This window comes from Dryobates pubescens, chromosome 25, assembly GCF_014839835.1.
Source record: "Dryobates pubescens isolate bDryPub1 chromosome 25, bDryPub1.pri, whole genome shotgun sequence".
In the NCBI taxonomy this organism is placed as follows: domain Eukaryota; kingdom Metazoa; phylum Chordata; class Aves; order Piciformes; family Picidae; genus Dryobates; species Dryobates pubescens.
In genome coordinates, this window is record NC_071636.1 from 4,254,206 (window position 1) to 4,536,902 (window position 282,697).

The 282,697-nt window shown below is 48.7% G+C and overlaps 4 protein-coding genes across 7 annotated transcripts; all 4 read left to right on the plus strand.

The window, feature by feature from the left end:
• The first annotated feature begins 1,913 nt into the window (after positions 1-1,913).
• On the plus strand, positions 1,914-4,366 carry LOC104308437 (dynein light chain 1, cytoplasmic). 2 transcript variants are annotated; one of them, XM_054173158.1, is made up of 3 exons: positions 1,914-2,012; positions 2,717-2,854; positions 3,963-4,364. In XM_054173158.1, exons 2-3 carry the CDS (start codon positions 2,723-2,725, stop codon positions 4,098-4,100), a joined length of 270 nt encoding a protein of 89 aa, XP_054029133.1. In that variant the 5' UTR covers positions 1,914-2,012; positions 2,717-2,722; the 3' UTR covers positions 4,101-4,364. The 2 variants fall into 2 exon arrangements, with proteins under 2 accessions (XP_054029133.1, XP_054029134.1); XM_054173159.1 differs by lacking the exon at positions 1,914-2,012 and adding an exon at positions 2,024-2,149 and having other exon boundaries at positions 3,963-4,366.
• A 7,454-nt stretch (positions 4,367-11,820) lies between these two features.
• On the plus strand, positions 11,821-149,065 carry TTC28 (tetratricopeptide repeat domain 28). 3 transcript variants are annotated; one of them, XM_054173302.1, is made up of 23 exons: positions 11,821-12,012; positions 21,812-22,090; positions 90,196-90,343; positions 92,390-92,662; positions 93,633-93,763; positions 110,956-111,463; positions 117,800-119,141; positions 119,509-120,032; positions 121,446-121,555; positions 121,807-121,936; positions 122,365-122,583; positions 124,606-124,771; positions 128,085-128,225; positions 134,488-134,632; positions 136,293-136,472; positions 137,570-138,290; positions 139,051-139,175; positions 140,269-140,500; positions 140,919-140,995; positions 143,049-143,072; positions 143,862-143,991; positions 145,005-145,112; positions 145,600-149,065. In XM_054173302.1, the coding sequence occupies exons 1-23, from the start codon at positions 11,920-11,922 to the stop codon at positions 147,222-147,224; spliced, it is 7,431 nt and encodes a 2,476-aa protein (XP_054029277.1). In that variant the 5' UTR covers positions 11,821-11,919; the 3' UTR covers positions 147,225-149,065. The 3 variants fall into 3 exon arrangements, with proteins under 3 accessions (XP_054029277.1, XP_054029278.1, XP_054029279.1); XM_054173303.1 differs by lacking the exon at positions 143,049-143,072; XM_054173304.1 differs by lacking the exons at positions 11,821-12,012; positions 21,812-22,090 and adding an exon at positions 53,931-54,333.
• A 5,963-nt stretch (positions 149,066-155,028) lies between these two features.
• Positions 155,029-176,209, plus strand: PITPNB (phosphatidylinositol transfer protein beta). Its single transcript, XM_054172905.1, has 11 exons — positions 155,029-155,086; positions 157,737-157,767; positions 158,608-158,753; positions 159,744-159,835; positions 160,379-160,386; positions 161,577-161,651; positions 162,765-162,848; positions 167,708-167,785; positions 170,505-170,615; positions 171,058-171,180; positions 175,621-176,209. Exons 1-11 carry the CDS (start codon positions 155,067-155,069, stop codon positions 175,669-175,671), a joined length of 819 nt encoding a protein of 272 aa, XP_054028880.1. The 5' UTR covers positions 155,029-155,066; the 3' UTR covers positions 175,672-176,209.
• Positions 176,210-190,857: 14,648 nt separating this feature from the next.
• Positions 190,858-225,473, plus strand: MN1 (MN1 proto-oncogene, transcriptional regulator). The gene is made up of 2 exons (XM_054172885.1): positions 190,858-194,318; positions 225,257-225,473. The coding sequence occupies exons 1-2, from the start codon at positions 190,868-190,870 to the stop codon at positions 225,442-225,444; spliced, it is 3,639 nt and encodes a 1,212-aa protein (XP_054028860.1). The 5' UTR covers positions 190,858-190,867; the 3' UTR covers positions 225,445-225,473.
• The last annotated feature ends 57,224 nt before the right edge of the window (positions 225,474-282,697 follow it).

The window sequence follows — 282,697 nt, forward strand, 5'->3', positions numbered from 1 at the left end:
TTAGATGCAGTGATATGGCCTGCGACACAGAGCAAAAAAGGGCCTCGGCTGAAAAGTGCTTACAATGTAATCTCCATCTGCAAGAGGAATCTGATGATATGCTTTATCCACTACCCAATTTGCTTCCACACCTCCCCTACTCCAGCTATCATCTCCTATGTGTATTTGTTCTGCCTTCCCCTGCGGCTTTGTCCTGAGGGAAATTATACTTTTATACCCTGCATTAACAAGAAAGGCTCTAATGTTCCTCTTTAAAGCCATGTATCTCAGGCTTTAATGTTTCTCGTTAACGACGTGTATCTCACCCACGCTGACATTTCTTGCAGTCGTCATCACATCTGTTCCTTCAGCTAACCATTTCTTAATAAATGCACAGAAATTCGCCTGCAGCTACCAAACACAGCCACCTCCTTAGAGATTCATGGGTGTTTCTGGAGATTGTTAAATGCTTCAGTTCGGTCAGCACAAAACTGTCTATGTACTCAAAGAACCATTGCAAGTGCTGCAGATATTAAACACAGTTCTGTAAATTAATTGCTTAGTGTGGCCATGAGGCTATGCAAAGCTTCTTCAAGTTGCTAGCAGACAAGATATCTTATGCCCTTTTATCTGCTGTATTAAACCAGGTAAGTTGCTTCCATTTCATAACTTTCAGAGTTGTCCCTAACACATGCCAGACAGAAAGCAAAGCTGTGAATTGCATCTCTTCTAATTGGAAAGCTAAAAACCTGGGAGCTAATGCCAGAAGTTATTTCTGAGATACTCCAGAGTGACAAAAATACTACATTATCCAGTTATAATATTTTAGGGACAGTATGTTCCTCTGACACTGCCTCAGAGCTTGCAAAAGCAAAAGGCTGCTTGCAGTTATGCTGCTTTTACTAATATGAAAAACAGTTGCATTTTGAGTGAGACTGATTACTACTCTTGAGTTTTTTATTTCTACAAGGAAATGGAAGTCTCACCAACCACTGCTTGAAAACCTGTTTTAAGTCATCCTGTGTTGTCTGTTCAGGTCACCAGGTATGGAAGACTCAGTAGCAATTTTCTAGCTGCTGACTAGAGTATAAGGAGAAAGCAGCCCAGGGAGAGAGAAATGAACAAAATAGAGGAGCACCAGGGATCTCCCAAAACATTTTGCTTCATTTAAAACAAAACCCAACCAACCAAAAAAAAAGTTGCAAAAATAGTGAGGTCTGTGAAAGCTGAGTTCAATGAGATTTAGGAAGTCTGATGGATTCAGTTCATTACAATGGAACAGAGAGAGTTGACTTAATCATACTTGGTAAACACGAGTAAGATTAAGATTTCTATCAGAGGTTACTTAGTCAGAAAAACAAAGACAAAACCAGACACAGGAACGATGATCAAGTGACATTTACAAGCATCCTCTGAGATGGGTGGGCTTTTCAGTAAAGGGCACCTCACTGCAAGAGCTGTCCCAGTTCAAAGAGAGACAAGGCCCATGGCAGAGATTACTGGGTTAAACTCGGCGCCTCTGTGGCCTGGGTTGGGGCCAGCAATAAAATGGCCTTTGGAGCCAGGGTATCACCTGTGGAAAAGTGTTTTACAGAAACCGGCGGACAGCGGTAAAATCCATTTGAGAACGAGGTACTTGAAGGAAGATGTATTTTGCCCAGGATCACTAGAGAATGCTGGAGCCTTTCCATACACATCTGAGAGCCACCTTCCCGCCCCCGACAGCAGACGCTCTGTGCCTGCAGCAGGGACCCGGGACAGCCCCGGAGGTCTCACCCCGGCGGCCCCGTCGCCATGGGAACGGAGGCGGCGCGATGCATCCCGGTCGGAAAGAAAACGCTCGAGTAAAACCCCAGGAGAGCGCCGGGCCGCGGCCAATGAGCGATCGGGGGCGCGGTGGCGGTGACCAATGGCTGGCGGCCGGCGCTCAGGAGGCGGAGCTGGGGGCGCCGGGAGGCGGCGCGGTGCGCACTGACTAGCCGGCAGCGCCGCTCCGCTCCGCATAGCGCCGGTCCCGCAGCGTCTGCAGCACGGTGAGGGAGCGGCGGAGAGCGGGGCACAGGGGGAGGGCGATCCCCGGGAGAGATCGACTGGAACTGGGGCCGGCCTGGGCATCGGCTGCCGTGCTTCAGCCTTACCGGTGCCCGGGCCATGCGCGTCGTCCTGTGCGGTGCGTGTCCCGCCGGCTGCCCCGTGCAATGGCCCTTAACTTTACGCCCGCCTCTGCCTTCTCCTATTCCCGGCAGCTGCAGACGGCAGCCTTTCCGGTAATCCGTGGAGCTCCGAGTCCCTGGCGAGGGATGCTTGGCTTCCTTCGGCACCCTCGGCATGAAAATGTCGTCGGAGCCGGGGTCTGGAGCAGCTGCGCCCTCTCCTGGGCTCCTGGCCTGCGTCGGGCTACTGCCCAGCTGGAGAGGGGCCGGGGCCAGCGGCGGTGTCCGGCGCGGGCTTGAAGCCGCTGCAGCGGTGCTTGTGTTGCTCCGGGCCCCTGGAGCGCTTGGGGAGCAGGTGGTTAATGCGGTCGGGCTTTAACTCACTGCTCACCCGTCTCTGAGCACAGGCTGTGCCTGCCCTTCTGGCATAACGGGCAGAACTGCTGTACAGCCTTGGCTGTGGACGCAGCATGGGTCCTGAAACTTCGCTGGAGATGACGATCCCTGTGTGACTGCTTGGCAGGTGACCCTAGCAGGTAAATATTCCTGCAGCTTTGAATTCTCCCCTTCTTTGCTCAATACAGGCAATCATGAGTGATCGAAAGGCAGTGATCAAGAATGCAGACATGTCAGAGGAGATGCAGCAAGATTCTGTGGAGTGTGCTACTCAGGCCTTGGAGAAATACAACATTGAGAAGGACATTGCTGCTCACATAAAGAAGGTAAATATTTGCTTGTAATGCCCTCATGAAATATCTATGCACATGAAAAATGAAGCAGGGAGAATGCTCCTGGGCAAGTAGCTCTAGAGAAACAAGTTCTAGAGACACTAGATAATCAAATTGGATTTTCTCTGTAGGTGGATGTCCTTATGTTTCTTTCCTCACCCTTTCCATGGACTTTTCCAGGTCCTTCTGTTTTTCTCTTGCAGTACCTTCTACAAAAGCCTTTTCTGCCCCTGTCTCAATGTCCGGGTAAAATAGCAAGTGGCAGCTGACTGTCCCTGTGACTGATGAGCTGATACAAAACACAGGGGCTCTTTGGAAGCTATATTGGAAGTGGTAATAAATGGTTTTGGTTTTTTTTTATCCTGACCACATGTAAGACAAACTGTTCATGCTAACGCAGAACAGATGGCCCATAGCTTACACTTTGTCAGATTGTCTCTCCGCCTCCCACTGGGAGCTGATCAAGCTGCACATAGTTGAAGGGTTTGGTTGAGCAGAACCAAACTCTTGCACACCCTCACAAAGAGTCTCTATAGCTGGCAGCTGTTAGATACTGCAGTACATCGCTACTGCCTGCACAGTTTTATTCACAGTCACCTGGTACACGGGAGTTGATCTTAAAGTCATAGCAGACTCCTGAGGACAGTGTGTGGGAAGAACATGGTCTTGTGACTTGGTATTAAGGATGTGGCAGAGACTTTTCTGTAGAGTCCTTTCAATGTCCTTGTTGAAATGAAAACAGGTAATGAAATCAAAATAATGGCTTAAGCTGTAGACATTCAGAAGAAGAGGTGAAGCTCTTACAAGTTACAGTTTGAGATCATGGTGTGACTTTTGGGGAAAAGTTAGTTCCCCAAGCATATGTTTTAAGCTTATTCTTGCTCAATTTGGAAGCACTTTTTTTGGGGTCTGACTCATCAGCAAGATGAGTTGCGAAGTAACAGATGATCCTTGCACTTGGGAGCATATGCTGCTCTGTAATTGCCTGCTTCCAAAAGTGACACTTGTTAACATGTGACATATCACTGCAAAACCCACCCTCTTAGACAATATTAGTGCAATTCTCACAAGAATGCTGAATTTCTGGTTCTCTATTCTCTAGGAATTTGACAAGAAATACAATCCCACTTGGCACTGCATCGTGGGAAGGAACTTTGGCAGCTATGTGACTCATGAGACCAAGCACTTCATCTACTTCTACCTCGGCCAAGTCGCTATTCTTCTTTTCAAGTCTGGTTAGACCCATGGACTGTTACTGAACCTTGCACGTGTCTCAGGACTGCACACTAACTCCAAACAGCCTCCCACCTTCAGCCTTCCTGAGGAAACAGACCTTGGTCTTCAGGTCTTTTGTTGCATTGTTAATTGTCAGGGATTTTGCTGTGGCAGCTGGTATTTTCATTGTGGCTATAAAAAAAAAGGCAAAAATGTCTTCCTTGTATTTATTTTCTTTCAAAAGATGGCTTCTTTGCTAATAAAACTGTTGGAAGAAGTTTCTCCTTTAAGAGTTTTCTCTACCCTTCTGCCCTCTAGTGCTTGCATTACCCTCTTTACTCCACTGTGAATGAAGAAGGAACCTTCCCACCTCCATTTCCATCCTCGAATCCGCAGCATCTGAAGCCCAAACTTACTGATGCAGAGCTGGTTTATTTCACAAGCGTTCCATTTGCCTTTGAAAGAAGTTAAGGGACTCTCCCCATGATTCCTTTAAAGTCCACATGACAAAGATAATGATAGCTTAATAAAAATCTAATAAAGCCAAGTTACTTCTCACAGGCATGACATCCTTCTGACGCTTAGTAAAACAAGGAGGCATCTTAGTCAAAGGACTAGTCAGTCCATTTCTGCATCAACACCACTGGTAACTGAATTCGATTTGTTGGCATCACCCAGTTTTGGCCATGTCCTTTATGTTGCACTTGAAGGGAAATGCAAGTGCAAGAAATGCCACAACAGTCACTCCATCTGCAGGTTTCTTGAGGGGGAAAAAAGACAGCTGATGTTCTGCTGGGTCTGACTGCTGAACAAGTACCTGTTGCACAAGTTCTTAGAACTCTTCAAATCTTGATAGGCTTAAAATTCCATGGCTTTCATATTCCTCAGGAAAATTACACTTCCTGTGTTTTGCTATGTGGTAGACCCACTTTTTGAAACCCAAGTGAAGGGCAACAATGCCCCAATTTAAATTTTGATAACCCAGTTTGAAGAAGCCTGCACTTTATATCACTCCCTTCCTGAAAAAGAACAGTTCCATCATTTTAACAACCTCAAGGCCAACTGCCTGGTAGATTATGCTGGGATTGTGTTTCGTGTGTTGTGAATTCAGAGAAATATTGTCTGACCTGAGGGGGAAAATGTTGGATGCTCCCCACAAGATACTGGCAAGACTTCCAGTTGCCAGCAATAACCTCACCCAGAAAAGGGATAACTTGGAAACTGTCCAGATCATAGAGCCTGCACAGACAGAGAACAAATTCAATTTAATACAAATGTCAAACCAACCCTCTCCAACACAAGCTTATCTATTGCTGTGCTATGGAGGCTGTATCTGATTTAGAAGTGCACAATGAGGCGGCCTCAAAGTGTCTCCATCTTATTTTGGCTGAGTCAAATTACAGAACATTGTGACATGGCACAAAGCACCACTGTGTTCCCACCTGGAAAGAAGAGGGTGGCTGACACAACTAAATTGCAGGCAGAGAATTCTCCTTCCTGGTTTCAGCACACAATAGGCCTCCTGAGACAAGGCCGACGCAGTAAGTTTCGTTTGTGTAGAACAGCACCTGCCTATTATCGTGCCACATGATGGCAACTCAGTGGTGAACTGAGGGGACTAAAGAGATTAAGAGTCTCCAGTATTTACTTGTGGAGAAGCATCCCAAGACAAGTAAAAAAAAATAAACCTCTCCAAACAACAAACCCCAAACAAACACTCTTGCTCTTACATTAATGGATTTGCACCAGGCTTTGTGTCAGAACTATGACGTCAGGTTTGCAGTTTTTCCTTTCCAGTAGTCACAGCTGATGAATGTTTGCCAGCAGAGCTCTTATAATTACAGACTAAATCCAAAAGGGAGAAGGTGACTCAGCTACAAGAAGCTGAAAATGAAAGGAGGATCTGATAGATTTTTTTTTTTTTTTTAATCAAAAGAAAAGGTTTTACTCAGCTGAAGCACACCCAAAGGATCAAATACTGGGTTTTGCAGGAGCAACATGTGAGAACAGGAAGGAAGGAGAGAGGAGAAGAAAATCTTTGGCTACTTTGAAAATTCCATCCTGTATCTAAGTTGAAACAACCAAGAAGAACCAAGATAAAATTCTATTTCCAACTGTGTGGGTTTTTTTCCATACAAAAGTACATCAGAGTTGTATTCAAGAACCTCTGCAGGTTGTACACCTGCTTGGCTTCAAATCTCACATTCTTAAGGGATAATGTATAAACAGTACACATATGTGATGGGACCTCTGCAAAAGAATTGTAGGCTTAGCTGTGTTTTGCGTCAGATCTCCAGGGAGTTATGCTACCAAGCTGCTGTGTCCGTGAAGGGAAAAGAATCTGTGCTTCAAAAGGGTGCAGACAAAGTACTGTAAAAAGCCATCCACATTAAGAGAAGTTCAAAGGCATACAGTTCAAGGTGGTTTGGATCCAAACACTACATCTGCCACAGAAGGAGCACTGCCAAGGCTGTAACACACTCCTCCAAAACACAGACAGCTACTCCAGCTAGACAGGTGATCTAATCTATCTTCGCCCCCAAGACTGCCATTCCTGAAGGACAGATATTGTGTAGAACAAAGGGTACTACTTGCCCTAATTAAAATCATACTTCTTCATGGGAAACTCTACTGCCAGCCAGGCATAAGTGGGATGAACAAGCTAGCTCAACAGTGGCAGTGGCAGCAGCCAGCTGCTTCCCACTCTCTGCCTTGGGAGTTGAACTCTTAGTAGTGGATCCAAGCAAATGTCTTACAATAGAGGAAGCTTTAGAGCATCCTTGGCTTCTGACAGGAATTGAGTCTTAACTGAAGTACAGAAAAGCTGGGTTGTCCCCCAGGTAGCTTCTCGAGATAAATTCAAAGTTCAATAGCCTGAATGTTATGAGGTTTGACATTATTGAAACTATTTTCCTTCCTAGGCTGCTACTAAGAGTATCAGTTGTTTGCAGGTAATGTGTGCTGCCTGGTTGGAAGGCCAAGATCCAATTTGTTCCATTCTAGATATCACACACTGAATACTACCACCAAAAGAGTTCCCCGAGTCCTGTTACTGTGAGTAGTGAGAGTTACTGGCTCCCCACTCCCTCTTGCGTTGTCTGCAAGTATTGTCATTGAAAGTCAGTATGGAAGAACACTGCAAGGAACATGTTTGGGTTTTTTTCAAGAAGGATTAACTGTTTTACTGAAAGGAGGCCCCAAGTTCTGAGGAGGCCTCTCCTCATAAGACTAGCTAATGAATTACCTGAACAGACTCCAAGCTTGCAGGTTCTGTTCTTTCAGTGTTGTTATACTTTGCAAGTTCAGTTCAGGTTTAGGTTAGTATTAGCTAAGTAGTTATTGAGGGGAAACTGTTGTAGAATGAAATAGAATGATTTTTTTTTCTTACCAGCAGTGTATGTAAGCCCCATGCTCAAAATCCCTTACTGTGGGGCATATCAGAACCTCACATTCTTCTGGGTTGGAAGAAACTTTGAAAGCTCATGCAGTCCAATCCCCTGCAGTCAGCAGGCACATCTGCAATTACGTCAGGTTGCTCAGAGCCCCAGCCAACGTGATCTGGAACGGTTCCAGGGATGGGGCATCATCATCAGATGCCGCAACCTGGGACAGGGTCTCACCACCTTAAGTGTCAAACATTTCTCCTTTCTCTCCAGTCTGAATCTCTCCTTTAGTTTAGAACCATTACCTCTTGCTCTGTCACAACAGGCCCTGCTCAAAAGATTATCCTCATCTTTCTTATAGGCTGCTTTACTGAAAGACTGCTACAAAATCTCCCTGGAGCCTTCTGTAGGCTGAACAACCCCATCTCTCTCAGGCTTTTCTCATGGGCCCACTTCTTGAGCCTGGTCAGGTCCCTCTGAATGACATCCCATCTCTCAGGCATGTCAACTGCATCACTCAGCTTGGTGTCATCTGCAGGTTTCCTGAGAGTGCACTTGATCTCAATGCCTATGTCACTGATGAAGATAGTAAATAGTACTGGTCCCAGTTTGGACTCATGAGGGACACCACTCATCAGTGACTTTCATCCAGACATTGAGCTATTTACCATTACTCTCCAGCCATTCCTTGTCCACTGAACAGTCCATCCATCAAATCCATCTCTCTCCAATTCAGAGAGAAAGATGGGCTGAGAGACCATGTCAAAGGCCTTACATAAGTCCAGACAGACAGCATCCATAGCTTTTCCCTTGTCCACTGGTGTCATAGGTCACTAGGTTGATCAGGCAAGATCTGCCCTTGGTAAAGTTGTATTAGGAAGGAGTTTATTTGGGGGAGGAAGTAGGGGAACCTCCTTTATCATTAATTTATTAATTGCTGATCCATTTAATTAGCCAAAATGTAGGCTTTTCCTCCAATATTCCATATACTACTTAGAGCTACTGCTTTTGTTCACAGGATGAGGATATGGAGAGTACACTTCAACAGCTGCCAGCTCAGGTCTGTGCCAGTATGAACCCACCACAAACATAAAACGTGGTATGCCTGACAGATTAATACTTGCTGCACAGAGAAACTAGATTTTCAAATAATCCATAATAAGAAAGTTAATTAATTTTGACAACTTGGAGAAATGTGCATTTTGGCAGTGTGTTGCAGTCTGCTAATTATCTCCCAAGTACAAGAGTGGACTTTTGCGCTGGGGCAAGGCACTTTGAATGTATAGAAACAGTTTCCTAGGCTTTAAAGGATTACTGATACATTTACAATTAAATTGTTGAATGTGTATGTTTTGATGGATTCAAGTCACAAATGTTTATTATTCAAGGAAAAATTCTTGGTTTAGGGACAGTTTAGAATGGTGTTGTGCCAGGCATTACCAGACGTTAATTAGGAGAATGTTAAATGGTAGTGGAAGAGAAAGCTGGGGGCAGCGTCCTGTGGGAGGAGGTTCAAACATAATTAGATAGAGAAACATTTGTTAGTCATTCTGGGTGTTTTTTGGTCACAGAAAGGACACTTGTATCCAACAACTGTAATTCTGTAGCAAGTCAAACACCGAGGTTCTGCCTTACCTGGCTCTATGCAGCCATCCTGCTGTGTCTTCCTTTTAGCCAACCGCAAGAAAGTGTCTCCACAAAAATGAGGAAGAATCTGGCTCTTCTAAGCATGCTGTTTCTTCTACATCAATTCAGAAAACCAGATGAAAAGAAAGCAATTTTTGTTAATTGGATTTTTTTTTTAATGGAAATCAGAACTTTAAGAAAAATCTTAATAATAGAATTACTGTTGAAGGTGCAACTGCTAAATAAAAGTACCTGGGTGAGACCGAAGTGACTGCTGTGTACACATAAGAACATGCACACAAATGGTCATCTTCCCTCTCATCCAGTTGTCTGACTTGAGCAAAGCATCAGAAAAACTCATCAACTAAAGGAAATTTCATTATTGCCTAAGAGGGAGCGATTCAGTAGCTTTGCTCTGCACCATCCATCTTCTAGTTAAAGGCATTTAATGAGTTTGGAAAGAATACAGGCCAATGTGTTATGGAATAAACCAGTGTCCAGCAGGAATGAAGGCATTTATGAGTTGGGTTTTCCCAGCTGGGTCTGCCCATTGCAGAGATCTTGTGTGTTTTGAGATATTTTATATTAAGCATTGTTGATAATAAAATGGCCATTCATATTTTTCCTCAGAAACTGGATGGAAGAACGTCCATTGGCATCTGGATGAAAAGAACACTCCTGGTTGAAATCCATGAACCTGGGGTGATAGAATAGAAGAAATACCATCTGTCTTCCAGTGCCAGTCCCTTTCTGGTGCACACAAGTGAGTGATGGGCACATTCTCAGAGTTCTGGTACTTGGTGTCAGCTGAAGTAAAAGGGAACACTCAAGTGCCATTTGCTACATACAAGAACCCTAAAGGACTCAAGAGTGTTTGGGCCAGATTTGTGATCTGGTTACTGCCAAACCAAGTAACTTTGGGACTTGGTTTCCAGTGATCTTAGATCATCATCATCACAGATGAGAAGATCACAGAATCACAGAAACATTCAGGTTGTAAAAGACCCTCACGATCAAGTCCGATTGAGAACCCTACTCTACAAGGTTCATCCCTAAACCATATCCCCAAGCACCACATCCAAATCGCCTTTAAACACATCCAGGCTTGGTGAGTCAACCACCTCCCTGGGCAGCACATTCCAATGCCTGACCACTCTTTCTGTGAAGTTTTTTTTTCTAATGTCCAGTCTAAACCTACACAGTTGTAGCCATTGAGGCCATTCCCTCTTGTTCTGTCACTAATTACCTGAGAAGAGACCAGCACCAGCCTCCCTACAATGTCCTTTCAGGCAGCTGTAGACAGCAATGAGGTCTCCTCTCAGCCTTCTCTTTTCCAAACTAATCATCCCCAGCTCCTTCACTTGCTTTTCATAAGATTTATTTTCCAGGCCCTTTCCCAGCTTCATTGCTCTCCTCTGCACCGGCTCCAGCACCTCCACATCTCTCTTGTATTGAGGTGCCCCAAACTGGACACAATACTCGAGGTGTGGCCTCACCAGAGCTGAGTACAAGAGGACAATCACCTCCCTACTCCTGCTGGACACAGCATTTCTGATACACACCAGTATGCCATTGGCTTTCTTGGCCACCTGGGCAGACTGCTTGTTCATATTCAGGTGCTTGTTGATTAGAACTCCCAGGTCCCTTTCAGCCAGACAGCTTTCCAGCCACACTTCCCCAGGCCTGTAGCATTGCTTGGGGTTGTTGTGAGCCAAGTGCAGGACCTGGCATTTGGCCCTGTTGAAGCTCATCAATAAATAATTCACCAGCTACCATTTACACTGTAAATTACCTGTAACTGGCCTTTAGATAGAAATGGAAAGCTTCTATAATTGATTCCTGTGGGGTTTTTACATCCCTCTAGTTTTAGATTACTTTTCAAACTCTTTTGCTCAGACACTTTCCCTGAGTCCTCACGAAGACCTGCTTTCTAATGAAATCTTTGGTTTGATCTTGCTCATTTGAAGTCAAACCTTTGCTCCAATGGCCATCTGTTCATCATTTCATTGCAGAAAGCTTTCTGAAGTTTCAGGCCCCTACAATTTTTCCATGAAAGAGTAAGTCTGGGAGGTGTTATTAAATTCCAGTGAGATGGAGTGGCTCCAATTTTCACTTAGCCAAGAAATTATTGTTTCTTTACTATGTATTATTCACAGCACATCAGTCTTCATCATCATCTGCTTGCGTTTTCATTTCATCAGGCATGAGTCTGCCGCTTTGGAAGGCTTCAGTCTGGATGCGCTGGGAAGGTAAAGGCTGAGCCTGGCGGTGTCACTGGTGCCCCGTGTCACTTGCCCGAGCGCTGCAGAGGTGCCATCCCCACTTACCCTCCAGCAGCCCCCGGGAAATGGTCCTGCGCCTTCACAGAAACCCAGCGGCTTTGGAGCTGCGCTCTCTGTGGAGATTAGGCTGGAAAGAGTTCACGGCGGGCTCGCGGAGCAGGCAGGCTGTTGCTGGGCTCTTTGTGTGGCCGTGGCGGCTCCGGGCTCGGGGTCGCCCTCAGTGCCCGGACCTCCGCCGGGGAGAGGCGCGAGTGACTCGTCGGGAGCGGGGTTCAGCAGAACGACCCCCCTCGGGCGGGAAGCAGCGCGGCCCGGGGAGGCCGGGCTCCAGCCTCAGGACGTCCGGCGCAGGGCCGTGCCGGAGCGGGCCTGGCGCCGTCGGGCGGGGGGTGTCCGGGGTCCGTCTTGAGCCCAGCCCCGGAGGCGGGGCCGGGGGCAGTGCGGTTCCCCCCGAGCCGGGCCCGGAACGTGGCGCTGTGGGCCGGGCGGACGGAGCGGGATCGACCCGGCGGGGGGCGGCGGCGGCCCCCTGAGGAGGAGGAGTCGGAGCGCGATGGAGCAACAGGCACCGCCGCCCGCCCCGCCGGGGGCCGTAGCGGGGGGCCGGGCTCGGCGGCGGCGGGAGCGGGACTTGGAGCCTCCCCGGGTGAGTTGACGCCGGACGGGCGGCGTTGCTGCAGCGGCGCTGGGAGCGGCCCCTCGTCCCGGCCCGCCGCCGGGCGGCCGAGGAGGCGGGAAGGAGCCGCCGGGCCGGGCACGATCCCTGCCCGTGGGCGTCGGAGGGAAGTTTCGGTGCGCGGGCGGGCCGCTGTCCTGGCCCGAAGGGGGAGCCCGCGGGGAGGGAGCAGGCCCGGCGGCTAGGCGAGGTGAGCTGCAGGGCAGCGGCAGGGCAGCTCCCCTGGCGGGCCGCGGGCGGGCCGGGGAACGCGGTGGTGGCTGGCGGGTGCCCGGCGGGGTTCTGAGGCCGGCAGGCCTCGGATGCAGCCACGGTCGCCTGGCCCAGTGCTCGGTTTCCTTCGCACCCAAACTCTCGACGGGCTGAGAGCGACGCCGAGTCCCCGGGAGCCTCTGCCTCGGCCGGCGGGCTCGGGCCAGCCGCACGCCCAGCCCCGACGGAGCGCAGCGCTGCGGGCGGGGAGCTCGGGCGGCCGTCGGTCCTGCCCGGTGAGCGGCTGTGAGCCGAGCTGCCGGGACCGGTGGTCGCTGTGGGCAGGACACAGCTGCCGCGTCCGTGTGTTGTGTTGTGGGCGCCTCCCGCGAGAGAGAGCGCGGGTAGCGGCGCGGAACGCGCGTTCTCTGGCTCCCGGGTAACCGCAGCCCCGTGTGTCCCGTTAAACCTCGAGGTGCAGGCAGTGTCTCGGGCGTACCGCGTAGCATCACAGAATCAGAGACATTCAGGTTGGAAAAGACCCTCAGGATCACCAAGTCCAACCGATAAGCACTGCAGCCTTAATTACCTTGTTGAAACTAACGGACAGACACACGTTTTGCAGCAGCCGGGACCTCGGCAGGGCGTCCTGGCCATTGGGAAAGTTGACAGTAACTCGATTACAGGAGCTTTGTTACTGACAGGATTTGGAATCTGGAGCCTGGGTTCAGTCAGTGCATCTTGGATGACAGCAAATGTCAGTGATGCTGTGCTGTTTCTTCACTGGAACAGACTGGTGATGAAGGATGAGATGTATGATGCCTGTCAGCAGCCCATGCTCCTATAGTTTGATGTTGCAGCCATAGGGATAGCCCTAGTTGTCCACAGTTAATGGAGAGTTGAAATGGATGGGCATCTATGACTTTTTTGGTCCTTTCACCTCTTTTTTTCCTTGGAGCCATTTATGTTTGGGTTTTTTTAATTAGTTTAATTTTCTTTGGAGGTTTGCACAAACTTAGACAGTGCCACCCCTCTTGTGTTTTCTTCTGGTGACGAACAAGAGCTCTTCAGGTGCTCAGGTGAAGCCCTTTATAGGTTCTCTTTGCAAACAGTTTTTTGATAAAAGGATGTGTGTGTCTTGAATATTCTAAGATTTTTGTCAGCAGTTATTTGCCCTTTCTGTGGGGTGGGAGTTGTCTGATGTAAACACAGTCCTAGGTCATACGAATGTATAAGACTACTGATTATTATTAGTGATGGCATCATTAATGATGATTATTACTGGCACTCTATTATCCAAAACAAGAATGGAAAGCCAGTGCTGCAGCAGTATAGCCTGTGCATGTATTTCTGCTGGATATTGATCAAGTCTTGTTTTCTTCACATTAACCCCTGCTTGACTGAAACTGAAAACCTTTTTGTTGTCCATTGCATATCCTTCCGTCCTTGCCTGTTACCTATTATTTCCTTCCTCCTGGGCAGGTCACAGAGATGGGGCTGTTGCAATGAGAGATGGCAGGTGGAGGCTCTTCTCTCCAGTGTTACCGGTGAAGGTTGTGGTTGCTGTTGGGCTCACAGACTTTCACTCCTGGAAGGGCGCACAGCCCTTCAGAGAAGGGATGAACTTGTTTCAGACAACAAAATCCAGGGAGCACATGCACCTGCTGCCCTCAAAAGTCTTCCTGGAGTGACTTTTCTGTTCAGACCTGGCTTTATCTGTATGACTGATTCTTCAGTCCATTGTTTTTGTTATTGTGTCTGTGCCTCTGGCTAGCTGGCGTCTCAGAGGAAAAGGTCAGAGTCCTCACTGATAATTTGTACTTTTAACTGTTACTCATGATAACCAAATTAAGGATTTTGTGCTTCCTTTAGCTTATACTAGATCTTTCCTTTACATTAGTGATAAGTCTGTCAGATGACAACAGGAACAAACAATGCTTTAGACTTAGGAAGTCAGCTTTTATTTCTTTTCAGTGCCCTCCTGGTGTCATACTGACTGTCTCTGAATGAGAAAAGGAGCTCCCTTCTGCTTTAATTTCTCACTTTTCTCCATCTCATTTTTTTCCCAGTACTTTCCACTTCTATGCCAGTTTTTCACTGTTTCTCCCATTGTTTAAGAATTTTGACTGTTTCACATATTTCCTCTGAAATGATTGACAGGAACATACACAGTATGTTCCTGAGCTGTGAGGGCACTCTAACGATATCCACAAGGTCCTGGAAAGTTTGAACTTTTATTTTGACTTTCAGTATGCCCAGACACAAACCTGAATTTGCAGTTGTTCATCTAGCTTTGAAGGTTGCCTCTGGATCAGTGAAGCTGATTTTTTGTTTTTCTGAGGAAAGGAAAAAGCTGAGTGTCCCCTGAGTGTTCAGAAAACCAGGAGAAGGAGAGCAGCAACCACACTGGCTGACTTGTGTGTGGCTGAAGAGCTTGTGTAAAAAATTATGTATATAGACTGTGCTGGTCTCTTGGCTGTCTCCTCATCCATCACTAGTTGGTGTAGTATCATTGACTGAGCTACTTCTTACAGAAGGACTGAGAAGAGCTTTGAGGTCATGAGTTTGAGGAGAGTGGCAATAAAATATTTGCAGTGACTTGATGCATGTTACTCAGAGCTTTTAAATTATTGTAAGTAGTTACCTTTGGTGCTAGATTTATGATCAGACTGCATTATGCACATGACCCAAACAGTTCTGCAGTGTTTGCAGTGAGATCAGGATCGTTTCTTGGTAGTGTTTAAAAATGACATCTGTACAAATTAGTTCTTTCTTTGTTTGGGAGTATTTACTTGAAAACAGAATTTTGTTTCTTAACTGAAGCCCTTTTCAACAGTGCAAGCAAGGGCCTAATTTGGCCTGCATAACCTTTGGTTTTTAAAATTACCTATGAAGCAAAAAGCACTGTTTAAATTTAGCCATGGAGGGCAGAGTTGTTACAATCCATAGTAACATGTAGCATAACTCTGGTTAGAGTGGATCTCACTGATGTTACTCCTGCAGATCTCTCCAAGTTCAGTATTGGAAGCTCAAAGTTGCTTCTCATTTTTGGAAAAAGACTTCTTTTTTTTGTTTAGAAAACTTTGTATAGGCTCCAGTCTATACATCAGTTCCCTTCCTGTTGATAGGTTCCTATTTAAAGTATTTTTGTCTCTAATTGCAATGAAAAAGCAAAGTAGTAAAACATTTGCAGATCAGTATGCTCCAGAAGCCTAAACATATGTTCCATTAGGAAATTTACTAAAATGTAAGGGTTTTTTTTTTATAGAATAGTGCTGTAAGTTATGGTTTTACGTTCAAGGTACTTATTCCTATTGATTTATTTATGCTTTTAGATGACTTGTAGCTTTTTTTTTTGTCATAAAAAAATAGATTCTGTCATTTTATTTAAAAATGTGGAAATTTGACTTCTATTTTACCTATTACTTTGTGAAAATCTGACTTGGTGGTTTTTTTTTTTGCCTCTATAACACAGATTAATTAGAGGAAATTAACCTCTTTCTGTCTGAAGAGTATTTACTGAGACTTGTAGGAGTACCTTAGACTACAGAAGAAGTCAAATGAGATGCCCTGGTGATTAACACAGTGTAAATGCTGGACTGAAGAAACTGCAGACCATTGACAGTGACAGAAGCAGCAGGGGTTTGTAGGATTTAGGCTGGATGTTAGGAAGAAGTTCTCCATAGAAAGAGTGATTGGCCATTGGGATGTGCTGCCCAGGGAGGTGGTGGAGTCACCATCACTGGAGGTGTTTAGGAAGAGACTGAATGGGGTGCTTGGTGCCATGGTTTAGTTGATTAGATGGTGTTGGGTGATAGGTTGGACTGGATGATCTCAAAGGTCTCTTCCAACCTGGTTAATGCTATTCTAACCTATTCAATTTCCTTCATATTTCTTCTGCTAGATGGAAGGTAACTTCAGCAGAATGTCTGTTGGGTGGTGGCAGTGGCTTTGTTTTCAGTGCAGCTTCAGAACTGCACAGGAGCATTCCAGTGGTGTTCCACAGAGTGGATGTGTTTGCAGGGACCCTTCTGTACCCAGGCAGTGAGGAGTGTTTCTCTCACTGACCTACAGGCTCAGGATTGCAGAGTTTACCCAGTCCCACTTACGGCGTGTGTATATTATGTTGCTGAGATTTAAGGCAATGTTTCCTTCTCTCTTTGCAGATGTACACTCAGTAACACTTCATAACAAGCTGTGAAGACAAAATCTGTCTTAGACAAATCTGGCAGCCTGGATAGCTGTTGTACACATCCCACAGTGGCTTAAACTTTCAGTTTCAGTGGCTTTTAGTTTCCCTCCACACTATTTTTGTTAAAAGTCTGTTGTGAGTGGGTGAGGGTTGCATGGGGCTTGGCAAGGTTTCGTGTCTATTCAGAGCTCTGGCACAGACCAGCTGAAGTGCTGGCTGTGGGAGCAGAGAGGTTATGGGGAGAAACTTTGTGCTTTTTTCTGCCCTTGAACTCCTGTTGAAGACAGTTTCTGTTGCAGAAAAACAATCATGGAGTAAAAAAATATGGAGTAAAAAAGCATGAAGCCATTTTACAGATTAAAATACAAGATGCTGGTCAGACGTCTTTGTAGAAAGGGAGGCTCAGTTACAGACTTGAACTGAGTTTGGAAACCTGTGTTTAGGGTAAGTAGCAGTCATGTTGTTTCAGACTCCATTTGGAATGACAATTTTTCTGCTTGCTTATTTATTTGTATTTTTGCCCTCTTTCTGATGCTTCATGGAGTATTTTGAGCTATTTAGAGAATTTAAAATATACAAATGCTGCATATCATAAATGAGTTTTCTGAAAGCTATAAAGGAGTTTCTTAAGAGGTGTCTTCATCATCATGGACCTGCCACCCAAGACATCATCTATATAAGGCACATTTATTTGCATTGTTCAGCATTCCACAGGATGCATTCCATACAAACTGACAAGCTCTGAGGTGTTTGTTTGATACAGCATTTGCTTCATGCTGTTGTACCATATTGTTTTCTCTTGTCCCCTTGTCTTGGAGGAGTATTTGGATTATCTGTTGTCTCTCCTCACTCATTGTTTTGGAGCTGCATGGGAATCTACTCCCTGCTGTTTCCTGGGTAGTGATGTGCTGCTCAGGCAGACAGATCTTTCAGTGTGTATGGACACTTACTTTATTTGCTAAATGTTCTTTCTCTATAGTGGACCAAGATTGATCTTGGAAGATAAATGTTCTCATAGGTTGCTCTGTGTGTTCAACTTACTGTTTGCTTGGGGTTGAGGGGAGGTTGGAAGTTTGTTCTTTCACAGAAGGAGACCAAAGGAAATTGTGTGTTTTTAGCACTGCCCTTGAATGGTCACTGAGGTTGAGTCTTGAGCACCTTCTGCAAGAGGACGAGGCCTTTTCACCAGAGAAGGGAATTAACTGCTGGGACTAATATGAAGCAGATATCATGGGAACTTCTGTCTGATGTGCCCCTGTAGTAGGAGCTCATTTCTGGTGCCCTGTGCTGATTTGGAGAAGTGATGCTGAGAAGCTTGTGCCATCTTATTCTTTATAAGAAATACATCACCTCCTAGATCTCAGCTAGATCCAGTGCTGCACTTCTTTAGAACCTTTTATGTTCCCCTACATTAAGGAACTTCTGTTTTTCTTTAGCATTGGCTTAGTAGTTGGATACCTTCTATAGCAAAGAATTAAGCAGCCTAAATATGTGCTGTGCATTGCCATCTCCTTCTGTACTGGCAGCAGAACAGTGGTGACTGGGAAATGGGGATGGCTTTTTAATGAGTACTTTTTGTGTGCTGGTGCCATCATAATATTTTTGTGATTTGAGTGCCAGAATGACTCAGTTTTATTCTGTGGTTCTTTCTTTTACCTAATGATGTTTTACTGCCTTATGTAGTTCTCATGATAGCAGGAATTAAATAACAACATATTGCAGAAATTACCATCATAGTTTTCTTTAACAATAGGCTTGGTTTTTTGTTTGTTGTTGTGTGTTTTTTTTTCCCCCATGAGATTATTTAGCTTCACAGGATATTAGAGGAAGGAAGCACTTTCTTTGGACTGAGAGGATATCTCTTCATGGATTCCCCTCGTTGTTACAGACTCACAGTATGATTCTGGGAAAATTATTAGCAGCTTTGTGTTTTCATTCGTTCATGCATAATGAACAGGCAGAAAAGACAGCTATTGTTTGACTTGTGCATTCTTTTGTCTCACTAGTGCTCCTTGAGATTGGTCTGGTGAGACCTTACTTCTGTCAGACCAGAGTATCCCTGAACCCCTTGCCCTGGGTTTGTTGGTCACCCTCTGACATTTGTCCTCTAACACTTTCCATAATTTACGACTGTTCATTTCCTCAGATCCTTCTGAAAAATGATGTATGAGAGATCCTTAGACTGTTAGCCCTGCATTTCCTTGAGTATAGCTTGAAAGTTCATCTGCTTTCAGACATTTTTGACATGTGTGAACTTCTTTTAGGCCCCAGGTAAAGGTTGTTTTTTTGATCAGAATATTGCTCAGGTTAAAATCTTCCACACTTCTTACATAAAATGGGCATTTCTATAAGACTTCATTGGATTTTGTCACCTGTAGTGACTCTCAAGTGTTGATTCCAAGTTGTATAAAATTCAAGTTTCCCATTCTTCTGGTAATTTTCAGGAACAATGGCTAGTGTGGAAATAAGAACAGTGAGAAAATGTTTTGGTTGTCCTGACTGGAAACATTACCCAATAGTTTTCAGGTTTGCCCACTGAGAAAGATCTCATGCACGTTAATCACGTTAGTCAACTTCAGCAGGTTTCAGGAGTGGGCAGAAATGTAAGTTCTTGGACTTAGAGAAGCTGCTGAAACTGCAGAGGAAGAAAGTAGGTAAAGATGACAGGTGATGTGAGAAGAATGGTATTTCCTTTCTCTTCTTTTATTTCCTACAGCAAATCAACTCTACATGTGACACACAGTGGCTCTAGGTGGTTACCTAGAGTAACCACCTGGGTTACTGTAGAGGCACTTGGGTACTTACCAAGCCCATTTCACTACAGTACCTCCAGCCATCTGTGGCCTTCTGGTGACTAATGGGCTTTCTCAGGGTTTCCTAATAGCTGCTGAATCTTCCTATTTTTTTTCTCATAACTTCTCAGGTCATGGCAAACTGACCACATGATGAAATGTGCTGTCAAATACACACAAATCGTAGAATGACTTAGGTTGGAAGGGACCTTGGAGATCATCTCCTCCAACCTCCCTGCTGTGGGCAGGGATGCCACTCAACTAGACTCAGCTGCTCAAGTCTTCATCCAACCTGGCCTTGAATTCCCCAGGGCGGAGACAACCACAGCCTCCCTGGGCAACATATTTCAGAGTTTTACCACCCTTGTACTGAAGAACTTCGTCCTAAGATCCAGTCTAACCCTGCTCTTCCTCAGCTTAAAAACATTCCCCCTTGTCCTATTGCTAGACACCCTTATGAGAAGTCATAGAATCATAGAATGGTCCAGGATGGAAGGCACCTCCAAAGGTCATTCAGTCTGACCTCCCCACAGTCAACAGGGTCATCCCCAACTTGATCAGATTGCCCAGGGCCTTATTGAGAATCACCTTGAATATCTCCAGGGAAGAGGCCTCAACTACCTCCCAGGGCAACCTGTTCCAGTGTTCCACCACCCTCATAGTAAAGAACTTCCTCCTGATATCCAATCTAAATCTGTCCTTCTGTAGTTTGAAGCCATTGCCCCTCATCCTGTCACTGCAGGCCTTTGTAAACTGTCATAGAATCATAGAATTGTTAGGGTTGGAAGGAACCTCAAAGATCATCTAGTTCCAACCCCCCTGCCATGGGCCAAGACACCTCACACTCCAATAGCTCTGTGTCCTTATGCTGGGGACCCCAGAACTGGACATAGTATTTCAGGTGGCAGCTCACAAGAGCTGTTGGTGAGCTATTGCACTGCTTGGCTTAAAGCAGTGTGTTGAGCTCTAGTGTTTGGGTTTGCATAGGGAATGGATTGTCAAGGATGCAGAAACTCATTTTTAGTAGTACTAGTAATAAGAGTAATAGTAATAATAACAACAAGAATAATGGTAAGTAGCCAAGCTACATATTAGCTTATATTAGCAGCAGTGTTATATAAAAGGCAACCACATAGATGAAAGGAACAAAGTTTTTTCTTTGGTCTGCTGTGAACAGGCCAAGAAACAGTACACTTACTGATGCAAAGGAAATTTGAGGTGCATATGAGAAAAACATTGCAATGATGAAAATCAGGAAGCAGTGCAATGAGATTGCCTGAGTGAAACATGGAGTCTCCTTCAGGAGAGAGGTTTAGAAACAGTTTGGGCAAACACCTGTCTGAAAAAAATGGGTGCAATCATGAGGCAAAGAAGAGATCTGTAGTTTGTAATCTGAAGCTTTTCTGTTGTTGTTGTTGTTTGACTTAAGAAAAGAAAAATGAATACAGTCTACAGACCATTTTGATGCTTGAGGCAGGATGTCAGTTTGCAGCTTGCTTCCCCTTCTACCTGAAAACATGCCTGAGCTTGCTCTGGTAATGTACTTAAGCCCTGCAGTTGTTGTGGTGTGGTAACAATATGTGATAATCTTATCCTTTTCTTCATTCTTTCTGAACACTTCCAAGTACTTTGTATGTTACCACATGTACATGTTGCCTGTCACCAAATACAATTGCTCCAGAACTCACAACTCCTGTAATCAGAGTTGTGCAAAACTCTTGCTTTGTTTTTGAGGGGCCTTGGCAGAGAGCATGCTGTGTGTGACAAAAACAATTACTGACTGCAACTGGCTGGCTGAGGGAAATAAGGAATTGAATGAGGAGAAAGGGTGTGCTAGGACTTTCTACAGATCACTTTAAATAATAATCTTTAAAGTTGGAAGGCTTAAACCTGTTTTTCTTGGCTATTTTGTGCTGCATGAAGTTGACAGTCTGGGAAAGTGGCTGATCACTGCTCTGTTGCTGAAATAAATTGTGTGGCCCACTAATTTCTGTGAGCGTGCCCAGTTCCAAAGGCACATCCTTCCCTTTCCATTTATGAACAATTTGCAGCCTGCAGGTAGCTGGGTATAGAGGTTTGTGAGCAGATGGATCACTGCAGGTTCCTTGCTCTGGAGGGAATTTAATCATTCTTCCACTCTATGCGGGTGTGCTGTGTGATCTCCATGTCAAACTGCAGGCATGCTGGCATCATCCTCACATTCACACCTGCCACCTGTCATAAACTTATTTACCTGGCAATGGTGCTTTGTGCTGGAGAGCAGATAGTGTGGCTGAGGAGGTTGTGAACATTGGAGCGCATAATAAAAGCGACCACAGTTAAAACCGGAGAAGGCAATGTGTCTTCTAGAAGACATCCCTCATAAGGAATGATATGCTTTATAAAGCTCTTTTTTGTTACTTCTGCATCCCTCAAAAAGTCAAGAGATAAACAATTCACTTTTTTAAGAGGCTGATTTTGAGTTTAGTAACGTGTCCTGCAGTCATGCTGGTACCTTGAATTTCTGCTGTATGGTTTCTAACAGTTTGATTTTGTTTTTCCTTTACTGAGCAGCATTTCATACCGCTAACATGTCGTTTCTGCTTCCCCCCAGATATCTTTCTTTGGATCAAAATCCCTTGGGAGGAGAAGTCCTGGCAGTCCCATGTTGAGCAAAGCTGAGTTTGTTGAGAAGGTTCGCCAGAGCAACCAGGCTTGCCACGATGGTGATTTTCATACAGCGATCGTGTTGTACAACGAGGCTCTGGGCGTTGATCCCCAGAACTGCATTCTCTACAGCAACCGCTCAGCAGCCTACATCAAAATCCAGCAGTACGACAAGGCCCTGGATGATGCCATCAAAGCACGGCTTCTGAATCCCAAATGGCCAAAGGTAAGAAAGTGTGTGACTCTTTTGGGGTGGTTATTTGCATATGTAGCACCTTTTGTGAGCAGGTGTGTATATGTCTGTACTGAAGCTTCTTTCTCACTGATATCTCCAAGCAATGATATCTTTTGTGTTTAAAAATTGTGTGACTTGGATTTCCTGTTGGGAATTAAACTGTTTTCTGTGTAAGCATGCTTGTCCCCAATAGGGGTATGATACTGTTGGGTTGTTTTAAACCAGCGTGGTATCTTGACTGCAAAGACCAGACATCTCTTCCAATGTTAAAAGTAGTTAGCATTCAGTAGCGCCCAGGAACATCCTGTTTGTGAGAAGTAGCATGGATATTCTTATTAGTAATAGTGCAATAAGGCTTTCCAAGATAGTGTTCAAAGTGTTTTCATGTTGTATGTTTTTGGATAAACATTGGAAGAAATACCTCTTTGCATTCTTAGTAAAATCTGACTCTGCCAGGAAATGTAAAGAGTAGGTGCTGTTGGTCGCTGCTTCCTTCTGGGGTTGCTTCCCACTAGCTGCAGTTCATTGCTTCAGTCACTGACTCACCTTTGGTTAGCCCAGGGACAGCGCCTTACATTCTAATCACCTTTAATAGCAGATGCTCCATGCTCCATTTCTCCTGTCAGCCCCTCACAAGGTCTCACTAGTCACTTTAGCTAAAGATGCACTTTTAAGAGCAGATTCATCACCCAGGTTCCTGTGTTCAGAAATGACAGCATGTAGCAAGCGTTATGCACTCCACTAGCTGCAGTCCACGCTGTTGAAGCTAAGTTTCCTTTTATTTCAAAGCAGATCACTAAAAGTCTTCTTTTCTGGTTTCAGTTGTTTATTAGCTTCTAGAAAACCTTTATCACACATTTCTGTAAGACTTTGTTAATTACTTTACCGAATCTCAGTTCTTCTCATTATCCTCTCCATGCATTGAGATTGTGTTATGTACCTTTACATCATCATTGCCTGCTCTCCCTGTTCTCATTGATCAGTGTGTGTATTTTGTCTGGATATTTAGTAGTCTGTTAACTGTAGCTATGAGCATTAAGCCTAGTGGCCAGCTGCTTAGGAGTTATATTTCCAAACTCCAGCATTTCATTTGCTGTGCTGCAGTGATGACCACATGCATTTTTCTTCAGCGTATGTCAGTATGGAAAAGTGGAAGCTCATGTAGAAAAAAAAATATGTATAAAATAGTGTTCTTTCCACTCACAACACAGGAAATTTCTCCTAGATACATGTAAATGGTTTGAGGATTCAGTGCTGTGAATATTTCTGCTGTTTCTGCAGCTTCTGAGATGTCATCTAACTGAGGTATGTGTCTGCTCATTCCACCTCAGGAGGAATGACAGGGATTGCATTACTCAGGATGCAACACCTGAGTATGTTTGAAGGCAAAAGACTGGTGCTATCTTTTCTGCAGTATGATGGCTGTGCACAATGTCACCTTCGTCCCAGCCTTCAATCATGTGCAGGCTGTGACAGCTTGTCTTTTGCACTGCTGGGCATGTCTTGCATTGATAATTCTCTCATCCTCTCAGCAGGAGAGAGAGCATCCTGCAGGTATTTTAATTCCATGATGCATTTTTCTGAAGGAAAAGAGCCTGACTTTTCCTCTTCTCCCCACACACCCCTTCAAAGTTTAGTTTCTTAATTCTGCAATTTCTGTTCAAGAAACTGCAATTTTATACCAACTTTCTCAGTCTGAGTTTCTCTTTTTAGTGAGACCAGAAAACTGATTAAGAGGAATGTTAGTGAAATTGTTTTCTAAAGCTCTACTCGTCCATAATCACAAAAGAAGGACCATAGCCTAGGGCAGATCCTTCTATTTTATTGATCCTGTTGTTTGGAGTTGCTGTCTTGAACTGAAGCACTTAAATTGGTTTTATTTTCACATTTGGTTTTCACACTTCACTTTTGTACTTTTTTTTTTTACACTTTTATATGCTGTTTAATTTTTTTTTAAAGGGCTTTAATGTGTTCTCCCTGTTTTATTTACTGAGCCTGTCTTCAATTTACTGTTCTTATCAGTTACATTAGAAAGAAACTCCTGCTTTGGCAGGGAGGTGATTTATAAGCCTGTAACTTTTGGGGGTCTTTTTTTTTTTTGGTTTGTTTTTTTGGTCATTAACTTCTGTCTTGTGTTACTGGATGACAGAAAAGATTTAGCTTAGATTTGCATGAAGGACTGTGTTTAAAATAAGAAAACTGCATTATTGTCATTGAAATCTGTATTTCCAGGTCAGTTGTTTTGAGTGCAGGGAGTTAAAGAGTATAAAAGCAAGGGTGCTTCTGCTTGGTTTTGTTTCCTGTTTCTGAGAAGTCTGGTAGTGATTTATTACAGAGCTCACTTAGATGAAAAGCTCTGAAAACACTCCATAAAAGAATACTCTCAGAATGCTAGTCACAGATAGATGTGTAACAAGACCTTTGAAATGAATCATTGGAATGAATTTGTGGATCGAAATATAAAGCAAGATGGAACAGAAGGTTTAGCAGCTAAAAGGCTAGCTGTGTTAAATGAAGGCATCATTATCAGCCTGTTAAACAGAGGAATAAACAATGTTTTGATGCAGTGCTAAGGTAGAATAGTGCAACAAAAATGATTTTAGTAATGGAAAAAATGAGGCTTTTTTTTGAGGGGAGACTGTATTATTGAGTGAGACCCCACCTGGAGTCTAGTTCTGCTGCCTGTAAGAGGGCCATGGAAATGCTGGAGTGGGTCCAAAGGCTGACATGAAGATGATTCATAGATTCATAGAATACCAGGTTGGAAGGGACTACAAGAAAGCTGGGGAGGGACTTTTTACAAGGATTTGTAGCGACAGGATGATTGGGAATGGTTTAAAGCTTGAGGAGGGCAAATTTAGACTGGAGGTTAGGAAGAAATTCTTTTCAGGGAGGGTAGTGAGAGACTGGAACAGGTTGCCCAGGGAGGTTGTGGATGCCTTCTCCCTGGAGGTGTTGAGGGCCAAGTTGGATGAGGCCTTGAGCAACCTGGGCTAGTGGAAGGTGTCCCTGCCCGTGGCAGGGTGGCTGGAACTTGATGATCTTTAAGGTCTCTTCCAACCCAAATAATTCTCTGGATTTATATGAAGTTAAAAACATGAAGTAACTCTGTTTTGATTCCAGTTTTGCTATTAAATGTCCACCTGAGCTTGTGCAAACTTGATTTATTCCATTTTTACAGAGAGTTGAGGAGTCACTTTTAAGGAACATTACAAACCTTACTGGTGGAAAAATTGGTGAAAGACATAAATGGTAGTATTACGATGACATCACATCTACACTGACTTAGGCTTTAGAAGAAAATGAACCATATTGCTAAGCTCCATTTGTCATTAATTTGGCTGCTGCACAGTGAGGATGACTTGGCACTGCCACTGCATCTTTGTTCTGTCCCAAGAATTTGTGTCAGTTTGGTGAGGGCTGGTTGCTCTAGTTGCTGGATCTGACTGTGCAAATCTCAGCCCAGGAGGGATGAGATGTTAAATGTTCCTTTCTGAGCTGTCAGCCCTCTCTGGCTTGTTTCCTCCACTGTGGATTGGTGAATTTCTCTTCGCATGCCCTTGCTTGCTCTTGGTCAGTGTCCATTTTTTAACCAGTTTCTCTGATTCTCCAAATAATTTATTCATAAATCAGCTTTTTTGTGTCTCAGAGACCTAAATAATATTTTCCTTCTTTTATTTGTCTGTGAGGAGCAAGGGCATACTGGGAGCCCAAGCCGGTGAAAGTGTCTGCCAGACTTGAAATTTAATCTCATTTTCAGGGTTTTTGGGTACAGTTTTTATCCTGCATGTCATCAGAAAGTTTACCTTGTACTTCTGGAAATGCCATGACACTTCTCAGAGGGATGGTGTTTTTCAGGAGACAATATCATTGTACATCTCTCCTGATGAGAGCCACTTCAGTGCTAAAAAGCTGGGAGAAGAGGCTTAATATTCTCAGCGGTGACAGAACAGAGTTCTCTGCTGGAATAAGTTCTGTCTCCACACTGGAAATTATTTAACTGGGTGATGAAATTGACCATTTAAATTCAAATGTTAGCTAGGATGAATGCAATTGAAATAGTGAAGTCTGTTGGTGGTACTTGTCTGTTTAAAAAGAATTAATTTTAATTCTGTTCCATTAAAAGATCAGGAAGGGCACAGGGAGGGATCAGTACCTGGAAAGCTCATTTGAGCACCCAGTTAAAAGTGCAAGCCTGCTAGCTTTGAAATCCACACCTATTAGCTAAGATGTACTCAATTTTGGAGCTGTTAGCAGATAGAGTGAAAAATATTTCTGCTTTCAACATGCCAGCCAGAGCCACTGCCCTAGTGTGATTAACATCTAAGTCAGTGCATGAGATAAACACCAATTACTTGCAATTATTTACTACTATGGGATGACAGATGATCTGCTTGTAGGGGATGATGAATTCTGCATCTCTCTAGACTGAACTGTATTTTACACATTTTTTTTTTTGGCATTTCCATGGAACAGTGACAGGAAACAGCAGCGCAGCAGAGGGATTTTGGTGCTTTCAGTGGCTGGAGCTCTTGGGTTACTCTTCTTCCTTTATGGAAAAAGCACAGAGGAGTCTTTGTTTCTTTTTTAAATTTCATTGAAGGGCACAAATACACATAGGTTTTCTGACTGAATTAGAAAACAACTTTCAGTCAGATGAGGCAGTGAAGTTAGACACTGTCCTGGCTACTGGGTATTTTGTTGTCCCTTTTCCCATTTTACTGACAGATAAATAGCATTAGCCTGCTTCCTGACTATTCCTAGTGATGGGGAGTTGTGCTTAGCCAGCAGAAAGGCTTCGGGAATCACAGCAGATGGGGGAAACCCTGGAATGGAGGCAGCTGAAATTTGTGTGGGATGTTTTCCTCATTTTCAACAATTACCTTTTTCTATTTGTATTTTTGTTACACAATTAATTCTAATTTTAGCTAGAACAAGGTAAGGTGGACTTTGGGGGCTACTTAGCTAGAACAAGGTAAGGTGGACTTTGGGGGCTACTTAGCTAGAACAAGGTAAGGTGGACTTTGGGGGCTACTTAGCCAGCCTAATATGTTTTGAACACAGAAATGTGAAGTTGGGCAGATGGTGTCAGAGAACATGCAGTGGTGTTCAGACACTTAGGAGAGGTCTGGAGGGTGGATTGTTGCTCAGGCACAGTTGGCAGAGCTGTCCCTGGATACTTCTGGTTTGTGTGTGTGTGCTACTTGTCAGTGTGAGACAATAGAATAGAATAGAATAGAATAGAATAGAATAGAATAGAATAGAATAGAATAGAATAGAATAGAATAGAATAGAATAGAATAGAACAGAACAGAACAGAACAGGAGGGCACTGTCTAAAGCTGAACACTTAAATCTTGCATATTTCAATATCAAGGTTGCTTTATAGATTAAAAAAATACTTATTATGTGATTTTTTTTTATTGGTAGAACATAATTGGGAAAATGTAAATTTAGGCATACAAAATCTAAGCAATTTTATTAATTAGCCAGAAGAGGGAGCTTAACAGGTACTGCTGGTGTTTTGTTTGAAAGGCCTGCATTTTAAATGCAGAGCCCAGCTTCCATTTCCTTAGGAAGCTGAAAAATTACTTTTAATCCAAGTTTTCTGAGGCTTAAGCTGCTAAATGTATTTTGCTTTCCTGAACTGGGGTAGGCTTTCTCCATCTGGGTAGATTTCTCTGGAGAGGCATCCTTTCTAACATCACACATCCAGGAATTCACTTGCTTTTGGGGTTTTGTCACTGGTTTTTTATTATTTTAAATAGATGGTCTGGGAAAAAAAAATGGCAAACAGTGTAGGAAGAACTGTGACTTGCTCCAGAGAAAGAAATGCGGTGAAGAAATGAGGGCAGACAGCATCAGGAGTCAGTAGTGATGGCTGCTCTTCATATGCAGAGGTTCTGCTTTCTCATGAAGACCGGCTAAGACCTGAGCAGTAACTGGAAGTCCATCCATACGTGCTCTCTTTGATCATGAGTTCTGGTGGTGATAGCTCCTTTCTCTTACAGAAAGCATCCCAGTCTGTGGTGGCAGTTTCCAGAGCTGCTGGTGCAGTGTTTTCCCATGTTCTCATGCTGCTGTTCTCTCTGTCTTGCACCCGAACCCCTGACAGGCACACACCTGCAAACGCTGGTTGAATCTCTCTCTTTCCTCCTTTGTATTCCCCCAAAGTATCAACCTCCTTTGTGCCACACAGTCACTTAGTGGCTGATTGATTGCTTACAGAATTAGCTCATGTTTTGCAGCTATCTCCCGCTTGGCTTTTGTGCAGCTGGCACGGGAACATCCACCTGCAGTTTCCATATTTGTAGTCAAACTAAGCTGGAGTCGGTGGGGATGCCTGGCTGAACGTGGCATGCAGACCTTGGCCTTCCACAACCTGTTGTGGTAGGGAAATTATCAGAAACACAGCAGCCTGAACGTGCCTCCAGAAATATATGAAGCATGGCTTGAGGAGTGCAGCATGCCTCTTTGAAAGCATCATGCTGTTCAGAACAGTGCTGTGCTGAATCTTCTGTGAATGCTGGAGAAACACGGGGTGCTTGCAAATGTAACACTTCAAATATTTTGTTCCAGAAAAGCTTAAATGACATTTTCTTCCCCCCCTGGTATTTAAAGTGACACTATTCTGTGTGGTATAAAGCCTCACTATCATCAAAGATCTGTGTTCTGGCCTTCACAGGGATGTGAAATTTTGGAAATCCTCTTCTTCAGTTGCATTCCAAATGTTAGGGTCTGCACCTGTCAAAAATTCTGTGTTTGTGCTGTGCTGGGCCCAGCTACACACAGTCTGTGGTCTCTGTTGAAATGAAAGATGCAGTCCTGTGCAGTATGTTCTGCCTTACTTCTCAGAGAGTTATCCTTGAATCTTTGTAGTTTAAAATGGATGTATCAAATGCTGCAGGTTTTGTTTGGTAGAGCAGTATTGTGATGTTTGTGTCTTCAAATAAAAGCAAAACCAAGGAAAAAAAGAAAAAGGAATTTTTAATTAAAAGCCCCCAAATCTTCCTTTCCCTCACTGCTGTTTCTAATAACCCCTGTGGGAGGCTGGTTCCAATCTTCACATTCTCTGAGATTTTATGAAGCATTTTCTGAGTTCAGAGTTTCTTTGGGGGATGGGGAGTGACAGTGCCTTAGAGAAAAAAAAAAACACTTTCTAGTATTTCAGAATCACAGCATTGTTGAGGTTGGGAGGAGTCTCTGGGGATGGACCCAGTCAAGCAGCTCCTGCTCAAAGCAGGGTCAGCTAGAGCAGGTTGTCCAGGCTGTAGTAAGGTACCTAAATTATACAGAACAGCTCATTTTTACAGGACAATAACTAAAAAGGTATCTGAACCATTGGAAAGGTGACATATTTCATAGAGTTATAGCATCAGTAAGATTGGAAAAGACCTCAGAGATCATCAAGTCCACCCTATTACCTAACACCTCATGACTAACTAAACTTCACTTGCCACTTCAAGTGCCATGTCAAATCCTTTTCTGAACACCTCCAGGGAAGGTGACTCCACCAGCTCCCTGGGGAGCACATTCCCATGGCCAATTGCTCTTTCTGGGAAGAACTTTCTTCTCACCTCAACTTCCCCTGGCACAGCTTGAGACTGTGTCTTCTTGTTCTGGTGCTGGTTGCATTGGAGAAGAGACCAACCCCCACCTGGCTACAACCTCCCTTCAGGTAGTTGTAGGCAGCAACAAGGTCTCCCTTGAGCCTCCTCTTCTCCAGGCTAAGCAACCCCAGCTCCCTCAGCCTCTCCTCACAGGGCTGTGCTCGAGGCCTCTCCCCAGCCTTGCTGCCCTTCTCTGGACACATTCCAGTATCTCAATGTCCTTCTTAAATCGAGGGGCCCAGAACTGGACACAGTACTCAAGGTGTGGCCTCACCAGTGCTGAGTACAGGGGCAGAATGACTTCCTTGCTTCTGCTGGCCACACTATTTCTGATGCAGGCCAGGATGCCACTGGATGCAAAGAAATGTTATTTTTTCCAAACAGTCTGTACTTGGTCTGTGGGAGCTGATCATCAATATGTGTTACTGAAACCATACTTTGAAAGGATTGGAACCTTTCAGATAATGAGAGTATCAGAATTGCAAACATATTCAGGATGGAGTAGATGGATGAGAAACAAGCTTTAACTTCTGGGGACGAGTCATTCAGTGCACTTTTATTTAAAGAAGGAGGGAGAAGGCTTATTTGTACGCTCAGATTTTTCTTTCCAGTGTCCTCCTTGGAAATGCCTGCTTCAGACAGCTATTGGCAGAGACTAACCTGGATGGAGCACTGGCCTTAATGGTGTGTTTCAGTCTGTGGTAGCATGAAAACATTAAGTATTTATCAGGTGAGGAGCAAAAGCTTTCTTTGTTGTGTTAAGAAGTGGTGGCTGAAATGCACTGTGTCCAAATCGCACAGACATTTCCTCGGGGTCACAAGAACCAGGGGGTTGGGTGTTGTGCTGCATTAGAGAACTTGTGTGTTAAATCCTAACTGAAGCCTGAAGTTAACTTCAAATTGAAGCCTGAATTTAGTTGTCTCATCAAACAGCCAGATGGTTTGTTATTGCACCGGCCAAACACGCAGGGACACTTTTGTCTTCAGAATTTGTTGTGTTTAACTTTCTGCTTGCCGTTTTTTTTTGTTGGCAACACTAAGCCCAACTTACCAAACAAACCAAGCAAACTCCTTTGTCTAGTGTACACTTTGCAAACTTCCAGATGTACACAGTCTAAAAGATATTCATACCAAAAGAGCAATTATGTGAAGTAACTTAAAAACATAAACAACCACCAAGCTCTGGCTTGCACAGAGTTTAATTGTAAATGTTACCATGGTGTTGTCTAAGTACTGTGGAATTTTCTAACTTCAGAAGTGTTCTCTGCCTTTGAGCAGCTGGGAAAAGAGATTCATAGATTCAGAGAATCATTTAGGTTGGTAGGGACTTTAAACATCATCTTGTTCCAGCCCCCTTGCCATGGGCAGGGACACGTCTCACTAGACCAGGTTGCTCATCCAACCTGGCCTTCAACACCTCCAGGGAGGGAGCATCCAACCTGTTCCAGTGTCTCCCCACCCTCACTGGAAAGAATTTCTTCCTAATATCCAGTCTAAATCTGCCCTCCTGAAGCTTCAATCTATTCCCTCTCATCCTACCAGTACAAGCCAGTAATAATCTCATCCTGGCTTTCTTTCATACCTCCATTAGGTACTGAAAGGCTGCTCTAAGGTCTCCATGGAGGCTTCCCTTCTCTCGACTGAACATCCCCAGCTCTCTCAGCCTGCCCCTACATGGGAGGTTCTCCAGTCTCAGATGTTCAAAAACATTTCTACACCAGGAAATAGCAGCCTTGGAGGCATGTGTGGGAGCTGGGGTAAAATAATGTGTGTCCAGGCATCAGCATAGGAGGTCTTCTTTGTTTGGTAGCTGCTGTGTGGTTGGAAGCCCCAGGTACTGGTTTGAGTAGCAGTGTTCCCTTGAGGACCACAGCAAGTCACTGAATGAGATGGAGCCAAGTGGGCCATCAAGTTTGGAGGCCAGGGTTCAACAGTGGTCTGTGATTATGTGCAGCTGTTAAGCTACAGAGCAGGTAGTAATGTTATTTCTTAAACAGGGATACTTTTTCATATCAAACTATTTTTGAGCTGCAACACCTTTTAGAGCAAAGGTGAAGAGTCTGGAGAATTTAGCTGATGCAAAAGGAATGCTCTGCATGGGATCTAAAAGTAACTAGGTGAATTCCTACGACCTCTCATCAGGCACAATTTTCTCTCACCATCTTCGTCCATCTCTTGCACCTTCTTTAGAAACATGATTTTGTATATGTAGGTGGAGAAGAAATCTGCAAGAGCAGAAAGAAGGGGGCTTTGGGTGTATGAAATGTGGGAGGGTTCTCGATGTTGCCATGTAACGAGGGAAATTCCACAAAGGGGCTTGTGCTGGGCTTGGATTAAGTGACTCCAGCTGTCGGTCACGTGCTCATGTTGGTCCTTTGACAAGGAAAAGGGACATTTGCTTATCCTCTTGTGTGTCTGCTGATGGCACATATATCTTTATCATCATCCCCTGGTGTGCTTTAGCAGTCTGTAAGCACCTAAAAGTTTCTCAGTGAACGACGAGCGCCCACCCTCCATGGCTTGTCAAGCTCCTCCGCGAAGAATGTGACTCGACCACGTAACTTTTGGAGTGAATAGGCCCCTTGTTTTTAATTTGATGAGCAAGGAACTTTCCAGTCCTGTCCTCCGGCTTACAATCTGTCTTTAATTTGCAGAAAGATGCATTCCAGTGTTTCAGGCCTAGAACTGTTGAAGGGGTTCCTTTGGCTTTGCTAGCACTTCGCTGCGTTACGTTATCCTGACATTCGTGTGTTCGTTTCTATCTTTCCATCTTCCAGAATCACAGCAGAGTTGAGGTTGGATGGGGCTCCTGGAGATGATGTAGTGCAGCCCCCACTGCTGAACTGAAGGGCCAGCTAGAGCATGTTGTCCAGGACATTGTCTCATTGGGTTTTGAATGTCTCCAAGGATGGAGACTTTGTGACCTCTCTGGGCGAAATCTGTTGTAGTCGTTGAACACCCTCACAAAAAAGGTTTTTTTGTGTGTGTTTAAATGAGATTTCTTGTATTACAGTTGGTGATCACTGCCTGTTTTCCATCTACTGAATACCACTGGTTCCATTCTTTTATTGTCCCCCATCAGGCATTCATACACATTAGTAAGACCCTCCCTCTCCCTCCTCTTCTCCCTCTCCCTCCTCTTCTCCCTCTCCCTCCTCTTCTCCCTCTCCCTCCTCTTCTCCCCCTCCCTCCTCTTCTCCCTCTCCCTCCTCTTATCCTTTTCTTTCTTTCTAGTCCATGTTGGGATGGATCCCCAAATGAATAGTGTGTGGTTTTGTTGTGATAAAGGGCCTGTGGCTGTGTCAACGTTCTGCACCCTTTCTCTTAGCTGTACTAAGAGGGATCAGAAAGCTGTCTTTCTGATAATACTTTGAATACAATGCCAAGCTTTTGTACCATTTATAGGAGGGTCTGTGCATAATTTTTCCCCTACATTTCATATTACACATTCTTAGGGTCTGTAAAGTGGGTGGGGTAGTTCTGTTTTGTTTTACCAGTTGGGAATAGAGGGAGAGAATTTGTCATGTTTATTGGTAACTCATGTTAGTGCCAAGCCGTGTTATTGCATCCCTGTAACATGGTCTTGCTAGTGTGGATCTGACAGAGCAGAGCTGAGTGCCTGCAGTGCTGTAACTGGAGCTGAGAGACCTGGCCTGGAGCATGACATCATGCTGATGTGATGGTATTGCTCTTGGTTCTGGACCTGGGATAGCTGAACACATGATGCAGGTTTGCAGAGGTCAGGCAGGGAGTCTGTGAAATACTAAGTTTAACCCAGGTCCTAGTTGCAGGAGCAGCCTTTCCTCTGTCAGGCTTTTTCCTTTTTAAATTAGGTATGTAACTAATGAACATCATGTAGTATTTAGGCAGCATTAAGGAGGCAGTGTTTTTCCTAACACTTAGATTCACTGGAGAAGTACCATACTCTTCTCTGCACCAGCAGTGATGGCTATAGGACTGCTAGGGGGGAAGCTCTGGTGCAGATAAGCTGTAGATGTGCTCTTCTCCCTAAATTCTTGCAATGATACAGCAGCAGCAGTACAACATGAGAGCAGAAGGGGACAGAGAGATGGACACAGACTCAGCAGTTTTAGACTAAACCTTAGCATGGGTTGTTACCTCTTTTTTTTTGCCTCCCAAACCCTGAGGAGTCACCAGATGACCTTTCTGATCAGCTTTCAGCTCTTCAGTGGTTTCTCTTTTCCATTTGCTTATTCTTAAAAAGAAGATATTTATTCCTCATTTTTTTCTCAGCATACAGGGATGGAGTTTCCTCATCTTGGATATTAATTTCTTTCTGAATCGTGGTGTGACTCAGTCTGAAGCTGCGGAGCTTGCAGACTCGGAACAGAGCTCACATGAGAGGGCGCTCTGTGCTTAGGGATTTCACGGCGCTGCCTGGGCTCTCATTTCAGTCCTCGATAGGCATTTGTATTTTTTTGGTATTTCTAAGAGGTATTACATTAGGGTTTGTTTGTTTTGTTTTGTTTTTTTCAAAGTTCATACTGTTCATACTGCTTTTTAATTTCTTTAACATCAAACTAGATACAGCTGGGAGGAGAGCATAACAAATCAGGCTCCCTCAGACTGTGCTGTGCATCACTGATGCAGAGCAGCAATGAGAGCAGCTGAGTCTTACACATGCTTTCTAGAGAAGTTGCTTTAAAACCTGCACACACATTCAATTTGCCTTGCAATTTTGTCCTTTGCTCTGTTTCTTGTTAACATAGTGTCTGCAAGCCCCTTATTCCCATTTATTTTTCTTTTTCCTACATTACTTTTATTTATTGTATTAATCAAATCCTAAACAGCTGTGCCTCAGGTTTTTTTGGTTGTCTTCTGCAGAAAATATTTTCATAGGTGTTTAGCATCCTGGATTTACACTGACTCTCCAAACTTGAGATGGAATTGTGGCTGCCCAAGGATTAGAATTTGAGCAACAAAAGAGAGAGTATCTTGGATGTTGTGGATTAAAAGGACTGCAGAGAGACTTCTTATTTCTTGAGAGTTACCAATAGGTGGCTGTATGGCAATAAAAAACAGGGGGTGGATTTTAGGATACTGGCCCTGGATTATTCTGTGATAGGTAAGAATGCCCTTGGAAACCTGCATTTCTTCTTTGGGTCCACAGTCTGATACTTCATGGCATGTCTGGGCATTGCAGGATCCTCATCACAAACCTGCAAACTCAGCCAGTCTCTGAGGAAATTAACAGAAATGGAGAGTTTGGGAGAACATGCAGACAAGAGAAAATACTAAAAATAGAGAAAGCAGAAAATGGCCTTGATGACAAGTCAGTAGGAAATACTTAAGGACATCATTTAGACAGCATACTGCACTGTGCCAGGTTCAAGAAACCCCAGCTAATTAGTGGTAGGGCTTGTTGAGAGCTGCATAGCAACTGGAGCTACATGCAGGGCTGAAGGGCTTTGCCTTGCTGACCTTGCAGCACACCACCGATTTGCTCAGGTAATATAATTCCTGCCATTTCCCTTCCTGCAGCCAAGCAGGATGTGAGGTGCACATGGAATGGAAAGGTAGGAAACACAGCACAGGGATAACTGCCACATTAAGCACAGATATTTTCTGAGTCAAAAATGTAATGACAGTTCTAACTAACAAAGAAAAAAGAAATCTAGCCATTATTATTATTATTTCTACAAATCCATTGTCCTCTCAGAGTCACTGCTCTCCATATGCTTCTGAGGGCCAAGGGCTCAAGCCTCTCATCTGAACTTTCAAATAAAGCAGGTGACATCCCTTTTGCCACAAGTGTCTTTGATTTCGCTTTTGCTCTAAAGAGCAGACTATAAAGTCCCTTCTGCTGTGGGGAGCAACAGAAATAAATTCTAGTAGTTGGGCTATTATCCACTAAGAGAAAAAGTTGAACGTTTCTGTCATATAGTCAACAGACACTCTACTTTTAATTTTATTTTCCTGATTTAAGTTGGTCTTGAACTCTTTCTGTCTTCCTTTCACTTTGGAATGGAAAGTTTGCATCCTGGAAGTCACATAACTGAATCTCTCCAAAAGTTACTAGAAATCTATCACAAGGTCCCAAAGATGAAACACAAGACTTGGGAGCTCTTCGGTGTGGTGATTTTTATAACGTCTGATGACTTTTCCAGAAGCTGGCAGAGGTATGCAAATTCCTCTATTACTCTTTTTCATTCTAAATCTGTTGAGGAGCCAGCTCAGAGCCGTCATGTTGATGCATATAAAGTATAATAAAGACATTACTTTTTTGGGGTAGGTATTCCAGTGTTTGAGAATATTCTCACCAGCCTGTGCAGCTGATGGATTTTCTTACACTTGCACTGGGCACTGGTAAGAGTCCTGCTCAGTGTGCTTGACAGGCCTGTAAGGAAGGAGACAAATGAAAACCCTATTTGTTAATTTGGACAAAAGTTTATGGGTTTATGATGTATTTTTAATGGACTTGTTAAAAAAATGTATACCAAGCCTCAGTTGTGCTGGATGCTAACAGAGAGAGAATATACTTTGATGAAACCTTTGTTAATAGAAGTTCATCTCATACGTGAATTGCAAAGGAACCTTCTTGCAGCACTGAATTAAGTTCATACTTGAGGCATAATCCTCTACCCTTTTCAGAGTGAAAAAGGAGATTTATTTTTTGCCATGGATTATGTAGTCTGTGTTTTGCTCGTTGTGGCTATCTGCGTGCAGGCTTTTGTCCTTTACCAACAAAGCACAAACAAAAAGATCTAGCAGAAAAGGGAATGAAAGTTCAGCTCCCTTCAGCTAATAGCTGCTGAGTACCAACTCTTCTTCCATAAGAGCTGCCACGGGGAGCAGGTTGTGGGTGTGTGTAATGGAGTTTAAGCACTGGTGGGTATGAGAGGTTTGAGGAAACAGGATGCATGGGGAGAGCATTTTCCTAGTGAATGCTTTACTTGATAGCTGTCAAAGAGATTCAGGGGTGTTCTGAGCTAGCGGTTGTACCTGAGCTGTTGTAGTTTCATTGACAGTGATTGACTTCTCCTCAAGAGCTCAGTAATTTCTGAGCCCATTTGTCCTATGGACCCACAAAATTAGAAGATAGTCTCATAGTTTGTGTGCAAACAGTAAAATTGCTGTGTGGAAACCAGCCTGGATGGTGAGATTGTTGCCGTTATCAGGGTCACTTTCAGGTGGTGCCTTGCTGGACAGCTCCCCTGTGGGTTGGGCACAGGATCTGTGGGTCCTGTCCGCTGTGCCCAGCCAGACCACTGGAATCACTCAGGACTGGAATTTGGGGCAGATTCCCTCGTTTTTATTTTCTTGTTATCATTTCTCAAATCATAATTCAGTCTTCACTGGTCCAAAATGAAAAATAATGGTCCTCTTTTGCTTTTTGTCTGCCAGAGGGGTGGGAACTGGGAAGCAGTGTGATGTTGGGTTCCATTGTAAATGTAACCTGTAGCCTCCCTCGGTTATCACGCGGGAATACCTGTAAGCTTCTTGATTGCCTTTTGTTTTTCCTTGCCTGGGCATCTTGGTTCTGCCTCTGACAGTTCTGCAGTCAGCCATAGTGTTCTCAGAGGTTTGTAGTCACTAATGGCAATTTATTTTAATGACAGTTTCCCCGAGTCCTCTCCCATGCCTTCAGAGACACATGTCAAGCTTCAAGGCCTCTTACTCATTTAAATCTTTGCTAGGAACACGGACAAGTAGTTTCACTCTGGAGAATTCAGATGTGCTACATGCTCATGTTTATTTGATGTCAATACATTTTGTTAAGTTACCATTGTTACCAGTGTGTTCAAGGAAATTACTTTTTATCATGAGTATGGTGGATATGAAATGCATGCAACTGTATTTCAGGGAGTAAATTTTTCATGATTATAGCCCTCGGGTACTAAATAAAAAATGTCAGCTTCTTGGATTTGGTTGCACTATAAAAGTGTGCCTAGAAATAATGGATTCTGTGACTGCTTGGGAAAGGACAGCTATAGTACTGAACCCTCCTAGGTTTAAAAGCAGAGAGTGTGTGCACTTAACTGCAGAGGGAAATGTTTGGTATTGCAATGTGCAATCATTAAAGCTTTGGAAAGCTGTAACGGAATAGGGAATGCAGCAGAAAAGGAATGTGAATAAGAGGAGTGTGTATAGTAAACATAGCTTTTAGAGACCCTAAATTAATGTTCCAGAGAATAAAAAAGAAATGGGTTGCCTGTATGATTTCATGCCCTCCCACATTTGTTCTGCTTTGTCTGACACTTGGGCTGCACTGAAGAATGAGACTGATTGTGGAGCCTGCACAGAGAGGAGTCGTAAGCGTCGGAGCTATTAGTTAATGATCCAAAGCAGCAACTTGATTCTGGCGCAGAAACATCCATTGTCTCTCACACAATTTCTCCTCCAAAATACTAATGCTTTTAATTTTTTTTTTTCCTCCTGTCTTCCCACACAACATTGTGCTTAAACTAGACACACACACACACACACAAAAATCATTGAAAAGCAATTTTTATTGTTGGCAATTTCGAGTGCTCAGCACTGTTAAGTACAATGATAATCACTCCTGTAGCTATAAATATTTTTTTATGCATTTGTAAATATGTTGTGCTTTGTATTGGGTTTTGGTGCTTAATCAAATAGGGAAGTTTCAAATATGTCTGAAAATAACCATCTGTATTTCACTAATTAAAAATTTACTGTTGCTTCTGTGAATTCATGTTTTATGAAGTAATTTGAATGTGGCAGATACAGATCTTCATTCTATTAATCTGAGAAATGAAAGCACTTATGTGTGGTGAGCTAGCTGCTTTTCCAAATGCCCACTAAAGGGGCTTTTATGTTAATTTAGCTTGTCTTTTTTTCCCCTTGCATTTTAGCACAGTAAAGATAAAGAGGGTGGTGTTTATGCTCTGCTTTAGGTGCTTCTGAGAATGTCTACGGATTGCTAGAAATCCCCAAATCCATGCAGAAACTTTGTTGCCTAATTATTGCCCTTACTGTGGTAAACATGCCAGTCCCTTGGTGTCTGGATGACACTCCATCCTTGTCAGCTATGCTGAGAAAAACGGTACTACAGAACCACTATACCTGCTAGGTCTGCTGTCTTCTTTCAGAAGAAACTGCAGACAGGAGCAGCAGCATTGCTCATGTATTCACACTCCAGATATTAAGTAGCCTTCAGGTTCAGACTGAGGCTGTATTTGAGAGACTGGCTCTGACCATGAGGCAGGGACAGTTGTATGGGAGCTTCATCTACTGTCTTTTAGTGAGGTGGCAGTCATAAAGATGGAAAAACACATACCCCCTGTGATCAAGAGTTACAAGGACTTTATTGCTGGAAATACACAGGAACCAGGCACAAGAAAGTGCTGTTAGTCTTGGAGTATTTCCCAGCTGCTAAATATCTAGAAACCTTTTCAACAATACCTAACAGGTTTTTGTTTTACTTGAAAACAAACACAGGATATGAATATTTCTCCAGTAATGTAGAGAAAAGCTAAATTTGCAGTCAGGAATTTGAGCAAATGTCCAAAACAACTGGCTTTTAAAAACTGAAGTACCCCCAATCACTTGCACCAACAAAAGTTGTTTTGTTTTTCCTTCTCCCCTCACAAAAATTAACCATCTGCTCATTAGATGTGTTACAAACAGGAGAGTCGAAGCGGAGCTGGTGTGACTCGCAGCTTTTTGGCAGATGCCGAGAGTCGTAAGCAGGGTTTAGCAGTACTGCTCAATAATAATAAGTGGTATAGACAGGCCTGTTTCAGAAATAACGTAACCATGTGAGAACTATTTACATTCCAGCAATGCCTACACTGCACGCATAGCAAGTTTAATAGCCAGCGAGGGCCTCTACCACATGTTGCAGGCACGTTAAATGCTGAACACCACTGGAAGACCATTAGGAAATTTCTGTCATTCACACCAATACAAATCGCAGCCCACATGAACTTCAGGACCGCATTCCACACTTCCTGCAACGCAGAATCACAGATTCATCAAATGGCTTGGGTTGAAAAGGGCCTTTAAAGGCCATCAAGTCCAAACATGTACTGCCAACAGCAAATGTGTGGTGTAGATGCTTTGCATCGATATGAGGTGCACAGTTTTTGCAACGAGCTAGTGAGCCTAAGGTAAGGAGGAGATTTGATAACTGAGAGCCTTTCACATCAATGCCTAACTGGGAAGTGGGTTGAAGTGGGCATTCAGCACACAATTTGCTGGCTGCAGTCATTGGGGAGCATATGGGCGGTGCATTCTGGAGTCTAAACCCTCATTAGGGGCATCTTAAAACTACAGAAAGTGACAGCTTTCAATCTACTGCCAATAAACTTTTAGGCAGCTGTAGGTTAACCTGCAGTCTGCCTTCCAAAAATGCTTCAGATATCTTTTATGGTCAAATATCTTTTCAAGATGTTCTGAATAGTAAATAGCAGGGAAATAACAAAAATCTAGCATTGAAAATGTTCTTCTTGTAACAGTGAGCCAACTGAGGGAACTGGCTGACCCTTTTCAAAGGATTAATTGAGACAATATTTGAATTAGATTGATTCAACCACATGATGAACTTAGCTGAGAAGTAAGAATGCAGTGAAGGTTCCAGTCATTATGTAACTGAACAGTGGTTGATGCTGAATAACCAGCAGTGCTCAGAACATTGGTGGCATTCTGAAACATAAAGGTGCTAAATAAAGCTAACCTTGGTTTTGAAATGGCCAAGGGTAATTGCTAATGGAGAAGATGATGAATTAAGATTATCTTCTGTTGAGCTGGTACCTACACTGTCCGCAGCTGTCACAGTGGTAGTCAAGCATATGGTGAAGGAGGATACCTCTTCAGGCACGTGGAGAAAAGGGTGGACACAGCTATTAACTGATGGCCTTGTTAGCCCTCTCTGTTTTGCTGTAGGCATTCCAACAGGGAAATTAATCATGTTGGGCTGTGTCTCAATTTAGGGTTGCTGCATAGAACAGAATTATTTTTCTTCTGATTTGCCCTACAAGGTAAAACCCATTTTGTTAAGTGTGCTGGAGAGCTTCCTTGCTACCGAGAGGATGATAAGTAATGAGTGTTACACAAGATGAGCAACTGATCTCATCTCCAGAGAACAATGGTCTGTACTGCATCGCCTGCTATTACCCATAGCAAAGCAAAACAAATACTGAGGCGGGAACGGAATACAGATTTTCCAAGTATTCAGGTTGTTAAAGAGTTAAAAACCCACTACGAGTAAAAGCAAAGAGGCATGCTTGGTTCAGAGGAGCTATGGCCTTGTACAAACAGAAAATATTTACAGGCAGGATAAGATATAAGAAAATTAGGAATGATTTGAAAACCATTTTCAAGTAGATGGGAAGTAAAATGGGTGTGAGCAGGAGAGAACACAGCACAACAGATGAAGCATGAAATAAGGTTTTGCAAGGGGAAAACCTTTCGGGTTGGAAGGTAGCCCGTTTCCCCACGGGGATTCTGAGGCTCTGTTTTGGTGGTCTGTACAGTAGAGACTGAGCTTTGGCAATGCGAAGAGCGCATGATGTCATTGGATGCATAACATATGCACGGAGAGCTAGTAAATGCTGTTCACACTGCAGCGTGCTGCCAGATGTGCGCGCCGAGAAATGGAAAAACAATCTCGGTAATGATACAGAGAAACGATAGGAGAATGGCCTGTCCTGAGCCTGGGCCCAGCCACAGCATCTGCCAAGTTCAGCTACGCTCTGTGGGGTTTCTCACTCCTAAGCCCTAGGTTCCTGCTTGCAGGAGCAGTCCATACAGAAGGCCATTCAACATTTTTATGTCGGTCCGAGATGAGCTCAGAGAAGTTCCTGTTTTATCCAGAAAACACACCTAGAGGTTCTCAGTATGAATTACTTGCAGCAGATGAGAATCAAAGGAATCTGCTCACTCCATTTCTCACTTTTTTTCCTTGCTATTATGAATGGCCACACTCACCGCAGGCAGAGGCTTCTGGTGCCAGCCACTGCTCTCCTTACTGATGTACAGCTCTCTACAGATTAACATGCTTCCAGGGATTATTTGAATCTCTTACTCAACAGTGCTCCACGTGCCATAAAACCAAAGGTGGGTTTATGTTTTTCTGTACTTTAGGGTGAAAATACAATTTCATTCAAAATTTTGAGGCCAACTATTGAGTATTTGTGTTCGGTACAGTATCTGTTATCTGGCCATCAGTGTACAGAGAGTTAAATACAGATTTGCTTCTCCTTCCTTCTGCACAGGCTCTGAGAGATTAAAGGGAGGAGGGGAGCTGCTGGAAGGCAGCACCAGGAGTATGTCTACAGAAAGTCAGGAATTCCTTATCCAAATGGGACAGCATTTCAAACTTAAGAGATTTTTTTTCTGTTTTGTGTACTTGTGCTAATTTCTTATGTTTACTGGTGGTTTTACCAAAAAGGATCCTTGCTAGTTCATTATAATCTTTCCAGTCTGTGTACAAGGCTACAAACAAGTCTCCTGCAATAGTCACACAGACAAAATTGTCTGGAATCTCTGGAAGTATGCTGGTTTTGAAAGGTCTGTTTAAGGTATACTCTGATCACTGCCTCAGAGGAATGTGAAATCTGTGACTAGCTGGGAGATTGTATTTTATGCTTGTTGAGCAGAAATTGTTCTTCTGCTGAGTTTTGGGACTGTGCACCACAGAGTGGATCTGCTTCCTCCTGTTTGAGATGCCTGAGTATTTCTGCCCTGCCTATGATAAAAGCAGCAGACAGAGACCGTGTCAGCACTGTGCGTCGGTGCTTCTTGAGCTTGATAAGTAAGGAGGCAAATTATGTTCTGTGCCATCTTAATAAGGAAGAGCACAGTCCTGTAAATATCACTGTGCTTGGGTAGACATGATCAATGCTCCCAGGCTGCAGACTCCAAGGCACAAACTTTTTAACAAGTGGCATCAGAAAGGAGTTTTCTTCCACATATACAAGAGACACGATTTGCTTTATTCCTCATTCTGCAGGAGGAGGATCTGCAAAAGGTATGTATCAGAATGATTTTGTCTTTTATGTCAGAAGGATCCAGACTAAGCTAACTAAATGACTGATTTAAAAGGCCAGGCTGTCAGAACTTTAAAATTATGCTCATTAGGCCTAAGCCTTTACACAGGTTAATTAGAAGGGATTTTTAATCAGAAGGATACTAGTAAGCTTCTCCTAAGTGTAAATACAAGCTTATTGGCAGCACTTTACCTCAATTGTGAGACTTGGAGAATGTGATTGGGTAGCAATGTGGAAAACAGGCACTCCACTCCTGAGAGCCTGTGCTGCTGTCATGTAGAGCAGAGTCAAAGTCTGTGGCTAGGCAGAAAGGACACATCAAACTAATCTGCTCCTCTTCTCTGTCATCACTTGTATATGCAGCACACGAGGAAAGCATCATATGCAACAGAGCAATAGGGCCTTTTGCTTAATTAATTCTCCCCTTTTCTTATTTTTGCTTATACCAGTCAAGTACTTCCTTCCCATGCTTGCTTTTCAAATATTTCTGACACACATTCAGTACCTGCTGTCAGAGCTATGGCACAGCACATTAAAGACACTTGCCACAATGTTTTTGCCATAAACAACTCCTTCATTACATTTTCTGTTTTAATAGTGTTTTCCATGCTTCTTTGGGATTATCAGTAACTTGCTGGTGAAGCACTTGGACACAAGTCAGTAGGAGATGTGTGTACAGATGGAATATTTTCTTAGTTATGATTCTTGCAGGTAACTCACCCCTTGCCTCTGCTGTCAGGCTTGGGTAGAAATTGGTGCATGGTTGACTCCTGTTTCTCCACGTAGAAAAATTACAGTACCTCTCCAGTCCTTATGTTCTTTCAGTATTGGATCTTTGAACACACAAAGTTAAGTGAAGCAGCTATGTTCTTCTGTAATTTTAGGCTGGAGCCAGCAGCTCTCCTGTTTATTCTGAAATAGTCATAGTTTTATGCTGGAAAATGTCATTGCAAGTCAGGTTTTGAGTAAGTGTTTTGTGATGTTGCAGTGTGCTGGCTGCTTCGTTGTAGAGAGAGGCTGACTGAGACTTGCCTTGGTGACTGTCAAGTTCTTATTTTGATGAGTTCTCCTAAGCTTACTGTACAAGTGAAGCTAAATAAAAGTGCATCAAACACTCTTCATCATGATGGTGAAGTGTAATAGACTATCTATACCCACTCCCTTTTTGAAAGACTAGGCTCCGTGAGAGCTGAGGGTGTGCTGCACCCCATGGGATCAGGTATGTCTGCTCACTGGGGTGAGCAGTAGTGTCTGCTCACTGGGGTGACAGTAGTGTCAGTAATGAGGACAATATAAGTTAAGTCTCCATCTGGACACACTTCTCCAAACAGCAAGCTGGACTCAACAAATGTGTCCAGAGAAGGGCAACAAGGCTGGTGAGAGGCCTTGAGCATAAGCCCTACGAGGAGAGGCTAAGGGAGTTGGGATTGTTTAGCCTGGACAAGAGGAAGCTCAGGGGAGATGTTATTGCTGTCTACAACTACCTGAAAGGAGGTTGTAGCCAGGTGGGGGCTGGTCTCTTCTCCCAGGCAACCAGCACTGGAACAAAAGGACACAGTCTCAAGCTGCGCCAGGGGAAGTTTAGGCTGGCGGTGAGGAGAAAGTTCTTCACAAAGAGAGTTGTTAGCCATTGGAATGGGCTGCCCAGGGAGCTGGTGGAGTCACCATCCCAGGAGGTGTTCAAGAGGGGATTGGACATGGCACTTGAAGTGCCATGGTTTAGTAGTCATGAGGTGTTGGTTGACAGGTTGGACGATGATCCTTGAGGTCTCTTCCAACCTTATTGATTCTATGATTCTATGAATTGTAGATCCCTTCCAGTTGAAACTATTCTTCTAGGAATCTTAGGTGTAACTCCTCAGAGAGTCCCAATTTTCCCTGCTCCAATGATTTCAGTGATGCTCTGTAGTTTTACAGCACCTCAGGGCTGTTTCCCACTTTTTAAATGGTTATTTCCAACACAGCAAGGACAAGTGATTCTTCACAGTAACTGTAGCCTAAAGAAAGAACTGCTCTTTGAACATCTTTCTGAAGAGAAAACTTAGCTGATTTTTGTTTGAGAGCTCAGTGGCTGTGTATCTGGAGACACTTTGTCGCTGTACAGAAGTTCAGTTCGTTCCTTTCTTCCGTTCTCGCCATGCTGCAGCGGTGAGAAGGGCTGGTGCAGAGCTTCAGCACGCTGTGGGCTGGGGAAAAGATGATTCTGCATATGGATGAATTGTGTCACATCTCTTATTCATATAGTCCCAACTGACTATGTGAACAGACACAAATGGAATTCCTGTTCCACATTTTACAAGAAAGTTCAGCAGTAGAACTGTCTATCACTGTAAATCAGTAAGAGAAGATTCCTTAGAGAGTTGTAAGTGCTGTTTCTGATGGTTACAGGATCTTCTGTGGAGTATCTCAGGGCTCAGGAAGAGGAAGGCTGGTGTAAGGTACCTACATTTACACTGTGTTCAAGAGAAATTTGGAATAGACAAACCAGATCTTTCACAATACAATAGTTTGATTGTGTAGCCCTTTCAGAGGAAACAAAAGAGTAATTTGAACTTAAACCTTGTGGGGTTTTTTTTAAGTTTAGGAAGCAAGTTGTGTCCTGAAAAGTGGGACAAATCTCACATGCAGAGTACGTCACAAAGCTCTGTAACCTCCTTATCCATTTCCTCTTCCAAAGGAACCTGTGAGCTCTAGAAGAGGTCCTTGTTAGAGCAGTGTGGGTTTCTTTCTTCTTTTTTCAGTAAGTACCCCTAAGAACCCCAAACCCAAGACTCAAAGCACCAAGACATCTGGTGGCTATCTCTGTCTGACACAGTACAGAAGTATGTCCCTTTCACTGGTGGGCTGTGGTCTCTCTGGTATGATCTACTTCTGTGGAAACAGTGACATTCTCTTGAATGTCAGGTTTCCCTGTTACTGGTGCTGCTGGTTGTGTATGGATGGTTCCTCTGCCACCTGCAGTGGCCTGGGACAGACAAAATCTTGATATCACAGTATCACAGTATCACTAAGGTTGGAAGAGACCTCAAAGATCATCGAGTCCAACCTGTCACCACAGACCCCATGACTAGACCATGGCACCAAGAGCCACGTCCAATCCCCTCTTGAACACCTCCAGGGACAGTGACTCCACCACCTCCCTGGGCAGCACATTCCAATGACGAATGACTCTCTTGGTGAAGAACTTTCTCCTTACCTCCAGCCTAAACTTCCCCTGGCACAGCTTGAGACTGTGTCCTCTTGTTCTGGTGCTGGTTGCCTGGGAGAAGAGACCAACCCCTTCCTGGCTACAACCACCTTTCAGGTAGTTGTAGAGAGCAATGAGGTCACCCCTGAGCCTCCTCTTTTCCAGGCTAAACAGTCCGAGCTCCCTCAGCCTCTCCTCATAGGGCTTGTGCTCAAGGCCTCTCCCCAGCCATGTTGCCCTTCTCTGGACACCTTCAAGTGTCTCAATGTCCTTCTTAAACTGAGGGGCCCAAGGTGCATTTAATTGCTGAGTGCTGCTGTTACTTTTATGTTTGATTACAAGTAGCAGGGGTGATCCTCTGAGGTTTTCTAGCACTTCAATGAACTTTCTTGGAAATTTTTTGAAGTCTTCTTAACACTTGCTGGTTTTGGTAATATGCAAATACCTGAAAGGAGAGTGCAAAGAGGATGGAGCCAGGCTCTTTCCACTGGTGCCAGGGACAGGACCAGAGGCTGTAGGCATAAACTGACACACCGGAAGCTCCCTCTAAACATCAGGAAACAATTCTCACTGTGAAGTCTGACCAAGCACAGACATGAGCCCAGGAAGGTGGTGGAGTCCCCATCAACAGAGTCAAAAGCTGCCTGGACATGGTCCTGACAGCTGGCTCAGGGTGGCCCTGCTTGAGCAGGGGTTTGAATGAGGTGACCTCCGGAGGTTTCTTCCCACCTACACCATCCTGGGATTCTGTGGTTTATTGACTACAGAAAACCTGCAGCCTCCAAGGTTCCCACAAAATGATCCAAGTGCTAGAGGAAAGTATGCTTTCCTGTTTTAGCCATGTCTGTTTTCATTCTTATATTTGTGTTTTCCAGTAAATGGTAATGGTTTAAGCTGCTGCTGGTTAAAAGGCAGGTCCTGCAGACTGGCTGGAGTTGCTTGGCAACGAGAGGGAGCAAGGAGGGAGGTGAGGAAGAAAGAGCAGCTTCCGAATATATGAACAAGAACATTGCCTCTGAAATCACTGGCATGTGAAACAGGAGAGTTGTCTCAAAGACCTACAGCATTTGGGAACATTTCTCAGGGACATCAGGGAATATTGTGAATATTGGAACATGGAATGAAATTATAGTTGCCTTTGAATTCTGCTACTTACCGTCAAAAATACTTATTTCTAAATTCCTCGCTCATGAGGTCCCCTTCCCCTCTCTGACTGACTGTACTCCCTTTGTATTCCCTGGTCAAATCCTCCTTCAGGGGGATTGCTGCCAAATCTTGGAGTCCGTCAGTGCTGCTGTTCTGTTGGGTGGCTGAGGTGCTGCAGAATACCAGGAAGTTTGGGTGCAAGGACAGGTGCCCACATACACATCAGCACACACAGACACACACCCCGCCCTGTGCATCTTCCCTTTTCTCTTCCCTTCTGAGGTGATGGTCTCTTTCCCATGTGTACACTTTCTCTCTCTGCCTGTCTCTTGTTGTGGCAGGTGGCTCTGGTGTGTCATGGGCAGATCCCCCTGTTGTCACTGGCCTTGGAGAGGGGCAGATCAGTTGCCCAGCTGTCCTGGTGTGATGCACGTGTTTGAGATTTACAGGTGATTTATTTGGCTCTTTGAGTGTCTGCCTTGAGAAGTCAGCAAGGGAAGACTGGGAGAATACCCTTCTCCAGAAGAGGACAGATAACAGAAAGTATACTTTTTGGTAAATAAATATTTGCCTCCCAAGCATTGCTTTGACCCACATCTTGACTGAATTACACTTGTCTCCATAGCAGCAGTAATTGTGCTTCCTACGGAAAAAGGGAGGGTGAAGTCATAATTAGAATCAGGTCCCAAACACGATGTTTTGTGCTCAGAGTCGTGTAATGAAAGAGCTGAAGCTTCTTAAGCCAATAACAGAGTCACAGTCAACAGTGGGAAAGCAAACACCTTCCTTGGTAAGAGACAGTTAGAACTTAGGGTATATTCCCTATCTAATGAATTAGATGCTTTGCCATAAGACTGTGACATAAATGTTTCACAGGCACATTACATTTCAATAATGCTTCTCTTCACCAATAAGTCACTAACCAGAAAATTTCCATTTGTGACTGAAACTTTCAACCTTAGGCTTCTTGGTCTGGAAGATCCCCACTTCTGTCTTGCAGGGTGCTGTGTATAATTAGGTTTTTGCCTTGCAAATAAAGAAGGACTTGTCTCTCTTGATTTCTGAATATTTTAGAATATCATAGAATCATAGAATTGTCAGGGTTGGAAGGGACTGCAAGGATCATCTAGTTCCAACCCCACTGCCATTAGCAGGGACACCTCACACTACATCAGGTTGCTCAGAGCCCCATTCAGTCTGGCCTTAAACACCTCCCTGGGCAACCTGTTCCAGTGTCTCACCACCCTCATGGTTCTCTCTAACATCCAATCTGAATCTACCCATTTCTAGTTTTGCTCCATTCCTCCTAGTCCTGTTACTACCTGACATCCTAAGAAGTCCCTCATCAGCTTTCTTGTAGCCCCCTTTCAGATACTAGAAGGCCACAATAAAGTCTTCTCAGAGACTGAAGTGTGTGCCCATGAGGAATGGGAGTGCCATCTCTGTGTGTTTAGTGACGTCTTCCTTGTGTTGGGTTTGTCCCTGCTGCAGATGAGGTGAGTGGTTACTCTGTTAGTATTAGACTCACCTGTGTGTGGGCAGAATTCTCTCATGTAGAGACCTGGAAAGTACTTCTGTGTGTCTGCAGGCATCTTCCTTGTTGTAGTGTTGAGTATTGAGTACACTGTGTGTGATGGGGATGGAGCTGATTTTCTTCATGGCAGGCCATATGTGACCAAAACAGTGTGGATAACACACAAATGTTTTAGCTGTTGCTAAACAGTGCCCACACAGCATCAAGGCCTTCTCTGTTTCTTCCTCTGTGACAGTGCTTATTTCCTTGCACCTTTGCTGTTTTACATTCTCAGTGTGCATGCAGAAGTGCTGACCAGCACAGCTGAGGTGCCAGCAGAGACCCTCTTGGTATGCTGTGGAAGGAAAGATGATGGAAGGAATGGGGCAGTGTGCTGGTCTCTGTTTTTAAGGGACAGGCAGTAAGACTTGTTTGGAATGCCAAGGGGTGGCAGAGTGAACAGTACAGTATTTCACCATTTATTTTCCAAAGAGTGTGAAATGGATGGAGTCATGAGACATGATCCATTAATTAAGAGAACTGCCTCATTTTAGGGTAGAAGCCTCAATTGAGGTAGAAAATGTGGACAGGCATTTGCATGGTTTTGTTGTATTTATTTTCCATACACATCCCTGCCTCACCCATCTCTGCATTGCAGGCAAATTGGTGGTGGGAATACTGGCTGCCTCCTGTGTTTCTGCTTGTCAATGATCTGCATAACAGAACCATAGAATCATACAGTGGTCTGGGTTGGAAGGGACCTTTGAAGTTCATCTAGGCCATCCCCCCTGGTGTTAGACAAATACCGCTCCAAGCCAGGTTTGGTTTCTGAAGAAGATGTTTACAAATGAGTGCCTGGAAGCCAGGGTGATGAATCAGAAGGAGCCAGACATTCAGTGCAGTGCCCTGTGTTCCCTGTGACCAGTACGGAAGAGAAGTCTGTGCAAAGGTCCATTCTCTAAGTCCTAGCTCAGGTATCAATACTAGAGGGTATTCTGTATCACCACAAGATTAGCCCTAATCTTGTATTAACCTGCTTGATCATTTTGTGGTACCACTGAATAATTGTAATTAGTAACAGGCACCTTCAGCCCTCAGATAATTTGACTTGGGTGATCACCTCGCTCCCTTGCCCCTCCAGCTTCACAACTCCAGTTGCCAGTAATAAATGCTCTAGGGTTTTTTCTTATCTTGGGTTCATTTCAGTCCTGCATCTCTTTGATCTAAGTAGTGCTACAACTCTCTAATTAGTCTTAAGCAACCAGTTTTTCTCAGCTGCTTCTCCTGTCAGAACTGGTATTTTCCAGATAAGTATATCCTCGTTTTTCAAAGCTCTCTCCATGGCTTTTTCAGCCTGGATTATACTCCTGTGAAAAGAGCTTTTTCTGCTTGACCAAACAAAGTATTTTCTGAAGTGATTTTCAGTCTTTTGAAGAGAGTCAGCTGCTGAGATGTGAACCCCAGGTAACCTAATAGTGAAAATAATCCATGCTACTGCTATACAGCATAGAACAATCAATCTTTATTATCAGGAGAACAGGGCAAAATACTATAGTCTAGTAGCAGAGTGCAACAGGAGCAAAAGGTAGATGGACCAGAAGGCCAGCATCATATGCAAAAGCTTTGCAGGACCTTGAACTGTTCTCCAGCCTATAGTATTCCTGTTCTTCACTGAGCACTCTCCAGTGCTCAAACTATGATAACACTAAGTGACCCCAGCGGTTTTCATTGAGCTTTGTACTCCTGTCTTCTTGGCCCAGAAAGGAATGGCAGATCATGTACCCAAAGCACCCTTGGTGTTGAGATTGGAAGGAAATTTTGATTGTAAGTTGCACAAGAACTTGCCATGAATTAACACCTAGATATGAGTTAGAATTTACTGATCTCTCATGATTGGGAGAAGTGGGATTCTTTTTAGAACTCAAATTACTACACTTAAGGGAGTTTTCCCAGACCAGGAGAATTTTCTGACACACTTCCTCCCTTTCACACTTGTTCAGCAGCTGCAGTAGCTCAGATTCTGATCTTCACACAACTGCAAGGTGCCGTATTTGCCTTCAGTGTGGCTGGCTGAGGCAGACAAAGCAACAGACACAGAGTTGTAATGAATTGAAAGCTGCTTTAATAAATTTAGAAATAAAAGGATTCAGTTTTATTATGCTTCATGAATTTGCCAAGGGACTTGGCTATTAGGAGCTTGATCTACATGCCTCTTGCTGTGCTGGTGTTAACTGTTAATGTGCTGGCATCTTGCAGACTGCCAGTCCAATGAGTCCACAGGGAAGTGTATGGCCTGAGGTTGAGTTGTTCCTCTGAATGTTGCTGTAGCTGCTGAGTGCTGTCCCATTCAGCTGCTGGCTGCACTGCAGAATGACACAAACTAAATTCTTACATGCATTGAATAACCTCACTTGCAGTCTGCTCACCAAGCCATCTCCACCAGGACTTCTTTCTCCTTGAAGTATGTGTGATTGCTTCTAGGGGATGCACTTTGAAGACAGAATGTCAAGGTGTAACAAAGGTATTAGAACTTTAAAGGTATTGAAAATGAAAGGTTATGCAAAGAAAAGAGAGGGTATATCAAGTAGTTATAGGTTCTTGCCAAGGATTACTTTGGAAAAGACACTTGAAAAGATTCTTTTAATTGAGTTGTAAGGTATGTTTAATGACACAGCTTTCTTCTATGTTAGCCAACATCTTTAGCAGAAAATACACCAAACCCCTGTGTATTAGGCACTATGTTCTGCACTGTCAGGTCCACAACCTGAATGTTAAAACTACTGGTAAATCAGGGAATTATTTTTTCTAAGGTGTGGGTGTAGGTAGTAATTTGTGCCAGCCAACCAAAATGTGGACTATTATTCACTTATAAATACTGGAGGCAATAAAATATTCAGCCTTATCAATGTATGTTTGGAAGAGAAAGCCCTGCTCCCTGTGAGCTTATGCCACAGAGTCCTGAAGCCTGAAGCTCTCACTCTGAATGGATTTACAGCACTGCTGCTTACAAAGAGATACAGGCTCCATGAACAGGAAGATCCTGCATGGGACACAATGGCACATGGCTTTCCAGACACCAGCAGTGTTTTGAGCCAGGGGTGCTGGGGAGAGAAGCTGGCTCTCACTCTTCAGCTATTTCACCTTCAAGGAACTAAGAGGCATGTAACTTTAATGGACCAACATGATCTTCTACTTCATATTTGTATTATTAAACACCTTGCCCACTGATTCCAACTGAACTTTACAAAGCACCAGCACTTGGAATTCTTTTGGCTTTGCTGATTACTTGTGAAAAAGAACTGGTTCACTTTGAAATAGACATGAGGATTATGTTCTCCTGATGGAGGAGATGAAGATGGAAGCTGCCAGCATAAGAGAATGGTTTCAGTGTTTTCTGGCAATTGAATCACTACTTATTGAGTGGTTTCCAACCTGGGAATAGAAACTGGGACCTGAAAAGAACAAAAGCAAAAATCTTACTGCATTTTCTTGAATCTTGAAGAAGACGGGTAACTCTCAGGCTTTGAAAGAGTGGAGAATGTTTTCCATTGCCTTCAGATACCAGGCATTTATACTGCCTTTATTCTGGATGTTTTCTAGGGCTTTGAAATAGTGCCAACATTTTTTTTTTTCCCCCTTCAATAGCAGAAAAAGAAGTTTAAATTTAGCAGAAATGCCAATCACTGGAGTAAGAATTAAGGTTAGGAGTGAACCAGCTCACTCCCTTTTGTGACAGGTGTATGCGCACAGCTCCTGCTTTGCTTCCTGTTAATTATCTTTACTCAGGAATAATTTCAAAAACCTCCTGTTGATCATGTCAAAACAACACATTTTGCAATCTGTCCATGAATTAAATTCAGCTTCTTTCTGACAGCATCATGGTGAATGGCATTGTCTGATTCTGAGCGTTTATTTTCTTCACTTGAGGACCAACATTTAAAGAACTCTTCAGAATTGTCAGTGCTGGCGTTTAAATGGATAGAAGTCAATGAGTCTTGGGGCACATGGGCTCCAGTGTTGGAGCAAGCAAAGGGCATAGCTCTGTGACACAGCAGCTCTGGTGAGTAAAACCAGATGGAGTTGGTTTTCTGAGCTGCCACACCTGCTCTTTTCTGTCCCTTCTGTCTTTCAAAGGTGTATTTTTCACTTGCATCTTCCTGGCATTTGAATTTACACCGTGCTGCCACAAGCACTGTCAAGCAGTCCGGGTGAAGATGTGTGAGCAAAAGAAGCACACAGCTGAGAGCAGGTGTTTCAGGGTAGTGCAGGACAAAATGTCAACCAACCAGTGGTGGCTCTGTGACCAAGGCTGCTGCACTCTCAACTGTCTCCTGAGCTCTGTCTGCATTTCAGAAGAGCTGCAGTCCCTGTGAGAGGAGTACATCCTCTGCCCACAGAGGCTCTGAGCTGAAACATTCCTGTGAGTCAGCTGCTCCTGTCTCCATGTACTCTGAGGCACTATCCTTCAGGACTGAGAACCGCAAGGAAAAGCAGCTGAGTGTTGTAATCCCCAAGGACCCAGCAGGGAAGATTGGTTTTGATGTCACATTTACCATTACATTTATGGTTTTCCTCTGAGCTGCTGCACTGCTGGTCACTCACTGTGACTCTGCACATTCCAGCAACAAAAGACCCAGTTAAATGGCGTTGTGTCCATGTAGTGAGGATTTCTACTTGTCCTGAGTCTCTCTCTTCGTGCTTTAGAGAATTGAGAACAGTACCAAGAGCCCAGGCTTTTCAGTAATAACATAACCTGCCTCTCAGCAATGGCCTCAATGCTTCTGCCCAGCTTTGCCTTCAGCCTGCAGCCCTGTTCTGGGTGAGAAAAGTATACTAGGACCAATACTTCAGACAGGGAATAAATGTCGAGCCACACAGTGCAGCCATGAATTTCTGGTTAGAGTTCTTGAGCAAGTAAAGGAGCAGTGAGGTGCTGGATCTCTCCAGGGCTCTGCCTTGGGTCTTCTGTTCTTCAGGAGGGGCATCGCGTGTGCCCGTACTGTCATGGTAGGGCAGCGGCTGGCAAAGAGGCTGCAGGAGGCTCAGCCACTCGGAACACGGGTGGGACAGCGGCACGGACGGACTCTGTGCGCCTCTCCCGGGAGCGAGCAGCTTCTCTGGACGGCTCTTGGCCGTTTTCTGGGCAGGGCGCTGAGAGGCCGCCTTAGGGTGCGGGCTTCAGGAGGCGGGGTGTGCTCGGTGACCACTTCCATAGCCCCATCGACAAGCGGTGCAGAGATTGTGCTTTGTTACCGCTGCTGGGCCGAGCCCGTCCCCTCCGCGTATCGGCCGGCTGTGGCCTCGCGCCCGGGCACGGGCGGGGCCCGGTTGTGGGCGGGGCCCGGTTGTGGGCGGAGTTCAGAGGCGGGGCTCGGGGGCTCCCGGCCGGCGCTGGCGGGGGGGCCGCGGCGGGGCTCTGCCGGCGCCCGCGCCCGTCTCTGCCTCCGTGCGCGACGGGGCTAGGGTTGGGTGCGCACTCGGCGCAGGGCGGCTGTGCACGATGTGCCCGGGAGCTGCGGCTCCCTGCGGGCCGCGGGCGTGAGGCGGTGCTGGCGGGGGCGCGGCGGAGCGCAGCGGCGGGGCTGGCTGCCGCCGGCTGGGGACAGCCCCGCTCCTATGGCCCGTTCGGCGGGGCCGGCTCCTCTCCCGCGGACGCGGCGGGGCGCGGCGCGGGCCTGGCGGCGGGGCTGGGCAGCATGACCGCCGGCTGCCGCCCCGCTGCGCTTGCTGCCAGCACCCAAGCGCGACCTTGATGCTCCGCGTCCCCGCTCTACAAATATGATGAAATGGCAGCCCCGGAAGAAGGTGGGTGACGAGGAGGGGCTGAGCCGCGGCCAGCGCCCCCAGGGTGGGCTGCCCCGGCAGCCTCGGGCGGAGCGGCGGGGCCAGGTTCCCGTCCCGGTCCCGCTCCGCGTCACCTTTCGGGCCGTCGCGGGAGGCATCGCGAACTTTTCTTTCTCCCCCGGCGGTTGTCGCGCCCCGCCCCGCTCGGGACGCCGAGGGGAAGGGGCCGGCTCCGCCGAGGGGCCCGGGCTGGGCTGCGCGTCCGCCGTTCTCTCCGCCCGGCCCGGGCGGTCCGACTGGCTGTCGGGCCGTTTCCTAATATGGCTGCTTGGCTGGAGGAGCAGTCGCGGGCTCGGTCAGCGGCGGGGCCGGCGGTAACGGCGTGCCCGGGACGGCAGCCCTGTGCCAGCAGCTGCCTTGCTTGTCCGTGGCGGCATCCTCGGCTGGCGGCGTGCCGGGCCGGGCGCGGTGGCTACGATTCGACGCCGGGCAGGACGTTCGGTGCTGGCGCGCTTGGCATCGCTGTCTGTTGCCGTTCTTGTCCGGAGAAGCCTGGAGAAGTGCGTGTGCCCCTCCGCAGCACTGAACCCGAGCTCTTGGCAGCTTCGGGCTCTTAACACTTCTTATTTGCTTCTTTTTTCCCCTTTTCTTATTTTTCTTTCGTTTGTAAAAACCTGCTTGAACCAGCAGGGCTCCTTCTTTCTTTGTAGCGTGATGTGTGATACTGTGTTTTACATCAGGGAAGAAATAGAAATCATATGTGAAATGCATGAGGGCATCTCTGGCTTTGAGTGCTCGAGAGTGAAATAAATGGTGTTTCAGAAGGGCCTGATTGGAGCCTGTGTTGCTACTGCATCTCTGGGTGATCTGTCAGGCTTTGTGTCGCTGACACCTTGGTTCTCTTCAGCTCTTCTGAAGCTATTCCTTAGTTTTTTCGTGCAGGCAGTTGCCTCTAGTGAGAGGAGTTCTTCAGATCATTGTGTCTTCAGCAGGATGAGCAGATGATGGGCAAGCTTCATGGCTATGTCTGTGCATTTTTGAATCCCCTCTGTGCCTCCTTTCAAACTGGTTTTAGGATGTCTACAAGCTATAGATTTTTAAATGTCTGTTTTTACTATTTTGAACTGAATGTGCAGTCACTCCTGTGGTTATGGCTATGGAAACCCCTCCAGGCCATGGTTACAGCAGTATTGACTGAACCACTGAAATATTATTCTTGGCTGCTGGCTGGGCTCCTCGGCTCTGGAAGATTCCGTTTCGAGTGTCAGGATTCACTCTGCAGTACTGGCTCACCCAATTATGCTGAAATCACCATGTCAGATCAGTATTGGTTTTCTCTGCATTATCGTCTTGTGTCCAAATCAAGTTGATTTTGGGCAGCCAAGTTTGATGATGGAGAGGGTATAGAGGGTAGCTGAACTCATCTGAACTGTCAAGCATCTTACTAGTCCAAGCAAAAAATAACTTCTACTCCTGCTATGATGTGATGGAAAGTATGTTCATGTTGGAATAGGGTCTGTTTTCTACTGTAGTACCAGTAAAGTCTCAGCAGAGGTTATTCTGTCGGTGTTGCCAGCACTCTCACGTGAGCCCAGCCAGGATTTCTGCTGGCCTGGCCCGAGCGTCTTTGTAGCCTTCAGTCATGCGCTTCCCAGGGCGCTCAGGAAAATGACTCATGCAGGCCCCTCCAGCACTGCTGCTCTGCTTCCTAACGGGGCTCAGAGTGGGAAAGGGAGCAGAGGAACAAGAATCTGTAGCCCTTGGTCGTTCATAGCTGTTGGTTGTTTCTAAAAGGACTTCTGAGAAGTGATTTTTCTGCCTCTTCCCTCTTAAAACATCTGAGTGTGAGAGCTGGCAGTGCAGAGCTGAACACGTTTGCTGCAGTACTGAATTGGGAGCATTATTGGGTTTGTTGTATTTGCACTCAGGTTCTTTTGCCTTGCCCTTTATTTATTTTCATTATCAAGTGTTTAAGCTGTTACGTTCATTTACACCTGTTGAAGTGTGCACCTTAGGATTGTGTGCAGTTTACTAGTCCTGTGTGTAAACCTAGAGTAATCCCCTTTGTTTGGTGATGCTAAGGTACACCTATCACCTATGGTGTGTGAGGCATTATTTTGCCTTCAGCTAATGAAAAAAAAAAGAGTTTTCATGTCTCTGAAATACTGTTTCTCTGTTGTAAACCCCATATATTTTTCTAACTGTGGAAATTTACTGTTGTGTGTACTAAATATGTCTGCAAGCACCAGAACTAATAAAGGCTTTTCTTTTGTGGACTTCCATAACTTGCTTCTGACTCCTTTTCTCTCTGGGCTTCTCCCACATCTCTATGTAGCAGATGCCTGGTTCAGAGCACTGTCCATCCTGGTACCCTGGGCAGCAGCTGCCACTGGAATATGTTTCTCTGGCAAATAGTCAGTGGACCTGAGAGCTAGTGGGGACAGAGGCTGCCAGTGTGCTCCATAAGTCTATGTCCCGGGGAAGCCAGGCTGAAAAACAGGTGTAGTATGATCAGTGCATAAGGGTGAGCACAACTGCACCAACAGGCTGTCAGGAGACCAGTAAATAAATTATGATGATCTGGGTATAGATATGGCTGATGGGTATTATATTGACTGTTCTTTGAAAAGCAGAAAATTAGCCCTGTTAATATGTCAAGGGGCTCAGGCTGCAGGAGTTACAGCTTTCTTTACAGTCTGCCCCTTAGCACAACCTCTTTTTGAAGCATCTTTCAGCTTCAGGGCACAGTTTGCTGGCAGGATGAGTGGCTGTGCTCGGGGTGCTGAGGATGCTCAGCTCCCCCGTGAGGGAGGTGCTCTCTGCTGTGGGGCTTTGGCTGGACCTCATCACTTCAGGCTCACCTCAGGCTGCCCGAGACCTCGCTGACTAGGATTTGCTGCAGCCTCTCAGCTGAGGGAAGAGGAAAATGGCTTGGGTGGTGGTGCACTCTTGTTTGCTATTGCTGATTCTTTTATCTCTGAATAGTAATTATACTACTAATAAAGCTGTTATGGTCACATAATGGCATAGTGGAGTTCAGATGAGAGAGTATTCCTTTCAAAGCTGTTAAAGCCAGCAAGTTGAGAAAGGTGGTGTTTCAGATTCATTGAGTGCACCTTATTTGTTATGCAGGAGCAATGTGGAGAATTTTGCATGCTTGAGAAGACTGATAACAGAAACTGTTCAGATGCTAACAACAAACTGCAAATAGGAATCATTTGCTCCTTAGTTATGATGAGTAAATGCTTGAGAAAACCTGAAATCACTGACTGTGTCAGGTGCAGATTTTGTGAAGGATTCTGTGAATCATTAGGAACAACACAGTGATGAACCTACAGTATCCCTTTGTGACTGACATGCAAAAGTTGGGTGTGTTTACCAGGAGCCTTTCAGTGAGAGGATTCATTCATATTCACCAACTCCTCTAGAAACAAGTAGCATGTTCAGTTTTCCTGCAGTACAGAAGAGAATATTCTCTTAGGAAATTCATGCAAATCTCATTATATTTCTGCCACAACTTATTTTCTTTGAGATCTGTGTTGGGTTTTGAATTCTGGGTCTATAGTGTTTATGCTCTGTTAAAGTCCTCACTTAGGATTTTCACTGTGTGCTCAAGGGCTGTGACTGCCTTTTGTCTTGGGCACTGGGATTCCTCAAAAGTGTAACAGCAGAATCCGAAAGCTCAGCCTTCTGGATTTTTGGCAGATTCCCTTTCAGCCTGTAGCAGTTCACCACAGTTCATGGCTGTATCCTGATGCTGCTTAATCTGGACACACGTGTCCACTTCTGTGTGGATGGAGAGCAACCATTTCCTCCCAGTGACTTTTTATTTCTCAGTCCTTTCTCAGTGGACTGAGAGACACTTGCCAGGCAGTGGTAATCTCTTCAGAGTAGCAGGAACTTGGTTGACCCTGAGGTTCCTTTCTCTACAGGCCATAGTGAGAGCGATTGCATCAGGATTTACCAGTGTGGCAAGTGCTCTGATTTTTCCAAGCTGGAAAATCAAACCTGTTCTGCAGAATTCTTCTCATACTAGGTGAAAATAAGCAAATGGATTTATTTTTTTTTAATTAGTTCCCCCACAGCTTTTTTTTTCTTTTTCTTTTTCTCCCCTCCTGCCCCCACTCTTTCTTCTTCCCCATAGCTTTATAACTGGCAGTTACCAGCAAGCACTTAAAAGCATTCCCAGTAAGCTTTCCCATCTTATATTTCTTAAGAGGCTTTTAAAATCTAAATCTGCCCTCTTATATGCTTAAATAAACAAAAATGGATAGTATTCCCAACCTGTTCAATATTGGAGATCATTTCCATTTAAGGCCATGCAGTACTGGGCTCAGGAATGATGTTACGCCTAAATTTGTAGCAATCTGAGCTGGTAATCCAGAGCTCTGTCCTGCTTTCCTCTAACAGCAACCGGGAATGAAGAAGTTGCTTCCAAAGCTGTTAGGTCTAAGGAGATTCAGGCTCTGCCCTGAACTAGCTGCCAGTTGCAGGGCTTTGCTCTTTGGCCTTCTCAGGGTAAAAAAACATTCACCTCTAAACCCTTGTGGGCTTTGACTGCAGGAGGTCCACTTGCTAAAGATTTCTGAAGGTTGTGGCTTTGTGGTAGGTTTTTTGTTTGGTTTGGATTTTTGTTTGTTTGTAGGGAGAAAAAACTTTATCATGTTGTCCTGTGCTGTCAGATTACTGTTGCCTTCTGTCATCTCTACTACTTCTGCTGTATGGATTACCGATTTCCACTTGTATGAGTATTTGGAGTCTTTCAACATGGTAAATCCTGGCCCACTGATAATACTCTTTAACTGTTGGGCAGAGTGTGAGCTGAAATAAGCTTTATTAGAAAACTGATGCTCAGAACTGCTCAGAAGGTGCTCTGCTATGAGCAAGCTTAATCCATCACGTGGTGTTCAGGTGCCACAGAAGGTCAGTTACCACTGCGTCGCCTCTTGTCACGGGCCTGGAGCAGCCTCCATTGTGCTGCCCTGCTGAAACCCCAGTGCAGGAATATTCTGTGGCAGCAGGGATGTGCAGAGGCAGCAGCAGTCGGGCAGACTGCTTGCAGGGTTGGGGACAGGTGTGCTCATAAAAGCAGTGACTAGCTGGTGGTACGGTTTCTTGCAATAAGTTTTCCTTATGCGCAAGAGCAACAAATGCAAAGCTTTGTTTCTTGTCACTGCTGGTATTTTGTTTGAGTTCATACAGTTGCACAAATACTGCAGCAGCTGTTGCCATATTTGTCCTTACTGCCCAAACAGAATGCTCATGAAAGTGCTCTCCTCTAGCCTTTGATTTATGCAGCAGTAAAGAACTGCTTCGTCCAGGGCAGTATTATAAATGGTCTTCCTTTCGCTTCCTCTGGATGTGGTTTATTCCTCCTCTTCTCCGCCTGCACTTCTAAGATCCTCTCTCTTTTAGGCTTTCATAATAACCTAATGATAGGGTCACTAGAAAGGGACTGATGATCCTTGTTGCTATTATCAAAGAGAGAGGCATATTCTGGCAGAGCAGAACTGTGAGCAGCTAATCAGTGTGATGGTAACTGACAGTTCACCAGGAGACAATTCCTCCTGCATTTCCTAAACAGAGCATTTGATAGGAATACTCTAGTAAGTGCTGAATTGGAGAGTTTCAGAGTAAAAGATAATTACTTGTAATTATGGAAATTTCTGCAAGGGAAATTGTCTTAATTTGTTCCTGTTAAGAAATGGAATTGCTCTAGTTTCAGCATTTGAATCTTTTCAGGAGATTAATGCAGTCTTCCTTCATTACTGTAGATGGGCTTTGTAACCTTGTGGTTAAAATCACCACTTTGATTCTGCCCATTCGTTTGAATTTCTACTAAAACTTAGTTTGGTTTAGAAGAAAAATCAATAACATGCACAAAGCTTCTCTTAAACTGGGTCTTGTTATTTCAAGAGCTGACAAAAGAGGGTAAAAATGAGCGTACAGAAGCACAAGGAGGTTAGATGTGGGTGAAGGTGAAAGAAGAGAATGATAGCCAGTAAAGGTAAGAACTTACTCCTTATAGCAAAGGTGTGAGTTGGGCACACTGTTACCTAAGTGTTCTGGTCATTGTGGGTGCCAAGTCAAACCAGGTGCTCAGGTGTTTCTAGGCCAGAGAACTGCCTGCTGTGGGATAATCCCTGAAGCCTAGGATGGCAGGGATTTTTTGCTGGGATGCTGGCTTAAAGAGGTTTGCTGTGACAAATAGGGAAATGTTCTCTGATTGCTTTCTCCTGTGCTGAGAAAACCAGCTCTTGATAAATAATGAAATACCTGACTGTGTCATCAGTTTAATTGGAATCATCTCAGAGCCCATTACTCTTTGGTTTGCTGCAGTTAAAGGTGGCAGCAGCTTTCCTCCTGGGGTATTTATTAAAGCTGTTACGGGCTGCGCTGCTGTGCAGCTCAGGCTCATCCTCCAGCGGCCAGGCTGTGGGGGTAATCCTGATGAACGTGGCGTTGTCCTGCACCCCATGCTGGGCTGGGGCTCAAACTGCAGCAAGCTGGGCCCACGGTGGGAAGGGGGTTGGGGGCTCAGCTCCTTCCCAGCTCACTGCTCTGGAGGAAGCAGGGTTGAGTTAGGGGGCTCAGTTCCCTCTCAGCTCACTGCTCCAGGGCAACCAGGGCAGTGCTGTCTGGCCCAGCCCTCTGAAGGAGCTGAGCGGCTGGTGCTGCTACTGTGATCTGTCCTTCTTTTGACAGTAAGTCATGTTTTAAAAAACCTTTTTTTTTTTTTTCCTTCTCCATTATATAGAAATATGAATCTTCCTGTCAGAGTTGCTCATTGCTTCTTTTATTCTTTTTTTTATGATTTACTAGCTTGCTACATTTAATGGAGTAAACGAGGGTTGTGAGATGAACCCAAGTGTGACATCTTACTGCACACAGTGTTCACGTGCTTGTCCTGGGAGAGTGAACAATCCAGCGACTTCAGCCAGTTTAATAACCCAGCTCTAGGCTTGTTTAGTTCCTTGCCCAGTGCACAGGATGTTGGAACATAATTATACAGCTGAGATGGGAATGTTTATGGGATAGCCTAGGCTGAAACTCTGGAATCAGAACTAAGTGTTGTGGCTTTAGTGACAAATAATTACTCTCCTTTTAATGGAAAATGTTTTCTAGAAGCAGTTCTTGCAGTTAGTGGGTAATGGGTTGGATCTTTCCTGGAAATGCTATTGTCTGGCCTGCCGTTGACACAGCAGGGCCAGACAGTTGGGTGTTGTACTGGTGAGTCCAGCTGAACTGGGTGGGTGGCTGCCCCTGTGCTCTGGGGAGGCTGGGTTCCCAGGGCTGCAGTGTGGTGCCCAAACAGGCTGTTTGCATTGCCCCTGTGTCCTGAAGGTGCAAAGGCAGCGTCCAGAGCCTAGCTGGGCTGCCCACAGGCTGGGGATGGGCCTTTGCTGCACTGCTGAGGGCAGCTTGGGTCTGGACTCTCAGCATGGCCAAATGCCAGCCTGCCTCGAAGGCTGCATTGCTGCAGCCCTGGGCATGCATCTTATTTGGAGGAAGCTGGGCTCTGCAGGGCAGAAGTGGCTGAGCAGCCATGGGGTAGCCTGTGCTGTGTGGGGATGAGGTGCTTCTTTTGGACAGCTCTGCTGGTCCAGAACCAAAGAAAATTGTGTGGTTCTGGGAGCTGCTGCCTCCCCAAATGAATTCAGATGCTCTGTGTTTGTAAAGCAGCATGCCAAAATATGTTCTGAAGTAAACTGCCATCAGAGTGATAAAACAACCCTCTGATCTCCTGTAAACGGTGCTGGTTTTCCTTCAGGATGTTTTGTGGTTTCCTTTTTCCCTTGTCATGATTGTTATTCTTTTATGTTATGATTCTCTTGTAATCTGCCAGGTGATGATACCAGCTCATCTACCTTGAAACACAAGTCTGGAGGAGAAGGAAAGGTAGTTTTCCTTGATACTCTGACAATGATCCACATTTCCCTGGCAAATCTGCTTTTTAGTAACTTCCTTCAGCAAGTACCACTAAGACAAACTATCCATATGCAGAGGGCTGGAAACTGTGCCTTCTGTTAAAGAGGAATCACACCTCAGCAGCCATGAATTAACCTCTATAAAGCATTTTACTTCTTTTATACTTAAGTGGCAGGAAGGAGGGACTTAGAAGGCTGATACATAAAATATCCAGCTGTGTTATTCATGTTAATTAGGACTTTGCAGAGACTGTTACAACTTGGCACCAACCCATTTTCCATAGAAATATTAATCTGTTATGGTTGGAGAGCTCTCTCATGAATTTCTGGGTTCTGAATTTTAGCTCTTGCTCAAATGCAGATCCATACCTGGTATATCTGGGTAGAGCAGCCCCATTGTTGGTCTGCCACAACATGGAATGTGTACTACAGGGTCTTCTCTCCCCAGACTTGTTAGTGCTGCCTTGTGTCCTTGGTGCCTTCCTGGCAATGGGAGTTCTAGTTTCCTAATTACACCTGTGAAGTACCCAGGAACCATAAAGCCATGAGTTTTGGCATTGTGTTGGCTTCTATAACCATAAGTCCTGTTACCCTTGAAGACGTTAGAGTTACAGGACTTTGAAAACCAACAGACTTTGGAACATAGCTTCCACTGTTACAGTCCTGCCAGGCAGGTGAGCTTTGATTGAATCCCATGGACAGCCAGCCAGACCTCTCATAACCCAATCAGTTCTGTGCTTGGAAAAGCACATGGATGAAGAAAGAAGTAGCTTGAGGCTGACAGACAGAGGGGAAGTGAAATGGTGTTCTTATTAGGTTTCTTCCAACCTGAGATGTTCTGGAATTTTATGAATGGAAAGGCACACAGGTGGAGAAGGTGACTTGGAAATTTCCAGAGGAGGTATGTGGTTGGACAGGGCTTTTAGCAGCCTGGTCTAGTGGAAGGTGCTCCTGCTCATGGCATGGGCATGCAAATTACCTCTGACACTTGAACCACTAGCTTCTTGAAAAGCCTGGGGGTAAACTGCTTGATGTAGAAAGAGCTGAGAAATTATTAAGTAATGCTTAACTTGCATCTGGGATTTTCTGAGATCAGATGAGTGCAGCTCACATTAAAGAAAGGAAGAAAGCATCTTGCTTTCAGGAAGTAAAGTAGCTCCCTCACTAAGTGTTCTTATCCAGCCAGTTATTAGCAACACAATAAAGAATAGATTCCTTAGGTTGTATGAAAAGCAGATTGAGCTATAGGGTGTTGTGCAGTGAAGAAATGTTCTTGAAAGGGAGCCAAAAGCTGTCATTTCCCTTTTCATCCATTAAAAAGTGCATTAACACTGTCAATCATCAGGCTTCAGAGGTTAGGCAAATACGGTCAGCATCTGCAAATAAAACCAAAGATTTAGCACATTTGGGTATCAAAGTTACATTAATGAGAGAAATTTGCCATATGGGCATAAGCCCCAGCTGGGCTTCGGCTCTGATCACTCTGAATGAGTACCTGGAACTGTGAGCTCTGCGGTGTCCCGCTGTTCTGAGCAGCGTGGCCTGCTCTGCAGGGTGGGGGCAGGCCAGCACACCTTCGTGTGGTGTTTCTCTGCTGTAGGGAAGGCTGGCAAGGCCAGCTGTTGGAATTAGCAAAGTCTGTCGGCATTAGGTCACCGTGTGTCACACCTGAGTGCAGCTGCTTGGGTGATGAGTTTTCATATGCTTTTCTTAAGCCTTCATCCCCTACCTTGTGTAGCTGGCAGAAATGAAAAGCATTTTGTGAGGGCCTGTGTCTTGCTTGCCTTGCTAACCAGCATTATCTTCTGAGCAATTAGTAGCAATTAGCGATTTCAGCCCAGCAGACCAATCTAAAGCTCATCTGAGTTAGCAGGGAAATTGCTGTCATCTTCAGCTGGGTCTGAGTCTGCCCTGCCACTGCTGTGCCAGGCCAGCTGAAGATGTTGGTGTTGGCTAGAGATGCTTTATTTGACTCTGCCTTAAGCTTAGGACCTTGTCAGGCCCTGCCTTAACTGTCTTTCAAGAAAGAAGCAGGAGGAGCTGTGTGTGGGAATTGGTTTTTTTAATATTTTTTTCTTTTTAAATATGTTCCTACAGATGTTTTCAGTCTCTACAGAAATGTCCCTTTTCCCTCACTCTGTCCCTGTCCCCCCTGCTTAAAATCTGGTGTCTTGTGAGACTTGTTGGATAATGGAAAACTTGCACAGTTCACTGATTCAAAAGAGCTCACCTGATGTCCTGTCACAGGATGGCACAAGCCTGGGGGGGGTAGCACTGACAGTTACAGCTGAGACAAGCCAGGGAAGCAGGGATGGGCTCTTCACATTGTGAGTGAACTTGAGGGTCACACTGTTTAGAATAGAATAGAATGGAATAGAATAGACCAGGTTGGAAGAGACCTTCAAGATCGTGTCCAACCCATCAACCAATCCAACCCACCTAAACAACTAAACCATGGCACCAGGCACCCCATCAAGTCTCCTCCTGAACACCTCCAATGATGGTGACTCCACCACCTCCCCAGGCAGCCCATTCCAATGGCCAATCACTCTCTCTGTATAGAACTTCTTCCTAACATCCAGCCTTGGATCCATCCAGTTTGGATTGTTGTGTAGTATTTGGTATGTTTCGGTGCTGGGGGAGTAGATTTCAATCCTTTTAAAACAAGTTAACAACAACAACAACAACAGAGTGGCTTTTCTTTCTCTGCCAGCTGGGTATTGCACCAAGAATGTTGACACTTGCACCTTGTTTCTATGCAAAGTATTTTCTGCAGCCAGTGATCTCCATATTGACCCTTGCTCAGATTTCCTATGAGCTTAACAAGAACCTCCGGGGTAGTAGAGATTCTGTGGTGGTTCTGAATTTTCACAGTGAGTTTGGGGGGGTGCTGAGGACAGCAGCTACTACGACCTGGCTCTGGAAGCTCTGGAGAGCTGTGCCTTGAGTCTTTTCCCATTTTGGCTTTGAAGCTGTATTGTTTCATCAGTTCTGCTCGAGGGATAAGACATCTAGATTTTATGAAATAAAATTGTAAACATGCTACAACACTTTTGAGTTATAAGCAATTCAGCTGTTTTAAATGTAAATGCTGTAGGATTATATACTTGATTTGTTATAGCTTCCTAATTCTGCCTGCCTCAGCACTTTCTTGGCAGTTAATTGCATCATGGCTTAGAGAAACGTTCCATAAGCTGCTGAAGACAGCTTTGCTGGAGTCTGACACACTTTATTCCTTGGTTACACAGCAAATGGGCACTCTGGGGTACTTAGTGCAAGAGGTGCTCCAGTGGCCTGTCTTCTGCAGCCTATTTTTTTTTATTGAGTCCTGTCCCCCTGAAGTTTGGAGCTCTGTTATGTTGCACATGGATGTGTGCAGTGGTTGGACTTAGCAGAGCTGTCTTCTGATGTGTGAAGAAATGTAGGGAACGAATGTTTCACACAGGCACTCAGTAAGAGAGGCATAAAACTCCCCAGAGCCACAGTTGTTCATGGACTTTTGCATCATCCCAAAGGGGTGGCCTTTGAAGCTTGCACCTTGAGCTCTGCTGTGCTCAGTGTGCAAGTTCACTGCCCGCATCTGACTGTACTCAGTTGTACAAGAAGCAGGTAGTGAGGCTGATGGTAAAGCCACACACATGCTAAATGATCTACAGAGAGTCAAAGAGTTGTCAGATTTGTTCATAGCTGGCACAAGTAAATAAACTGAGTGTCTGGGTGGTTGTTTGTTGATGGATGTCATGAAGAACACAGTGCTTATGCTGTGGCTGGCAGGTGAGTGGTGTGCTGAGGGGGGTGGTTAGTGTGGTTGTGTTGGCTTGGCTGTGCAGTGGGTTGGCTTGGGTGGACCATGCTACTGCTGACTCCACAGAAGAGGCTCCAGATGCAAATCTCCTGCCATGTTGTTGGATGCTGAAGAGTTTGTGTTGTGAAATCACTTGCCTCCTGACAGTGTTTTCCTGAGATGATGTAGAGCAAGGGCTCATGGCTGGAAGTTTTATTTCAAATAGAGAAATGCACAGGTTTAACCGTGAGGATGTATTTGAAGAAGTTCTGTAGGGTCATAGGCTGTTCTTGATGGTTTTGCATCAAGATTATGTGTATAGAAGGAGCATGGGGGCTAAGCCAAGTGTTACGGTGCTTTGGCAAGTGGTTCTGGCCTGCCTTGTGTAGGGATTGATGCTGTGACCAGCCCTTCTGGCTCAGGAGGTGAAATTTGCTGGAGCTTTGGTGTCAAGCTTTCAGTGCAGTCTGAAGGGCTGACAGACATTACTGTGATGGGTACCCAGGGAATGAATGTGAACCAGGCTGTCATCTGGTCTCAAACAGAGTGGAAGAGCTCTCCCTGGGAAGCTAATGATGGCAGCTGCATCAAGCTACCATGGGTGGAGGAGGCAGCTGGTGTGGGGAAGCCCTCAGTCACGGAGGACAGCAGTGTGCTTCATTAGTCTGGTGACTAATAAGCAGTTTTTGTGAAAAGAGAATCTAGTGTGTGGTACATAAGTGAAGAAAGGCTCATTCTTCACATTTCTGCTGCAGAGCAGTCCAGTGCTCCTCCTATTACTAATTTTCCCAGAAATTACTTTAGCTTTTCTCTAGTTTGCATCAATGCACAGCGAGAGTAGGAATGCTTTTGGTTCCCACTCCTGCAGAGCAAGGGTCTTGGCAGCAGAGTCACACACGTCCAGTTTCACCTGAGACAAAGTCTAGATGCCATTGTGATTGGCTGGTTACAATTATGCTTAAGTTTGAGGCTCCTGGTTGCAGGGTGAATCGTTGTAATTTTAGTCTGTTTTTTCCAGAGTCCAAACCACAGAAACATTGTCTGCTCTTGTGTCTTCTGGATGGTGCTGTCCATAAGATGCTTGGCAGTCCTACTGAAAAGTGGTTGCAAAGTTAGTTACAGGGGCAGCTTGGTCAGGATTGACAGCTCCTTAGCTTGCTCTCCTGTTATTTCTTCATATTCTAGTTCTGCTGTTGAGGAAAGCCATCTGTGGTAAGTCTTGAAGTAAATACAACTGAGCAGCTGAGTCTTTTGGACTCTTTTTTTGTTTTCCCACACAAAAATTCAACAAGCATGATAGCTTCTAATGATGGTGAAAAGTACATGACACTGTATTACTACCTGATTCCAGTTATGTCACCATATTCTTACACTCTAATCACATAACTGAGCCTTCTCATTATGGAATTTGATGTAAGCATGGAGCTGTGCCTCTTTGTTGAGGTGGCAGTGGTCCTGATATTCCTAAACCTGCCTTCCAAAAGTGCTGGCATCCTCAGTGTTCCTTTTCAGTGGTTCAGCATCCCTCTGAATAGGTTGCATGAGGGCTCTGTATTCATTTGCAGAGACATTGGGTGTTTAGTCCTATAAAGAGAAGACCGAGAGGATATCTCATCAATCTGTATAAATATCTGAAGGGTGAGTGTCAAGTGGCTGGGACTTATTCTTTTTAGTGGTGCACAATAATATCACAAGAAACAATGGGTACAAGTTTGAGCATACAAGATTTCACCTCAACATGAGGAGAAACTTCTTTACTGTGAGGGTGATGGAGTCCTGGAACAGGCTGCCCAGAGAGGTTGTGGAGTCTCCTTCTCTGGACACATTCCAAACCTGTCTGGATGCATTCCTGTGTGGACTATCCTAGGTGATCCTGCTTTGACCAGGGGGGTTGGACCCAATGATCTCTGGAGGTCCCTTCCAACCTCTAACGTACTGCGATACTGTGAAACAAAACCTATGGCTTTAAAATACACCAAACTTGAACAATTAGTGCAGGCTGGAGAGTTACTGTGGGTAGTGGGGCTGTCTGATATGAAATAGTGCATTAGAGAGAAATTTTCCTAAGGGAGATTAGACAATTAGACTGAAAGATGCAGGTGGACCGCGTGTCTCTTGTCTCCTTGAAGATGTGTCTTCTGAGGCATAATTAAAATTCTTTCCAATTATTCTCACAACACACAGTGAATGGGGAAGTGTGACAGTTGAATGACAGGCATAGGCGCGGGCTGGAGCAGACAAACTGGGTGAATTTACTGTTCTGACAAAAAACTTTTGTTATGAGCTGAATTCATAGTTGTTACAACATAGATGTGGGGTTCAATCTGCCATTCCACATCCTGGTTTCCCTCGCTTTTTTTCTTCCCCCCCTTTCCCCCCCTCTGCTTCCTGTTGTATGCAGCAGCTCAGGCTTTCCTCCCAAATCCCACCCCACGCAGTGGTTGTGGTGTCTGTCTGGAGCTGAAGTGATGGACCGTGGCACACCCTGCTTAGTTTAGGGAGGAGGTGCAGTGCTTCTGTTGTGGCCAGACAGCTACAGCTCAGGCTCCACACAGAGCTTTGGCCACATGAGTCAGGCTCCTGTTTGCTTGGAGCCTCTAAACCCTCGAGGCTTAAAAGACTGATGACCTGCCAGATACAGCATTTATGTCTTAAATAAGTTAATATATTCTCTAGTTTTAATCTTAATTTTATCCAGTTAATCAGAGTGCAGAGAGCACTGATTAATGTTTTTGTTCCCACAAGCAGCTAAACCTAGGATTCACCCTGTTCTAGATGTTCTTTTTAGCTACATTAACCCTCACCCTTTTTGTAGACTTGTGTGTTACTGCAGATTAGGTGACCACAGGGCTTGCAGGTATCTCCAGGGACATTATTAGCCAGACAGATTCCAGTGGCTGACCAGGTTGTGCAAAATCTGGGGCTTCTGCAGTAGACCCTTGAAAACCTGGACCTCATGCCAAGATAATCTGTGCCATGTACACAAGTGTACCATTTCATCCCTTTGGAGGCAGAGTATGTGTAGTGTCCCTGGTACCAAGTGTCCATGATAATTATCTTCATGCCAAGCTGTATCCCAGGTCTGTCTGGGTCTTTGGTAACCAGTGAAGGAGGTATCCATGCTTACTTCTGTGTTTGCTGCTGTTTGGCTCACTGTATCCAGTTGAATCCCTTTGACAAATGCAGGTTCCAGTTCCAGCCTAGCATCTCCTTGGTTGACATCTCCTTGGTTGGAAAACAATGTTCTCATTTGAACATGGTTGAGTCCTTTTGTTCAGCCCAGACTCGTTAGGTGGTTTGCATGCAGATAGCACTGAAGCTCTTGACTTGTGCAAAAGTTTGCTGAGAGCTGGGCTAAAATCCCTTGTCCCTGAGTAGCCTTTGATCCTCTGTTTTTCACACTGCAGCCACGTTTCTCTGCTGTGCCTCCATCTGAAGGTGAGGGGCCGAGGCCCTTGGCCTGGCTTTGTTGCAGACTGGTTCCAGAGGGGTTTTCATCTCTGTTTCTCTCGACTCTCTCATGCAGAGCCACGGAAAGGGGAGAGCCAGACTGCTGCAGCTGAAGCACTTGCTGTTCAGTCTCCCAGTCCTGCCATGCTCAGACCCATCCTTTCTCAGGCAGCAGTTCCACTGCAGCCTTTGCTGCCATGGAGACACATCACCAGTGGCCATTAAAGTGGTGCTGAGATGGCGGCTCCTGCTGCTGCCGCGATTCCCATCGTGCTTCCGTCAGCGTTTTTCTGGTTTGAATCCTGCTTTGATGAATTCCATCTCCTCTGTGATCACAGCACAGTACCTTGTGCCCTTCCAGGCACGTAGCTGTTGCATGGAACGCTTTGTGGCCCAACAGAAGCTGACTCTCTCTTACACCGATACCTTCTGATCATTGAAATGCAGCATTTGGAGCTGCTTCTGCCATCTGTTTTTTGCATAAGGCTTCTCCTGGCTTTCACACAATGTGTGAGAATGCAGGAGATCTGCATCCTACCCAGAGGAGAAGTGGTGGTGTGCATGTGGGACCCAGCTGTGAGAGAGTAACTGATCAGACAGAGGTACATAGAATTCTAGTGTGGAGAGGGACCCAGTGTGATCTCTCTGCATACACTGGGAAGTTTTCTACAAGAAGACGAGCCCCAGTGTGTGCTGATAAAGGTGCCTTCCTTTGTCACAAATGTATTCTCTTAACAATGGTGAAGAACAGGCTAATGGGCAGCACATCTGTGGGAGGAATTTAAAGGGTATTTGCTTACTGGTTGTCAAATTAGAGTCAATTTGTTGTAGTTTATTTATGTGCTCACTAGAATAGAAAATGCACTGAGGGAAATCGTCTGAAATAGTGATGACTGCTGCTGTGTAAGAGTGTACAGGGGATTAGGGGTGCAGCAGAGGGGTTGTATAAACACTTTGACTCATGTAAAAGCCAGGAGAGGATTGTGGTCCTCTGAGCCTCATGAATAGTGAGCTATGAACACGGAAAAGATCCCCGAGAGAGGCTTTCATAAAGTTTTATTTAAGTTGGGTTTGTTCTTCAGTGACTGTTGAGTCTCAGGACTTAGTTTTCTTATCATAGAATTATAGAATGGTTTGGGTTGGAAGGGACCTTTTAAAGGTCATCTTGTCCAGCTCCCCGCTTCCTTTTGGTCAGATGTAGAGCATGCAGGGCTTGTGATTTAACTGTGTTTGGTACAGCCACTGGTTACCTAACCACTAGTTGCATGAAGCATAGATGGGTGATTGTGCTCTTTTGGATGAGGCAGGTGGAGTCTCAAAGGTGTTGCTGTCTAGTTCTGAAATCTTGGTAGCCATGCCATACACTAGTTCATCTGCAGTGCCTGGTCTGGTCCCCAGTGTAACCTCTGTGGGCACCAGTTCTGAGGAGTTTCTGGAGGCTGCAGGTAAGCCATTCTGTGTGACTCTGATGGCACAAGGGAGCCAGTTTGCAAGTCTGATATTGGGGGACACACATTAAAATGCTCATACATGAACCAAACACTTCTATGTAGACATGAGATAAGCTGAGAGGGCTGGAATGGTTTAGTGGTGAATTACCTGGTGGTGGTACAAACAGGGGGAACTCAGATTTTGCTGCAGTGCAAAAGGGTAATGGATACTGTAAATATATGAATTTATCTTTCAAGTGTAGACTTACTTCACCTAACAACAGATTTGTATGTTTGGAAATTCTTCAAAACTGAACTTGAGTTAGGGCACTGGGAGGTGATGCCTGGGCTCCGAGGGCCTTCATGCTGGCTGTGGTCTCTGATGGAAGTGTTAATGGCGTCTTCCTTTGGTGGCTACCAGACACTTTATCAGTATGAGGAGGGTTCATATCACTTGCCTCTGAAATGCAGCTGCTGCAAGATGGCACATGGTGCGTGTTAAACAGCTGGTGTGCTGTGGGCAGACCCCCAGTGCTCACTGTACACCATTTACCTGGTGTGCTTGTCACACAGCTGCTGCAGGAACTGCAGCAATGGAAGATCTGGGGACTGTCACCTTGGTGGCTCCAGAGCATCCAGCAGACGACCATGCCTGACTCCTCAGTGTGGCTTTTTCTCGGACAAAGTCCTGGAGGCTGTGTGAAGCACTGATTAGTTTGTAGTTTTAATTTTCATTGTGTTTTCTTTCAGCTTCTGGCATCTCTCGTGCTCACGAGACAATCCCATCTTTGTTTCAGCGTCGCGGTGCAGTGCTTGGCGGCTCTTGATAGTGCTGCGCGCGGAGCTCGTGAAGTGTCTCTGAATTGGTTTGCTCGCATCTGTCTGAAGGACTGAAGCCAAAAGCCTCTCCTTTCAGAGGATTAGAATCACATCATTACTGGAGGGAGTTCAGAGAAGAGTGAAAAAAGTGATTAGAGGCCTGGAGGGGCTGATGTATGAGGAGAGATCAAAGGGGCTAAATTTGTATCATTTGGATAACTGTCAGTGAAGGGGGAACATGAAAGCCTGTCATTATGGAACATGTATGAACAGGGAGGGGTCAGGAAGAGATTATTCAGGGTGGGATGATGGGGGGGAATGGGATTATATTAGCAAGGGGGAACCAGCTGATAATAAGGGAAATTCCCCAACAATAAGATAAGTTAGGGTATTTAATTGTCTCACTGTAAATCCAATGACTCAAGCTGCTGCTCTTTAATTTACTGATGAATGCACCTAAAATCTTCCAAATAGAGGCAGAAGTGTAAAGCCAAGACTGGTGCAGAAATGACTCTAGTTGTAGGTATCGCTGACCTTGGAGGCTTCATCCCACCATTTAGGTGGGACTGGCTGAACAGAGCAGCAGGGAGGGTATTGTATGAACTGGACTTTGCCTGGCTTTTTCATCAAGCTGAACATCCTCGAGCTGATAAAGGTCACCTCTCTGTACTGTCCATCCTTCTGCAGTTAGCTGGGGTTTCAAAGAGAAGGCCAACAGTTGTGTTGCTTCGATTCGGAAGTGTGGACTACAGCCTGGATACTAATATAGAATCTAGGACCTGACTTTTGGAATTGGGTACTGCAGGAATTATTGTTATTTTACACTGTTTCCAGGTCACTGCTTTAAAAGTGCACCTTCTGCCAGGCATCTCATGGAAGTTATGTTCATACCTCTCCCAATGAATCACTTTCTTAAAACCTTGAATGAGTATGGCCTTCAGTATGAGCTGATCCATGGTATCCTTTTCTAGTGATGTTAACACCTTAATAAATGCAAAATGCATTTGGAAATTCCAGACTTCAGTTCCAGCTGAATCTTTGCCTTCAAGCTAAAATCTGTTTTAACTGAAGCAGTGGCCATATGGGGTCTTCTGGGCTAGCTGGAAAGTTCTCCTTCCCACCTGGTTGTAGGACCAAAGCCTGGGAGCAGGGTTGTGTATCATCACTAACTCTGTGTTTTCTGTTCCATTGTAAATTTAAAGCAAATGTTTTACATTGCTCTACCATGTCTTTGCCAGTATAAACTGTCATAGTATGTGTAGGGTAAGGACATGTGTATTTAAAAGCCATGGGGACAGAGTATTCCCTTGCTATTGTGCATTTCAGAGCAGAGGCTTATTGATTCAGGTGCCTGAAGAGTGATGCTTTGAAGCAGAATTTCCTTTGGGAGCTGTCGTGTGAAAGGGCAAAGGGGAGATGATTAAAATTTAAACTTTCAGACCCTGTGGAATTACTTTTTCATTTTTCTAAATGAGACTGTATTAGTGAAGGAACAAACACTGAGAGCTGCCCAGATCTATTTAACTGCTGCATCTCCATCTTGGACAAAGCAGTGGTAAAAGGTTAAAATGCTGTGTATGGCATGGAAATGCCTGCTGTCAGGAGACCTCTGTGTGCTGTGCCTAGAGCAGATGTTCCTGTTGAGGAGGTGGTGGCTGTTGGCTTTTTTTCCAATGGATTGCTGTCCCCAGTCTCCCAGTTGTTTATGAAATGCACAGTCACAAAATTGCATGCCAGCATCGTTGTTGGATGTGCCTCTGTTCTGAGCCCTCCATCTTCCCAAAGGAAGATGTGTTGTGTCAGAATTCTGCTTCAGAACTGAGCTGGTGTTTGCTGGTACGGGTGTAGAGCAGTGGTGAAAGCTCAGCTAGTCTTGTGGTGAGCTGTTCACAGAGTCACAGAATCTTAGGGGTTGGAAGGGACTTTGAAAGATCGTCTAGTCCAGCCCCCCCTGTCAGAGCAGGATCACCTAGATCACACAGGATCAAACCCCATCATCCAGATGGGGTTTGAATTTCTCCAGTGAAGGAGACTCCAGAACCTCTCTGGGCAGTCTGTTCCAGAGCTCTGTCACCCTCACAGTGAAAATTTCTCCTTCTGTTCGTGTGGAACGTCCTCTGCTCCAGCTTGCACCCGTTGCCCCTTGTCCTATCATTGGACATCACTGAGCAGAGCCTGGCTCTGTCCCTCTCACACTCACCTTTCACATATTTTATAAACATTAATAAGGTTTTTCCAGAGAGCAAATTTTGCAGGTTTTCTGGTAAAAGTTTTTGTGTTGTTTGTTTGTTTCTTTGTTTGGTTTATGGTGTTTTGCTTTGTTGTTTGTTTTTTCCCCCCTAGATTTCTAACACAATGTCCAAATGCAAGATTGCCCTCAAAACAGTTTCGTCCTAGTTAGGCTTAAGAGGGCTCCAGGTTCAGAGCAGTTGTGCTGAAGAGATTGTTAGAGGATTTCCTGATCTGATGTGTGTTTGATTTGCTTTTGATTACAGACTCTTGTGGGAAAGCTGTCACTTCTCAGAGACTGGCTGTGTGTTTGCAGTTTTTCCCCGGTAGCATAAACATGTGCAGGATCTGTGTGTTCAGTCCCCTTGAGAAATGACTCTAGCACATTTCTTACAGAAATGATAATTATCATTTTTTGTGTTGCATATAAAATGAGAACTTGTGATAGTGAACGTCCTGTAAGATATTTATAACAGCTCTCTCTTATTGCCAGTCTGCAGGGATCTGTGTTCATTCCTCACAGCCCCTGTGTCTTGCTTGTGTTTTTATGCACAAAGATTGATGAGGAAGAGCTTGCAGAACTGTGCATTCCTGAACATGCTGGCTGAGAAGTGTCTTGTGGCAGTGAATCATTTCTAATGCTGCCAGGCTACTGCAGACCTCATTGCACATTAATCGTCAGAGAACTCTAAAACCAAGCAAAGATTTTACAACATGCAGTGGTTCTGATCTTTATTGCCCTGTTAATTTATGTGGTACTTGCTAACAAACTATTGTTTCTTTCTTCTGTGAAGTAAAAGGAACGGCAAGCAAGAGGTGCAGGTTGTTACTCTTGCCAGTGCCATGAGGGTAAGCATTGCAATGCTGATACCTGAGCGCAGAGTTTACTGCAGTGACCTTCTGCTACGTGGGTCCCTGGACTGCAATTCCAGCTGGGGATTCAGAGTTGATGAGCATGTGGCAGAGCTCACTTCCAGCGGCACACAGGCTCTTCATCTTCTTGACAGGAGTGAGCTTGTGTAAGCTCTTGCTCCTGCATGAATCAGTGTCTTTGCCTGTGAAGAAAGATAGAAAATGGAGGGGAAGAGAAGAAGTCACAAGCAGGCTGCAGTGTCTGGAGCTGGCTCTGTGCTGTGTGGGGTCTGAAGTGCAGTTTCTGTGCTCTCTGGTGGTACTGATGGCTGGCAGGTCCCACAGGCACAGGCTTGTCCTGCCTGCGGGCTCTGCTGCAGATCGGCAGAAATAGGGATCTGGTCTTGGTGCTGTGCAGTTGTGGTTGGTTAGGTTTCTTCCAGCTTATAGCTCAGAAAGAAACAGTGCAGCATGCAGGATAACCAGCCCTGTGAGCACACAGCTCTGGGTGAGTGGGCATGCAAAGGCAAGGCTCTGACACCTTCCCAGCAGAGTGGGAAATAACTCCTGCCTTTCTCCCTCTGGTTTTGTTTGGTGTGTGGTGTGTGTAACGCACACTGAAGCCTGGAATTTCCCCTCTGAGGGAGGGAGGAGTGAGCAGAAGTTTGTATTTATTATGCTAAGGGCACATCCTGTTTTGTTACTGTCCAGCTCTGATGACATAGTCCATGCCTGGTAGGATACGGAGCGTGATGAACCTCAAATCTGACTCTGAGCAGTAAAAGACGAGGGGGATTGATAAGAAAGGAATTGAAAACAAGCAGGACTGTGTGAAACCTGAAGGCTGTTGGGTCAGCCAGACCTTTGCCTAATAGGAAATACCAGAGTTTATTTATAGTGGTCTGGGGGCTGACCCTAGCTGGGCACTGAGTGTCCACCAATGCCACTTCATTACTCCAGAACTAAGCTGTACAGGGGAGAGAGTTGGCTAGGGGAAGAGGTTGTGTTAATATTACTGGGGGAAAGAGACGGTGTGCATGTGAAAGGTCTGAATTCTGGCTGCCTCTGCACCTTCATTGTTAACCTTTTTTGTTGTTGTTGTTTCATTTTTAATATTGTTTTCAGTAGTATTTTAATATTGTTTCAATTTACTTTGTTAGTGTAACTCAAAAGATGTGTTTATCTAAAACAGTAAACCCATCCAAAATCCAACAGCATCCCTCCCTTCTATTACAACACTGAGGTTAAAAAAAACATGGAGGTGGAAAAAAAATGCCTGTAAGGGTCTTGGATGGTTAGGTGAGTGCTGCCCTGACCAAGAGCCTGACTGCGAGATCTGCAGGTTGGCTAAACTTATTTCTGACTTCCTTGCATATATGCAGATTCTAGTTCCAAGCTTTGGAAGAGAGAAAGGGAAAATAAATAGCTGTGTTTCAATTTATTGTTTCTAACCCCCAGCTAAAAAAAATAATTCCCCAGGATCTCCTGCACGGAAACAGCTCCAAGGAGACCTTATTGTGGCCTTCCAGTATCTTAAAGGGGCTGCAAGAAAGCTGGGGAGGGACTTCTTAGGGTGTTGAGTAGTAATAGGACTAGGTGGAATGGAGCAAAACTAGAAGTGGGTAGATTCAGATTGGATGTTAGGAAGAAGTTCTTCCCCATGAGGGTGGTGAGACACTGGAGCAGGTTGCTCAGGGAGGTGGTAGAAGCCCCATCCCTGGAGATTTTTTAAGTCAGGCTGGATGTGGCTCTGGGCAACCCAATCTAGTGTGGGGTGTCTCTGTCCATGGCAGTGGGGTTGGAACTGGATGATCTTTGAGGTCCCTTCCAGCTCTGGCAATTCTATGGTTTAGCACTTTTAGGTAGTTAGAAAACACGTGTGGTCAGGGCCTGGGCTGAGAGGTACCAGCAGGTTCTCAGGTCCATCAGCATCTGCACACTCTAGATCCCAACAGAAGCAAAAGCATGTATAACAATATATTTTTTAAAAATAAATATTGATGCTTAGTCACCTCATCTCTTGCATGTGTAATCTAGCTTTCCCTTTGGGTGCAGAAGAGGAGCCAAAACAGTCCCTTTGGATTGTGCGATCCAATTGTCCTTTTAGTCCACGAGGCTGTTAAACTGGAAGGAGCAGAGCAGGGCTGAAATTTATAACCTGTGACTTTCCTCACTGAAAACTGTAATTTTCAAAGCAGCTCTCTGCAAAGGGGGCTGAGTTACTGTGATTTCTTGTGCAGGATAAATAACGTTCCCTTTGGTTTACATCAAACAGAGCTGCCATTGCTTACTGATCTAATGGAAGCTATGGTAATTGCTTTTGTAGGTTCCATTTATAGATCAGACTTCTATGACTAAATTTAATTACTTACAGCTGAATCCAGTCAAAGTAATAAGTTCAAAATAACCTCGGTCATGCTGCAGTGGAAGCAGCATGTTCCCAGAAAAAGGCACTTCCTAATTGTTTCATTTTTCAATTAAGAGAAGAGTTTTTTGGCTTTCATGTATTTATTGCCTGGTTAAATGAAGAATGTACCTCTGCAGAACGCTCCTGCCTAATGCTGGAAGCTGTGGGGTGGCACTTAAAGCGTTTCTTTACTCGTGGGCCTTGCATTATTTGGAAGGAAGGTGTTCCTCTCTGCAGATCTGCTGAGCTGCAGCGCAGAGAGAAGTGGCTTGGCCAAGACCGCATCGAGCCAAGTATTTATGACCCAGCACCACTGACTAGTAAGCAAATCACACAGGATTCCCTGTGCTTAACGCTGGCTTGGTTGTCTGAGGCCCTGCCTGGTTGTGAAATCTGGTTGCCTAATGTGACAGAGAGGTGTCTTCAGCTGCTGAGGTAGGGTCGTGCTGCCCCTCTGTGTAAAGCAGCTCTCATCTGGGAGAAGCTCTTGCTTTCAGTCTCCCTTGAGGTCCTGGACATCATTGGCACACCTTTAATCTCTAGCTGCTGTTGCAGTATACAAGTGTGGAAAGCTGTAGCACAGAAGAAACATGCAGCATGAAAACTTTAAAAAGGGCTAAAAACATAAGAAAGAAATAACACGGTGAATGTTCTCATTTCTGAGTTGTCCTGAGCCACAAGTAGGTGGGGGAGTGCTTTGAGGACAATTGCTGCATGCTTGGCCTCTTCCTCCCATGGAATCTACTGCTGGCTGTTGCCAGAAGCACACACAGGTCTGGGGGGACCTTTGGCCAGACCTGCTATGGTGCTTGTGAATGTCCACAGTTATGTGGCACCCTGATTAGAAATACACTTGAAGGTGTGTGATGTGAGACAGTAGGTGCCTTCAAAGATTGCCATACAAAGAGTGAAAAGCTTGGCATTATCATTGAATTATCTAACAAAGTCCTAATGAAAGATGTTCTTGTTTTTCACTTCATTTTGTGGGAATTAAATGAAAGGCTGCTCAACTGCTCTGCAGAAAAAGCTGCTGCAGGACAGGGATGTGGTGACCCTGATTTGGCAGTGCCACCTTTCCTTACATTGGTTTCTGTAGCTGTGCTCCTGCAGTAACACAAAGCTGGGCTCCCTGACGTTAATGGGATGTTAGTTGATTGATCTGCAGCTGGATCTGCCTGCTCCATATGAATGAGTACACACTTGGGTGAATTTGATTTCTTCATTCCTTGTCTTTTGCCTTTGTCTGACACGTTGTCATTTAAATGACCAAATCTTTCCAGACTCTGAATTGTCACTTTACATTTCTTTTAAAAACGTTTCATCTCCCTTTTTAGCACCCAGTCATTGTCTGAATCTCCTCACTACTGAGTTGCTGAAGACATCAGGGCATGGCCACACTTCATTAGTGGTGGCATCCAGGAGCCTTTGAATGGAGTGTCAGCTGTCCTGGGTTGTGGGTCAGTACTGTTCAGAGTGTGTGTGGACATTGCCGGGGTACAGCAAGGGGTTTGGCTTCTCTTCACAAGCAGTTGGTATCTGGGCCCTTAATGCTTTCCTCAGTGTTACTGTAACTGTCTTGATGGTCATGAATAAAATCGTTGTTGGGCATCATTGGTTGGATTCTGGATACAGCTGACAGACCCGATGTGGTAACTGGGAGCCAGACCTTAATGTGGTGACAATCACAGAGTGGTAAGGTTTGGAAGGGACCTCTGGAGATCAATGAGTCCAACCCCTCTGCCAAAGCAGGATCACCTAGGGCAGGTCACACAGGAAAGCATCCAGATGGGTCTTGAAAGTCTTCAGGGAAGGAGACTCCACACTTCTCTGGGCAGCATGTTTCAGTGCTCTGTCACCCTCACAATAAGGAAGTTTCTCCTCATGTTGAGGAACTTGGTGTATATCTCACCTTATCGGAGTGAAGTACCAAGAATCGGTCCCAGGCAGGAATCGGAATCCTTTGTGGTGTGGCCTCATTCGATCACTTTGTGCTTAGCAGCAGCTGGCAGAGCTGGGCTGCCAGCAAGGTCTGTTCTGAAAGTGCCATTTTTTGAGAAAGAAAAGGAGCTTCTGCCAAAAGGAGCTGCAGAACCATGAGTGGTGGTCAGTTAGCAAACTGAGAAGTCCCATTTGTTGTGTCTTACCAATGAATGGACATAACTTGCACCTCAGGAAATTTACAGCAAGTCTCTAGGTTATTTCATTTAAATGCAATGACAGAAAGCATTTCATCCCAAAGCCAAAAGAATGTGTGCACAGTGTAGCTGCATTGCATTTTATTTCCCCCCCCCCCCCCAAATAATCTAGTAATTTACAAAGCTAGTGCAAGCATAGATGGAGCAGAGAATTCCTTAGTGAGTGTTTGTCTTTTCTGCAGGGAAGGCTCTGAGCACACAGCTCTGCTCTTTCCTCGCAGGGAGATGCTCAGGGGAATAGCTCAGCTGAGAAGAATTCTTCTGTCGTTTGAAGGATGAACTGGGAGGTAATTACTCATGCCACCAGGTCAGTGAGTATTGATGAGGGCTGCTTCAGGACTGTTAAATGCGGATAAGTCCTTGGTGGTTGAGAATTGAATTAAATCCTGCAAGCTTTGTTACGTGGGGTGGGCAACCTGTGTGTTCAGGTTATCTAAAGCAGATTTCCAGGGCAGATTGAGCTGTGCTCTTCGATCCTATCGTGGGTAGCTGGGTGTGGTAATTGTGGGATTGCCCTTGGAAATGCAGGGATTTGTACCTGCTGCCACGCAGTTAGTGGTGAAGCAGGCCAGCTGTGGATTGCTGCACGTGTGCCTGCCCATCGGTGAGTGCTAAAAACGTGAGAAAGTTCAGACTAACCCAGGCAAATCAGCTGGTATCATCTGAGTGCTCCTAAGTACTGGCACGTTCCAGATGATGGCTAGACAAAGGCTGGCAGTGCTCATCCTGCTGGAATTAATGCTTCGGTGGGGTCTTTGTCCTCATTCACACTTTTCTTCTTGACTTGTTGTGTCATGTACTGGTAGGCCCTGAGTTCTGCTGTGCTGGACACTGCCTGTTCTGCTGCCTGAGGGTTGTTTGGTGGCAGAGCTGTGGTTGGGCACTTGTTGGCACCACAGCCAGCAACAGCTTTGCTGCTGCTGTTTGTTTTGGATGCCGGGAAGAACAAGGAAGAACAAGGGTAATTAATGACACAGGCTCTTTGCCAGAGCTGCAGACGCTGCACGTCAGGCTGTGCAGCAGAACTGGGACACTGCTGTGGAATTCTGGTAAAACTGGAGCCATGAGTTTGTTCTCACAGACTTTGTCCATCGGCCACATGCTGTACTCTGGGTTTCTGCTGGGCAACACTTGGCCTGTGTGTGTCTGCAGCAGGTTTGCTGTGTGGCTTCATGGAGCAGTGCTGTGGAGACAGCTTGTGTCTGTGCAGGTGAGGATGAGCTCTGGTACAGGGCAGCAGACATGGCTTTGTGTAGCCAGGAGCCCACAGGGAGTATTCCAGACTAGAAGCAGCAGGTTTTGTCAGTTATTTCATCAGCTGTGTTTATTTTTCCCCAAACACACTTACCTTCCTATTTAACAAGACCATTAAGTTGGGTTCCTGGCACAAGTGTCTCTGTTAGCTGTGTGAGAGGCAGTGCTCTAGAGCAGAAAGATGGGGCTGATTTCCTTTGGCTTGGTTTTCTTTGCCCTGTACTGTGGCTGATGCAGCTGGTAGACTGCCATAAACTAGGCTGACGCTCTGTGTTCCAGCTGTATGATCATGGGTCGGGGTGCTGGGGTGGTAAATGGCCAGCCTGGAGCCAGCCCAGAGCCAGCCCAGTGTAGGCTGGTTTCCTACTGTCTTGCTCCTGAGGAGCGTTACTGGGACAAGGTAGTGCTGGGTGGCCCTAACCATAGCTTCAGAACCTGTGGGTCCTCATACATGGCTCTTTGCATTTTCATCTGAGCTTCGTGTTTGGAAGGGTGAATAGGGTTGAGTTGTCCTCACCTCTTCCCTCTGGACCCTGCTCATTAATCTGTTTAGACTCATTCAAGCGTCTTGAAGCGTGTTGGACCATCGCTAGCTATGAGTGAACAGCTGCTGACCCAGTATTGACACAGGGATGAATTATTTAGTGTGTCTTATTTGGGAATTCAGAGGCTTCGTGATGAAACCTACAAAACTGTATTATGCCTCTGACTTTCTGAGGTTTCATTATTGTGTCTTCAATTATTCACTAAGCCTGCTTGTTCACCTTCTGGCACCCTCATGGAGTTGCAGCCTGGTGGCAAACAGTAGACTCTGCTTTCTGCTCTTTATTCTTGTGGCTTTTTTCTTGGTACCTCGTGGAGGAAGTTTTCCTGTTGCTTACAGCCTTTTAAAGCTCTTGCCCAAGGTTATTCAAATTTTTATAGTTCACATAAAGTGAAGAGGCCACAGCCATCCCTGTCGCCTGGAGATTTCCTCAGCAAACTGTAATTACTCCTGACTTTCTCCTTCCCTAGAGTCACGTTTTAGTTTTCACCATGACTGCGTTTACCCTGCAAGGATGCCACAGTGAAACAGCAGCGTGCTGCTTTTCTCTGTGCTTTTTCACTCTTTGCTTCTGGCTTTCTGAAAGACCTACGTTCAGGGAATGGGGATGATAAGGAATTTGGGAAGCAGGGCACTTCTGTGGGACTGAAACAAATCTAGTGAGTTCAAGTAGCAAAATTGGAAATGCAGGCAGTACTCAGGCTGTTCTCCTCCCCTGCAGGAGTCGATGCTGCTGACTGGTGATTTAATTTCAGGTGTTAATTTCTCTGTGGTGAGTGAAGGAAGGAAGTGATCTTGTTTTCTGGTAGCCCAGTGCAGACCATGTGTTATGTTTGGGGTTTTTTTTCTCCCATGAGCACAGACCTGTGCTAGCAGGGCAGCCTGGCCTGTCTTAGGGTGGCAAAGCTGGGTACTGGGATGGACACTCTTCTACTGTTCTGCTTCATCCCTTCTCTGAAGGCATAATTGGGTCAGCCTGAGAGTTACTCATTTCATGGCTGTAGGAAGCAGCAGTGTGGAACCTCTGGGGATCATGTGGAGAACTAATTTCTCATTCTAGTTCCTGCTGTCTCAGGTCAGTGCAGATGTGTAGGAGAAGGAACAATCCACAGTCTCTTAACCATTCTGCCCTCAGTATGGCTCCCATGTCTGAAGGACTTTAGGGTACTGGGGCATAAAAATTGCTATTTTAGGACTTACCTGTTGCAGCCTCACTGAAGAAGACACCTGTTCTGGAGTCAGTCCAGACATTGTTCTAACAACAAAACTGAGAAGTGGTAGAGCTAAAACAAAGCAGATGTTTAGCAGGGAAATAATTTGCAATTGGCCAGTTTGATGGCACCTCTTGACCCTTTCAAGGCTGTTCAATAAACCCAGCAGTTTCCATAGCAACTACTAAATTACTTGGTGCTTCAGAGATCCGTGATGGAGGAGGAGAGTTATTCTAAGGAAACATGGTGTTGCTCTTTCCCCCCTTTGCGTTACAAGAGTAACGAGCTGGCAGAACTCGCTAAATGTGACGCCCCTCGTCAAGAATTTTTCCCACGTTCACCTTGGCCAAAGAGATTTGTGTATTTAGTCCTTCTGCAAATTTGATTTTTCCCCTTCCTCCCATCATCAGCTTTGTCCCTCTTGGCAGGTGGTGCTGAGTGAGCACAGGGAGCTGGGAGCCAGCAGCCGGGAGCCTGTGTCTGCAGTAGGTGTGTGCTGGGATTCTCCTGAGCACATGGCCCTTCTCTAAGTGACAGGGACCAGCTCCATTCTGCACATGCAAATAGATGAGTGGCCACTGTTAGCCTGTGCTTCACCTTACCTTTTGTATTCTGTTTTGATGGCTCTTGGAGATTGTACCACTCTGATATTTTCTTCACTTGTTTCTGTTCTGAGGTGGGGATGTAGGATTTTCTTCACAGCTAAGAACAAAGTCACCTGCCTTCTGGTCACAGCAGCTTTGCAAGGCTAGCTTGTCTTTGCAGTGACTTCAGTGCTTTCATAATAGAATAGAATCAATAAGGTTGGAAAAGACCTCAAAGATCATCAAGTCCAACCTGTACTTTCCCTTCATAACCACTGGATTTTAGCTACGTGAAATCTGGCAGGATTCAGTATTCAGCTTGGTTAATGGGAAAGTCCCCAAATACCTGCTGGTGTGACTAAGGGGTCTGCACCTAAGGAGGCCTTCGCTTTCACCCTTGTGGTCGTGGCTAGACACTGTGGCTGTTAGACACAAGTACACTCTGGGTCAGAGACTGCTGCTGAACTCACAGAGCAGGAGAAAGCTGACAGAAAACAAATGTTTCATTGATTTTTGGACTCAGAATTGGAGATGGCACTTTCTAGCTCCAAATTGTTGGTATGCAAGCCATTGTCTCTGCTTTCCAGATGTCTTGATTTTGGCAAATCCTATTTTATCTCAGTTTACTCCAGTGAGGAAGTGCATGCACTTCCAAAACAGCCCTGAATTGTTTTCACAATGGCAGCAATCATCAGCTGGAAATAGGCTGATGTGCCACGGAGAATAGAGGGGTGCAGGACACTGAGGGATTGTACAGACAGAGTGAAGCCAAGATGGTCCAGTCTTCTGGGCAGAGTACCTGGAGTTGGAGAAAAGCCAAAGTGTGGAGGTGATTTTGAGAGGCAGGACTGCCAGGAACTGCCTGCCCTGGAGGATAAGTGCTGGAGATAGCAGGACACATCTTGTTGGGGAGTGGGGATGTGGAAGGAAGCTGGTGGCAAAGCAGTTGGCTGTGTTTTTGGATAACATCCATTGATGGCTTCCATCTAGGCAGTCTGGGCACTGTGTGAAGCGTGACAGTGTAACAAATGCCTTCTGATCATTCAGCCACCATTGCATAGGAAACATTGACCTGCAGTGTGCCTGCATGCTGCCAGACCCAAAGGAGGGTTTGCTGCCCAGTGCCTGCTGGTGTTTTGATGTGGGAGTGTCCTGTGGTCTCCCATGGCTGGAGAGCTGGCTGGTGACTGCAGCTTGTCTAGCTGTGCAGGTGTACCATCAGTGGCGTCTGCTGGAGATGAACAGAGAGATGCTGACAGCAAACACTGTAGTGTTATTTATTCTTATAGCAAGTTGGCAATCAGGAGCTGTTGCACAGTGTTAGCTTCATCAGTGGCCACACAGCTAGGAGAAGACAATTGTCTTGAGTGTGAATTCAGGTCGCTGGTGACAGGAGTGTCCAGCCCATGAGTGCTGCATGAGATAAGAGATGCTGGGGAGATAAGAGATTCCCCTGCTGAATCTAGTGTGCGTGCCAAGCCTTGTGACTGGGCTGAGCAGATGCTTTCATGTCTCATCTCTGGATTTTACGGTGGGCTTTCAGTGTGATCCCCCTAAGCCTGCACAGAGAGCAGCGTGCCAAACGGGGAAGGGCTGGAGGGGAGGCAGTCATTGGAGCTGCTGCTCAGATGAGTGTTTCCAAGTGAGACAATGAAACTTTATGCTGGAACACTCAAGCTGAATAGCAAAAAAAAAGAAAAAAGTTCTGGTGGTGGATGTCTTCCAGTTTAGGACATGATTTTTATTATTCCCTCTTTTCCCTTTGTACTGCTTTCTCATTTGGTTTTGCTTTTAAGGCTAGAAGAACAAATAGTAGCACATGTTTGTATATCCTTGAGCTCTACAAAGGTTCTCAACACTTCCAGCATTGTGAGAATTGTGTGCAGATGCACACTGGCAGTTAAGTATCAAACTTTAGTGCAGTTTAAATCGTGGTACAAGCAAAGCATGGGTGATGTGATGTTAAAACCAGTTCTGCCACTGCCTCAAACTTCCCCGAGAAGCAGCCTACAGGTGTCAACCACACATTCATCTATGAAATCTCCCATAGTATCTTGCCAAGATGAGTGTTACTGCTGAGCAGGGTGAAAGGTGGCTTACCTTCTGTTCTGCCATTTCTAAAACAAGTTGTTTAGCCACAAATTGGGCAAAACTTGGTCCCTGTTTACTTGCACAGAGGAATTCGTGAAGATGCTGTACTTGGGTCTGTGCCTGCTAGCCTTAAACACAAGAGGCTGGTTGTGCTTTCCCTCTGCTGTGTCCAGACATCCTCAGGTTGGTTTTTAGTTGCCTAGAGCACTTTTCTCCACTTCTTGCTATTAAATAAGGCTTCAGAGTGGTAGCTGATAAAGCTGGGAAGATTGTCTGTTCTAATGTGTTGTGCCCTCTGAGGAGGGGATTGAGGCTGGAGCTGCTGCTTACAGGGGGACCCTGGAGCAGACAAGAATGGAGCACCAAGAAGAAGCTTTGTGAAAAGCTAGGCTGTTACCTTCAACTGAGCAAAGATTTGACTCCTTACTGATGATTGCATTTAATTGAGGTAGGCAAGTGATCTCTGCAGTCTCCTGCTGGAGGTAGTGAAAGCACTATTAATAAGAATAATTAAATGCTCTTTGGATGAAACGAAGCATGATATTTTACACCCTCCATCCTGTTTTTCTGTCTGGGCTCAGTGGGGCACAGAGGAAATTTCCATTTCCGAGCAGGGTAGTTCCTGTAAGAGACACCTTGGAAAGGGGAGGCAGATAAAGAAGCCGTGCTGCAGAGATGATGAATTTGTCAGATCTCTGCTTCTTCCTGAGGGCAGGCTACCGGCAGCGGTGCCGGTGCCAGCTGAGAGCGCGGGCTGCGAAGGCAAATTGTTGTCTAGGGTGCAAGCTTAACTTTGTGAGGGCAGGAGCCTGGGTTCATATGGACAGCAAGCAGTGTTTGTGCATGTGCTGCATGTGTTCTGAATTAAGGCGCATTCTTCCCTCTCCTCACATTCCTGAAATCCCACAGCAGAGATTTGTCCTGTATTTTTCTCTGAAATTTGGCTGTAAAGCAGTTACGAGGGGAGAGGAGAGGCTCAACCTGGTGCTTGGCCCCAGGCAGCCGCAGCGGCTGTTCCCACATTGTCCTCCTCCTGGCTGGTCCCACGCGTTGCCGTGGTCTGCCGCTGGCCCGGCACGGGCGTGGGGCTGCAGGGGGGGACACACGGAGCTGTCCCCAGGCAGCAGGTCCGTTTGTCCAGGCGCTCTGCATGCTCGGAGCAGGACGTCTGAATACATCATCGATTATTCCTGCTATTTTTGGCATCATCCCCTGCTCTGGCAAGCCGAGGGAGCATTGTGGAAAGAGCCCTTTCGGTGTGTTTGTCTTTCCTGCCCAAGGAGCTGTCGTCCAGGGTCCGGAGCCGACTCGAACACAGAGATGTTTGGGATTTCCTCCCTGTGTACAACAGGAGCCTTTGTCTAAGGCTGAGGCATTGTTTTCAAGGTTTCCATGTTTGTTTGTCAGTGATTTTCTGCTCCAGGTTCTTCTGATGCTGTTCCAGTTCCGTTCTTCTGTCTCCATTATCCAGTTACAAATGGGCCATCATTCCTGACGCCAAGGGAGCGTGAAGTCTGATGGCAGAATTACGAGAGGAGCAGTAGTGAGGGCGCAGCGTGGTGCTGCTGAACCCCACAGAAGAGAGAGGGGGAGGGCAGGAGCTTCTGGGCACTGGGTGAGGCCTGGCCCTTGGCTGATGGAGATCCCAAAGCTGGGACAGTCTTTGTGGCTGTGTTCCCTGTGGGCAGCCTGCAGTCAGCAGGATCTCTACTGGAGTGCTAGGTGAGGATCCCAGCAGTGTGCCCGGTGTCTGCTGCATGTGAAACTTGTGCAAGAGTTGCCCTGCTCAGGGAGAAAGGTGGAGCTCCTGTTTTCTGCCTGGTAGTCCCAGTGTGTCCTCATGCAGCTGGGTGACAGTAAGCATTCAGAGGGCTCCTATGTAGGTTAATCCCCCAGGTCTAGCTAGTTTAAAATAACTTGGAAGCAGTATGCCATCCTGCCCAATGAAGAGTATGATGTGGGCTACTGTTAGAAAATGCTTGCACCTTGGTACTAAATCATATTTCAGAAACATGAACTCATGCTTCAGACTTACAAGAGACCATGGTAAGACAGGACTGAGCTCCTGTGGCTGCTGCTTCCCTCTGACTCCTGCAAGCGTTGGATGAGGGACACACTGCAAGGATCTAACAGCTTACTACTGTGGATTCTACTGGAAGGAGCCCAGAGGGTTGTACCAGAGCCTGCTACAGATGCCAGTGCAACATGAATATTAGCTTAGATCCCTGGCCCCAAAAAATTCAAGTTATTTCTCTGGTAATAAGAGCATTGAGTTGTCTTGGGCTTCCTTCACTGGGCTTGTTTCTATTTAGCAGAATCCTGGGAATTGTAGAAGTCCTATTCACATTCCCCAGTGGCATGCTGGTGATCCTGGAGATGGGAACAGAAGAGCATGTCTTTTGTTGTGGGGGGAAAGTAGTTCTCATTAAGAGAGGTGCATCTGGTACCAAATTTCAGCTGAGAGTGAGACTTTCTCTTTGCACAGAGCCTTGTTCCTGGAAAGTATGATGCAGAGATTGGAAAAAAAAAGAAGTGAAGAGATGGTTTGAGCTCTTTGTCTTAGTGAGGAGGATGCAGAGAGCCACAGGTTAGAGAACACCTGCTGTTCATTGCTCTTGTCTTTAGCAAAACATCCTTTCATCTTCATAAAAGGAATCAATAGTTTTTTCTTACCTGGGATCACTGGAAAATTAATGTGACTTTTCCTGCAGAGTGACTACTCCTCTGTCTTCACATAGTGTCATTAGAAATGTAAAGTTTGCTGAAGCATGGGAAGACTCTGTGTGTCAGGACTGGAGAGCTGCTCCTTGTCTCATTTCTTCAGCTGCAGCTGCTGGCTCCCTGCCTTTCCTTTTCCTCTCCTCTTCCAAAGGCTGATTCTCCTCACTTCCTCTTTGCAGATTTTTTCCCTTGATACGGTGTCTTCATTCCAATGCTAAACTAACTTGTGAATGCCTCTTGGGGAGGAAATAGGTGATGTGAATGCTTTTTATTTATTTTGTTGAAGGTCTCTGGGGAACACAATGTGTGGAGAGCATTCTGTGTACACTGGAAACTGCAGGAGAAAGGAAGGAAGGGTTTTTTGCAGAAGAAAAATTGGCCAAAATCTTCCTTTCAATTATGATTAATGGACTTTTCTTTTGGGCTCTGAATGCTGTGTTTGTATTCAAATCAAGTGATTTCCAGTGGGGAGTTCCAAGAATAGATGTGGGGAGGAGGTAAAGCCACCTTTCAGAAATGGCATTGGAAATGCACAGTGCTGAGCTGGGGGGCTCTGGGAGAATCTCCTGTCTGTGGTCTTTCCTCTGTGTGCAGAGCTCAGGGGATGAGAGCTCTGCTAGTTCAGAGTTGGAGGTGTGCTCAGTGCTCCACAAAAGTGACCGTCAGCTGGGCAGGAGCTAGAAACCAGCGTCCCCACTGCAGTCCCTGGCACAGCCCAAGGCAGGGCTCTTGCAGGGAAGGTGGTGGAGTTCTTGGGCAGGCAGTGCTGAACAAGACAAGCCTCTTCCTCCTCTGCAGGGTGCTCTGAGAGCTGTGGCCAGGCACTTTGTTTTCCTTTTTCCCTTTTGTGATGTTTCCCATTTTGTGGTGTGTTTTCTCCTGCTGGGAGCAGATGTTGACTTGGATTTCTGTATGGAAACTGGAAGTAGGGCAGAGGCTCCACCTGAGTTTTCTTAGCTTGCCTTTTTCCTTCATTTTCCTTACAGGGACCATTTGCCTTGGGTGGCATGAAAGCTAGTTGGTACCACGGCTGTAGCTGTAGAATGTTGCTTCTTGTCCTACAGACTTTCTGTGCACAGGATGGGATGTGAGAGAGAATCCCACTACATGGTCCCTTCTAAACCCTGTAAACGGAAGCCAGAGCATTCCTGTGTTCTTCAGGCTGCAGGAGGCTTGTCTGAGTTGCCTGTAGCATCTGTCTCCCTCCTGCCCTTCCCTTGAAGCCCCATATACAAGTAAATTTTGGCTTTCTGGGCTTAGCTGACTTTCTGTAGTGGTGAGGGAGCTGTGTCCCTGATGCTCCCTGTCCTGGCAGTAGCTATTTTGAGGGAGGAGAGGGCAGTGTTCTACCTTTCTGTAAATCGTGAGCTGTTGGAGATGCCTACACACAATATGAAGTTCCCTTGCTGGCTGCTGAGTATTTGTGCCCTCATCCTTGGTAATTGAATCAGGCAGGCACATTTGTCCTGGATCAGCCTTGTTGGCTAGAAAGGCCCCCATCAGAGGCATGCTGTGTCAAACTGCTTCTGTCATCGGGTGGTAACGAAAGTAATTAAGTGATAAAAGGGGAAAGAAAAGGACTTAAAAGTGTGCACCGTGATTTAGGTGACAGCTCACTCACTGCTGGGAGGACTCATGCCCGATGGTCACTGCATGATGTTAGTTCTTTGTATTTTCTTTTGATTTAAAGCTTTGTGCTAGTAATCTAATTATCACTGAATTGGGTTTCCAGTACAGTAGCTTGTTTGGTTCAATAAGAACACATTTATACTAAAGGTTAATGAAAAGCATTTTGCTCTCATTGAATTCATTAAGAGTGGTTCTACAATCAAGGCTTACTAATGGAAAAGAGATTAAATATTCATATCTATAAATTTCTCATGTCATTTCTGATTTTCCTTAATCTCTGCCTCTCTGGATTGGATTCTCAAAGTGTTTGAAAGCTCTAATGAAATACCAGTTTGGATGTTAATTGGAGATTTATCCTGTTTAAGTAAAGAGACCTCCACGGATGGATACTTAATGTATCTGGAGTGCAGGTTCCTATTACAGATGGAGAGGAATGGTGGTGAGGGCTTCCCTGTGAAAGCAGTGCCAGGAGCCAGTCTCCAGCAGTGCTGTTACATGCTTAAAGCTCTTCTTAAGAAATGTAAAGGGTGTCTTCCCTTCTGGCCACTTTATTTTTGCTGTCAAAATACCTTGAAATGAACTAAAAGCACAGCAAGGTAGTAGCTGGATTTTGCTGCCTGCAGCCAGCGTGACCAAAGAAACCAGAATGTGACTGTGTAGCCCAGCGTCCACCAGCATGAGGTCACAGGTGGCTGTGTGATTTGTGACTTTACCAATTAAGTAACTGGTGTTTCTCCTTCCCTTTGGCTTTTCAGGCATACTTCCGACAGGGTGTGGCCCTGCAGTACCTTGGACGCCATGCAGATGCACTGGCAGCCTTTGCCTCGGGACTGGCTCAGGATCCCAAGAGCCTTCAGCTTCTGGTTGGCATGGTCGAGGCTGCCATGAAATCTCCCATGCGAGGTGAGCACCAGGAGGGTTTGCTCAGGGATGGTGACGAGCTGCTGAGGGATTTAGAGGGGGTAGTTTCAGTCTGTGGATGACTCTGCCAGCATCTGAGGAGGGTAGAACCTGGAGGGCTGGAGGGAAAGGTCTCAGGAGTCAGCAGGTGCTAAGGAAGGAGCCTGAAGTTGGAGGAGGACCAACAAAGGTGTTCTTCTGATACAGTGGGGACAGCAGAGGTGAATCAGACTGGTGTGGTGCAACAGCAGTTCCTGCGGTGTCCTTACTTGTTTGTCTTCCATTCAGTATTAGCGCAGGAAGAGAGATGTGCACCGCTTTTGTCCTGGCTTTTTATTGTGACTTGGAACAGCTTCCCACAGTGCTTTAGTGCTTGGCACTTGGGAACAGGGAATCTTAAATGCTGTGGGCCAGTGTTTGACCAGAAGAGCACATCAGCAGCTTTTCAAAGGTACTAATGTGTCTCAAAACACAGTGTTCCAGAAGGCAGAAAAGCCACTCTGCTGATTTACTTCTGATGAGGAAGAGTTGTTGAAATCACTTGGGCCTTGGAGCTGTGCTAGCTGTACAGCATTCTGCCTCTTTCATAATGTCCCCATTTCCAGGCTCTTCCACTTCAGAGGGAGGAGGTAGCCTCCTCTTTGCTCTGTTTCTCTGGCAAGCTTCGTGCTGCAGTGTCCTAATGGCATTTCCCAGGAGGGAGCATGGCAGTTCTCATCCTCAGCAGATGCTGCTGGGGCCCCAGGGCTTAAGGGCCAAGAAGTGCTGAAATGAAAAAAATATCCCTGCTGGTGTTTCCTTTTTTTACAGTGTTTTTCTCCATCCTTTCAAATGAATTCATCTGGAAGCTTCTGTCCTAGATAGCAGTTACCTGTGAAGCTAATTTAGTTGGGTACCCGAGGTGCTGTGGCTGCTGCACAGAATGCAGGTGATGTTTCTGTGTAAGCATCTCCAGGCCAGGCTGTGGGGGATCTCCATGTCCTCTTGTGTTGCAGCTGGGTATTGACATTGCTGCTCCCACTCTGCTTCACAGTGTTGCTGCTTTCCAGGTGCCATCCTCCCCCCAACTGGTTTCTCACACTGGTTTGGCACACTGTAGATCAGTTTTGCTTATAAAGTGCAGGCTTTGCTTTGAGAATGGCTGTGTACTGCTGTAATGGCTGCTTAGAGACCTGGTTCCGCTGTGCTGGGTGCTCTGCAAGCGCTTGAGCAGTTGTTAGGTGTTGCTCTGGACCCCTTTCCAAGAGCTCACTCTCTAGGAGAGACAGAGGAGATCTGCCTGTATATTGTCTGTGGTATAAAGCCAGTCCCCTGTAACTTCATTCTACCAGAATAATAGGTGGTTTGAAGCCACGGATAGACTGCTGAGAGTGGTGGCTTCCAGAATACTTGTGTTCAGAGAAAGAGGAGGAACAACTGGGAAGACAAAAGGGCTGTGTCAGTGACATGTGTCCTTACTGAAACATGCAGCCAAGTTTCCATCTGAATAGTAGAAGGAGGTAGACCAGTTATAAGTAGTCTGGCAGGTCCAGTGCTGCCATTCTGCAGAAGAAGGAGCAGCTTCTTTCTGCAGCTTTTGTCATCTCTCTTGGCACATGTTGTGTGCTGTGGTATCTGGACAGGCACAGGTTTTGCAGATGTTCAGCTGAAAGTTTGTGCTGAGGGAGCAGAAACTGCAGTGCTCTTGCACACTGCTGGTGGCCCATTTCCAGTTTCCTACAGAACTCTGCAGATGTTTTCTGTATTCCTTCTGCCATTAGGCCAGTCTGCAGAGCTCAGTATGAGACTGCCCTGCATGCTTGTGCTTCCTTCCTGAAGTGTTTTCTGCAAGGAAAATGTCAGCTTGTTAGTTGGTCTGTCCGGATGAGCTAGACATTGGACAATGCATTTGAGCCCCGAGTTCCCATGATAAATCTTGGTTTGATTTGGGCAGTCTGGCCTTTACCTCATGTCATCTGGTCACCAAAAAATAATGATGAGTTGTGAAAGTGACTTCTAGATGCAGATAACTTGGTTTATTGAGTAACTGCCTTCGTTTTCATACTGCAGAGTCCCTGGAGCCCACCTATCAACAACTGCAGAAGATGAAGCTGGACAAGAGCCCCTTTGTTGTGGTGTCTGTGATCGGCCAGGAACTCCTGACTGCAGGCCACCATGGGGCCTCCGTGGTGGTGCTAGAGGCTGCCCTGAAGATCGGCACTTGCAGCCTGAAGCTGCGGGGATCGGTGTTCTCTGCCCTGAGCAGCGCCCACTGGTCCCTTGGGAACACAGAGAAAAGCACTGGATACATGCAGCAGGACTTGGACGTAGCCAAGTCTTTAGGTAAGAGTTACCCTTTCGCCTGCTTGAATGCTGGGTACAGGTGGAACAAATTCATAGCTGTGCTAATGGTCAGAACCTCTCTGTAGTGCTCAGGTTTCTGTGGGATTTCACAAGCTGTGAAATCAGAGCTGAAATCTCTGCAAGGTGCAGCCTGCAGGCTTGTGCAGCTCCGTTTGCCTGTGTGAGGGGTGGGCAATCGATGAACACGCTAAGGTTTTGCAGGCACCTCTAATTTTCTGGTGTCACATATGTGGGAATGGGTCTTATCCCCTGTGTAGACTGGGGCTCAAAACCACAAATGAGTCTTAAATGAAGTAATCTGTCTTCTCAGGAATTTGATGGAAAAAAAGTCCTCAGTCTGAGCTTCTGGGGCAGTTGCCTGGGAAGGAACAAATCAGGAATGAGGCACAAGAGTGTTAAAAAAATTAAACAGATTGGAAGACCTCTCTTCTATGTGGTGTAACCTGCACAACACTGGGAATTTTCAAGCTTTCAGGGTGGTTTGGGAGAGGAGACAATATGAGACAGCAAGGCAGAGCTTGCAGAGCTGGGGAGGGGTCTGCTTAGGAGAACTCACTGAAAGGATGCATATTGTCTGAGCTGTGCTGTGCTGCAGAGTTGCTATCTGAAGAAAGCTGCTGTGCTCTTGGCTTGTTTTAAGTCTGAGCCATTAACTTACCTTCCCAAACAAAGCTTTAATTTCAAGCAAGGAATAAATATGGAATAAATGGGAAATTAGCAAGCATTAGGCCAAAGCAGAAATGAAAACAATTCTTTAACTGAAGGTGGTGGCTTAGAAGTCTCTGAAGGCGAGCAATGAAGAGAGTTTAGTCTGTGTGTTAAACATCAGGATGGGTTTGTTCTGATGCTGGTTCTCACCCTGGGGCAGCACTTGCACAGTGTGTTGCAGTCTCTGCTGGGCACTGCAGGGAATGCTGCTTCTAGCTAACCTCTGCTCTGTTTGGCACAGGTGACCAGACGGGAGAATGCCGAGCTCACGGGAACCTGGGCTCCGCATTCTTCTCCAAAGGAAATTACCGCGAGGCCCTGACCAACCACAGACACCAGCTGGTGCTCGCCATGAAACTCAAGGACAGAGAGGTAGGAAGCTTAATAAACCGTCCAGGCTGGGAGTCGGCACTGGGTGGTGTTCTGGAGAGATACAAAGGCATCAGGAAGCATTGTCTGTATGCCCTGTTTTATTCTGAGAATCTGGAAGCTGCCTGAGTTCTCTTCTCAGGCGTTCACTTGCCTTTTGTTAAGGGAACCGTTGCTACCAGCAGACACAGTGAGTGCCCGTGGTGGGACGGTTTGTCCTTCTGCCTCCCCCTGCCTGTAGTCTCCAGGTGGCTCTGAGCATGTCATTCCTCCTCCATCTCCCTTCCCATCCATCTGCCCACACTTTACAGACTCTAGGCTCTTGAGGGCAGAAGCTACTGCTGAGTGTGTGTCAGTACATCATCTCTGCAGGGAGCCCTGGCTGCTCTGGGCTCCTTGTTTCCCTGTGATACAGATGCTACCAACTTGAGCTTGGTAGGGTCCTTCCTGTGCTGTGCCTTTTCCAGAGAAGCAGTGAGCTCATGGAAAATAAGCTTGGATTAAGAAGTAGTGAAAATACAATGCTGTGTAAAGTGTAGGGATTGGCTTGAACTGGATCTGTTTGACTGTTTACCATTCAGCTCTCAAAGCATTTATGTGAGCTCCCTTCCAACCCAGGACAGCATCCGGCATGGACTGAAGATTCTGTCCCAAGAGGTTGTGACTGAAAGGTGTCTGAGAGGACAGAATCATCATTTTAGTGCAAGGTGCAGATAGAAAAGCTATTCCATTCTCTCCAGTGGACCCCTCTCTTGCTATGAATGGGACACAGAGGGCTTGTGGATTGCAGGGCAGGTGAAGGAAGTGCCTGGAGGCAACAGGGCAGGTGTGAATGCATGCAAACACAAGGAGCTTTGGGGAGACCTAAAACTGGGAGTATCAGTTTCCCAGTGAAAAGTCATTGAAAAGATCTGTTTGAATTGGCCAAGTGCTTTAATGAAGTGTTAATTTTTGAGTTAGCTATCGAGTAAACCTTGGAGAGATACACCTTTCAGTAGGTTGTAGGACTGTGACTGGGGGAGGGACTGGCTAGACATCTTCATCATGATTTTACCAGATGGAAAACCTCCTGAATCACTGTTACCATCACTGTTTTTATAGTTTTCTTGATTAGAGGTCCCTGTTCCTGCTAAGAGTATAATCTGCATAGCTGCTTCTCCTCAGTGGTATTTCTTGAAGCAGCAGATGCCCTGTCCTTGGGGAGGGGGCAGAAGGAAGGAGCAGGAAAGTGTCAGCCAAGAGCCCCTGGGCCAGCCTGGGGACACAAGAGCTGGTGGATTGCACTGACTTTAGACCACTGATCTAAACAGATCCCAATGATTGATCTGGGAGGAATCCAGGGAATGAAGGATAATTGTGATAGTTCTTAGTTTATGACACATCTGGACACATAATTAACAGTTATTGACAACAAATGACTACTTGGTTTAGCAAGAAAGCTGAGCTGCTTGGATTTCCTGTAGGATGTAACCACAGGAAATTAATTTGGCGCTTTCTGATGACATCATCTTGACCACAGAGCTTCCTCTGAACAAAAAACTGTTTTTCTTGGCCTCCTTTGCAGACATTTTTATAATGCAAATGTTATAAAGTTGCAGTAGTGCTGATGTGAATTCCACAGAAGGGAATTTGGTGTGTGACTGTAATGAGGTAATTGTTTTACCGCCATCTGTAGAGAGAATTGGTGCAGAAGGTTAAAAAGTGTTCCTTTGCAGGGGCTGCTGCTGCCTTCCGAGGGAGTCTTGGGGTGTAAGGCTGCTGAGGCAAATGTTTGTAGCAGGAGATTCTGCTGGATCATGTCACCCCTAAAGCAAGGAGGGAGTTGCATAGGTTCTGCTGTAGCATTCAGCTCTGTTTTCCCCCCCACAAGCTTGGAGAAGGGAAACTTCATCAGCTGAGTGGGGAATTGTGTGAGCTGCTCAGAGGGGCTGTAGAGCTCTGCACAGCTCCTGTTGCAAGCATCATGTCCTACTGAGCACAGGCTGTCTGTCCAGGCAGATCATCCTCTCTTCACAGTGTGGGGACAAGTTCAGGCTGTTTTGTGATGCTTGCACCCAGAGAGAGAATGGAGCAGAAGTAGCTGGGATTTGGCATACCTCTGGAGTCTGCAAGAGAGGCTTTGGGGTATTGAACATACATGTGGTTTTGGTCTATGAATAAGAAGACTGTTTTTAGCAAGAGGCTGTAACAGGCACCTCCAGAGTAATTCCAATGCTTTCCATCACAGTTAAGTGATGGGTTGGATTTTTTGACCAGCTGCAGTGGCTGGTCAAGAAATTCAGATGAGCTAATTTTTTGAGATTTTTTTTTTTTCCCTGAAAGAATTAACAGATTCAGGAAACCAGAAGTCATAAGGGAACTTGGTCTTTCTTTCTGAGCATTCTTTGGTTTCTGTGGAGTTTGCAGATGCTCACTGTGGTCGGTAGAGTATCATTCTGTGATTCTAAAAAGGAAGACAACAGAAATGAGGTGCAGTAGAAGAGAGGAAGGTAGGCAGGACCATCTAGAAGGACAGTTGCCTCTCTTCTGCTGGAAGTGAGTGTGGGAGTTCAGCTCTGAGATTGGATGCAGTTTAAGAGGAAATAGCAGCACAGCTTGGTAGTCTGTCGCTTTCTCTCTGAAGATTAAGCAGAGCAGATTTCAGCGTGGGCTGTCTTGGCCTGCTGCACAACCTGGGAACGTACTCAAGCTGAGAATCCCAATGAAGTCTCTGCTGCTGCTTTTCTTACAGTGAAGTTTCCTGTGCTGGCTGAAGTGAAGCTAATGTGGATGTACCTACTCAAGCTTCAGTCGTGCCACCGGTGGTAGGGTAGGTGTCACTCAACTGTGCCTTTATAGCCCCAAGGTAGACAGCACAAGGATCTGTGCTCCTTCCAAAGCTTTTCATTTGAAAAAGCACTACTTGAGGGAGTGTTTTGAAGCTGTGAGGGCTAACAAGCAGATATGGCAAGGGAAAGGAGAGCTATGGAGCCCCTATTCAAGTTCAGTGCCCAAACCCTGACACAGGCTGTGCTTGAATCCTGTCAATGTAATAATCCTGCAGGGACCTGGCACTGTCTTTGCTCCCTCTCTCCTGGGCTGCCAGACGCCTCCTGTTACAGCCCCACATTCAGAAACAGCAGGGCTGCAAAATCAAACTAACCATCAGAAAATTAATGCTTGTGTGGAAGTGCACTGCCAGCACAGAGCTTCTGGGCAGGGGGATGCTGCCAGCAGGCCAAGGGGTGTTGGCAGCTCCTGCCTGTTGCCTGGCCTCTGAGGCTGGACTGGGCCTCAGCTTCCCTCTTTGCTAGGAGGGAGTGAGGAAGAGAGGTTGGGTGAGGAAGAGGATTGTTTGTGCCCCCAAACTTTCTCTGGGGCTGGGATGAAGATGCAGCTGAGCGACTCAAGTCTATTTCCCAGTGCCCCTTTTCTCAGGGAGAGTGACCATAGGAAGGGTAGTGAGGCCCAGTGGAGAGCAGAGAACAGACTGATGGACTTTGGCAGTGCCAGCTTGCCCCTTGAGTTGACTCAGGATGCTCAACAGTTTGCAGCAGTCACTCTTGGCCCAGTTTTGCAGGGGTTTCTCCCACCTCCCTTCTAGAAGCAGCTGTTTCTGGATGGAATGGATGCAGCACTGGCTCAATGCCCTCTTCTCACTGACCACTGATTTCTGTGGGCACTGGTGTTGCACTTGGGTGTCTCCATGAGCAGCTGTGGATGCAGCAGGTGGGTATGCTCAGTAACAAGATGGATGAACTAGATTTTACTGTCTCAAGATGTTGGGGGTTTTTAAACAATTGCAAGTGTAAGGCAGAATTTGTGTCAGCAGATTTTTTTTTTGCAGAAAGAGTGATTTTTTGCAGGAAAAAGGGATGAAGACAACAATAATTAGAACTGGGTGGCTAAGTGGTGTGGAGGGAAGGTGTTTATTGAGCAAGTTTTCTGTGTCACCTTGCTCTTGCCTTTCTATGAAAGTTCTTATGTTGTAAACATTAGAAAGCAGAAATTCCATTATAAAGAGAAAATGTGGGCTGGAAGCCCAGGAGACTCGAGAAGCCCCTTCAGTGCTACACTTTCTGTTGCAGAGAGAGCATTGCCATGGAACTGATGGAGAGGAGAGGCCTTTGCTGGCAGCAGAGGGCTGTCACGGTGGAAGGTTGTCAGGGATAGCTGGCTGCTGTGCTTCTCTGGAGGAGGAGCGTTAGTGAAATATGATTGCTGTGACAGCTGTAATCAGTGTCTGGATTCAGTTGGGAATTTGCAGATTCTGCAACTGTCTGAACACACTTTGTGTGCAGCTCAGCCACTGGTGGTTATTTAGGTTTGCAGTTCTAGTAGTTTTTGCCAGAGCCAGCAGTGAAACGCAGCACAAAGCTCCTACGTTTTGTGAAATACAGCTACTTACTGTCAGGCTGTGCAAGTCAGAGATCAGATTTCACTTTTCTTATTTCCAGAAGGAGATACAGAAGGAAAGATAGATTATTCTTTTCTACTGAGATCTGTAAGTTCTATAAAGCCAAGGTTTTCTGCCCCTTCCTGAAGGGAAGGGGAAATGCTTTCCAGGTGTCCTTCCTGCCGTGCTTTGTCTGTGCAAGCCACATCTTCAGTAAATAGCAGAGCTGTAAGTGTTTGGCCTCTTGCCTGAACTCTTTGTGTGCATTATGATACAGGACAAAAGAAGTTTGTGGGGTTTTTTTTTCTCATGTTCCTTGCCAGTCGTTATAGAAATATCTATTCTGCTTAATTAGATAAAAAAAAAAGAATGGAACACGATCTGAATTAGAAGTGACACAGCCATCCTTCAGGAACTTCATTCCTCTTAAAATACAATCTGCAGGGTCTTCTGTGTGTCCTGGACCCTGCTTGCAATACTTTGAGCTTCCCTGCTCTGGGGAGGTTGTGTGAAAGCTAGGGTGCTGATGAGACCATGAACTGGCCACCCTCAGCACTGCAAGCTGACTGGCGCTGAGCTGACATGTCAGGAGGTACCAGCTCTGGCTCATGCTTGAGCAAGGTGTGTCTGTACCCCTTCTTTCTAAAGGAATGGCAGGAGAGCTGGTTCCAAACATGGGCTGCCTTCCTCTCTGGCCCAGAATGATTTCTGTTTGGACTGTGCTGGCAGCCTCAGGGCTTCTGCCAGAGATGAAGTCACAACTGCGTGCGTTCAGCGGTGAGGGTCCCTGTGCTTGCAGTTGTGCTGCAGATCTGGCTGGAAGCATGCATCTGTGCAACCCTTCCTCTGCAGAAACCATCACAGGGCATGTCAGCATGCAGTGAGCTCATCCCAACATGTGCAGCTCATTAGCTGTGGGCCAGATTCCTCTCCTGGTTACCTTGTCAGGCATCCAGAGGCCTTACACAGCTGCGTGGACTTCCCTCAGGTTTGCACTGCTGCAGACTGTCCTGGAGATGACACTGGGGCTCAGCAGTGAGCACAGCTTCTCCTTGCCACAGTGCCCATGCCTGACCTCGCAGCTGGGATTGCAGCTGCCCTGTTCTGGCACGTTCTGGCACTTTTCTGGAACGTGGCTGTGCCAAGGCACATCCTCACACAGTCAGTGGCGCTGCTCTGCTGTCACCCAGCCCAGTCGCTGCAGTTCTACCCACAGCAAGACAAGAAGCTTCGCAGAGAGTTGCTCTTCAGCTGTGAGCAGCTTCCTCAATCCCACTGTGGCTGCCTGACCCCTGAGAGGGAAGCCCCAGGAGACATCTGTGGGTACATGTGTTGAGCAGGAGCTGTTCAGGCTGCATGATGAGGTTCTGGGAAAAGTATGTTTTCTGACTTGGTGTTGGTAGCAGCTTCAATGCCTGTATCAAGCCCCTGGGATAGCTGGCATAGAGCAGACAGAGTTGCACTGCTCCCTGTACTGCCATGTACATTCAGGAAGCAAAGAATGATATTCTTGTGGCACAAACTGTTTTCTCAGTTTGTTGTTCTTCAGTGTCCACGTTGCTTGCTATCAACCCAGTGCATTTTTAACCTTAATATTCACTTGTGTGATGGGCAGTGTGGGTTGGGGCTGGTTCAGACTCCACTGACTCCCTGACAGCCCAAAAAGTCATAGAATCATAGAATCAATAAGGTTGGAAAAGACCTCAGGGATCATCACATCCAACCTATCACCCAGTGCCTCATGACTAACTAAACCATGGCTCCAAGTGCCACATCCAGTCATTTTTTTTAACGCCTCCAGGGATGGTGACTCCACCACCTCCCTGGGCAGCCCATTCCAATGGCCAATAACTCTTTTCTGTGAAGAACTTTCTCCTCACCTCAAGCCTAAACTTCCCCTGGCACAGCTTGAGACTGTCCCTTCCCAGCTTTCTTGTAAGCCCACTTAAAGATACCGGAAAGCCACAATTAGGTCTCCTTGGAACGTTCTTGTCTCCAGACTTGCATGTCCTATGAGCTGGGCTGGGCAGTTGCTGCTCCATTCCCCTTCCCAGTCACAGCCCCAGCTCGTGTCAGTCAAACATCGTGCACGTGTGTGGCTTTTCTTACTTTGTTGATAGCTTTTGAGAGGATTTGAGCAGCGTGTGCGGCGAAGACTCTCTGCTTAGCTAATCTGTTTGCAAAGTCTCGTTTATATTAGGTTCTGATTGCTGTAGCACATCCTTGGGCAAACAGAAGGCACACCCAGACCTTCCATACGGCGCAGCGAAACAGGCTCTTCCTGCCTCTGCTGCTCTTCCTGAGCAGGATCTTAACCACTGCCAGAAAGCCCCTTCTGTGATCCCTTCTGCTCGCTTGCCGTTAGTTACTCGGGTGCACAGCGCTGGGCTGGGTGCTGCTCCTGTTCTCTGCAGAATTTAGCTTTCTGTGGCTTATTGTTCACACCACGGATCCTTTCCCACTGCATTCAAGTGGCTTTCAGGTGGTTTAAAATCTAACTTCTCATAGAGCCAACATTGTCTCTTTCTCTCTGGAAATCCTGAAGGGATCATCACGTGGTCATCTGCTTCCTCGTTTGTGTTTCATCATCATCAGTCCCAGATGGCTGCTGAGAACCAAATTCATTCATTGACTGCGGGCTCGAGGGAGCCTGCAGCAGTTTTGCTGCCCATGTCACGTGTGTGGGACTCGGCCATATGAAGGGGTGGCCTGTCCCTGGGGCTGCCAGAATCTTCAGAAAGGAAAAATCTGAGCCACCTCATGACCACAGTCATTCTGTTACATTTGCAAACAGTCTGGAAGATAAGGACAGGATATAAATACCTCACAAATGAGAACTGGAAAGAGTCTTCAGGCTAAAGCAATTTGTCATGCGTGAAAACATGCACTAAGATGGCAGAAGCAGGCTGTGGAAGCAAAAGCAGGAGAGTGGCACTTGCTGCAGGAAGCAAGCAGGGAAGGTGGTTGTGTCTCTGCTTTTCTGTGTTTTGCCCCATTTCCTTTTCTGTAGTGAAGCCACTGCTTCAAAATAATTTATTAGGTGGTTGCCTGCCAGAAGTGGATTATCTGCTGCCTGTAGCAACATGATCAGGACAGACTAAGAGAGAATATACCTTACTCTTTACAGCTTTATCACATCTGACTGGGGACCCAGAAGTAAGGAAAGGGCCAAGGAGGGCTTTGCTGATTGATTATTTGTGTTAGTGGTTAATGCAGCCACTGCTTATAGAAGCACAGGAGTGACAAGTTCAGGGTGTGACCACTGTTCCTGTATTAAAGCAGGTAGCTTTCAGCTCTTGAGCCTCAAGAGAGGAGACTGGAAACAATGTGAGAGCTTTTGTGAAGAAATTGGCATCTGTTACTGATAGTACAAGAGCACCAAGAGACAGCAGCCTGTTGGAGAAGCACTGTGCTATGCGTTGTGCAGATGGTACCTTAGCAGGAGGGTCCTCCTAGCCTTGTGTCAGAAAACCCCAGTGGCTTGTCAGCAAGGTCAAGCAGCCAGAGGGTGAATCAGTGACTAGTGCATCTGTATTTATAAACAGTGCATGGGATTACCTCCTCCCTCTTGTTTCTCCATTATGCCTTCTGTTTTCCTCCAGGGTTCTTTTAGGGGATCTTTTGAGTCCTGGAGGTACTTCCAAGAAATAGAAACAAGCTGGTTTTTGATTCAGCCTCTGCGTGAGAAACAGCTTTCCAAATCCCATGACATTTTGCAGGGGCTTTACAAACAACAGAACGGTTGATCAGGCTGCAAACCATTCAAGCAAAAGGCTGCTCACAATCTCTGCTCTCCAAAGAGGTGAGACCAGTGTCAGCTCTTAGGAACCCAGTGGAAAATCACCCACAGAAACCTCAAACTGGTAAAAAGATCAGGCCCTTGCAGCTCTCGGAGCAGATACTTGCAGAGAGGGTCACTTTTCCTTTGAAAGCTGTTGTCTAATCTGAGCCCTTTCATGAAATCTGGTATTACAGACCCCTTTTGCTGATCTCAGGCTGGTTTTAATAAGTAATTTCATTATTACTGTGGGGGAAGCTGCCAAGAATCACTCACTGCCTGGTGTGCAGCTTCAACCCACAGCCTCCCAGCCCTGTGCTCTCAGAAATGGGTACGGTCCAGGTGTGCTGTTGGCTGGATTGGCAGAACTTTCCTGACTGGCAGCTGAGGTGGTGGAGGGGCCCAGCAGGATTTCCAGGAATCAGCCATGAGGTGAGCTAGGGAAAGAGGGATCTCCAGGGCCATCCCAGCACGAAGGGTACATTGCTGAGGCTGGCTGTGGCTTGAGTGTTTTTTGGTTTATGAGACATATGCCCTTTACAGCAAAAGCAGCAATGTCATCTTCAGGACTGTGTAGGACCTAGTAAAGCTGGCTGGTTTACCAGGAGGCTGGCAGTAACACTTCCCTGGCTTTCTGAGGAGATATTTGCAGATCCTGGTCCATGTTTTCTGGAACCATTGCTGATTTTGTACTAGCCCTGAGGGTGGTCTGATTTATAGAACTGAAACCTCATACTGGCTATTTGCTAGGAAGATCTGTCTGAGCAGCTCAGGGCAGCAGAGATGTACTGGATCTCTCTGCAGAGGCTGCTGAAGAAGAAGGGTGAAGTAGCCAGTGCAGAGTTAGGCAGATTGATTTCCCACATTTCCTAACAGGGCAGAAGCTTTATTTTCACCCCTGCTGCCCTTGAAGTCTCAGGTTCTGCAGATGCTATGACTTCAGCTGAATGAGAACTTGTGAGAGATTTGACTCAGTCTGCAGAATGTATTCCTGGACACTTCTTGCTGCATTGTTCAGTTCACTGAAATTCAGTCTTTGTCTAGCCCAGATGTTTGGCTCTGCTGGGCGTACAAAGTTACAGACGTACACATTCCAGTTCATGTTGTTCCTGTGCATGCTTACACTTCAAACAGCTGTGAGAGGCCTCTCATTTACCTCTGGGGCTCAGAAATATGACCTGTGTTGCAGGTAGCCATTGGAACCCTCGTTAGGAAGAACACTGCCATCCTTTGCTCCATCATTGTCAGCCTCATTGCAGACAGCAGCCTGACTTTGCTAGGGGTCAGGGCAAACTGGTTGCAGCCTGGAGGAAGGGTTGCTCCCTTGAAGAAAAACCAACTGCTAGGAGACATTTGCCATGGGAGTTTATTTGAGGCTGCAGGGTCTTTTAGAGCAGTAGGGCTTTGTTACAGCTCAGGCTGAATCACCTGCTTGGCTGAGAGGATGAGCTCACTGATGTGAGCAACCCTCGTGCTTTTGAGCATCACGTCGTTGGATTTGTATGAGAAAGCATAATTTGTTTGCCTTTCTCTTCTGTCTTCAGCAGCTCTTTTTGAGAAAATCTGGATTCCTACAGGTTTGTCTGGTTCAAATGTGATAGGATTAAGCAGAATGAAGGGAAATCTGACCAGGGCAGGAAATTTGGGAATGCACTAAAAGGCCATATGCTTTGTTTTGTTTGGACTTGTGACTCAGAAGGGAAATGTAATACTTCCTGAGGATCTCCTTTAAATGTCCCCACTTGACCTCCACAGCACATGGATTTTAGCTGAAAGAAACGCAGTCTTCTGGTTTTACTTACCTCGCACAGTATCTGCAAAAGCTAGCACTCTGCTGAGGGCTGGACCTGATCACAGGGAAAGAAACAAAGCAGGAAACTTGTGGAAGAGCTGCGGCTCAGGGAACAGTGCTCTCTGGGCTTTCAGAAGGCTCGCTTCACCCGAGGCTTTCCTGTAGTCAGTTTCCAGTGCACTGGTTTCCAGCTTTATGAGCAGGAGCAGTGTCAGGATTGGCACAGGTCAGCACACTGCTGCAGGAGTCTCAGACTTCCTCTGCCTGCACAAAGAGCTTCTCTTGGTTCTCTGAGATCCAAGTTTGTAACGTGCTGGCTTGTTCTTCCAGGACTGACTTTGATCAGGGCATGAGTCACTACTCCTCAGTGTCACAATCTCAGCTTGTGGTTTTAAATGAGGGCTTCTTTTCTTACATCATCACCAAAAAACGTCAAGTCAGCCATACTTCCTAAAGCTATTTCACCCAGCAGCCTTTTAGACTATGTCCAGAAAGCTACCAAGTTTTGGGTAGGTAGGACAACAATTCTGTGATTCTGTAGAGATGTGTGTGTGCCAGGTGATGCTTAGGCTTGCTCCTGACCAGTTCAAGTAACTCAGCTTTGGTTTTACATGTTTTCTGGGCAGAGAACTAGCTCCTAAATGATAATGGAGGAGGTTGAGTAAATGGATTTTCCACTGGAGTAGTCTTGTTTTGCTCTCCAAATGAGCAGCTGAAAGTCAGTGTTCCTTTTGAAGCCTCTGGTTTCAGGAGGATGGCTGACCTTTAATAACGTGACAGTTGAGCCACAGTGCTGTTCAGGTTTGCCTGGATTCACATAATTTGCCTGATTCTTTTGCCAGGAAAGGGGAAGAATGATCAATCCTCTAAACGTTGTCATTTCTCTGAACAAGAAAGACAGGGCTGGGAGCGGATTGTAAGCACAAGCCACGGCAGCCTCTGTCATGAGCAGCAAGCACTTGACACCTACAGAGCTGTGGATTTAATCCGTTAATCAAAGGAGACCGGAGCTGTCTCCTCCTGCTGTATGGTTTGAGCTTTTCTATTGTGTCACTAATTCGAGGTTATTCCCTTTCAGTTAGCAGTAGTTACACAGTTCCTTCCAGACATTCAGATACTGCTGCATTTATTGTATGGCTCTGGCTTCTTTGAGGTTTGCTTTTTGGTAGTTTCTATGTAAAAGACTGAGACCTTCTACAAATAAATTGGATTTGACAGGGATATTGATTCCAGTCTATTTTTTTTTTCCCCAGGAAATAATTACCTGAAAGCAAATCTGTTCCTTCTCTCTGTGTACAGATCATGTACAGAAGGGAAGCATTGCCAGCTGTTTCCTCTTATTTTCAAAAGCATGCCACACAAAGGGAAAAGCTGGATGTGGTCCTGGCACATCACCCTCACCTCTGAGGGAGGAGGGAAGGGCACCTTTGATTGTTGATGGGCACCGCCTGTGTTTGGGTGTGAAACCTGTATTAGTGTATAGATCTCCAAGCCCACTTGTGGGATGCTGGTGGATTGTGATGAAATGGTAAAGGGGCTTAATTGAAGTAGAGATAAAATGCAATTTGCAGCCACTGGATCATTTTTGTTAGGTCCTGAAAGCTAACTCATCCTTTTATCTTGCTCTCCTGCCAGTGTGCACAGCACTTATAGGGCTCATACCTGTAAGACGAGCAGTGCCCACAGAAGGAGCCTGAATGCTTGCAGAGCGCTCACGGAGCGCTGCGCTGCTGCACGCCGACCTCTGTGCTTCCTGCACAGAGAGGGGCACTCACACAGGGTGGGCTGAGGCTTTGCTCTGTATGGTGAAGCCAGCATCATCCGCTTGATGCTTTCTTTGTGTGTATTCAGAAGCAGTCTGTCAAACCTGCCTTCTCCTCACCAACCCCAAAATGCACATGATGAACCAGGGAGCCTTTGCTTGCATGCAAGAGCATGCATATGAGGTGTGCTGGCGCTGGAGAAGAGCATCCTGCTGAGTGTCCTGGGCACAGATGTTGTGAATATGCATGGCTGATCTTTTGGAAACCGCTCCACTGCATCGTGTGGCATCAGGCACTGCTGTTACCCCTTACCCGGAGGGAGAGGGGGAGTGGAAAGAAATGGCATGTGAGAGCATGCTGCAGCCAGGCTTTGAATTTCACAAATGCTTAGTCCATGCCAGTTATTTCCCCTCCTTGGCTGTCAAAGCCCAATCTCTGATCAGTCCTAATTGATGTCTGTATTTGGGGGTTAAAGCAACATTCGAGTGAGATACCAGGCAGAGCATTTTCACCTCACCCATTTCAGAATTATTACAGTGTTCTCATTTAAGGAGTCTGTGCAGTCAGTTAAAGAATGGTTTAAATGTAACACAACTGGGAGATGACCATGCTCTGGTGAGTGTGAAATACCTAAGAAGCACATTTCTCCAAGTCACCAGGTCCCTATTAGTTGTCATTCTTCGATGCACATCTGCTTAACATCGGACTCTACCTTATTCAGCCAAAAAACCTAAGCTGGCTGTTGCTCCCAAGAAAGAGAGAGCAATTAGAAACCTTTTTCAGAACTCCCTTCTGTGCCTCAGCTCAGTGGCAGAAGAATCTGCTTTCTATTAAAGTGATAAATTGCATAATTGGAGGTGTAAGCAACCCCCACTGTAAAATTTGTCTTTGTCAGATATATAAAGCATTGATTTTCTTTGTTTGCTGATGCAAAACCCCACTGGTATGAAGCTGTAGTCTCCCATCACCTTGCTACCAAGTAGAGGTTCATGCTAGCACAGCTGGAGTCTGTTTCACATGCATCAGTCTCATCCTCACTGCAGTGTTGTGCCTCCTCAGCCAGTGCCCATGGGAACAGCCCTGCCCTGCTGGCCCCCTGTGCCAGCCACTTCCAGCTCCCACTGGATCCTATTACATGGAGGATTTTATTAAGTATACAGTGATGAATTTATCTTCTGGAATCCTATTACTAACCCCCTGAAGTGAGTCATGGGTGTCCCCCAGCAGATGTAATCACCAAATTGTTCCTAAACACTGCTTTAATGTCGGGCTCTGCAGTCTTTCTGCTGATTGCCCCCATGAGCAGGGATAGTTATCTTGGAGTGGGAGAAGAGATGCTGCATGCAGCCAGCCCTAAGCAAGCCAAGAGTGCCACGGGCTCTGCTCATGCAGACTCTGAGATGACTGAGAGGTGCTTCTCTTGAAGCACTCAGAGCAGTTAGCAGTGGAAGCTGCTGTGAGCGTTGGTGCAAGGGTCATGTCAGAGGGCAGAGGCAGCTGAGCCTCTGGGAGCAGCCCTGTCTTTCTGATGAAGCCAGGCTCTTGTCAGCCCTTTACCCTTCATTTTCCATTGCTCTTTTTGTCTCCTCCTAGTTACTGTTTTCGTTTCTGTTTTCCTTGTCCTCTTCCTGCATTCTGGCTTGGATGATCTGGTCTTGGGCACTCAGATATATAAGCCAAGACCTTTTGCATGCCCTGAGAAGGGTTGCCAAACTTGTACCTTTCATTCTAGGTCTTTACTGTGAGCCTGGAACAAAGGGATCAGGAGCCCTGAGAATAAACGTTTCCAGACACACAAATTTAATTTCCTATGATCTACTTCCCAGTCTAGGAGATCTCCTAAAGATATCTTTCCAGGTAGAGCTCAAGCAGTCCCTGCATCTGTCAAGTGTCTCTTGTGCACAGAAGGTCTGAGATCTGCTGCTTTCCATTCGTGCCTCTTCTCCCCAGCCATAGCCCACTGACATCATCTGAGGCTGTGTCTCAGTGGCTCTGTGCCATAGCTCATCTTACTCAGCAGTCTGCATGCAGAAATGTCCATTTTCTTTTTTTTTATTATTTATTTAAGAGCCCCAGGAGACACCAGCTTTCACTGACTCCTTGTTTTCCAGGAAGATGTTTCCATTCCCTTCCCAGTTATGGCAAAGTCCTGCTGGAAGAGGTGGCCCTTCGGAATGAGTTGAGGCTGCTGACTGGGTTCTGCTGGTTCATTGTGCTGGGCGTTAGCTTTGCCCCGCATGTCCTGCTGTTTTGGTCCCCACACAATCCCTTGGTCTGGGCTGGTGTGAGATGGCTGTATGTAGCTATCTTTTCCTTTTTTTTCTCTAGTGAGATTGCAAATGAGTCCATACCCTGTATGCATTGATCTTCAAGAAGAGTTGTGTGAAAATCGATTCAAATTCAGGGCAAAAGTTTGGATGTTGGTTTTGTAGCAACCTTAGAGCAGGTGCCTTCAAAACCCTCTTTCAGCTAGGAGCTCTCAGCCAAAGAGTTACTGTGCTGCACTGCTCAAGGGCCCAACTGCCCTGACCAAGGTAGAGTGGAGTCTCCTCCAGCCCTTCCTGCAGCTGCAGGTGTGGGGACAGCAGGTCCTGCCTGCACAGCCTGGTCAGGCATGGCAGCACTGAGAAGGCAGGGGCAGGTCCCTTCCCAAGGCATTGCTGGGCTGTTGGCAGCTGGCTGGGTCCCAATGCCAGGAAGGAGGAGTGAAGTGAAGGGGCAGTGTGATCTGCAGAGGTCAGTTCTGGAGTGCCTGTAGCTTTGGTCCCTGAGCCAAGTGCCTGTACTTCTGCAGAGGCTGCAAGTCATTTATTTCTGGAGGCTTTAGCTGGTTTCACACCACCTGTGATGCCTGCTGTTGGAGAAACACCTCCCAAGCCCAAGAAACCATCTGACCGTGTGGCAGCATGTTCAGTAGCTTTGTCCCTGGTCTGTCACTGAGAAGTTGCTGCTCGCTGCTCCCCTCTCTGGCCTGTGGTAATTACAGCAGCAAAAGCGACTCCGTTGTGGTTCATTATAGCTGTACTGGCAGCAGGGAGTCCTGGGCTGCTCTCACCATCTGCGGGACGGAGCCCAAGGCTTCCATCCTGCCCTCCGTGGAGCGGTGCTGCAGCCTTGCAGGGATGCTGCTGGGCTTCCAACAGCGGCTGCTGCTCTGCCACTGCTCCTTTGCACTGTCCCTTGTGTCGAGTGGAGTCCATCTGCAACACTAAGTGAAAAAAAATTAAGACATTTTGAATTCTGGCAGTTCTTTCATTATAATTAAGCTGCCTGAAAGGATGCCTCGGGGAGAGCAAATGCAGCTTGGCTATTTACAGAGTTGGCCAAGGGAGAGCTTCCTTATAACTTCTCTATCTTATGACCTGTAAATGGTGTTTAATAGCTAATCTGTCACCTCCAGTTCTTGTATCAGAAGAGATGGTTTCCCTATTCATTTGGCTCAGCACAGCATATTTACTGTTCCTCAGTGTGGAAATATTGCCCTGGTAATGCTGCTGATCACAGAGGTGATTTATCACCTCTGCTCTCTGCCTCTCGCTCTGGCCCATAGATCTTCCTGACTGGGCATTACTCTTCCAATTGTGATACAATTTTAGTAAAAACAAGCTTTAGGAAGGTTTCTCCTGCCACTGTTTTGGAAAGTCATGAAAGGCTCATTTATTCAAGGACACCATTTCAGCAGCAAAACGTGGTTCCAGTTCAGAGGCTCTGAGCCAGCTCTCCTAAAGAAGAGATTTTCCTGATCCACGTTCTTTTTATATCTGATCTCCCGATAGTGTGACCAGGAAGAGTTTAATCACTTGCTTTGGATAAGGGAACTAAAGTCCTACATCTGTAGGGTGCAGCTGGTCTGCAGGTGGGAGCCAAGCAGGAATATACCAGTTTATCAAGGTGAGGTGAGTGTGAGGGAAGCTTGCTAACTTATGTAGCTCTCTGGGGCAGATGAATGACTTTGCAGGGAAAAGGTGGCAGGACTTCCTGGTCTGAAGCTGGATGGGTTAAAGAGGTTAATTATGGCCCCTCTGGGCACTCATGGGGAGCCACCTCTATCCTTTGGCTGCTCCAGCTACTTAATTTGTTTTCCTTCTAGTCTTGATGTCAGTGTGCATTTCTGTGGAAGGGTAGACTGGGTCTTCCTTGAGCTCCAGTGCTAGGGAAGGGTGAGACTGATCCCTGTGCTGTCGCTCACCCTGACTGCTCCTTTCTGGAGGTTTGGAAGAGATTGTTGTGGAATTGGGTCACAGCAGCAGCTGGGTAGCAAAGGAAATGCACATGCAGGGACCATGGAGGACTTGGGGTCAAGGCTTTGGAGTGAACAGCCGTGCTGAGGCAGCAGATGTGGGTTAGGCAGAAGGAACACATCCCTGCTCTTGGCTCCTTGCCCTGCTGTCTGGCTGTGTCTGTCCTGGCCCTGCCGAGTGGAAGCCAGGCCTGCGTCCTGGTGGATGCAGTGGGCAAAAGGATAATTTGTCTTTTCTAAATACAGCTGTTCCTTGGGAGCAAGAACTCAAGTTTTCAAATGGCTGTATTTATTTCAGATGTTCCCAGGAGACACAGGCTCCAGCTGCTGAAATACTGTTGTCTTTGCTGCAGTCCCAAGGTTGTCTGGGGCTCAGCAGTGCTGTGCTAGAAGGACCCTGATGCTGCACAGTAAGAACTGTGCTCTTCACAGTGTGTTGTGACTGGCCAAGCAGAAGTACATGGAGATGTTGGTGGCTGCACGCTGGCTTACTGCTGTTGCAAGATAAGCAGCAGAGATGAGTGCTGGCTGCAAGTGTGTCAGTTTTCCAGCAGCAGGTATTCAACAGCTTTTAGCCTGGAAAGAAGAGAACAGAGAGTCCTCAGTGGCATGGTTATGTCAAGTTACGAGTTCTGCTGCTGGTCTCCAACAGTGCTTTGGCATCAGCCTGCAAGGTCTCAGGAGCCTTGTTTTGATGTGAGCTGACTGGATGAAGGGCAGAATGGGGCAAGCATTCATTTGCAATGTTCTCTGCAAGTGACTATCATTATTTGTCTGCTTTCTTAAGAGCTGCTGTACACAGGACTGTCTGCTATGCTAGCAAGACTTGGTGTAGATATTACTCAAGAGACGTGACCTGAGGTGTGGCTGCCTAGGGGGAAAGCTTTGCTGCTCTCTGGAGTAGCTCAAGCTGGTCCTAGAGGGCAGTTTTCTGCAGCAGTCACTTTCTTTGTTTCCTCACTGGGCTCTGCATCTTTGCAGTGCTGTTCTTCCCCTCTGCCAGGGACATACACACACAGGGTTTCACGGAAGGAGGTGATTCCCACCCTGTTCATCTGAGCCAACCCAATCTTGCTGCCTCTGCCCGCACTGCCCTGAGGGCTAAGAGCTGCAGAGTGCAGGTTTTCCAGCTGTAGTCACATTCTTTCTCCAGAGTGGCATTTTGTGGCTTGGATTTCTAGAACTGGGGCAATCTGACTTGTTTGCATGAACACCTGCACTTACTACCGTCTCTCTTATCCTTGCAGGCAGCATCCTCAGCACTGAGCAGTCTGGGCCACGTGTACACAGCTATTGGGGACTACCCAAACGCACTGGCTAGCCACAAGCAGTGTGTCCTCCTCGCAAAGCAGTCCAAAGATGAGCTCTCCGAGGCACGGGAGCTGGGCAACATGGGAGCAGTGTACATTGCAATGGGGGATTTTGAGAACGCAGTGCAGTGCCACGAACAGCACCTTAAGATCGCCAAGGAGCTGGGGAACAAGCGGGAGGAAGCTCGAGCCTACAGCAACCTGGGCAGCGCTTACCACTACCGGAGAAACTTCGACAAAGCCATGTCCTACCACAACTATGTGCTGGAGTTGGCCCAGGAGCTGGCTGAGAAGGCCATTGAGATGCGAGCTTACGCTGGCTTGGGCCATGCAGCCAGGTGTATGCAGGACCTGGAGAGGGCTAAGCAGTACCATGAAGAACAGTTGCACATCGCTGAGAGCCTGCAGGACCGAGCTGCTGAAGGCAGAGCCTCCTCCAATCTAGGTAAGGCCCTGACGTAGGAGGAGAGCTTCTCAGGGAATGCTGTGACTATCAGAGCTGCTGCTAGGAGGTTAGCTGTGTGCCAGCTTTTTAGTTACCCCAGTTTCACCAGACTGTCTTCATAAATTAAACAGGCACCTGGCAGATTGTGTGCCAGTATAACATATCCCATGCTCAATTATTAACCTGCTCAGAAAGGCATCATAAAGCAAAAACTCATAGCAGAAGGGAAATTAAAAGGTTAAAGGTCATTTGAGGAACTATTCAGGTGTCAGAAGTGAACATAAAAGTCTTGGACTAAGGCAAGAAGTGATGTGGTTTATTACCTGTTTCTGTGGTAGCTCGTCAGCTGAATATGTCAAAATATTACTGCCTTGCAAGATGGGCAACACATGGGTCATCAGAGTGTAGGAATCTCCTGTTCCTCTAAGGAGAGGCCCTGGCATCCTACTGGCAGACTGGTGTGGTAGCCTTCCCGGCTGTGGGAAGGACTTGTTACATCTAAGTGAAGTCCATTCCTACTGCTCCTTCACAGCAGCAGATGTGGAAACAACCAAAGACCATTTCCATCTCTGCCATGGGATGTGGTGTTTATGCTGCTGATGTTCCAGCTGTTGTTCAGGATGTGTTCTCAGCTGGCTGGGAGTGGCAGAACAGGGCTGTTGCTGGTATAACAAAATATGTTTGTTGGCAGCCCTGCATCTCAGCACTTCCAGGCTGCCCCACGCTGTAAATTAGCTTCTGCTTGGCAGTTGGCACTTGGTTCATTTGTAGATGCTAATTGTACTCTGATGTTATCAACAGCAGGTAATTGAAAAGGGCTTGATGAATTACTTAATTTCTCTTAATAGCTGAGTCTTCAGGAGCTGAATGAAGAAGATAAGGTGAGCTGGAGAAAACAAAACAGTCCTATCTTTTCAAATAGTGCTGCGAATCTCCTCCTTTACACAAATTAGGGCAAAAACGTGTGAGGCAGAAGAGGTTTGTGAGGCAAAAGCTCTGCTGGCTGCTTGGCTTTAGGGAGCAGGAAGCACTGATAACATTTCTGCTAGTGTGACAGCACCTAGAGGCAAAAGGGCTGGGGACATGAAGCCTGGCATCTGGCTTTCACAAACACTTACGTAGGAGCTTCTGCAGAGAGCAGAGGCAGATGCATCTAGCAAGGCACAAACTATGCCCTCCATCTCTGCTGCCAGCACAGGGCTGGTCTTGGGGGATACAGAGACATGAGGGATCCACTGGTCTGTAACAGGGATAGGAAGAAATGCAGGAAACTGAGGAAATGGCATCTGGGAAAATGGGATCTGTCACTTGCTGTTGTTGTCCTTGCCTAGATCAGTGTGGGGATGAGCCAGCTTGGGTTTTCTGCGCTGTCGCCTCCTGGTTTTGCCAGCCCTTTGCCGCTGGGCAGACCACAGCTCTTTTGCTGGAACAAATATCTTAATTCAAGTTCTGGAGCATTTCTTCTAATTGCCTGTGTGCCCAGCATGGTCTGTCTTTGCGCTGCTCAGCATTGTACAAAACCCAAAACCAAACAAACCCAAAACCCAACTGGTACAGAAATGTTGAGAGGGGCTGGGCTCCCTGCAAGTGCTGATAGTGGCTGAGTTGCTGTGCCACATCCCAGAGTGAAAGAAGAGCTGATGTGAAAGGAAGTGACTTGCTCTTGTTGTTCAGCCTTCTTGGTACTTGCCTGTTCTCTCACCATTTTGCTGGGTCAAAGTCAGTCAGTTTGGGACTAGAATGTCTTATTATCATTATTATTCTTGCAGCAGCTTTGGGTTTCACGATGCTTTTAGCATGTAATTCCAGGAAGAAAAAAATTGAAAGGGAGGAGTTTTGGTGCAGCAAAGAACACAGTGAATATTTTTTTCTTGTGTTGGATATAAGCCTAAATATAACTTTCAGCTGGTATGCTGACTCAGCCACTCCACACTTGGTATTAGAATAGTTTTCCTAGCTTCTAAGTGCAGGATCTCATGTTTCAGCTGTTCTTTGACTACATTTTTATGTCTTCTGTGTCACAGTTAAGTTATACTTGGGAGAAAGAGAACACGCAGTTCTTGTCGAGGAGGTCTATTACTGTTGTTTAAAATGTGTCCAGTACCAATTAAAAAGTCAAGTCTTAATTGTCTCTTCCATCTAATCCACATGCAAAACAAAACCTCATCAAAATAACCATGCTGACAGGCCAAGAAAAAAGTATCTAAATGTGTGTTTGTGAGCCAGAATGTTAGAGTTGGCCTCTTTGCTGAAGCAACAGAAATTCATTCTCTGTTTGCATTTCACTGATGTAGATGGAAAGCTCTCTGAAGTGTGCTATCTAATGCTGAGCAGGACAGACACGGGATGTAACACAGCCCAGCTGCTGTCCTGCTCTGCAGGGAGATGGAACACGCTCCGCGTCTCAGTAAGCAGGAGGTAGTGGACTGAGGGTGAGTCACAAGTTATCAAGCCCTTCACAGCAAGGAGATGTGGAGTTTAACCAGAAGTCTCAGATTGTCAACCTTTGCAAAGCAGATGGTGTTTCCAAATGCCAAGGCTTCATGTGGAGAGTTGGCTTTTCAGCCTCTGCTGCTCTGAAGGGTTCCCACTGTGATGGAGAGAGGACACTTCAGATTATTAATAAAACACAGTTTACAGTCTCTCCCTGGTGCTTAGCACCTCCTTGCAGTTACAAGAGAACTTCTCTGCCTATCTTCATCTACTGGATGTGTTGTCTGAAGCTGCCAGCTATTTTCTCTTGAAGTGTTTTTGCAGTTAGGGTCACCAAACGGTGGTTAGGTGTGGCCATCTCTTCCCTGGTTACTGACGCACTTGCTAAACCACCCTAGACCCCTTCCCCTCATCTCACTGCTCCCCAGTTTGCTCAGCCAGCCAGCTGCACGGCATGGTAGGTGCTGTTAGGCTCTGAGGTCTACCCTGAGGAGGAGGTGGGATGTGGTGCTCCCACTGGAGGGGTGAGCTTCAGAAGCAGGTTAGCTCCGTTTCAGCTTGCAGTGTGTTCATGTTTCATTCTGCAGGCTGAAGCAGGAACAATGTTGGCTCTGTCTGAGCTGGAGGCCACAATACAGCTGAGCTTTGTCCCGCACTGGCTAACACTTGTGGGACACTGGAGATCACAGAATGGCAGAGGTTGGAAGGCACCTTTGGAGATCATTGAGTCCAACCCCCCTGCCAAAGCAAGATCACCTGTGGCAGGCTGCACAAGAAAACATCCAGGCAGCTTTTGAAAGTCTCCGGAGAATGAGATTCCAGAACCTCTCTGGCCAGCCTTTCCCAGTGCTCTGTCACCCTCACCATAAAGAAGCATCTTCTTGTGTTGAGATGTTCTAGTTTGTACCAATATTTCCTTGTCCTGTCACTGGGCACCACTGAGAAGAGACTGGCACCTTCATCTTGACATCCACCCCTCAGGTATTTATAGACATTGGTAAAGTCCCTTTGACTCCTGCTGCAGTCTTGGGCCAGGGTCCAGCACAGGAGCTTCAAAGACTGTCCCAGAGTTAGTCTCTTATTTTCTCTCTCCCTGATCTGTTGCCTGAACTGGACACCCTGGTCATCTGCATCAACAGAACGTGTTTCTTCTGACTGCTTTACTGGTGTCTTGCACAGGTTTCCTCCCAGCTGTAACTGTGTTCATCAGTAAGGCAGAAATGGAATCTGTGCCATTTTTGGTGCTTTACACTGTGTAAGGCAGTAAAGGCTGTCTGTGGCTGTCTCCCCTCATGTCTGCTGGGTTCTTGAGTCTGTTCTGCTGTATCCTTGTGTGCTGTTCCAGAATGTAGCCTAGCTGCCAGACCAGAAGATTCTCTTTTACTTTGAAGTCAAAAATTATAGTTGTTAGAATGAGTCGGAATGCTGATGTTCTGAAGTGACAGTGTGTTTCTGGATCCTTCTTCCCTAAGTGCCACAACAGATGGGTGACAACTCGAGCAATCTAATGTGATAGAAGACTCCATGGGTGAGGAGAGCACAGCTTTGTTCTCTGTTACGCTACTTGGATTTGCCCTGGGTATCTCCTGGTAAACATTTTCTCACTGTTTTTCTCCTTTGTTGGCAGTAAAGAGGCTGACTAAAACATTTAAATCTGTGAAGGTTTCATCTCCCATTCATCTACAAACCTCATTTTTGTTTTGAGGAATGCACACAGAGTATATTTGGTAGGTGATGATTTTGGAGTCTGAGTCAGACCCTTTCCTTCCTGGGACCATCCTTTGTGATTGCTCTGGGCAAATGGGGGAAGCATACCAGGAGGTGCCTTGTGGGATCTCTTACCAGGTTCCTTTTTTCCAAGAACAACATTAAATTTTTAGACTAAATTCTGGGATTTTTCTTTTTGATAGACATAGTATCCAGAGTGAAACTCCAACCAAGGAGTAGCAGCACTAGCTGTTTAAGTAACCTGTTGTCCTAATCTCTAGTATGAATTTTTCTGGCTGCCATTTGCCTTCAAAGCCATGCTCTGTGTCTGACTTGCCATCTCTCTCTCCCACTTCTTTTCCTTCATGTGGGACAGGAGAGGTTGATATTTTGGGGCAGGATTTCCTATTATCTCCATCCTCAGATACTCCTTCTCTTATTTATCCTCAAGTATAATATGAAGTGGCAGTGAGAGGGAGTCTGGGTTGGGTCAGCATCCCCAACACTCTTCCTCCATTGTGACTTCCTATGTGTTGAGGGAGAGGGGTAGTTACAGTTAGCATAGGACTTCTCAGTAGCATCTTAATCTTTCATCCACTGCTTCTGTGGACAGTTGTCCACAGTATTCTGAGTTGTCAGTGGCATTTTAATGGTGACCACGGTGCACTGACTTTTCTTGTTCTTCACAGTGGAGTTTCTTCAGGGTGCTTGCACTTTGAGGCTGAGCTGTGGCATCCTGTCTGCACGCTACAGGAGTACAGGATCCTTGAGCAGCACTGATTCTGCCTGCTTCCAGCTCAGAAACCTCTTGCTGTTTCCAGGGGAATGATTTAGCTAATTCCATCCTTTTCTAGATTCTGCTCAGTGGGACACTTTTCACAGTGACTGTTTTTGGCATGTTCCAAGTTACATAGCTTTGTGTGCAGCCCAGTTCCACCCCCTTGTAGTTACTTTGTGTGTGTTCTGCAGAAACCTTCTTCATGAGCTGTGGTGCAGCAGTGTGGCCGTCTGCTGAGTCCTAGCATGGGCCCTGTCTCCAGAGAGGAGATGGAGGGCCAAAATATTTGTGGGGTCACGTACCTTGGTTCATCCCATCCTGGCTGCCACTGCCTTCCCTCGTCATACCGAAGGAGACATCAGTATGTCTCAGCCAGAGATGGAAGAGCTAGCACTGATCAATGAGAGCTGCAGGCCTATGGGAGCTGAGGAAATACTTGTCATCCAAATTGCCATCTCCTGAAGCCTGAGTCAGTGCGAACACGAGCAGGGCTGGGCTACTTACGCTTCTATCCAAGCAAATCAGACTCTTTCATGCTGACCTAATGGAACTTGGGGTTTCAGTCCTACAGAAATCTTAAAACAAATAAATAAATAAATAGTGTCTGTGAGGTCCAAATTGCCTTGGGAAAGCAAACGTCAGCCCCCTGTTCCAGGCTGACTTGGAAAACCTCAGTCATCAAATTTCTCTTTTGAAGTAGAAACCATGAAGATGCAGATGTGCTAGGGCCTGATCATAGCACACTGCTCTTGATGGTGACTGGGGAAGGCAGCTGACCCACTACCTCTCTTTCCCCCCAGCATGTGTTTCTGGGCATGGATATGGATGGAAACAAGAAACTGTTTTCCTTTATGGGCAGGGAAGGGCCTAAAGTGGTCTTCAGGTATCAAGTGACTGTTGTAGCTCTGCAGGATTTGTGTTTGCAGAGCCTACTGCAGTGGCTCCTAGATCTCCAGGGCTGTTCATGTGTGTTTGCAAAGGAGCTGCATTATTAGCTCAGTTTAATTGAAGAATAAGTTGTAATATTAGCAGATTCCCACGTCTCATAGCAGGTACAAGATTATTTGGCTGAAATAGAAAAGCAAATGCTTTCTCACTCAGTTTGTGGAGTATGAGCTCTGTAGTCATCAGGCAGCACTGATGGGGAAAAAAATAATAAACAAAATGAATAGAAAATGTGCATTTAATAAGGTGCAAGTGTCCAGTTGTGGTGGCTGTGTGTGTCGTGTGTAATACAAACCCTTCTCTGGGCCTTGCCTGTTAGGGGCAAGGAAACAGTTCCTCTGAGAAGAGCTGTGCCATGCTGGCATACTGCAGGGAAGGGACAGGGCTGCAGGGAAGTCCTGGCATGGCAAGGTGGTGCAGAAGGGTTGGCACAGAGGGCTGTTTTCATTGAGCCCATTTCTGCTGCTTTTCAGGAATCATTCACCAGATGAAGGGCGACTATGACACCGCGCTGCGCCTGCACAAGACACATCTGTCCATAGCCCAGGAGCTGAGCGACTACGCGGCCCAGGGCCGGGCCTATGGCAACATGGGCAACGCTTACAACGCCCTGGGCATGTACGACCAGGCTGTCAAGTACCATCGGCAGGAGCTGCAGATCTCTATGGAAGTCAATGACCGTGCCTCCCAGGCGTCCACGCATGGGAACTTGGCGGTGGCCTACCAGGCGCTGGGTGCCCACGACCGTGCCCTGCAGCACTACCAGAACCATCTCAACATCGCCCGTGAGCTGCGGGACATCCAGAGCGAAGCGCGGGCCCTCAGCAACCTGGGCAACTTCCACTGCTCGCGGGGAGAGTACGTGCAGGCGGCCCCCTACTACGAGCAGTACCTACGCCTGTCACCAGAGCTGCAGGACATGGAAGGGGAGGGGAAAGTTTGCCATAACCTTGGCTATGCCCACTACTGCCTTGGGAACTATGAGGAAGCTGTCAAGTACTACGAGCAGGATCTTGCCTTAGCAAAGGATCTTCACGACAAGCTGAGCCAAGCCAAAGCCTACTGCAACCTGGGCTTGGCCTTCAAAGCCTTGATGGACTTCAGCAAAGCAGAGGAGTGTCAAAAGTACTTGTTGTCACTGGCCCAATCTCTGAACAATTCCCAGGCCAAATTTCGAGCTCTGGGAAACTTGGGGGATATTTTTGTCTGTAAAAAAGACGTAAATGGTGCAATAAAATTTTATGAGCAGCAACTGAGCTTGGCCCATCATGTTAAAGACAGGAGACTGGAAGCCAGTGCCTATGCAGCCTTGGGCTCTGCATACAGAATGATCCAGAAGTGTGACAAGGCTTTAGGTTACCACACGCAGGAGCTGGAGGTGTACCAGGAGCTGGGAGAAATGCCGGGTGAATGCAGAGCACATGGTCACCTTGCCGCAGTGTATATGTCACTTGGGAAGTACACCATGGCTTTCAAGTGTTATGAAGAGCAGCTGGAGCTTGGGCAGAAGTTGAAGGACCCCAGCATAGAAGCCCAAGTCTATGGTAACATGGGCATTACCAAGATGAACATGAATGTCATGGAGGAAGCTATTGGCTATTTCGAACAGCAGCTGGCCATGCTGCAGCAGCTCAGTGGAAATGAATCTGTGTTAGATCGGGGCCGAGCATATGGGAACCTGGGAGATTGTTATGAGGCTCTGGGAGATTTTGAGGAAGCTATAAAGTATTATGAACAGTACCTGTCTGTGGCTCAGAGCTTGAACCGTATGCAAGACCAGGCAAAGGCCTACCGGGGCTTGGGCAACGGGCACAGGTAAGGAGCACTGTGGGTGTGTTCTCGTGGCAGACAGCACAGTACAAGTGTGGGTGGGAGATGTTGTGTGGGGTGTTTGGCTGCTGTGCACGGGGACCTGGTGTAGAGGCGAGTAACAGAGCCCTCTGGGTGTGGGGGAACTGAGCTGCCTGCTCCAATAATGGAGCTGATGCTGCTCTGGCCTGAGAGAAAGAGAGGTTTGTAGGGTGGTAGAAAGAGGTTAATTCAAAGGAGGCAGGGATGGCTCCTGGGGGAAGTGTTTGTCTCTGCCTGAAAGGCTTGAGCTGGCCTCTAGAGGAAATGACAAATCATCTCCTTCCAAGAAAATACTGGCAAAATAAATGCTGTTGTTTTCCTCCCTTGTTAGGGCTATGGGAAGTTTGCAGCAGGCTCTGGTGTGCTTCGAGAAGAGGCTTGTGGTGGCACATGAGCTGGGGGAGGCATTTAACAAAGCCCAGGCCTATGGGGAGCTGGGCAGCCTGCACAGCCAGCTGGGCAACTACGAACAGGCCATTTCTTGCCTGGAGCGCCAGCTGAACATCGCTCGAGAGATGAAGGACCGAGCTCTGGAGAGCGACGCTGCCTGTGGCCTCGGTGGGGTCTACCAGCAGATGGGGGAGTATGACACAGCCCTGCAGTATCACCAGCTGGACCTGCAGATTGCTGAGGAGACCAACAATCCCACTTGCCAAGGCCGGGCCTACGGGAACCTGGGCCTGACCTATGAGTCCTTGGGCACCTATGAGAGGGCAGTGGTGTATCAGGAGCAGCACCTCAGCATTGCAGCACAGATGAATGACCTTGTAGCCAAAACCATGTCCTACAGCAGCCTGGGGAGGACTCATCACGCTTTGCAGAACTACTCTCAGGCTGTGATGTACCTGCAGGAAGGTGAGAGGCTGAATTATGCAACACAGCATGTAATGGTAGGTGTGGGAGGTAGGAGGGAGGCCTGAAGACATAGAGAGCAGCGAGGTACCATGAGCGTGGTGCTCAGAGGATGTTTGGCAGTGGTCTTTGGTGCAAATGTGCTTGCAGATATCCATAGCCATTGTTGAGTGTCTGTGAGTCACTGGCCAAGTCAGGCTGTTATGGTCAGCAGACCAGGTCAGACAGAGCCTTTCTGATGTCCTGCAGAGAAAGCATTGCAGAGCAGGATCTGTGCCTTCTTGGAGGCACCTCAGCCAGCTTTGATCCTGAGCTCAGAGTTTGTGCCTGAACTTAGAGGATGTAAGCCTTCTCTGTAAGTAGCATTGCATACCAGGAACTGGCTCTGGGAAAACCACATCAGGTCATGATGGATCTCTCTGATCCTGAGAGCAGGTTTCAAACTGATGTTTGCCTTCCTGATAGCCACCTGTTTTTTCCCTCTGCATTCAAGGGTGAATGTCCTCTAAGCTGTGAGTGAAAGCAAGTTGTGTTTGTTAGGAAGGTGAGGGAGGTTCAGCCCTTGGTATCCAGAAGCCATCTGCCACTGCTAAGCACTGGGTCCAGCACTGGCTTGTGAGTTGCACTGTTGCAAGGATTTCCAGCATGCAAGCAGCATCTGTTCAAGGTGGTCACAGCTCTCTGATGGAGGAGATGAGCAGCATAGCTGGAGTGTATGAGGCTGGAAGCTGAAGGATTAATTATGTCAGTTAGTTTTTCCTGAAACTGACCTTGGCAGGATTCCAGTATGCTGAGGGAATTCAATTAAGTTGGAAGAGGAGAAATTAAATACAGCTCCTTCTCCTGGTGTGACATGGAATTCCTGAAAAGCCTGCAAATGCTAGCTGCTGCTGAGCTGCATGATCGTGGCCAGGGCCCCTGCTCCCCAGTCCATGAGAAACCTGAGGTACTTCAGAGAGATGTTTGTGTTGTCAGCAGGGCCCACTGAAGCAGGGGGTTTGGAGTGTGGTGGAAGGAGGGACACCACAGGAGGTGCTGCTGGAAGTGAAATGAGCTCCGGGTCATTCATGCCAGGACCCTGCCCTCTGCTCTGGCTCAGTTCATACACCAGTACCTGAGCCTGCCAGGAGGCTGGGGAGAGTTGATAGAGGTGCCTGTTCTGGCTGTTTGGCAGCTCAGTGTGATTTTGTTTGTTTGTGTGGCTTTTAAGGTTTAAAAGTTGTAGTTCCTGGTGGAGGCTTAGTGAATGGGTCTTGGGGGACTGCAGGAGTCAGTTCAGGTAGGGAGGGCTGGGTCCATGGCAATGTCTGTCCTGCTGAGGCACCTCTTGTGCTGATGCCACAGCACACTCAGTACTGTGGAGGCAGGAGTGCTTGCTGGGCTACCTGCTCCCCTCTCACCCTGATTCCTTTCCAGGACTGAGGCTGGCAGAGCAGCTGGGACGCAGAGAAGATGAAGCCAAAATCCGCCATGGCCTTGGCCTCTCCCTCTGGGCAAGTGGGAACCTGGAGGAGTCTCAGCACCAGGTACTGTGGACTGCCCTATGCCTTTTGGGTCACTTTTCTCCCCAGGGGAGGGAAATGGCTGGTGCATCCTAGGGAGGGGTGTGATGCACTGAGCTGACTCAGGCCCATGTACCTTCTGCTCCGTCAGAAATCATCAATCCTCTGCTAGGGATGCTGCCTTAGAGTATGCTTGCCCTGGGCCCTCCTGCTTTCCCAGCTAGTGCTTTGTGCTGTGTCTATAAGGAAGTCACTGTGGCTGTTTTCCATCCCAGCTGTACCGGGCCTCAGCACTGTTTGAAACCATCCGACACGAGGTGCAGCTGAGCACAGACTACAAGCTGTCTCTCTTTGACCTTCAGACATCTTCCTACCAGGCCCTGCAGCGAGTACTTGTCAGTCTCGGTAAGAGATGCCATCATACAATGACCTGAACTCCAAGCTCATGCCAAGAGTTCAGCTGAAGTTGAAGGGGGCAGGCAGTTCACGATACATCCTTTACTCCTCATCTGTCTGACACAGCTGAGCATTTCTTTGCCAGGACAGAAATAAGGGTGTCCTGCTTTGGGTGTCAGGCACCTTTGTATCTTCTTTCTTGTCTCCTCCATTCATTTGCCTCTCTGTGGCTCATTCTTCAATGCATTGTGTTCTTACTTGCAGCCAAGATGATCTGTGGGACTATTCCAGCACAGAATACTCTTTCCAGAAATAAGTGCTGTGACCCTGCTTCTCCAGGTTTTCGTTGGGGTTGGAATAGCAGCTGTCCCTGTTCCTGCACATTGTGCTGCAGAGCACGTGGCTGCCAGGTCTGAGTGATGGCTTTGTCTTTCCAGGTCACCATGATGAAGCATTGGCAGTAGCAGAGAGAGGACGAACGAGGGCATTTGCTGATCTGCTCGTGGAACGTCAGACTGGGCAGCAGGACTCTGATCCCTATTCTCCAGTTACCATTGACCAGGTCCTGGAGACTGTGAATGGCCAGAGAGGACTTGTTCTCTACTACTCACTGGCTGCAGGTTATCTGTACAGTTGGCTGCTGGCTCCTGGGGCAGGTGAGGTTCTTTTTGGAGATGAGAACCTGTGAACATGCCTTGCAAAAGGAGAACTGCAGCCATTAGGGTAGCTAGGAATGAATCTGGGACCAGAGTGAATGCACAAAAGGGAATCCTTTCCATCTAGTACCTTAAAGCTGAATAGACTGAAGACTGTGGCACAGCCACAGCAAAATGACACAGAAGTGCTTATTCAGGCCTTTGATGTTCACCTGGAGATGGAAATGTTTCACGTGTTTAATATTTCCATTTTTCAACCTCCAGCCTGTATGTATTTCCCACAGGGCAGAGCAGTAATGAGATTCCAAGTATGTTGGCTTTGTGACAATCTTCTGTGCATAAGAATCCCTACTTTAATTATATTTCTGTGCTTTATCCCTCCAAAAGCTTTTGACATTTATTCACTGAAGTGGATTGCAGAAAACAGAAGGGCGTCCCCACTCCCTGATATGCCATTGAACTGCCTGATCCTCTGAATTCTCCTTTCATGAATGTGGAAACACTTATCACAGAGGAGCAAGGAGGATTAATTTGAAGAGGATTGCTTTTTGCAGGCAGCTGTTGTTCATTATCTAATAAAACGATGACTGCAGATTTTCATGAGTTCTTTCTGGATATAATTTAATAATTGCAGCCCTTCACCATGACAAAGCTAAAGAGATAAGAAGCACTATTTAGACTGCACCAAAAGTGCTTTGGGAAGGGAAGCAAACATTCACATGTGCCTGACCTCAGATGGGATGACAGTGATTGGAAGATGGGCTTTCGGGGGATGTTTTACCATGTAGCATGTGTGAATGTAAGATGGTGTTGTCCTGCTCTGCAGCTCAGTCACTAGCTGGCTCTTCAGGCCTGTAATTAGCACAATTAACTAGTTAGCCAGTAATCCTGTAGTATTAGCAGCAAGCTGAGCTTAGAAAATTATATGGTTTGCCACTAGGCTTCATGGCCAGTTTCCTCCTCGCTCAGACTGGGTCTTGCAGGAAATCACTGCTCAGGTACGTGGGTTTGTGACTGCCTCCTTTAAGACCCTGTCAGGTATTGGGAAGGAGAGGGTCTGTTGTGCTTCAAGTATTCCACCTGAGCAGCTTTGCTGGGAGCTCTTCAGTAGTGATTCCAGCCCAGCCATGGTCACCTCTTCTTGTTTATTCAGTGCTGGTGGAGGGAGCCGCTTCAGTGGCAGGCCAAGATCCTTTTTACCCCACTGAGAGCCTCTTTGCTGGCTCTGTTGGCTGCTGTTGCTGCAGACGGGAGTTGCTGTAATTTTTATTCCTCCACTCTTCTTAACTGGTTTAATAATTTATGCTGTCAAGGCAAACAGGGCACCCAGGGCAGCCTTTTGCCGTTGATCACAGGCTGTAGAATTAATTAAATGGGGAAGGATATGATGGTCTGAGTGGAGGAAGGTTTTATCTATGGCAGTAGTTGAATTCTTCACAAACCAGCGAGTGTCCTTTATCTGGTTTAGCCATTGTGAAATGCTGGCTTTTAATACTTAACTGTGCATTAATCCATCTTTTTCTTTCTTGCTGTATAATGTATTTTCATGCATATGAGTGGAATGAAAACTCCTTGTGCGATGTGAGGAAGTTCTGCTCTAGTAATAACACTCCTTCTCAGCATTTGAGCCTTGTGTGTTCAACTTACCTGATCAGAGGCTGCTAATAGGTATTTTTGGTGCACATCTATTGAAATGTGAATTACTCTGGTAGGTGCTTGGATGAAAAATCTCTTTTATAATTTATATGAGAAGGGTGCAAATAGCAAATGCAGCCTGAGCAGCTCATAAAAGCACTGCTCTGCCTTTGTAGCCCTGAGCCATCATCTGCAAAGTACAAATGCAGATTTTAAAAGCAAGGCTGTAATAATGCTGGAAAAGCCCCGTGGAGACATGGCACGGATTGCTTTGCCCCAGTTGTGCTGGAAATGCCAAATGCTTGGGGCTCTGCCACTTCCTAGGCGGTTGCTGGCAGCCCTCTTCCTGCTTTGCAGAAGTAACCTCGTGGTTCTGGTGCCTTGCAGGAATTCTGAAGTTCCATGAGCATTATCTGGGTGACAGCCTGACGGAAAACGCTGGGGACTTCCAGGAAGCCAGCAGCGCGAGCCTGCAGACGATGACCAACTCGGCGCTGGAGCAGTTCATCGCCAGCGTGCGCGAGGCGCTGGGGGTGGACTCCTACTACACCCGGTAAGCTGCGGGGTCAGACCCCCTGCACCCTGCTCTCCCACCTGGAAACGATTTACAGCAGTCTGGGGTGAGCTAGTCTGAGAACTGGCAGTCAGAGCAGGGGCAAATTTTCATGGCAGCAACAACAAAATAAAAGGCTTAATTTTTGTATCCCTGGCTAGTTTTCTGCCAAGTAACTGTATCTGCACATGCAAACGTGTTCTGAACCCATGGGCTGGGTAATGAAGCCACAGGCTGGATGAGGAGGCAGGTGCTATGTCTGGCTGTGTATGGGCAGATTCCATCCTACTTAGAGTTTCCAGTGTAATTAATTTCCTTTCAAGGGTTTACTTAATGAAAAACTGGAAGTACCATAGGAATTCTACTCCCTTCCAACTATGTTCCCTTGTGGCTGTAGCTGAGTAAATAATTCACAGCAAATTAATCCATCTGATGAATTTAAGCAGAGAGAGGAACCTTACCTCCAGTCCATTACTTAGAGGTCCCACATCTATATTTCCTGGTAATTTTTCCTCCTATGGGTTTATCACAAGTCACATTTTTTTCCTTACTTATGCCCCATCTCATGACCTCATGATTTATCAATTGGATGAGTACAAGTACAGTGTCCATGCTGATATTTGCAAGCAGGTTTTTTTGGAATGCTTCCACCTGAGAAGCAGAGTGGGGAATGTCCCTATCATCATTTGCCCTCTGTGAATGGAGTATGCAAGGTAAAGGATGTGGTGACAGCTTGCTGTTGTAAGTGAACCTTGCTACGTAGTTGTAAATGTCTGAGCTGAGATGGACAGCATTCATCTAGAGGAAAACTTCTCTGCTTCACTGCCCTAGTCTCCAAAGCAGGAAGCAGTGTCAGTGATCCATGTGGTTCTGCAGCTAAAAGCTGGATAAAGGCATGGGTCTGAGGTTCAATTTCTCTCCTGAGGGATAGCTGCACAATGATTATCTTTTTCCTTTCTGGTAGCCAGAATGGTGGATCTGCCACAGTAAGCCTATGGTCAGCCATCAGATTGGACTTACCTTGAGACCTTTTCTTTGTCCTGAAATCAATCAGCTTCCCATTTTGTGACATTAGTGACCAGTCTCGCGAGGGCTTTGGCAGGATTGTTGTCTGCCGAGTGCTGTAAACAACACATGCTGCTGAGATGGGTCCGTGCTTAACTCCTAGTGCTGAGACAGCTGGAAAGCAGGAGTAGTGACAGCTAGCTCACCTCCAGAGACCCCCTACCTCTGAGTGCATTGGACTTAGAGTTGTGTCTCATTTGGATGCATTTTGGATTTGTACCTTCTGAATAGGTGCACCACCTTTTGTGATTGCCAAGGTGGCTTTCTGAAGGGACATAAGTGTTTTTCACAGCTGATGGCATTATTCATTCCACTGTGAGCAGTACCAAACTGCTTGTTAGTCTGGAGTTCCCACTGAGTACTCTGAGAAAGGGCAAAGTGTCTCTCAGCCAGCTGAGTACTTGAAACATAAGGGGACAGACAAGCACAGAGGAATAGCTTCCTTCACATTAAAGCTCTGAGAAGCTACAAGTACATAAGCACAGCTAGCTAAATGATCATAGCCATGAAATTATTGCTAACATATAAATGGTGCATTTAGGAAATGGCCTATCTGTGGTGGTGTCTAGGGCTTTTGGCTTCTTAGGTAAAGTCTGTTCTGAGTTTTCTGCTTCTGTAGCCTTCATTCCCACCTTCTGAATTACATGTTTCAAGTCTTGCTTGGAAATTAGTTGTGTGATTCCTGTTAAAGGAAATATCAAAAGTTACTCCCTCCAGCCTTTCTGTTTGCTGGGTTTTGCAGTTGTGTTCTGGATGTTGATACTTTGTCCACCTCTGTCTTGTATGTGCATGTGGGCCGTGTCTGTATTTTTCTGGTGTGAATACTGGCAGAAGGATGGGGGCAGGGGGAAAACCTCAGAATGAATTGATTGCATCTACCCTTCTCTTAAAGCATCAGTATTGCATGCTTCAGAAGGTTACATCTATCTCCACATGTTGATGGTTGAATCTTATCTGCAGATATGGATGTACACAAGTGAAATCTGCAGTTGTGTCTCCTGTAAGAGATTTGCAGATACTGTTTTCAGTTCCGTTAACCATTTGTCACCGCAGATTCTCCTCCTGGCAAAGGGAGTTCTTCAGTCTTTAGGTTCTGGGATGAGTTTTTAATTTACTGTGATGTCAGCTTTCCTCCTCTCTTTGTGGTGATGGCAGTGGTATGGTTTTGGTTAGGGATTCTGGGTTTAATGCTTGTCTCTGAGATCATTGGGCTGGTGTGGTATGATCACAGGCAGAAGCTCTTTCTCCACTTCAAAATTACACGCAGGGAGTTAAATAAACAAATCTTGTCTGTTCCATGTGGGTGAATGTCATGTTCTGCTCTGAAACTTGTTTCCCACATGCATCTAGCGCTTCCCTACAGCACTGCTGACTGCCACTGTGCTCCAGCTCACCAGACCCCAAGAGAAGCTGTCATCTGCAGGCCCTGGAACCTGTTCACTGCCTACCAGCAAAGAGCAGAGGGGTTTAAATACATAGAGCACTCATTACTTTCGATCTCTCAGCTCACAGCTTGCTTAAGCGCACTGTAGTACTGTGCTTTTGGGTTCAAACTGAAGTGCCATGGCCTTCCCCAGTGCTGTAGGCATCTTTGCTTTCCCCTTTCCTGCTCCTGGAGAGGAAGGGATGCTGTCATCAGGATTGTGCTGTGTGGTGGTGTTCAGTTCCACACTGCAGCCTTCACTTTCTGCTGGGAATGGTTCCTTTCAGCTGGTCTAACTAAGCTGACAACACACATGTGCAGGAAAAATAAAGCATGAGGTTCTTGCTGCTGTCCTAGTGGCATTGACAGAGTATTTTTTCCCCTTTCTGCTTTCCCTGTTTGTGTAACAGGAGCAGCAACACAGCTCCCTTTTTTATGTTGGGCTTTGCAGTGAAGGAAACATACAGAGCTTGGAGGTGTTCCTGTGGAGGTATGAAAGGGTGCATTAACACTTGTTCCCAGGCAAATTAAGGGCTTCATTGGTGTTCCCTGCAGACCTACAGCTTGAAAAGTCCATACATGCAGTGCATGGGAGTCCTGTAGCTCCATCAGTGTGGAGAATGCCCAAGAGGAGTGGAGATGGGATTGTTACTCGCCTGTATGCCTAACAGGAGGTGGTGATGCATTCCAAGGGAAATTTGAATGTAGCATTTGGTTGATGTTGTAGCTGAAAAACATTTTCTCTCAAACTGTCTGAGCATTTGTCACAAAGCTGTTGCTGTGTCTTGCATCAGTGACTCCTTCACCCTGCTGTTCTCCCTGCAGAGCCTGTGCCAGCAGCGAGACTGAGAGTGAAGCTGGGGATATCATGGACCAGCAGTTTGAGGAGATGAATAACAAGCTGAACTCAATGACTGATCCAACTGGCTTCCTGAGGATGGTCAGCAGGAACAACCTCTTGAACAGGTGAGAATACAGCGCTGTACTGTGGGCATCAGTAAGCAAAAAGAGGCCTCTTGGTGAAGGACTTCTCTCTGAATTGCAAGTTTAGGGTGCAGCTAATGCCAGTACTCGTGATGTCCCTGTTGTCCTGAGTTATGGGGGTGCAGAGCAGCAAACTGATACTGTCCTTTTACAAGTTGCAGTAGCCACTCATTCCTCACAGCATGGATGTATGGAGAAAATTCAGCATCTCTCTTAGGAACAAGGTCTGTATGTTAGTTCTGTGCAGCACTCCTCTTCTGAGCAGAGAGGCTCACAGGCTTTTCCCTTCTGTCCTTTCTTTCTGTGTTGGTGTGCAGGGAGGATTTCCATCTCCCTGATCTTTATCCCTGCAGTGAGGATTTCCATCTCCCTGATCTTTATCCCTGTGTCTTCCTCCTGATGGGATTAAAAATCCATTACCACCTGGTGTGCAGCATGTGTGTCCAGCCTGAGAGCTTCAGGTGCCTGGTGGCCTGCTACAGAGGGGTGGCCTCTTGGGGGCTGGTTTTCTTCTAGAGGCTCCAAGTGTTGGATGCGAGGCCCAAGAAGCCCTGCCAGGTCCTGGGGAGGGTGTAGGTTCCTATTGCTTCCTCCTTTGGAAAGAGAAATTTTCAGTAAGAAGTAGGCAGGATTGGGACTGAGGCAGGACATGTGCCTTCTGTGGGCAGGAGGACCCTGGGCATAGGCAGAGAACTAGACAGGACTGTTTCATTTAACTCAGTAGCTTGGTTTGGGAGATGCAGGGGATGGCATCTTTGCTGTGTCTCTAGATGACTTTGATAGCTTAAGGTGAGAAGCCAGCAAGGACTTGTCAGCCATTATTAGCTGATGGCTGTCCTGAGGTGCAACTGGTTTGAATTTGCTCTTCTCCTGGCCAAGCTGTTCTTGACTGTCAGAACAATTGCAGGGGAGCTCTCTTTTGCCCCTGCTGTCTGTGATGTGGAGCTTGGAGCTCTCTGCTTGTTAAGGACAGGCTTGTTTCTGTTGATCTGAACTCTTGTGCTAATTAGCTGGAATGTGCTGCGTTTCCAGCCTACAGGGCTGCCCTAGTTGCACAGTCTGCACTCATTTTCTGCCTCTTACAGCCTGCTGAGATCTCAGTTTTTACATTGCTGTGCTGATTAGGGCAAGCATTTGAAAAGACAGAATTTTTCCAGTGTTAGCCCTCTCCCTGTGGAGGGGGGCTGCATGATGCAACCTGAGGTCTCTGGCTGGACCTGTGCTCTAGCATGGATTGTGAGCACAGGATACCCCAGGCCTTTCTCAGCCTGCAGTGCTGTGAGCTGTCAGTGGAGCTGGTGAGCTGTAATGGCATCCACATGAAACTGGGAGCTGCCTGCTGTCACCAACAACTGTCCTGCTTTTCTATCCAGAACCCACATGCCTATCTGTTCAAGCTGCTGCATCAATGATAAACTATGAGTGCTCCTTGCTAGTTTTGGATCAAACAAGCAGATCCCCAGAACCACTGAGATGTTTTGCTGAGTTCATGTAGCTGTAGGTCGATGCTGATTGGATTGCTGCTGCTGTTGTGCTTCAGAGGGTGGTAAATTGTGGCTCACAGCAGCAGATGAAGGTATTGGATCTGTTCTCTTTGTCCCCTGCAGTGCAGAAGCCAAAGCAAAGTTGGGTCTGCTTGGAGCTGAGAATAAGAGCTTTCTTGCCTTCCCTACTGCCAAGGCAGACCCTGCATTCCTCATGGGGGGTCTGAATGCATGTTCACATCTTGTGCTTGAATGTTGGAGATCCTCAAGGGAGTTAGCATGGCTTGGGGCCAGTGCACGTTCCCTCACGCACAGGAGTTGCACGTGCTGGTAAGGTCCCATGTTAGAAGATGAGGCCTTGGAGATGCTGGGACTATGGAGCCATCGATGTCTGGCAACAAGTGGGTGACTGAAAGGAAGCCCTTGGTTTGGGACTGGCTCCTTCTGGCTGCTGTCATCAGGTCACCTGGCTTTTAAGGAGGAGTATGGTTTTTTGGCAGTTCTGCTTAGAACAGCAAAAATGTGGGGAGCTGGCAGTTAACTTCAGGAATTTGGGAGAAGAAATGTACTTTGGAGGAGAAAGAACCACTGAAGGGATGCTGTAGTGCTTTTGGTACTGGGTAATAGCTAAGTTGTGGATGCCACTGATACAGCCCTCAAGATAGTCCCAGTTGCTCATGTCTTTTGCAGCTCCTGTTTTCTCTGCTTGTTTGGCCTCTTCAACTTTTGCTGGGTTTCCACATTAAAATTTGATTTGCTTCCTGGTAGTCATCTTCTGCTCCAGGGAGGACTTGATCACTACCTCTACCTGAATGTAGCGCTCTCACCATCTCTTTGGCCTCTCCACCATCATGGTGATATGGTTTGTCCTCCTTCCATATGGCTGCACAAGAGCAGAGTCAGCCCTGATGCTGCTCCAAGGGAGCTTCCTTGAGGGCAATCTCTGCAGTGCAGTGTGGTGAGAAGTTATAAAAGGCAAATTGGGAGATAAGGAGCAATGTAACTTGAGAGGTGAATTCACCTCTGCCAAGGCCATTGCTATCTCCCAGCTCCCCTGGTGATGCAGGGAGCTTGTTTTTCCCAGCAGAGTCAGCATGCTCAGGATCTATGGCCTGTTGGAGATTTCCAGAGCAAGCTCATTCATTCTGTTAATCCAGCTAGAGGAATCCAGATGAAGGTGGTTAGAATTCACATGGACCCTCAGCAGCAAAAACGTGGCTATTGCCAAGATGCTGCTTCATCTCCTTGTGCTTAAGGTTTCATCCTGGAGACCATCATGATGTCTGTCTCCCCTCTCCTCTTGGCACAGGACTCTCTGCTGAGTTTGGCCCTGTTGGCTATGCTTATGTTGTCACACAGCAAGTTGCAGCTGCAGCTTGATGGATGGGGAACCAGGAGGGGTACCAGGGATACTGGCCCAGGACAAAGTGAGGTCTTTGGAAGGCAGCTAGGACAGCAGTGAGTGGTTGGAGACTCTTATCTCTCTGGTTCTCCACCGTGCGTGGTGCTGCGCTGTAGCTGCCCAAGTACGGACCACACAAGCAGAGAGTGCTGGGTGGTCTGGGTTCTGTGCAGCCACTGGTGGGTTCTGGAGATAATTGTGGATCCTTGAAGGCATCCACAGGGAGCTCATATCTGAATGTTTTCTGGAGCTTCCTGCAGCTTGGCATTGTGTGTCAATGCCTGAACATAGATTTGAGGCTGCATCTCTAGGAGGAGTCTTTAGGAGGGAGGCTTGCAGAATGACAGGCCTCATGTATGCCAGCTGAGGCTGTCAGACCCCTGCAGCAGTGTTTGGCCCCCAGTCCACCCCAAGGGCTGCATGTGGTCATGAGCACTCTTTGGCTTCTGCAGAGTCCGGATGGGTGCCCAGGCGGGAGCAGCTGTGCACCAACTCTGGTTGGGATCCTCCCAGCTGGCAAGCAGAGCCAGGCCCTGGAAGGGTGGTGTAGACCAAATCAGTCTGAGCTCAGTGCTTACATGACCGGGGGCTTTTCCCCCTTCCTCTGGGCTGCTGCTGCTGCTGGAACCATTGCTTTGTTCTCACATCTCTAGGACAAAGGGCGGAAGCAGCACTAGGCTGGTGCAGGCAGCCCCCTGTGCGTTGTTTCCTCTGCCTGCTGCAGGTTGTGCTGCTTGATACAAAGGGTTATAAATAAGCAGCACTGCAGAGTCTGTGCAGGGGCTTCCAAATGAGGGATTTTACTGTTCAGAATCAGGGTACTCCTTTACATTGCAAGAGCAAGGTAGAAATGATAAGTGCAACATGCCAGAAGCCAGCACTCTGCAGAAGGGGCCTTGGGCCAAAAGATTCAAAAGTCTCCCTCTTGTCATATAGAAAACACTGGACTCAGTTGCCTGGCAAGCCACCTGGAGAGTCATTAGTGTGCATTGGTTGGGAGGAAGGGTGGTGGGCTGGCCAGGGCTCCAGGGCTCTGCCTCTGTGGGCTTTTTTCCCCACTCTTCTTTGTGTACACAAACACACAGGCAAGAGATGTGAAAGATTTATGATAGGAATATCATTGGTGGTGTTCTAATGAAAAGCAATCTGAGTGGTGAAGGAATAAATCTAGAGCTGCTTGGCTGTGAAAGCAAGAGAAGGAGGCTCTGCTGATGGGAGTGTTCAAGCCCCTGTTGCCAGCAGTCCCTGAGCCGTCTCAGGTCGGTGGGTGCAGGGGGTGAGGCTGGCGAGTGCCGCCTGCTGGCTCCTTGCTGCTACAGGGAGGACCAGGGCTGCTCTGCTGGGACCAGCGCCCTGCCTGCTCACTGCATCCTGGGTGAGCAGCGAGGTGTCCCTGCCCTTCTGGACTGGTACATCAGGTGGGATATATGGGAGGGGATGTTCTTTGAGCACAGGGTTCAGGGCAGAGAAATGTGTGAGGTTGGGGAAGCACAGTTTTTGTCTCCTTTTCTCATTTCAAGCTCTCTGCTACATAATGTACAGAAAGCACTGAGGGCTGCAGCTCAGTCAGCTGCTGCTGCACAAGGAAGCAGAGGGGAACAGCAGTGCTGAGGCTGTGCTGATCCTGCACTGAACCTGGCACTGCACAAGTTAGCTCCTTGAGTGCTCAGCAGTATCCCTGTGTTGGGGGCCAGGCAGTAGGACTCCAAGCTTCTATTTGCATTCCGAACTTACTCCTGTTGGCCCATGAGGTGTGAATTCCTTTTCAGTTGGGGGCATGGGTGGTAGCATCATTTCTTCTTTAGAGAATAGGTTCTGGACATGATGTGAGCTGTGTCTGGAGGCTGGTTGTAGCAACCAGGGAGAGAGGAACTGTCTGAGTCGGTCTGTTGGTGTCAACAGGGCAGGAGCTGTCTCAGACCTGGATTTTGTCAGTGGTAGGAGTGCACTTGAGTGCAGTATTTTGCTCTCCTTCTCTTTTCCTGCATGTTGGCTTAATCTGATAGAGACACTGTACCTCTGTATCTGCTGTAGGCATGTGTGTGTGTTTATTCATACATATGAATAAAGATGCAATCAGCTATTAATATAGCTCATTAACATATTTGTTGGATGCTGTGCTGTCTTTTGATTTCCTGGATGTGCAAATACTTTCTGCTTTAATTTGTATTCTTTGTTGATAAGATAGGGATTGATCCAGGCAAGAGGTAAAAATAAGGAACAGAGACAAGGCATTTCTTCAGATTAAACATTCTCCAAACAAAAAAGACCTTGCAGACTGGCCTGATAGAGCCTGAGTTTGGTCCTGGATCAGGAAACTGTAGCTGCTTTCCTGTTCCGTGAAGTGACAAAGGCACAGGACATAGGAAGGTGTCTGAGAGGCCAAACAGTGCTGTGCTTCATGGAGACCAAGCATGGAGGAAGCTCTGCACGGCAGTCTCAGAGCATGACCTGGACTGGTACTTCATGGTACCTTCCATCAAATGATTTTGACACCCTGAGGACAGTGGGGCATGTGTGGTCTCATGGGTGGCCTTTTATACTTGAGATTGTTGTGTTCGTTGCTGGACATCCCCAGTACTGACTCTGGTTACACTCCAGATGTTGCACTACCATTCTTGTTCAATGTCTTACTTCCCTCCCTGCCTGTTCTTTAAGGTCCACCTGTTAAAACTTTCCAGACAGTTGTCCTTTTCACATGAAATGGTTGTTCATGGCAGCAGGCCAAGGCTAACCTTTCTGGGAAGCACAGCTGCCGGATTAGTGAGACGTGAATGGGGCAACATCATTTCCTCAACAGGGCAGTAACTTTTTGTAGCCATCTCAGCCTCCTCAGAATGATGGTGTTTGGAGGCTGGTGATGCCAGGAGGGCACCTGCAGAACTCTGCCTCTGTGGATGTCAGAAATGGGTTCATGGAGCTGTTCAGAGGAGTGGCAGCCAAGCACAGGTCTAATCTTCATATCTTGTCATTTGCCTGTTGTCACATTTCCTTTTGCTGCCATGCTAAACCCAAGAGCAAATCTTGCTCTGATTGCAGTCAGTTGTTAGTGGGTTTTAATGTTTTGCCTGCACACAACCACCATAGACACATCTGCAGTACAAACAGTGAGCAGTGCTCCAGGCATTTGAATTTGTTGAGGAACTCCACAGAAATGTCTGCAGCTGGTTCCCCCTGCCATTAATGTCATTGTGGTTTGAAGCTGAACAGGAGGATAAAGCCCTCCCATGATGCACCGTAGAGAACAGAGTCCTCTGGGTGCACAGGGACTGGCTCATTTGTAAGAGTTAGGCAGTCAGGACAATCTATAGTGGACTTCAGATTTCTGCAGCTAACCTCTCTTGCCTTTTGTCCACAGGAGCTGTCAGAGCATGACCAGTCTGTTCAGCAGTACCATGTCTCCCGTTAAGGATGGAACATCATCTCTTCCAAGGAGGCAGGCTTCCTTCACCAAGCCCCCGCTCCGTGCGCTCTACGACTTATTGATAGGACCTATGGAAGGAGTAAGCCTTTGGCATGGAGAATTGTAGAGATTCACTGACCAAAATCCCCTGTCACTGTGGGAAAGCAAGTGTAGGCAGGCAGACATTGTAGCTGAAGTGTGATGGTTTTCACTTGCTCTTCCTAGGTGGTGAGACTGGGAGTTGTGGGAGGTGGCAACAAAGGATGTTGCTGTTGATACCACTTCAGTCAGCTGCCAAAGTATGAGGTGTTTGAGCCTAAGCAGGCAGCACATCCTTGATTCACTAATGCTAGTTGGCAAACAGAAGCTCTTTCTAGGGACAAATAGGACTGGGGATAGGAACCAGCAGCACTGGAGCCCAGCAGCACCACTGGCCACCCTGTGCTGTGCCATGCCGGCAGCCAGCTGTGGCCAGACAAGCTGCACCTCGCTCCCTGCATCCAGATTAACAGATACAGGGTCCCTTCTAGCCACTTACTATGAAGATGTAGTTCAGGTCTTGTGTGTGGTTTGACAGTCCCATAATAACAGAAACTTCCAATTACAGTGGCACTGGCTGCAAGTGAGGGACCCAGCCAAGCCAGTGGCTGTCAGCTGGTCTGACCCTGCACAGCCACGCTCCCCACGAGCACTGGACCAGAGACTTCTCCATCCTCATGACAAATCACCAGTGTAGCTGGTATCATTGTTCTGAAGTAGAACACATGGGCCCATGCTTGGCAGTTCATGCTTTTCTTCTTTTTTTTCTGGCTGAACAGATTATTTTTGGTTAGAACTCACCCTGAAATGAATTCTTGGAGGCATATGAAATGCAAATGATCCTCACAGTTTTATTTCTGTTTCTGTAATGCACACAGAGCTGTTGTGAGGGGGGAAAAATATTAAACTCTGGGGCTTTTACATACAAATTAAAAACGCTGCTAGGCACGGGTCACCATGGCTGAGATGCTCTGATTGTGTTGCTGGCAGCTAGAGGTCCTGGAGCAACAAGCAAAATGGAATCTGTATTAACAAAACAAACTAAAAAAAAAAAACTCAAAACATTTCCAGAGAACAGCAGCTGCCCCAGTGGGAAGCTGCTACTGTCAGCTCAGGCTCTGCAGAGCAAGGCAGGGCTGGCTGGAGGCTGGGGAATTCAGCTACAGAGCAGGCGTGCTGGGGGCTCCCCAGGGGCCTCCCTGGGGGTGGAACTGAGGCAATGAACAGTGCATCAGGATGGAGAAGAACTGGCTCCTGGGTCTGCTCTGTGGCAGCACCTGCCCTGCCTCTCTTTGTAGTCAGTGGGGCAGGGCTGTATGGAGGGCAGGAGTAACAGCGAGAGGTCAGCAACTGTTTTTAACTCCTTTTAGATGAAAATGTTCTTTTCCTTCAGCAGTTTTATTCCCACTTCAAATGGCAAAAAGCCTTTTAAAGCTCCTCACTGTCTCTCTTCAGCTTTCTGTGGTTTGACATTCTCCCTTGTAGCTGACCTGGTTTTGGTATTTCTGACTCTCTCCAGACTCCCTTTTGAGGTGACTGCCAGGCTGGTTTTTTTCTATTTCTGTAGTGATGCTCATTCATCTTTGCTGCTGCCTGAGAGCTAAAGCTTGAGACTGACTGGGAAGTCCTCTTATTCTTTGATTGCTAGTGAGATGGGTCAGTGTATCTGGGCTGAACCACGGTAGTGGAGTGGATGGGCTGATTCTCTCTTTTCCTTTCAGGGTCTGATGCATTCCAGTGGGCCTGTTGGCCGCCACCGCCAGCTAATCCTGGTTCTGGAGGGAGAGCTGTACCTCATTCCTTTTGCTCTGCTGAAGGGCAGTTCCTCCAACGAGTACCTCTATGAGCGCTTCAGCCTCATTGCAGTGCCATCCATCCAGTCGCTGAATCCCAGCTCCAAGGTCAGGCACTGCTGTATAAAACCTTGCTCACAACATCTCCCTGTGGGGTGCAGGTTCCTATACACGCTGGAAAAGCAGCAGCTCTGTCCTGCTGTGCCAGGCACAAGGACAAAACCCACGAATGTTCCACCCTCTTGAGGCACTCCCAGTCCTGATGAGTGTGTTGAGCACCGCTGGTGTAGTTCCTGCAGCACAAAACCACAGCCCCAGGCATGCCAGGAGGGATAAGGAGAAGAGATCTTTTATATATCCTCCTCTGAAGGATGGCACATCCTGGAGTGTGGAACTACATGGCAGACTGCAGAAGTGTCAGTGGTCCTGATCTATACTGAGCTTCCTTGGCAAACTGATCGTCCTGTCACATTTCTGGCTTCTTTACAAGCATTTTAGCTTTTTGTTGGGGAAGGCCACAAATGCTCAGGACACTGAAGCTCTAAGGCAAAGTGAATACCCCAGGCAAATCCTGCAAAAGTTTCTGTCTGCTGTTGTTGACTTCAGCATTTCTAGGGGCCAGGTCTCCAGGAGGAAGCCTGAAGTGTCACATCTCTTGCTGAGCTGTTTGTTGCATGTCACAGCTTGCACCGGGTAAAACACAGTCACAGGAACAGCAGAAGGGTCTGAACCTCATCAGCATTCCTCCTGTGGGAATTGGGCTTTTCTGTTCAGTGTCAGGCTCCAGTGATCAGCACCATGCTGCTGGCAGTGGTGATACTGGTCCTTGACAGACAGGTGTGAGGGACCAGTTAGCAACTGGTTACAAATAGTCTTCACATGAAGTGGGAAGCTGTGATAATGCTTTTAGCTCTGCTATGGCACTCAAAGGGACCTGAGCTCAGTCTTTTGTTTTGTTCTTATCTCTCTGTGTTCACCCAAGATGTGGGGATAGAAATCCTGATTGGACTCCAGTTGAGATGTTCATTGGAATACAGAAGGAAACTAAAGGGATGGTTTTGTTTGGTTGGTTTTTTTGTTGGTTTTTTTTTTGGTACTTATGACAACCAGACTTCTGTTTGGAGCCAGAGACAGGATATTTTATTACCAGCACCATAACAAACAGATCTTTGAAACACGTTTTCTCTTTCTCTTCCTCTCTGTAGTCCCAAGCAAAGAAGAATACTCCTGCTTACTCCAGTTCTACCTCAATGGCAGCTGTAATAGGAAATCCCAAGCTCCCTCCAGCAGTTATGGACAGGTGGCTATGGGGGCCTATGCCCTCTGCAGAAGAGGAGGCATACATGGTATCTGAGTTACTTGGCTGCCAGCCATTAGCTGGCAGTGCAGCAACAAAAGAGAGGGTCATGAGTGCCCTCACTCAGGCAGAATGTGTTCATTTTGCAACCCATGTCTCCTGGAAACTGTCTGCTTTGGTCCTGACACCCAACACTGACAGCAATCCAGCCAGCAGCAAGAGTTCTTTCGGGAACCCCTACACAATCCCAGAATCCCTTCGAATGCAGGATGATGCCAGTGATGTGGAGAGCATCTCAGACTGCCCTCCTCTTCAGGAGTTCCTGCTCACAGCAGCTGATGTCCTGGATCTGCGGCTTCCTGTCAAATTAGTAGTTCTTGGCTCTTACCAGGAATCCAACAGCAAAGTCACTGCTGATGGAGTCATTGGCTTGACAAGAGCGTTTCTGGCTGCTGGGGCTCAGTGCGTCCTCGTGTCCCTCTGGCCTGTTCCTGTGGCTGCTTCCAAGATGTTTGTGCATGCTTTCTATTCCTCTCTTTTAAATGGGATGAAAGCCAGTGCAGCCCTTGGAGAAGCGATGAAGACTGTGCAGAGCAGCAAGCAGTTCTCCCATCCATCCAACTGGGCAGGTAGGAAGGATCTGCTTTTTGACACACCAGATGAAGGTTCTACAAAGCACTCTTATGGCAGATTGAGTTTAGTGAGGAGCCGTGCTAGCAGGGAGCACTATGTGTTCTCCTCTCTATCTGAATTCACCCTCATGTCTCAGACTCCAGCTGCTCTGAGTGGGGCTGACTGTCAGTGTCATGGAAAACATCAGTATTTCACTGTTAAGAAGTTGATAGAATTTAATGCAACTTTGAAGTGAATATTTCACCACAGTGGTTTCACGACTGGAAAGAAAAGGCACCAGAGAGATGTCAGGCAGCCATGTACCTCACTGCTGTGGATGAGGAGGGGCAGGCAGAGCTCCTTCTGCTGCATTTAGGATGTGCATAAGTCAAGATGTGTTTCTGACCAAGACAGGGAGAGCTCTGTTTTCTGAGTTGTGTGTCTTTGAGCACTGTTCAGCATCTATTGATCTCCACTGCTGTAAGGGAGACGTGGAGCATGCTAGGACAAGCTCAGCTGCAGTACAGTGTTTTTCCGCTTGCTTGAACAGGAAAACACTATTGATCTCATGGAGAAGGACTGTGAGAAGCATCTAGAAGCTTTCTGGAACTTCACTCTCTGGGACTAGGCAGGGAATGGGCAGCTGCTGTGGGAAAAGACCATCACTGCAGAGCACAGTAAACCCCCATTCCAGGAGGGCAGAGCGTGTCTGTTTCTGTTCTGGACATTTCCTCTAACAAACAGAGATTTAAGAGTCTCTTGTTCTGAATCCTGCAGGCTTCATGCTTATTGGGAGTGATACAAAGTTGAACAGCCCTTCTTCACTGGTGGGACAGGCCCTGACCGAGATTCTGCAGCACCCTGAAAGGGCCCGAGATGCTCTGCGTGTCCTGCTACATCTGGTAAGGGAAAGGAGACAGCCACAGGGAGGGTGCTGCAGAGACAACCTCACCTGTGCATCTCTAAATGGTGAAGGGAAAGAGATGTGGGCCCTGATGTATAGCCACTCCCACTGGAATATATATGTACATTTATATACAGAGACCTTCAACCCTTCTCCCTTACCACAAGGCAGGCTCTTGTGAAAGCTCAGTGTCACTGTGAAAAGACTGGGACACCTGATGATCCTGGTGATGCTGCTCTGGTAGGGGGGTTGGAATAGATGATCTTTTGAGGTCCCTTCCAACCCCTAACATTCTGTGATTCTGTGAAGTGTCCAGAGCAAAAAGAGATAAATGAAATGAAGTCTCACACTGTGTTGTGACAAAACCTTCCCCAGACCCATCTGCTTTGCATTAGCTGTTGAATTTGGTCTCTGCTTTAAAAATGAGATAATCATTGGGGTTAATTTTTTTCTGCAAGAGAATAGCTGCAAATCTTGCAGCCATGGAGATGCAGAGCACAGTGACTGCTGTCTCTTTGCATACTTGGAAGGTAAGAGGCACTTTGTCCCCAAATCTATCAGTAGCCTGTTGTGGGGAGCAGCATGACTGGAGCCAAACTTCCAGATGGCTTCAGTAATCTCTTCTGGCTTTTAACACTTTTCTTTCCAATGTGCCGTCTGTGGTCCCACAGGAAGGTGGAGTGTCCACAGGATGATGGCAACCTGTGGATATTGTGAGTTATCCCAGTGTTGGGTTTTGTGGAGACAGATCTCTTTACTGTTTATCACGTAGCTGCAGACTCTTGCCTGCTAGTAAGCAGTGTACAGGAGAGACTGGGACCTGAGCTTGACTCATGTGGGGAGAAATGTAGCTGCCAGGCCTATAGGAAGCTATCCCCATCAAACCAGTACTTTGTTTCCAGTGGCATCCTGGAAAGTGTGGACACTCTAGACAGTAATTTTTCAGCTCTGCATGCTGAGCTGCTGGAAGCTCTGCTAACGTCCTTCTGTGTGAGACAGGCCCAGCTCAGCACTGGGTTTGCCTGCTCTCAACCTGCTGAGGTTAGTGAAAAGCTCTTCTAAAATAAGCTAATGCTAACTTTCCCCCAAAGGTGGAGAAGTCATTGCAGCGGATCCAGAACGGGCAGCACAACTCCATGTACACCTCCCAGCAAAGCGTGGAGAACAAAGTTGGTGGCATTCCAGGCTGGCAAGCACTGCTGACCGCGGTGGGCTTTCGGCTGGACCCCCCGGCCAGCGGCCTCCCGGCAGCGGTCTTCTTCCCAACCGCCGACCCCGGCGAGCGGCTGCAGCAGTGCAGCACCACCATCCAGTCCCTCCTGGGTAAGAGCAGGCCAGCCCTGGGCTCTGCCCACCGGCATTCCCTGCCTTGCTTTGGTGCAAGCCTGAAAAAGGGTGATGTTCCTAATCAAAGTATTGAACGGGGCAGAAGTTCTAGAAGTAAAGGGTTAACTGAACGTTTTGCCATCAGTGGGAATCATTTACTACTGGGGCCAGTATCTGAGAAGTGTGAGGTGTAAGGATTCCCTTCTCCCAGCTCTCAGTCCGAAACTGTGTCAATCAGATGCAGAGTGGGAAATGCTTTTCCTTTCTGGAGATTGCTGCTGTTTCCAGAGCTGTTCAGTGACATCAGGGAGAGGTTTTAGGAATCAGCAGAGTTTGTGACCTGTCCAGGTTCTTGCACTTGCAGCAGTCAAGGGACAGGCCCTGAACAATCCCTGCTTTTGCTGATGTTTTCCAGGTTTGCCGAACCCTGCACTTCAGGCACTTTGTAAACTTATCACAGCTTCAGAAACAGGAGAACAGCTTATCAACAGGGTGAGTTGGGAAGTTTTCCTCCAGTACCAGCTCCCAAACGGTTCTTTCCAGGTCAGTAGATTCAGAAATAAACAGAATACTTTATGCCCTGGATTATCAGCCCAGAGCTTGCTGGGAGACTTCAGGGCTGAAATTCTAAACTTGCCTGTGTAAAAGGAAGTGAATCCAGAAGGGAAAAATGCAGGTATGTTACTGGGCTGCTTTGGGTATCCTCCTTCAGAGACAGAAGTGAAAACACGATACCTGCTGCAGTGAGGGGGAACCAAAATATGGGAAATGAGGGGCAGAACTGTAAATGTTATTTGGCCATCATATCCAGGGCCCATGCTGGCTGGTCTTTATCCACTGTAACTACCAAAGTCCCAAGGTATACTTGACTTTGGATGATGCAAGGTCTGTCAGAAACCTTTCTGAGCCTCTGCCTCTCCTGGGGTGCATGCTGATAGCTCTGCTGAAAGGATTCACGGCCTTTAAAAGAAAGGCAGTGCCACCTGTGCCTGTGGGGGTCCTCCCTGCTCCCCCACCCTCCTTCACATTCCTTCCTCTCCCCAGTCCTTCTAGCATGCCTGGCCTAACTTGACCTTTCTCTGTGCCACTTCATTACATGTTTCTTGTCCTGACTGCTCCTCTAATGAGGCTTCTTTTTGTCATTTGCCTGCTGCAGTAACTGAGCACACTGCACCTCATGAATGGGTCTGGAGCTCACTTTCTTTTCCCCTTTCCCCATGGAAAAATGTTCTAGGGAAGTACTGCTGTGGGCAGCTGGGATTGTCTCTGTGGAGCCTCAGAGGTCTCTTCCCTTCATGCTGTCTGCACAAAATGCAAATCAGAGCCCCAGCTTTGCTGTGCCCCACAAAGCAGCCTGCTTTGTCTGCCCGTCCGACTGAGTCTGCCTCAAGGAAGGTGTTTCTTGTTAGGATCTAAAGCAGTGCCTGAGACACTTCTGCTGGCTTCTCCTTGATGGCATTTTGCTTTCTTGCCTCGGCTCTTCTGTCAGTGCCTGGGATTTCTGCGGCTGAGCGGCAGGATTGGTTTTCCCTCATTGCCACTAGAGGGAGGCCGAGAGTCGAAGGGACGCGACAAGTAGACACATTTTGGATGGGTCAGGATGTGTTACAGTGCCTGCGAGATGACTTCGCGATTGTCTTCTTGCCTTGGACAATTAAAACACCCGAGGAAAACACTCAGATGGCTGCACACATCTAAGGAGAGAGGCACTCACCGTGCTGCCCAGCGCAGTAAATATTGGCAGGGGCACTCTGCTGGTTTTGCAAACCCCGGGCAGAGTTTCCTTTTGCAGAAGTGTCTGTCCAGTTTTTACAAGTTAGGGCTTTTTCAGCTTAGCCCTGCCTTCCTCTGCAGTGACTTGCTTTTCTCTCCTCCTTCACTCAGCAGTTCAGTTGGTGAGAGCTTAGGCTCTGCTTGTCCCAGAGGAGAGAAGGCTGAAACCAGAGCCTGAGGACTGACGGTTCAGTCAGTGGCTGTTGCTGTCTTTCCCATCTTGGCGATGGGCATCACAGGGGAGCAGGTGCTCTCAGCATTAGTGAAGCAGCAAGGCAGGGAGCCTCATCTTTTGATAAGGCACAAACCTACTTTTTTTTTTAGTGCAAAAGAGAAAGCAGGTACCACAAAAGAGAGGACTTTTAGAACCGTGGCATGTGCGAGGCAAAGTTAGGTATTGCTGGCTGCGTTAAGTGCCAAGAAAGTACCCCAGGGAAAACAAGAGAAGGGTTTGTTTTGTGCTCAGCCCTCTGCCAGAGTGTGGGTTGGCCTGAGTGTCTCCCTGCTGAGTGTCTGAGTTGACTGTCATAAGCTGGGCGCTCCCAGATTCCAGCTGCCTGTTCCCACACTGTGGGACTCCTGGTTCGCAGCTCAGGCCATTCCCTCTGCTCCCTTCTCTCCCTGAGCAGAGCCTCTGGCAGTCTGGATGCTGGTTTGCATGGGGCTGTGTTGCTGCAGGGCTCTCCATCACAGCCATTTTGTAGCACAGAGTAACCTGTGTGCATTCTTATTTTCTCCTCTCTTTTCCTTTCTTGTTACCTGCTGCCCGAAGGCTGTTAAAAATATGGTGGGAATGGTGAGTATTACATGGACTGGGGAGTGACAGTGCTGTGGTCACTGCTGCTGCAGAGCATCTGCAACCCTCTTCCAGGCCTGGAATCTGCTCCCTAGTGCTAGTGTGGCAAACAGACTGCCTCAGCTTTTGGGGGCTGTTAGAATGGGGTGGTCCTGACCTTAGCTGGTACCTGGTTAATGACTTTCTGTCCTTCCTGCCCTGGCTTTGTTTTTGAATTACATGGGATCCTGGCACCTTAATTTGTGTCAGATCTTCATGACTGCTTTTTTTCCTCTACTTTGCTACTCCTGTCCCTTGGGCACAGTTGAGAAACTTCTTTCCTGGAAGCCATGGAGGTATTAGGAAACTCTTCCATGGTTTCATATGACTTGTTCTGCCCAGTTAAATGCTGAGAATGAGTTTCTTGGGATTTGCACAAGGAGTGTGGCTCAGTCACAGAATGGGCTTCAGTGTATTTCTGTGAGCAGCCCTAAAGTAGCTCTCTTCTTTTCTTTCACTTCACAGACCTTCCTGCTGTGCTTCCTTCTTGCTCAGTTTTCACTGGCCACTGCCCAGCCCTCACTCCTGTTCTGTCCCTGCCTTTGCTGCTGTTCAAGTTTGTCCATTGTTGCTGTCCCTGGCCTGCCCCTCTGCCCAGACCTTTCCATCTGACTGTTCTGTTCAAGAACAGCAGCTCCTGTGGGTGTGCAGGGAGAGGGATGTTTGCAGTGCATTTCCATGGCTGTGGCTGTCAGAAGAGCAGTGATGTGTTCTGTAAGGAATGAATGATGTCTGTATTGTTTTCTCCAGCTCCATCAAGTCCTGGTTCAACTTCAGGCAGGCGAGAAGGAGCAAGATTTCTCCTCTGCACCAATCCAGGTTTCCATCAGTGTCCAGCTCTGGAGGCTGCCTGGCTGTCATGAGTTTCTGGCAGCTCTAGGTAGGAAAACACTTCTTTCCTTTGTCTCCTGTAGTGGCTTGAAATAGTGACCAGACTCACGGCTTTAGATCTGTTTGTCTGGGTGCTGCTTGGTCTCTGCATCTCTGGATGTGACCCCTGACATCTCAGGACTTCTCTGTCAGTTTCTGTGTGCAGAGTTCCTTTGCTTGCTGGTTGGCCAGAGGTAAGGTGCATTATTCTCTCATGCACCAAAACATCTCTCAAGTCAGCTGAGCACAGACTTCAGGACTGACAGAAGGCTGGCACTGTCAAGTTGTTTTAAGCCTGGTTTATATTTCAGGGTCCTGTTTCCCTCTTGTTCATATTACATACTTTGAGTTTGCTCCTGGTCTTCTACCTGAAGCGAGGCAGTCATTCCTTTGGCAGGGAAACCTGTGCACTGGCAGGGGTAGGACATTCCAGGGTGATTGTACTGGGATCTGTATCTGTTAGAAGAAACAGATGAGAACTAAATATCCAACTAGATTTTATTCTGGCTTAAGCCTTTCTTAGAGCTGGTTGAAAGGCATTGCAGGGAAGAGGCAGTGCTGCAAAAAGAAACATCCAAGGAGACTGAGGAGCTTGTACAAGCCAGGCATCTCTTCTCACAGTCATGCCCCCAGCAGCCCAGCCCTCATCTGCTGAATCCCACAGTCTGTGCTCTTCTTCAGACCCACTCCTGTGAGAAACCCTTGGATCAATGGTGAATGGTAGGGCATGTGAGACAGTGTCCCATGAGGTGTTTAGTGTATCATTCCCTGACAATTCCAAATAATTTGCAACTAAAAAAGTAGACCGAGTGCATTTGTCTGTCAGTTTGGACAGGAGTGATTTGTTCACAGTCCAGCACCATAAAGCTCCCAAAACCTGCTGGAAAAAAATGGAAATAAAACCACACCAACAAACTGAATTGTAGGTGAGGAGTCGTCATCCCAGGGGACTGCAGGATCTCCTATCTCTTTGTTCTGTTTGTGGTATGAGGTGTGATTTTTCTGCTCCATTTTCCACTACAGGTTTTGACCTTTGTGAAGTTGGCCAAGAAGAGGTGATTCTGAAAACTGGAAAGCAAGCTAATAGGAGGACCATGCACTTTGCTCTACAATCCTTGCTGGCACTTTTTGGTAAAGCTACTTACAGTCATTTTTCCTCCTGTATCACTGATGAGTTGATACTGAAATGTCACATTTGTACCTTTTGCAGAGGTCACACATGTCCTACAGACTAGGCATTGTGCAACAGGTGTAGCAAATATTTCTTTGGGGTTTTTTGGTATGTGAAACAAACACCAAGACCTGGCTAAGGCCAGAGCTGGGAATAGAGTCCAGCAGCTGGAGGATGTATCACTCCCTCTTGGTTTTGAGCTATAAAATGATGATGAATCAACAGGTTTCACCTGGGATGAGGCTCTTGCCTGGGCATTTCCTGGGCTCTGCACAGGTTTTTTTTCCTTCACTCTGGTAGCAGTTGGGTTTTTTTGAAGCAGCATGGAGTTTGAGTGCAAGTTTTGTATCATTTCCTCTTAATTCTGAGAGAACATGACTGGGTTTTGTTTGCTTTTATTGTGTATCTAGGGGCATGTTTGTACATGTGTGTTTTCTCTTCTTTTAGATTCTACAGAGCTGCCTAAGCGCCTAAGCCTGGACAGTTCCTCATCCCTAGAGTCACTGGCTTCTGCTCAGTCTATTTCCAACCCTGCACCCCAGTACCAGAATCCTCCATTCTCTCCTCCTTGTCCAGACAGCATTGCATCAGATGCCATTTCAGTGTATAGCCTGAGCTCCATTGCCTCCTCCATGAGTTTTGTTTCCAAGCCAGAGAACATGCCAGATGGTGTGGGACACAGAGGACGCCAGGACTACGAGAGGCCCAAGAACATCTATCCACATAGGTCTGCAGTACAGAGCCAGTTGTCACCACAAACCAGCACTGGAACCAGCAAAGATGAGGAAGAGTATGAAGGTTTTTCTATAATCAGCAATGAGCCTCTGGCCAGTTTCCAGGAAAACATAAAGCCAAGATTTTCTCCTGATCACAAACAGCCCAAAACTGGTCAGACTGGAGGCACTAAAGAGTCTATCAACCCCAAAAGGAGCGTAAGTACCCCAAATTCTCCTGTTAAAATGACTCTTATTCCCAGTCCAAATTCACCTTTCCAGAAAGTGGGGAAACTTGCAAGTTCTGATACTGGGGAATCTGACCAGTCTAGCACTGAGACTGACAGCACTGTCAAATCCCAGGAGGACAGTAGTCCAAAGCTTGATCCACAAGAGTTGGCCCAAAAGATTCTGGAGGAAACTCAGAGTCACCTCATTGCTGTCGAACGCCTTCAGAGGAGCAGCAGCCAAGTAAGCAAGAGCACCAGCTCCGATGACGGAGCTTCCACCCCCACAGGTCTGTCTGCTTTTAGATCCTCAGAGACCAGTGCATTCAGTCGCCCAGTCAGCTCCAGTCAGAAGAACCAGTCTTCACCTCTTGCAATGAAACCAAAGCCTCCAACGAGGAGTTCATCCCTTCAGAAAGTGAGTTCTGGCTATAACAGCCCCACGACATCGGAGATGTCCAACAAAGAAAGCACCGGCCAGTACAGTGGGCAGCCATCTCCAAGTTGTGATTCACATGGGTCCTTAACTGAGCAGCCTCACTTTAAACTCAAGTACCCCAGCTCTCCCTACAGTGCTCATATTTCTAAATCACCCAGAAATAACTCTCCAAGCTCAGGGCATCAGTCTCCTGGTGGCAGCACTCCATCTCCTGCTCTTTCTTACTCCTCGGCTGGTTCTGCTCGCTCGAGTCCAGCTGATGCCCCGGACATAGACAAATTAAAAATGGCTGCCATCGATGAGAAAGTGCAAGCAATTCACAACTTAAAGATGTTCTGGCAAAGCAGTCCCCATCACTCCACTGGCCCAATAAAGATTCTCCGAGGAGCTCCTGGAACAATGACTTCTAAAAAAGATGTCCTCAGCTTGCTCAATTTATCTCCGCGGCACAACAAAGAAGAAAGTGCAGATAAGCTGGAACTGAAGGACCTGTCTATTGGGCAGCACCTTGCTTCTCCACAGAAGAACCCTCCAAATGGACATAAGCGCCCTGACACCACAAATGCAGTGACGTCGACTCACTCGCCACCTTCCAGTAGCGCCCCGGGGACCACACGACCCTTGAGGCTGCCCTCTGGGAATGGTTATAAATTTTTGTCACCAGGAAGATTTTTTCCTTCCTCCAAATGCTGAAATGTTTTGAGTACCAGCTGATGAGTTACAGCCTTGTGAAAGTATTTGCTTCTGCCCACCTGCCTTTATCAATACAGAACCATTCTCTGAGAAGCCATGGCCATACCCACAGCTGGCAATGCACAGGAAGGTGACAGAATGGCCCTGCCTGTCACTGCAGAGAAACATGGGCCTTACACAGATGGGTTTGGGTTTCCCTTATCAGGACCTTGGCCAGACTTACTTGATAACAGCTTTTACATAGTGTTCAGTATTTGCAGCAACAGGTCCAAGGAGCCAGGTTGTCTGATAAAGCACTAGCTTTTAAGCCACCTGCTTGTATTTCTTAACCTAACCAGAGGTTTTACAACTGGCTTTTTATACAGATATGATACATATCAGGGATTGGAGAGGAAAGGGAGAGGAGGCAGAGCTTCCATGTATAGCACCAAGTATGCACAGGCTCTGCTTAGAGAAGTAGAAGCGGTTTGATTGCTTTCAAAGGCTGACAGAGAGGCTAACACACCTCTAGATACCTCTGCCGAGTTAGCTGAACACAAGAAATGGCTGGCGATGGAGTTCCACAGCAGCATGATACTGGCAGTTCTCCTGCATCATTTAGAGGATGGTGAAACAAAGACAAGAGGACAGAGGTGCCCCACTCTAAAACCTACATCTTGGGTAGCTCTTTTCTGGAGGGAAACCTTTCAGGTGATACTTTGCTGGCTGGTCTGCTCAAAGGAAGGGCACAATAAGGAAGGTGAGCCTCAGAGTGAGGTAGTGAGTGTGTGACAGAGGGACAAGTTCTGGGTTTATTGACTGCTCTGATCTTTCTGACACAGCATTAGGAAGGTGAAATTTACGTTTTGGCAAGTGTTTAGGCAGCACAGTGTCTCCTGTCTGTTAAGTGTGCACAGGAAAGGGTTACAGGCACTGAAGCTCAGAACGTTATCTTACAGGCTCACAGTTGTCAGGAATGCGAGATCAGTGTATGTGATTTGGAAATCACTTGACCAAATCAGTCCTTCCCTGATCCTGTGAAATCATGCCCCATAGCTCAGCACGGTCAGGACTGCAAGCCTGTCCCCTTCTGTGGAGGCAGGTTCCTCCTGGAGTGAGCCTGCCAGCTGGAGCAGAGGCCACTGCAGCCAGAGCTCATCAATGGGGCAGGAGCAGGGCAGCTGTGTGCCCCTCCAGTCCTGGAGAGGAGAGAAGCAGGAGCCCCCAGGGGTGCTGTGTCAGTTGGCTTTGCGAGGCTGGATGGTGTTTGGGTACTAGGGATCACGCTGGGCATTGCTCCTAAGCGGCTGGCAGAGGCGGCGATGCCATCAGGAGCAAATGGTCATTTACATGCACTGAACGCTGCGGGTGCTGGCAGCGCCAGCTCGGCCACGCTGCGCAGGTAGCTCCGAGCCAAGGATTCCCCAGGCCGTGTGCTGTGAAGTCGGAGCACTGGATCACCAGAAGTCTTTTGGTTCCTATTCTGCACTTCCAAAACGCGCCGAGTGACTGAAGGCGACTCACTTCACCTCCCCGTGCCTCATCTTCCCTTTCTATCGAAATGGGGATAGTAGAACTTACCTACCTACCTCACAGAGGTGTTGTGAGGCTTAATTAATTAGGCCCTGAGATTTAGCTGGATCTTAAGTCAACTTCCAGTCTTGCAACTGACTACCTGAATGGTGAGTGCAGCCAGCTCTGTGAAGGTGTTAGGTGCATTGCTGCACTTACCGTGTCTGGATGCTCTTCTTGAAAGTACAGATCTGATTGTGATTTTCTTAGGGAATCTTGGAGGAAAAACATGATAGCAGGACAAGGGATTCAGTTCTGATAGCAGAATACAAAATCATGTAGGTTTAGCTTACTCATGGTGTGTGTATCAAACACTTGCTTTGAGTATGTTCTAGGATCCACTGGGTAGGAGAGAACGTTCCGAGTTTTGCCGTTGCGAGACATTAACATGAGCACTAAAGGCAAAGAATATGGGGCTGTGTTGTTACTGTCAGCTGACAAGGGATGGGTGATCACAAAAATTCCAGTGCAGAAAGACAAAAGGAGTAGTTCCTCTACTCATATTATGCAATGTAGCAGAACAGTTGAGTAAATCTGTTCAAGTCATAGGATGCAAGTTATTTGTCTGTACATTACATCTTTCTGTGACGGTTTGGTGCTAGATATCATGTTCTCATCATTTGGCAGGAAAAATTAGAATGGTGGGCCAAAGTGAGTCGGTGCAGGGTCTGCCCATGGTGGAGACCGTGGCACTGCTGAGCGTGCAACTTTCTGTGGTCACAAGACTGCTGAGAGACTTCATGTGACTGTTTCTAACCAGCATAACTGTTTCAAAACGACATCCCAGGAACACCCAGGATGGAAGTGGGCAGCTTTTTGTTTATAGCAACAGCAAATACTCCCTGTAGTGCTGCATAACATGCAAGAAATAAGGCTCTTTACTTGTAGTTTTACTTCCATAACTAAAGGATCTTTTAATCTGTAGAAGTTCTATCTTGCCATTTTGGTACAACCCATTTTCGTGCTGCCAGTAGGTTTTGTACTGGCCTGAAGTTTTCAGAAAGACCTGAGTCGGGGCATGGGGGGCGGGGGGATAGGGTGGTTCTTTTGTTGTGTTTTGTTTGGTTTTTTTTTTTAAGGAGGGGGAAGCATTAGAAACAGGGAGAGGGTTCAGATGTAGAGGAAGTTCAGTATTTGGGAAATTGGTGTTGTATAAATATGGAAGGTGAGTGTCACTAGAACAAGTCCTTCGGGAAACGCGCTTCCGTCGACTTGCCACAGGGGCACTTCCGTCGGCTTGATGAGAGCCATGAAGATGCATGCTTGCTCATGGCCGGGAGACACTTCACACACCTCGTGCCTCACTCCTCCACCCCCTGAATGAGAAACAAGCCCTTTGTGAGGAAAGAAAAAAAAAAATGAAAAAAAGAAAAAAAAAAAGAAAGAAGAGTTGTATCAGGTTTGCCCATTCTGTGGAGAAATTCAGGAAATGGAAATGACATGTTCTCCGTGTGGTATTAGAATCCCTTCTGTGGAGTTGAAATGCATTTGTCGTCGTTGTATTTGTGCATGGTACAAGTGACAACACTGCTTAATACAGTGAGCAATAAGAATTAGGTATTTTCCACTTCTCACATCAAACCTGCCACGTGCAACCATTCCTCGAGGCCATAGGATGCATTTTTAGTTTGGTTTTTGCCCAGTTGTGTTTCACTGTGTGAGATTACAGATGATTTTTGGGGTTGGTTTTGGTTTTTTTTGATTGACTGTCTTTAGCTCCAGCTAAATGGGAACAGTAAACCATCTCTGATCAACATCCAGTTTAATTTGGGTTTGTTGGTTAGCCTGTACCCTGGCCTGATTTTCCTTCCTTTTAATCATACCTTACTTAAACAAGGAAAAAAACATTGGCGGGGGTGCTACACCCACCAGTATCATTCGAAGCCGTAGTTCCTCTCATTAGGTCAAACTCGTTCTGTGAACATCTCTTTCAAGTTGCAGAATAGATCCAGGTGCACAGAAGTCTCTATGGATCTGTTAGGAAACACTGGTAGTTTCAGGCTAGGTGGTAAACATGGGTTTGAGCAGTTTCGGGTTCATTGCCACGCTGTCCAGAAAGGCTGCAGATGTGTGTGGAAAACTTGGCCCCTGGCTTGGAGAACTCCTTCAAAAGAGCGTTGAAGATGGTAACTCAGAGAGGACTGTCAGCAAAGACTCTTGCAAGCAGCAGCCCTTTAGCACTTGCTCTCTCCCTGTATGCAGTGTTAGCCATGTTTGGCCTATATGGACTTTCTTTGTAAATTAAAACTCTGTTTCCAGACAGCATTAAACTTTTTATATTATGAAATTTACCATGTAAAAAGATTTTCATATTTTTATTGAAATTGCTAAGGCATTTGGCCTTCTTTCTTTGTGATTTCAGTGTCTATTAAAGCATGAGTTCTCTCAGTACTTTAGTCTCTTGGTCTAGGGTGATGTTGGGAAGGAATCTGTTAGCACACTGCTCTCTGTCCGGATGCCCGGCTGGTCACTGGTCTGTTCACACATAAACCTGCACCCTGTGGGGAAGCATGCCCTTGGCTTCCCCTGGAGAAGTGAGGAGTCTTCCTCCTCTTCTGGGGGCAGAATGTGGTGTTGCTGTTGAAAATGATGATTGGAAGTTGCTTTTCCCTTTCCTAGCAGGTGGTGGGAGTGTCAGTATTTGCTCACTGTCTTGTAGTCGGCAAGCAAAAGGACATGCAGGGTTGGAGAGAGCTTCCAGGATCGCCCGGTCCCCATCCCTGCACCGTGACAGAACCAAGAGCTGAAGGTATGATATATTTTCTCCATACTGATGCCAGCTGGGACTCCCTGACTTGAATCTTCTTTTTGCCCCCCATGTGAAGGTGCCCTTATTCTTAGAGGAGGTGTTGGTGACCAGAAGAAACTAAACAGAATTTCCCTTTTTTGTGGTGTTGGAAGTTTCCAGTGACGCCAGCCTCCCAGTTGTGTAAGCCTCTCCTGTGTCCTCCTCTGAGAAGCTCTTGGAGAGAGGGACATCTGTTTTCCAGTGGTTGGCAGCAATCTCTCAGAAATATGCATCTCTTGGCTAGACCTCAGCCTTGCAGTGCTTGATGGAAGATAGAACTCGTGGAGGAGCGCAGGCTTTGTGTGTGGCCAGAATGTGCAGGTATACCTAAAAGACCCCAAGGGGAAAAGGGCCAGCTCTTGGGTTTGGGGATGTGAGCACCAACCCCATGCAGAAGCTAGTGGATCTGGCAGAGGAACTCCAGTTACTTGGGAATGCTGGAGCTGGGGTGTGCTGAGCTCAGCTCTGCTGTTCTTGAGTCCCAGCCACAGCTGCTCAGGTGCTCAGCTGTGAGCTGACAACACCATGGACAGAGAGTTTAGTATGGAAAAGCTGTGTTCAGTCAATACAGGGAGATGTTTGCCATGGTTACACATCCCTCTCCTGCCACAGCCGGAGGAGAAGGGGCTTGGGAGCTGGAAAGGAGGGAGCAGCTCTGTCTCAGAGAACAGGGACTTCCCAAGCCCTGGCAGCACACCACTGCAGCTGCTGCCCTTGGCCCCACCAGCCTGAGCAGTGCCTGCACTGTGGCACCATGCTGGTGACCAGGAGAGGGTCAAAGGAACTTCCTGAGGTCCCTATAAAGCCATACACAGATCTGGAGCAGTTTGCTAACAACTCTGCACAGACACAGACCATGCCCACTGTGCCTCCAGCAGGTTCCCTTGCAGAGTTCCCTATAGAGTCCCTGGTTTTATGCCACCATCTTGGGTGCATGCACCCAGTGTTCAGACAGCAGGATGCCTCAGCAGGCCACCCTCAGACAAAAGCCAGGAGCTACTGGTGTGCAACTATGCTGGCAATACGAGTTCCCTACACAGGGCAAGCCTGGGCCAGAGGATGCCCATGAAGAAGCTTGCTGGGAAAGAGCCACTCCTCAAGCAGAGACCGTGGTGAGACTGCAGGGGCTGGTCTGAAGTGGTTTGTCTGTGTACAGGGTCTGGAGTCAGTAGGATGCAGCTACTCCAATGGTACAGTCGTGTGTGGTATAATCTAGATATAAACAAAGAGAATTGGGGCTTGGGGAGAGCACACACTGCAGCTGGCTGGGTAAACAAAAGACAAATGTTGTCCATATGGGGAAGGAGCAGCAGCAGGGGACTGCACTCAGCCAGGATTTTGAAAAACCAAATAAAGGAAAATACTGAATGCTTGAGAACTTTGGGAAACAGACACTTAAAGCCCCACCACTGTGCCCTGGCACAGCCCCTTGGCATTTCTTTGCCTCATAGACTAAGCCAGTGCAGGCATGAGTCTGAGCAGCAGTTTCCATAGCATCCGTCTTTCATGGGGGCAAGGGACTTGAATGAAAATATGTTTTTATGGACAGAGGCTATTGAGGACTTTCTTTAAAGCCATTTATCTGTGGGAGGGTCGTTTGGCAACGATGAATTTTCCTGTCTGTGAATTTCTACTCTCCTTCAGTGGAGCTGATATAACTGGTCTGTGGGCAAACAGAACTTGGGGAAGACGGCTTCTTACAGGAAAGGGTGGGCATGGAAGTAGAGTCAGTATCTGCTTCTGAGGAAAAGGATGCAAGTCAGGAACATGAGTGTGCAGAGACTGATGCTCAAGCAGGAGCCCACAGCCCAAATCTGGTTTAGCCACTGTGGGACACCAGCAGTTGCCCCACAGAATTAAAATGCAGAGTTACCCAGGAGTTCAGTTGTGCAGTTAAGCTTCCTAAGGGCTGAGAGCTGACAAATGTCCATGTAGAATAGCCCCTTCCTTTTGTCAGCAGTAAGGCAGTGCTAGCCACAGTAAATACCTCAGGAGAACACCTATCTCCTACCACAAGCTGTCATGGATGGGTTGTGCCAGCTACTCAATGAAGAGGGACTTGGCACCAGGAAAGGCAATTTCTGTTCTCAGGGCCTAGTGTTTTGGGGTTTCTCCAGGGCTCAAAGAGCCTCACTGGGCATTTTGCTTTTGGGGCTGGTGTCAGCCTTCTTTCAGTGCCTCCAAGGTCCAAGACTTGCAGGTTTATTTAATGTTTTTGTTTCTAATGAAAGCTGATCGTCGAATGTCACCATGTGGGGCCGGAGGGGGCAAGGTGGGTCTGAACCCAGTGACAGCCGAGCCTTGTTCTGTGTTGTGTTTGTCAGTTTGTTGATTAATTTCTTCTGTCTTTGTTATCTGTGCGTGTGTTAAAGGACTAAAGAGTCCCCTCACAAGAGGGCAGCACGGACACGGTGATCTCCGTGTGTTGCACTGCATCGAGGCTACGGCAACCCTTCTCTTGGTGGCACTCGCAGCCCTCTTAATGATTTGTGGCGCTTCCATGTGGGTCGCAAAACAGGGGCAGTACAGTGGGGATGGAGCAGCAGGCTCAGAGAAAATGATTTTGCTCTAAACATGTTGCACAAGGAAATTTTAGTTCGCTCCCTCCACCCCCCACGACCCCACCCTCCCCCCCCCCAAAAAAAACCAACCCACCCATACACCCAAAAAACAACCCACCAACCAAACCAACAGAAACAAGCCGGAAAAAAGGGGCAGCAGCGCGTTCTGTGAGAGGGGTGTCACCGCGTTAAGAAGGGGAGAGAGGCACAGGGGACCGTGTGCGACGAGGACGTCCGGCTTGAGGGAAGGGTGGACGGGGCGAGGTGGAAGGGTGGTCCCCTTCTCCGCGGAGTTTCCACAGGGGGAAAGTTAAATTCACAAGCATTGGAGCTCCCGTTTCTCTCTCTAAGGCGCACACAGAGCATTTAGGACAGGGGAGGGTTTCAGCGCCGTGGGATGTTCCTAAACGCTCCCTCTCGCTGCTGTGCAGCGCCGAGCTCCTTCAGCAGGGCCAGACCAGGAGTTTCATTACCGGCTTCGTATTCCTGGGGCTGCAGGGAGTTTACGAGGAGGCAGGAGCAGCGATAGGTGAGCCGCTCCTGCCCGTACGCCGGCAGCAAGGCGCAGTCAGCGGGGACCCAACCACGAACACCGAGAGGGGCGGAGCCAGGGGCTTCCGCGCAGCTCCGCCCCGTCGCGAGGGGCGCAGAGTGATAACGTCACCGCGTGGTGACGCCGCCGCGCCGGCACGCGAGGCGAAGGCGGCACCGGAATGGAGCCGTGCTGGTAGCGTAGCCTGATTGGCTGCCTGTAAGTGAGGCGCCCTCGGATGGGGGGCAGCCAGGGCATGCGCACGGTGGGCCAAGGGTGGGCCTAGGCGAGGAGCGGACGCACGGCGCAGCGGGATTGGGCGCGGCGGCCCTCGGGGGCGGAGACTGCCCCGGAAGCGCGCAGTGCAGCATGGGCGGGCGCGCGTGCGCAGTGCGGGCCTGGCGGGGACGATGGTGCTGATCAAGGAATTGTGAGTGGGGGGCCGGCGGTGGGGGGAATGTGGGGTTAGGTACCGCGCGGCGCCGCGCCACATCACACCAGGCCTTGAGCCTCCCGGCCCGGCCGCACCGGTGCCGCTACGTGGGGCAGGACCCGCTCCGCCCTCGCGCGGCTGGGCCTCTCGTTCCGCTGCGCGAGGCCGGCACCGCCCGCCTCGGCCGACCCGCGCCGCCTCTCCTTGCTTGCAGTGGGGGCTGAAAAGATCGCGGGGCTGGTGGCCCCGCGGGGGTGGTAGGCGCTTCCCGGGACACCGCACCCATCCGGCCCAGGGCGTTGCTGCTGTCTCCGCGTCGCGGGGCTCGGCTGAGATGGAGGTTTGCTTTATGCTGCTCTGCCGTTTCCGTACACCCGTGGCCCGTGCTTCAAGCCTTAAACTGCTGCTTGGCTCAAGGCCAGGATACCGTCGACTTCGCGCACCCTGGGTGTGCTCTCGCAGTCGAGACGGTTCTGACTATCAGTCCCAGCCCCGAGCAAGGGAGTCTCGTCCGTCATCATGAGTTCCTCAAACTCATTCCCTTGGGGCTGGTATTCTCCCTAGGCGGCGATGTCGCTGTGTCCTCGCAGAGGTGGCAGGCGTTACAGGCAGCATAGTGTCACGGATGGGTTTGAATCGGGGCTCTGTGCTGCTCTGTACCAGGTAATAGGCCTGGAGCAGGGGCAGTGTCTTCCACCACTGTACAGTTATCTGTTCTGGTAGCTCACTGGAGTTGGGTAGCTCTTTTCCTCTAAGGTCTTTAGCTAGCAACCCCCCAGCTGGTTTGTTCCTCTCTCCCACTCCTTTGGCTTTAAATTACTTCAGTGTTTAGTACTAGGTAACCACAGCCGTGGCAGTAAGCATGAGGCATAGGTTCAAAACAATAGATAGCAGCAAATGTGGTTGCTGGGTTCCAAACAGCAAAATTAAAAGACTTGTCTAAACTTTGGAGAGTAGTTACAAACTCACAGAGCTGAGGTGCCAGTGCTGTGTCTGGCAGCATGACATCCAGAACCAAGTGTCTGTTGCTCTTCCAGTTAGAGCTGCACTGGTCCTCGTGGGAAAAGCTGTTTGTGTTCTTGCCTCTCCCACAAGATCATGGTGGACTGTGTAGTTATTTATGAGTTCTCATCAGATTTTGCTACTTAGTACTTCCCAATTACTGCATTGTTTGCCTGCTGTCATCGCTCCTAAGTTTAGAAACCCCTTACACTTCCTCTAATTCCTCACCTTTCCTCATGCCTGTGCCTTTGCTGTGTTTGATTATGAGCTATTTTATGTATTACCCTGTTAAAGACTAAAGCTGAAGTTGCCCCAAAACCTCCTGTGCTGCCTTGCAAGCCACAAGTGTGTCCTCTGGGTATTGAGTCAGCATCTGCTAATGCCAAGACAGGAGTCTTCTGTTCCTATTGGCCTTGCTGCCCAGCTTTAAAAACAGTTTGATGATCAGATTAAATGAAATTTATACTAAAGCTCCTTATGAGAATTTTCCCTTGACTGCCATTTGGCTGCTCTGCATTTGGATGCCAGCTCTGCTTCCAGCCTGACACTTGCCAACATTTAAGGCTGATTATGTTTTTTTCAGTTTCTCTATGAAGCATTCACAGTTTAAATAAAACTATTTCAATGAGGTACATAGTGGACTGAAATAACAAAATCTGTACCCCTTAAGGGGTGGGGAAGAAGTTGCATGAGAACTGCAAGGCTGAGATTTGATCCTCAGGTGTGATTGTTCCTTTCTCCTCCAGGTTGTGCAGGGGAGGGGTGCAGAGGACTGCAGCTGCTGAAGTTGTATTCATAGCAGCAAGACCTTAGCTCACTGTTCCCAGACTGTGGGCACAGCAGGGCTATCAGGAGTTGGATCAGATACCTGTAACTTCCCTCTTGTCTGGAAGAGTGAACAGGCTCAGTCTGTATTCACACTCTCAGGATAATTGTGTTGTGTTGAATCTTAATGGCCTTGAGGTTGTCGGTGAAGGAGGTGACATCACTTAACTGCTCCAGAACAATGCCATTGTTCTGTGGTGGAACTCTTTGCAACAGTAATGATTTGCATTGGCTTTGTCCATTTTATTATGGAAGGTGAAGCTGAAAAATACTGTGTGCAGCTTGCTGTGACTGTGAGAAACCAACCCTTGTATCCCCTGGTGCTGCTGTTAGCTGACCAGCACGTTGGGCTAGAGCTAAACTCTGCCTGAAGTGCACTTTCTTCTGCCACCTCCCCGGGATGTGAGCTGTGCTTGCTCTTCACCCTGCTGTAATTGCCAAAACTTATTTGTAGGCTCTGAGGGGCTGTGCATTTGGGTTTGTTTATGTGGTGCAGGTGGGACTGTTTGCTGTGTAACAGGTGCAGAAAGCTCACACCTCAAAGTTTAAATGCAAGTTACGGCAGGGATGGGGGCAGGTCTTAGATATGCTGGCTTTGCAGCTTCTCACATTCCTACCCCCCTTTTTGTGACATACCTGTTGAATTTCACTTGGGTTTTACATTATATGTGTGCAGCCTTACTGTCCTAGAGCATTTCTACAAAGAAAACTTCCAATAAGCTCATTGTGTCCCTTTATGAATGCCTTTGTTACAGTTTATATTCTGTTAGCTGCAGGTGGAGTCTCATAATTCACTGAATTTGTTTTCTTCTTCTTTCAGCCGAGTGGTTTTACCTTGCTCAGTGCAAGAGGTATGTCCTCATCCTACCTGATTTTGTTTTGGGGTGATTGGGTGGGAAGATGTTGGTGTCTTGTTTAAACCTGGCTGGCCTGGATCCAGATGTGTGCAGCCACCACTGCCCCAGGTAAGTCACCGTGTGAGCCACTGGTCAAGCAGAGTGAACCTCCTGCAGGTGGGTGGATTTCAGAGGAGGCAAACACCTGCAGGCAAAGCACCTTGTGGCGTGTCTGAGCCACTCCAAGTCTTGCAAGCAGGAGAGGAAAGTCGTGCAATTCTGCACTGCAGTAGGATTTCCCTGCTGATCAAATGACTCTAAGCCTTTTCCTAAAGGCAAAGGTAGGCATGATCTGCAGCCAGCAATCAAAAGTGCACTGAGATCACTGAAAAGGAAGTTGGCACAGGATGCCTGAGCATTCTTCTGAGTCAAAAATGTTGGGCTTGCTTTCTTCTAGGGTGTGCATTTCATGGGTCTCGTGAGGGCAGTGTCGAATTGGTTAGAAGTGTGAATTTGGGAGGCTCAGAGCTGGAAATCAGTCATCTCAAACCCTGTGAGCTAAAAATGACATTGCTTTTGTACAGCTAAGAACAACATCTCTGCTTTGCTTTACCAAAGTGTTGCATTGGTGTGAAACAAGCTGATTATAGACCTGGTGCTTGTGAGCTAGAGATAAATTTTGCCAGCAGATAGTCATGCTGTACTAATTATTTTTTTTGTGTGGTGTATTTTACTCTCCTGATCATTTGCTTTCCTGATAATCTCTCTGTTTTCACTGAAAACAGCTAGATTTTTGTAATGCATGGGGAAAAAAAAAGATTTGGCTAACCTTTAATACTTCTCCTAACTTTTCAGTATCAAGTTGGGCAGCTTTATTCTGTGGCAGAAGCTAGCAAAAATGAAACAGGCGGTGGAGAAGGAATCCAGGTCTTGAAGAACGAACCATACGAAAAGGATGGTGAGAAGGGACAATACACTCACAAAATCTATCATTTAAAGAGGTGAGACAAACACAGGTTATGGTTGCTTGGTGCTGAGTGAGAAATGTTTGAAAATGAGGGCAGCCTTCCACTCTTCAGTGTTTCTGAGGTGTTACTCATGGGTTTCTGTCACTCTGATTTGATGAATTGTGAGCCCTGGTGAGGGGGAAAACAGTAGGTGTTAAAAAAGTGGAGCAGTGTAATGGAGAGCCATGTGAAATGTTGGATGTGTGAACAGGCAAATGCATCTCTGGGTAGGAACAGTTTGAATGATTGAAGTGTATAGCTGAAAACTAAAGAGGAGAATGAAGTGTGGGCAGCAAGACCCCTGTGGAAGATGTGGGGGAATTATTTTCATTCTAAAAAGCTGATTTCTCAGGTGAGTTGGGATCTAAGGCTACTGCAGTGCAAAAAAAAGGAATCATCAGATGGCTTTTCTTTCCTTGAATCTAAAGGAATAAAGGACAGGAGCTTGTTCACCATCCTGGGAGAAAACTGGAGGATGGAGCACTTGGATGGATTGAACTCTGCCCCCTGTGCACATGTGTACATGCTTTAAGTCACAGGCTTAAGGGCACCACCCTCAAGTGTTCTCCTGGATAAATCTCAATTTCTCCTGTATCAGGCTTTGCCCCCTGTTTTTTTCCTAAGTGTAGAGTTTTTGTCAGCTGCCAGGGGCAGTGTATTGGAATAGAGTTAGGACAACTGCCAGCAGAGATGGTGATTCCTCTGCTTGTGGTGAGCTGCAATTCTTAGCACAGCTGAATGCCCTCTGTCCTGGCTGCAGGCCAGCCAGGTTATCTTGGTATTACCTTCCCCATTTTATTCCTTCAGTACTTTGTGATCAGTACCACCAGTGGGAGTTCCTGAACATTTAACTGGGGGTAACTCGTGCATGATAACCTTTCGTGTGCTTAGCTAGAATTTGCCTTTCCCCTTGTGGAAGAAGGCAGTGAGGGATCTCAGCTGGCAGCAGTTTGAACAACGTTGTGGATGTTTGTTTTTTCCCAGTAAAGTTCCTGGGTTTGTAAGGATGATTGCTCCAGAAGGCTCCCTGGTGTTCCACGAGAAGGCTTGGAATGCGTATCCCTACTGTAGAACAAGTAGGTCTCCTGTTGTCTGTTTTCCTCTCTGTCTCAGGCAAGAGGAGGTGGGTTAGGAGAAAAGAGGGTGCCATTGGGTGGAGAACATTTTAAATGGTGTGTTTGTCAGAATTCTTCTGAAAAGGAGAGCTGCTTCTGAAGAGCAGACTCTGTGGACCAGTTTAGTGGATCCTCTGGCATCTGAGTACCCCTTAAGGACTAGAACAGAGCCTGTTTCATTTACTTCTTCAAAGTCTGTTAGAATAAGGTGGCTGCTGTATTTGAATGTTTGTAATTGCCCAGATTCTAAGAGCAGGCTCTATTTGGTTTGTGCTTTCTGTTGAATAGTTTGAAGAATCCTACACCAGCTTGTAGGGTTAAGGCCAGGAAGTCAGAGCCTGCTGAGCTCTGCTGACCTGATGCACACAAATGCTGTCAGGCTGATTTTGGATGTTTCTTCCGCTGAAGGCAGTCATTGTATGTCAGCCTTTCCACATATTACTGTATCTAATAACACTTTTGTGTTTCCTTTTCATCTCCATTGCCTGTGTCTCCAACCACCAGTTGTGACAGTGAGTATTTGAATTACTCTGTGTGTGGTTTTTTGAGCAATATTTTATCTGTTGTTGGTGCTACAACTGACTCTGACTCTAGCAGGCTAGCTGCAGCCTTTGAGATGTGCCTTGCCAGAGCTCCTGGCAGAGAGCTCCCTGTTACTTTATTTGTCTGCACATGGTTATAATTAGAAAGAACTGTAATTTGTCAGAGAAATGCTTTCAGTTTTTACATCTTTATGCCTTTACTTACCATTACAGCTGCATAATGTCTGTCCTGGTAAGATATGATGCTAAAAAAGGAAAACAAAAAACCCCACCCCAAAGCACCAAATTAGAGCTTTCTATGCTCTCAAAGGCAGGAAGAGCAACAAAATAAAACCAGTACCTAAGTGTCTGAAATCCCATTTCTGTGAGGTGAAACCCTGCCCCAGTTAAAATGGGTCAACCAAGGATCTGAATGGATCATCACAGCTGTGGTTTTTATCTCAGACACATGGGGGGAGAGGAGATTAAGGCTTCATTTCCCTGTGTATTTTGGCAGCCTTTTTAGGAAACTTAGACCTTTAATGTTAAATTGCTTTATCTGCTCACTTGCAAACTTGGTTTAGGTTGTCACTAGGGGGATGCAGCACAGAGTAGCAAATGAGTTTGTGAGCTGTTCACTTGCTCATCATGATGCACGTGCATGCTGGTGTGTGCTTGCTTCTGAGTTAGAAGTGTTCTGTGCTGGTCTTGAGATGCACAATTTAGTGGTAGCTGGACCTCTGTGGTCTCACAGCTGTGCAACACCATAGCATCTGATGTTCTGCAGCTATCACCCTGCCTCAGAATAGTCTCATTTATTAAAAATTCCAAGCAACTGCATTGTAGTTGTTTTGTCTTAGCTGCAACATTAATGACTTGGAAGTTATTTGAGGCAAAGAGGGGAGGAAGGGTGGTAGATGACAGAATCATTCCTGTTTGTATGCAGAGTGTTTGGATTTCTCGAACAGGATTGGCTGTAATGTGCTGCTGTAGCTGATGGGTAAGATTTGGACACCCCTTAACTCACTGTACCCATTCCTGTGTGGGTAAAGGGGCTGTGTCTGCTGTGATCAAAACAGAATGGTGCTGCTCAGGAGTGACTTGTGTAAATACCTTGTGACTGAACTGAAAGCAGAGGGAGGTGTAATCAGGCTCATGCTTTTTGGTTTCAATCCTTACAGAATGAATACATGAAAGATGACTTCTTCATAAAAATTGAGACCTGGCATAAACCAGATTTGGGGACAGCAGAGAACGTGAGTTGGGATTTGGGTGCCAAGCACTAGAAGTGTTTTCAACACATAATCATCCAGATACAGCATTCTGGAGCTGGTAATGATGGGTAATTACTGCATGGAGCCAAGGCCCTGAGAGTAATTAGTGCGAGACAAGGAGAGTGTTACTCAGATCCTCCTGAGGTGGTCAGGCTGTCTCACCTAACAAGTTATGAGCACAAGAAAGGGTTTTTATTTGTTATGTTGAGGTCAATGCAGGTGCTTGCTTCTCACTCAAATATTTACATAGATTTTCAGTGAACTCTTTTTAATTTCATATTCTTTTACCTTAAATGTGCTAGAGCTGCTCAGGCTGGCAAGGTGGTTTGGAAACAGGTTTCACAACAGGTTCCACAGGGCTGCTGGTGTTCAGCTGTGTGCACTTCTGTAGAGTTGTGTGTTGAAGCTGCTTCTGTAAATTCTCCAGGCTGGCAGTAGTCTCCTTTTCCTCCCTGGACAGTTGACATTTTTTGCACAGTTCTCTTCAGGAGACAAACCAATTTATAAACCATCCACAAAGGAGTAGTTGTCAGTATTTCCAGTGCTTGGGTGAACTGTAGCACTGGATGTGCTATGGAGGAGGGGACTATTTCTTGGAGAGCTCTGCTAGCTCTAGTTGTAAGTTTAGGAGTGCCAACCAGACTGCAGGTGTGAAGCTGATGACATCTTTGGACCTTTATATACCTTCATACCACACAGGCTTCATCTGGTCCATATCAAAGGCAGCCTGCTAGATTTAGTCAGGTTATTGAAACCTGCCATATTTGCACTTTGGAATTTGTGTGGCTTCTTTCTAGATCAAAAAGCTCATGCAGATTGCTGAAGGGATGATGTTTCTAATTAGAGCTAGATTTAATTAGTGCAGATGAATATGACAGCAGGGTACAGCTTAATCTTGAAGTTTCCTGAATGCACAAGCAATGAAGGATTTGTGCTGGTTTAAAATTGGTTAGTGAGTGAATGGAACTGTGTAGGTTATTCCCTTTTAGAAAGAGAAAGAGAGGACAGCTTTTGAGAATGCTCCCTTCATGAAGTCCTGCATACTTCAGAGGTGCACCACAGCAGCATGGAAATAATTCCTTTTTCTTTCTGCAGGTGCACAATTTAGATCCAAACACATGGAAGAGTGTTGAAGTTGTCCATATTGACATTGCAGATAGGACTCAAGTAGAACCAGGAGTAAGTAAATGCTCTGCCATTGGGATGTGGGTGTGTAGCATGCAGCTAATGCCATTGATGCTCTGATCTGCATCCTTTATGCTTTCAGAGAAGGCTGCTGGATTTGGAAAGGGAATGTCCCATGTGAAAGCATTCTGTTTGTCCAGAGGTTCCTTTCCTGCAGTTCTTTGTTCAGTGACAGCAGAGCAGTCACTAACTCTCTCTCTGGGTAATGTCTGAACTCATGAGTGTTGTATGGTTCTGTTCTGTTGTTTGGGAGTGGCTGGCTGGAGGTGTAGGTATGATTATATTATTGTTTATTAGGGGGAGAAAGGACTAGTAAGTGTTGCCAAAGGAAAGTTTTCTTTGCACATTTATTTTCTCAGTCCTGTTGTTTGCCTGGAAAAGCAACTCAGATGTACCATCTTGGGTAACAGTAGGGCTGAAAGAGTGGAGCTACATTCACCACAGCCACCAGTTTTGATTCAAGTTTTAATATGGTCAGGATTAGAATAGAATAGAATAGAATTAACCAGGTTGGAAGAGGCCTTTGAGATCATCCAGTCCAACCTATCATCCAACACCATCTAATCAACTAAACCATGGCACCAAGCACCCCATCCAGGCTCTTCCTAAACACCTCCAGTGATGGTGACTCCACCACCTCCCTGGGCAGCCCATTCCAATGGCCAATCACTCTTTCTATGAAGAACTTCTTCCTGATATCTACCCTTTTGTTCAGAGAATGAACCTTGTCCAACCCATTGTAGTGTAGCAGCTACTTGAGTTTCAGAACTGCAATCACCATAAATGTAAAAATAGTACAGTTCTGTAAGATACTAATGGCAGGCACATGCTAACTCATGCTCACTCAAGCATGGAGGGAAATAACTTGGCTGGTATCTGTGGCTGTCTTTAGATATAAATTTAACCCTGCCCCCTCTTCATCATCTCCAGCATGCAATCTATAGCTTTGTGTGATTTGTGTATAAAAATCCCTTCCCAGGAGTGTGAGACTTTTTGAAGAGCAAGCAGAAGTGAGCACTCAGTTCACATCAGAGGAGCCTGGGTTTTTGGAAACAGTTTGTAAGAAAGGGCCTAGAGCAAACAAAGGAATTGGAATCAGGTTTATAGCTGCTTTTGTGCAATAAGGGAATGAAATGTCTAGTTCTAGATCATTCTGGATCTTTGTTATGCTGCTGGAAGCAAAGTTGTAGAAGTACAAGTTGATACAAACCAGTCAAATTGCTCATGATGGCATTTCTGTGTGCTGTGCAGGAAGCACTATCCCTTGTTCCACAGACTGAAGATATACAAAGGAATGTAGGAAATGGTTTTTTTTCTCTCTGTAGTTTGTAAAAGAGTGTTAAAAGAGTCTTGAGGGAAAGAGCTGTTCTTCTGATACATGGAGCTCCCATTTCAGACTATCATGTGATAGGCATCTGAAAGGTCCACTTCATTACCCCTCAAGCTTTGTGTCATGTGTTTTGTTGGAACCAGTGGTGGGGTTTCTGCCAGATAATGCTGGTAGTATGTTGTGTTTAAAAAAACCTAATAGAATACTGAGTTGAAAAGCCAGACAATTTCCCCTTGTCTGGTTCATAGATTCATAGAATGGTTTAGGTTGGAAGGGGCCTTAAAGATCATCTAGTTCCAGCCCCACTGCCATGGGCAGGGACACCTTCCTCTAGCCCAGGTTGCTCAAAGCCTCATCCAGCCTGGCCTTGAACGCCCCTAGGGAAGGGGCATCCACAGCCTCTGTGGGCAACCTGTTCCAGTGTCTTAGCACCCTCACTGTAAAGAATTTCTTCCTGATCTCCAGTCTCAATCTGTCCTCTTCCAGCTTCAATCCATTCCCTCTCATCCCATCGCTACAAGCCCTTGTACAAAGGCCCTTCCCAGCTTAGGCTGCTCTCTGCTTAGGAAGATTTTGTCATGAAATCAGAGATAATGTATCAGATTTGTATCATTTTCAGGTTGTGAAAGTTTCCATTCTGCTCTGTATAGCTGCTTCCAAGTGTTATGCTCCTTGGTAGAGTGAACTCTGAGCTGTCAGGAGGACTGTTTCTGTTCTAACAGGTCTTATAACTGAGAATGAGGATTGTAAAGGAGCACCTGGATTTGGGTTTGTTGCCATTATTACTTCATTGTCTGTGCCTTACAGTCTCTCTAAATAATACTTGATAGCAATTTGTTGCATTCATGCATATTATATTGAGATCTTGAGCAGAAACTGCCTGGGAAATATTTGTGTATTCCTGTGAAAGGCTTTTCAGCTCTTCTGTATTGTTTTGTTGCTGTGATGATGATGACGTTTTGCCTGTCTGGCCTTCAAGAGGGGGTTTTTAGCTGTGATATTTGTTCCAACAGCTGCCTGCTTTTCTTCCTAAGAAGGACTTGTTGCTGTCAGGAGTTAAGCTCTTGCTGCACAGATATTTTCCTTAAACTCTGCAAAGAACTGTTGTTTATTTGCACTTTGGCTCCAGTCCAGTCTTCGTCCTTGCGTGCTGGTAGGGTTTAGGGATTGAGAAGAGTTCCTGCAATTCTCTCTTGTCCATCTAGACTTTAACCTAGACAGGATTGGTTTTTTTCTGTCCCTAACAGGATTTGGGTTAACTGAGTCCTGAAAGGTCTTGGTTCACAGCTTCTGTACGTGGTCTTTGGCACTGACAACTTTGCCATGACTCATCCATTTGCTTGGAATTTTTGTTTTCACTCCTGTATTTTACATGCAGATGTTATCTTTTTCCCCCCACCTGGTGTTTCAAATGAGTCCTAAATGCAAGAGCAGGGCTGCTTCTTTCCTCTGTCCCTGTGCAGACAGAGGCGAGGTTACAGATAACACAGCCTCGTGTACACTTGGGGTCCCTTTGGTGCCCCATTCAGTGATCCCACATGCAAACCAGGCAGGTGGAGGGAAGCTGAAATGCTAAAACCAAGGCAGCATGAGTAAGCAAAGTCCTCACCTTAGCAAGTGTCCTGGTCACTGTGTTTGAGGACTTGCACCCTACAGTGTGTCTGTGTGGTGCATACCATAAGATACATGCATGGAGGAGTGCTCAGGGCGTGAGACACCGCAGGGTTTGTTAGAGAAAGTGATTTCTAGGATGAAAACATTACATATGTGGAGGACTTTGGGTGGCCACTCTGTTACTTGGGGATAGTGATGTTTGTCATTTTTGCTTTCCTTCCTTTCTGTTGTGGTTTGTTGGTTTTTACTCAGGAAGGAGGCTGCAGAACAAATGTAGAAACCACCAAGTTCATTTCACTTCGTTCCCATGACAGACCATTTGTGCTTCTACATTGTATGGAATGTGGAAGTGCTCTTTGTGGTGGAGAAAAAGCCTTCTTTTCTGCAGTTTGGGTAGCTTTCTTCAAGCTTCTGAAGTTTTGGGGTTTTTACTCCAATATTTGCTGTAGATTTCACATGCTGGTACTTGCAAGAGAAAGCAGATCACTTGCATTTCTATACTCATAAACATGCTTAGAAAAAGCTCCATCCCTGCAGGTTTTTAAGCCCAGGCTGGATGTGGCTCTGAGCAACCTGATCTAGTGTGAGGTATCCCTGCCCATGGCAGGGGATTGGAACTAGATGATCCTTGAGGTCCCTTCCAACCCTGACAATTCTGTGATTCTATGCTTGGAACCATTTTTATTGCAGACTTTTGACAGTGCCTTATGGCTGCTTATAGTGAGGTGCTTCATCTTTGGTGTCTTGTTTCACTCTGGCTGTTTTGCTGGTGTGTAGGAGTCCTGTATAAGCTTCTCAAGAGTTGTTGATTCTCCCTGTCTGTCCCAGTTCCAGCATACTACAGGACTGTGAAGAGTGATGGCAGTTCTGTATTGCCAAATGTAGAGTCACAGGGACTTGGCCTTTTTGGTCCTAGGTCTTGTAAGCTGGTGCAGAATTACAGTCTGGTTACACATCCTGCCACCTTGTCACAATGCATGCCCTTTGTAATCTTAGGCAGAGTGGTTCATCCAGTCCCCTGTGGCTTTGTCTTACTGGCACTGACGGTTTCAGACTGGGCCAAATCAGTGTACTTTATCCAGCAGTGATCAACACTGGATGTGGAGGAAGGCAAAACCCTCCATGATGCTGCTTATGCCCCTGCTTCTCTTGTGGAATGAGTGCAGGAAGGACCAAGTTGTCCTTGCATGGGTGTCATGGTGTTTAGTCTCAGGTTGATGTTTTTCATACATTGTGTAAACCTGATGTGTTAGCAGTGACCGAGGTCAGAGTTTGTAATCCTTTCCTTATTTCCAAAGTAGCATCTTCATCAAATATTCATCTTCATACTCCTCATCAGTAAATTAAACAAATCCATCTGTTGGAAGCATTTGTTGTTTTCAGCTCTGTTAGCTTTTTCCCCACCGTGCAGGACTTGGTCAGCAGTGATGTCAGTTGCCAAGCAGTGTCACTCACTGTCCCCTGTGCCCTATCCATAGCCTGGTGCTGGCTCTGGGAGTGAGATTGCTCTGTTTCTAATTCTGCAAGTTAGCTCACTTGTGCCTCCTTCTCCTGCTCTTCTGCCTTCTCAGGAGCAGACATTCATTGCAGCTTGGAAAATGTTAGCACACTAGTTTCTGCACTGTTGCCTTCTCTTCCCCTCAAACTCTGCAGACTCCCTAGGACAGTGCTCATGTCACACAATACATGGCAGAAGGAAATTCTGGGCATGCTGTCAGTGTGTGCACAGGTAATGAGTGCTGCTGGTGGTACACAGTGAGGGGTGGAGTGTTCAGTACCAAGCTGAGCCAGCCTGACTAATGTCCTCTGTCTGTCCTGCTCCAGACCACTCAGGAGATCAAGAAGCATAATGCAGTGGGATATTGAATCTAGCATTTGTTTCTGACTCTCTGGGGTTTTTATTTTCCAGGACTACAAAGCTGATGAAGACCCTGCACTATTCCAGTCAGTTAAGACAAAGAGAGGACCTTTGGGGCCAAATTGGAAGGTACAAAGAACTGATGTTACAGCCTCATGAAGTCTGTCAGCACAAAAAGAGTTCCCAGTTCCTTAGAGGCTAGCACTAGCAGTGCTAGTCTTAGAGGGCAGAAATGGAATGCTCTTCTTTGCTGTATCCAGTTAATAAGCCAGTGTGCTGTCTGCTGAAACACCGCTGAAACCAAAGCTCTGCAAGTTAAATTGGAGAGCTTCATCTTTACTCAAGACTGGCATCTGAATATACAGTGATGAATTCCATGAAAGTCATCAGCCTGCTCTGGTGGCCACTAGAGGTGACTTCAAATGCTGAAAAATGACTTGGAAACTTCTTATAGTTAAGTGGTTATAACTGTGTTGTATTAGAGTGGGGTAAAAGATAACCACCCATGGACATCTTCTTTAGAATTAACAAAGCATCAGCAGAAGCCAGTGGCAGCTAAACCTGAGCCTGTGTTCACCTTTCTCTATTGGATATCCAGGCATTTTCACAGAGCCATAGAATGGTCTGGGTTGGAAGGGACCCCTGAAGGTCATCTAGTCCAACCCTTTCTGCAGTCAGCAGGGGCATCCTCACCTGGGTCAAACTGCCCAGAGCCTTCACCCTGATTACCTGCAGGGATGGGGCCCCAACCACCTACCTGGGCAACTTGTTCCAGTGTTTCACCACTCTTTCACTTGTGTGGGGACAAAATGCACCTGAAAACCTCCAGTATTTCATCCCAAGTATTTCCCTCAGTAAGATAAAGCACCCTGCTGGCATTTGTGCCTCTGTGTGTGCAGGCACAGCTGCCGTGTTCTTGAGATTTTGGCCTGTTGTGTGTAATCTAGTTGGGTTTGGGTGATCAGTTTTCCACATTCTGTGGTCATTTACCAGTTCTTATGTGGCTGCAGTATGAAAGCTTAGCACTTTGGAGGTGACCATGAGGGCAGCCATGTATTCATTCCTTTACTGCGGTACTATTTCTGCCTGAGCTCAGTGTTCTTGCTGTCAGGGCAGAGCTGCCACAGGGCTTGTTTTTGAAAACTGCTGAAATGTACATCCTGCCCTAGATGGTTGCTGTTCCTGCTCAGGAAGGAAGCAGGAGACTAAGACAGGAATAGCCTGTTTGGGCCTATGTGACCCAGGGAAAGTGAGGAGTTGCTGGTTTGCTTCTTAAAAACAGCTGTAAAACAAGGAGGAGAACTTAGAATGCTGGAACTGGCAGCATTAAATCTGTGTGTTCCAGGTAGTTCTGTCCTTTTGCTGACCACTGGGTGCAGATGTGTGTGCTGTTGGGGAGCACCAAGCAGCAGCAGCACTTTGAACAGGGCATGAGTCTTCTGAGGAGAACTGGTTTATATTTCAGTGCTCTTTGGTGATGAGTACTTGTGATAAAAATTCAGTGTTAAATATGCATCATTCACCAACATTTGTGTGTGTTAGATGCAGCTCACAGAAGGGCTTCTGCTCTGGGTGTGACCCAACAGGAGATGTCCATTTCATGGGTAAAAAAAAGATCTAGTTTTAAAATTCTGTAAAGCATCTCTACTTAGACATTTGTGGCATGTCTAAAGAATAAAAGAATCTGTGGACTTCCTGCAGTGATTGCTTGTTGTTCAGGCTGAGCACACAGATTGTTAGTTATTTGTTAAGCTTCCTTTTCTGGTTTGAGGTTTGTTGGGTGTTTTTGCCTTCCTTACTTTAGCTTCCTCTTTTACAAGGCTTGCAGTAACCTGGTGATAAGCTGGAACCATGACAGAGTGCCTCTTGTATTATGTACATTTGACTGCATGACCTGTAGGAAAATCTGTGTATGATGTCACAAGTACATCAGAATTAATTGTTCAGGTGTAGGAGCTCTAGCAGAAGCCCAGGAATTTCAGGAGTGAGGGGTGGGTGTCTCCTGAATTTCACTCAGTTCATTCTCTTGGGGGATCCTTCTTTTGCACAAAGTCCTTGAGCTGCTTCTAGGCAAGTGGAGCTTGAGTTGGTCTTACAGATACTTGTTCCTGTTGATGATAAAGATGTTCTCTCCCTGGTTTTTTTTTTCACAGTAGCAGTCAGAAGCCCTGCAGTTGGTTGTGCAAAATTGAGTATGTGAGCTATGCCCCACCACTAGAAATTGCCTGGGTAAAGGCAAAGCCTTCTGGCATCATCTGCAGGAGAAAGGAGTGCCTGCCCATGGCTGTGTGGGCAGAGCAGGATGGCAATGAGCTCAGGTTCTGTGCCATTGAGAAGCCAACCTTGAGGGGCTATTGTGTGCTTTCTGTCACCTGAATCAGTTATGGTCTCTTTCTTTTCCACCCTTGTACCGAGCAGCTGGGTACAGCTCAGACTGTAATGGCCTTTGTGCAAGAGACCCCAAAGAACAAAATAATTAGGTGCTAGCTGTTGTAATCAGGCTTCATTGTCCTTTCATGAGGTTAGGAAGTGTTTTTCAGTGGCAGTCATGAACATGAAACTTGTGACTGGGGGTTTACAGTTTGATATGCTGCAGCATGGGCAAATGGTCTTACAGACATAACCTGGTTGTGCTCTAATCTCTGTTGCTCCCATTCAGAGCACAGGGCTTGCTGTTTACTTAGAATTCCAAGCATTGTATTAAAATCTAATACTTAGACTAGTGTTTTCTAATTCTAATAATTCATTTAATTTCCTGTAATAATGTAATTACTAGTTCTAATAAAATGCTGAGACTGAAAGGTGGTTTTTAAGAAAGCCAAATCTCTTTCCCCTTGTCCCTGAACAGAAAGAGCTCGCAACTGATGAAGAGTGTCCTAAAATGTGTGCTTACAAGTTGGTGACTATCAAATTTAAATGGTGGGGGTTGCAGAACAAAGTTGAGAACTTCATACAAAAGGTAAGTGCTCCTCCTGGCTGAGGTGTTGCTGGGGAGGTGGGGCTGGAGGTGGGCAGGCTGGCTCTCTCTTGATGCGGGGTTTTGAGCAGAAGCAGTGACAGAAGTTTCCTCTTGCTCACAGTCAAAACAATTTGTGTTCATTTCTGCAGCAAGTACATCTGGTTTCTGTCTTGATCTACTAGAAATGGTGTTTGATTGGGGGTACTGGAATAACTTTCAATTAAAAACCAAAGGTCTAAGCAGAGTCTGCATCATGTGGGTTTAACACTTGAGATTGTAAGCAGGAGCACTTGGCAGGAAGAGAGTTCTTTGATTCTGTTGGTTGGGTTTGGTTTTCTTTCTCGTAAGTTGAAAGCTATGTAAAACCTGCTGGTGTTTAGTGTTCTAGTTCAGTTATGAAGCATGTGTAGGTGTTTTTATCTAATGTTTGTTTATCTTAAAGCAAGAAAAAAGGATATTTACCAACTTCCATCGCCAGCTGTTCTGTTGGATTGACAAGTGGATTGATCTGACCATGGAAGACATTAGGAGAATGGAGGATGAAACCCAGAAGGAGCTGGAAGCAGTAAGAGAGCTTTTCTGCTGTTGGTATTTGTGTGCTGTCTCCCTGTGGATGTGTCTATTTGGGAATTGATGTGAGTTGTGTAGTGTCCACCTCCTTATGTGTGCTGGGCAGTGTTACAGCCCCTTCAGTGAGTCTCCTGTGCAGACCCAAGTACTTCAAACCTCTGCCTACTGTGCTGTGTCAAGCTGGAAGTGGCTGTAAGGTAAATATTTTTGATGTCCCTGGATCCAGAATGTCTGCCCTGACCACCTCTATTTATGGTACCATACCCACAGCACAAAGTCCCTTTCAGTGCCTTTTCACCACTTGTCAGTTAGAGTTCAGAGCTGTCACCTTGCTTTTCCATCATGTGTCTTACTCTGTTTCATTTTTAATCATCATTAGATCTCATTACCTTTTTTCTTCAAACATGTCTTCAGCAAGCTTCCATATGTCCCATGACAGCTCATTGTGATGAGCACAGCAAGAGTGAGAATTTCACTTGAAAAAGGAAATCAGTAAAACTAAGGGGCTTGAGATGGTGCCAGTGTTCATGCTTTACTGGCTGTGAGGACCAAGTACACACAGCCTGATCTGTCTTTGGTGTCTAGAAGGCAGCTGATCCATAGGGCACTTTGCTCTTTTGAAGAGGCTAGAGGGACATCACAGGCTGGTGATTTGCTCAAAGCAGACAAGGCAGAAACTCAAAAGTGAGATTTATTCCAGGAAAAAATGTTTAGGTCTCCACAAACATTAGTAAGCTGCAGGATGGCAGAGTTAATACTGTACAGCTCACTTAAGCTAAAGTGTTAGGGATGATGGCCCAAAATGTGCTTTTCACTCACCTAAACAAGGAGGGCTGAGCCTTCAGAGGATCGACCTTGGGCCCTGTTGAGATCTGAGGGGAGAGTCCCTGACCACAGCCTCACTGCTCTGAGGAGGGCTGGCTCAGTGTACGCCCTGCCAAATTGGAGCTGTGCTCATAGATGGTCAGCACCCCAGAAGTTTCTCCTGACCAAGGTGTGTCTGGCTGAGGGCCTTGTCTGTTGCCTTGTTTATCCATGGGAGGCCCCACCTTTCCTCCATCGAGGTGAGCAGCAGCCTCAAGTTTCAACTCTTTCCTTTCCAGCAGTCAAGAAGCTTTGGCCTGTGTCAGGGACGGGTGCACTCACCTCAGATGGGCAGGTGCTTTCTCCTGCAGTGTCTTGCCAGAGCAGCACCTTCGGCATTGACCTGTGTCCTTCTAAATTCTAATGTTGTTTCCAGGTTTTTATAGTCTCTGGATTTGCAATTACATTTCCTTCTCATTTTCCAAATTGCTTTCTGTCCCAAACCCATTCAGCTTAACACTTTTCCTTCAGCTCTAAGTTGTTTTTTCACATGGTTTAACTTGTTTCAGCTGCCAGGCATCTTCCACCATCTTCCACTTGGTGGTTTGTGTGTCTGACTGCTTGGTGTTAGACCTGTGTGGCTCTGAGGTGCTTTGTGTGGTTTCTGCCTAGCACACCTTTCAGTATCAAAACTAGGTGTAGCTCCTCCATGTCCACTTGTTGTGCTTGTGGTGTTTGGGCTTCACAAACTCTGTGGAACGATTTTGGGCTGTGGAGAGATGTTTACTGGATTGGGAAGTTCTTTGTTCTTGTGTGTGTGTGTTCATAGGTAGATTCTCTGAGCTAGAAGAACCAATAGAACCAAATTTCGTTTTCACATAAGCTGAAGGGTTTGTCTGCTTTGGCAGTTCCCAGAATATGCTTGTGGAAAGACTGAGTGCAGTCACTCCTGCAGACACTGTGCTCTTTGGCTAGTTCTGATTATGGCAGGTGGATTTCCCAGATCTCATGGATTTCTTCTTTTATTTTACTCTGTGCCAGAAGCTGTTCCTAGAGCCCCCCATTCCTAGGTGTCTGTGAAGAAGGAAGGGTAGCCACTTTCCTCCCTAGCTGATTTTTATCAGAAGGGTTCTCTTGCACCCTTTTAGTTCTCTATTTGGAATGAAACTGAAACTCAGTCCCTCTGAGAAGGGATGGTGGCAGGGTGAGGAGCACATACAAGGTCTGTGTTGAAGAGAGTGAGCAGGGCTTGGCACAACTGTGTGCATGAGAGCTGCCCTATTGTGTCTCTGTGGACTGTGGATGTTTGTCACCTTGTAGAAAAAGTTCTGTTTCACATTTCTCTGGTAAGTAAATCCTTTTCAGTATCTTTCTTTGCTTTTTAGCTTTTACCTTAACCACCACCCCCCCCATGGCATGTTTCTGGGTGTTACATTTGTCAAGTGCCACGTGTGCTTGTTTACCGTTTTCCTGTTCTGCAAAGCAATGCAAATGGTTTATTGCAAGCAGTTTGCTGTGTAGGACCTTAGCATCAGGAGCTTCAGTATATTGCTTGTTGAAAAAAAAGAAACCTGCTTTTCAGGAGAGAAATGTGTGATCAGTTACACCAACACAGCTTTTCTCTGTGTGTGGTGGACTGTGAGAGGAGCGAGGACCCACTGGTAAAACACTTTGGCTTTCCTCAGCTGTTACAATAGGGCTATCTGCAAGCACCTCTAAGCTGTGCAGTTTCAAGGGGTTTGTGCTGAAGTGCAAAAATGTCACCACCAAATAATATGAATGCTAACTTTATCCCAAATAATTTGTATTTATGCTTCATACTCAACTACTTCATCTGTTGTGTGCTACGCAGTAACTGTCACTAAACCCCAAGTGTTTAGTGGCCAGGACCTCTGGGAAGTGAGCACTTAGTGATAGGGTGCTTGACATGATGAGAATCTCTTCGTGCTCCCAGCCTGCAGAGACAGGCAGTGTTTGACATGCTGCACTGTGCAGTTCTGTGCTGCTTAAGCAACTGCAGCAGCAAGCCCAGTATCACTGGCAGGGCTTCACTTCCTTACATTGCTTTCTGTTGCTGTGCCCTTCCTCATTAACACCCTTTCCTCTTCCTGCTTTGAACTAATCTTGGGATTCTGTGCACATTTCTTTTCTTGGTCCCTGTTCTTCACCTTAAATCGATTTTCATAGTCAGGTTCTCTGCTTTTGTTACTTTTGTGTTACTGTCTGAATCCTCATCAGTGTTCTTCCAGAGTTTCTCTGTCCCAGCCCATTGTTTTCTCGTTGTTTTTCTTTCACATGGTGGTTTGTGTCTCTGCTGGACGTGAGGAGAGCCCCTGCTTCATTAAACACCCATCAGCTAATCAGAGTGCAAAAGCACCTGACCCTGCCAAAGCACTCTGTCCTGCCTCATGTCTCTGTGAGGGTGGAAGTCCACACTGGGTATCTGAGCAGTGTGGCTCTGTGCTGGAGCATGATGGGCTGTCAGACATGTCAGGAGCAGCATTCACAGCTGCTGGGCAGTTCCCAGACCTCCTCTGCAAACAGAAATGGTGTCTGCCCCTTCTCCAAAAACCTCAGCCAGGTCCTGGCCAGGGAGCAGCAGTCCTGCTGGTGTCAGTCATTACTTCTCTCTTACTAACAACGTCACTGTAGGTTCTGTGTGTGGTAGCTCACAGTTTTATTTTACGTTTAGATGCGTAAGAAGGGTTCCGTTCGAGGCACTTTGGCTGCTGACGTCTAGAGGAGGTCTCTGTAGGTTCTGAGGCAAATCAAGCTGTGTAAGTCAACTGCTGGAGGGAAGAGGACAAAAGTGGGAATTGCTGGCAGAAATCATCTACACAAATGTGTATCCAGATGGCACTGCTGCACCTTACCCCCTCCTGTTTGATAACCTTGTGTTGATCAACAGCTGGCGATGGCCCGTGGCTCCCAGGGTCCGTAAGAGACCTTCTCTGCAGGCGGGCACTGGTGCTCGGTCTGGTGGCAGAACACCTGAGGTGCTGGCCACAAAACCTGGTTCTTGGTGCTGTCGAGGAGAGACACCCGAAGCACAGGGGACCTGTTGCCACCCCTGTGCTGGCACTGGGCTCCGGAGCCTGCTGGCAGTCTTCTGGGCACAGATCAGAAAAAACAGTGGGCATCATTTTGCTACACACTCAGTAGCAGAGTGGTAGGTGGCCTTAGGCCACGTGATGTAGGGAAGCTGTGTACCATCACCTTCAAAGGGTGAAGTTGTTGACACCCAGTTGCACACTGGGGTCAACGCTGAGCTGTGCTAAAACCCTCACTGTGGGAAACAGGTGGCCCCAGAGCTGCGGATGTTTGGGTGCTGGTGTCCAGCTCCTCGTGCTGCTGTTCCCTGCTGTGACCACTTTAGCTGTGCTGGTGAGATCCCCAAGGGCCTGCTCGAGCGTGAGGCTCCTCAGAGACTGGAGCTGCTGTCCACCAGTGAGGGTAACACCCACACTGAGAGAGTCCCTGGCAGGGCTTGCATTGCTTTGGTGATCTGCTCCATCCTGGTGACGTTCTGACCGCCCTGCCCTGTTCTTCTTGGAGCTTAATGAAAGCAGACTGCCTCTCTGGGTCTCTCTCAGCCTGCTAACTCTCAGCTGTGCCTTTTCTTTCCCCACAGTTACGTAATCAAGGCCAAGTCAGAGGAACAAGTGCTGCCAATGATGAATGATGATGGAGCTGCCCGTCACATGCAGTGTTGCTCTCCAGATGTGTGTGTGGATGCATGATTACTTGTATATAACTCTATATACGCACATGCATACTGAAGGGGTTCTTGCCGTGTCTCCAGGGTACTCACCTGTCCTCAGCCAGATTCCAAGGAAACTTTGCTTTCATTATGTATTCCTGAAGCAAAATAAAAAACAAAATCACTGAGTAGTGTCATTTAAAGGATGAGTTAACTGCAGGATTACTCTAACTGGTATGTTTCATGAATGTCAATAACTTGGACCAATTTACTATCCCACTTGTTTTGTTTTCTTCCCCTCCCTGTCCTGAGTAACTCTGCTCTAACTTGCCCCTGGCTCACTGTAAAGAAACTGATTGGAAGAGGTTAATTCCAGTTTCCTGCCTTCCCCATGTGATTATTTTTGGAATAGGAACAATGAATGTATTTATAGCTATTTATTTCTGGATTGTCATTATCCTATAGTCAAAGCAGGAGAAAAAAAAACCCCAAACCCAACCAACTTTCTATGAGTAGGAAATTGGGAAGCTTTTACTGTTGAATAAGTTTCAGCCAAACTTTTAACCTGGTCACTGATTTAAAAGGAGAAAAGGAAAAAAGGTAATCATGTTTTATTGGACTTTTGTACATGGAAATGCTAAATGGTTTTTCTTCATTAAAATTAGCAAGATTAAGGAGAAAATGGCTTGTGATTCGTGAAATAATTGCCACCTGAAATCTTCCAGAAGATGTTTTCCAGGCAAAGATACTGACAGTGCTTGTGGAGCATCTCGTCGTGCCTGCTGGCCGAGCAGGGGCTGGCAGCCCTGCCCTGCAGCCGCTCCTCTACTTGGTGAAGTCACCCTCCAGAAGCTATGCAAACGGTCTTGATTTCACACACGTTGCCCAGTGGGATAAATTGTGGTCTTTGCTCTTTTCATGTTGAAAATACACTTTTAAAAGAGATGTCTGCTTTCAGATACAAGGGGAGTTGAAACTGTAGCACCTGACGTGTTTCTCTGGTGTTAGTTAGGAGTAGGCAGGAAATAAAGGCAGGGTAATAAAGGCCTCCTGTAGGTGACCCTCAAACAGGGCAAAGGTCTTCAGCATTTTTTAAGGCAGTGTTCAGAGCATATCTTAGATGTGTATTATCAAAACACTTGCTAGATCAGAAACAGATTATTTTGAAGACACTTGTTAGGAAAACAGTTCTATCGATGCCTCTTGTCTTCCCAGCATCCCCAGACGCCTCGGGGGCGCCAGCCTTGCTTAAGCCTCCACCCTCACAACCTCGCCTCCATCAAGCATTTTGGAATCGTTTTGGACTTGATTTGCTTGCAGAAGAACTGATCCCATTTCTGTTACAGGCAGCGACAGAATTCTTCCAAGCTCCCTGGGTGCAAGGTCTTCTGTGTGTCCTGCCAGAGCCAGGCTGCCTCCGCCGGCACGTGGCATCAGTACCTCTCCTGGGTCGTTGCACCCTTCTGGCCACCCTGCTGCAAAATGCATTGGAGTTTTGTTTTGTTGGTTTTCCCTTTCTGGATTAGCAGTTAAATAGTTACTTGTCACCTGTACCAGCAGGAGGTTGGTTTTGTAAATATACAGAGAGATGTGCACACACACACACAGACACACACGCACACCCCTGTGTGTTTCAGAGGTGTTGCAGCCGAGAGGGCTGCTGCACGCCAGGGAACTGGGTGCTGGGTGCTGGAACCTGAGTCCCGCTGCGTTACCATGAGTCATGGCACACTGAGGGAAAGGGACCCTGCAGCTTTTCATGGTTTTGGACTAGTTGTGAAAAATCTGAGAGAATCTTGTAGTGAATGTAAAATGTTTAGTTTACTTTGGCAGTCTCTGGTGTGACCTACAGTAAAACAGTCAATGAAATTTAATTAAATACATTTGATCATAAAAGGCTCTGTCTCTTGTCTCAGGTGCTTGCAGTTTGCTCACCAGCTGGCATTTGGTTTTATCGAGCTGTGTGAGAAGGGCGAAGTTCTCTGAGGAGCTGCTCCAGTGCCTGTGGGCTCAAACCTGTGTTTGGATGTTGCAGAGGAAGGGAAGGGTTTGTTTGGAGTTGTGTTCTGTTTTAGGGGTTTCAAGCTAAGCAGCAGATCCTGCGCTGGAACCTGGCCACTATCTGCAGCAGGGAGATGAGGTTTTACTTTTGGTGTGTGTTCAGTTGCCTGTGCAGGTGCTTATGCTTGGTGCTCTTTGCTCTACAGTGGCTGTGGTCTCTGGCTGCCTCCACGCATTAGAGCTGCTACTGATCCTGTATCTTGCCTGTGCGAGGGAGGATCAGAGGCTGTGAGGAGTAGACTTCAGCACTGCCAAGCTGGTACCAGGGAACTGAGGCATGGAGTCACCCTGCCCTGGGCAGAGGCAGATTTCCAGAGCATGGCTGCTGCAGACTGAAGCAGTGAACAGCTGCTCTTGCAGAGTACCCCAGGAAGTAACAGGTGAACCTGTGGGCCTCTTGGTAAGGACATCTGAGAAACCACCTATGTTAGGGTAAGATCACGTGAGTATAGAGTATGTGTGGGAAAACAGGCAGGCCACTGCAGCCTGTGCAGTCAGCTGTGGAACAGACTGTGGAGAAAAAATGAAAGTGGAGTAAATAATGTAAAGTTCACAGAGGTGGCTGTAAGTTGGTTGCACTGCGTGATGTGCTCCACACTGCTGCAGGATGGCTCAGTCCATGCAGGATGTGGCTGGTTTCTTGGCAGCTCAGGCTGCCTCTGGGTGGCAACAGCAGCAGCAACAGTCCAGACTGAGCAGTTGTTTTCCTGCTTTCAGCAGGGGGTCTGTGGGCAGTAAGGATGCCCCTTTTACCTGACCAAAAGTCAAAGGGCTGCACATCTGACAGGAAGAAAGATGCATATGTCTTGTCTGGCATTGGAAGCTTGGAGCCAGCACCAGGTAAAGCTCCTTGTAGCACAAGGTAGGAGAGGGCATGTGGAGCCCCCTTGATCTGGGCAGTTCACCACCACTGGCTCAGCATCTGGGGAGCAGGAACTTGGAATGATGTTGATGTGTGGCTTGGAGGTGCCAAGGGGAGCAGGAGGGAAGCTGGGGCCATGACCTTCTTGGCAGGGGGGCTGTGCATGGGGCTGTCCTGCACTTGGAGGTTGGGCACTGAACTTTGGCCTGGCCCGGGCTTCATGACACCCCAGACACTGCTTTCATGGTGCCTTTCCTTGGGGCAGATGCACAGTGATGGCCAGCATTATTCATGCAGGGTTGGTGGAAAGCTCAGCGCAAGGAGACACCACGTCCTGGGACTGTCTGTGGATGTTTCATGCAAAGCCTGACATCTGGCATAACCTGAGCGGGGCTGCTCTTGTCCACGCCTGGCCCTGCATGCAGACCTCACAGGTGAAGCAGGGAGGGTTCCTCAGAAACATGTTTCCAGGTGGGTCTTTGGGCAGTGCTGCTGTGGGAAATGCAAGTGTAAGGGGCCGGTTGGTGCAGCCGAGCCCCTCCCTGGTTGTGTGAAGTGCCCTCCCATGTGGCATGGCTCTGGCCGTGGGCAGGCTCTGCCTGCTGAGGCTGTGGAACCGCCTGCCATAAATCCCAACTTGTATGGCTCCTCTTGGTAAACACAAAATTGAATTCTTTCTTTTTACTACACAGCTTGTTTAGCTTCCAGATGGCAAACCCACATGAAGTAATGGAAGTGCAACGTAGTTGTGTTCTAATGGATATGTAAACGTGATATTTATTCACTGCAATAGACTGCTGTGAACCATATTCCAGCAGTAACCTTTTAAATCCATCACTTGGCTGCACAGAGGTGTGGTCTAAAAGGGGACGTGTAATGAAGTTGTTGTGGGTTTTGTTTGTTTGCTTGGTTGTTTTCTGGAGGATTTTTTCACTCATTGAAAAGAAAGGGGAATGTTTTCTGCCTCTTGCCTCAGTGTGTGGACTGAGGAACGTCAGGAAAAGATCTGCCAAGTTTTGTGGTTTGGGTGTGTTGGGTTTTCCCCTCCTAATTCATTTTTAAGCGCGCTCTGAGCAGTCTGAAAATGCCTCTGATAAGACAAAGTCACTGAAGTTCCCACAGCTCTGTTGATTTGGCCCTATTCAGGAGCTACATCTCCTGGCTCCTCCAGGAGCAGGATCCAAAATGCTAAAATGGATCGGTCTGAAGTGCTGCCTCGCCACGTGCAGCTTCTGCTTTCTGTGTTGGGGGTGGATTTGTACCTGTGGCCCCTCAGTGCTCTGCTGTTACCTGCCAATGTCCACCAGCAAAAGCAGAGGATTAATATTGATCCTGTCACTCACACCCTCCATGTCTGCAGCACCTGACCCTGTGCCAGGCAGCAGTCTGGCACCAGATGGGCACAGCGTGCTGAATGAGCAGAGAAACCAGTGTCGGGTCTGGTGGTGGTGTGCAAGAGCTTCCACCTCTTTGCTCTGCATCCTTTGCACCCCAGAGCTGCTGCGCAGTGCTGCGTTAAGGCCTCATTCCTACTTTGTTTTCACAGTGCCTGACAGATGGGTTTTAACATCCTGACCTCGAAGAGCTGGGCTAAGTAAGTGCCTCACTTTAAATATTGAAATGGTGTGATTAGGCTTGTCAGGAGGAATAAAATCGCTCTGTAACTTATAAGAAGCTTGCAACCTGTTTGCCATGGTGCTCAGCTCTGCAGAAACTGGCCATGAACCACAGCTCCCTGTGCTCCCTGGGGCAAGAAGGTGTAAAGGAGGCATGGGTCCTGTTCAGGGTTGAGCAGGGAGGGACACTGGGCACTGACTGGTGTAGGTCTGCCTGGGAGAGAGGTCTCAGCACCATCTGGGTGTGTGGTGCTCTGCTGCCAGCCAGGATCCATCCCACCACAGCAGAAACAGGTCACTGGCTGGCACCAAATTCCTCCAGTCTTGGGTCCTTTTGTTTGCCATCACTGTTCAACATTAATTGACATCAGCAGCTTCATCCTGTCCTGCCCTGCCAAGCAATTGAGTGCTGCTGAGACACTGTGCAGCCCCTTCCTATGACTGAGCCCCCTCTGTTGTGCAGGCACCCCCATGCCTCACAGATACCTCTGCTTCCCCTAACCCTCACTGTGCTCTCTCTCCTCCTTTTGCTTCCCTTCTGACCAGACCCTAAAAACATCATTTTGCAAGTCCTGGCCACCACAGGCACAAAGGGCTCTTAACCCACCCCCCACCCCCAAGGCTGGGGAGACACTGGGGCAAGGAGGTGCAGATCCTGCTGCTGTGCTGAGCAAGTTGGAAATACTGGAGGTGGCCAGAGCCCTTCTCCCCAGGGCCATCCTGGGGGCGGCTGCTGCAGCTGTGCCCTGCCTGGAGGTAGATGCAGGCATGTGTGGGTGCTGGTGTCAGCCTTGTGGGGCTTTCCCTCCTGCTTGTGTCTTATTTTTGGCTAAGAGGAAGAACCTGTGGTGGTGTGTGGTTAGAGCAGCTGACATTTCTGTGTATGGCTAAATGATACCTGCTTGGTGGGAAGTGACTGAGCATTAAAACTGAAATGCCCATGTTGATTGCACTGGTGAATGGCACAGCTCTGGTGCTCACCACTGCTGTGTGAGGGAGGGTTTGGAAAAAGGTGATGTTCAAACTGTGATTTGTTTGATTGCATATCGGTGGATGAGGTCCTGAAGGCTTTTCTTTGCTCTTCCCTGTCCAGTCTGTGGTGTACAACTGGTGCTGCCTTTCACCAGCAGGGAGAGGGCTGAGCTCTCTTCCAGGTTGGGACATGAAGATGTCCTGACATGGGCACAGGAGATGTGGTCAAGCAGAGTTTCAGTAACTGCAGTGAGCAAAGGCTGGGAGCTGGAAAGCTGTGAGAGCCTCCTTCCCGAGTGCCTGACTGGAGGTGAAAAGCCTTGGGCAGAGGCTGCCAGAAGCTTGGGGCAGTTTAGCAGTGGGTGCCCAGGATTTCATGGGTTTGGGAGTGAAGCCTGATGCTTCTTGAGCTCACTTCTCTGTCACCACTGTTAGGTGTCACCACTGGCCTGTGGATTTGTAAGGCAGAGCTCCTTGAGAAAGGCTATGCAGTAATGCATCTGATGAACCGAGTTTGCCATGTTCATGAGAGACAAAGGTATTTTCTGCTGCTTGCAGGTGCATCTCCCTTGCCTGCCTTCCTCTTGGACCACTGAGGTCCACTGGCTTCTTGGTTCTAAGGACAGCCTGCTGGCACCACTGAAGCTGCAGAGCCACACCACTTTGCCACTTCCTTTACTGTCTGCCAAAACTGGCTGCAGTGAGGAAGAAGCTCCTCGGATGGTGGTGGTGGATTCTGTCCCTGCTGCCTCTCTTGCAAGTGCCAGGATGTGGGCGGTGGAAATGCCCTGTTACAACCAACATACTCTGAACCCAGCTGTAGCAGGGAAGGTGGTTAAAGGAACAAAACATTTATTTTGTATCACTCAGACTCCAGCCTTGGTCCCATGTTCCTGGGGTAAATCTTGATGCCCTAACTCAACAAACTTCCTAATTTTAGAAGCCTGTTTTCAGCACCCTCTAGAATAACCAGGAGCTGGTCTTCTGCAGCCAGCTCACCGGGCGCCTTGTTTCTTACAGCCACAGAAAGGCAGCTCAAGGTAAACGAAGGGGCTGTGATCATAAGGACTTCTGAACCATCCAGTGGTCACCAGCACCACAGACCAGCACTGAGCTGCAGCAGCACGGCAGGTCTCTGGCAAAGCCTGGGAGTGAATTGGCTGTAATTAAAAGCTGAAAGCAACAACTTCATAAAGAAGCAAACGAAGAGGCGGGCTTTTTGTAAGCGATGATCTAAAAAGCGTTCTGGGCTGTGAGACCTCATTTCAAACGTGTTCATTAAATAATATTTGAATCATTTAACAGTTTGAACTCTCCTGCACTGCTAATATCTTCAGGGGATTTTTCTCCCCCCCCCCCCCCCCCCCCAAACAAAGGAGCCTTTGTTCTGCTGGGTGCCTGGGCTGTGCCTGGGATATGAGCTGGAAACCCGATCGCCTGACAGCGCTGGAAGTCTGCGAGCACAATGTGAGTTGTCTGCGGCTGGGATTAAATCAGGCTTTTGTAGGAGATGCTGAGGGGCCATGTGAGCTGGGAGAAGCCATGGTTATGGATGGCAGGAGAGTTTTTAACCCTTTGTGCATGTGGTGGGGAGCCTGGAGAGGGCTGTTGCTGCTGCCAACGTTTGCATCTTAGTATTCCACATAAGGCTGTTTGCTCCGTCCGCAGGAGTTAGAGAATCATGGACTTGCTTTGGCTGCAAAAGCCATCTAAGATCGAGTCCAACCATTGACCTGACACCACCATGGCTGTTAAACCATGTCCCAAAGTGCATTGTCCACATGTTTTTTGAGCATCCTCAGAGATAATGACTCCACAGCCTGCTTCAATGCCTGAAGACTCTTTCAGGAAAGTTTTCCCTAATCTCCAACCTAAACCTCCCCTGGCACAATTTCAGGTCACTTCCTCTTGTTCTGTCACCTGATACTGGGGAGAAAAGACCAACACCCACCTCACTGCTCCTCAGCAGCACCTGGGAGGCTGGGACCCTTATGCAGGAAATGCCCCAGGATCAGGAGCATGAGCAAAGATCTGCCAGCATCAGCATTAGGTGACAGGGTAGGATGCTCTGACACAGCCCATGGGAGGTTCTCCAGGAAAGGCTGATCTGGTCCATGCTGGGTAAACAACATCTCAACCCACATCCAGCAGCCCCTGCAGCTGCCCCAGTGCAGCTCTCTTCTGCCTAGCCAGAGGGACAAGGTCTTGCAGGTGACAAGTGGGGACAGGCTTGCAAACACAGCGTGGAAAGCGTCATGGGCTTTCAGGATGTGAAAAGGAAGCACTAAGGTGAACACTCTCACGAAGCTAACAGGCAGGGAAATGAAGCCATCAGGACTTCACAAAATAGCCCCTGGTTCTCTCCTTTCACAATAGCTCAGTTTATAAGATGATGAAAAATGAATTAACATCAGGGGTTTGCTGGCACCACCCGCTGTGAGCCAGAATTCCCAGATGCTCCAAGATCATTCCTGCTCCACCAACCTTACACAAATCCCACCTGGTCCAAAATACTAAAGCTAAACTCCATCACAAAACACCAAGGAGGGTTAAATGCTGATTATCTGTACAGAGAGCCTCTATTTTATGGATGTTTCACAAAGTTATTTTAGGGAATAGAAAACTTTTACTGTTTCTGCAGCCAAACTAATTCTGTCGTGCTGTATATATGATCTAATTTCTTTTCTCTTACCCTCCACCCCAAAAGCAAATGTGTAACCCAAAGGTTTGTGTCCTTAGATAGTGTTGGGTGATAGGTTGGACTTGATGATCTCAGAGGTCTCTTCCAACCTGGTCTGGTCTGGCCTGGCCTGGTCTGGTCTCTTCTCTTCTCTTCTCTTCTCTTCTCTTCTCTTCTCTTCTCTTCTCTTCTCTTCTCTTCTCTTCTCTTCTCTTCTCTTCTCTTCTCTTCTCTTCTCTTCTCTTCTCTTCTCTTCTCTTCTCTTCTCTTCTCTTCTCTTCTCTTCTCTTCTCTTCTCTTCTCTTCTCTTCTCTTCTCTTCTCTTCTCTTCTCTTCTCTTCTCTTCTCTCCTATCCTATCCTATCCTATCCTATCCTATCCTAGAGGTGGGAATTTGAAAGGATAATGAAGGCCAGGAGGTGCACTTGGATCTACTGTAAAACAATTAGCATAGATGGAAAAATTTGCTTTACCTTTCCCCATTGCTTTTACTAATCATTCCCTCTTGATGCTGCATTGGTTTAGCATTATCCTCTTCTCCTTTTAGTGATCTAAACCAGAAAAATTTAAGTGTGTTCAACTCATGCACCCAAATGCCCCATGTGCTGTAAAGGTTTTCACCTAACCGATATAAACGGGACCCAATCATTGAATTGATGCAGAAAAGCTGTTTGCAGCAAGGGAAAAGCATACCAATGTTGTGCAAATTTCACCTCTCACACAGAGGTGGCTGAAGAACTAAACAAGAAAAAAAATGTACAGAGCTGAAGGCTGCAGAGATGTCAAGAAACTAACCCAGGCAGCACCCTGCAGAAGAAACAAATGGGAAAATCCTCATGAAGGGCCAGATTCTGCAGGCACTGCCAACTTGCTGCAGGAAGCAACTGGAACAGTTTTAGTCCCTCAACTCTTATTACACAGTTATGCATTTTTTACAATGGGAAGCAGTCAAGTGTCTGAAGGAATTTGGTTCAAACTTTCCAGAAAACAACACTGTTGGTGAAACCAAGCATGAAATATTCACAGCAGCAAGGCAGACTCCTCAGAAACTGGAGTTGTACAGATGAACTCGTCTTTAATCTCACTTATGAACTAGTCACCTCCAGACATTCCAGCAGGGAAGGACAAGAAGCAACCAAGGATGTTGGATCCCCAGACATCTTTACACACTGCCTTTCAAAGCGGTCCCTGGGGGGAGCCAGGGTTGTCCCTGGAGTCCCCGGAGCAGACTCCAGGTGTCCCTGTGTCCCCAGGTGACCAGCCCTTCGCCTGCAACTGGAACAGAGAGCTGCACCTCTGCCAGAGAAGAGCCATTCCTAACCCAAACCTCCTTGCTGTTCTTGGGAGCTAAAGCAGGTGTGCACAACCAACCATCTTCTCTTCCAGAGGAGAACCTTCTCTCATGATCCTGCTCCATGCTCACTGTGCTGCCAGGCTCATCTGCTGAGCAATGATCTCGAAGGTCTCTTCCAACCTGGTTTGGTCCATTCCATTCCATTCCATTCCATTCCATTCCATTCCATTCCACACACTTGCTTTCTGAGTGTGTCCACTCACCGCACTTCCCTGACTCTTCCAGACAGAAACCGGGTGAAAACCTTCCCCATAACGTCAGCCACCAGACTTTGAGACCATTCCTTCACTGAATATCCCTTCTAGGAGTGGAAATCACAGCCAGGAAAAAACCATCAGGTGTTTTTTTTTGCAGAGTACCTGCTGGGAGCCCCGCTCCGGACAGGACCCACGGCTTGGGCTGCGTGTGACGTGCAGCGGCACCCAGCTGCCTTTGTGCGCCGCTCCAGATGGCTGCGCTCCCCCAGCGCCGCCGAGGTTAGTTAGCAGCTACAATTGATACACCTAAAGCCTGACACAGGAATTAAATGGCAGCTTTGTAGAGCTAAGGGTAGAAACACCACGGAGAAGTGAGATGTGGCTTTGCTGGCTGGAAGACTTTAAAAGGCTTCTTGCCTGTGGCTAGCTGGGCTGAAGGTTTTCTAGCATATGGGCTTGTTTTGTACAGCTTATGTGGTGGTTTCTTCGTTAGATTCTCAGTGGTAATGAGCCCACACAGTTGATTGCTGCAGGGGGGAAGGAAAGGAGAGAGAGAGAGAGAGAGAGAGAGAGAAAAATCATTCTGAATAGGTTTGCTGAATAATTATGAACTGAGCTGAACTCTTACATTTGCTTACTAATTGTACGGTTCGTGATGTTTTATGTATGATGCATTCATTTTGTTAAAAAGGGCTCCCTTTTTTTTTTTTTCTTTCTTATTTTTTTCCTTTTTTTTGGTTTTTTTTTTTTTTTTTACCCTTTTTTTTTTTGGTGAGCAGCAACTTTTCTCAGTGCAAGTTAAAAGTGGCACAGTGGAAGGAGCCGGATTCAAGGCTGATGAATTGATGTCGCTTGAATTATTATTTTCTTCTTCTTCTTTTTTTCCTTTAAAGCATCAGCCCCACCATTGGATATTTTTTTTTTCTTTCTTTCTTCAGAGCTCACAATATGAAACCCAAAATTGTGCTATTGTCTTGAGAGTAGAAATAAATGAATCCCCCTCAACTCTGGATTTGGCAGGAGCAATTACTATTGTTAATTTAGAAAATAATCCCCTGCAGATACAGCTATTTAAATAATGCCTTTCCCTGCTTCCCCCAGGATGACCAAACCCCAAAGATTAGAAGTAAAACTATGTTCTGTAAAATCCACTTTTCACAGAATCACAGAATGTTAGGGGCTGGAAGGGACCTTGAAAGGTCCAGTCCAACCCCCCTGCCAGAGCAGGATCACCCAGAGCAGATCACACAGGAATGCATCCAGGCAGGTCTTGGATATCTCCAGAGAGGGAGACTCCATAACCCCCTTGGGCAGCCTATTTCAGTGCTCCATCACCCTCACAGTGAAAAAAATTCTTTCTCCTGTTTTCATGGAACTTCCTATGCCTCAACTTCCACCCATTGCCTCTTGTCCTGTCATTGGGCATCACTGAGCAGAGCCTGGCTCCATCCCCTTGGCACTCATCCTTTGCATATTTATAAACATGAATGAGGTCAACCCTCAGCCTCCTGCTCTCCAAACTAAAGAGCCCCAGCTTCCTCAGTCTCTCCTCATAAGGAAGATGTTCCCTCCTCATAAGGAAGATGTACAATCCTTCTCCTTGGTTGGGCAATGGTGATCCTTGGTGACTGAAGGATTCCTGGGGGTGCCAGTCCTGCCTGCACTCCCCAGCACTGTGCTGGGAGCTGGGAGGTACAGGCAGAGTAGCAGCCCCAGGTTGAGCTTAGCCTGGCACATGTCCCAGGTTAGACACTGTGTTTGAGCCATCGTTGATACTCCATCACTAAGGATGGTTCCCAGCAGGAGACTGTGGAAGCTACATCTGGTACAGCCCTTCCATCTCCATCACCTCATTGCTTCCACTGTCAAAATATTTAGGCTAACACAATTTCCATGCTTGCCATCGACCAGCTACACACTGCTCCTGAGCTGCAGCTGGGCAGCGCTGCCGGTGAGTCACCAGGGTGAAAACCTTGAGCCCTAAAATTTGCACCTATAAGATGGTGATGCCTGAGCTAGCAGTGGAGGAGAAGGTAAGACACCTGGTGAAGCAGTCTGGGGAAGAAATGAGTGGCAAGGTGGCTGCTGGCCTGGGCAGGGACAGCCATGGCTCCTGTTGGTGGGCACAGACCAAAAAGTGAGGAGAGAAGAGGATTAATGCTTGGCCTTTGAGATGGTTAGTCCACAGACCAAGGAAGTTGCCAGCCCTCTGTTTTTAATCTCCTTTGCAGCATCACTTTGCTCTTCCAGAGTGTGTGTGCTTGAAGGACCAAATGTATCCTGAGTTGTCTAGGAAATGCAAGATAAATCTGAATCAGTGAAAACCAGCCTTTTCTGAAGCATTAGGTCTGTTCTGCAGAAGCTAGTGCTGCAGGAGGTACCTCTGAAGGAGACTGCTCCCAGATTTAGAAAAGAGATGGGATTCCAGAGTGCCTGAGGTCCTTTCAGATCAGCAAAAATCTAACTGCCTTACAGGAGCAATGTTCTCCCACACCACTTGTGGCACAACTTCCAACTACCATTTCCCCAGAGAAGGACCTGGATATAGACATGGCAAGGAAGCTGTGATAAAAAAGGTTCCCTACAAGTAAACCCCAGCATGATTACAACTGTTAAGATATTGCCTCCAGTAATACAGTAATAAACAGACAGATTGTCCAACTGGCATTTGGTGTTTTACACAGAAGGTGTCTTTCTAGGCTACTCCACAGTGGACACACCACCAAAAAATGGATTCCAGCTGAGATACAGAACTGTTACTTCCATGAGTGGGCACTTCACCCACCAATCTGTGCCAGCAAGGGCTGAGCACACCCTGCCCATGGCACAGATGTGTCAGCCAGAGCCTCTATGCTGGCAGGACAGGCACCAAGACACTGATGTTACTTTGGTCTATGGTTCTGTGGTGCTAACAGGCTTTGACTGGCACTCTTAGAACCGATTCAGCCTTTTCCCTTCTCTTTTAAAAATACTATTTTTTTTCAATCAGGTCAGAAAAATACTGGGTACCAAGTGAGTGCTGCTTTACACAAGAAGTTGTTACCCTTTCAGAGCAGTAACAGGCTGAGGTGAGGAGCCGAGTGCCTGCCACGGCAGACACGGGCGAGACACGGTCCCCCAGCGCTATGCAGGTCCTTGGTGTCCGGAGCTTGCCCTGGCAGCCGGAGCCTGGCACTCGGCAGAGCTATTGTTGGGAAATATCTCACTAGCAGCAGCAGTCAAAGCGTGTCACCACTGCTCCTGAAAGGTCCATCCTTTGACTGGGAGCGGAACCGAGCCCCGCCGGCAGAGTGTGGACCGGCCACGGATTATTCACCTACCTGCCGGTACTCGAGCACCGCTCGCTTGCGCCCCGCTCTGCGGAAGCACGAAGACGACCGGCTGACCCGGCAGCACGGACACCCTCCGGAGCCACCCTCGGCGAGGAGAGAGCACCGTGGGATGGTGGGCAGGACGGGCCGGGGAGTGTAATGGCGGAGCGGGACTATACCCCGGGACGGCACCGGGCAGTTGATCCCGCCTCCCCTCGGGACCCGGCCCCGTCCGTCCGAGGCGGGCGGGGTGTACATGTGTGCGCTGAGCGCGGCCCTCGGCCAGTACCACCAGCACCGGTTGCCCCCCGTCAGGGCAGCCCCGCAGGCACAGACCGACATCCTTTCTGACTGCAGCCGAACCGAGCCGCACCGAGGGGGCCGGGCTGTACCTGCGGGGCGAGCGCCAGGGGGCGCTGTGCCCGTTCGGAAGAGCCGGCACCGACGGCGCGCACGCAGGCGCAGAGGGAGAGCGGCGGTGCCCGGCGGCGGCCTTGCCCCGAAGTCTCGGTGGGGAGCCCTGGGACCGTCCTGGACCCAAAAACCTCGGCGGGGAGCTTCGTGGGCATCCCTGACCCAAAGCCGTCTGTGCCCAAAATCTCGTCGGGAAGCACCGGGGGCATCCCTGTCCTACGGCCCTCGGCAGAGAGCGGCGCAGCCGTCGGTCCTGGCCCCCGCCGTTCTTTGGGACCAGGGTGCAGGGGCCGGTGGCTTGTTCGTTCCTTCCCTCTCCGGGGCCGTCGCTCCCGTAGCTAACGAGCGAGGCTTTCCCTGCATTCCTTTGTGCCTCTGCCGGGCCGCGCGTTCTTCATTTTCTGCCGCTGAGCCCGGCTCGACCCCCCACTCCCCCCGCCCCGTGTCACTTTGCTAAGTAATAATTTCCATGTCCAATTCCATTTCTTCTCTAGTTCTGAAATCTCCAAGCCATCAGCAAGGAGGATAGTTCACATGAAAACTAATTACACAAAATCAATATTTAATCACAGCGCAGCATCCTGATCCTGCAGAAAAAAAATCCCTTTAAACTCTCCTGCCATATACAAACCCTTCCTGGCCGCTTATTTATAGACCACTTTTCTTTTTTTCTTTTTTTCTTTTTTTTTCTTTTTTTTTTTTTTTCGGGGTGGCAATAATTTTCGGGTTTGTTTTTTTAAACTATCGACACGTGCGACCCTGGAGCACCTGAAGCGCCTGATCCCGCCGGCGGTTTAACCTGACGGACGTTCTTCTCTCCGGGCAGCCCCGGCTCTGACAACTCCGCTCCCGCTAAACCGGGACGCAGCGGGACTCCGGGCAGGACTGACGGGACGCGGAACGGGGTCCGGGAGCCCGGGGGTACAGCGAGGTCGCCGAATCGCTGTTTTTCCCAGCCGACGCCTCTCGGGCGGGTTTCGCCCCAGGCAGTTCGGGGTTGCCAGGAGTGCGGGATTGGCCGTGCCCGGCTTGCAGCACGACCCCCGGTCCCGCCGCTCGGTTCCAACTCCGGTGCCCCACCCCACCAATACCCCGGAGCTCCGTGCGGCTTCCCGGCTGCCCGCACTCCGTGTGCCGCCGGGGCAGCGGCGCGGTCGGCCCCGGCGAGCGGCCCAAGGCGAGCGGCGCGGGGCGGGCGGGGCCGGGCGGCGCGGCGGAGCCACCTTAACGGCGAGCCCCGCCCCGGGCCGCGCCGCGCTCATTGGCGCAGCCCCGATGGCTGAAATTCATCGCTGAAATGCAAAACTTGTTGCTGCTCCGCCAGCGCCGGCTGAGAGCGAGGGAGCGCGCCGGGGAGCGCGGCGCAGCCCTCCCAGCGCCCGCACGCAGCGCCGGCTCCGCCACCCCGGCCCCGCCGCCGCTGCCGGAGCCCTGCGAGACGCGGGCAGCGCACGGCGGGCCGGCGATGTGGCGTGCAGCTCCCGGTCGCCGGAGCCTATGAGCGGCGGCGCGCCGCCCCGTCGGCTCTCGGGCAGCAGCGAGCGGCGGAGCCGCCGGGTGAGCGCGGGCAGGCGGCCGGTGCCGGCGGCGCGGCGGCGGCGCGGCAGGATGTGAGCGGGGCGGCGGAGCGGAGCGGTGGGGAACGGAGCGGGACGGCGGAGCGACGCGGCGGGGAGTGGAGCGGCCATGCCCTTCTGAGGAGCCGCGCAGGATGTTCGGGCTGGAGCAGTTTGAGCCGCATAGCAGCGGCCGAAGCGGCGGGCAGGCGGAGCGGGGCTTCGGCCAGCCCGGACTGAGCATGAGCGCGCACTTCAAGGCGCCGGCCTTCCCCGGCGGAGGCCCGGCGGCCCCGGCCGTGGACCCGGCCCTAGGGGCTCTGGGCGAACCGCCCCTGCTGGGCATGAACATGAGCATGGCCGGGGACGCGTACGGTTTCCCGGGCCGTGGCCCGGCAGAGCTGCACGGCGGTGGCGGCGGCGGCGGGATGCAGCCTCCGGTGCACGGCTTCTTCGGCGGGCAGCAGCCGCACGGCGGCCACGGCGGCGCCCACCACCCCCACCAGCACCCCCCGCACTTCGGGGGCAACTTCGGGCCCGACCCCGGCGCCTCCTGCGTGCACGGCGGCCGGCTGCTGGGGTACAGCGGCGCGCTGGGCGGGCAGACGGCGTTCGCCGACGGCTACGAGCACATGGCCGAGAGCCAGGGCGGTGGCGAGGGCTTCGGGCAGCAGCGCCCCGGGAACCTGCCTGACTTCCAGCACCACAGCGCCGGTGCTTCCAGCCACGCCGTTCCGGCGCCCTGCCTGCCCCTCGACCAGTCCCCGAACCGCGCCGCCTCCTTCCACGGGCTGCCGGCGGCCGGGTCCTCCGAGCCCCACGGCCTGGAGCAGCGGCGGCTGCCCGCGCAGGGCAGCGTGGACTCGCTGGAATACAATTACCCCGGCGACGGCCCCGCCGGTCACTTCGAGCTGCCTGTCTTCTCGCCGTCGGAGCCCGAGGGGCAGCTGCCGCACTACGGCGGCGGACGGCAGGTGCCGGCGGGCGGCAGTTTCGCGGGGGCACCCGCCCTGCCCCGGGCGCCGGGCATGGCCGTGACCAAGGCGCACCCACCACAGCAGCACGGTGTCTTCTTCGAGCGCTTCGGGGGAGCGCGGAAGATGTCCACCAGCCTGGAGTCGGGGGCCAGCGGCCGGCACCCGCTGATGCAGCAGCAGCAACCGCCACCGCCGCAAGCACCACAGCAGCCGCCGGGCTTGCTGGCCAGACAGAACTCCTGCCCGCCAGCCATTCCTAGGCAACAGCAAACAGAAGCCAACGCTCCCAACCCCAACCTGCAGGACAATGGGCCCATAATGCAGAACCAGCATGCACAGTTTGAATACCCTATTCACAGACTGGAGAACAGGAATATGCATCCCTACACCGACCCCGTGTTTAATATGCAGCACCCTCCTCCGCAACAGCCACCAAATCAAAGACTGCAGCACTTCGATGCCCCCTACGTGAGCGTCGCCAAGAGGCCGCGGTTTGACTTCCCCGGCAACCCTGGCGTCGAGCGCTGCGCCTCCTGGGGCAGCGGCATGCACGGCCCGGCCATGGAGAGCCACCTCTCCCCAACGGCCTACCCCGGCCTGCCGGGCGAGTTCACCCCGCCGGCACCCGAGGCCTTTGGGGGGCCGCTGCCACACGGCGGCCCCGAGCACCCGGCTCTGGCGCAGCGCCAGAACGCTGCCCTGGTGATGAAGCAGATGGCCTCGCGCAGCCAGCAGCGCCTGCGGCCGCCCAGCCTGCAGCAGCTGGGACACCACGGCGAGGTGGGCCCGCCCGGCGGCCTCCCGCCACCCGCTTTTGAGCGAGAGGCTGGCGGGGGCCGTGGCTACGACCCACCGGCACCGCACCTTGCCCCTGACAGCGCCTGGTTTGCGGGGCCTCCGCCGCCCGGGGAGCTGCTACCGCGGCGCATGGCGGCACCGGGGCTGCCGGCCGAGGCGGCCCCCCACGAGCTGGGCCTGCAGCCGGGTGGTGCGGCCGTGCTCTTCCGGCCGGGCGCCGGTGGGCTGGGGCTGCAGGAGCCGCTGCGGATGGCGGGCGAGGGCCCGGCGCAGGCCTTGCCCTCGCCCGGTGTCCACCCACCCTTTGCGCCTGCCATGGGTGGGCTCTCGCAGTTGCAGTCACCGGGCGGCGGCGTGGCACTGCCCAGTGCCCCCTCTGAGCGCCGTGGCCCTGCTGACTTTGCTGCCCAGCCCAGCTTCTCCTTTGCAGCAGCGTCACGGCAGCCAGCGGCCCATGGGGCTGCACCAGCCCTCAGCGCCTCGCCAGGTGCCTACCCACCACCCCCACCTGAGTTCCCCCCACCGCCACCGCCACGGCCTGCTGCCAGCAAGCTAGGTGCCCTCTCGCTGGGCTCCTTCAGTAAGCCGGCCAGCAAGGACAACGTCTTTGGGCAGAGCTGCTTGGCTGCCCTCTCCACTGCCTGCCAGAACATGATTGCCAGCCTGGGTGCCCCCAACCTCAATGTCACCTTCAACAAGAAGAGCCCAGCTGAGGCCAAACGCAAGCTCAGCCAAGCCGATCCTGACCCACCGCCGCCTGCTGCCCCGGACTACTTCCCAGCAGGGCCACCAGCAGGTGGGGGTGGCACGGGCAAGGCGGCAGGCACTGCCCCACTGTTGCCCGCTGAGAGCAGCCTCTCGCCCGGCTATGCCCTGGAGCCGGCGGCCAGTGGCGAGGGGAAGGCGGGTGGAGGGCGGGGGCGGGGCCGCCGGAAACGGGACAGTGGGCACGTCAGCCCTGGCACCTTCTTTGAGAAGTTCTCAGCCACAGAGGGTGGCGGGGCCGGTGTCAGCCCGGGGCAGCCGGCAGTGCCGGCGGCGGCAGGGGGCCCACCGGGGGCCACGGGTGCAGAGCGCGGTGGGGGCACCCCCCATGACAAGCCCCTGACCTCGCCCTCCTGGGGTAAGGGTGGTGAGCTGCTGCTGGGGGAGCAACCCGACCTAATGTCCTCCCTGGACAGTGGCATCCAGAGTGTGACCAAGTCGGATGGCAGCTCCCCCCATGTGGACTTTCCTGACGAGGTCAGCACCAGCTACGGCAACGAGGACGAGGTGTCCTCCAGCTCCGACAATGCCACCTCCAAGCCCACCCGCAGCCCGCTGCTGGGCGGCTCACCCAAGCTGCCCCGTGGAGAGCACGCACTTCTCAACGGACAGAAGCCCCTGGCCCTCGGCCTCCTCAGTACATCTACCTCGACCCCCGACAGCTATGGGCTCAGCACCACGGCAGGCACCCATCCTGGCACGCCGAGCATGGAACAGGTGCGGACCCCCACGAGCACCTCAGCCCAGGACGAGATCCACCCCCTGGAGATCCTGCAGGCGCAGATCCAGCTCCAGCGGCAGCAGTTCAGCATCTCGGAAGACCAGCCTTTGGGGCTGAAGAGCAAGAAGGGGGAGTGCACGGGGCAGAACGGGGACAGTGACCTGGGCAGCTGCTGCTCAGAGGGCGTCAAGGGCGCCATGAGCACCATCGACTTGGACTCCCTGATGGCGGAGCACAACTCCACCTGGTACCTGCCCAGCGAGAAGGCCCTGATGGAGGGACAGGAGGAGGACAAGCCCATGGCACCCTGGGAGAAGCCCAAGCCCCCGAACCCCAGCAAAGAAGGTATTGGTCATCCTGCGCGGGTGCTGGCCTATGCCAGGGGGACAGTGGGCTACTTGGGGAAGGGGAGGTGACAGGGTTGTGGCCCCAGAACACTGAGCACATACCACATCTGTTCCACCTCTGATGGGGACCTTAGTGGGTGCTGGGAGTCCTCCCGTGCCAGGCTAGGGCTGTGGGATGCCACTAGGCTCTGCTGGGGTGGTCAGCAGTGGGGACAAAGTGCCTGCTGTTTGGCCAGCCCTGGGTGATAGCTGCTCCTGTGCTTGTCTCTGCCACCAGTCCCATCCTCATTGTCCCGCCTAGGGAGTGGCCCCAGCCCTGGGCTTTTGGGAATGCTGAGCAGAGGGGCTCCCAGTGGAGCCCCCCTGGGTGTAGATTGCTGAGGAGGGGCCTCCTGCAGAGCCCCGCATAGACTGAGCCCTCCAGCCATTTTCCCTAAACGGTTAAGAGAGATTTTCCTAAGCCCTGAAAGCACATTTGTGTTGGTCACAGTGAGGCTGTCCCCCAGTTCCAGGTATTTCCCTGCCTGCACTCTGAGCATGCCAGCAGCATGATACTCAACTAAAAGGCACTTAATGTTGTGGGTTTTTTTTTCCCCCTCTAATAGAAAGGCAATTTAAATTAAGGCTCTGGGTCTGCTGGTATAAAACTTGCTTCGTTGACAGATGTTTAATTTCGACATTAGTTGTCATTTTTGATCCTTCCCCATGTCCAGAGGGCATCGTAATTCCCCAAGCTCAGGGGAAAAAAAAAAATCTTTTAATGGGAAGCCCTCTCTTATAAAAGCTGTTTAAGATAAAGATGATTATAGATTCAATTGGTTTCTATTTTTTTTTTCCTTATCAAAGCTATGTTTTTCCCAGCTGCCTGGCTGCGTGTGTGAACGTTACAATGGATGCACGTGTGCGTACCTGCTCAGTGAGCGCACGCAGGCGATTTTTTGGGTGTGCTTTAGGTACAGGTGTGTAATTTACACAGTATCAACTCATTATTTGTGCCTGGGAAAGCTGATGTTTTTGGTCCTGCTAGCCTAGTTTGTTTCCATTACATCTGGTGGTACACACTGACTTTTTATGTCCTCTGTGTTTAGTAATTTCACGAAGGAAGGTGTTGGGAGAATCAAAAGGGAGCTGGTTTGAAACGGGTCAGTTTCCTAACCCCAGTTCTGGTTGGCTTTCCAGCTTTGGCTTTCTGAAGCGTGAATCCTAGCCCCCACGGTTTGTCTCTTTGTTCATGGTTAATGCCTGGCGCAGGAGACTCTCATTTCAGGCGGGAGTGTTTAGCATGCACAGCAGACTCTAGGAAGCCCATCAGCATTCTCCATGCTTCACCCAGGCAAGGACATAAATTGGTTTGTTTGGGGCCCTTCTTTTCCATTTTTAAATGGAGTTGCACACAGCATCCTTCCTGGCCCCTTCTCCTTTATTGTTTCTTGTACACAACATCTAGATCTGACTGGATCAATAGCTAGTTAGCACAAATCACAGTTCCTGTCACTTCTACCTTGGCAGACTCGAACACATCTATACGTTCTCTCACAACACACACACACACACACGTCCACACGCTGTGCTGTACATAGAAATAGATTTGAATGAGTAACTTATTTCATAGATCTTAATTTCATGGATTAAACAAAAATGCAAAAATCCTCAGCAGTGATTTAATCCCGAACAGCACATCTATTAGAAGTGTAATTTGGCTTAAAGGGCTGTATATTTTTGTGTGCCTGTGTCACATGGAGCGGTGCTCTCTTTAACGTCTTTAACGCACTCCTACGTTCACTTTGATCACCGCTATTCTTAGTAACAGGCAGTGAAATAAAGAATTGCTTTCTGGTCGCGATAACCGCTGTGGTGCTGTTCAAACAGTTCATCACTTGGAAGGAAAACCATTTAATCAGTGCTCCTATATAAGGAGATGTTTCAGTATTTTCAGAGGCTTAACGTAAAATAGCGAACCAGTCTTAGCCACGACACGCTCGTTCCGCTGCACACTTCAGTCACTTGAAAGATTTGAATGGGTTGGTTCTTGGGATGAGGAATTTGATAGAGACCAGCAGAGAATTTACTTTAACTGTTGTTGGAAGTGATAAAAATACAATAGGTGAGGCAGAGCAGGCTGTTCTCCTCAGCCAGAGGAAATGATTTAACTTTCCAATGCCATATCCCCGAGTGTTTGAAACTGTGGTTAAGAAAGGGCTTATTTACCCAGCGTCTGAGGTTTTAAACCTTGTTAGTTGTTGGGGATTTGCACCGCGGTGTTTGTTGCGGCAGCTCCCCGGTGAGCGCAGGCAGGGTGATGTGCAGGCTTCGGGCAGCGCTGTTGTGATTGCCAGCAGCTGCTGCTGTGCCGGGGAGCATTCCCCGTTTCCTGGTGTGTACAGTGTTGCTTTGATGAGTCCTTAGACCCAAGTTCCCTCACCGCACAGAGGCATTGCTGGTGGGCCCCTCATGACACCTACCCTGACAGGAGGGGAAGTGTTGGGTGATTTATCCTTCTCATGGCACGGGATCCACGCCTCCCTCTCCGTGGGCTCCGGGCAGGGCTGGCGGGTGTTGGAGACAGGTCCCCCTTGGTGGGGCGTGGGATGTGGTGGCCTCTCCCCGCTGCTCTCCTGCGGTACAGAGCTGGGGCTGGAGCTCTGGCTTCCCTGCTGGCCGAGGAGGTGCTGCTGTGGGATGGGCAGGCACCCCGAGACACAGCAAACCCAGGAACTTTTCAAATGCTCCGTTAGCGCCTGCATCACGGGGGGAAGCAACTTGTTTGAATTGTTGAATGGCTGCTCAGATTCCCTGTAGCTCACCTCGCTTTTCTCACAACGGCATGAAGTGATTTGGTATCTCCAGCAGAGCAGCCCGTGTGAGCTGGAAGCTTTAAAGGCAGATGGGAGCAGGGATGTTATTTCGGGTGCTGCGGGTGTAACACGTACACACCTACACCTACAGTGGCTGCCTGCGGCAGTTCCGTGCCTGTGCGCTCACATTTTGTCTCTGAATTTAACATCTTTCATGCTGGCTGGATGTGGCTCTTCCCTGAAATGCCATTTTCTGTAAGGAGTTTTTTCTGGTACATCATTTCTTGTACTGACATGTTTTCTGAGAAGTGGCTGATAGTTTGGTTTCCCCCCCCCCAAAAATGCTTTCTAGAATTTAGTATTTTCCACTGCTGTGCAGCTGGAGCTGGGAGTGAGGTATTGTAATAGAGAGTCTAGAGAGGTTGTGTTGACTTCCAGCACCACAGCTCTAGCTAACAAAGAATAACCAGATCAAATTCACTTAAGAGCCCGAGGCAAGTTTAACGGGCTCTCCTTTCCCTGGTTTGGCTGAGCCAGAACAATTTCCCCTTCAGTGAAATGTTGATTAGTATTCTCTAGAAACCCAGTAATTAAGTGCTGGTGGGCTTTTGCTTTTAGTTTTTAATTGAAATTCTGAAGGTCCCGTACTGCAGATGTGAGGTGAAGATGTCAGTGTGTAACCTAGAACAAGGCAGGGTCTTAGAGGGAAAAAGGGACAACACTCAGCGGCTCGGTGGCCGCGGATCTGCCGGAGCCGCTGGACACGTGCAGTGCAGCACCGGTACTCCTCATCTCCCAGTTTTTGTTCATATTCTGTTGTAACATCAACCCCATCGCTGAGCATGCCAGCTGGCCAGCGCTGCTGCCCGACCAGTGGGCAACCTCTGCACGTCGCCACTAAAGGCATTAACAAAGGTCAGATGTGGTCCAGATGTGGCCGGGAGCCTTTGTTTTCTTTCTCTTCCCGGGGTGTTCTGCTGCCTGCTTTCATTTTAAATGCAGCAGAATTCTTTGGAGAGGCTTTACCCAGGGACCCGTTTTGTTCACTGGGAGCGAGCTTGTCAGAGCTTCTGTGAGGTGTTTCAGTCCCTTAAATGTCCCTGAGAGTGCTTTGTGCTGGGGGGTGGTGGTGATTGTGCTTAGCGGGGGGAGTGTGTGTGTGTGCTGGGGGGTGGTGGTGGGGTTATGCTGTTGGAGTTCACTGACGGAGCTCAGAGAGCTTTGCAGCCGTGGGGCTGTGATTCCCTGCGCTGCTTTGTTTGCTTCAAAGGGCTGCTCAAACTTACACAAGGAATTTTAGCGGTTAGTGGAGTTGGGGGGGGGGGGAAAGGCTTTTGCCTTTGCCAAGAAGTTGAGCGATACCCCTCAAGATACGAAGCACACATCGTTAATAAATGATCCGGCTCGACACGCAGCTTTTGGAGGAGAGAACACTTGCGTTGCATGTTGCAGGAGAGAGTTCAGGATGCCTTAGGTTTGGGTTTAAATGATCTTTTAAACTCTTCTGACCTGTTATAAAAAAAAAATAGTAATGGAGAGGTTGCCCCTGCTTGGCTTGGCTTCGTGTGAGTGACAGCAGCACTCTATTGTTTACTCTGACTCCCTATCATTTTTAATATTTTCTGCTTGAAAATGGTCCTGTTTAGAAATGTTTTCCTTTGTTTGATAAACATTCAGCAGCAGAGTGTTTGTAGACCTTCACGGCAAATATTGGGGAAGGCAAGGGGCAGGGCTTTCAGTACTGTTTGCTGTTGCTGCCGTAGCACGCTGAGATATTTAATGCAGAAAGTGAGTGAATTTGCTGGCATTTCAGTACCCACCAGAGCCACTTTGTTTGCCTGTCCGTTAATTTTTGGTGTTTAGATTCACCTGCTCTGCTCATTGTAGTGGACAGTCCAGCTGTGTTTGGATCAGTGCAGATCACAGATTTGGTTTGCCTCTTTCTGGCTGTTTTGGGCTTGGTGTTTTTCTTTTGCTTTACACCCAGGTCTGTGGCTTTCTAATGGCAGGTTCAGCTGTGAGGTTAGTTTGAACCGGGCTGTTCTGTGCACGCTGGGTGAGGGGAGGGCATGAGATGGGCTTTGGGGGATATATTTCTTGAAATTGGTGTGTGAATGTGCTTTAGATCTTTCCATACCGTGTAAAAGGAAATGAGTTAGACTTAGTATTTATATATGAGCTTAGATGACAGCACAGATTTATTCTGAGCTGCGATGTGTTACACCATGTCTGCTCTTAATTTTTAACAGGCAATACCTGTTTTTTTTACCAGCAAGTAGTGGAATGCTTGGTCATAAAACTGCAAAGAGATTTTTATTTTTTTTTTCTTTGCTGGAGAAACATTATTAATCAGCAGTGCCTACAGATACAGTTCGTTGTGACTTGTCCAGAGCAAAGGACAAGGCATTAAACAGAAGTTTTAACCTAATAGTATTTGAACTGCTTTTATTTGTAACAGCTGACTCTCAGCTTCTGCCGTGCTCTGAACCAGAGAGAGGGCTGGGTACAGCGAAATGTCTTTATGTGGCCACATAAAATTTTAGTACCAGACAAATTGCTGTACATTTTTCGTCTGTGGTTTCTCCTGTGTTTCTATTAAATGCGAGCGTGAGCCGAGGATCCACAGCCAGCGTAAAGCCAGCTCTGAAAGGAATCTTCAGGTGGCTGAACACAATTTACTGCAATATCATAAACAGTTTAATTGCGTAATTGCTAGAGTACACTGCGGGTATTGAAAGGGACCAGGCCAACTGTGCTTAGTGGGGTCCTTAATGTCTCGGTCTGGAGCACTTTGTGTGCAGATGGTGTGGAGAATGGGCGTTGGGCTGTGGGTACCGGGCTGTCCATCATCACCGGTACCGGCCTGTCCATCAGTACCGGCCTGCCTATTGCCCTGGCTTGTCCACCGCGGCCGCTGCTCCAGCCCACAGCCGCTTTCGGTCCAGCTGTCCTGGGTTTTCCGCTGGAAAATCTAAGACCCTGAAAAGAACAAAGTCAGCCCCTCTAAATCCGCGCTCATGGAGAGCAAGACATTTCAAGATAGAAGTGTTGTTGTTGAAGTACAGAATTATTCTCCTCTCACTTATTTGAGGGTGTTTTTAAAAGCGCTGCTGTCGATGAGGGATGTTTGGACCATGGCTTGTATGCTTCCTCAGCACTGCTTCTGGGGCAAGGGACGCAGGGCAAGGAACCCCGTGGAAATAAGGGGGTGAAGCTATGGAATCTTCCAGGAAATTAAAGTCCACCCCCCCCTGACTTTCTTGATCTTTAAATCTGAATTTTTGCTATTCTGTGGATAGAACTGTTTGCATGTGGTGGTGACACGATTGGCTTATGTAAAAGTCCTGATGTTGTTTGTAGTTAGCTGCTTTTCCTTTGCAAAACACTTGTCTTGGAGTAGTTAAAGCATTACAAATTATCAGTGTCTTTTTTTTTTTTAATGCAAAGATGTATTTTTAAAAATTATTCCCCCCCTTTCTCCCCCCAGTTTAAATATATTTTATGGATTATGTGCCAATGTTCCAAAGTCAAGTACCTTTTAAATTCAAAGCTGAGAATTGAACAGCTGGAGGTCTAATCCATTAATTTTTACAAGCTGACTTTCTTAATACTTCAAAGAGAACATCTGAGATGATATTGCTTTGCTACTCCCCTCATCAGCACCCCTCCCCTCATCAGCACCCCTTCTTCTTGTCTCCCCCAACGTCCTCTCTAAGTCTTCAGGTCCTGCTCCTCTCCTGGCAAATGACGAAGGTGGACGTATGTGGGGATGTGTTTTCCATAGTTAATAAGTTGTAAGACTTGATGTACACTCTCACTGTATGTGCACTGATGACTGATGTACACTCTCACTGATGTGCACTCTCACTGCAAATTATTCCCTTTTTTTCTGTATACTGAGGCAAAAAAAAAAGGTGTAGTTCCTGCTTTTCTAGTTGTCTTCTCTCCGTGGTTGGGTTATTTTTTGTAACGGAACAAGCATTACCCTAAGAGTGCTGGTGCTCAGCAGCTGGGTGTGCTGGGCTTGTGCCCTTTTGGGGCAACTGATTCAAACTCAGAGTCCATCCTTTTCCCATGGGATGGGGCTGAACCATCCTGGACAGGTTTAAATAAGGGTTTGCTCAAGTTTTGCCTTGCTCTCTTAGGCAACCACTGTTCTATCACACCTCGCGATTTCCCTCCCCGGGATGCTTGTACGTAGCAGTCGCGAGGAGCTCCTGAGCACGAATTGTTCCTCTTCTACACGCTTAGCTTCTGCTGGGAGCCTTTAGTTGTGCAGTTTTATGTCTGTTTGTTTTCAATTTTAGGAAATCTCTTTGTGCCTGTTTAGTATTTGAACATAAAAACGCCGCACATGACACTGCACCCTCTAAATTTTTATTAGCTTTTAAGATTTGCCTAAAGAGGCCTCTTTTTTTTTTTTTCTTTTTTCTTTTTTTTTTTTTGGTTTGGTAAGCTGAAATCTGGTTACATTTAAGTGCTGCTTTGATGGATTTTTTTTTTACATTACAGTAAATACAGTTTAGGGTTTAAGCACAACCCGTGTGTGATCTCTGAAGGGGCTGCGCTCGCTCTGCTCAGCGTGCTGTGAGCCGGTGCAGCGGCTTTGCCCCAGTGGCCCTGAAATTCTTCCTAGTTGTTTTTAATTCCCCCTCAACCCTGTTTGGAGCATTGAAAAAGTGAGATGAGGAAGCTGAGTCGGTTGCTTTATTCCCCCCCCTGCCCCCCCCCCCCTTTTAATTCTCTTCTCTGACCTTCCGTTCTGACCTGGACCTTTAGGACTTGATACTTTCGATCGCAGAGAAGCTGTAATCGGTCAGTAGTTAGGAGACAGCTTTTTCTTCTTTTCTTTTTTTTTTTTTTGGGGTGGTAAAATAGATGTTTTTCAGAGTTAAGCCTGCATTTAATTAATTTTGTGAATTAGTATTCACCAAATATTAGGAAGCATTTGTATTGCTAATAGAAAGATCATCCCGAGGCTGAGGAAGCACAGTTAATTGAAAAAAGCAGCCATTTGTAAAGTGAAGGAAATCTTAAAACATTTCATACCCTAATTAAGAATATACTCCTGATTTAAAAGTGAGAAGATTCATTTGCTGCGCCAAGCAAATAGACTAAAAAGCCCTGGAAACAGTCATATCCTTCCTTCCTCCTCTTAATCCTCTCCCAAAATGCAGTTTAAGAAGAAAGGCATGACTTTCTTTTTTTTTTTTTTTTCCTCCTTCTTTTTTCCTCTTTTTTTTTTTAATGTAGCCTGAAACCATTTTACTAGAAAGATGTAAATTGATCTATTAGCATAGGAAATGAAGGCTGGGCTGGGGTTATTATCTGGTCAAAATTTTTAGGATCTCTTTCCTAGAAAAATCTTTCATTAATTTGGTTTTGGTTTGGGGTTGGTGGTTGGTTTTTTTTTTTGGTGGTGGGGTGGGTATCATCTTCCTCTCTAAGGACATTGTAAGCCTTTTGGTCTTGGGTAAAAGAAGCCCTGGGAAGCAGAGGGTACTGTAGCTGAAGGATGTCTCCGAGCCGCAGATGTGAATGCATTGCAAACAGGGCGAGGTCCCTGGGGACCGGGACTGAGCCTTCCCTCCTCTGTCCATGGCTGGAAGTGATGCTCTGCTCGGCTGTCAGATGGAAACGGGTGGAGAGGCAGTGTCTGCCTGAGCATTGCTGTCTCCTGGCTAGATGGCACCTTCGGTCAAACCATTGCCATTGCATGGACGGACACTTGGGCTGTCTTTGGCTTGGATGTCGGTGGAGCCTGTAGTCAAGCCCCAGTCTATTAGTATTTTTATCATTTAAGATCATATTTATTGCACCACAAATTGACAGGGTGCTGCAGAAAGCTGGGAGATGTTCCCACTGCTGAAGATTTGCAGTCCAAAGGAGAAAACCCAGACGGTGTTTGGCCACGCGGATGCCGGTTTGCCAGGGACCGGTGAGCCTCCATCAGAGGCTCCGCCGGCATTCATGTGGCTGAACAACCGTGGTGCTGCCAGGGCTTTGGCAGAGAATGCTGGTGGGGTACACAGTGGTGTCCCCAGGAATGAGTCTGGGCACTTAGGTGTCCCACGAAGGCTGGCATGCCAGGGCTGAACAGTACCGGGATAAAGCTGTGCTGATTACTTACTCCTCCGCTGCATTTGGTGGGGTCCTGGTACAGCATTTCTGCTTTACCGGAGAAACAACAAAATAGGCCCCCTGGTTATGGCACTTCTGGTCCAGTGTGTGAGTGCTTTTCTAATGGTATTTCTCAGTCTGAGCAACAGGAAAATAAACTGATGTGGAAGAAGTTTGATGTGAGGTGGGTTTGCTGTTAGCTCTTCCAGATACTTTGGGTTGAAGAGTCTCCATGAGCAGGCTTCTTCTCCTTTCCTTGCCTCTGCTCTGGGCTCAGGGAGAGGCGAGTGTGGTCCTGCCTGTCCAGGCCTTGATCCCGAGGATAGAGCTCTTGGGTAGATCACAGCTCTCTGATGTGACCTAAACCTTGATGGTCCTGATGTAATATTGCTAGAAACAGGGTCCCCGTTAGACGTAGGAGGCAGACAGATAACTTTTTGCATCCAACATTGAAGGTATTTTTGATCTTACTCACTTTCTAGTTTTTATTAATGATAAATGTTAAGTTGAAAAACTTACTGTGTTTTTTTAATTCCTCTTCTGAGGAGCAGCCCAGATCTCAGCCCAAATACAGTTCCAAAAGCAAGAAAATAATAACTGCACCTGTTTGTGGGCCACCAAAAAGAAGATTAAATCCCCTAATAATTGTAACAAAAATTACCACAGTCTGAGTCAGTAGTTCTGAAACGCTTTAAAAACAGCGTTATCATTCAAAGTGCAAAGCAGCTGGTATTTTATGATGGAACAGATTTTATTGTTGCTGGATATAGGGTCAAACACTTGCAACACATACTTGATTTAAACAAACCAAAGCCAACAAGTGCTTTTTTTTTTATATAAAGATAAAATTGGTCTGATTTCCCTCCCCCCCCCCCCCCCCCCCCCCCCCCCCCCCCCGGCTCCAATGCTTCAGTTCCCTTCTCTACCTCTAAATATAGGCACATGCTGTTCTTTTTATGCTGGGAGAAACAGCTACAGCATCCCAGCTCCCTGTGCTCCGTCCTTCTACAGGCAGAGGAATAAATAGGGCTGTCTCAAATATAATTAAAATCTCACACGAGCTATTTGGAGATAGGCAGATCACTACAAAAAGAGAGAACCAGCAAAACGTTCCTTCATTCTGCTTCCTTCTTGTCATTTGCCATCAGAGGGAAGTTTCATGCCATCCTCTGTCAACTGGCCGTGGCTGCCTGCAAGCACGTATGAGTCTTGCTGGGGATGGAGGTGCTGTGGCTAGAGGTGCTGCGGGGAGCTCAGGGCTGGCCCCGGTTATTTGGTTTATCTTCTAAACTCTGTGCATGGACAGTGGTGTTACACAGTGTATGACACAGCCATTTGTCCTGTAGAGAAGTCAAGCTAGCATGCTGTGTCCTGATCTTCCTGCTTCAGCTGAGGTCACCATGGGACCTGTAGGAATGGGGGTGCCGGTGGCAGCCGCAGGGTTCTGAGGTCTCCAGGGAGGGAGGCTGCCGTGCTCCGGCTCTGCCTGAGCTCCCTGAGGCTGGGCTGGGCTGACAAATGCTGCTGTGGAAATGGGGGTTTAACAGAGCCATCAAGTGTTACTCCAGTTAATTACCCAAACCCTCGTGTGTTTTGTGTAGCTTTTTCTCGAGTGGTTTATCTCAACGCTGCTGAAATATTTCAGTTACAGAACAGAAGAGATGAAAAATCTTCTTCCTTGAATCAGACAAGTGGGAGCTTGGGGAGCTGGAGCTGCACTTGAGAGAGAGTGATACAATTAGGGTTCCGTGTCTGTTAAGTGTAATGAAGGTTTGGGTGCTAGCCTTTAAATTTGGAAAGAGCTTACACAAGAAGTAGATCCCTCTAATTACTGCTTTGCAGTGAGGAGCGTGGCTAGGTAGAGGGAATAAAAAGGATTCGTTACCCAATTGTATTTTACGACTGCCGCACTTTCGAACGTCTGTTTTGAAAGATAAAATCCTGTGCCATACTCATTTTTTGGAAGTAAGCAAATAAAGGCAAGCAAAGGAGGAAAAAAAAAGAACAGAGGTGAAGAATGTCAAGTGAACAATGCTTAGAAAACATTCAGCTTTACCTCCTTTTGTGAGCCCTGCTACAGCGTTTGGAGAATCAGTTGTTTGTGAAATGTGAGGCCGGTGCGCTGTGTGTGTTGTGGTTATTTGGGTTTGGGGTTTTTGATGATTAAACTGAGAATTTTCAAAACTTGGGATTTTATGTTTGCTTTTATTTGTGCTGGATTAGGCAGAGCTTGTAAAACCTGGTTCAGACCTGAGCCTGCTTTTTTGCTTTTCCATGACTCGATTCCTGTTGCCTAGTGGCAATGTATCAGAGTGTCAATTGTTTGAGATGATTGTTTGGATTATGCTCGGTTTGAATGGTATGAAACTGTTTGTAGTGAGAAAGGAGCATTTGTTTATGATGATAAAAATAGTTTTTCATAGCCTACACTTTTGTTCATTGTATGCAATAGTAACTGTGATAGCTGAGAATATCGCTGTGCTGTTTCTCAAAGGGATAACGTGGCACCATTTTGCTCTTTGTACGCGTTTGGGACTGCTCGACGTGAGGAGGAGCTGTTGGTGCTTCACACATGGAAGAAGAGTGGGAAGACCAAACTTCCTCTTGTCCCTTTGGGGGGGGAAAAAAAAAACCCACCCTCAAAAATTTGGATAACAGCTTTAAAATGGAGCATTTTTATCCTTTCCTTTCTCACCTCCTTTTCAGATATACTGCACTGGCCTTTCTCCTCCTTTCTGCAAACCTTCTCTCGGAGATGCTTTAAGGGGTTCTGTTTGAAGTGTTCCTGAAGGTTGCCTTCTGCTGCGGTCTGGCCCAAATAGAAACGGGAAAAGTTCCCATTACTGAGCTGTAAGAGAGTTCTGTAAATGGGTTATGCAGAAAAACCCATTTAGATAAAAATGCAATTTTCCTTTTCACATACATTGCTAAGAATTAATAGCACATTCTCCCTAAATGGGGACTTGTATCTTATATTTTCACCTTAATGAAATCCTTTCCAAAACAGGAGTGTTTCATTTAAAATCTCAGAGCAAAAATTGATCTCTCTTTATCCCTGGTGCTCCCCCCCCTTACTTACTCCCACTGGAACAGCTGGTGTGGGCTCTCTGGGTACTTACAGGAAATGTGTGTGGGGTTCAAGGGTCAGTGCCATGATGTGACTCCATCCCATTGCAGGGTGTATGTCATGGGCCACTTTTGACCTGTGTGACATCACTGCTGGGTGGGTGTGTTTTGGTGGGGTGGTCTGTGGTGTGTGTGTGTGCCAGTTCTGCTCTGCTACTTGGCCTGAGGTCACCGTGCAGTGGAGCCACAAATCTGTCACTTCGGCCAGAAGGGAGAAGGGCTGAGCCCGTTGTGGTGGTTGCCTGCATCACCCAGTGTGGGTTCATCGTTTCATGCATGGTACGGAGGTGGGGACCCTAAAGGTGGTGTGACTCAACAGCCACCTCCAAAGGCACACAGGTGATTTTTGTAACAGGTCCATTTTTGTTAGAAAGTGAATCAATGCCTTATTAAAAGCCGGAGTCCTGCTCTGTGGTGGCAGCCCCGCTGCGATGGAGATGTCTCCTGGGGAGGCCCATGCGTGGCAGATCTCGGCACATTCTGCCACCCTGCTGCTGAGCCCACCAGAGAGGCATGACCCACGGTGCTTTTGGCCAGTGGGATGGGAGGAGAGTGAGAATTGCCTGTGCCTGAGAGTTTAGTCCCTGTGGGGCACTGTGTGGGCTGGAGGAGCACACATGGAGGTGACCAGTGACTGTGAATTCTACCTGTCTGCAGTGTTGGTGTGTCCTTGCTATCTCTGGTTGGAGCCATTCCATCTTAAGCAGGCCCTGCACAAGGTGGTTCTGGCTTTACCTCTGTGGGTGGTTTCCTCTCCCTGAGGAGTTGGAGCAGCTCCGGTGGTGATGAGCGATGCTGACCCTGCCCTGGGCATTGGTGTTAGTGAGACAGCAGCATGTTGGGGGTACAACAGCTTTTCCAACAAGAGTGCTCTGTTGTGAGCAGGCCCAGCACCAACACACACCTGAACTTGAGTCCAAGCTCTGTAATGGTTTCCTTTTAATAAAAGGGGCTTCATACAAAGGTGAGAACAGAACAGTTCTGTAGGAGTAGGGGGAACACAAAGGGTCCTGCTTTAAGCAGCTATTCACTGCTGAGTGGCAGCGGGAAATGCTTTTACTGGATAAACAGTTTGGTGTTTTTATAGTGTTAGTAAAATCCTTCCCATATATAAGCAACACTTGTAACGAGGGAGCGCAGATAGGAGTTGGTACAACTCCGTCTCCGTGTTCAAACTACACATCTCCTTTGGCAGCAGCACTGAGCAGCCTTGTGTTTCCTTTTCGTGATAAACTCCTCAAGGATCTCTGTGCTTGGGATATCCCTCAAAATGTGAAATACAGGGGAAATGTGAGGAGTTATTTTCTCAAAGCAGTTTTGCTGCCATGAAAGCAGTGGAGCTCATCTTCCTGATGCTGCCTGACATGGGGGATTTGGACTTCTTTCTGGAACCCAAGCTCTGGCTAGGCTGTTGTGGGTGTCCTGCACTAGGGTATTAATGGCTTTCTGTCCAGACATTACTTCCCTGCCTGTGTTCAGAGGGTCTGCTCCTGCACACCTGCAGTTGGTGATGCTGCTGCTGATGCCTGTTGTCTGAGTGTGGTGCCACACATCAGAGATGAGTTTGTGCTGGTCCACATTTGCTGGTTTGTCCGGAAAGTTGGGGAGGATCTGCCAAATAAACACTCGGAAATCACCTTACACACTTGTGTGCTGGGTGAGTTAGTGCTCAGACAAGAGGATTTCTGACCCTGCTGGTGTGCATCTCACTGCAGGGTTTGGACCAGGGCAGAGACCGCTCCTGGCCTGACAAACTGGTTCAGTGTGGGATGACAGCAGTGATCCACGCAGACTCGATAGGCAGGGACTCTGTGTGCGCTCTGGGGCAAGGATGTTCCTTGACAGGTAACCCAGCAGCCTTGTTTGCTGCTGTCTCCTTGGTGCTGCCAGAGGGTGGGCACACGTTGGGCTTGGTGCCACCCAAGGATGGGCAGACACTGGGCCAGTCTCTGCCCGGGTGCTCTTTTCTGAGCAGTGTTTTCAAGGGAATAAATGGCTTCAGTGCCTTCCCTTCCCCGCTTGGCAGGTCACTGGGAATGGATCGCAGCGTTCTGTGATTCACTGCTCACAGCATGTTCTCAGCTCCCTCAGCAAACAGCTCTGGGTTTGTACACCTTAGTGACTTTCTGTTCCTGTTGATACCTGACTTCAGAGACTTGGCACCCCTTTGTTTCCCTTCTGACTCTTACTCCAAACTAACAGTGAGCTTAATCCACGTTCTGGTTTTGAAAGGGGTATTTAGAGTCAGTGAGGCTTTGACTACTTACAGTCCTCTTCCGATACTCTTCCAATCAAAGAGCAGAAAACTACTATGCTCCTCATTAGATGGGTTACAGAACAGCTATTTATTCAGTCACTAAAATTTCCCTTTTGTGATTCATTTTTTTGTGAATCACAGTCGTTCAGTGCCGATTGCAGCTCGCTACTTTTACAGCCAAATATGCAACTCCCTGGTAGCAAGTATTGAAAATGTAAATATTTCAGTGTAGTTCTTTGTCACTGGCAAGCTTTGTAATAGCAGGACTGTGGCTCTGGAGGTATTGTGCAAGATGAAATTTGGGAAAAAAAAAACCCAAAACAACCCACCCACAAAAATGATTGTTGGAAGTACCTCTGGAAGGCAAACGTTGCTGAGCAGTTATAGCCTGGTTGCCTGCTCTGAGCCCCGTGGGGCAGAGACTGAGGTCTTGGTGGCCACCTGCCAGGCAGGACAGGTCACCAAGCAGCACTTCTGCTCTTCAGGTGAGAAGACCTAAACCCAGGTGTCAGCCACCTTACTGCTGGGGATCTTGGAACTCTGTGTGTGAGAAAGAGCACACATCACAGGTCGCTAAATCGGGGGCTGCTCTCAGACTCTTCTGTGCCCTGGGACAAAAGTCCCTGTGACTGGGAGTATCTGCTGCCCAGTGTGAATGCTGAGCCATTCAGAATGCTGGATGGTTGCACTCCCAGTATGAATTTGTTACACCTCACTCTTTTAATTGTGAATTTCTTCTGCTGCTGGTGCTCAGAGTACAGGCAGGCTGCGTGCTAGGGTCTGCGTTGGAGCTCCGCTTCTTAGAGCGAAGCTCTTGTTGGCCATTGTTTCTAGCAAAAAAAAACCCCAACCCTTCTCATCTTCACATCACTGATGTTACAATAATTTTCTCTTTGAACATGTCAAGATTCTGTCTTTGATTATACACTGGATTGTCTCTTGTCATTGCATAATGATTTTTTTTTTGGGGGTAGTCAGAGACATCTCTCAGTTCACTGCGGTTCGTCCCCCACCCCAATGATTTGCTGAAAAAGAGGCTGTTGAAACAGGTAGTTAAGCATAGAGATCTTGATGAAAATAACTGGGTTTGAATTTTATTTCCCTGGGAATCTTGTAAAGCTGATGTGAAATAGAGGATTCTTTCACAATTTGAACTTAGACTTTCAAAATTCCCCATCTCCTCCCCCCACCCCCTTCTTCTTTTTGCTTTTGGTTACACCAAGAGTAATTATTTCAGAGATTTTTTTTCTTCCCCCCCCACTTTCATTTGCAGGTTTTGCAACTTCCACCCCCCCCAACACACACACACAAAAAGAAGAAATTATCTTTGTAATTCTGCTACCAGTTTATTCAGATTTAAACAAGTTTGGGGGTGGGGAGAGACTGGAAGAAAGGGTTTGGAAAATTCAATAATGCTGAAGCTTTTCCCAAAAATAGAATGTGAACAAAATAGTGTGGTTTTTTTTTTTTCCATTTTGTGTGTGGCTGCTCACTGAAGCTGGGAAGGCTTTAGAAAAGAAATGTGGGAAAAGAAAACGGGGAAGATAAGTGATGAAATAACCATCAAGATGAGGGTTAATGTTTACACAGCAAAAGGGAGAGAGGAAAGGATGAACTCTTGTGGCCAACTTTGAAAGCAATATATATGTGAAAATTAAAAGCCATTTGTAGAAAAGGGCAGACTGGTGCTGTGGCAGCAGCTCTGCTGGTCGACATCCCAGCTCCTGGGTGAAGAGGTGGCTGTGTGGGAGTGTAGGAAGCAGGACTGCCGAGGGAGTGGAGGGGGCACGGCTCCCGGTGCCAGTGGGGTGGAGTTTGCTTGGTGGGTTGGCTGCTGGAGTTGATGGGTGGGTGGTTGTGTGCTGGTTTTTAAGGTGGTTGAGCTGGAGGACCAAAAACTACTGCCAGACCCTCCCTGCCTTGCTGTCTGTTGAGGACTGGTTCAAAGCCTTGGCAAGTGTTCATCAAGACCACTTCCACTGGAAGCTGGGGTTTGGTTTGTATGTGTACTGGTGGCCTGTCCACTCTCCAGGAAAAAGAGCTTCCTTTACTGCTGTGATGAGTCCTCACTGGCATGCTGCAGGTCTGCAATGGTGGTGGGATGCAGGTGCCCTGGAAGTGGAGCTGCTCTCCCACAGCTACTGAGGTGTGCAGGGATGTGCCAGCTTTGGGGCTGTTCATGGTTAACAGCTCTGTACTAGTACAATGTTCAGATTGGATCAAAGGGCAGGGGACCTACTGAAATGAAAGAACTAAGCAAAAGCCCAGGGGCAAGAGTGTTTGCAATCATCTTGCTCCCTGTGTATGTGCAGTCTCTTCTGTCACTGAGTGATGCTGATGGCACCAGGGCGACGAGAAAGCTGGATGAGAATGGGGGGCAGTAGAGCTGCATCAAGCACTGAACAGATTTGTCCCTTGGGAAATGGGTGTTCTGTTAGACTGGCAGGAGAGACCCCAGGACCTGGTGAGGTCTGCAGCCCCATCTCTGGTTATGATTCTGTGTGTGTGTGCTGCTGGCAGGTTGTTGTGACTTGCAGGATGCGCTGCTTCAGAGAGCTCAGCACGGCTCACTCAAAGATGGCCATGGGTGGAAGTCTTTGATGTGGAGTTTGTAAATCCTGGCTGTGGTTTCAGAGGTGCTTTCTGCCCTCCTGTTGTCTGAAGAAAAGAGTTAAAAAGGACTCACTGTGTCTTTAAACTTGTGGATCCTCAAAACCTCTCCGGGAAGCAGAAGGGGGAAGGGATCCTTTCAGGATTAATTAAACAGAGATGTCTGGCTGTAGACTTGAGGGTTTACTGATGAACACCAGCCCCTCACCCCCAGCTGTGGGGGCTGCTGGTATTTAACAGGGCTATTGCAAGGAATCTGAGAAACCTTCCCTTTCTCCTCCTCTCTTCCATTTCTCTGCCTCCCAACCTGTTTGTTTGTCTAGGGCTCCGTTTTCCATGCTAGGGAGAAGCGGGGTGGAAATGTCAGGGGTCAGGCTGCAGGCAGGGCAGGCAGGGAGCAGGCAGCTCAGCTCCAGCAGCCTTTGGCTTTCTGAGAAACCGGAGATAGGTTTGTTCTAGGCAAGATTAACTCCTTCGGTACAGCTTCCTTCTGCTCCAGAAGACCTGCAGGGCTGGAGGCAAAGTGGGGATGTTAAGACACTGAGCTCAGTCTCTCTCCATGCAGTCAGCCTTGCGGCCCTTTTGGTGGTGGGTGCTCCTGCTGCCATCTCAACTCACCCAGCAGGCCCAGCAGTTCATCTGCCCCGGCAGCTGTGCCACTGGAGGATGAGGCTGCGCGGGTCCCCATCTCAGAAGGACGACGGAGAGCATCATTTGTGGCAGTGCTGTTCTGAATACCTCCACTTCTTGACACGTTTGCCAGTAAACAAAGTGTTCATCCAGGAAGGATGCAGTGCTGCTGGTTGGAGACACAGTTTTAAGCAGAGGTCTGACTCGAGGTTTGCCGCTCAGAAGATACCTAAGGACGAGTCTGAATGTCTCTGCCTTCAGAATAACCAGTTGTGATGTTGGGCCAACTGACTCCCTATCTTACAGGCTTGCAGAAGTGCAGTGGTGGTTTACAGCCAGCTGATGCCAAAGGGGTAGCTGGGGCTGGGTGAGAGTTGTGGATGCATGACTCAAGCTGTGCGACCTGCATCTTGCCCTGCCTGTGGGGCTGACAGGTATGATTCAGCTCTGGGGTGGAGGGTTCTGTTTGTTGGGTGCCTTTGTATTGGTACTATGGTAGCAAAGTGGGTGCTGAAGAGCCAAGTTCTGCCTGGTTTGACAAGAGTGCAAACAGTGCCTTGCTTGGGACAGCTGCAGGTGGAGATCACGAGTTAGTCCTCATGCTGTCGTATTTGGCTTTATATGGGGTTTTGTGGATCTTGTGTGTGTGGAGCTGCTGGGCCTCTCTCTAGGGGCAGGATGGGTCTAGGTGTAAGGTGGTTGTCACCCCAGCGAGTTCAGGGTTGTGTTTGCAGAGTCCTTTCACAAAGGGGCTCAGTCTTGTTGCTTTGTTTCTGATTTTTATGGCTACTTCCAGAAGCTTTAAAGGTCTTGCAGCCCACGTGCATGGGAAGGTTATTTAGCTGTCACCTCATCAGCTCACCCCCACCACACGACTTTGTGCCACAGAAGTGCTGTGTGTGGGGGTGATGAATGTGCCACAGCACATCTCTGCTGTAACTCACCTGAGGTAAGGAATGGTGTCCTCTGTGTCTGGAAGGACGAGGCCCTTTGTGCCAGCGTCTGCCTCTCACAGGTCCTCCTGTCTGGAGCTCATCAAGGCAGGGGGATGAGCATGCTGCTCTTGTACACCTCGGGGCTCAGTGAGGAACCCCTCAGCTTTCTCTGTGATCCTATCACTGAGGGCGATGTCCATGCATTTATCTCCCACCACCACTCACTCTAACTTGTCTCATGGGAAGTGGAGCAGCAGGAGAGAGCATTACTGCCACTGGAGATCTTCTTGGAGACAGGTCACCAGAGGGACCTGCTGTTCTTTTAGGGTGGTTCAAGCTAACAGTGGCTGTGACAGACAGCTGTAGGCAAGGGTAGGACTGAACTCCAGCCTGTCATGGGCTACTCTGTGCAGAGTCCCCTCAGTGACGTCCCCAGGGACATGCTGCACCCAGCTGTGCTGGCGCTTTGGTGCTCCTCAGCCCTGTGCCTTCTCCCTGCCCTTGCCAGGGGGAACATGTGCTTCTGGGTGTCCTCTCCTGAGTACCACCGGGCAGAGCCCAGACACCTGTCAGCAAAGCAGGCAAGCCAGTTGTCTGCCCCTTCCCCGTTTTCCAGGGATACTGAAATTGTTGTGGGTCATAAAACAAGTGAGGACATGGTCAGGAAGGGGACACAGGCCCGTGTTTCAGCTTTGGGTATGAGGACAAGGCTGCCCATCCTGTGCTGGACTGGCCCACTTGGATGCTATTTAGTGGCCTGAGAAACTTGGGAGTTAATTCTGCGTGGCAGCAGTGGAAGTCTGCCTCCCTGTGACTTTCTTGCTTGAGCAGCTGGTGGCTCCTGATTCGCTGCTATTCTGAGAATTTCGTGAAGCCTCTCCACAGTGATGTGACAATGGGAAGAAAAAAGATGAGCTTATATTTTTCTTACCCTAATAGTGGCACTTACAGACGTACCTGAGAAAGCCAGCTCTCTTTGTGTGCTTGCTTTTTCATTTCCTAAGGTGAATTTCCCCTGCTGCTGTTCCTCCCTCACAAGGCTCTCTGTTTCTTCTATTCAGTGACTTTTTGTCTTTTTCTTTCTTTTTTTTTTTTTTTTGGTGATCCTTCAGACAGATTTAACTTGCAAATGTGCTGTTCCAAACAAACCCTGCTCCCCCGTTAGGTTTGTGGCCCTCCAGCTGACTCACCACACCTTTCCTTGCCTTTTGGCATTGTCTTCTCCTTCTGCAGCCAAAATAAAATTAGGGGTACACCAGAATTTGGACCCAGCAAGAATTCACCCAGAAAGCTCATTTGGGGTTGATGGCATCAGCTACCAGTCTGGTTTACAAACACTTACAGCAGGAAGTTTGACCCAGCTCCTACAAACTTGGGCTTCCTGACAGTTCTGCTTTTTGCAGTTACTTTTCAAAGACTCTTTAGGAATTGTCTGTGAATTGCAAGAGACTTAACAAACCATGGCTTGAAAACCATCACTTCTGGAGCATTGAGGTTTTGCCTTCAGTGTTCTGAGGCATGTTTTGCCTCTGAGCAGCACTGTAGTGGGTGCCATGGTCCTGACTCTCTGCTCTGTCTTTTCCTCTCTGAGCAGTGAAATTGTTCGAGCTCCTTCTGATTTTAGGGAGCTGTTTTCCAAGGTCCTCTCATACAAACTGCTGCTTCTAAGACACCAAACTGCAGTTGGAGGTATCCTAAAGAGGAGTGGGATGTATTTCAGGGAAATGCCATAAAGAAATGTGATAAACCAGCCGAAGCTCCTGGATGCTGTTTCTTCTGGCTTACCGTCTGCCTTTGGTAAACTCCAGTTGTATTTTCACAAATATCCTTGAAGTTGTGTGGTTTAACCCACAGCATTAATGCACATGATCACCATTTCTTGGTGTGCAAGAGCCTCAGATGTGTGAGGCCCCTGGGAGAGATTGACATTGCCTGTGGCAGTTCTGTGTTACGGTCTCGTAATTATGAGTTATAGATCGGGCAGAGGCAGCGCCAGGAGCTGCACAGAGCTGGGGAGGGGTGGGCAGACGGAGGACCCCCAACCCTGGCAGGCAAGTTGGGTGCAGGTCATCTGGCTTTGGGGTGTGAGGAGTGGCTCCTGTAGATTTCTTTGGGAGCCAGGCACTAAACACATTGAAGTCTGTGCCCAGCTATATCCCAGCCTTGGCCTTGCAAGAGCCTGGTGGTGTTTCAGAGACGGATTCCCTGCTTTCCACTTGGCTAACAGTTAATTTGCACCCTGAAGCTGAGCAACCACAAAGTTCTTTGAAGGGAATCTTCTTCTTTCATTCTGCTTTTAATTCAAGTCAGGAAAATAGAAATTTCCATGTATAATATGCAGGGCTAAAATATCCTACTTTCTGTGGTCATTTCTATCTTTTTCCCCCAGCAGTTCTGCAGAAGCTCTTGCACAAATGTGAAGAGAGAAGGCTGGGATGTGCCTGTTTCCTCCTGTGTTGCACTCTGTTCACATCTATTCATTGCTGTTTCATCTCCCACCAGTGCACCCACTTGCCTTGCTGCTCTGAGTGGGCACTTCCATCCTATTTTTGGAGACCTGCTCTGCGTGGTGACACTTGTGTTGGGCTGAGGGTGATGCTGGTGCTTTGGACTTGTCTGTCCTCAAGAGGAAGTGGGTGGCAGCACTGCTTAATGTAATGTTAGGATGGGTTATGGAGTGAATTGGTGGCTCAAGCAAATATTCCTCTGTCGGGCACCATCCCCTGGCTGAGAGTCAGACTGCCGGTGATGATGCAGCGGGGGAACAAAGCTCGGACCAGCTCCAGTCATTTTCAATGTGTTTAACACAGGTTGAAAAGTTCCCTCCTAATGGGAAAAAAATTACTTGGGGGCAGTAAAATCCAACACTGTGGGAAAGCAGCTTGGCACTGTCAGGGGCTGGCCATGAACTCTTGGCCAGTGGTAGCCACGTGTGATGTGGTGAGGTCTGTGGGGCAATCCCCAGAGCACTGGTCACCATGAATTAGCTCAGCACCTTGTTAAATGCCCAGGTAGTAGTTTAATAGAAGTTCTAAGTCACATCTTTAGTCAGTTTTAGCCTGTCCTGCAGTAATAGAGGGGCAGTGTCCAGGAACTGGTGTGAGCTGAATGAGGGCATCCTGAGCAATATCCTGGGACTTGTGTGCAGGCAAAAAATTCCACATGGGATTCTCTGAAAATCCTGTGGTTTCCTTGTGCACTCTGGCTGCTGAGAACTGGATTTCACATGGGCTACAGTTGTGTGTAAAGCTGCCCTGGTGATCATTTGCATGCATCTGAGATACGTTTGCAAGTATTGGGTGCAAAACCCAGCATTTCCTTACTCATCATGGGTGTGTGGGCTGCTGCCCTAGGTGAAAATAGGCTCAAAGCATTTAAGTGGTGCCAGTGAGTGATGTACACCAGCAGCAGAGGAAAACGTGGGATCTGTCAGCCAATATTCTGCCCCGCTGTGGAGTTCGCCTGTTCATGTTTCTTGCTGGATGCAGAGGTAGGGACACTGCTGAGACAGCTGCAGCCCTTTGGATGGAGGGTGAGGAGAAGCCATGTGTAGCTTTCTCCCCAGTTCTAGGTTTGACTGTAAATGTGATGGGGCCAGTGGGCAGGATTGAGGCAGTTAACTGCTTTCCAAGATGAGCAGGAGCTCCCAGAGGACTCACTGTGCTTGCATGGCAGCATATGGATGTCAAGAGCGTTGGGCTGGCTTGTGCTGGAATGGGCAATAGTTCTCACTCTTCCATTTATTTTCTCTTGGAAGTGTTCAGGAATCGTTTGACTGGTGGTGGTACTTGCTTTGGTGTTTTAAAGCCAGCTTCCCTCACTTGGGCACGGTCTGAGCTCCTCACACCATGCAGAGCATAGGAGAGCATAGTGTTGGTGATGGCCCTGGGATTCTGATGGGTGCTTCAGAGCCGTGTGCTTGTGTTGAGCTGGCTTAGACTGTAGTTGAGTTTGACTGCTAGTAGCACAGCTTTTGGTGGCTGCTGCAAATGAGCTGTAGTTTGCCTGGGTGGGGAAAGGCAGGAGCAGAAAGCAGCGCTGCAGCTGCTGTTGTGATGGAACCTGGTGTGCAGGAATGGTCTGTTATGTGAGGGCCAAACCCCTGCTGTTGGCCTCCTCGCTGGGGGCAGGCAGAGCTCCCGCTGCGGTTTGCATGTTTTGCAGTAAAGGCAGCCTGAGAGTTAATGTGTTCAACCAAAAAGAGGAACTGGATGTAGCCAGAAGAGAGGAAGGATATGAGTTAAAAACAGTCTTGTCTCTGTGGCTGTCTAGCAGGGCACAGGAGCTGCTTCTGTCCCATGGTATGGAGCTTCTGGCTTCTCTGTCACAGGGCTTGTTTCTTCTCAGAGAGATGTAGAGTTGGAAAGCAGCAATTTAACAGCAGCTCCCAGAGAAACAAATGGGTGTAGGCAGTTCCTCACTTCCCTGTGAAGCCAGGGATGGGTGTTCTCTCCTGCTGGCAGGAACTGTGTGTCCCCTCTGTCTCATCTCCTCCCAGCAGGGTAGAGGGAATCCGTGTTCTAAAACAGCAACCTTGTTCTCATTCTACATCTTCAAGGTCATGCTATCTGGGAGATGACTGCCACCTTTTCCTCTCATAGTGCTAGCATTTTTCCTACTTAATGGTGTTCTCACCAGTTTCTCCAGACCCTGGAATCTGGTGAACCGTCTGAGTTTGTCCTCGAGTGTTATCTGCCCCGGCTTGGTGCTGGAGCTGTAGGGTAGGACACTGCAGTCTGGCTGCAACCCTACAGCTGTAACAACAAATCCTGAATGCTGCCATGGGTTTGGGCAGCCTCCCTGCCGTGGTGTGTGCATCCTTCCATTGCTCCTGGTGCAAACAGGAGCATGAAAAGAGGTCAGGGGAGAAAAAAGGAAAATATGTATTCGCAGCAAGCCCTCTGTGTCTCCTCTTATCTACATTCTGTGCAAGCAGCGAGCACCGATGGAGCTCCGTGCCGGCTCTGAGACCACTGAGAGCAAAATAAACATCTCTGCAGCATGGGCTGATACATGCTCCCTTTAGAGGCACAGGCACCACCAATTAATCATCCTGTCTGTGGAGGAAGAGGCTCTCTGAGGATGTTCCCAGGCCTGATGGGGTGGGCACCACTCAGCATTAAGAGTGGATGGGCTGTTTCCAGCCCGAGTGAGCAGGGACAGCTGTGCCATGCTGTGCCTTCAGGTGAGCAGTGTCTCGGCTGTGTGCAGCAAAGTCAAAGGCTTCAGCCCTGGCTTGCAGGATCTATTGGTGCTGTGGGACAGGGCTCAGTGCTGTGCACACGGTTTTGACTGAGGAGCTTTCCCTCCTTTGTGAGAGGCTTTCACAGCAGAGCTCAGCTGCCTGGGTCTTGGTAATAAATCCATGGGCTGACCAAGCCAAATGACTGCTTGAAATGTTAATGAGTGAGATGAGGCTGATACCCTGGGGTTGAGGTATCCTCATGGTGCTCCTGGGTGGCAGAGAGAGGGGGATTGGCTGGTCCCCATTCGGCTGTGCTCATCGTTATGAGTCCTTGGCATCAGCTCTTCGTCTTAACCATGAACATTTCTCATTTACTTTATTCCTACTCCTGTAATCATCGTGTGGGCTTTAAAAAGTGCACAGCTTACACAAAACGAATGAAGGAACTAAGAGTAAGAAGAAGGGTCCAGTAGTGGAGCAGCTGGGACAGGCTGCTTGGTGCTGCCGAGTCTGAAGCCAGGGACAGCCTCTGCACCAGGGTGTTTAGAACAGAAGAGATGGATCCAGACCAAAGTGGGGACAGGTTGCCAGAGGTGGGGAGAACTGAGTGGTGCAAATTTACAGAGTCAGGAGGTGGCAGGGGCCATGTTTGTGTTTATGAACAAATGCAAAGCGTTTGCTCCCTCGCACTCAAAATGCCTTTGTCCAGGGTTTTGGTAGTGCAGCAGCAAGGGAGGAGGTGGCTCATCTGCTTATCAACACAAACCAACTAGTTGTGTTTAGAAAGAGGATTTTTAGGAGTAAATTAATCTGTAGAGACTAGGTCCAGTGTGCAGGGAAACATGAAATGTTTTCAGACCTTATTTTTCTTGAAAACTGAAGAAGAGGATTGTGTGCTGTGTACAACTGCAGAGCGATGTGCCTGAACCAATATGTCAAACTGTCATGTGGGAGATTTGGTGAAAAACATCTTGTCCTAAGGGAATAATTTTAAACACTATATGTAGGTTTGCTGCCTCATAAGAGATCATTACTCAAATCTATTCCCTCTTACGGTAGCTCGGCCTCTGCTTAACGGGCACAGGGTGAGGAGAAGCCTTATTAACGCCTCCTTTAAGAGCGGTCATCAGATGGTAGAGGGGAAACTGATCTCTGACCAGGGAATACAGTGATTTTGGCCAAATTCTCTGATTTAGCCTTAACAAGATCAGTAGCAGTCCGGGGGCTTCACGCTCGGCTGGCCATCGAGGGCGGCGGCGGCAGGGCTGTGTCGGGCGGCCGGACCCTGGGCAGCACGGGCGGCCGAGGCTGTGTCAGAGCTGGTGAGGAAGTGTAAGGGACGAGCCCTGGGGCAAGGAGCCGTTCCAGGGATCTTCACCTCCTGTTTGTCACTTCAATCTCACAGGACGGCTGAAATGTGGAGTGGAACCCATTCCCAACCAGACCCGTACCAGACTGCGACCGTGCTCTCGCCCCTGCCTGTCACTGTCTCCCGTCCCTTTGTTGGAGGTAGTTTAGGGGAAAAAGGAGGGGAATGGCATGAGCAGCACCTGAGGAGCAGCACAAGTTCTGCTGCCTCATGTGGCATCTGTGGTTGCCTTGACTACACACCATCCCTCCCCCAATTAATCTCCTCTCACAAGAGGATGCACTGCGTGCGAGTGTTGCAGGTGAACTTGTCTTTAATGGGATTAGCTTACCCCAAAATGGGGACACGGCTGGGTTTGCACAGTGCTGGGCAGGGTCATCACACTTAAGAGAGAGAAGATGCTGCACGGGGGAAGAGGCTTTACATGGCAGCTTAACATGGGCTGAGGAACAAGAGGGGGTGAGAAGGAAGCTGGAGGGATTGGAAGTGTGTCCATGTGGTGTCTGCAGGGGTGAGGAGAGTGCTGGGATCTAACCACTCTGGGGAGAAGTGTGTTTTTCCTGAGCTGATGTGCAATAGCAGTTTGTGGTGCCTGCCGGATTTGTGGTGGAGCAGAGCTCCTCGCTGTCCCCATGCCCCAGCTGTGGGCTACCAAGGCTGCTGGCCAGGCTGGGGTTAGTTGCCAGGCTGCCATCGGTGCTGTGTAAACAAACAAGCAGCAACCTTTTCTCTGGTGGAGGCTGTGTGCCTTTGCAAAGTAGAGCAGAACGAAAGAGCTGCTTCCGAAACGCACGAGGTCGGAGCAGAGGGTGCAGGGCATGGGAGAGAGCCGGGCGAGTGCCGTGGGCTGTGCTTCTCTCAGCTGCTGCTTCTGAAACCTGCTCCTGTGGGCAGAGCCTGGGCAAAGGCCTGAAGTGCAGAGTTTAACTGAAAGCAAACTTTAATACTTCTTTTTTTACCCCCCAAAGCTATTCCAGTCAGTGCATGCGAAGCTGTCTGTGTGCAGCCTGGTGTGTCTGTCCCAGCTGTGTGGTACCAGCCTCACCCTCGGTTTTGTGTGTTGTTGTAAGTGATGAGTGTCAGCAAATGGCTTAGAAATATTTACCTAAAGCAGGGGTTTAACTGTAGCAAATAAACTCTCTGGAACACTGGCTGAGCACAGGCAAAAGGGCTGTGAAACGGCTGAGCCTTGTTCACTTCCATCCTCCAGTGAGTGTTTGAAAATAGACCCTTGCCGTGGACACCCAGCTGTGGTGGCTGCCTCTTGGATGCTCCTGTGCACAGGCTGAGCTAATGACACTGATCAGAGCCTGTGTGAACTCCCAGGGCATTCAGTGACCACTGAAGGGGTTTCTCTGCTGCGAGCTGCTATGGCTGTGATGCTCCGTGCTGCCTTCCCCTCCCCTTTATCCTCCCCTGAAGTGTGGCGTGTGGATGGCTGCTCTAGGTAGGATCATGGTGGGGTGGGCCACTATGACTGGAGTGAAAGGAAGTAGTAGTTTCCTGTGCTGGAAATCTAAGATCAGCTTTGTTCAGTAATTGGCTTTTGGGACTACCACAATGTCACCTGGCTGTGGGATGTGAGAAGGTGCTGCTAAAGTGCTGCATGCCAGGTGGAAGACTCATAGAATTGTTAGGGTTGGAAGGGACCTCAAGGATCATCTAGCTCCAACCCCCCTGCCATGGGCAGGGACACCTCACACTAAATCAGGTTGCTCAGAACTGCATCCAGCCTGGCCTTAAAAGCCGCCAGGGATGAGGCTTCTACCACCTCCCTGGGCAACCTGTGCCAGTGTCTCACCACCCTCATGGGGAAGAACTTCTGCCTAACATCCAATCTGAATCTACCCAGTTCTATTTTTGTTCCATTCCCCCATGTCCTACCTAAAAAGTCCCTCCCCAGCTTTCTTGTAGGCCCCCTTAAGATACTGGAGAGCCCACTGTGGTGGGCAGCTGGGTGGCTTCTGCTCTGCAGGTGACTGTGCTCCCTGGCTTGGCACCCACCTTTGCATATGGGAGTTACTGAGGCAGGATGGGCACTCATCACAGCATTTTGGAGTGAGATACCATCACGATTGGGCTATTTCCAGGCCCTCTTTGGTCGCTTCATAGCTTGGAGTTTCATGCCTTCCATCTGAAAATGTTGTGTGCTCCCATGAGCCGTGCTATCTCTTATCTCTGATTCAACATTTGCTGTTTTCAAGTGGCACACGCTATCCTGTGAACCCAGGAGCTGTACTTGCATCTGTCCCAGGTTCTGGTGTGTCACATCCTTCAGTTTGGAGAGGAAGTCTCCACCCAGACCATCTCTAGATCTTGGCTCTGGAGGATGGCTCTTATTTGAAGGGTATTGCCGTTATAAATAGCACTTAGAAATTTCCTGCAGTAGTTGCTAATCGAGGCAGTTGTATGGTTTAAACTGAATTTGTTGGAAGATTCCTTGCTTTCAGTGAGGTGTGCTTCATGACTGACAGTGATTTATCTGAAACTTGGCAACTGCCAGGCAGTGACATGGTGACACCATCTTCCATTACCTGACTAGTTTTAACCTGCTGAGTCCCACCAGTCTCTGCTAACAGCACCTCAAGGGGGATGTGCTGCAGGAGAGGTGTGCTGGGGGCAGTGCTCGTTGGAAGGAGGCAGAGCCAGCGAGGAAGGCCGATGAAGCAGGGCTGCTGGGGAGCATTGCTGTCCTGGACAAGCTCCAGGCAGCGTCTCCTGCTTAGGAACACCGTTCTCATCAGGTGGAGCAGCACAACTTGAAGTTTTTAATACAAAGGTGGGTTTTTTCCCCCCCAGAAAAGCAACATGGCTCAGGCAAGTCAGAAACACTGGGGGGGGGAAAAAAAGTAAATTGAACAAAGTATTTCCCTCCTGATTGGCTTTGGGAACACTTGTGCCGGTGCAAACCTCACTGCAGCTCTCATCCTCTTTGTGTTGGGTCTGAATGCATCGTTTTCTGTGCTCTAACAATAGACCATGAGAGCCTGAGCTCCCGCACAGCGGTGTGGAGCTTGGCATTGTGTGGACAGGGGCAATCAGTATCAACTTCACACACTTAGGATCAGGTCCTGCTTGCCTCATTTATGTGGGTTTTCCTCTGAGGCCAACAAATCCTGTTCCTCGCTGCAGGACAGATTCTGTATCGATTCCTCTGTCAGAGTTTTGCTTATGAATTTTATCCACAGCAAACAGTTTAGCAATAATTTGATGATTTGCAGGTAAATAAGCATAATTTTTTATTATTTAGAGCCTTGTGGCATATGAACTTCCTCACTTATTTGCTGGCTGAGGACCTCATCTTTTCTGGGTGTTGATGGTGTCTGCCCAGCCGATGTTGAGCAGTAGAGCTCCAGCTGTGATCCTGGCTGGGCGCATGCAGCCCAGCACTGGGTGCTGCACTAGAAACTCTCCACCTCTCCTTCTCCTTGACCATGGAGATGCTCTGGATCCCTGTGGTCCCTGCTTCATGCAGAATCACCCTTGAGCTGCCCAGCCCCTCTGGCAGCTGTCTGGCAGCGGGACTCTTTCCTCTTTCTCTGCGCAGAGGAAGAAAGCTGCTGTCACAGAGACTAATCTCCAGGCGCTGGCTTTTCCTGTGCTGAGACCAGCATGTCCTGTGCATTCAGGGAGACCCAAGAATGAAAGATACTGGGCACTGTGTGCAGTGTAAAGGATGTGAACAAACAGAAATGAGCAAACATTTCCCTTTCTCAGCTCTCTGCACAAGCCCGTTTCAGTTTGAGCCATTTTGTGAACCCAGAGTTCCTCAGGTGTATTTACATGCAGGACAACGAGTTTAAATGTAACACCCCATCAAACAGTCTTTCTTTAGGAGCCTTTTGTCTGCCTTGTGGCGTTCCCCAAGTGGCACCATAACGTCAGCTGGGACTCACTGGTCCTCACTGCCGCAGCTGCCAGCCCTGTGCTGCTGGAGCATTCCCTGTTTCCAGGGCTTCATGTCCGCAGCGTGCTGCCTGTGGACCAACTCCAGGTGTCTGTACCGTTGAGGTAAAAACTCCTTAGAGGCAGGCAGAGACCATGCAGGGGAGGGAGAGGGTCTGGGGGTGATGGGGCTCAGGGTGAATGGGAAGGAAGAGCAAAGCTCCCAGTGCTGGAGGAGAGGCAGGCTGGTGAGCTCTGCGCTGTCCCAAACCCTGTTCCTCAGGGCTGCTTATTTATCAAAAGAGACCCAAAAATCCCAGCACCGGCAGTGGGGGAATGTGATCTGTTTGGGGCATTGAGGGAACGTGAGCATCTTCGACCTGGGGGAGCTGGATTCTCCATTTGGAAGAGCATCCCACAGGAAGGCAGCCCCAGAGTGCAACAGCACTGGGCCAAGCTGCAGATGGTTGCTGTAAGCAGCACGGGGCCCAGCAGGCAGCACCACAGCTCCGCAGCCCTGTCCTCCTCCCACCGTGTGCAGTGCTGTCCCCTCAGCTTTCGTTGGTGTCTCTGTGGTGTTGTGATCCTGTTTTGAATGTGAGCCTCTCTGCCACCCTATAAGAAGCGTTAAAAGCGTTTCCCAGTTTAAAGCAGGGACTTCCAGAGCAGTTTCAGATGGTTTTGAATTAGCACTGGGGTTGTGGAAGGAGCTTTTCGGTTCCTGCTTTGCGTCGGGCGCAGCGGCTGGTTGAGTGAAGCCAATACAAGTTGTGCCATGGTGTGTGGTAAACCCATGCTGCTGGGCCGTGTGGAGCAGGAGATAGATGATGTGAAGAAAGGGCTTAAGGAGGTTACATTTTTGCATCATGAGTCCATGGTAGATTACTTAGGAAGGGATGATTTTAGCTGCCCCTTGTATGGACTGTAAAATCCAGAGGTAAAAGGCCTGTGCTATTGTTTAGGATGTTTCAGCTAAACTCTTGAATTTCTGTGGTTAACAGAAACTGACAGTAACCAAAGATCATAGCAAGGCTTAAAATGAAGAAGGTACAAGAAAAAATGTTATCATTGTGCTCCATTAAAAGAGGTGATCAGAGAAGCCTGTGTCTGTGAGAGAGATGAACAATGGGGATGACCTGGAGAACATGGGGAGGACGCAGGGAGGGGGTTCAGGGACAGTTTCCTGCTTGGGGAAATTTCAGCGTTGACTGCAAATAGTGGAAGGTGCACGGGGAGTGAAAACTCCTGATGGTGCTGTGATCCAGGACACAGAGTAAGTGATGGAATCACAGAATGGTTCTGGTTGGAAGAGACATTTAAGATCATTGAATCCAGCTGTTAACCTATAACTGCCGGGTCACCACTAAACCATGGCCTTCAGCACCACATCTCCATGGCTCTGAAACCCTTCCAGGGATGGGGACTCCACCATTGCCCTGGGCAGCCTGGGCCAGGCCTTGACAACACTCAAGGGAAAGAAATTGTCCCGCATGTCCAACCTAAACCTGCCCTGGTGCAACTTGAAGCTGCTTTTTCTTGTCCTGTTGCTTGTTCCTGGGGAGAAGAGACCAATCCCCACCTGGTTCCAGATTCCTTTCAGGGAGTTGGAGAGGGGAATGGGGTCTCCCCTCAGCCTCTTTTTCTCCAGGCTGAGCAAGCCCAGGTCTCTCAGCACTTGTGCTCTAGACTCCTCATCCCTATGGCTGTGTGCACACCCCCAGTGTTAAAACGTGTTGCTGGTTTACTGTCAGACAAGTGCCTTTGAAAGAAAGGACTGTGGGTGCTTTTCTGACACAGTGAAAAACCAGCTGGAGAGACCTGGCTGCGGGTTGGAAAGAGGGAGCTGCGCCAGTGATGGACGCACCGGGGCCGTAGCGGGCGCAGGAGCTGGGACTCGGTCTGTCGGGCTGGGCGCAGAGACGTGCGGCCGCGCTGGCTCGCGGTGTGTGCCGACGGGGTGGTGAGGCGACAGGGTTGGGGCGGCGGGGCGGCTCTCCTAACGTTCTCTCTGTGAACCCTTGCAGCCCACGACCTTCCCCCGAGCAAGACCTCGGCGGCGGCGGCGCAGACGGGCAGCCACCTGCAGTGCCTCTCGGTCCACTGCACGGACGACGTGGGCGAGGCGAAGGGCCGGACTGCCGTGCCGACGTGGAGGTCCCTGCACTCGGACATCTCCAACAGATTTGGGACTTTTGTGGCTGCCCTGACTTGAACAAAAGAAAATTTTTTTGTTTTGTTTTGTTTTTTCCCCCTCCTTCCCCCTCCCCCCACCCCCTTTTTAATTTCAAAGGGCCGCTACTGCTAGGTGGACTATTTTTCTAGGTTGGTACCTGCTTAGTGGCGTATGGACTGGAAAGGGTTAATTTAAAGTAAACCTCAAGTTTTTTTTTTAATCTTCTGCCACAGTATGTTACCAGTGTTAACCCTTCTGCAGTTAGCACACTTTTGCTTAAGATTTTCCTGCTAGACCACTTTTCCCCATTATTCTGTAACCTTGGCATACATTACTAGATGAGGCCTTTTCCTTTTTCATCTCAGCGTATGTCCAGGTCACGTATGTCATGATAAGACAAAGATCCTCCTCCTCCTCCTCCTCCTCCTCCTCCTCCTCCTCCTTCTCTTCCTCATTTGCTTTGTTTTTCCTTTTGTTTTGTTTTGTTGTTGTTTTGTTTTTGTTTTGCTTTGTTCAGTGCTTATTACAAGGGTGGTCCTGAAGAACAGCAGCTGAGGAATAAACGCCGGTTAAAGTGAAATGGTTCATCGTTATATCATGTGTTGTATTGGCACCCAGCTCCTGCCAGTCACACACAAACCAAACACTTAATGCTCTGCTGGGTTGTCAGGCAAGGAGCCTGCCCTTTCCCCCTTTCCTCAGAAAACCAGGTTGTGTTGCTGATCACTTTCACCCTCGTTTGCTCTCTGCCTGCTCCTGTGAGGTGAGGACCCCGGTCCCAGTTTTATCCTTGTGAAGCCCAGAGAAGGAGTTCAGCCATGGCCAGGACGGTTCAGGCACAGCCAGGGAAGTTTTTCTAAGTAAGTCTAAGAGGAAGTTTACTTAATAATTAGGAGTCATTATCTCCTGTACCAAACACCCAGGCTCCCTCTCCGCTGGTGAGAAGGAGCAGGGGATGCTCCCCAGTGTGGCTGCAGCCTCCTGGTCCTGATGATGCTCCCACAGCTCCCACCTTATCACTGATGGAGGAACCCCCCTGGCAAGAGCCACCACAGAGTATGATGTTCCATGACGTGGCTGGGTGTGGGTCCATCTCCAGCAGTGGCTGGTGTCCCCATAGCCCTGCCAGACAGCACTTCCAAACCCTGCCCTTTTTGCACCCAGTTTTTCCTGACGGAAGATGCTATTGAGGAGAAGCAGGGTCCATCGTTCCATGCTTGCATCCTGGGGTACCCTGACCCCTGCCACAGCACTCCTGGTGTGGTGGCAGTGATTTGGGACAGCCCAAGTAGAGTGGATGTAGGAAGGATGTGTACCCAAGGTCAACATTTCCCAGTCTGCCAGGGCAGGGAGACCCTTCATTAGACCTCCCCGCCCCCCCCCAGTCTCATCCAAGGCCCTGTTTTTGCCACGCATTGAGGAACAGTGTTTCTGGATGCACACAATGAAAGGAAAACCATACTTTCCTGCTTGTGACAGATAATGCTCATTTGAGAAGAAAGTTGGAAGCAAACCAGATAAAGGCAGGGCTGAGGCAACGCTCCGGTGCTGCTGTGGTTTTGCGTAAGGCTGTCCATTATTGTGTGTCCTCTGAGCCGTCCCACCAGCTCGGGCAGCTCCCTTCCCACTGCTCCCTGCAGCTTACCACCATGGCTGGAGATGTAGGATTTAGCTGGGAAATAAAGGCTGGCCTCTCTAGGGTTATTTACTGCTGCTGTCAGGAGTTCACAAAACGCCTCCCTCCTCAGGGGATGGAGTTTAAGACTGCTTTGTATTTTATCTTTGATGGTTGTGCTGGGCCCTTAAATTATTTTGAAGTAATGTTCTCTCTGGACACCACTGGTGAGGAAGTTCTGCCTAAAATGCCAGTGGCATGGGGTGGTCTGAACCCCTCACTCTGTCAGAGGGAGCTTCAGATAGACTCTCGGTGTTTGGAAATGTTAGCTGAATGTGCTCTTATTAACCATGCATGGATGGAATTCCTCTTATGGGTCTGGTCAGTGACTTTGGATACATTTGGATAGTTTTGGGCCCTGGTTTCCAATAATATTTTACTTTTTGTTGATGCTGGAGCTGCCACAGGGAATAAGGACTTTTGCTCATCCTGGAGCAGTTGGCTGTGGAGGTGCTCGCACTTGTTTGGAAGGAAAGGGTGGGATGTGTTGCACCTTCTGGCTCAGAGCTCTCCCTGTACCTGCAATAAAACATCTCTGTCCCCAGACAGATACCAGAACAGTGGTGCCAGCCCCCACTCTGAAGGATGCCTCATTCCCTGTGACTTCTGCAGTCCCAGTGCACCCAAGTATGTGTTTAACTTTATATCCCACCCAGCAGAGCATTCCTGGGCTGAGCCAAGAGGGGTCTGTGCAGGGTGAGTGCTGCTGTGGTGGGTCTCATCCCCAGCTCCCACCCTGTCTGGGCTGTTCCTGCCCATCCCAGCTGGGTGGGTCCTGGAGAAAGCCCAGCAAGCACATGCCTGGACATATGCTATGGTGTTTCAGTGCTTGCAGCTGAGCATTTAGGAAGAGTTCATGGTCTGGTGGCATTCCTGTACCAGAGTCAGCCCCATGGTTTGCTTCTTTGTTTTGAGTTTTTCCTGCTGCATTCACAAGAACAGGTTTTTCAGGCTTCCTGAGGTCAGGGATGCACACCCTGTGCTACCAGGAAGAGACCTTTCAGTGAATGCAGCATGAGACATTTCAGATCTCTTTTAAAGAGAAATCCTCCCTCAAGTAGAAATGTGGTGACTCAGTTGGTATCACCCACCCTTTTCTCCTGGTTTGCTCTCTGCAGCTTGTGCTGCTCTCCTGGAGTTGTTCTCATCCACCTGGGATTTTTTTTCACTTGCTCATAAAAATACTAAGTGGAAGCAATTTCTCCAAATGCAGTGGGATCCTGTCAGGTTTAGATCTATGAAAGGAGGAGGACAGGACAAGCTGTTCTGAAGGCAGGGGACGTGCCTACGGTGTGGAAGTGCAGGAGCTGCGGCCGCTGCCGGGTCTGCTCCAGCCTGGCTGTCACTGCTGGACCACAAGGCAGTGGGAGAATGGTATTTTTAGATAGAGTTTGAAACAGTGGTTGTCTGTCTTCTGGGCCTTTTTGTCCATGCAGTTTTGCTGAGGAACATGGTCACACAGAGTCCTTTTGCTCACCTCCTGTCCATTTGGTCCTGCCTGGTTTAAGTCACATAACTGAGCAATGGGGCTCTGCGTGGGGCAGCTCAGCAGGACCAACCTGAGCTTCTGTGGGTCTGGCTTTTGGTCAGAGATCAGAACAGGAGTGGTGCCTGGGCTGGTCAGGGCAAGCACCTTGTCATGCTCATGACCTGCTGTGTTTGGTACTGACAGAGCCACAAAAACGTGTGTGGCCTGCAGTAATTCCATTGTGCTCGGTTTCTCCATTATTTGACACTGAATGCACTGATTTCTGTGTTCTTTTAACAAGCATAAAGCACCAGCACAGCCCAACATGAAGTGATTTATGCCCTACATAGTACTCCAGCTGAAGCAGTTCTGGGAGCTGTAGGTAAAAGTCTGTAGTGCAGGAGCTAAGTTGCACTCTTGTGGGAAACTGAGGCACAAAGAGCATCAGCCCAAGCTGGGTCAAAGGCATGTTGGTGGCAGGGATGAGCTGTCCCTGAGGTCTGGTCTCTGCCCACAGCTCAGTGCTGGCTTCCTTCAGAGGATGAGCCAGTGCAACAGGGTGACATTTTATGAGCTATGTGTCCCCAGGTGACTTGGGTAGAGCTAGAATAACATCAGCTTGCAGCTGCTGGTCCTGTTGGGCTTCCAGACAGGGATGTCATACCAAGAAGTCAAAGAGCTGTGTTAAATGTGCCATTAAGATGTGCACAATCTTTGTGTTGGGGGCAACAGCTTCAGTGTGGCTTCCCCTCTGTGTTCTGGAGACTTCTGCCTTGCCTGGCCCCAGCTGCCAGGTTTGGGGAGCCTGGACCTCTCCTGCCCCAGCTCCTTTGGTATTTGTTAAAAGTAGCTCTGCATTAGCCTTGAACACAGCAAGCAGAGCAAAATGTCTCTTGCATGCAAATGGGGAGGAGTGGTAAAATCTCTCTTTGCCAAAGCAAGGAGAGAACAGGCTTAGTTATCACCTGCTCCAGTCAGCTTGCCCTGGATCTCTTTTCCCTGGCCCTCTGCCATTCCAGCTCAGTTGTCAGGAGTGTCAGTGAGGGGGTTTACCTTGGTTTGGTTGTGGTGACTCTCATCACATAGGTAAGGATTTGTTGTGTGGCATGGGCAGAAGGGAATGAGCGTCAGGGTGGTGTCACCTGGCCATCAAATGTCCGTGGGGCTGCTCAGAGGCCGCTTGCCATTCCCAAAAAGGGGATTGGCATTGGGTTGCCAGTCACTGAGGGTGAGGCAGAACCTTCACCCCTTTGGTGAGGAGCAAGAGGGGGCAATGAGAGTGCAGGGCAGCGACCTGGCAGCAGTGGGGACGGTGTGGGAGGGAGAGGCAAACCAACCTGGTCCGTTGTGATGATTTCTGTTGCGCTGCAGTGTAAGGTTTTCTCCGCTAGATCCAGGGCTGTTGGCTGGATGGTGTGTGAGAGCATAACCCATTTTTATAGAATTGTTTCTCCTTTATTGCTCAAGGCTAATGGAGGAAATAGTCTAATTTTGCCTGAGAAATTCTCTTATTGAAATTGTTGGTTTGAGTCCACCCGCTCCCAGATTCCAGCTGATGGGAACTGCGGGCTGCCATTTCCAGCAGTTACGAACACTATCAACTCTCCGCTACCCCGAGAATATTAACAGCTTTAAAACAGCCTTAAGCAAAAGGATGTGATTTCTTTGTACTGAATTTGGTCTGTGGAAGAGGGGAAAAAAAAAAAAAATAAGGAAGGGGGGAAAAAAAACCAAACACCCAACCACCAACAAACTCCCATCCCCCCCCAACAACCCAACAGAATAAAAGCCACCTGAGAACACTGGTAAATCCGTGCTGCATCACAAACTGAGAACGTTATTGCACATGTAAAATACAAGACCTTGCCCCTGCTGTGTGTTAGGCAATCCTGTAACCTTCCTTCCCCTTTTGGTTTTTTTTTTTTGGTTGTTTCCTTTTTGCCTTCCCCCCCCCCTTTTTCCCCCCTTATTTTTTTCCTTACCCTCCCCCTTTTTTTTTCCCCCCCTCCTTTTTCCCTTTTTTGTTTGTTTATTTTTTGGGATTCTTGTTAAATTCATTTCTTCAATGCTTGGTTGGAAGACTGTGACAACAGCTCATGAAATTGAGTGTTCCCCCCCCTTTTTTTTTTTTGTTTGTTTGTTTGGGTTTTTTGTTTTGTTTTTAAAACTATGTAAAGTGCAGTCTTCTGTATTCATGCATATTGTACATATCTGTATATGTTTTACTGAGCAACTAAATAACAATAAATATGATGTTAATGGTGGCTATTGTACATTTCATACCATGCTTGGTCATTTTTTGTACTAAGCCCTTTTTCTCTCCCCCCCCCCCCAAGATGTGAAGAAGTGAAACTACCTCTTCACGGCCAGAGGTTGAGCCCTGGGCCTCGTGATGGGACCTAGGGTTACCCCTGCTTGCTGTGGCAGGGCTTGGGGGGCTGTGGGACAGTCTGGGGTTGCTGTTTAATAGAATACAATTAGAATAGAACACAATTAACCAGGTTGGAAGAGACCTTCAAGATCATGGAGTCCAACCTATCATCCAACACTAATCAACCATGGCACCAAGCACCCCATCAAGTCTCTTCCTAAACGCCTCCAGTGATGGTTTGCTTTGGGCAGTCCTGGGCTTTGCTGATCCCTCTGCCTGGGCAGCCAGATTCAGCCCCTTTGGGTCAGACAGTCCTGGACGCTGCCATGGAGATGGTTGGAACTAACCAGAGTTGGTCAGAAATGTCTTCACAGAATCACCAATGTTGGAAGAGACCGCCAAGATCATCAAGTCCAACCTGTCACCACAGACCCCATGACTAAACCACGGCACTAAGTGCCACGTCCAATCCTCTCTTGAACACCTCCAGGGATGGGGACTCCACCACCTCCCTGGGCAGCCCATTCCAATGGTGAACAACTCTCTCAGTGAAGAACTTTCTCCTCACCTCCAGCCTAAACTTCCCCTGGCACAGTCTTCTTAGCTGAAATAATTTCTCCTGTGATAAATCACACAGCAAATCCTTGTGGGTCTCTGAGTTGCCCCATCTGCAGTGAAGGGGGCTGGCTTAGTGAGGACAAACCTCCCTGGGAGCGGCAGCTGGATTCTGAGGAGGCTCCTCTCTGGGTTTGGAGGGTCCCTGGTGCAAGAGTAGGTTCCTTCTGGCCTTGTTGTGAGCCAGATGCTGGATTTTCCACAGCACTTCTGGCAAGATTTCTGTGAGTAAAAAGTAAACAAGCAAGAGCTCTTACCAAGATTCTTAAAAATCTCTTTATCTCTGGTAGTCAAATGGCAGACTCTTAATCCTTTCACATTCCTGTGAGTTTTCCAAGGAATCTGTCAGGAGAAATGTCAGATGGTGTTCTGCAGAGGTAAAAAAAAACAACAAAGAAAAGAAAAGAAAAAGCAGCACAATAGCCCAGACAGTGTTCAGATGTGTTTCTGAAGGGTCAGCCTCCCCTAGCTTCCATCCTGGCAGGATACAGAAGTGGTGTCTCATCTTCAACTGTCCTCTGTCAGCAGGCCTGAGGTGCAGAAGGCTGAGAAGAGTCCTGAGTGTTGGGTGCAGCATATCAAGGTGAGCTCCACATCCCCACACAGCAACAAACTGTGCTGCTCCCACCGTGGTCTGGCCGCTAGACCATCATCTGGTACCTTACAGGTAACACAGTGCCAGGGCACTGCATCCCATCCACCCACCCATCCATTCCTCCCTCCTTCCCTCTCCCTGGGCTGCTAACGCTGAAAGCACTAAGGGAAGACTGAAGCTGGTTTTAGAGCCATTTCCAGTCTGTGGAGGGAGAAGCTTTGCTTGATTTTCAGACCATGCTTTGGTCACTGTGAGCTGTGTCAAGCGGTGCGAGCTCCCCTCTCTGTGTTGGCTGGGTGGAGAGGTGGCAGACGGAAACTGACCGACTGTGGCTGTAAAAGCTGGTTTGTTTTGAAACATTCTGTGTTGTTAAACACAGTAATTATCTGTTAGATACTTTGTAGCTCTGGCTTCAAAAACAAGTCGCTTGCTTCCTTCCTTTCTCCATGCACCCTTCTGAGAAGTGGATCTATGCTCACAGCTCTTAGCCCCATGTGGTGCAAGTAGCTTGCATGGTTTCCCCCAGCTTCCAGCTCAAACCCATTGAGATTATTGCAATTACTTTCACAGTGGTGTTTATTTAAGTCTGGACTTCTTTTTGATCCTGAGAGAGAAATAGAACCCCTGTAACCCCTGCTCCTGGCTGCTCTGTGGTTCCTTTTTTGCTGTGGGAACCCACAGAAGATGAGACCTGCTCCTCTCCCTGTCCAGCTGCCAGTTGCCTGTGGGACCAGCAACCAGTCTGAGGTCAGAGAGCTTCTGGTGTTCTTCATTCCCACTGGTGGCTCCTAACCTCTCTGCTCAGAGACATTTGCAGCATGGTAGTGGCCACATAAGTTGAGATCACTGGGACCTCCTCAGTTGCTGAGTCTCTGAGATGTTCAGTGCAGCTTCACTCTCGGCCAGGCTGTCCTGCTCGCTTTGCTGTGTCCTCTCTCTGTTGCAGCATTTCCCTTTCTCATCTTGTCATTGGTGGCTCTGGAGCTTGTCTGGATGGGATGGACCTTCCTGCAGCACAGCTGCAGCTGAACAGCCCCGATGCTGCTGTGGGGCAGCTCCCCAGCACCAGTGTAACCAGCAGTGCTCCCTTCAGTGTGTGAGCCACTGCTGCAGAACCAGCCGTGAGCTCTGTTAAGCGCTGGGCTCACACAGCGGCTGGTTCTCCACAGCCAGAGCCGCTCCAGTGCCAAGGCTCCTCTGCTGCTGCCAGCAGCTGGAGCTGCCCCTCCTGCCCCAGCAACGCTCCTCTCCCAGCTCCTGGCTCCAAGACACCAGCAGGAGCTCGCTGTTCGCTGTGTATCATGTGAAGTGATGAAAACGAACTGATCTTTGGTTTCCTCCTCTTCGTGCTGGCTTTACTTGTCATCTGGTAATGCTGGTGACCTCTGGCGATGCTGGCCTGGTGCTTGCTTACCCTGAGCACTCCTTGGTCCAGCACTCTGCTCTCAGAGTTTGTTAGCAGGATTATAGTTTATGAACTAAAGAAGAGGAAGGAGTTGGTCAGAGAGCTTTTCTAGTTCTCTCTGTCCTAATCATGGGTCCCTGTGCCCTGAGCCTGTGCTGAGAGCTGGGATCTGACTGTGGCCGTGTCTCTTTTCCCAAGCCATTTAACTGATTTAATTATGTCCTTTGAGTTGTTTTCTGCACCAGGCTTTGGCATTCCCGTCACGGAGGAGCCGTGCATTGTGTGTTCAGCAGCCAGGGATCCATCACCGCGCAGCTGGATCCCCTGTGCTGAGATCTGCCTGGCTCCTCTGCAGCTCCTGCAGTGCCAAGAGCCAGCAACATGAAGTGGTTGTGTGGCAGCCCGGGCGGCTCAGCTCTGGCACTGCCAGTGTCTGTGCTTTGCAGCGGGGTGGCTGTGACGTGGCAGAGCCCTAGGCACGTCTCTGGGGCGGGTTTAGCCAGGAGTTGGAAGGCTGGAGCCTCCCCACCCAGCCTCTGGGCTGCGGCAGGAACAGGCCTGTCTGAGCCAGGGCAGAGCCACACGCAGCAAAGCTGGGCAGAACTGCAGCGGCTGTCTGGGGGTGTCTGTGTGTGTCTCTGGGGTCACCTAAGCCCCTCTTTACCCGGGTCTGTGCCAGCTGTGACAGGCTGCTGCTAGCAGAAGGCATTGCTCTCCTTGCAAACCAAAGTAAATAAACACAGGAATGAAGATCTGGGTCACTGACATCCTTTTGGCTGAGAAACTTGTTAGGAAATGGAATTAGGATGGGTTTCTTTTCATATTAATTATTTCCACAAGTCTCCAAGCTGCCCTGCCTGGTGACCAGTTTGCAGCCTTCCTGGCAGGTTTAGCTTTATGGCCAATAACTCCACATTTATTTTGCTTGTAAAAATCTCGGAAACCTCGTTGCTTAGGTGAACTTGGTAATGCTGTGCCTGCTGGCAGGGGTGGAAAGAGAGGGGATTGTCTGTTCTGAAGTCTCCTTCCCGAGATACTACCCAAGCTTATTAATGATAGTGCAGAAAGTGGAGGTGACAAGACCTGAAGAAAACCATTTAGGTCATCTTTGGTTAATTAGTGGAAGGTTGCTTCCTGTTCTCCAATTTCCAGAGCTATGGTGAGCACAACAAAAATTGACAGATGAGTAGGGGGGGTGGTGTCTCAACCTTTTGGTTGAAAAAAACCCAACAAAACAACAACAGAAACAGCCAACCAAACAACCTTTTATTCACAGCTGTCAGTGGGGACAGTGTTTGAAGTGATGGAGGAGGAGAAGAGCCCTCTGGGTGTACAGCTGGTGTTGGGATCCTACTGCCTTTCTTCTAGAACTGGCAGGCAGTGGTGGGGTTGTGCCTTGGCAGAGTCCACGGGAGCTCCTGGCAGGACCTGATGGCCTCCGGTCCTGAGATGGTTCATGGGTGGGGTGCAGGAGGTGGGAGCAGGAGCTCTGCCACATTGTCCCCTGGCCTTGGACATGGAGTCACCACAAGCGTCTCCTCATTACTCCTATCTTGCTTGTGTCACCACCTGCAAAACCGGCGCAAGGCAAACAGCCTGACTAACGTTTTCTGTGCCCACTTAGGAGCTGATGTTATTAGTGCACAGAGAAGCTAACAAAATGTTACCCCAGATTAGATCCTCCTTCTTCAGGTTTGGTGGTGGGGAGGGCTGAGGTCCTGCTGAAACATTCTCCAGGGTTTGTAGTGATCAGGGTTAACTGGTGGAGAATATTCAGTGCTGAGATTCAAGAGGTGGGAACTTTTCTCAATTTCCTTTTATCCTCTGCAAAACGCCCCTCTCTCCCTTCCCCCTTTCTCTCCACCCCCCCCCCCAACCCCCCCCCTTTCTCTTTATAAAGCTGGAATTCTTCCAGACTCTGCTCTGGGCTTGCAAGAAAACTTTACTGTGTAAATTTGCTCTTTGTGTTGGGAGTCCTTTGTTTAAACAGCATTGTGAGCTTGCTGGGGAGGGATGGAGAGAGGGGGAGCTGGGAGGAAGAATTTGAAAAGCCCTGACCCCTGATGAATAAAATCCAGCACATTAACACATTCTTCAATAAATTCATGATTGCAGATAAGGTGGGAGTCCCCAGGGCCGGGCTTTTCATTAACCCCCTGCTGACTAACCCAAACAGACGCAGTGTTTTGTGAGCGCCAGGACAAGCAGAGCCCTTTTGTGGTGGAGGGGCCGAGCGCACATGGGGAGATCGCCCATAGGGAGCCCGGGTACAAAATGGGACTCTATTTCAGAACAAACTCCTTTTGGTTAGTTTGATGAGATTACAGAAGGGAAAAGGCTTTAACAAGGGGCTTATTGAAGCTAAGTAACTGTTCTGAATACAGTGAGGACCCGGGCAGAAAACATATGATTCCCAAGTAAATAGGCACCCCTACAGTACGGCAGGAGCGCGGCGCTGGACATGCCCAGCACGGTCACTGTGCGGCGTGTGGGATGCCAGGAGGTGTGAACACAAGTGGGACTCCTGCAATGACCCCTGCACTGTGCCACTGGCCACGGCTGGCATAGCACCAGCACGCAGGCCAGCCCGACACCCCCACACCCTTGTCTGCAACCTCCCTGCCCCAAAGGTACCCCAAGAGCGGTCACTTGTCTCTGGCTGGTGTGCCAGCAGCTGCATTGCACTCTCTGCACAGAAGAGAAAGGTTGGAGAGACTCATGCTTGATGTCACCAGGGCAAGTCACACCTCTGACTGTTTGAGGCTGTGGAACCTGGTTTGTTCTTCTGAATGGAAAGCCTACTCAGGAAATACTTTGCTTTTCTGGAAAGATAGCCCTAAAAATGCCTCCCTCTCACATTAGGAAGGTCTTCTGTGTTGTTTGTTAGAATATTTAGATCTTTAAATGGTCTGAATTCTGTGGTTTGTGCTCCCAAGTCTTGATGTGCCAAACAGCTCAGAGTATCACTCAGCCCAAAGAAATGTGTTTTGGGATGAAACCCAGAAAAAACACGAGTTTGTCTCAGGTTCCTGCTGCCTGCCTGCCATAATGCTGTCTCAGGCTGCTGGTGCTCCCCAGGAGGTGACATGGCCTGTGGTAGACGCCAGGCCTTTCACAGAGCAGCTCATGCCCTGGCCAAGTAAAGCCTGTCCTGTGGGAGTAGGACCAGGCATCCTGCGTAGGACCCCAGCATCCTGCCCACAGGGCTCTGTGTGCACCCCTCCTGTGGGTGACCGCCACTTGCATGCCCTGCCAGCTGTCAGGCTGTGAGCATTTTGGGTTGGGGAGATCTGGGCTCCCACATGTCATAGCAAGGCTGGGAGGTGCCGGGTTTGGATCGCAGCAGTACCCGTGCCCTGCATATGCCTGGCAGAGCCTCAGGCTGTGTGCTGTGCCCTTTGCCTGCTGCAGCTCTGTGGTGATAGCAGGGAAGCAGATGATGGCTTTAGCTTGGAGTCCCTTGCAAACACCCACACGTGGCCTTCATTCCCAGCAGCACCACAAGCAAATGCAGCAGGGACTGCTCTCCAGGTTGCTTTAAGCTATCTCAATTTCCAGGGCTAATAAAGGCAGAGACAGGTGTCTTATGTTTGTAATTAAATCAAACTATTCCAACCCACAGACCCTCAAGGTTCCCTACTGCTGCTGAGGTGAGGTGCAGCCTCGCTGCTCTCCCTTGATAGTGGCTGTTCCCTCAGCTCAGATCTTCCTTGCGTGGGGTTCAGCCTCAAATGGCCCTGATGGCTGGTGTCATGTGAGAATAACTGCTCAAATGCCTCAGCCTTGCAAGCCCAACACTGCATTGTGGCCCCCACTGCTGAGCCCTGCTGAAGCCACCCACTCTGTGGAGATCCCTGCTGCCTCCTGCCATTTAATAGTTCACCATCCTCCACCTCACTGACAAGAAGCACCTGGAAGAGGAAAATCCTGTTTGTTTGGGTACATGGAAACGATGGGCTCCAGCTGTGGCCCCTTGAACCGCTGCCTGCTTGCACCGTGCCAGGCTGAGGGCATTTCCTTTGGGATATCCCAGCCCCGCCGCGGCCGTCCCAGCCGAGGAGCAGGTTTAATGCTTTGCACACATGGCTCTGCGGGGCTGACGCCTCTGACTGGAAGGAGCAGTCACAGATCCTTCCCATGGAAAATCCATCTGTTCCCCTGCATTCCCTGGTGCGAGGGGTCTCGGTGCTGGAGCGGGGAGCGCAGCAGAGTGAGTATTATTTGCTGTGCACCCCGCTCGGCTGAGCGACACCGTGCCATGCTGGAGGTGGTTGTGAGGGTCACTCAGGCGTGTTCCCCCCTTCTTTTTCCTTCACTCATCATTTGGGGACTTGCTTTGTAAGCAAAGCCTGTCTTTCACATGTTGGGGATCCTTTATTTATCCCATTATTTATCCCCTCTGCTGCAGAGGGCTGTGGAGCCCCAGGAAAGCCCCAAGGGCAGCCAGTGCCTGAGGGCTAGGGCCCAGGTGCTGGCACAGGCTGAGCAGAAGGGGCTGCAGGAAGGGGCTTTTCTGGGTGTAAGGCTGGGGACAATCTGAAGGCAAGGTCTGGTCTTTTTCTTTCCCCTGGAATAATTTAAGTTCAGCTCTTTCAGGCAGTGGCTCCCCTGTGGCAGAAATGCAGTGGAAGCATGCTCACTGCTTCCCACTTGAGCCCTGCCAAGCTGTACGGGCACTGCCAGCAGGAGTGATGTCCATGAAGATGATGATGATGCTTAACTGATGTCTGGTCACCCCAGCAGGATCTCTGTTTTGGGCTGGGCTCTCTCATGGTTGTTGCTCTCTACCCTGAGCAGGCTGCTGCTGCCCAGTCATTAACTGATGGTAACTGGCCCAGTTGTTGGCTTGGCTGGGGGGGAGCTCAGCCTGGACACTGCTCCCTGGCTCGATGGTCCATCCACACGTGCCCAGTGGCCAGCACATCACCAGGCAGGGCATCCTGCAGCCTCCTCTCTAACACATGGTTGGGGGACGGCACGGGTAGCTGCTGGCCTGACAATGGAGGTGTTTCATCTCAATTTGAGCTGTTAAGAAGTATTCTTTTTTCTGTGATTTATGTGGAAGGATCAGGCCGGGAGAGCTGCCTGGGTCCAGCACGGGTCGGACCCCGCGGGGCCGCTGCAGCCTGAGCGGGGCTGGCTCGGCCTTTAGCACTTGAAAGGCTGTTTGTGTTTGATGGGCTGATGCGTATCAAATGCAATCCAGCTTCCCACTGTCTGCTCTGTCAGCCCCCTGATGCTGGCCTTTGACAGCTGAAGCACCCCCTCCCCGAATTTCTGATTTCACACTGATGCACAAACATTCCTTGGCAATTTGAGCCCATTGTATTAAAGTGGTTAAATTCCTTAAGCATGTGCCTCTGAGGATGCAGTGCTGATATTCATGGCAGAAGCACCGGTGTGGTGGCCTTGCTGGCTATCTGGCCGTGCTGGGAGACCCTGAGCAGTAATGGTTCCATTGGACCTGCAGCCAGCAGGAGAGCTCCTGCCCACAGATGTGCCGATGCCCCCCGCTCACAGAGCTGAACGTCCTTTGCTGTATGCAGCACTGCTGCCGTGTGCACACCCCTGGACTCTGGTGGGATGCATCCCTGCGCATGCTGTGCACATCCCTGCATTCTAGTGGGGGTCCTCACCTTTCCCGTGCTTGGAAAGCAGAACTTGCATGGCCCAGGGAGCCTGGAGTGTGGACTGGCTGCTGTGTGTGTAAATGGGGAGGTGTTAAAGGCCCAGTCTTGCTTGCAAAGACTTGCCTTTGTGTTGGACCCCAGAGCAAGCACTTTGGCCATCCTACTTTCAGCACATTGTGGGACTTGGCTGTTGGACCTGGTCTAGAAGCCTGTTTTCCCACCCTAGTGTGCCTGCTGGGTCCAGGAGCAGCCTGAGAATCAGGAAGAAAGGTCCCAGGAAGGGAAGCAGCTTTGGCGAATGCCAGAATTGAATTGTTCTTTGCTAAGTGGGAGAGCTGGAGGGGGGGCACCGTTGCTGGGATCTGTTACAGTTCTGCATCTGATCTGCTCACCCTCGTCTCAGAAACTACCCTGTGTGATGTAGTCACTGGTGAGTTAAGATTTAGTCTCAAATGTCTTAAGTTATTATTGATGCTTGAAAAGGTTACATCTGCAACTCATTTTCTATGTCATTGACGTTCTTTTCTGACAAATAATTTCAGAAATATGCAGCAAAATGCTTTGGCCCACAAATGTTGCAGCTCACCAAGTGTGCAGACCACATCTTTACACATTTTGTGAGGGGAAGCTTAACTCCTCGTGTGCTCTCCCAGCTCTGCCTGCCTCAGCGAGGCACCCGGCTGGTACAAAGCGCTTGCTGCTGACCAGCCCTTGCTGCTAGCGCAGAGCCCACGTGGGTTACATGAGGGATGCTGAGCAGAGGGTGTAGGGGCTCACCCCCTCCACCACTCTGTCTGATCTGGCTTGGGCTGGGGCTGTGGAAGGCTGGCCAGGTCCCTCTCTCCAGTGCCTGATGTGTGATGGAAACTCAGGGAAAAAACCTGCTGGGTGACCTGTTCTAGGGACAGCCACATCTTTGTTTCTGGAGGAAGATAGTTTGGGAAGGGAATACTCTCAGCTGCAAATCCTCTGCAGGCTGGTCAACACCCTGTTGTTACAGTCAGGTGTTAACACCTGGAAGAGCTTTGCACGTCGCGAAAGCAACAAACCTGAAAGTGTTTGAGGTGGTTGGATGCTGTGCTTGCCCTGGCATCCCACTGTGGTGCCCACCCTGGTGGCTGGGCTGCTGTATCGCTCAGCTCACCGGCATGCTCCTGGCAGCTGCGCGGCGGCACAGGGAAGCGCCCTCCCTGGGCTCCCCAGCTGCTGTCACGACGTGGTAATGATTTCAGGGAGACATAATCCAGATTGTTTGGATGAGAAAGCAATAAGTGGCCTTGGCTTTCTGGTTAATGCCCAGGTGTATGAAGGGGAAATAAGAGAGAGAGAGAGCGCTGCCTCCTAGGAATCATCATCAAAGCAGAGCATTGTTCATGTAATTTGCTCTGGAAGGTGGAACTTGTCTTTTTATTTACCGAGCACTTGCTGATGTCCAAGATAACATTTATATCAGATGGGAGCTTTTAAAGTGCTGCTCAGACAGGGCTGCTGACCTTCTTCTGGTCTTATTAAATGTTCTGCATTTGACACACTCTCTTCTGTTATCTAAATGACCAGCCTGGCTGAGAAAGGCGGCCGCCGTAGCGAGCGGGGTGAGGTTAGATGTCATCTGAGTGTCTCTGCTTGATGTGCCTTTGCAGGCAGAGCTCAGCAGGGACTTTGCTATTGGGATGAAAGCCGTGGCTTAACCCATGGGCAGTTTGAAATAACTTCATTGTAGAGTGGTGTCCAGAGTGAAGATGGGACTCCACAGGAACGCTTCCCTTTCCCCAGCTTGCCTTTGTTGTTGCTGCTTTGGTGAATATTAAGAGGGGTTGCTGACCCTTGCAAGCCCGCGACCTCTGTATCTGAAAGGCTGGTGGAGAAGGGCCTTCTTCTCAACCTTGCTGAGCCAGGCTTTCCCCAGTGCTCGCCTTTCTTTGCCAGCCTGACACTATGGAAATGCGAGCTATGGAAATGCACCCCCAGAGCTGCCACCCCTGGAGCAGATTTGGTGTGCTCCCACCGTGTGTGGGGACTGCTCTGCTTTGTATCCCACCGGCAGAGAAGGGAACTGGCAGGCAGTCTGGCTCACATCCTGCAAGCGAGAGCTGGTGGATCAGGGGGCTGATAAGAAGTTCCAAAGAGTGCAGAGGAAACTTCTCTGGGAGGGATGGGGGAGGCTCAGAGCAAGAGGCCGCAGCTGGCATCTTGATCATGGAGAATAACACTTAGGATGTCATCCATGTTTTCTAGTGGGGGTCCTCATCCTTGGACCAGATTTTAATGTTATGGTGTTATGGGGAGCTGTGGCACCCCATGTGGAGCTCCAGGTTCTTGTTTGCTCAGCAGTGGGCAATGAGGGACACAACACAGCCCTCCTGTCCCATTCTCCATTGGATGCAACCAGACACAGCACCTCTCCTTCTGCAGATGTGGGAATTTGTTCCTTCCAGGAGCAGAACACTTGGGAAGGAATCTGATGAATTCAGTGGGAAGGTTCTGGTTGACTGCACAAGGGTGAAAGGGTTGTGTGATTAGATCCTGCAAAAGCCATGAATGCCATGGGAGTTACTGTAGTGGGCCTTGGCTCTGTTGTGAGATCCAGGGACAATAAAGCTGTTGTTCCCCTTTGCATTGATTGATAGGACAACACAGGTATGGAGAGAGAAACTGCTTCAGCTGCAAAGGGCCTTCAGGAGAAGGAGGGATCAGAGTGGGATGCTTCCCAGAAGTGGACACTGGGCAGAGCCAGACTGTCCTGCAAATGCCATAGAAAGGCAGTGGAGCAATCTCCTGCTCCCCCAGCCTCGCTGTCCTCACCACTAGTGAAGCAGTAAGGTGTGAGTTAGATGTCCCTTGTCGTCAAGAGCCATTGAGATCACAGACATTTACTGCTGGCCATTTTGGGGGGCTGGGAGCTGCAAGCTCTGGCTCCAAACCCTGTGCTTGCACACCTAATGATTTCTTTTCCTGTTCTATGAGAAGTTGCCCAGTGAGGTAAGACAACAACTGTAAAAATTTGGTCTGTTTTGGTTAACACAGTGGCCCTGAGGCCCCAGAGTCCTCTCCAAGGCTCTGGGAAAGCATAACACAGGTAGGGAGCATCAGACTGACAGCAGCCTGTCTTCTTTCATCTGTGTTTTGAATGCTTTTCTTAATGACAGTAAATATTTGTCCCTCAGCTAAGAGAGGTTTCTTTTCTCGAGCATACTGGATTACTGTAATTTTGCTCTTGTATTTGTGTTTTACACTTGTATTTTTTTCCCCCCCCTCCCCATCTTACTTTTGTTCTCACTGCAGTGCTGAGAGGTTGACATTGCACCGTCTTCTTTTCATGTGGAATCATGTCTGCAGAGTGGAAATGCTCCTCCCGTTCCCGAAGCTCAAGCTGTGAGATCTCTCTCTCTCTCTCTCTCTCTCTTTTTTTTTGCAGAGAGAAAGGCATGTCATGAGCAGTCTTTCATGAGGGCCCTGCCCCATCAGGTCTTGAGATTCTTTGAACTTCTCTCCCTTTGGGAATCTTCACTTTGCTGCCCAAGAACTGTCAGAGGATGTTACTGTTTTTCCTCTCTTTGGTGAGGATGTTCCCCAAGATGTTTTCCCCATTAATTCAGCTGCATTAGGGAGCGCAGTGGCAAGGCTCACACTGCTTAAGCGAGTCTGGTCGTGGTGTTGGAGCCCTCGTGATGGACAGTAATGAGATGCTGGAGGGCTCTGTAATGAAAACCCACCCGGCTGAGTGCGGGGAGTGCTGCAGTGGCTGCCATCATCTCTCTGCTCTGCAAATATGTTAGCAGCCAGGAGGGTTGGGTGGTTTTTTTGTTGGGTTTTTTTTTTTTTGGTTTTGTTGGGGTTTTTAAAAAATGTTTCCTGATATTTAGGGAAGTTTTGTTTCTAAAATCTGGCCAAACCTCTCCCAGGCTTCCTCCTGTGCAGTATCTGTCAGCCTTTTGGGATCGTTCGCTATTAATTGAAGACACTTGGGAATTTGTTTGGGTGTTTTGGTGCTGAGCGCAGTCTGTGCTTCCAGACAGCCAGATTTGCAGCGTGAGCTCTCCTCCGTGGAGTCACGGGTGGCTCTGTCTGACCTATCCATCTTCCCAGAGCATGGCATTCAGCGGATGCCTGGAGATAAATGTGCTAACCCCAGGGCTGTGACTTTTCCATGAGAAGATGGTGGGGTTGAATGCCTCTTCTAGGCTGTTCTGTCATCACCTCGCCATCCCCCCATGCTCTCCAGGGGTCAGGTTATCCCGTCTGAGATGGATTCTGTTTCCCAGCGGCGCTGGCTCTGCTCTCTTCCCTCTCCTCACCCTCACCCAGCCACGCTCTGGCTTCTCCTTTGTCAGATGAAGGCGTGGTGCTTGGTGTTACCGACAGCGAGGGGTTCACACCTGGCTTGCTCTGGCTGTGGATACCGGCACTGGTACCCTCGCACTGGCCCAGCCCAAGTGCTGAGGGGTGATGGTAGCTGGGTATTGGTGGTGGCATGGGGGGCCTTGCCCCTTGCTCCCAGCTGTCTGCCAACACACCCTGAGAGGGACTGTGTCACTGACAGAGCTTGCTCACCACGGCCCAGTGGGCAGCGGCCAGGCTGAGCGGAACTGGGATGTGCCAGTGGTGGCTGGGCACACATGGTAGGGTTGGCACTATGGGACCTCCTGCCACTGGTGGAGCCTGGAGTGACTGCCCATCCTGAGCCCATCCTGGAGATGTCCCTGGTCCAGTCCTGATCCCTCCTCTGGTCTCGTTGCTGGTCCCTGGTCCTGGTCCCTTCCTGATCATGTTCTGTCCCCACCCCTGGCTCTCTGCAGCTCCCTGAAAGGAGCTGGACTCAGGTGGAGGTCAGTTTCTTATTCCAGGGAAAATGCAATGAAACAAGAAGAAATGGATCTTTGTAGTGGGCTAAAGACTGTGTAGAGGTGGTGCTGAGGGACATGGGTTAGTGGTGACCTGGCAGTGCTGAGTTCGTGGTTGGACCTAAAGATCTTAAAGGTCTCTTCCAACTGAGACAGCTCTGTGATTCTGTGAAGCACAGGGACTTGGGGGGAAAGCAGATGGGACTGAAAACTTGGGAGGGATGAGGTGTGGTGGGACACAGCAGTGTGGAAAGAACATGTTTAGAGGGTCCTTAGGGTCTTGTCTGTGCTGCTGTGGGTTTGTATCTTCCACTGACAAGCTGCACAAAGCCTGTGTGGAAAGAAGGGTCAAAAATGGCATTCTGTTCTGGAACATTCTCATTCCAGTTGCTAGAAGCTTCCTGCTGATCTCTATCCTGGGTTTATTCCTAGCCTGCTCCTCCCTCTGTTCCCATGACAGTTTCCCATCCCTTCATTTTTTCAGAAGGCTTCTCTTTCCCAGTGGCTTTCTCTTTCTGTGCTGTCAGTGAAGCGTCCACACACACTTATTTGTGAGGCTGGGCAATGCTAGCATCTCTCCTGGGGTTGGTTCTGCAGTGCTTTCCAATCCTGGTTGCTTTGCCCCTGTTCTGGTTGGGCTGAGCTTTCCCGGTCTGGGTGAGTGGTCCACTGATGTGTTGCCAGCTTTGTTACCTGCAGCTGTAAGCAGATGAACAACTATATATAAATATATATATACACACACACACACACACATATATTTTGTATGTGTGTTTTTAAGTGCAGGGAATTTCTGCACAGAGTAGTAAAGGGAGGAGCAATGCTCTGTAGGTGCTCTTCAGTGCAATGTCCTCTGCCCTGGCACATTGCTGGAGCTGTCCCCAGTGTAAGATATATGGGACAGCCCCCATGTCACTTTTGTCTTCTCCATCCTGAAGTCTTGCCTGTGGCCAGGGCAGGAGAGTGCCCATGTGGCCCATCACTCTGTGGTCAGCAGCTGCTGGTCAAGGACCCAGCACTCACCCTCCCTTGACCTGCCTGCAATGCTTTGCCTCGTGCATGTAGGACACCAATAGCCACCTTTGCTGTGGGGGTTCAGCTGTGGGGTCCTTGCTGCCCTTCAATGCTGAGTCTGTTGCCAGGTGGCTTCCAGTTTCTGTGCTGGAGGCACTGGGGATGGGGCAGGTGAGCAGACACTGCTTCCACACAGGAAGGTGTGACCTTCCCAGACTGCACAGAAGTGTTTTAGAGGAGGGGAATTAACTGAAGGTTAATTGAGGTTCAGCTGTCCAGCTCCAGAACTGTGTCCTGCTGTGCTCCACAGTTCTACTTGTGCTGCAGCTGGGCTCTGGCCCCTCTGTGGCAGGCGGGCAGCACAGAGGAGCTCTGTGGGGCTCTGCCCATCTCACCCATTCTTTGGAGGCACGGTGGGGAACAGCCCTGGTTGCTTCCATGCTGCTGCCTGCTGGGCCTGGATGTGACATTTGGCTGGTGCTTTGAGGCCACCAGGACCGCAGAGCTCTTTCTCTGCAGCTTGTTCTCCTGGGGCACAGATTGCATCTCTTAAAGCACTTCATAAACTAAGAGTGGCTTGAAAGGAGACAGTGAGTGGAGTGGCATCCCAGCAAGGAGCTGGGAGACAGAACCCATGAGGAGTGCTTGCAGAAGGGTGCTGGCTTCACCTTCTTTGGGGGACAGCTCCAGTGGCACCATCCCCATTACCTCTGCTTGTTCCAAAGTGGTGTGGGGGTAGCAGGGCGCTCGGTACCAACGATTCATAATCCCATTGGATGCTGGGAAGCAGAGCCTCAGCCTCTGGTTTATTTGCATGCTGCAGAGCACAGGGAGTGTGCCTGAGTGCTTCCTCTGAAGCGGGATGGGGACTTTGGGGAATAAATAATGTGATGACACCAGGACTTAGATGCTTGTTCAGCTGCATTGATTTCATTCAGAGGGTCTCAGAGTTGTATTGATCTGGGTCTCTGCTACCTGCAGAGCCTGGGGAGCGGGAGGGCTGGTCCCAAGCACGTGAGTGCCTGGGTGATATTTTACCAAAGGCTCTGGTGCTTTGCACGCTCCTGCTCAGCAGCTTGGGGGTGTTTGCTCAGGTGCCTCTGTAGGGGAAGAGTCTCCCCAAAGGGTTCTGCAGTTAATCGTGGCTAGCTGCCCATTATGGTTGGGAGAGCAAGAGCCTTGGTGTCTGTTTATGTACATTAATTGCTGCACTGCAAACAAGCCAATGCTTGTGTTAGGCTAACCTAACACATTGCCAGCCACATCCCCTCAGCACCCCATCCCCACCCAGACCAGGTCCTTTTCCTACATGCTTTGCCCCATGCTGGAGCTCCTCGCCCCGTAACAAGGGGAGCAGCAGTCTTCAGGGTCACTTACCCTCCCTGGCTGTGCCAGGCCTCCCTCACCCCTGACCCTCCCAGCTAACCTCCTCATTCTTACCGGGGGCTCTGCTCTTGTCTCTCAAGGGCTAAACTTGTTAAAATGAATCACATTTGGCATATCTCCCTGTGGTGCCTCTCCAGATAAAAGTGGTCCCAGCTCGCATGCTCTATTTTTGTTTTGTTTCTGTATGTGACAATTTTCTCTATACAAAACCCTCTTTTGTCAGTTTGTAGAAGAGATTATGAAGAGACAAGAGCCCGCCTTTTTCATAGCCATCTTGTGCTTTCTCATGGCTCCACGAATGGCATTGTTCCTGGCCAAGGAACAATGACATTTTTCTGTTCCCATATCTGATGTGATTAAAGGAGCTGCAGAGCAGAAGTTACACTGAAGATTATAATGAACAGAGGGAACCTTCCTACTGGACATGAGATACCAGGGAAGATTTGGGCCCTTGGACTTTTTATTCTGTATAATAGAGCTCCATATTATTTTTTTTTTTCTGTAAGCTGCAAAATAAATAAGAATGAAAAGCAGTCTGAATTTGTGCCCTGGATAAAGACTGGAAGTGGACAAAGTGCATCCTTCACGTGTTCTGCCAGCCCCAGGGGGCCTTCACTTGGGGCTCAGTGCGAGCAGCCTTCCCTGCTCGCCAGGGTGCTGCGTGGCTGTGGGTGGGAAAAGTGCATTTAGGCTGGAAAGCAGAAGGGAAAAGCTGCCAGCAAGCTGTTAGAGAGGTACAGCCCTTCTGGGAAGAGCAAAGAGAGCCTGGCTCTTGCAGCAGAAAGGGACCTGAGACATCTGCAAAGGGGCAGGGGGTGAGAAAGTGGGCTCTTCATGGCTGGGCTCAGGCCTGGCTCCTCTGGCTTGAAGTTCTCAGCAGCAAGGGAAGTCCTGCTGTGGCTGTTTGAAGGGGGTTGCAAACTGCTGAGGGGATTTTTAGCCTTGTTTCCTGAGGACAGAACTATACTGAGCATGCTGCCTGCTCTTCACCTGCTAGCGTGGGAGCCCTGCTGCCAGGTTGCAACCTGATCTGTGGAGGAAGAGGGGCTGGAAGGCTGGAAGAGGATCAGGCTGGTGACCATTTCAGCCTTGGCAAGGTGGAGGAGCACACAGTGTCCTGGTGCTGGCCCTCTGCTGGCTGGGCACAGGGAAGTGTGGGGAGCAGCAGGCTGAGCTCTGGATCCAGCATGGTGCAGGGGTTCCTGGAGGGCAGGAGGGGTGTGCATAGGGCTGTGCCCTGTCATTGGTGAACTGGGAATGGGGAAGATGGGGTGGTGTGTGCTTCTCAGTGGAAGGGTCCCTCTGGGGCTCTCTTCTCTGCATTCCTCCTACCTAGAAGCCCTCACTCCTCTTCAAGGTGAAGCCACCCTTTGGGCAAGAGGATTTCATGGAGGCCAGCCTGAGTTCTGGAGAGGAAGGATCCAGTTCCCACCTCCCTAGGAGTTGGTCGCAGCCTCCCTCAGATGTGACAGTTGAGCATCCCCCAGCAGATTTTCCCTCTCTCTTCCTGCAGCTTGCATTGTCATGTACTTGGTTATTGATATGTAAAATGGCCCCTTTGTAGGCTCCCAGGCACTTGTGCTGCCACAGCCTGATAGTCTGGGGCTGGTAGGGCCCTGCAAGCAGATGCTTTCAGCTCGGGAGGTGGAAGCAGGTGTGCTGGGCAGTAGTGGGCACAGCCAGGGACCACCCAGGCATGGCGAGTCCCCAGGGAAGCAGGAGATGCCAAGGAACCTGTGTGATTTGGATCTTCCCAGGTATTGGGCCATCTGAAATTCAGCAATAGCTCTTCCTGGTTATGGCAGCAGATGAGGCAACCTGGTTTAATAACTGTGTGACCAAGTCCTCACGAGGGCCAGGGAGACTCTGGGGGAAGCTGGAGTGGCAAAGCTCAAGCTAATTGCAAGCCTGATATGGGCTTTTGGCAGCTGTGAGCATAGCTGGTGGAGGGGCATGGGGGTGGGGGTGCTTGCCAGCACCTGAGGATACTTTCCATCCTGATTGATTTTGGATGCCCTGCCCCTTCTTAAAAGGCATCACAGGTGTGTTTCAGGATATCTCCCTGATGTGCTCCTAGATCTCCTTCTCCATGCACAGAGCATTAGGCTGCTGTTTGTAACTGGGATACATATGCAGAAGGTGCAGAAGTACCTCAGCAGCTGCTCCCCCCTGGCCCTGGATTTTCAGTCCATAATCTAAGGATTCAACAGCAGCCTGAGGAAGGGCCAGTCTGGACAAGGAGCTCAGGTCTGCTGCTGTTGTGAATGCAAGGCACAGGGGAGGCTGTTCCCAGCCCAGGGATGTGACAGGATGGCAAGTGGGGCTTCCTGAGCACCGGTGAGTGCTTGCACCAAAGGTGAGTGAGAGCTGAGCTGGCATGAGGAGCAGTGACAGACCTGCCTGTGTGGGGAGGGGGCACACAGGAGCACCTGGCTCTGCAGGCATCAGGTTTGCAGGGCAGAGACAGCCTTATACTTTTATTTTAGCTCTAAGTGTTGTGGAAGAAGGGCATCTGAGGTCTTTCAGTGACTGGCATCCTCGCACTGAATTAGTCATCCTGGAGCTGGCGTCAGAAGGAGAAGGACGTGCTCTGTATTGCAGTTGTGCTCTCCAGCGTGCTTACTGTTTGCTGTGCACATTTGCTTTTCCTCTTGATAACTTCTCTTCTTCCAGAAGCTCTGTTTACCAATGCATATTTGATCTGCTGGGTTCTGCTGAGCTGCACAGCTGGAATACTAAGCTGTCTCCATCACAAAGCCTGCCTGGCTCTTGCAGGAGGCCCTGCTGCACAGCACTGAGCACCACCACTTCTGCAGACCCTGCTGGCAGAGGTCAGAGAACCCTTAAACTCTGTTCCCAAATGCTTTTGGATATGACTTTCCACTCTGAGGCCAGGCAGTTGCTTGCTGCGTGACTGCAGTTCCTTCTGCTGTCTATCCTGTCCCCAGGAGATGGTACTGGTGGGTGCACAGAATGGGACCCTGAAGCAATCTGCTTGGTGTCCTGCCATGGTCCATGCCCACTGCTGCTTGTGCTCTGCCCAACATTGCTGCAGGGCTTGGCAGCTCTGTGAAGTGCCCAGAGTGGGGAATCTGGGTGCTCAGGTCTTCTGGATTTGGTTCTTGCCTTTCAGTGTGACTCTCTGGAAGTTGCTTTCGCTTGGTGTGCTTCATTGGGTTCGTGGAGGCAACTCCAGTGCTAGCCTATGTGCAGCTGGGGAAGAAGGTTTGGAGGCAATCCAGTGTCTGGTGACAGCTGCTGCTGCCAGGCTTAGTGTTGCATGGCCAGAACAGGAGGGGTTGCTGTCCTGTGGTCTGCTCGATCTTCAGAGACAGAGAGAGGTGCTGGGTGGAGTAAGGCTGTGGCAGGGGACACTGGTGACTCCCCTCTGCAGTTTCCTCTGACAACTGACTGCATTGGCCATGGCAGTGGTGACTTTGTCTGTCTTCTCCTCTGGAAGAAGGAGGATATCCTTGGCAAGCTTCCCACTGTCCATGTGGTCCTGTATTGGCACAGGAGGGGTTAATCCCGGCTTGGAGAGCAGAGGGCTGCCATTGGCCAAGCTGCACAGTGCACAAAGTGTTAAACTGGAGGCTGTGCAAGACAGGAGAAAAGCTTTTGTACCCACAAGGTGAGGCAGGAATCAATGAATCAAAGCCATAGGTATTTCATAAAGCTGGTGGCAGGAGGCAGCCCTTGGATTACTAGAAATAATGTGATATATTAGCCCTTGATTTGGCAGAGGCTGCCTCCTACTAAAGAGGAGGAGAGTGTAAATTGTGATGATTTGTGTGGAGTTTCTGACATTGTCTTGGCAAAAAGGGGGCTATCTCTACAGATAAATGTACCTGATCAAAATCCTGCACGTGAATTTTCATATGCATTTCCCCCCCCCCCCCCCCCCCCATGATTGGAGAGGTCTTGGGTGGACATCAGGAGATCTGTCTGAAGTGAGGCTTCCCAGCAGAGTTTGCAGTCATGGGGGGAAGGCCCCTCTATGATTTTGCTTTCCTGAAGGAAATCAGTTTGACAACAGGATGAAATTTAGGGTCGTAATGCAGTGCCCCGGGCTCAGGGCCCTGCCTTTGGGTAGAAGAGGAGGTCCTGTGTGTGGGTCAGGGAGCTCCCACCGTGCTGAGCCTCAGCAGATGCACATCTCTTGCCCTAGAAGTACAAAGATTTGGGATCCCACACCTTTTCTGGGGAGATGGCAGGACAATGAGAAAGTGTGCTGCTCTGGGCATTGCCAGGCTCCCAGAGGAGCAGCTCCTGTGCCTTGACACAGGGTTGGCAAGGACTCATGGCGGGGTGGGACAGCAGGGTCTTGCTGGCATGCTGGGGACTGCAGGGACAGGGAGAGGCTGGGTGGAGTGCCCAGTGTTGTTAGTGGGAGCTCCAAGGCTGTGCTTTCTCTGGCACTTGGTTCAGCTGACTTTGCCTGCAGCTCTCCCCACTGCACACTGTATTCAGCTTGCCTTAGATGAGAGAAAAGAGCCTCATTCTCCATCATTTTGCTGGAGCTTCTGCTGCCTGTGAGTGGGGATCTGGGCAGATGTTTATGGACCCTTTTTTTTCCTACAGCAGTTGGTTAACACTTGCTCCCTACCCAAATATGCCCACTGCTCTTGGTCTCTGCATTGGAACTCCTGCCTTCCCCTGAGCTGGACCTGCTGTTAAAGCCATCACTCCACAAGCAGCTTGCTTTGTATTTAGGCAGTCAAGTCAAAAAGGTTTCATAGAATCATGGAATGGTTTGGGCTGGAAGGGACCTCCAAAGGGCATCTAGTCCAACCCCCTCTGCAGTCAGCAGGTGCATCCTCAGCTGGATCAGGTTGCTCAGGTTGTTTTTTGTTTGTTCCATGCTAATTTCCAGTCTGTAGCATTGCAGGGTTCCAGGTTGAGTCTTCTCCAGGCAAGTCAAGCTGACCTGTCAGAGTGAGCTCTAGGTTGTGGAGTTCCGGACCCAGTGTGTCGAGGCTGTCTGGAATTCAGGATCATTGCTCTGATGTTGTAGGGCAGACCAGTGGCTTAGGGACTCTTCTGAGGTGTCTGTCTGTGGAAATAAGATCAGTGCTGAACTGGGATGGTCATGTTGGGATCTGAGGACTGTGCTGAGTGTGCCTGAGCTGTCTGCAGGGGCTTTACAAAGCAGCAAATCCTGTGTGCATGGACAGAAAGGTCCTATCACAGCATGTGCCCTAGGGAACAGCATTTTCAGTAATGGAGTTCTTCATGCCAGCACAGGCCTCCGATGGAATTCCTTAACTCTGAGAACAGATCCTGCTCCTCTGACAGCTGATCTGTGCATGGCCAAGGCCATGGCTGCAGGGTCTGTGGCCTCCTGGGAGTGGGGGAGGACCAGAGGCAAGTCCTGGCACAACTTGGAGGGTCCAGGGGAGCCCCTGTGTTGCTGGCACAGCTCACTGTGTGGGCAGGCAGCCCTCAGCTGGGCACTGGGCTGTGCACAGGATGCTTGGAGCAGCAAGTGTAACTTCCCTGGCCATAATTCTTTCTCCTCCATTATTTCATTGGCTCTAAGTGTTCCCGCTTCATATAACCCTGCAAAATCAACAGTTGAATTTAATATGACTGAGTAATTCATATGGCACAGGTACTGACAGTGGTAATTCAGCCTCTAAATTATGATCATAAATTTCCACAGCATGGCACTGCTGAGGGGGGTGATGATTTTATTGGGCAGAGTGGAGTCACTCAACTAATTAAACAGGGAAAGCAGCCCTGGGGTGCAGCGCAGCCCGCGCAGCGCACGCACAGCCGGCTTGCAGCGTGGGCACGTGCCAGGCCCTGCTGGGGCATCGTGGCATGGGCTGCTCAGGCCCTCCTTAGAAGCTGCTGCACTTGCAGTGGTCCTCTGCAAGGCTGGTGGCTCTGAGCACTGCGCTCTGGGTGAGTGAGGAGTGAAGCACTTGGGTTAAAGGCAGTAGTGGCTGGTCGGCCTCAGGTGAGGGTGAAGGGCAGGAGAGGGACCAAAGGCAGCCATGCCTCGTGCTTTGGCTGCAGCAATGCCCAGCTGTGCTGGTCACCAGCCTCCCATGCTCAGATTTGCAGGGCTGGCTTGGTGAGAGAACAGATCTGAATTCGTGTCAGGAGGTGAGTTGAATCTTAGTGCTCCTCTGAATCACAAGAAAGTCTTTAGATTATAATTGGAATTATTAACAGATTAAACCATGCCTATTGCTTCCTGTTTCTGTATTGGGAAAGAGCAGCCCTGGCCATTGTCTTCTCTGCTGAGCTCAGCTGTGGCTTAACTTGCAGAAGGAAATACAGTGAGTGGTGACACCCTGAGCCAGGAGCACGGAGTTGGGTAATGTGATGCTTCCTGGAGAGGAGCACGTGTGGAAGCCAGGTATCTGGCCTCCTGGAGGTGGTGATGGCATGCTGGGCTTCTGGAGATCCTGACCCTCTTCATCTCAGAGCTGGTGCTGCATCTGGTTAACCCTGCCATGGACACTGCTGGGGTGTGATAGGGGTTTCCTGTGTGGCCCAACAAGTGGGGAATGGAGATGCCCGAGGTGCTGGTTTTATTTGGTGCCAGGCAAGCAGGAGCTCTTGTGTGCAGTGGGAAGAGCTCTCCACTGCTCAGCCCAGGCTGGTGGATGCTGTGCTTGCTGGACCAGGGTTGGCTCCTGCTTGGTTTACAGGAGGAACCCTGCTCACTGGTCATGATGTTGGTGCTGTTGCAGTGGCTGGCATGACCTGGGGTGTCACACCATGGCCCCCTCCTTGGCTGAAAGTACAGGTGGGCTGTGAGTTACTGAACCGTGTGAGGGGTTTATGAGCCAGACATGCAAGAATGGTCCAAAGTTGGAGACAATGTATTTATTACAACACTTTTCATGGGCAAGTTATCATTTTGTCAAACTTTATTAGAGAAAGTAATTAATGGGCTGTAAAAGGTGCTAGTGCGTAGCCAGTAAAAGAGCTCGTCCTGAGCAAATTGGCAGCTCACAGATTTATGGATCCTTCTCTCCCCATTTATTAATATGGAGAATGCACATGAAGTGTGCTCTTTGCATGGGCTGGTGAGCTCTTGTGTTCCTGCATGGGGGTCGTGCTCCTGGGGCCTGACCACAGTCAGAGGCTGTGACACCTCCTTCGTCCCCGTTGTCCCTCCAGGTCCTGCTGTCCACGCGTGGTGAGCAGCACTGGGGATGAGCAGGGTTCAGCACTCCATGGTGGGCTGTGGCCCTGCAGCAAGAACCAGGGTGGCATGGGTTGATGTCAGTATGTGCCCATGCAGGGTGTCCTGTGGACCTGGGGTGGGAAGAGGTGCAGGTCCCAGGGGAGGTCAGGAGATAAGCTGCTGCGTTACTGAGCAGTGTGAGATGGAAGCTGTTTGTCTGCTCTGGAGAGCCACCAAGCCTGCCCACAGCCAAGGGCTGGTAACATGCTCTCTGGCAGGGTCTGCTGCCTGCTGCTCCCTGTGGCACTGCCCTGGCAGCCCTGCTGCTTGCAAAGACCATGTGCTGGTGGGAACTCAGCTGCAAACTGCTCCTTGGTGTCTGCTGGTGCTCTGGAGACTGAACTGCCTGTGCTGGTGATCCAGTTCTGTATGGCTGTGCTCTGCTCTCGCTGTTGCAGGGCTGTCTGGGAGCTGTTTGGGTTTAAACCAGGGGAAGAGGAAACAACAGTTCAAAGCAAAGTTCAGGGACTTCAACCACCTATGGGCATCAGGAGAAGACGTGTCCCTGGGGATTAGTGCTGTGCCCAGCTGTCTCAGGCCTGTGATCAGGGGCTTTCCTCCAGTGCTGGGGCTGTCCTGGCAGGATGACTGGCTGTGGATGCTGTGGCAAACACTTAAGCATTTTGTGTTCATGAGCTGGGCAATATTCAGTGGCTCTACAACAGCAGAACAAAGCCCTTCTGCTTCAGATTGCTGGTGAAGATGCTTATTCTAGACAAGCAGCCAGCAGATTTGGAGCCTGGCTGTCCTCTTGCTGAGCAGGCAGGGGGAAAAGCATTGCTGGCTTTCAAGAACTGGAGAAAATGGTGCAAACGAATGTAATTTCCCCAATTATTTCACCTTTAGAAGGGCAGGTCAGGATCCTGGCATATCAGTTTCTAGACACCTTCTCAGTGTTTACACATGAGCCCTGTGCCCTCTCTCCAGCAGCACAGCCCTGCTAGCAGCATGATGCTGTCTGATGCCTGCTGTGTTTCCCTCTGTGGGGTGTGCTCTGGGGACACTACAGAGCTATGTGAGGAGAGGGGAAGCAATCCTGTGCCTGGCCTTATCTAAGGATTTCTTTCAGATGTCAAAAGGAGTCCCCTGTAGTACTTATCTGCTGATCAGATGGGGTAAAAGATCTGGTCCAGCAGCTGAAAAGGATAAAAACCAGACAAGAGTGCTTTGACTGAACAGAGAAAATGTGATTCTTGATGCTTAGCAGCAGTAAATGTCAGGGATGTGTGTGCGGATCTGAGTGAATGGTGAATGTTCTTCCTGTCTTGTGGCACCTCAAGGGGTGTTTGGGAGGTCCTGGACCTGCCCTTCCCAGCTCAGCTGCCTTCATCAGCCTGCCCTAATGCCTCTTCACCTCTGTGCCAGGATGGTGAGTGATGACAGGCAGGGGCAAGCCCCTGGCTGTGGTGGTGTGAGGATGGCTGGTGGAGAGTGCAGCTCTGCCCCTGTGCTCTGCTGTGCTTGAGCTGTGGGTGTCCTCCCTCCCTTGGGACCCCTTACCTCACAGAAATGCCTGAGCCCTCTGTTCTGGGCTGCTCTTGGGTGGGCAGTGTGGCTCTGCCTGCTGCTAGAGAGGTCTGTGCCTTGCTGTCCTTTGCCTACCACCTGGCATGCGTCACTGCAGGACATGAACTGATGCTTATCAGCATCTCTTGACACCGATGAGCACCAGAGATACTCCTTACGTGTTCTGGAAGAAGAGAAATGAGATGAGGAGCATAGGGTGCAGCCTCAGTAAGGGGAGCTCCATGCCCTTGCAAAAGGTCCATGCCTTGGTGGCTGATGTACCTGATGGGATGCAGGGTTGCCCAAGAGCCCTGGGCAGCAGCCAGTGCTGTGCAGTGGCCAATTTGCCTCTGTGCATGGGGATCCTCTGGCCAGAGAGATGGAGTCAGGCCATGCCAGCTGCTGTGTGATCCAGGCTGGTGGTCTCTGTGCCAGCCTGCCCAGTGGCTGTGGTGCAAGGTCCAGGGAGGTGGCTTCTATTGTGTGTGCCTGGCCTGAGCCCTTGCCTGGCCTCTGGGCACCCAGACTTCTCTGTTCCCTGTGGCTGCCTCCTCTCCCAGCCAAAGGTCCCTTTCTCCTTGGCCTGATCTGCTCCTGTCCCAGCCCTGTGCTGGTGTCTTGTTTTCTCCTGGGGATTACGTTAATACCATTGATTGGTTTGTTTTAAATAGCTCTGGCTGCTGGGTCATTATTGCTAGATGCTGATGCATAATTTATTGATAGAAATATCGGCTGCCTGGTGGACGGGCATCGACTGCCACCTGTTAACCCTTCACCTGCCCGTGTGACCTCCTGTCGCTGTCTGGTGGCAGCCAGCTCCTCCCAGGCTACAGAGTGTGATTTTGGTTTCCACAGGCTCCCTTCTCTCTCTCTTCCCTTTGGAAGTGGGGACAGGCAGGCCTGTGTCAGCCTTAACAGCCAGGAAAAGTGTGGATAAGTGGCTGGGCCGAAAGCAGAGCATGTGTTAAAGCCTGGCTGGCACTGGTTTATACTGGTCTTGTGTCTCGCCGCGGCAGAGTGCTCCCCGTGCCTCGGTCTGGGACACTCATGGGTTTGCTTGCAGAGAGAGGCTGGGAAAAGCAGCTCTGCCTGTTGTGAGCCTTGGCTGGAGGAGAGGGGGATGTTCTGCTTAGGGCCAGGGAGCTGGGCCCAGCTGCTGCTGCTCCGGGACGCTGCCAGCCCCTGCGCGTGGGGCTGGAGCTGGCAGAGTGCAGGAAGCCTCCTGGCACAGGTCAGGCTGCTGGCAGGGAGCAGAGCTGCCTTAGGGAGCTGCTGGCCCAGCTCAGGGAGTGCCTGATGTTTAAAAGATCAGAAACATGAAACCAGAACTAGCCAGTGAAAACAAGGGATTTTGCTCAGGCTCCACAATTGCTGCCTGCTGCTCTGCTGCTGCTATTATCGCGCTTCCTACAGTGCCAGCAGCTAATCCAGGCTTCCCTCTGCACCAGGCTCTCAGCTGCAGGGAGCTGCTGAGCCTGCAGCCAGCGTGTCACTTGCTGGCACGGCCCTTGCCCCTGCGAACCCTGCACAGGCTGTCTGGAGAGGTGTGCCAGGGCAGTGGCCTTCCCTCCCCACCCCGTGCTGGTGGGTGAGGTTTCTGCCCCGGGCACAGCACAGTGAGTGGGGGGTGGCATTGCACAGCCGGTCCCAGCAGCTCTGCAGTCGTGGGCCCCTGCAGATGTGGCATGCAAAAGACAGCGTGGCAGGGAAACCACCCGAGCTCCTCAGTGGAAAACTGTGGGGCAGGCATGTGTCTGAAACCTCTTTGAGACTTGGTGTCTCCTGCCAAGATCTTGTAGCCCTCAAACCTCCCTCTGAATTATGCCTTGGCTTTCTTATCAGACTAGCTGACTGTGGGAGTTACTTTGTATGGATTCTTTGTAGAGCAACCCAGGACCAAGATCTTTTATTTTCTAGAAGTCTTTTTTTTCCCCCTCTTTTTTTCTTTTTTTTTTTTTTTCCAGAGGCACAGAAGTGTGTGTGCTCTTACTGTCTCCATCCTATGAAACACTCACCTAACCCTGAAAGAACAGGAATGAACCTGGAGCTTCAACCTCCTCAGAGCAGAGTGCCCTGGCTGCTGTTGAGTCCTGGGTGAGAGACATGTCCAGCTGGTGCCCTCCCCAAAGTGGGTGATGGGAATCTTGCATGGTGAATGTTTCTCAAACAGGACTGGGTCTCTGGTCTGCACAGGCAGGGTTTTGTGACAGTTCTGGGGAAGGGACCCCCTGAACCCTTCTAACACCAAGCACAGACTGCGGGGTTTTAGGTCCTGCCTTCCTATTGAGACCACTGTAAGCCCAAGTGCTTTCCTGTGGCTGAAGCCCCTCTGAGCAGATGTTTGTGTCCTGGCAGGGACCAGGAAGTGTCATGCAGTGAAGCTCCATGGTTCCTGCTTTAGTCTGTGGAGAGGAGGAGATGGGTGGCTACTTTCTCTGCAGGCCATGGTTGAATGTCTTTTATCTCGCATTATGCGGGCTTGCTTTGCAGTGCTGACATTCGTGCAGATCCTCGTTTCTCTGTCCCTTGCTGCTGCTGCCAGCATGGCAAAAGTCTTGCAGGCACCTCTCCAAGCACGTCCTTTGTCTTGCCTCATCTTGTGTTGATCAATAGGCTGCTTGGGGTGTGCTGCTAGCTGTAGCCTTGCTGCTGTCAGTGGAGACCCACCCATGCCCACCCTCTGCAATGGAAGGCAGGCAACCAGATGTTCCTCATGGGCTCAGGAGACAGGAACAGGGAAACAAAGCTTGGCCAGTGTTCATGTCTCATACTGCTGGTGTGCTCTTCTGGGCCAAGGAATGCTGCCGAAGCACAGCGTGATTAAGGGCCTTACCACACTATTGTGCTAGGACTTCGCTCAACAGGCCCCAAGTAATCCTCCAGTGGGTTCAGTGGGAAATGTATGCATGGCTTCTACTCCAGACTTCGGCTTTTGACTGGGATGTGCATGTTGATGGGATGTGAGGGTATCACAGCCCATGAATGCTTTCAGAGCTCCCTCTGAAGACCCTTGGTACCCTGGTGTGCCAAGAAAATACTGCAGGAAAGGCTGTTTGCATGGTGTCTGGTGCTCCCAGCCAGAAGAATGGAAAGAGGATATGAAAATGAGTAATTCTCATTAAAAGTTATCCAGATGTACTTGCTGGCCTTGCTTTTGCCTACCCCGGACTGGTTTCCGTCTTCCTCGCTGTAGGTTCTCAAAATCTTGGAGAAAATGGGTTTTTGGAGAGGGAGGGAGGGAGGGAGGGAGAAATCAATGAAGTCAGATGCTAATTTCACAACTGGAGACATGTGGAATGTGTCTGTTCAACTGGCAGAGCAGCAGCCGGCCCATTGCTCTCAGTGCTTCTCTGCTGGTGGCCATAAAGCTTGGGAGAGCAGGGGTGAGGAGCATCAGTGGGGGCCTGAGGAGGTGAGCTGGTGGCTGATGGACTGGGCTGGTCTTCCTGCCTGCAGGATCCTGACCTCCTGGCTCTGCTCCCTGTTCATAAAGACAGATTCAAGTGTTTGTTTTTCAATGTGTTCCTTTTCCCTAGGAAAGATAATCTTAAGCCCTTCCAAAGTTTTTAGTTAGTAGGTTTGTTAGTGTGGGTTTAGGGTCCCCTCCTTGCCCCTGTGGAGAGGGGACAGTGTCATCCTTGAGCTGTGCCTGAGTGGGAGGATGCTCAGGGGATGGTCACAGTTCTGCTGCCTATAGGCTGGAGTTGGTTGGGTCAGAGTGGATGCTGGTGGAGGTCAATCCATCCTTCCTCCTGGCTGAGACAGGAGAGGCAGTGCTGTGCAGTCAGTGCAGGGACCCTGGCCAGCTTCGGTGCCCCACAGGAGTGGGGGCTGAGGAGGCTTCTCCAGGGACAGCAGCAGTGGTTTGTGCGAGCTGCAGAGGACCGTTCTAGGTCAGGACCTGCTGCAAGCTGCTGCCCCTGCTCTTTGTGTCCATGTGTGGCTTTCTTCAGAAGGAAGGAGGGGAGGGAGCTTTGGCTTTTGGTCTGTCCCCACTTAAACCTCGCAGGCAGCTCTCAGCTCCGTGTCAGCCGAGGGACTCCTTTAGCACACGGCGTTCATTCGCAGCGAAGCCTCTGGCAGCTGCTTGCCTTGGATGCGTTCCCTAGATCAAGAGTCAGCACATGCTCACCACGGGACCTATTTGGTAAACGGGCTGCAAGCAGAGATCATCTTAGCCTGGTTTGGTGTGCACAGGAGGGCTGGCACAGGCTCCCCTCGTTTGAATGCAGCTTTGGAGCCAAAGCCTGCTCTTGGGCTCAGCCACAGGATCACAGAATGTTAGGGGTTGGAAGGGACCTCAGAAGATCATTGAGTCCAACCCCCCTGCCAGAGCAGGACCACAGAATCTAGCACAGGTTTCACAGGAACACATCCAGATGGGTCTTGAAAGTCTCCAGAGAAGCAGACTCCACAACCCCTCTGGGGAGCCTGTTCCAGTGCTCTGCAACCCTCACAGTGAAGAAGTTCCTCCTCATGTTGAGGTGGAACCTCCTGTGCTGTAGTTTATGTCCATTACCCCTTGGCCTGTCGCAGGGCGCAATGGGTGCAATGCCTGGCCCCTCCCTCTTGACACTCAGCCCTCAGATATTTACAAACATTTATTAAATCTCCTCTGAGTCTTTTCACACAGAATCACCAAGGTTGGAAGAGGCCTCAAGGATCAAGTCCAACCTGTCACCACAGACCTCATGACTAAACCATGGCACCAAGTGCCATGTCCAATCTCCTTGTGAACACCTCCAGGGATGGTGACTCCACCACCTCCCTGGGCAGCACATCCCAATGGCTAACGACTCTTTCTTCTCCAGACTAAAAAGCCCCAGGTCATGCAGCTTCTGGTCAGGTAGCTGTCACTTGAACATGGAGGTGTGTCCAATTGCCTGCTGTGTGCATGAGGGTGACCCTTGTATCCTGGGTGAGGAGGAGAAATGGAAGGACTTCACAAAAGAGGATAGGTGAATCATGTTATGTGTGTACTCAGGTCCTTATACTGGTGTCCTGCTTGTGTGTCCTGCAGAAATGAACTTCTGTGCCCAGCTTCTCTGAAAAGTCCTGACTTTTCCTCCAAGTTTGTCATTATCAAGAGCTTTGAATCCTCTGAATGTGAAGTCACAGGGTAAAAGGCTCTGGGGAGCCAACTTGTCCACTCTGCTCCAGTACAGATGTCCCCTTTGCATGAAGTGTGGACGTCTGTGTTAGAGTATTGCAGCTGGGTGCCTTTGATTTTTACCACAACTGTTTAAATCACTACCAACATATGACTCTGCTCTACCTTACTCAGAAGCTCAGGGTGAGTGATCTCACCTGATACCCTGGGTGCAGCAGGAAGGTTGGCTGCTGTTAGAATGCACAGTCATGCCATCGATAATCAATCACCAGCACCAACTCCTGGGTGACTGCCACTAGTCCACATAACGCAGCGGGTGCAGACCATGGGGTGCCACCAGTGGTTCTGCTGGGAAGGGGCACAGGCCCTGGAGACCTTTCTGCCATGTCTACTTCTCTCAGCTTTCATACTTGGTCTGCTTGATGTGCTTCTAGCTGTGATGGAAATAGTGCATGCCAAGCTGAGCTCTGTCTGGCCATTCAGGACCTGGCCTTTGGTGTGAAGCGCACGGTGATGATGTTCCACAGGCCCTTCTCTTCCTCATACTGCTCAGGTATAAATTAACTTTTGCCACAGCTGTTTGAGCACTGTGACTGCCAGCTAAATCCATCAGGACAAATCCCTTTTATCTCAAGGAAGAGCTGAGCCTGGGCTGGATGTGAAGTGGGGGCAAAGGGAGGTTCTGCTCTGTGTGTTCTCACACCCCAAGCCCACACTGTGCACTGGCTGGAAGGTCAGGATGGAGGTGCTGGCTCAGCCTGACCTGCACTGTGAGCACTCCTTAGATCTCTGGCCTCTGGAAATGTAGCTGCAGATTGCTGGGCAGCAGTTAGAGAAAATCCAGCTCCAGGAGCTGGTTTACATAAAGGGAAGGGATTTGTGCCTGAACACCCACGCAGGGCTTTGTGCATAGGCTGCTCTGGGAGTGGGGGATTGGGCATCCCCCCCCAGCACTGTGCTGCAGCTCAGCCCTGCCTGTGCTGCCCGGGATTTGCAGGGTGCTTCACAGCGGGGATCCAGCGCTGCCGGACCGGCAGAGACACAGCAAGCAGCTGAATGCCTGCTGTCCCTACCCTCTGCTGCTCCTATGGAAGAATAATCCATAAATCAAGATATTACAAGGTTATTTAGTGATTCTTCAACTGTTATACATGTGTCAACAACAAATAAAAGGAGCATTTGATAGCATTAGTCCACGTGCCAGGAAATCCTGCCGGTTCCCTGCCTTACCTCAGAAGGGGACACCCAAGGCTATTTGGATTAGCACTGCGCTGTGATGCTCCTGCACAGGCAGCTCCTTCTTCCCCAGCACTGCCAAGAGCTTGCTTGTCACAGAGATGGGTAATGTGATTGCAGTGGAAAATGCATGCAAATGTTTTGCTGCCTCGGTGTTGTGGTTTGGGTTTTTTCTTTCCATTTTTTTTTTTACTTTCTGGAGGGGGAGAGATCTTGATTAAACAGTAATTAAGAGTGTTTTGGACAACACCAGGCAGTCTCTCTCCCAGGTGCTTAATAAGTGCCAAGACTGTTGAGTGAAGTGTTTATTTAGCATAGTAATAGGAGGCAGTTTCTGCCGGGCTCACCAGAACCCAGCTCTGCTGTACAGGGAACCTGGGGCAGCCTGTGCTGCATGCTCTGCCCCTCCAGGGCACTGCCTGGGCAGAAAAGCCTCCTGCCTGCTGTGCCCATCCACATGCTGCTGCTTCCCCAAAGCAAGGTGCAGGGTGAAGTTCTCCTTGTATCTTGCTCTCAAAGTGAGCCCAGTGTTGTAGGTGACAGCCTCAGGACCAGGCTGTGGCCCTGGGGTCAAAACTGTCCCTCGGTGATCTGGGGGCTGTGGTGGTCCTTCAGCACTGCCCCTCACAGTCATGTGTGTACAGCAGCCTCGTTGACTCCTTAGCCAGGCCCTGGCATACCTCTCATCCTCCACTTCTGTGTGGGGACACTGTAACTCCTGCCAGCCATGCTTCATGGTCTCTGCTGTACTGCCATAGACCCTGAGAGCTCGCACCAGGAGGGGGTGGTTCTGCAGCTCTGGGGCTAAAGGGTGCAGGGAGCAGCTTGTCTTGGGTTGGGGGTGGGTTTTTTCCTCAAAGATGCTGGCTGCATTGATAGATTTTTGGATGATGCTCTAGCAAAAAAAAAAAAAAGGAAAAAAACCACCCCACCAACCAAAAATCAATGTCCCAGTGATTGTACCAGGAAGGGCAGTCGATGGGTGAAAAAGCTGCAGCAGGCGTATTGGGAAATGGATTTTTTTCTGCCCTCTAGACATTAACTTGAAATTCTTTGAAATGAGGAGAAAACAATCTGTGTCAGAAATGAAAAATTAAGGAGGTTAATGTGGTGCCTTTCCCACTTTTAATTTCTTTGAATTCCAGGATGTCCTTGGAGGCTGGTGTGGAGCAGGGTGGGAGAGTTCCAGTCCTGAGCCTTGCACTCTCCCTCTGGGCAGGACCGCCGGGTGTCACCGTGGCTGTGTCGCAGGCGGCAGCGCCGGGGGGCACAGGGTGCCCAGGAAGGCTGCTGCCCCCCAGGCTTGTGCAAGGCTGTTGCTGGGTGTGCAGGAGCAGATGGTGGGCAGGCTGCAGGTAACCGAGTGTTGCAGTGGCTGGATGTGTTTAGAGATCAGCTGCTTGGCTGGGGTCTTCTGCTCAGCAGTGTTAATAATGAGCAGCAGCGTGGGGTCTCTGAAGGGAGAAGTGGTGTAAAGTGTTTGGGCAGGGAAGTATTTCCCCATGCCCAAGATGCTCCCCGTTTTCCACGAGGATGCACTGGTGCCCACACATACACCCCTGTGTGCCCACACACGTACGTGTGCCCCCCCACACATACCCGTGTGCCCACACACCCCCTTGCCCTCCCTGCCACCCTCTCCGGTGCAGGCAGCTCCTCGGCCCGCGGCACCGCGTGGTGCTGGCTGCTCCTCCTGCTCAGAGCTCTGGCAGGGGAGTGCTGAGCAGGAGATTTCATGCCATTGTTTTTCTGCTTCGGGTGATTGTCTGTGCTTCAGCCTTTCTAAACAAAATGCCTCTTTCTTTGCTGTGGGGACCACTTTTCCCAGTCCCTTGGGTGGTCTTTTCATGCAGGTTTTTTTATCCAGGCTATAGGCAGCTCTCCAGAGGGCCAGAACAACCTTGGCTTGCTTTACTCTGTTGCAGAGGGGAAAACAAACTCCCAGAGTCTTGGTCTGGGGAAACTAAAAAGCAAGAGGAATGTTAAAAGGGAACGTGAATAACAGGACGTTGTTCATCCCTGCTGAGCTGTGGAGGGGTTGGTTTCTCTGTGGTCCCAAGGTTGTCTGTGTAAGCCTCTTCTCCCTGAGCCCCATCGAGCCAGCTGGATGAAGCCATGGTCTCCTTGCAGAACAGATTCCCTGCCCTGGGCTTGCTGGTGGCACCCACCACCTCCATGGAGGGAGCTTTCAACTTCCTGGAGCTGTTAGGAGATGTTCCATCACCCAAACCTCCAGGAGATACTGGCTGAAAACCTCATTGGGCTCTGTCTCAGCAAGGGGACAGGCAGAGCCTGCAGCCTTGCTTGGGGAGTGCTGCCTGTCTTGCTGGCTGGCCACTTGTTATCCACCAGCAGATGAGGATGGCTTCAGATGCATTTATCCTCTGAAAGTTTTGCACAGGGTGCAGCATGAGCCAGCAGAGCAGCACACACTAGCAATGTCCACTTCCAGCCCTTCTGTCAGCATGCTTCTGGGTCCTGTTTCTTGTACTCCTCCTCCTCCCCTCCCATCCCCTTAAGCTGTGCCCTGACTGAGCAGACCCTGGGCACCTTTCCATTGGCCATGTGGCAGAGGCTCCAGCACAGCCACGCTAGGAGACAGATCCTATTCCTGCTGTGAACACTCAGGGTTTGGCAAGGATCTGTGTAGAGACTGGGGCTTATGCCTCCTCACCTGAGCTTGCTGAGCTGTGTAGGTGTAAGCTGGGGCAGGATTTGGCACATTAAGTTTATCATGTGGAGCTAATGAAGAGAGGAGGCACATTTCCTCAGCTGCAGTCTCGTTATTTATTGTGTTAACTAGGAGGCAGAGACAGTGGGCACTTCACTCGCTCCCATCTGCATGAGAGTTTATCATTCGATTCATTTCTCTTTATTGTAGCTTTGCAGAAGTGAGGAGGAAAATGAGTGAAGGGAGCAGTGAGGTGGTGGGGAGCAGCGAAGGACATATGGGTGTGTGAGGGAAGCAGATGGCCTATCTGACTAAACCACATCATATAAGTTTATGAGTCAGGCAGGTGCTCTTTCCTGCTGTTTTATAGTGATGTCTTAAGGATTTCCCTTTTGATATACGAGGGCAAATTGTCAGCAGAGCCCTTCTCTATCAGAGGCTAATCCAAAAGTAAATCACTCTAAAGCAGCAGGGGAGAGGTCTTGCAAGGCACCCACTATAGAGGTACTCTTTTGGTATAAATCACCAGAGTCCTGCTCTTAGGAGATTATGCTGGAAAAAAGCAAACAATATAAAAAGGTCAAATACAAATAGTAAAAATGAAATAGTTTGTTGCCTTGTTCTGCCTACTCCCAGAGGAGAGACCACTCAGCTTGGAGAAGAGATGGCTCTTCAGCCTTACCAGAGCGTGGCTGGAGCCTGGGATGGGCCTGCCTGGCCTGGGCTGGGTGTAAGGGCAGCAAAGGAGCAGTGCCAAGCATGGGGGTGAGACGTACCCAGCTGCAGGTGGGCACCTCTCTGTGTAAGCACTGCCCCTGCAGCCCGTCCCATGCTCTGGGCTGCCCCTCTGGGCACTGGGATCTGTTCCTTGGTGTCTGTGGGAGCATCCTGGGGTGTACTAGTGGTGGAGCAGCTGTTTAGGTACCTCACTTGTGTCTTTGACAGGTTTGTGTTTGGTTCTGAGAGCATCCATGGTGTGTGTGTGGCAGCATGGTGGATACCTATGGGTGCCCATTGGTGCTCAGGCTGGGGCAAGGCAAGAGGTTTTGCTTAGGCATGCCTCTGGGCTGAGCTGAGCAGAACCTGGCTCTCATCATTGCTTGTGCTGCTGGTGGGGAAAACCCTCTCACTCCATGATCAGCATCAGGCTGCCTTGCTGCAGCTCCTGGTGTAATATCAAAACTTCAGGGAGGCGGAAGGGGAGAGGTGCAGGCTGCCAACTTGCCACACGGGCACTGCTGCCTGGGAGCTGGTGCTGATGTCAGCCCGTGGTGTGTCCTGCTGTGCAGCAGGGATCGATTCCTTCTGCTTCAGTGCAACCTGAGCTTGCCACCTTGCCCGGTAGGAAGCACAAACCCAAGTCCTGAGGTCTCCTGCCAGGAAGGTGCTCAGCCGCAGAGCCTGCCAGAGCCAGAGGCTGTCTCATCAGCTTTGCCTTCATGCTGCTGGCCAGAGCCTTGGGCATAAGGCTGGGGAGCAGGGTGAGCCCCCTGTTTCCTGCACTTCCCACTGCAGTTACTCTCTCTGGTGAATATTGCTTCCAGAACAGCTGGGTTTCTCATTTGGGGGATAAGATGGCAAACTGTATTCCTGTTTCTGCATGTTAGGAATTCCAACGACCATCCACATGAGTCCTGGGGCACTGATCTCCTGCCTGTCCCTCCCACTGCAGCTGGCCCCAGTGGAGTTTCCCACACAGTTCCTTAAAGGAGGCTGCATTTTGCTATGAGAGTGATGTTGATCCTGGTCTTGTATATTTTATGCTGTCATGGGGCGAGATGCAGGCACTTGGCACTGCCAGTAAAGAGCTGTGCCATTTTTGTCTCCAAATCTCACAGTGTAATTATTAATGATGTGAGTAAAACCACCCTAGCTGCTGTTGGGGGACCTGACACACTCTGGCTCTTTAACATGACATCTCCACACGGGCAGCCTTTTGCTCCGTCTGGTTGAGCGGTGGGCACCGCGCCTCCCACAGCCGGCGGTAAACCCTGCCCGGCCACCCCTGGGCTGAGGCATGCCCTGTGCTCCCTGCCCCCTGAAAGAACTTAATCACAGTAAGGGGCTGGGGTCTGCTGGGCTGCCCGTGGTGGGGGGCTGGTGGACAGATGGCACAGTTCTGGGGGCTGTGGGGCTCCTCTTTGCACAGTGGGTCAGAAGATCTGGTGCCAGTGTTAGTGGCTGCTGCTGCCTTCCCTTGCTCCGGTCACGGCAGATCAGTGGCAGCCTCTCTGGTGCCAGACCATGAGCATGCTCCTCTCTGCAATGACACTCGGGCTGTTGGCTGTCCCAACACGGTCTGGCATTAGGAGTGCCCGTGCTGACACGCTGGCAGGTTGTCTTCTCTTGGTGCCCAGCCGAGTATGTGATCCGTCAGCACCCTGGCACAGCTGCTCCTGCTGCTGCCTTCTTTGCTGCCTGCCGGCAGGCTCAGTCCGTGCCCCCAGCCCAGCAAAGTGGGTCAGACACTCGGCAGGACTCGCCTGGCCCCAGGCAGGGAATCTGCGGGTGAGGAGAGCGGCTGCTCTGCCGGGCCGTGCTCTGCCTCCCCGTGAAGCCCCACAGGCAATGGGAGGCTTCCCTGGGTGCTGTCGCATCCTCCCTCCTGCCCCGGGGTGCCACTCACTTGCCAGCCTCAAGAGACTTGGAAACCTGGCACCAGTGCCTGCGTAGCACCACACACACGAGATCCACCCGTGGGGAGCACAGCAAGTGGTGCTCTGGGAAGGCACAGCCAGCCTTTTTCTTCCCTTACACCCCAGCTCCAGCAGGTAAAGCTGGGTTTGAATGGCTTCAGCATCCACAGCTCTGCAGCACCCAGGGTGGGTGCCCCCTGGCTTCTCAAAGAAAACCTGAGTTTGTTGCAGCCCAGGGAAACAACAGTGTCAGAGCCAGGCTGCAGAGGCTCTCCTGACTCCTGAGCTGGGTTCCAAATGCAGCACAACGTCCTTTTACCGTGGTGCTTGGTGTGTAATCCGCTTTTACGAGTCTGCAGGAGCACAAATGGTCCCCTCGCTGAGCTTAACGTTTATAGCTTTAGCACTGATGAGCTGATTTCTTTTGAATCCAGCTTTGCTCTGAAGTACTGACTGTTTCCTTCAGCTTTGGCCAGCTCTGTGGGTTTCACTGAGGTCTTTGCAGCTGGAGAGCTCTGAGGGCTGTGAGTGTGCAGCCAGCTGTGGGAGGCTGTGGGGTAGTGGTGACTGCAGCAGTGCTGCTGTGCCTTGAGCTACATTTTACTGCAGTCTCTATCTAACAGCCGTAGCTTTGGAAATCTCAATGTAAATCTTGTTTTCAAAAGGATCCAAAGCTAAATCCCTTTTCTTTCTTACATTGAAACTGTCTTTACCAAACACTTGTTTGACACACCATGGGTAGGCTTGTATGGGCAGGTATCCCCCTCCCTGGTTTTTGGCTCAGGGTGCTCAAAGTTAGAAGAAATGCAATTGTTCATCTCTGCCAATATCACACAGATTGACCAGTCCAGGGTGGACTCACTGGGAAAGTCATCAACATCTGCTTGCAAGTGGTCAGGATGGGGAAAGTCAGCAGGGCAGCTTGGGTGGTTCTGGGCTGACTTGTGTCCCTCACCAGCAGCAGGACTTAGATTAGACATTAGGAAGAAACTCTTCACCACAAGGTTGGTGAGGCACAGGAACAGGTTGCCCAGAGGAGCTGTGGAGGCTCCAGCCCTGGAAATGTTCAAGACCAGGCTGGATGAGGCCTTGAGCAACCTGGTCTAGTGGAAGGTGTCCCTATCTGTGGGAGGGAGGTTGAAACTAGGTTGATCTTTGAGGTCCCTTCCAGCCCAAACCATTCTGTGATTCGCCATGGTGCCAAGTACTGGTCTGTGTTTCCCCAGCCACTGTGTGTCAGGGCAAGGACAAGGTGCTATGGATGCTGCTAGCAGCTTGAATTGCAAGTGCAGGCTGAGCCCTGCTCCTTTGGACATCTCACAGCAGAAGTGGTCTGGGGGGAGTCTAGCTGCTAAAACCCAAGAGCTGGCAAGGAAGGGGGAAGAGTTGGGAAGATGAAGTGGGCAAGCTTGTGCATTTCTCATGGGATGACAGAAAAAGGCCATTGCTGGTATTGAGCCTGCCAGGGTCCTTAGTTGTCTTGGATACTTTTCTCTCTCTTTTTTTTTTCCCCTCCTCAAAACATGGGGATATGCTTTTGCCCTGTGAAGAGGGGAAGAGATGGAAAGTTTGCCTTGGAAATATTTCTCAGAAATAACCACAAGTTCTGGATTAAATCTTCCAATCAATATATTCAGTCTGGCCGGCGTAATTGCCATGAAGAACTGGGGGCTGATCGGTTAACCCATGGCAGACTCGTACCCAGCTGAAGACGAGGCTTTCCACTTTCAGCCAACCCTGCCAGCAGTGGGATGTTGTCCCTGGCTTGGGCAGGTGCCAGGTGGGGGCAAGCACAACTGGGTTGGATCTGGCTGTGGTCCAGTGAGGATGAGTGCTAGGGAGGGCTGGATGAGGGCTCTTGTGGGCCCTATCCTGGGCACCTGATGGAAACAGGGAACTCTCCTGTGATGTTTCTCTTTCCTTTTAAGAGAAACAAACCTGATAAGCTGGAGATGAGCTGCAGAAGGTCAGGTTAACGAAGTGGGACTGTGCAGATAAGTGTTGGGAAGTTAAAATATGCAAAACTTCACCTCAGGTGCACAACTCTGACTCTGCCCCCTTGTGCATATGCATTAAAATACAGGCTCTGATGACATGGCAGAGGCTGAGCTGCTGTGTCCTCAGGCCCAGAGGTGGAGATCTGGTGGTACTGTGCTGGGATGCTGTGGGAGGGTGAAGGGGGATGGCCTTCCAAGCTGAAGGTTGCTGCCATGTGAGCCCTGCCCAGGCAGACATTTGCCTCCCTGTGCAGCCACATCTGCCCTTCCTTTTGTGTGGCCGTGGAGCAGATCCCACTCCTGGTTGATCATGGTGTTGGTACACGTCTGTGGGGTGCTGCTTGCATCCATCCCATACCAATAGCATTCACTTCTAAGATTCTATTGCTCCCCATTCTGACTTTTTTTTTTTTGGTGGTGTTGTAAACCTGGAGCAACTGGACTGAAGGTGGTGGGTACCCAGAGTGAGCTGGTGGGAGTGGACTGGAGCCCAGCTGAGTGCTCTGTGCCCACTCCAACACAGACCTTTGTGAAATGGGGAACTCCAGCCCAAGCCCACCTCCTTCGGAGGAGAAATGCAGGCTGGTGGCCTGACCTGAGCCAGGAGGCACAGAGGACTGTGCTGAGCTGGGCAGTGCTCCCATGGTGGGCAGGATCAGCCACCCAAGAAGTGCTGCTAGGATGAGGCAGTGTGTTCTCAGCTGGGCTTTCTTGGCCTCACAAAATGGGTTTAGAGGATCTTTAAAAGGTTTTTGCTGCTGTTGTTCAAAGTATCCCCCTGAAGAAAAATAGCACTTAAGAGGAGACACTCCTCAGGGTGCTGCACATTGCTGTGTGATGGTTCTTCTGCTTCTCCACTCCATCTGGGACCAGCAGGAGGGGGATGATGTAGTTGGTGTTTTAGGTTGTTCCTGATTGTTGTGGAACCAGATGTTGGTTAAAGTCAGTTGTTTGAGCTCCAACCAGAGAGGGAGGTGACTTGCCCCCTTCTGAGGACAGTTTTTGAATGTCTAACTGTTGTTAGGTGAGAGGAAACCCACCAGAAGTGAGCATCAGCTCTTAGCTGATAAGGACAAGAGCAGCTCTGGATGATGTCTGCAGGCTGCCAGCTTGCCCTGCGTCCAGCCAGAGATTTTGACACCAGTGCAGGACTGATGCTGATGTCTGGATAATGCAGCACAAGGTGGTGGCTGCCTGGATGTGGTGGCTGCTCCTGCTGAAGTGGCAATGTCTTAGCTCTGGAATTGCTGATGGAGATGGTTATTTAAAAAAGATGATAAAACATCTGTCTGGAAAAGGCTGTAAACTAACCATTTCCCCTTCCTCACACTGCATCGGTTTGAAACCTCTCTCAAGCTCTGTTTTTTCTCTGGGGGCTGTTTGCTGGCATACAGGTTGAACATCTCACCTTGACAGCCTCACAGCAAGGTGCTTGCATACCTTCAAAGGTTCAGGCCTGTGCACCTTGCCCAGTGCCTGGTGCTGAGCTTGAACTTCAGACTGGATGTGAGGAGGAAGTTCTTCACCGTGAGAGTGGTGAAGCCCTGGAATGGGTTGTCCAGGGAGGTGGTTGAGGCCCCGTCCCTGGAGGTGTTTAAAACCAGGCTGGATGAGGCTTTGGCCACACTGATCTAGCGTGAGGTGTCCCTGCCCATGGCAGGGGGGTTGGAACTAGATGATCCTTGTGGTCCCTTCCAACCCTGACTGATTCTATGATCTTCACTGAGGAACACCTGAGCTCCCTTGGAGCTTGGCTTTGGGTCAGGAGGAGGTCAGCTGGAATGTGCTTTGTCTTCCAAGGTGACCATGCAAACAAAGCACTCCTAGGAAAGAGTTAATATGGGTCTGTCTGCAGATGTCCTGATGGAGTGAAGGCAAGCAATGATATTTTATATCATTTTGATATCCGGTCTAAATTAGGCCTGAGGGAAAGACTGTGGCCTATTTAACCCAGCCTCTGTCAGTTATCATTATTTTCAACCAACTTTAGTAGTTTCAAGTATGAAATCTATATTGGAGAGCGGGGGGGAAGGAGGGGAGAAGAGGCTAGCAGGAGCTGGATTGGGCTACCTTAGGTTTTGTTTGAATAGTTTGAGCTGGCCTTTTAAGAGTGAGGTAAGAAACAAATGAGTGGGGACAGCATTGTGGGTGAAACTGCGGTCACCAACTGAGAGCTGGGTGGAGGGTGGCACAAGGAAGGGAGGAGGTTAGGGAGGTTTGGGTCTGGGAAGTGCTGGGTGGGTTGATTGGCAAGAAAAGGTAGAATTGGATTGAGACACTTGGTGACGTTGTACCCTTGAAAGGCATTCTGGACAGATGTGGCTGGCCATCCTGATGAGCAGGCTGTAGGGTGGCAAAGGCTGGGCCACAGAAGCATGTGGATGTTGATGGGTGCTTCTGCCACCACTGGAGGAGCCCAGGAAGAGAAGGAGCTGGTTTTACTGGTTGTGAGAAGGCTTGAGAGCTGCTTGTGGGATGCAGCTGTGGAAGAGGCAACTCTTATCTTAGTGGAAGTTTTCACAGAGATGGAGCTGTGCTTGTGCCAGCCCACCAGCTGGGGAGGGCCTCCACAGGGATGCTGGCACCCTGCAGATGTTCTGCTCCATCCACCCCTGCACAGACAGCAGTGGCTGGAGCAGAGCCCAGGGGAGGCACTGGTATGTGCTGGGGCCTGCCCTACCTGGCTGAGGAGGGAGGGGGAGAGCCTTGTTGCAGTTACCTGATGTTGGCCCTGGTGGTTACCAGAAGACAGAGGTGCTGCTGTGTGGCTGCTCGGGTGCTGAACAGTGCTCAGCTCAAAGGGGACTTGGCCCTACCTGGCACGGGTGCTGCTGCCTCCAGCCAGGCAGCCAAGCAATGCCTTTACCTGCTGTCATCTGAAACCAAGCAGAAACCCTCAGCTCCTGCTGACTGACTAATGCAATTGCCCTTTTATTTCCTGATACTTCCTTGAGAAGCAGAGGGACTCCCAAGCCAGCTCCACCGTAAATCCTTGCTCAGGCTGCAGGCGTCTTGCTCAGGTGCAGGAAATGGAAACTTTAGTGGCCAGGGAGAGCCTCCAGCCTCATCCTTCCCAGCAGCCTTCTCCTTGTGCTGTGCAGTAGACACTTGGATTTTTACACATGGGATGGACTGCCTGGGATTGATTGAAACAGAGACCAGAACTTCCCACCTGCTGCATGGCAGCACCTTGCAGTGCTCCTCCACGCAGCAGCTCAGAGTAGAAATTAGCACCATGGTCAACAATAACTCCTGCCTTTGTCGCCAGGATGGAATTTGTGGGTTGCATCAGACTGCTGCTTGCTCCTCCAGAAATTACTTTAAATTCTTTGGAGGTTAAAACCTTTTCTTTGTCCAACAAGAAGGAGCTCCCTGTTGCTGTCATTTGAGGTCAGATCAGCCCCTTCCCAGCACAAGGTGGAAGAGTTCTTTCTCTTGCTTCCTGGTGTTCAGCTGAGCTGGGCTGTGCCTCCAGGAGCCACTTGAAGGGTCAGTAGGGAGGCAGTGTGGTGGGGTGACCGGGGTGGGTTGGCTGCCCTGGCATGCCGTGGCTCCAGGGTTTCAAGGTGTGCCTGTCCTGTCCTTATGCAATCTGCTGGAGAGCTGTGTTGTGTAACGCTGTTGTGTAAGCAGGGCATGGGTGGCTGGCGGGGTTTCGGCACCACAGCCACGCTCCCTGTCCTGCTCCCTGCAGCCTGGAGGAGACTCATCCCGGGGGCTCCCAATCCGCCTTCCCGCAGCGTTGTACTGGTAGCTTCCAGAGACGTTCCTAGGGAGGGCTGTCTTTGGGCTGGGGATGGCTGGCACACCTGGCTGGCTCCTGCTCCCGTGTTTAGCAGCACCTTTTCCGGGGGGGGGACGGCAGATGCGGCAGGGGCCAGGTTTGTCTCTGCAAGGTGAGAAGCTGCCGATGTGTCTGGGTGCTAATGAGAGCGGCTCTGCAGGAGCCTCCTTGCTCAGGCAGCCCTGCTTTGCTCCCTGCCCTCCTGTCCTCCCGTTCCCGCTGACATCACCATGGGCACCATGCTACCTGTTACAGAGCTGTCTTGTGGAGGTCTTCCACAGCACCGGCACTTCAGAGGGGTGCTGGAAAGCGAGCTCTGAGGGGAAACGTATCCCCCCGCGCCTGCCATCGCGCAGCGGTGACAATGGCACGGTCTGGAGCACGGCGAGCAGGCTCTGAATGTCAGCACATTGTTCAGAGCGAGATGTCTGTCATGTTGCATTAGCTCAGGCCGACAGCCACCGGTGGGAAAATATTTCTGCGAGTTCCTCGAGTGCCCCCACCTCCTACAGGCAAGGACTTGTGCCTGCCGAGGCGGCAGCAGCAGCGCCGTACCCAGCCGGACTGGGGAAGCAGTGAGACCATCTGGTGCCTGCGTACGTGGAAAGCTGTGTCCAAAGAGCAAGCCTGCCTGTGCTGGGAGCCCAGGCTTGCAGGAAGGCTCTGGCTGCTCATAACACAAAGCTTGGTTTCTTGGTGGCCTCTGCTCGGGGGAGAGGAGATGGGGTTGGTGTGACTCGTTTGGTGGAATGCGCTGCGCCCAGACTGAACGCAGCAGCTGGCAGTGCTGGGAGCTGAGGAAGCCCCTCTTGTTCCTGCCCACAAGCTACAGAGAGCAGAAGCTGGAAGTGTGCTGGGTGGTTTCTGAACATTTAGGGCAGGACAGAGTGGTTCTCACTTGTCAGTGCGGGCAGCCCCCCCAGCACTGCACGATATGGGGATGGATCTGGGGGAAAGATGAGACGTGGTGGGAGAAGTTCTTTGGCAATGGTTTTGTGGTCCTTCTCTAGGGTGTGGAACTCCAGTCCTTGTGGCCTCATCTACAGAAGCAGCTCTTGGTGTGATGAAGTCACTTGGTAACAACCCCTCATTCTGAGTAAGGTGAGTGAGCGCCAGGCTTGCTGAGGAGCTGGCAGAGCTGTGGCATGTGCAGTGAAACATCCCAGGGCTGGTTAGTGCTCTTCATAGCTGGTGCTGGAGGACCTGACTCAGAAGTGCCACTGGTAGAAGCCAGGAGTGGCAGGGGTAGGTAGCAGCGAGCATGAGGGTTGGTACTGGTCCTTGACGCTCATGCATGCCCCTGGCAGCTCCCTCAGTGCCTTTTGAAGGCAGAGCTGGCCCCTGTGCCGAGCCTGCCCCCAGCCTTGCCTTCCCTCCCCGCGGGGCCGGGGAGCTGTTGTCTCTGAGTGCTGCCTGCTCTCATTATTCTGTGGCTCCAGCATCAGCTTCTCGGAGCCTCTCTCTGTGTATTTCCTCCCCGTGTCAGGAGGTGAGGAGGTCAAACGCTAATGCAGTGCTGCTTGCCTTCCGTAGAACGCACCTAGCAGATGAGGAGTGTCAACACCCATTTGTTTTCCAAGTGTTCCTGCAGGATTATTTTCTTGTTAAAAGTGACAAGGAGGTGCAGAACTGTCGGCCTTTAGCCAGAGATGTCATCTCGTCTTTGCGTAGGTGAACGGGCACGAGATGACAGAGCACTTTTTTTTGTGGGAAGGATGAAAAGCTGATCCCAATTTAATAATTTCCTTAAAAAAACAAAAGGAGCCCAAGTTCCTTATCATTTTCTGCTCCTCAGTAATGAGAGCTAGAGCAAGGAAGAGCCTGGCAGGCCCCACTTAGTGCAGGGTTGTTTCCTTAATTTGTCTATTTTTTTTGCAGAGCCATGCTTGCTGCTGAGTGGATGGATCCAGTGTGGCTGTTTGGCTGCTCCTCTGTGGCCTTCCTGAGTTCTGCTGCATCTTTTGACAGCAACATCTGGTGATGTTTCAGTGAAGGTAGGCTGCTCCTCCCGTACCTGGCAGCGTGAACCACATGGGGAAACTCTTCCAGGGTTCGGTTGTGCTCTCAGGACTTTGCTCAGGAAGGTGCCCTGTGCCCAGGAGCATGGAGCAGCTGCAGTGCTGTCGTGCTGCCTCCATAAAGGTGCTGGCCTTTGCTCCTGTCACAAGTCCTGTCAGCTGCTCAGCCCAGCATGTGGCTTTCTGCGAGTCTGAGCTGTGGCCCCTGGTCTGCACTGAGGCTGAAAAGGGTAAGGATGTCCTGCTTCTTGCACACCCTGGCCATCAGCCACCCTTTGGCCTGCTGTGCAGGATCTGGCACTGGAGAGATGAAATGCTCCAGCCTCAGAGCTGCTGCTTTCTGGCAGCTGAGGAGACTAATAAATAACTGGCTGTGGTGAGGCTTTTCCAGCAGCTTCAGGCACAGCTGCTCCTGCTCTTCCATGGTGAGAGCACCTGAGCTAGGAGATCTCTGGGGAGAAGTGAGGAGGTTTCTGCAGCTGTTTGGGCAGGAGATTTGGTGTGGCTTTTGGTGGAGTTTTCTGACTGCATGGTCCACAGGGCATGGTCACCCTGGCTGTGCCAGCCATGGCTTTGCCTTCAAAGCTTCCCTTTGCCCCATCCTGTTTCATGGGGTTTTCTGTAATTGTCAGTGTGGAGATTCAAGCTGGATACCAAAGGTGCTGAGAGTGGAGCTGTGCCATTGGCATCCAGGTGAGCTGTGAACTCGGCTCATGTCACCAAAAATAGTGTTTTCAATAAATTCTCTTTTCAGGTGGTCTGGCAGGTCAGTTTTGCCTCAGTTTGTCATGGTAAGAAAAAGGAACAGTTTTAGGAAGACTTTTACAGAGGTACCTCGGAACACAGGCCGTGTGTTTTCCCTCAAAGCAGCACCAGGCACTAACGACCACGTCTTGTTTATTTAGTAGGACGATGAAAATAACCTCACATGGCAGAGTGAATGCTCCTGCTCCAGCAGCACTGTGCAGATTCCAGAGCACCAGGACAAGAGGTGCTTAGTGAAAACTGTCTCTTTTCTCATTTCTCTTTCCTCCTCAGGACTCAGGCTCTGCAGAGCCACAGCAGAGATGGCGCTGACGCGAGCGGAGCGGCTCCTCAAAGCCCAACTGCTTTGTGCTTTTGTGCTGACTTTGAAAGCAGTGACCTGTTGGACTGAAGCTTCCTTGCTTTTCCTCAGCTCTTGTGTGATGTGTGTGCAGACAGGTTGTTAAAATGGGGGTTTTTGTTTGTTTTTCCCTCCCCCCCATCAGTTGTTAATACCTCAGCCTGAGGGTGGTGTGGTCTGAGGACAGGCTTGCTGAAGCGTTTTAGCAGCGCGCCTGTTTGTCCAAGCTGGTAACAAACAATTTCCTTACATGTAGAAGAGGGAGCAAAGGTAGCTGCTGGAAGAGAGCCAGTTTGAAGCGAAAGTGGAATGCTTCTCCTGAAGCCTTCTACTTAAAAATGTGCTCATAACCCAACAATTTAGCTTTTCATAGAAAAAGCAACGCTGGAAAAACAAGCAAACTGGAGACAACGTATGAAGTGATCCCTGCGGGGAGATGTCAGACAGCGAGAGCAGACAGAGCAGTGTGAAAGGGGGTGAGCAGTGTATTCTTTTGTCATCTCTCCAAGCCCAGAAATTCAGCAACTTTGGAGAAAGCTGGGGTTAGAGGAGTAATAAAAAGGCAACTGACTCACATGGAAACAACATCAGTGGAACAAATCCATGCACAAACAAAGCGGGTGAGGCTCGGGCTGCTGCGAGAGGGACTCTTTGGTGGGGTAGCTCTGTGTGCTTACCTCTGTGGTGGTGGGAATGTGTGTTTTAAAGCACCTGAGATGAGTCTAGCCTTGTCCAGAAGTAAATTGATAGAAATAAATAATGTATTATGCACCTTCCTGTGAGTTCTGGCTTCTCTACCAGTGATATCATACCTGGCTTTTAACAGCTGCTCAGTCTTGGGGCAAAGGTTTACCAAAAAACCAAACAAAAAAATCCAAATAATTCCTTTTTTTGGGGGAAAAAAAAAAAAAAAGATTCCTAAAAGCCCCAAAGTGACCTTTTATTGGAGGCAAGGGAGCAGGCTTGCTGATGGCTTTTTCAGATAGGAAGAGTCAGGGCAGAGCAGCCCCAAGCTGGCCAGCACCCGGTGCGGGAGCTCTGTGCAGTGCACACTTGGCCCCATTGTCTCTGGGCTTGTATGGACTAGTCAGGGGGAAATGAGGAATTTCCTCTTTGCAGCTTGCTTCCATTAGAGTGCTGGGGTCAGATCCTGCCCAGCCTTACCCCACGGTAAAGCCCCTGAAACACCAGGGGGTTCGTGAGGCTTACACCGGTGTGAGCAGAATCAGACTCTGTGCCAGGTGTCTGGGAGGCTCTGACCTTCTGGGTCTTCTGGGGCATCATAAGTTAAACATGTTCTGATTAGCCTGCACTGTAAATCCAGCATTTTAATTCCTTCCATATGTAAGATCCAGTCTAATAAGCCAAAGTTTAAGACCATGCAATCTATTTGGAATAACCATATGGATTAGGAGTCAGACTGTGCTTTTCTGCTCCTTGTATTTACACTAATGTGGAGACATTTGCTAATGCGCATGGAGCTCAGGCTGCTCTCCCTGCTTCAAAATATGGCACCAAATGGCTTGCATTAAAATATTTGAAAAGCAGTAAAACTGTGAAAGTTTCTCTCTCGTGCACAGACAGACACATCTGTGAAATCAAATGTCTCCAGGCAGCACCCTTCCTGTCCCTCCCCATAGGCTCACCAGCAGGGCTGAAGACCCCGTGAGGGTGCTGGCCCAGCGCGAGCCCCCACCAGCTCACCACAGATCTCCACACCAACTGGGCCAGCGTTAGTGTGACCACTTGAGACACCCCAGGCACAAAGGGAGAGCAGCCTTTGGGGGTGAAGAGGCCTCCCTGAGCTTGGGGTGAGCAGCACTGGGGAGGTGCTGGGGCAAGGAGCAGGGTCCTCCATCCTCATCTCGCAGCCTTTGGCCTTCTGCGTGGGCTTGCTGACCAGACATGGCCAGAAGCAGCAAGTACTTCCCCCCTCCTCGTGGTGTTCATGTGGGATGTGTTTTTGGCTGTTCCCAGGGTACCAAGTGCATCTGGGTCAGGATTATAAAGAGGTCGGCTCGTCATGGGAGCGGGAGTCTGCCCGGGTCTGTGTGGAGCTGGAAGCATTTCCGAGTGGGAGCTGTGTGCTGCCATCCGTCATGCGCTCGGACGGAGCAGAGGGAGTCAGCCCGAGACAGGGCAGCTCCTTCCTCCCTGTCTCCAGCATTAATCTAAGTGCCAAAACGCAGACGTGTGGAATGCGCTGGAGCTGCCGAGACCACCAGCCCCCAGTTCCAGATGGCACAGGAGTGTCCCCAGGTAGCACCAGGGGCCGCCCAGCCTGGGTCATAGCTCACGGTGAGTGCCGCTGGCTCGGCTGTGCCTTCACACGGTGCCAGCCCATGGTGAGGAGCTGCTGGGCTGGGCTGTTGGAGGTGAGGAGAGAGTGGGGACCCTCCTATGGCTGGGCTGGAGATGGGTTATTGAGAGGAGAGGCTCATGTTGCACTCAATTTTTGCTGAGTTTATCTTGGTTTTTATCAGATTACACGCGGGATAACTCATCAATATTGTGATCCTGCTGACATGGAAGTGAGCTGCTGCATAATTCATGGCTGCTGCAGGGCCCCAGCAATGGGAGGCAGATATTTAATTGGACACCTCACCTTGTCACTCCTCTGGAGCAGCCCTGGGGCTGCACCCGCAGAGGTGGATGCTGTGGTGGCCCTGCCTGCTGCAGCCTCTGGCTGTGTTGCAGGAGCTGTGCTGTCCCTGATGTCCCAGCTTGGGCACAGAAGCACTGTGTGGTGGTTTCGTGTTGCAGTACTTCCTGGGATGTCCAGCAGCGTAGCCCTCAGGGTAGCACAGTCCATGGAATCACACAACCCATTGTGGAGCAGTTCCAATTGGGCTGTCCTCAAAGGACTCCCAGGTTCAGCTCTTGAAGTGACCTTGTAGGGGCCTGTTGCAGCTTAGCTCTGTGCCCTGGTGCCTTCCCTGTGAGTTGCACCAGGAGCTCAGGCCAGTGGTTAGATGACACCGTGACAGGCAGAAATGCAAAGAGAACTTGGCAATGCCTGGTAAATTTTGAACACCATGTTGAGTATTCCCTGTGCTGAGCAGCTCGATAAACCAGCTCTACAAAGTTCAGAGCTGAGCTGGGTACCAGAGCTTCAAATCCTGTGCATCCCATCAGGGCACAGACAACTGCTTGCAGTGCTTCCTCAGGCAGTGTTTCTGGTGATGGAGGTAAGGGAAAGTTAAGGCTTGGTTCCTCTTCAGTGCCAATTGTCATCTGCTCTCAGGAGGCAGCATCACAGCCCACCTGAGGAATGCTGCTACAGGGAGCTGGCTGCTGGGTTGGCTTACAGAGCAAGCTTCCTGCTTATGGGTCTGTCAGTCCATCTGCTGGTTCTGTCTGTCCTCATGGTGTCCATTGTTGCCAACAGTATTGCCAAGAGTGTGATTGGGAAAGCTGAGGTTTGCTTCCACAGACCCTGAGATAGTCCAGTGGATGGAGATTGTGCTGCTGGTGAGAGAGGAACAGGTGTTGCCTGTGTGGCTGATGTGGCAGCTGTTCTGACCTATGGAGGCAAAGACCCTCAAAGCAAGGCAGTACCTTGAGAGTGGTGACACATACAGTGCATGCCATATGTCTGTGTCAGTGGTGGCATCTCAAAGGGCTCTGTTTCCAGGTGTGGATGAGATGGCAGGAGGCTGAGCACCATGGGAGGGATTTAGCTGTGTGAATGCTCAGCTGCAGGTATGAACATGCCTGTCTAAGCCAGCCCACATCCATGGGAAGTGAACCTTCATGAACACTTGGAGCCAATGAGTGCTGTGGCTCTGTCATGCTGCCCACTGAGCTCAGGGTCAGAGCTGGGCCCTTGGTCGTGGGGAGGGGAAGATGTCCCAGCAGAGACGAGGGGTCCTCCCTCCTGGGTGCCCTTGGGAGAACACTTCACACCATGTCAGCTGTCGCATTTAACTCTGAGAATCCACCTGATCCATAAAAACATTCAGTCCTTTGGGAGTCTTCTCAAGCTGAGTTCTCAACACCTTCCTGCAGCAGTGAAGGCCAAGAGCTGAATTGTGTACTTCTGGAGAAGACTCCTTAACAGTCTTGAATTTCTTACTCTGGTCTCACTCATCTGCATCTTGAGCCCCAGGAGAGAGGAATTATCACCCTAGCCCTCCCCTCTCTAGGCCACCTCAGGTTTACATGGTCATTGTCATACCCCTGCTCACCATCTGCTTCCCCTAGCAAACAACATCCAGAGTGGTGAGGACACCCCCTCCTCAGCACTGGTCTTTGTCTGGCCATGCCCATGGCAGCCTGTGAGCCTCTCTTCCTCTCTCAGGCAGCTTGAAAATGCATCTGGGATAGTGAGAGGCTTTTTCCATTTTTTTTTTGTGGTGCTTCCCTCCATTAATTTTCTGGCTGTAGTACATTACTCATGGATAATTAAGAGTGAGCTATTAATACAACATTTAATATTCAAGTGCAGTGAAGAGGAGAGAACAATAAGTCAAGGAATCATATACTACAAGACATTTTGGTTTAGAGATGGATTTTTTTTCCCCCTTTTCCCTTCCTGCTGGCTTTGGCTACCAGAGCATAGTGCTGCTTCCATTGGAGTATGGTCCTGAGAACTTCATTTATTGATAGAATACAAATAGGACATTAAATCATGGGAAGTGGATTTGAATTGCCGGCCATAGATACAATTACGAACTGGATTGGCTACTTCTATCTGGTGTATCTTAAGTTAGGAGAATGATGTTAGAGACTGCTAAAGGGAGCTTAGAGTGTCTTAAAATTAATGAGATTGAAGTATGTCTAGGAAAAAAAGAAACAGAAAAAGAAAGTCAGGCTCAAATGCAGAGCTAGGGATGGAAAAAACTCCAGTGGAGGGGTTGTGTTTTGCCCTGATGGAGCAATGTGGGTGGGTGGGCTGTGTACCAGCAGCAGCCACATATGGCTCAGTCTTGGGTGCTCCTCCTCACCCCACACATGGGGGTAAATCTGTGTCAGAAAGCAGAGGGAAGCTTCCACCCCAGCCTGGCTGGCAGAGGTGGCCATGGTACAGTCCAGCGCTGCCTCTTCCAGCCTTCTCAGTGCCTGCTGGCTGCTCTGGGTGACTGAGCCATGTGGCTGCAGAGCACCCTGGTATGGCTGGTGGTGGGTCCCTGGGGAGCATTGTTCTACTGGAGGGTCCCTGGGGAGCACTGTCCTGCTGCAGGGTCATTCTTCTGTCCCTCCAAAGGCTGGAGATCTGTGTCCTGTAACTGCAGCGCAGTGATTCCTGGGGTGGGTTCTCAGGTGACTGTTTCTTTGTGGGGATGCACTGAGGCATTTCAAACCAGCCACAGACAGTGGAGACAGTGATTTCTCTATGTGCTGCAGGTCTGCCTGTGCTTTGGAGACAGGGAGGGAGGTTTGGGTCCATGGTTGTGTGCATCTGAACCATGCATTGGATGGTGGCATTGGCAGCACGTGCCTGGGCAGAGGTCACCACTCCCAGGGCTGGGGACTCACCTGAGCTTCTGGCTGGAACCAGAGCAGGAGAGGTGGACAGAGATGCCCTGCCCTGCAGCAGTGTGGGGAGGTGGGATCCACAGCACCATGCTCCTGGCTGGGGTGGCCTTGGTGAGGCAATGGGAGCACCCAGCCCACGGTGGAGGCAACTCCACCAGCCGAGCTGGGAGCTCTCGAGAGACAGCACGTAAAGATGTCACGAGTCAAGCACATGTAAAGGTTGCCATTTACAAGCAAGTAATTGCAGGAGTTCCCACCCAGCTGTCTCCCAGACAGCGCAGAGATTGTTATTTATATCCCACCGCTCGCTCGTGCGCTGCTCACCCCGGCCCTCCCTGAGCAGGGACCCTGCTGCCAGCAGCGAACACCTTGTCATGGTACCAGCCTGGCTGTGCCAGGGAGCTGCCACCTTCCCTGGGGAGCAGGCTCTGCTCCTGGGGGAGCAGGAATCATTGATGATGACTCTGCCAAGACACTGCCTGAATCTGCAGACGCCCCTGTGCTGGGGCTCGCTCCACCCGAGCACACAGCCCTGTGCACACCGCACACAGACTTGTGCATTATTTTGTTTGATGAGCTGGGTAATTGGTTGTTTGCAGATGGGAAAGGGTAAGTGTGCTGCTGACCTCCCCTCACATGGGTTGTTTGTGGTTCATAAGGATCCTGCTAACTCCCCCCACTCCTTTCAGGGGTGCTCTCTGCTGCAGGCAGCCCCTGTGCTCTCTGAACACCAGGTATAAAGTCCCTTATCTCTGCAGAGAGAGAAGAGGCCCAACTGATCCCAACCATTCTGAAATGGGGAATGTAATTAAACATAGGCACTGTATTGATTCCCAATTAAGCAGCAGCAAAACAGATTATTTACCAGTATAATGGAAATGTTGTCAGTGTTGACAGTATTTAGGCACAAAGCTTGGAGTCCATTGTGTGCACATTTGTAAGTGTCATAGAAACAGCTGCATTTGTCAGTGAGGAACCTTCAGTGGAGCTGCCTGTTGTCAAGTCATTTGCATCTTTGCACATCAGAGACCCCTCAGCAACGAGGAGATGGCCACTTCTACTGGTGACACTCAGTTCAGCAGCTGTGGCTGAGCAGGGCTCTGGCCATGCCCCATCCAAGGGCACAATGGAGCTCCAGAGGTGAGCCCAGGATCCTCAAAGATGCTTTTTGTACTGTCTCAGCATTTGGAACAATTGAAGCAAACTGGACTCGAGTGGGCCCCAGTACAGACCCTGTGCCCACACACATGGCCTGGGCTCTGGCAGTGCTTGGCTGGACTGCAGCCCTTTGCCCATTGCTGGACTGCAGCTCATTGCCCATTGCTGGCTTGGTGCCTCTTGGCCTTCCCTGTCCTGCCTGGGCACCGTCGTGGCTGCTGTGAGAGCCACTGGTGTGATGTTCCCCCCTCTGACCCACCACTGGGGTCTGTGTTGCTCTCATCCTTTTGGTGGCTATGCTGAGGTGGTCCACAGCCAGCTGTTTCCAGATGCAGGACCAGAGCACCTCTCCATGGCACTGTGTCTGCTGAGCTATGGGTGAAGCCTGC

Bases quoted from the DNA above. Each gene is read 5' to 3' on its own strand.
- LOC104308437 (XM_054173158.1), top strand. From the start codon at position 2,723: ATGAGTGATCGAAAGGCAGTGATCAAGAATGCAGACATGTCAGAGGAG. The intron at 2,855-3,962 runs GTAAATATTTGC...TCTATTCTCTAG, and splicing joins TTGCTGCTCACATAAAGAAG to GAATTTGACAAGAAATACAA.
- TTC28 (XM_054173302.1), top strand. From the start codon at position 11,920: ATGGAGCAACAGGCACCGCCGCCCGCCCCGCCGGGGGCCGTAGCGGGG. The intron at 90,344-92,389 runs GTGAGCACCAGG...TTCATACTGCAG, and splicing joins CATGAAATCTCCCATGCGAG to AGTCCCTGGAGCCCACCTAT. The intron at 134,633-136,292 runs GTAAGCCTTTGG...TTTTCCTTTCAG, and splicing joins TGATAGGACCTATGGAAGGA to GGTCTGATGCATTCCAGTGG.
- PITPNB (XM_054172905.1), top strand. From the start codon at position 155,067: ATGGTGCTGATCAAGGAATT. The intron at 158,754-159,743 runs GTGAGACAAACA...GTTTTTTCCCAG, and splicing joins AAAATCTATCATTTAAAGAG to TAAAGTTCCTGGGTTTGTAA. The intron at 162,849-167,707 runs GTAAGTAAATGC...TTTATTTTCCAG, and splicing joins GGACTCAAGTAGAACCAGGA to GACTACAAAGCTGATGAAGA.
- MN1 (XM_054172885.1), top strand. From the start codon at position 190,868: ATGTTCGGGCTGGAGCAGTTTGAGCCGCATAGCAGCGGCCGAAGCGGC. The intron at 194,319-225,256 runs GTATTGGTCATC...GAACCCTTGCAG, and splicing joins CCCGAACCCCAGCAAAGAAG to CCCACGACCTTCCCCCGAGC.